General features: G+C 45.5%; 12 protein-coding genes, 3 long non-coding RNA genes, 1 other non-coding gene and 2 pseudogenes across 40 annotated transcripts; 12 read left to right on the forward strand and 6 right to left on the reverse strand.

The window, feature by feature from the left end:
• The first annotated feature begins 19,167 nt into the window (after window positions 1-19,167).
• On the forward strand, window positions 19,168-28,086 carry LOC100734336 (LINE-1 retrotransposable element ORF1 protein). The gene is made up of 2 exons (XM_005002575.4): window positions 19,168-19,314; window positions 21,861-28,086. The coding sequence occupies exon 2, from the start codon at window positions 24,252-24,254 to the stop codon at window positions 25,287-25,289; it is 1,038 nt and encodes a 345-aa protein (XP_005002632.2). The 5' UTR covers window positions 19,168-19,314; window positions 21,861-24,251; the 3' UTR covers window positions 25,290-28,086.
• Window positions 28,087-46,117: 18,031 nt separating this feature from the next.
• LOC134476843 (uncharacterized) lies at window positions 46,118-53,346 on the reverse strand. The gene is made up of 2 exons (XR_010048608.1): window positions 51,645-53,346; window positions 46,118-49,455 (listed from the first exon to the last, which is right to left on the reverse strand). It is a non-coding gene; the product is annotated as an uncharacterized LOC134476843 (long non-coding RNA).
• Window positions 53,347-53,428: 82 nt separating this feature from the next.
• Trnat-agu (transfer RNA threonine (anticodon AGU)) lies at window positions 53,429-53,502 on the forward strand. Its single transcript has one exon. It is a non-coding gene; the product is annotated as a tRNA-Thr (tRNA).
• Window positions 53,503-62,370: 8,868 nt separating this feature from the next.
• LOC100723251 (cytochrome c oxidase subunit 6B1) lies at window positions 62,371-69,800 on the forward strand. The gene is made up of 4 exons (XM_003467210.5): window positions 62,371-62,534; window positions 64,095-64,211; window positions 65,501-65,601; window positions 69,614-69,800. The coding sequence occupies exons 2-4, from the start codon at window positions 64,106-64,108 to the stop codon at window positions 69,665-69,667; spliced, it is 261 nt and encodes an 86-aa protein (XP_003467258.1). The 5' UTR covers window positions 62,371-62,534; window positions 64,095-64,105; the 3' UTR covers window positions 69,668-69,800.
• A 4,918-nt stretch (window positions 69,801-74,718) lies between these two features.
• On the forward strand, window positions 74,719-85,746 carry Upk1a (uroplakin 1A). 2 transcript variants are annotated; one of them, XM_003467211.4, is made up of 8 exons: window positions 74,719-75,861; window positions 76,999-77,087; window positions 79,228-79,428; window positions 82,095-82,169; window positions 82,267-82,374; window positions 83,701-83,880; window positions 85,182-85,265; window positions 85,341-85,746. In XM_003467211.4, exons 2-8 carry the CDS (start codon window positions 77,007-77,009, stop codon window positions 85,383-85,385), a joined length of 774 nt encoding a protein of 257 aa, XP_003467259.1. In that variant the 5' UTR covers window positions 74,719-75,861; window positions 76,999-77,006; the 3' UTR covers window positions 85,386-85,746. The 2 variants fall into 2 exon arrangements, with proteins under 2 accessions (XP_003467259.1, XP_063108685.1); XM_063252615.1 differs by lacking the exons at window positions 74,719-75,861; window positions 76,999-77,087; window positions 82,095-82,169 and having other exon boundaries at window positions 79,138-79,428.
• Window positions 77,398-125,999, reverse strand: LOC134476845 (uncharacterized). 2 transcript variants are annotated; one of them, XR_010048612.1, is made up of 3 exons: window positions 82,308-82,460; window positions 80,716-80,861; window positions 77,398-79,436 (listed from the first exon to the last, which is right to left on the reverse strand). It is a non-coding gene; the product is annotated as an uncharacterized LOC134476845 (long non-coding RNA). The 2 variants fall into 2 exon arrangements; XR_010048611.1 differs by lacking the exons at window positions 80,716-80,861; window positions 82,308-82,460 and adding an exon at window positions 125,862-125,999.
• Window positions 93,281-94,205, forward strand: LOC100734618 (cyclin-dependent kinase 1-like; annotated as a pseudogene).
• On the forward strand, window positions 123,635-126,431 carry Zbtb32 (zinc finger and BTB domain containing 32). The gene is made up of 5 exons (XM_013149802.2): window positions 123,635-124,950; window positions 125,211-125,284; window positions 125,370-125,438; window positions 125,561-125,725; window positions 125,867-126,431. Exons 1-5 carry the CDS (start codon window positions 124,067-124,069, stop codon window positions 126,136-126,138), a joined length of 1,464 nt encoding a protein of 487 aa, XP_013005256.2. The 5' UTR covers window positions 123,635-124,066; the 3' UTR covers window positions 126,139-126,431.
• Window positions 126,432-127,201: 770 nt separating this feature from the next.
• Window positions 127,202-148,661, forward strand: Kmt2b (lysine methyltransferase 2B). Of its 2 annotated transcripts, XM_063252595.1 has the most exons (37): window positions 127,202-127,714; window positions 128,816-128,888; window positions 129,127-131,144; window positions 131,325-131,438; window positions 131,530-131,680; window positions 131,956-132,235; window positions 132,416-132,471; window positions 132,693-132,971; window positions 133,377-133,471; window positions 133,751-133,849; window positions 133,982-134,095; window positions 134,229-134,375; window positions 134,472-134,567; window positions 135,005-135,122; window positions 135,707-135,820; window positions 136,145-136,329; window positions 136,404-136,493; window positions 136,597-136,698; window positions 136,831-136,904; window positions 137,505-137,620; window positions 137,717-137,799; window positions 137,881-138,018; window positions 139,207-139,365; window positions 139,545-139,665; window positions 139,750-139,828; window positions 139,929-140,089; window positions 141,254-141,481; window positions 141,563-142,865; window positions 142,945-143,028; window positions 143,107-143,213; window positions 146,638-146,775; window positions 146,859-146,933; window positions 147,034-147,211; window positions 147,453-147,560; window positions 147,656-147,739; window positions 147,855-147,984; window positions 148,071-148,661. In XM_063252595.1, the coding sequence occupies exons 1-37, from the start codon at window positions 127,352-127,354 to the stop codon at window positions 148,344-148,346; spliced, it is 8,136 nt and encodes a 2,711-aa protein (XP_063108665.1). In that variant the 5' UTR covers window positions 127,202-127,351; the 3' UTR covers window positions 148,347-148,661. The 2 variants fall into 2 exon arrangements, with proteins under 2 accessions (XP_063108665.1, XP_063108666.1); XM_063252596.1 differs by lacking the exon at window positions 128,816-128,888 and having other exon boundaries at window positions 127,582-127,714.
• Window positions 148,662-148,976: 315 nt separating this feature from the next.
• Igflr1 (IGF like family receptor 1) lies at window positions 148,977-155,527 on the reverse strand. 4 transcript variants are annotated; one of them, XM_063252611.1, is made up of 6 exons: window positions 154,431-155,527; window positions 151,924-152,167; window positions 151,471-151,500; window positions 150,599-150,821; window positions 149,978-150,162; window positions 148,977-149,724 (listed from the first exon to the last, which is right to left on the reverse strand). In XM_063252611.1, exons 4-6 carry the CDS (start codon window positions 150,753-150,755, stop codon window positions 149,026-149,028), a joined length of 1,041 nt encoding a protein of 346 aa, XP_063108681.1. In that variant the 5' UTR covers window positions 150,756-150,821; window positions 151,471-151,500; window positions 151,924-152,167; window positions 154,431-155,527; the 3' UTR covers window positions 148,977-149,025. The 4 variants fall into 4 exon arrangements, with proteins under 4 accessions (XP_063108681.1, XP_063108680.1, XP_063108679.1 ...); XM_063252610.1 differs by lacking the exon at window positions 151,471-151,500 and having other exon boundaries at window positions 154,431-154,529; window positions 155,462-155,514; XM_063252609.1 differs by lacking the exon at window positions 151,471-151,500 and having other exon boundaries at window positions 154,431-155,526.
• Window positions 155,528-155,643: 116 nt separating this feature from the next.
• Window positions 155,644-157,063, forward strand: Psenen (presenilin enhancer, gamma-secretase subunit). Of its 2 annotated transcripts, none has more exons than XM_005002518.4 (4): window positions 155,644-155,846; window positions 156,028-156,119; window positions 156,521-156,625; window positions 156,785-157,063. In XM_005002518.4, exons 2-4 carry the CDS (start codon window positions 156,059-156,061, stop codon window positions 156,922-156,924), a joined length of 306 nt encoding a protein of 101 aa, XP_005002575.1. In that variant the 5' UTR covers window positions 155,644-155,846; window positions 156,028-156,058; the 3' UTR covers window positions 156,925-157,063. The 2 variants fall into 2 exon arrangements, with proteins under 2 accessions (XP_005002575.1, XP_003467261.1); XM_003467213.5 differs by having other exon boundaries at window positions 155,648-155,846; window positions 155,976-156,119.
• A 1,471-nt stretch (window positions 157,064-158,534) lies between these two features.
• On the forward strand, window positions 158,535-162,624 carry Lin37 (lin-37 DREAM MuvB core complex component). 5 transcript variants are annotated; one of them, XM_063252612.1, is made up of 10 exons: window positions 158,535-158,893; window positions 160,308-160,431; window positions 160,535-160,585; window positions 160,686-160,763; window positions 160,868-160,897; window positions 160,979-161,064; window positions 161,149-161,315; window positions 162,127-162,267; window positions 162,355-162,428; window positions 162,501-162,624. In XM_063252612.1, the coding sequence occupies exons 1-10, from the start codon at window positions 158,860-158,862 to the stop codon at window positions 162,580-162,582; spliced, it is 867 nt and encodes a 288-aa protein (XP_063108682.1). In that variant the 5' UTR covers window positions 158,535-158,859; the 3' UTR covers window positions 162,583-162,624. The 5 variants fall into 5 exon arrangements, with proteins under 5 accessions (XP_063108682.1, XP_063108684.1, XP_063108683.1 ...); XM_063252613.1 differs by having other exon boundaries at window positions 158,537-158,893; window positions 160,308-160,383; XM_023563994.2 differs by lacking the exon at window positions 160,686-160,763 and having other exon boundaries at window positions 158,537-158,893.
• A 52-nt stretch (window positions 162,625-162,676) lies between these two features.
• On the reverse strand, window positions 162,677-165,392 carry Hspb6 (heat shock protein family B (small) member 6). Its single transcript, XM_003467215.5, has 3 exons — window positions 164,569-165,392; window positions 163,700-163,822; window positions 162,677-163,630 (listed from the first exon to the last, which is right to left on the reverse strand). Exons 1-3 carry the CDS (start codon window positions 164,764-164,766, stop codon window positions 163,463-163,465), a joined length of 489 nt encoding a protein of 162 aa, XP_003467263.1. The 5' UTR covers window positions 164,767-165,392; the 3' UTR covers window positions 162,677-163,462.
• A 387-nt stretch (window positions 165,393-165,779) lies between these two features.
• Window positions 165,780-174,828, forward strand: Proser3 (proline and serine rich 3). Of its 7 annotated transcripts, none has more exons than XM_063252603.1 (11): window positions 165,780-165,959; window positions 167,024-167,214; window positions 168,825-168,952; window positions 169,059-169,159; window positions 169,790-169,872; window positions 169,963-170,102; window positions 172,888-173,069; window positions 173,174-173,819; window positions 173,907-174,101; window positions 174,191-174,272; window positions 174,387-174,828. In XM_063252603.1, the coding sequence occupies exons 1-11, from the start codon at window positions 165,936-165,938 to the stop codon at window positions 174,526-174,528; spliced, it is 1,914 nt and encodes a 637-aa protein (XP_063108673.1). In that variant the 5' UTR covers window positions 165,780-165,935; the 3' UTR covers window positions 174,529-174,828. The 7 variants fall into 7 exon arrangements, 6 of the variants coding, with proteins under 6 accessions (XP_063108673.1, XP_063108675.1, XP_063108672.1 ...); XM_063252605.1 differs by having other exon boundaries at window positions 165,781-165,959; window positions 173,910-174,101; XR_010048609.1 differs by lacking the exon at window positions 173,174-173,819 and having other exon boundaries at window positions 174,387-174,597.
• A 2,514-nt stretch (window positions 174,829-177,342) lies between these two features.
• Arhgap33 (Rho GTPase activating protein 33) lies at window positions 177,343-191,144 on the forward strand. 7 transcript variants are annotated; one of them, XM_063252599.1, is made up of 21 exons: window positions 177,343-177,554; window positions 179,357-179,454; window positions 179,542-179,626; window positions 179,999-180,079; window positions 180,181-180,318; window positions 180,719-180,811; window positions 181,372-181,494; window positions 181,572-181,649; window positions 181,732-181,798; window positions 181,880-181,939; window positions 182,029-182,181; window positions 182,266-182,368; window positions 183,837-183,981; window positions 184,061-184,143; window positions 184,226-184,333; window positions 186,323-186,468; window positions 187,098-187,251; window positions 187,301-187,476; window positions 187,558-187,632; window positions 188,738-189,370; window positions 189,506-191,144. In XM_063252599.1, the coding sequence occupies exons 1-21, from the start codon at window positions 177,507-177,509 to the stop codon at window positions 190,765-190,767; spliced, it is 3,909 nt and encodes a 1,302-aa protein (XP_063108669.1). In that variant the 5' UTR covers window positions 177,343-177,506; the 3' UTR covers window positions 190,768-191,144. The 7 variants fall into 7 exon arrangements, with proteins under 7 accessions (XP_063108669.1, XP_013005267.1, XP_063108668.1 ...); XM_013149808.2 differs by adding an exon at window positions 178,258-178,340 and having other exon boundaries at window positions 177,416-177,554; window positions 188,738-191,144; XM_013149812.2 differs by adding an exon at window positions 178,258-178,340 and having other exon boundaries at window positions 177,416-177,554; window positions 187,331-187,476; window positions 188,738-191,144.
• Window positions 191,145-191,208: 64 nt separating this feature from the next.
• LOC134476844 (uncharacterized) lies at window positions 191,209-210,421 on the reverse strand. The gene is made up of 8 exons (XR_010048610.1): window positions 210,135-210,421; window positions 194,735-194,900; window positions 194,167-194,657; window positions 193,971-194,063; window positions 193,058-193,380; window positions 192,236-192,980; window positions 191,981-192,148; window positions 191,209-191,535 (listed from the first exon to the last, which is right to left on the reverse strand). It is a non-coding gene; the product is annotated as an uncharacterized LOC134476844 (long non-coding RNA).
• A 1,828-nt stretch (window positions 210,422-212,249) lies between these two features.
• Prodh2 (proline dehydrogenase 2) lies at window positions 212,250-218,816 on the reverse strand. 2 transcript variants are annotated; one of them, XM_013149815.2, is made up of 10 exons: window positions 218,567-218,816; window positions 218,296-218,492; window positions 218,071-218,209; window positions 217,904-217,990; window positions 216,958-217,038; window positions 216,728-216,883; window positions 216,421-216,587; window positions 215,753-215,863; window positions 214,278-214,363; window positions 212,250-212,480 (listed from the first exon to the last, which is right to left on the reverse strand). In XM_013149815.2, the coding sequence occupies exons 1-10, from the start codon at window positions 218,741-218,743 to the stop codon at window positions 212,317-212,319; spliced, it is 1,365 nt and encodes a 454-aa protein (XP_013005269.1). In that variant the 5' UTR covers window positions 218,744-218,816; the 3' UTR covers window positions 212,250-212,316. The 2 variants fall into 2 exon arrangements, with proteins under 2 accessions (XP_013005269.1, XP_013005270.1); XM_013149816.2 differs by lacking the exon at window positions 215,753-215,863.
• A 1,846-nt stretch (window positions 218,817-220,662) lies between these two features.
• Window positions 220,663-221,142, forward strand: LOC100712634 (cell division control protein 42 homolog; annotated as a pseudogene).
• Window positions 221,143-234,369: the final 13,227 nt, after the last annotated feature.

Raw genomic sequence — 234,369 nt, forward strand, 5'->3', positions numbered from 1 at the left:
ACCCTCACATATTCTGAATCAAGTGGGAAGGATCAGTAAACATTCCATAATCACAAAACATGACTGTATTTAAACTCTGTATTCCCCCTTCTGCTTATACCTCACTGCTAATCCATATAAACCTGCATAGCAGGGGACAGTCAAGATACCCAGGAACCTTAACCTGAATAGAAGTCACTTTCTCTGTTGCATAAGAGCTTACTGTCATAACAACAACAACAAAAATCTATTTTGTCTCAACTGTTGGTGCTGCATTCATCATGGATTTTTTGATATTTATTTGGATTTTTCCAAGTGTTCCATTAAAATCTGAATTACCCTGAGTACTGAGATTTTTGGCTTTCAATTTTATGCCCAATGTGAGAGCTATGCTGACCTACCCTTCCTCCTGCCCTTGCTGGACGTTGGCTGGCACCCATTTTCTCAGTTAGTCTTACAGTGGTCTAGTGCCCTCTAAGGGCTGCCTCACCCAGCAGGAGCCTTGCTGGAGGTCAGTGGTGTAGCCGTCCCTGGTCCTTCATTTCAAGAATGGTTCCCAACAGCCTTATCTCAGATGCAGCATCTCCTCTTTCCTGCCTGCAGTCCCCAGGGTCCCTCTACCTCTGCAATAGATATCTTGAGACAAATTAAGTATTATCCTTGAGGTTTTTGTCCATCAAAATGCTGAAACTTGCAGCTAGTGGAGAACTTGGAACTGGGAAGAGAATGATGGGAACAGAAGATTTGCAGCATGCAGAGTAGCTGGGGTAACTAAGGAAGTTGCAGTAGGGAGGAGGAGCCCAGCCTGGAACCAGGTCCTCCTGGCAGGAAGCTGGCCTTCTTAAGAGAAAGCAAAACCTCACTCCCTCTCCCTTGAAACTCATGCAGTGAGGACTGTAGCCCAGGGAGGCCTGGGAGCAAAGTAAAGAAAGACAAGCACAAAGGGACAGAAGGGGCACAGTGGTATCCCACATTAATGACCTCCTCCCACAAAGAGTTGCTGCTATCAGCTACCCACCAGCCGCATACATGCGCGCTCACACACACACACACACACACACACACACACACACACACACACGGAGCAGGCCAGAGCAGTAATAGAGTTCCCTACCTCTTCCTCCATCTGCACCTCTGCAGATGCAAACTCAAACCTCTCTGCCAACTATTTACCAGACACTATAAAAATATTCTGGGCTGATGGTAATCCTTTTTCCTGATTTCAAGTAGTTAAAATCCATTTAAGGATCAAAGACTAAAAGTTGCAAAACTAAGGACAAGGTCCTATGATCACCTGGCTCAGGTTCAACACAGGTGCCTTGCAGAAAGGCAAAACCCTCCACTGTCTAAACAGAGCTACAGACCAGCACCTCTTGGTTCCATTGTCAGCACCTGCTCTGTTGTGTCCAACTCAGTTGATGGTCACATCATTCACCGGCTCAATAACTTTTACCCTGATCTTCCTGCATTCCACCTATCAATAGGATTTGCTAGTGTCCATGATCTCATTAATAATATCTGCTCTCCTCCCCCCATCCCTGGGTCATGTTCCCAATCCCAGCCATCACCTCCTCTCTCCTGGACCTCTACTGAAGCCTCCAGTGTGACCTCAGCCTCCCAATCCATCTCTTATCTTTTTACTGTGTACATTAAATCATGCAACTTGCAGAAAATTCTCCATAACAGGCTTCAAAGCTTTTAGCCCAAGTTTTGTGATCCTGTGAAACTAGCATTGCCTGCTGCCTTGTCCAAGCCCCGCTCCCCACCAACTTGTCCTGGCTTCCAAATGTTTTCACTATTCCCAGAGATAATTTTCATTCTTTCTCTTTTCACCAGAAATACAAACAAGAGGCTGGAGTCATTCACTGAGAATTCTGAGCAAAGTCCTCAGCCTTGTGAGCAGTGCCCCCAGCTTGAGGACAGACTGATGCCCATCCCCAAGGTCTCCAGAGTCCCGTGGAGAGAATTTCAGTACTCAGAACCAGCTGCTCACTCAAGTCAGTGCTGAGAGAGGAAGGTCTGTCCACAGGTACCAGGCCATTTCTCTTGGGACAGAAATGATTCTTGGATGCTTCGTAAGACCCATTCTTATGAAAACAGTGTCTTCTAAATGCTTATTTTAGGCCAGGTATGGTGATGCATGCCTGTAATCCCAGTACTCGGCAGGCTGAGGCAGGAGGATCATTGAGAGTATAAGACCAGCCTGGGCTACAAGGTGAATTCAAGACCAGCCTAAACTGCATAGCATGATCTTGTCTCAAGAAAGACCAAAAAATGGCTATTTTGTTCTCATATACATTAAAATCCATGTTCTCCAGGGATATTTTTTTTGCAGTGTTAGGGATCGAACCCAGAGCCTTGTACATGCTGTGCATTCTACCATTATACTTCATTCCTGTCCCCCTCCAATGACACATTTAAATTCCAGTCATTTAGGCAGAAATTACCATGAAAACCTGTGATGCAGTGCTTCTGGATGGGGTTAATGTTGTGTGACTTTGAAGTAAGATGGTTTGCAGATAGGAAAGGGATGTAACAGGAAAAACAACTTTAGAGAAAAAGGAACCACAATTTATTTGAATTAAAACCAGGAAAGCCACCATGAGATACTACATTGTACCTACTATGAGTGAAAATACCAATAATTACAATTGTTTTCAATGATACAGAAAAACTGGAACTCTTTAAAACTGCTGGCAAGAATGTAACATGGTTGCCAGGGATTTAGCTCAGCAGCATAAGTGCCTGCCTTCCAAGCACACAGTCATGAGTTTGATCCCTGGCACCAAAAAAAAAAAGAATGTAGCATGGCACTGCTGCTATGGAAAATAGTATGGTAGATCCCTAAAATAGTAAAAATGGAATTACCCTATGACCCAGAAACTATTCCTGTGTATATACTCAAAAGAACTGAAAATAGGGTCTTGAGCAGATACTTGTGCACCCCAAAACACCTTGAATGTATACTATCATATAATATAAAACATCTTTCATCTTTCTTACTTCTATTAAGCAATAACTTCTGCTGGATGTGGTGGTACACAACTGTAGTCCCAGTACTCAGGGCCTGGGGCAGAAGGATCACGGCAAGTTTGAGGGCTGCCTGGGCTACATGAGTGAGTTCAAGGCCAACCTGGAATATATAACAAGATAAGTAAATAGTAACTTCTCGTTCCCCTACCCCTTTTCCTTGGCAACCACCATTCTACTGTCTGTCTCCATAAATTTGCCTACCTGAAGAACCTCATGTAAGCAGAATCATGTGGTATCTATTCTTTCGTGATTCACCAGATGGCTTTTGTTTTAATGCACAAAAGCAGACTTCGCTGTACAGAAATGGAATCACAATAAGCCGTTTTTTTATACTTGGAACTGTATCAACAGCACCTCTCCACATTTTCATATGAAGTTCTGTACCTTCATGTTTAGTTCCTGGCCTAGACTATACAGATAGCTGTGCAGTCATTTACCTAACCAGCTCCTGCTGGTGAACATTAGCTTGTTTCTAGTCTCTCTCTTGGGCAACCTTCTGTAAATGACCTCACAGCCGGTCTTTTAAGTGAGTGGCTGGAAGAACAATTGCTGGGCAAATGATTCACATTTAAACACTGATGTTCAATGCCAGATTCACCTACACGGTGGGACAGTCCATACTCCCTTCAATGGAATACAAATAGTGCTCAAAGCCTGGCACGATGGCACATGCCTATAATTACAGCACTCTGGGAGGCTGATGCAGGAAGACTGCAAGTTAAAGTCCAAGCTAAGCAACTTAACAGTTCAACAAGTGTTGGTCAAAATTTAAAGTGCTTAAAGGTTGGGGATATAACTCAGGGCAAGGGCCCTGGGTTCAGTCCTCAATACCACAAAAATAAAGTGCTCACTTATTTTTTCAGCATTTCTGGGGATTTTCATAAGCCTCTGTATAATACACACATACTTGGAAATATAAGCAGGCTCAGTTGCAATCCACTGCAACAAAGTGAGTACTGCAATAAAGCAACTTACAAAGTTGTTGGTTTCCCAGTACATGTAAAAATTATATCTATACTATCTATTAAGTGTGCAAGAACGTTATGTGGTCTTTAAAAAGTGCATATGTGCCTTAATTAAAAATTTCTTCACTGCTAATGATCACATGGGTTATTGGGAAAATGGCACCAATAAACTTGTTCCATGCAAGGTTGCTACTAACCTTCAATTTGTACATAAAGCAATATTTTCAAAGCACAATAAAATGGCATGCAATAAAATGATGCCTGCATGTAATTTTTTTCTTATGTGGTAGGAGAAAAAATGTCACTGTTTCAATGTGCATCTTCTTTACTGAACACATTTCCATGTATATTGGCTATTTGCCTTTCTTCCTTTGTGAATTGCCTGTTCTTACCTTTTGGAATTTGTTTTCAAGGGGGAAAAAAGTATTCAGAGCATATCATGGCTCCTTAAGCATCTCAGAAGGGCACTTCTGTCAACAGAAAGAACAGGCTTTGAAATTCTTCCTTTAGCAGAGGAGTTCCATGATATTTTATTTTTGCAATTAGTGACTCATTAACATCACAGCAGTTGAAATAATCAGAGCCAAGAAGTTTATTGGTGTCCTTCCAGCTCCCTACATCTAAAATAACAAAGAAGAAAAAAGGCAAGGTGTTTGGCACTGAAAATACAAATTTACATTCGCACCAACAGCTGAAGCCAAATTCAACTCAACATTGTCCCTGGCATGGAGTAAACTGTGTGCAGACAGAAGGTCACCAGAATCTTTGGACTGAGCCTCCTTCTGTCATCCCTGGATCCCTATATTGTCAGCAAACGAAGTCATGCCAAAAACAAGGGACTAACAGTTTTCTCCGCCAGCTGAGGAGCTTTAGAAATGCCCATCCCAAAGATTCACTTGACTCTTTATTTAAATGACATCCTATTGCCACTTAGAAAAAAAAAAAAAAACAATGTTCTTTTCATTTTCCTTTCATTTGCTTGTTTCTGTAACTAAAGAGGAGAAAGTAATTTCAGTTGCCTTAATTTCAACAGCAAGAGTCAAAATCTAAGGTGATTCTGTCTAAAGTGTGGCACAGGTGGCCCTGAAGTAGGAAAGGTGTGAAATGGAGGTAAACTGAGCACATCCAGAATCACTGTGAACTCAGAGTGCCCAGCAGTTTTCCTTTAACAATAATAATACTACTAATAATAAACACTCGAGAGAAACAAACCTTTAAGGAAACAAGTTCATTTTCACTTCCAAGAAAGGGAAAAATCTCAAATTATTGTCACTCTTTGGTATATATCAGCCCAAAATTCATATGCTTTCAGGCAAGTCTTCATGTTTGTTTTGGTTGGTTGATTAGGTGGTCTTTGGCTTTTTGTTTTTGTTGTTCTGTGAGGACTAGGGATTGAATCCAAGGTCTTCACACATCTTCCGCTTTCTTTCTACTTTTTAATTTTGAGACAGGCTCTCTCTCTATGTTACTCAGTTCCCCGGGCTCAGCTCAAACCTGCGATCTTCTCGCCTCAACCCCCCAGTGTAGTTTGATTATGGACCTGAGCCCCCGTGCGACTGTCCTTGGAGCATTTTCTCCATGTCAAGAAGCGTACGAGTAACAAGTCAAAGAGAATTTCCCTTTATGAAAGATGAAAAGTGAGAAGTAGTGTGGTGTCTTCTACTTAGGCTAAAGAGAAGAGAGCCAGTGGAGAGAGTGACAGACAGTATGAAAAAATTCTCTTCGCTAAATGGAAACATACATTGTCCAAGGAAGGAGAGGCATCTGAGAATTAGAATGCCCTGGACTAAGTAACAAAAATCCAATTTATGTTTCCTATAGGGCTCTGGGCTTAGAAGAGGAATGCTGAGGGAGACCTGGAAGCAAACTGATGTGATTTGTCCCTCATTTCAACCCATCTCTGGGCCTTGCTAATATCTATCTCCTTCAACCACATGGAGGAAAGCATAGGCCTATCACTACCTCTTTTTCCTGGGCTGCACATCACAGGCCAGTCACTCAAATTCCAGTTTTAGGGAAGGGCCCTGATGGTCCAGGCTGACCTGGAGATTTTCTGTGTGGGTTCATCCTGCGTCAGAGTCCAGCCGTGGTTAAGGACTAAGACTGTCTTATCTTGAAGTCCTTCAAGAGTTGGTATCAAGCAGGAGCCATTCCTTAATGTTCCTATAGCATATCCTGTAACTTGCCATATGTATCATTCAGCTTTTCCATTGCTGGGCAAAATACCTGACATTCACAATTTAAAAGAGAAGAAATTTATTTGTCTCATGGTGTCAGAGGATCCAGTCTGTGGTCAACTGGCTCCAAGGCAGGAACATCATGGCAGAACAAACCTGCTTTGCTCACCCAGTAGCAAAGCAGGCAACAGCTGCTGGATGGAGCTAGAGACTAAATGCAGTTATTAAAGGTGCAGAGTGGAGAGAGACCACTGAGAAGGCTCTGTATAAACTGCAGCTGTTTATTCACGCCAGTGGAAGTGGGCTGAATTCAGAGAGCAGAAGCAACAGAAGCAAGGGTAGAACAAAAGATTTAAAGGGAAGGGGAAGAGGGGCTGGGGATTTAGCTCAGCGGCATAAGCGCCTGCCTTGCAAGCAGGCAGTCGTGAGTTTGATCCCTGGTACCGATAAAAACGAAAAAGACAAAAAAAAAAAAAAAAAAAAGGGAAGGGGAAGAGTTTGCTGCTTTGAGGAATTTGGGGGCAGAAATATTGTTGTTGCGCTCCAAAAGTGCAGGACAGATGTGAGTGTGGTCACGTTTCTCAGGACAAGAGATGCAGATGGACACAGCTTTGTTCTTTTGTAGTTTCCCACTGTGCCTGCCAGTAATGGCCTCACCCATCAGGCGTGGCAATAGTACTGTACCCAAAGTCACATCTCCATGACCCACACAAACGTGCCCAGAAGTGTGCTTTACCAACCCTGTAGGCAGCTTCCAAGCAAATCATGTTGATAGTCTAGCTTATTTGTCATACAGTAGGACTTCCGGTTGGAAAGGTTTGGGCTTCACATAAATTTTCAGTTCACTTGGGTGAGTACCTAGCAGTGGAATTGCTGCAATGCACAGTAAATGACTGCTTAACTTCATAGGAAGCTCACTAGAGAAGAAATACATAACATGAATACCTCTCTCTCTCTCTCTCTCTCTCTCTCTCTCTCTCTCTCTTTGCTTGTTTTTTTGAGACAGGATCTTGTTACATAGTTCAGGCTGGTCTTGGCTGTTGTAGCTTGGCATAACTGATGCCATCTTGAGCCCTGCGTTTAATTAATGCCCTGTTTTTCTGACCCAGGAAAATGGAAAATTACCCAAGGTATAAGTCCCATGAAAAACTAGAATGAGCTGTATCCACAAGAAAAAAATTAACCTGTTCAACAAAAGAAGCAGAATACAGGTGTCAACCAAAAATTAATATAAGATTCTAGCTAAATTGTTTCCAACAGGATGTCTTTTTGTGGTTCTCTGTATAATTGTAATTTTCTAGTTCGTGGCCACTTGGTGAGACTGAAATGGGTCCACACGAGAGGTCGCTGAGCTCAGCTAATTAAATTACAAATTTATCAATTTGGCCGCTTGGATTCCTGTATTGTTTATGAACCCACTTCATTGGCCTTGCTATGTAGCCCAAATTGGCCTCAAACTCACAGTAATCCTCCTGCCTAAGCCTCCTGAGTGCTGAAGATTACAGGCATGTGCCACCACACCTGGCTCAGTAACTCTATTTTTAAAAACTGAACTTATAATTAAACTCTTCTATTAAAGAGAGCTGCATGCTCAGATGCTTTTACTGGCAAATTGTACCAAACTAAGAAATTACACCAATTCCATACATTATTTTCAGAAAAATGGAACAGAAGAGAATTCTTCCCAACTCACTTTCTGAGACCAAGTTATCTTGGTATCAGAAGCAAAGACTTTGTAAGAAAAAAAAGCTATTATAGGACAATATGCCACATGAGCATAGATATAAAATTCCTGAACAAAACACACAAAAATTTAACCCTGCAGCATAACAAATGAATAATATAACTTAATGGACTTTATCACAGGAATGCAAGGCTGATTGGTTCAACCCTGAAAAAACATCAGTGTAGTTTTTTTTTCCATCAGTGTAATTTTTCAAAAATAAAAAAAAAGCAAGAAGCCAAGCACAGTGGCTCACTCCTGTAATCCCAGCACTTGAGAGGCTGGGGCAAGAGGATCTCCATGAGTTCAAGGCCAATCTGGGCAACATAGTGAATTGATGGCCAGCAGTCTTGAACTGCATAGTGAGAAAAACCAGAGAGAGAGAGAGAGAGAGAGAGAGCTGAGCATAGTGAGACATGTCTGCAATCATAGCACTCAGGAGGCTGAGGCAAGAGGATCAATATTTGGAACCGAAAAGAAGAGAAAAGACTTGGAGCCCAGACAGATATAGTAGTGCTAAGAGGCTAAGGCAAGAGAATTGCTGTGAGTTCAAGACCAGCTAGGCTATGTAATAAATTCAAGGGAAGCCTGAACTACATAAAATGATCTTGTCTCAAAAAAAACAAAAAACGAAAAACAGCAACAACAACAAAAAAGAATTGGAGCACAGCTTGTGCTACATAAAAAGCTGAAGATTAACTTGAACTATACAGCAAGACTCTGTCTCAAAACAAACAAAGAGTGAGTTTATTATATGCAAAATTTTAGAAATCACCCAAAATGCTGGGGGAACTGAAGATGGAATGCATATACTGACAAATCTGTTTACAAGTAGATAGCTTAATTAACTGAGAATGAAAGGATCTAAGACAGTATGGGGTTGCTTATTTGAGACTGAGTCTCACTAAGTTACTAAATTGCCAGCCTGGCTTTGAACTTATGACCCTCCTGCCTCAGCCTCCCAATAGATGGGATTATTGCCATACTGGGTTTAAGACTGTTTGACTACTGTGAGTCTAAAGATAAAAGAACTATATTTAAGTTATGTTCTGGTTGATATATTTGCTTCTCAAAAGGATATATGTTATGACTTGTGAAACTCCTCTTTGTATCATAAGAGTAAACAATTAAGAAAACAAGACAGGCAGGGGCTGGGGATTTAGCTCAGCGGCATAAGCGCCTGCCTTGTAAACAGGCAGTCATGAGTTCAATCCCTGGTACCAATAAAAAGGAAAAAGGCAAAAAAAAAAAAAAAAAAAAAAAAAAAAACAAGACAGGCTGTTCATTGACTGAGAAAAAAGCAACCAGAAAAAAAGCAGAAGAGAATCCTAGGATGGACACTGAGGTGCTGGGCTAAGCTGGAGATATTAACACAAACTCATTTGTTGAAACCTATCTATCAGAGAGAGAGAGGTGTACACGCACATGCACAGTTTAGAGTGCATATAAAAGTTCTTTCTGAAGCTGTTTCAAAGCTGTCTCCAGGAGGGGATCTGGAAGCAGCAACTCCCCAGTAGCACTGAGTGAAACCAAGGCTAGCCTGAACTATATAGTGAGATCCTGTCTCAAAAAAACAAGAAAGCTGGGCACGATGGGAGCCCAAAAGGTGGAGGCAAGGAGGATCATTAAGTTTGAGGCCAGTCTGGGCTACAAAGTGAGTTCAAGACCAGCCTGAACTGCATAGTGAGACCCTGTCTCAAAAAGACAAAAGACAAAAAAAAAAAACCAAAAAAACCGAGAGAGACAGAGACAAACCAAATGTATTTTGCATAAAAAGACGGATATGAGTGTTTTGGGAGTTGCAGGCAAAATGTTACAGTTTGTATTTAGATGTCCCCCAAAGCCTCCTCCAGCCGAGGTAGGTCTTCTGGAAGGTGATTGGATGGGAGGATCACGGCTGACTCGCAGTTGAGAGGCAGGGTCTGGTCTCCAGCTGGGAGAAAGAGGCTAAGATATCTTCTAGGAAACTGCTTGACTGAATTTCAAAGTGGCGGTATGCATTGGTGGTATAGTGGTTAGCACAGCTGCCTTCCTAAGTGGTGGTACCATCTTGCATTCTAGCTGGAAATGAGCTTGAGTTCCAATTGGTCTACATCTTCACAAGCAATTAATATTTTCTGGGTTTTGTTTTTTGTTTCTAGCCACTCTAGTGGGGATGTAGTGGTACCTCCTTATTGTTTCAATTTGGAATTCGCTATTGGGGCACAATGCTTGGCATCATTTTTCTGTTTATTTGTATCTGTATATCTTCTGTGGTAACATATCCATTCCTGTCTTTTGCTCATTTAAAAAATTGTTTTCTCATGGCTGAGGTTTAGGAGTTATTTGTATACTGTGGCTAAAGTCTAGAATCTTTCATGTGATTTGCACATGTTTTCTCCTAGTTAAGACTTTCTCTTAATAGTGTCTTTCACAAGAACTCATTTTTAATTTTAGTACAGTCCAACTATCAAACTTTTTTGCCTTAGGGATGCTTTAAGCATTGTACTTGAAACCTCACACTCATACCCAAGATTACCTCTGTTTTTTGTAGACATTTTAGAGTTTTCTACTTTACATTTAGGAGGATGGTCCATTTTGAAATAATTTTTGTGTAGATGTAAACAAGGTCAGTGTCCAGGCTTTGTTTTTTGTTTGTTTATCTGTGGATGTTCAGTTGTCCTGGGCACTGGATATTTCTGTATTCTTCAGGTTTACTTGGGGACTTAGTTATTTGAACATGTTTGATCTTTTCATGCCTTTCTCTTCTATTTTGTTAGGCAGAATAAAGCAGCATTGAGTGTGGGGTTAGTGTTTTCCCGTTATCAGTCAAGACCCTAACGTTTCTCATGGTCCCAGCATGTTCCTCTCCTGAAAATGGAGAGATCCCACTGTAACTTCGATGAAGTGAAGAGTCACTATTTCCAGCCTTACAGGTGCTCTACACCAGGCTGTGGCACCAACCCTATCACTTATGTTTTCTAACTCTCTATAAAATTTCATCAGCTTCTTATTTGATTATAAACACAGCCAGAAATCATATACACTCAATTCAAACTGTATGAGAAAATGTGGCTATGTGGACATTACTTTTTAAAAGTTACATGGAAATATTAAATACTTCTTTTAGGTGATTGAAAATATCCATTTCTTTTTGTGGGGAAAAAAAGCCATTTTTTTAAAATTACAAAATCATCCATCCTTGAACTTTAAAATTCAAAAGTGTATAAATGGCTTAATATGGTGATACATGCATGTAATCCCAGTATTCTGAGAGGCTGAGACAAGAGGATCGATCACAAATTCAAGCCCAGCTTGGGCAACTTATTGACACAGTGATCCAGTGAGACCCTGTCTCAAAATTAAAACTAAAAAAATAAGGTCCTGTGTTCAATACCCAGACACACACACACACAGAGGATGAAGAAAGCTAAAATCCCCTTCGTAATCTCATCTCCTAGAAATAACCACTGTTAACACTTTGATGCGTATTTTTAAGTTTTTCTTCTCTTCTACCTGAAAATGTAGTCATCTTTTAAGTAGTGTGAACATAATTATTTATTTTCATTTTTTTTCTTTGTTGATAGTTTCATCTGAGTGAAATTAGTCCTCTTCAATTTTCTGGGCTAGGACCCTGTCTTAGACTGTTTGTTCCTTACTAAGTTGTTAATTTCTTCTCAGACGGCCCTGCCACATCTCTGCAGTGAGCTGGAGTGTGTACCCTGGGACACCCTTGGTGCACCTGGGCTTCCTGCGTCTGACTTCCCTGCCCCAGTGGCCCCGAGGGCAGAAGTGGCTCGGTGGCTAGGTCCTCAGCCCCTGGCCTGAGCGGCTCGAGGGAAGTAAAGAGAAGCACACTGTTTGTTCGGTGGGGAAAGACTGAATGAATGCCGGACAAATGAGTGAGGGTTTTCAGCGAGTGAGCCAGCGCCTCCTGAGCCCGCCTGACACCCCCCTTCCCGGCCTGAGATGCAGAGGGGCAAAGCAGGAGCTCGGGCGCTGCAGCCTGCCCCCCCCGGTGAGCGCAGAGTGCCCGGCTCACCTGCACCTCAGCTCTAGGCGGTCCCTGCACCCACCCACCGCTCTAACCTGACTCCGGGCCCACCTGACCTACTTATTTCCTGTTTCTTTCTGGTCACATTTTGAAACCCGTTGCCTCCACCTGGTGCCTGAACACAGCTGTTGCTCAGCAGCGCGGGAGGCCTTTAAACCTTCCCTTCCTGGATTCAGGTGTGTATTGTAGACTGAGAAGCATCTGAACTTTCATCACTCTTACAGGTTTTTAAAGAATAAAACTCTGTGTACAAAGATGGGAGAAGAACATTTTAAGACTCTGCTACAGTTTGACTATGGGGCAAACAAAATAAAACTAGTTCTTTCAGAAGAAAGCACCATTCATCCTCCCCTTCCGCTATCTGTGAGCGATTCCTGTGCGCTGCCATCTTACAGTGACATCTCCTGATAAGATGTTTAGACTGCTTTTTGTCATCTCCTTGAAGGCTGTGTTAACAAATATCTGACATAGTCACCCCGATATTAAATAGCATACAATTTCAATATCTACTTTATATTTTCCTACAGTACACATTTGAATATTGGTTTGGTTAATTATTTCAGCTTTCAAAGAGAGCTAGAAAGAAACGTATGAAGCTTGGGAAAACTGCAGTGAATGCAATTTTTTTTTGCTTTAGTTGTTTAAATCGTTAATTTAAAATTGGTGTCAGCCCTTGAAAGATATTTTGCGAGACAATTATTCCTTCATTATTATTTCTTCCATTCTTTTCCAGAATGTCTTTGATACACATAAAATAATTTATAATGATTTGCTGCATAGTTTGCTTAGGATACATGATTTTCAAAAACTAGCATAAAAAATCAAATCAAAGGAGGTCAAAACCTGACCAACTCTTTTTCTTGTTTTAATCTTTTTTAGACAGGATTTCAGGCTGGCCTCAAATTCACAGTGATCCTCCTGCCTCAGGCTCCCAAGTGCTGGGATTACAGGCATGCCACACCCACCCTTTGACGAACTCTTAAAACTAGAAATTACAGGCATTTGTTTACTAGGTTTAGAAAATAGCCTCATTCTTAAAACATTTTTAAACTTTTCTTTAAGTGGAAAAATTTTATTTAATGACTTGTACTGCTTATACTACCATGATATTTTGTTCTGATTACCTACAAATTAACAACCTATGAAAACATTTTCATTCAAATCAAGGTGGTAAATCTAGACTCAAGCAATTTGTTTAGTCTTTTCTTTCTTTTGCTTTTCTCAGGACTGGGGCTTCATTCTGAGATTCATACCCAGGATATTTTTATATTTTTATATATTTTTTTTATTTCAAGGCAGGGTCTCACTAAGTCCCTTGGGCTGGCCTCAAGTTTGTGATCCTTCTGCCTCAGCCTCCCAAGTACGGTAGCTAGGATTATAGGAGTGTGCCACCCGCTCAGCTTCTTTAATATTTTTAATTATTACATACATTGTGTTGTTATGTGGTGTTCTCCACTAAAACAACTTTTTGTAAAAAGAAGAGCTGATATTTATATGCCAAATTCTGAGCTATGAGACTCAGATGCCTGGTCTGAGCTCATCCTCCGTATGTCCCTAAGAGAGCAGGGATTCTTGTCACCTGTTTTAACAATAGGGAAGGAAAGTTGGAGAAGTTGTGCCATGCGCCAGAACCTCAGGGTTGGCTCTGGAGCCAGGCCTCAGCTGCTGTCTGGCGCCGAGCTTACTGAGGATCCATTGTAGAAGCGAGTGGGCTTTCTGCTGCGACTTCATCTCCATCCAGGTCCTCGGCAGGAAGGGACAGAGGGGCCTGCCTGGGTGGCACAGTGTGGTACTGAGGCTTCAGGCCGCTTCCTGAGCAGCGCCACAGTGCCTCGCACTCATCTGTTCATCACCGAAGCAGACGCAAATCAAAGGGCGGAAGCCCCGCGCTCACAGAAAGGTTCTGTCCCGTCGGACTCCTAACAGCAGTTTAGGAGCTTATTTTCCTAGTCTTTGTTTTCCCTATAGTTCAAGTGTTTATTACATTCGTGTTTCAGATGCACATTCAAAACCTGAGGCACCTCAAAAAGAGAAACATAAAACAACAAAGAAGGAAAGACCAAAAAGAGCTCAAGTGAGAGAGAGAGAGAGAGAGAGAGAGAGAGAGAGAGAGAGAGAGAAAGGAAGGAAGGAAGGAAGGAAGGAAGGAAGGAAGGAAGGAAGGAAGGAAGGAAGGAAGGAAGGAAGGAAAGTAGGTAACCTCGGGTCCCAGGATCAGTGCTGGGCCTGGTGCTTCTGCTTCTGGTGTCCAGAGAAGCGGGAACAGCACAGGAGCCATGCAGGGAGGGGAGCTCGTGTCCCCTGGGCCTAACAGAAATGCCGACATTCAGTTCACACGCTGCTTTTCAGACTCTTTGTTTTTCTTTTAAAACATACTTTAATTTATATAGCTGTACTTTAAAACAAAATTTTTTTGGTTAAAATCAAAAAGTAGGGAGAAAAAAATATGAGTAGAGTTTGAATATTAACAATAAAACAGTGTTTATTCATTATAAACTATATTAAGTGAAGGTTATCTTGAGCATTTCTCAACTACTCTTTGTTTTTCCTGTACGGGGAATCAAACTCAGGGCCTTCTTACTGATCTATATCCCCATCCTGTTTTGTATTTTTCATTCTGAGACATGATGACACTAACTCACTAAGTTGACTGGGCTGGTCTTGAACTTGTCACCCCACTGCCTCAAACCTCCTAGACTGCTGGGATTATTATTATTATTATTACTATTACTATTGTATATACAGTACTAGAGATGGAACCTTGAGCTTTACTAAGCAAATACTCTACCACTGAACTTCCCCTTGCCCTCAACTACTTTGTTATTATTACAAATTACATTATCACAAGGCACCCACCACCATGCCTGACTACAATTTTACCTTTTTAAAAAGTTTCCCTTAGCTAGATGTGTTGGTGCACCCTGTAATTGCAGCACTATGGGAGGCTGAGGCAGGAGGAGAACAAGTTCAAGCCCAGTCTGGGTAACTTAACAGTTTAGACCCCAACTCAAAACAAAAAATAACAAATGATCTAGGGATGCAGTTCAGTGAAAAGACCCTGATTCAGTGCCTAGTACTGGGGAAAGAATAAAAAAGGCCTTCCTCTCAAGATGTTTATGTACATATCACACACACACACACACACACACACACACACACACACATCTTTCCCACACATGTACACACATTGCCCTAATGAGTTTATAGTTTTGTTTCTGTTTTAATCCATTTGGCTCATTTTATTTTGTTGGGAACAGAGTAAGGTAGACATCTAAGCTATTTTTTCCCAACTAGATAGCCAATTATATTAGTCAGAGTGAGTAAGCTAGTTATAACGGAATAGAGGCCCATAGGCCAGGTGTGGTGGTGCACACCTGTAATCTCAGCACTCTGAAGGCTGAAGAAGGAAGATTGCTACAAGTTTAAGGCCAGCCTGGGCTACATAGCAAGACCCTGTCTCAAAAAACAAAAAGAAAAGAGATCCCTTCTGGCACTCCGTAGCACAGGAAAGCATGAATATAATCAAGGACCCCAGTTCTCTCCCACTTCAGCACATGGTCTTCTTAGGAGGTGGATGGGTCAGAGGTACCCTGAAAGTTGGAGATGGCTCTTCCAGCCACAGTTTATAGGCCACGACAGCTGTGTGACCTACCTGCCACCCCAGGATGGGGAAGGGCATCTCAGCTGTGGTCCCAAGGTGAAGAGGGAAATATCATCTGAAATAATCAAATTATGAAGAGAGAGAGTTTATTTTGGTCTACAGTTTTAGAGCATCTGGTCCATGGTCGGTTGCTGTGTTCTCTTAGGCCTCCAATGAGGCAGCACATTAAAGCACGAGCATAAGATAAAACAATACTGTTCACCTCATGGCCAGCAAGTAGAAAGGAACAAGAGGAAGAGGCTGGATGCCTTTGTCTCCTTCAAGGGCACACCCTCGATGACCTAAAGACCTACCACTAGTTTCCACCTCTTAAAAGTTCTGTTGTCTCCCAGTACCACCATTGTGTGGGGGAGGCAAGTTTAACATGTGGCCTTTGGGGATTCATATTCAGACCATACATAGCACATACCTTTTGACACAAGAAACCTGAAGGCACTCTTACCATACACTCAAGAGCACTTATCTCTGAAGAAAGGCTGGGAGGAGTGGAAGAGAGGGTTGGTGGTAAAAAAGAAATATCACTCTTTGGTTGCTTAGAGGTATGATTCTTATGGCCTCTTATCCTCAAGCCTCCTAGGCTCCTCCCAAGGATCCCAGGGTGGGGAGCTGTCATCAAAAGAGCACCCCCTCTCTATGCTTTGACTGTCTGCATGTGTCTCCTGCATGTGACAAATGTGGGGGCTACAACTGTGCATGTCTGCATCCCCAGCACTGGCATGGGGTCTCACTCTTGGCAAGGGTCCTTGATACTTTTCTTCAGTGGCAGCATAGCCTGGTTCTGGTAGCAGTTGCAGTCTGCCCCTTTTCCCCCCAGGAGACTCTGATCTGTTTCCTTTCACTTACTATATGCTAGCTTTGCATGTTTTGGGATGCCATGGAAACGGAATCATACAGTTAGGTCAACTTTTTATTGCATACACATATGTGAATGTGCAAACAGCTTAAGTTCAGGGTTCCACACATTTCCACTACCTGAGTACACTCGTGGGGAAAGCACCTAGATCAAGAAGAAAGCCCTCTCCTCTCTCCTCCCAGTGACCATCCTTTCCCTCCTCCCCAAAGGTAAGCAGTCTCCTGGATTCTATCACTACTGATTACTCTTGGTAGTTTTCAACTTTAGGAATTTTGTTGTATGGTACCTTTGGCATCTGGTTTAGGAAATTCCTAGATGGCAATAGCTGGACCATTCTTGGTGATTTGGAGTATTCCTTTTTGTAAATATGCAATGGCAAACATAGAACATTACCCACAATTTGGAAGCAGACATATTTACGTCAACAGGCACTGATCTCTAGGGAAAAAATGTCAGGCCCTGGTATTTTGGAGCTTATAGTAGGAAGAAAGTACAGAAACAGAGTATTTGGTGATCAATATGCATCATAGTGTCCAGCTGTTTCTAAGAAACAGAAGTAACAAGAACTGTAACAGGAACTGTTACCTGGGCAACAACAGAAATTGAAGTATACCAGGCAGGGGCATTTTTTTTTTTTTTTTTGCTACAAATACATCACAGTGTATCCAGCTATTCTGTCATCATGGATGTTTTTATTTCTATGCAGAGCAAAGACCTAGGATCAATGTAAACCAGCTCTACTCTGAGGAGAGCAACCATGAACTATTGGATGTATGAAACTGAGATGTAAATCCAACAATCCTACCAGGATTTGGGCCCTGGAGCAAACATATTTTAATTCCTGGTCCGGGAATTAAAATAGTTCAGTGGCGTAAGTGCCTGGCTGGCACAGTCATGAGTTCAATCCCCGGTACCAAAAATAAATAAATAAATAAAATAATATTTTAATTCCTTTCTGAAGGTTATAAATGGATAAGGTGGAGAAGTGCAACTGGGATTAGAAATTGTTCTTATAAATGTGTTCTAATATAAGACAGGAAGGTTATGGCTCTGTGTGTGTTTTAGGGTAAGAGAAGAAGCAGCTGACGATACAGATTAAGCCAGGCTTCCTAGTGTGCAGTCATCCCTTGTATTTTGTAGATGCAGGTTTTTATGTGAGCCGGGGCAAAATGTGACATTTTTAGTCCTTAGAGAGTTGTTTGGATTTTTTGTTTTTCTTCTTCACTACTGAGAATCCAACCTAGAAGCACTCTACCACTGAGCAAGAGCCCCAGTGCTGTTTGGCTTTCAGTTTGTATCTAACTTACCATTTCTCTCTTTTCTGTTTTCTTCTTCAGGTTGAAATGTCTCCCACTAAAGAGTCAGTGATTCAATCCTGTCTGGCCTGTCTCAGTATCAGATCTCCTCTGTGATGGAAGCTCATTGACTGTTCAGTTAATACATGGTACAGATTGTATTTATATGTAAATTTGTGCTGTAAAATAATTTTTAAAACCTTGACATTTCAAAAGCTGCCTTGAAAGGCTGCAGAAATTGACTTCTATTTTAATTTCAGTTGGTGTCAGTGGGAAAAATTCAGATTGAACAGTTTAATTAAAGTGGCATTTTTTTCTATTTTCTTCTTGACTCTTTTAATTTCCTGGAAGTTTTATAAGAAATTAAAAGTAAAGAGTATCCTCTGGTTTCGTTATGAAGACAGCTGAATTTGGTAAGAACAGTTTGGACTGCATGAAGAGGGAAGCAGCTGCTTTCCACCCCGTGCCTTGGGAGTGAAGCACCCCATATCAGGTTGTGGTGGTGGCCAGAGCACCTTGGGCAGTACAGAGCCAGGGTCCAGGCTGGAGGCCATATCCTCTCAGAGACGTCACTCACGTATCTAAGACAGGTGGTGAAACCTAAGGAAAGAATGTGCCCCAGAGCAGGGCTCCTTGTAGGGTCCCTTGTAGGAGACCACCTCCTATGCACTGAAGACAAACCTTTTCAAAGAATGAACTGCAGAACTGGGGTGCAGCTCAGAGGCAGAGCACTTGCCCAGCATGAGTAGGGCTCCGGCTTCCACCGCAGCCAAGGGCAGAGGTTTTTAAATTATGAAAGAAACCTTACAGATCAGAATAATTTTAGAGTGGAAGAGAGGGAAAAAATCAAGTCTAGTTTTACCACCCAAAGATGACGACCTTTGGTATTTTGGAATAGTTCCATCCAGTCTTCTGTTTCCTGGCCAAGGGCCTGTTGTCAGACAAGAGGCAGCATTTTGTTCTCCCCATCTGTCGCTGATTTAGTGACATCTTTCCCTTACAATCTCCTGTGCTGTGTGATCCCACTATTTCGCAGGGGCCTTTCCTTCAGCTATTGACTGTTTCTCCATCAGTTGACACAGAGAGCTTGCCAGCAGCTCCCCAGAGCCCAGAACACAGAACTCCCCCTGCTGGGGAGACCCAAAAGGATGAAACAAGGGCTCTTGTGCCCAGCACCCGAGCTTGTTTTTCCGGGGGCAGCGGGGTCCGCGTGGGAGGCTCCGCGGGGAGGCGCGTGGGTCCGAAGGCCGGGGCGGCGCGGGGCGCAGGGGTGCGGTTGCCACCGTCCAGCGCCAGGCCTGGGCGGCCACTGGCGCTCGGGATCCGAGATGGCCTCGCCGCCGCCGGACTCCCAGAAAACCTGGGCCGAGAACCCGAAGGGGATGCTCGCGGTCCAGTCGCTCTCGCCCCACGGGGTGCCCTGGGCCACCGTGGTGACAGCCGTGAGCCACTTCAGGATGTCGCTCCCGGCGCTGCGCCGCGACCAGCTGCTGGCCTCGCTGGACCCCCTGGCCTTGAACAAGTACTCTCTGCCGTCTGTGCAGTACCCCACGATGCCACAGGCGCTCTGGGGCGACCAGGAGCCCCTCTCCAAGGTCAGAGCCTCAGGGAAGCCCCGGGTCCTGGGTCCAGTCCTCCACCCCAGCCTCGCCCCTCTGTGGCCCCCCAGGAGAGGCTGCGGCAGGGCCAGCTGGAACAGACCCCGGTGACCCCGTTTCCACATTCTGCTGGCTGGGAAACAAGGGCGCCTCTGGGAGCCGCCAGGCTGGGCTGTGGCCCCCGGAGGTGGCCCTGCGTCTGCCACCTAGCACAGCTCCCCCCACACCCCCTGGCGGCAGGCGCCTCGCCGAGTTCCCACTCCCGAGCCCCTAGGAGGCGGTGTCTTCTCACCCCTACACTCCCACGACATTGCCGTCCCCAGCCCCCTACCTTGCTTTCACCCTCCGCCTGCACCTCCCTCTCACTGTCCACGCATCCTGCGCTCAGGCAGCCGAGTCCAAACGCTTTGTCCGGCGTCCCGCACTCACACCTCCCAAGCTCCCAAAGCCAGCTCTCCCGCATTCTGACCCAGCACCCCAGCTCGTGGCAATGGGGGGGGGGCTTTTGTTCTCAGGCTAAGTGTCTTTATTTTTAGCTTTATGAGTAATAATTCATATTCCATATAATTCTACTATTCAGTGGTTTTTAGTGCATTCACAGACTTGCATAGTCATAACCACAGTCAATGTTAGCATGTTTTCATCACACAAAATGACACCTGGTGCCCATCAGCAGTCACCCCATTTCCTCAAAGCCCTTTCTGCCAGCCCTAGGCAGTTACCAGTCTCCTTTCTGTCTCCACAGATTTTCCTGTTCTAGACCTTTCATAGTGATAGCATCAAGTGACACTATGAGGTCTTCTGTGATAGGTTTCTTTTCCTTAGCCCAGTATTTCAAGGTTCATCCACACGGATGTTCATCATAAAGTGTTCATCCACACTTTATTCCTTTTTATTTCCAACTAATATTCTTTTGGTACCTATGACACAGTTTCTGTATTCATTCATCAGTTGATGGATGTCTGGGTTGTTTCGACTTAATGAATGATGTTATCACCAACATTCTGTACATATGTAAGATTTTTAGTGGATATTTTCATTTCTATGGAGTGTATGCCTAGGTATTAAATTAGTGGGTCATATTTTAACTCACAAGTTTAACATTCTGAAGACTTGCCAAACTGTTTTCCAAAGTGGCTGTACAATTTTATATTTCCACCAGCCATGTGTGATGGTTCTGTTTTTTCACATCCTTGACAACATTTATTGTTAAAGCTATCTTTACAAATATGGCATGGTATCACACTGTGGCTCCCACTTCTATTTCTCTGATGGCTGATAACGTTGAGAATCTCTTCATGTGCTGTCAATCATTTGCATATTTTGGAGAAATATCTATTTACCCATTTTTAAATTGCATTTTTTTATTGCTGAGCTGTATAGTCTAGATATAAGCCCATTGTCACATATGTAATTCGGAAAAATGTCTTCCCATTATATTATCTTTTTTATTTTTTCTTTGGTGATCATGATTTGTGTCTAGATGTCCCCCCAAAGCCTCATGCAGTCATGGAGTAGTATGCATTTTGAAGGCAGCTGAGTATAGCATTTGTGATTGGTTCATTGTCTAGCGCTGGGATTGGTGGTGTGAGTGCTGCACCTGCCCAGGAGCAAGTAGCAGTAATATACTCTTACTGCTTTTGCTGTCTTCTGCTGTCATGAACTGTTGCCCTTTGCCATATGCTACTCTGCTGGTTATGTCAGCTGATTATGGACCAAAATCTCCACAAACTATAAGCTAAATAAATCTTTCCTTCTTTCATTTAGAGTGTCAGGTATTTTGTCTCAGCAATGAGAGAAAAGTAAGCAAGGCAGAATTTTGTGAGTGGTTCATTAATATGATTATTCCTGACCATGTGGTTCAAGAGCCTTTGGGAATGACTTGTGGGAAGAGTTTGGAAAGGTTCAGAGAAGTTACCTGAAGGAGTGGAGCTGGAACACCTTAATGTGTTCTGTATGGGAATTTCCCAAGATAACTTGGTTTAAAAAAAAAAAAAACAACTATTTTCTCCCCTATTTAATTGCCTTGACACTCATTAAAAGATTAGTTAACAATAAATACAAGTGTTCCTTTCTGGATTATCAGTTACATTTGATTGATTTATATTTCTATCTTTGTGCCCTTACAGTAAGTACTATACTTGATTAGTTGCTTCATAGGAAACTTCAACATCAGAACATGTGAGTCCCCCATCTTTGTTATTCTTTTTAAAGATTGGTTCAGATTCTCTCAAATTTCCATGTAAGTTTTAAGATTGCCTTGTTAGCTCTACAAAGAAATCTATAAGGAAAAACTTGATGAGATGATGCTGAATCTATGGATCATTTTAGAGAGTATTATCATCTTAACAATACTATGTCTGCCAATGTATGAACACTGTTTTTCCATTTATTTAGGTCTTTAATTTCTCTCAACAATGTTTTATAATTTTCAGAAGTTCCACACTTGTTTAATTTCTACCTATTCTCTCTGATAATTTTGTAAATGAAATTTTTTTTCAGATGCTCATGGCAAGTATTTAAAAATACAATTGATTTTTTAGGTCTGCCCCACCATACCATGCTGCTTTGGAGCCAACTGAGTATGGACTGAAACCTCCAACAACTGAATCAGAAATTGAAAGTAAGAAAAAGAAAGCAATAAATATTCAGATGTCTGGAGATAGTCAACTTAGAATTCAACATAATACAGAGTGGGGAGCCCCAAACAGAGGAAGATGAATTCTCTTGCCCCAAGAAGAAATTAAGGCAACTTGCTGATCATCCGAGGTCCCGACACATCCCACCTGGGCAAGCCGAGGTCCCACCACAGCTTGCCGAGGTCCTGCTGCAACTTGCCGAGCTTCCACAAGCCGAAAAGAGAGCTGAGTTGACAGGGTGCCTACATCACCTGTGGTGAGTGACAGGAGTGGAGCCATTCCATAAATAGGGGGGCTCCGGCAGATGACATTCTGGGACTGAGGAGGACTGGCAAGTACAAGGGGCAGCAGCGACTTCAGTCAGTTGCTCCCTTCCCGAATGGGATTGGTGGATTAAGCTAGGCCTGGGTCACGTGACTTGGCTGAGACCCAATAGGTTATCCGAAATCAAGTCCCTACAGTGATGGTGCACACTAACCACACTAACCCAGTAAAATCTTAGAAGTTTGACTGACAGTGCGGGCCACAGCAAGTTGACTCATCTGGAGGGGAGGTGGTGCAAGGAAATGCAATGCATGTCACAGCAACTTGACAGATCCCCGTGCCACCGCACTCCAGCCACTGCCTGCAGCACCTCCGGGCTGCCAGCAAAACCTGTCGCCCCGGCCCAGGAGTGACTGGGCACCCACAGCTGCCCCCACCCCTGACCCACTGTGGCCGCCCACCCGGAGGGGAGGCAGCACAAAGTCCACCACCGCTGCTGCCTCCACCACCACTGCCACGACACTGCCCACTGCCGTCATGCTCCAGCTGCAGCCACCTGGAGGGGAGGGATACAAAGTAATACATGCAGGCCACAGCATCTTGAGGGGAGGGGCCAGCATATGCTGGCCCTGTCTGCAACTCACTAGCACACTGCAGTGGGAAGGGTCATCTAGCCAGTGCACTTCAGAAGAATTGTAACCAACAAAGAAAGAAACTGGGAAGCTTCTTTCCTGGAAGAAGCAAAAAAGATGGGAAGAGGAAGCAACAACAAAAAGTCCCCAGGTCCCAACCCTGAGAACACTGACCCAGGACAGGTAAGTACAAAGGAGAATGAGAATAGCAAACATGCAATATCAAACACAGCACCAGTAGACGTAAAGACATATATTCGGGACCTCATAGACAAGTTCGAAAGTGAAATACTTAGCCAAATAAAGCAAGACATAAGAAAATTAATTAAAGAGATACTAAGCACCCCTCAAGCAGACACAGATGGAAGAAGGGAGGAACTCAAAGGAGAGAACCATTTGATGAAGAATACAAAAAAGTATAGAATACATGAAGCAGATTCAAAAAGATCACCAGGAAATTAAAAACTCTATGGAAAGATGGCAAATCAGCTTGAAAGAAACTAAGGATAGATTATCCAAACTGGAGGATAATTTTGCAATGTGGGAGTATGAAAGGGAAAACTTTTTAAAAATAACAAGGAAACAAGCAGTAACAATACAAAGACATTTTAGATGACAAAAGGTTCTATAACTTGAGAATAAAGAATGTGAATGAAGAAGCTGGGGCACCGGGAGAACATGGCGGACAGATAACAGCAACTACCGGAGGCTCTCTGAAAGACTTGGCTCAGAAGCCAGGAATGGTGCGGACTAAGGAGACATAAGCAGGTGGAGATATGCTCTGCTGACTCAGGAACGAACTGGGCTGAGAGAAGCCAACTTGGAATGCAGTCCTGGTGCTAAAACAGGAACAGAAAAGACTCGGTGTGGAGGCTGGAACCGCGCCATTGTAAGCCGCGATTTGGGTTTCCCGCCGCACGGCGGCTGGCTGCCTCTACAGCGGCTCGGCAAGGAGAGAGACGCGCGGAAGCTCTGAGAACGGCAATCTGCGAACCGCAGGGAGGCGTGCACTGACTTATGGTGAGGTGAGTGAGAGAAACTGACACTCTACCACAGTTTGACTCCAGCGGAGGACTTTCTGGGTCTGAGCAGTCCTGCAGGAGCAGGGCGCGGTGGCCGACTCCAGTCACACATCCCCCTCTCGGGCGGGATTGGTGAAAAGTGCCTGGCCTGCGTGACGCTGCCGGCGGACCTGGTAGACTGTCCCAACCCAGATCCCAGAGCCTGACGGTGGCCGGGAGGGGAGACGCGTAGGCTGCCTGGTCCGTAACTCCCTGGTGCGCAGCGGTGAGCGGGAACAACTAACTGGCGCAATTCGATCAGGCTGTGGCTGACTGGGAGAGAAGCTGGGCCTCTTATATAAGCTTGCATATATAAGGAACAGAGAAGAAGAGGCAGCATGGGAAGAGGCAGCAACAAGAAAGGCTCCTCGGCCCCCAATTCTGAGAAACAGGCAATAGCAGACACCGCACCAATACACATAAGGCACCATATAGAGAGCCTCATAGACCAATTCAGGAATGAAGTTATCAATGACCTGAAGCTAGAAGTATGCAGAATAGTTAGAGAAATGCTAAGTACCACCCAAGAAAAAACAGGTGGTGGAATGGAAGAACAGAAAAAAAGGGGAGAATTGTTTGATGGAGAAAACAGAGAAAGCATAGAATACGTGAAGCAGGTTCAAAGGGACTACCAAGATACTAAGAAGTCTATAGAAGACTGGCATAACAGCTTTAAAGAAACTAAGGACAGACTATCTGAACTGGAGGGCAGACTTGTAATATGGGAGAATGAAATGAAAAACTTCTTAAAAATAACAAAGAAACAAACAGCAATAATACAAAGACAAGAAGATGATAAGAGGATCCATAACTTAAGGATTAAGAACATAAAAGAAGAAGTAGGGACACAAACAAATGAACTACAAAAGCTACTCACAGAAATAATCCAGGAGAATTTTCCTAATTTAGCAAAAGGTAAAGATACTCAGATGTATGAGGCATACAGGACCCCAGCTACCTACAACCCAAACAGAGCAACACCCAGGCATATAATAATAAAAATTCCAGAAATTCAATACAAGAACAGAATATTAAAAGCTGTAAGAGACAAGAAACAGACCACTTACAAGGGAACACCCATCAGAATTACAGCAGATTTCTCTGCACAAACCATCAAATCACGAAGAGCGTGGGGGGAAATAATTCAAGCTTTGAAAGATAATAATCTCCAGCCAAGATTGATATATCCTGCACAACTGTCCCTGGAAATTGATGGAAAAACAAGGTGCTTCCAGGATAAAGAGGAACTGGGGGAATTTGCAACCACCAATTCAACTCTACAGAGAGTATTGCAGGATATTCTAAAAAAAGAAAAATACAAAGAATCCAGAAATAATGGCAGAGAGGCCACAACAAATGGAGCAGAGACAAAATGAAGAAGACAAACTGACAGCTACTGACAGAAAAAGAGCTTAACAGAAATGAGGCAGAGAAGATTGGATGATAGGAACAGCTATTTTGGAGAAAATGACATCTTAATAGGTAATACTGATTTAGTATCATCTTGTTTTGAAGTCTCATCTAGCTTTTGTCTTCAATGGTCTAAATAGGCTGTATCTTATTGGATTTTATTATGTACGATAGTATAAGCAAAAACCTTTTAAAGACAAGGAGATTATACAGAAACCATTGTTCATTTTCTGTTAGTCGATTCTAAATACTCTGTAATGCTGTCATTCTCTTGAATGGTTTTACATTGTTTTGATATACTTAATGCTACAGTATACGAAGTTGTACTCAAGGATTTCAAAGAAAGAAACAGTATGGTAACTACTTTTAGGTCAGGATTATCTGGTGGTGAAACACTATTCTGCTTAAATGGTTATGTTTTGATCTGCGCTGTTTCGTTGTTATGCCCTCTTTTATCTCAATCTCCACTCCATTATTTACTTTTTTATCTTTATCCTTTTAATTAAAGGGAAAAAAATAGCAGGATATATTATAGTAACCCACTTTGACTTTTCATTACCTTGATTTGAAGCCCTGTATTACTCTCACCATCTGGTTTTTAACTGATGTTCCCCTATTCTGTTTTGCTGGATAGTATCAGGTTCAAAAGTTTAGGCATCAGCTGTGAAGATAATGAGATTCATTATGACGCCCATTCTTGTTGACTTTTATCTACTTTTGAAGACCTACAATGTTTCCAATGTTTTGGTTTTGTCGGTTTTATTCTTTACTGTTTTGTTCAATTGTATTATAACTAATGATATAGGCAATTCTATTAGAGATAGCGGGAGGCATTATGGTAACCATTGTTGATCACCTTGTATTATGTTTTTACATTATCTATTATGTCCACCCTTTTGACTTGACCGATTCTGTTCTGTTATGTCACATTTGGTTTTACTCTCTTCCAAAAAAATAATAAGAACCGTGGGAGCAATGAAACCCAAAATGTGTAATAGTCATGATACAAAAGAGAGGAAAAGAAAGTGCTCCAAACTATATAACTGCATGTATATTTAAGTGTATAAGATAGAAAATGATATCACAGAGTTTTATTGGATCAATGAACAGAACTGTTTGCAGTATCATTGATGGAATGTCCACTTTACAAGCTTTAATTTTGTGACTTGAACAATTATTTCTAAGATGACAATATGTAATCCATTAACTAGTGATTTCCTACTGTTCATTTTTTTTCTGTAAATCTGTATAACTTGTACCCTTTCCCTGCTTCTTTTTTCTTTTCTCCTTAAATAAAATTTAAAAAAAAAAAAAAGAAGCTGGGGCAAAAACAAAGGAACTACAAAGGTTATTCACAGAAATAATTAAGGAAAACTTCCCAAACATAGGAAAAGGAAATGATATGCAGATGTATGAGGCATACAGAACTCCAGCCACCTACAGCCAAAACAGAGCTACACTCAGGCATATAATAATCAAGATCCCAGAAATTCAGTACAAGAACAAAATATTAAAAGCTGTTAGAGACAAGAAACAGATAACCTATAGAGGAATGCCCATCAGAATAACGGCAGACTTCTTGACACAAACCATCAAGTCAAGAAGAGCCTGGAGCGAAATAGTCCAAGCCCTGAAAGAAAATAACCTCCAGTCCAGATTGATATACCCTGATAAACTGTCTCTAGAAATTAGTGGAGAAACAAGATGCTTCCAAGACAAAGAGGGACTTGGGTAATTCACAATCACCAATCCAAATCTACAGAGACTACTGCAGGGCATTCTAGAGAGAGAGAGAAAAGTACTAGGATTCCAGGAACAGTGGCAGAGAGGCCTCAATGAATGGAGCAGAAAACAGAATGAAGAAGACAAGCAGACAACTGATGGCAAACAAGAGCACAACAGAAATGAGGCAGAGAAGATTTTTACTCAAAACTGATATGATTGATAGTATCAAGTCTGAGAGTGTAAGCAACTACGCGGAAGATGACAAGACTCTCTGATACACATTCTGGTTTGATAACTGCCAGGTTTTGAAGTTCTATACTATACACAAAGTTGTGTTTTTATTAATACTGTTATGTACTGATATATTCAATTATACTATGTCTGATGATACAGCCAATTCTATTGGAGATAACAAGAGACAACAGAGGAACCATGGTAGAACTCTTCGTACAATGGTCTTATACGTTTATTTCATTTCATGTGTTTATAGGAATATGTTTTGTTTTGTTTCTCCCTCTAATATAGAAAGGATAGAAATACATGTTAAGACTCATGCATATGTAGAATCTGTAAACAGTTTATGAGAACAGATCTTATGACACATGATGAAATGAACAGATACTTTGAAGAAAAAGAAACACTAAAATACCCAGTGCTGATCCTGGTGTGTCATAATGTGAAACCCAGCAATAGTATTATTCTTTGTTCAGAGTGATATTAGCCTGATTGGGTTTATTCAATGTCAGCATAATTGAAGAGATGGATAACTGCATGTATGTTTAAGTGTATAGGATTGACAATCATGTTACTAAGTTTTTGTTGGACAGTTGAACAGAACTGTTTGCCATCTCACTGTTTGAATTCCCACTCTACATATTCCATTCTTGTACCTTGAACAACTATTTGTAAAATGACAATATGTAAACGTCAACTAGTGATTTCTTACTGTTTATTTTTTTCTCTGAACGTATGTATTATTTCTACTTATTTTCTGTTTTGCTTAGTCTTTCTTTAAATAAAAATTTTTTTAAAATACAATTGATTTTTTTAATATTGATCTTGTTTCCTGCAACCTTATTGAACTTGTTTGTTCAACCCTTTCTTTCAGATCCCATTTAATATTCTGAGAGGGCATGAGCATGTTGTGCCACTTCTGTGTGAATGACACAAAGCTCTTCAGTGGCACCTATGATTGTACTGTGAAGCTGTGGGTAGGTGGCTTGGTGTTAAGTTCTCCTGAAACCAAAATATCTCGAAAGCTCTTAGGTACTTCTTATAGAGAGTTCTCCAGTACTATGTTCCCTGACAATCAAGGAACTCAAGCTTTATAAAGGTCTTCTGAACAAAGTATAAAAAGGAGGAGCCAACCCTAGCGTCAAGCTATTAGGGGGAGTCAGTGTAGCTATAGCCTGTCTGTGGATCTGAACACGGTAGGAGCAGGGGATGGAGACTGCTAGACTGAGAGCCCCCCCAACTATTTTGGGGATGGTGCCTGTTGTGCCTGGGTTGTACCTGGGGTCTCTGAGCTGTTGCTTTTCTTCATCTCCTTCTCATCTGGAACACTCAGTTTCATCCATAAAGACACTATTGCCAGTGGTCACAGAGGACAAAAAAGTGGTCAAGCCCAGGACCTGTCCACAAAGGGTGGTTGAGAGTGGCAGGCCAGAGTACTTATCAGTATCCCAAGAGTGCAGGAGGCAGAAGTACAAGCAAAAGAGATGTGATGTTCAGAAAAATAGTCACCTACAACCTTCCAGAGCTTTGTGGCCATGGTCAGCAGACCCTAGCAGGGCTGTTAGAGGGCACTGTTGGTCAGTGAAGAGGGGGTGAGGAGAGAGTAGGGCTGGAGGATGGCAGTGCTCATCAGGGGCCAGGCCATAGATGGTTGGCCTCTGGGGCTGTAGGCCATGAGAAAGCATAGACAGTTCTTTGTTTTGCTGACTTCTGGCTTCAGTGGCAGAAAGGAGATAGAATAGAGCGTTTCAAAGCTGGTTCCCTTGTTCTGTCTGTTATGGATAATTGGGTAGAGCACATTCCCCAACTTGAGGAAAATCTGTCACCCATAGGTGCCAAGATCAGGCTGACCACAGGCTTTGGGGACTGTCTAGGTTGGTTCCAACTTCACACTTAGGACTCATCAGCTGTATGACCCTGGTGGATATTTAGTGACCTTCTGGGTCTCCCTAAGCCCCCGCAGCCTCATAAAACTGGCTGTGTACTGTGGCTGCTCCAGAGCTTAGCAAGCCAACAAACCCCACCAGACCTCCACACCCTCCCCATGCGGTATCAAAGCGCAGAGAAGAAAGAAAAACTCATTCCATGATCCTAAAATTAACCGTTGTGACAATGTTTGAAGGTATCTATTTTGTACATTCACATGTGCATACATTTACATTTACAAATTGGGACCATACGGAAGTACTGAATAGGTAACCATAAGAGACTTGAGTTACACATACTGTTATCTCCTTGGTTGTTCTAACTACTAGAGTCTCTACCCGCCATGTAATTGTGAACTAAGACAATAATCACCTTGGAGCCTGGGACTGAGGCCCACATTGTCTGGTAAGGTGTTGGGAGCCGCAGCCCCGAGCCCGGTCACCTTACTTGGCGGACGTGAGGCCTGTAGGAAAGAGCAAAGCCTGAGTTAGATTACCCCTCCCATCGAGCACGTTAGTTTCCTGCTTACCGTGTAAACAACCCGCTCAATAATATGTTAGCCAATCAGCTTGCCTTGCTTACTTTAATATGATTGGACACTGTATCCGTATATATACTGGTGCCACCCCTGGGGGGAAGTAGAAGCCCGGAAGGAGCCGCGGAGAGCGGACCGGTAGAGGCTTCGGAGCGAAGCCCGGAAGGAGCCGCGGAGAGCGGACCGGTAGAGGCTTCGGAGCGAAGCCCAAAAGGAGCCGCGGAGAGCGGACCGGTAGAGGCTTCGGAGCGGAGCCCGGAAGGAGCCGCGGAGAGCGGACCGGTAGAGGCTTCGGAGCGAAGCACGGAAGGAGCCGCGGGGAGCGGACCAGAGGAGGCTTCGGCTGGGAGCGATCCCAGGGCAGGCTGTACGGAGAGAAAATAAAAGAAAAGGTTGTCCACTGCCAGACTTTGTCGTGTGTCCTTCCTGCCGGCCGGGAGCGACATCGACATTTGGAGGCCCGCACGGGGAACAACTGATCACCCCCGAGACGTGGTAGTGGACAACGTTCCTTGATACAGCACTGCGAGACAGGTGAGCAGGGGATAAACCTGGGCCCTGGGTGGCGCGCACCTACAGGGTTTTTAGACTCCCCTCAGGCTCACGCGTAAGTGGCGGATTTTTGGGCCTCACACGGTGAGTAACATATTAAATATGGGTAACGTACCGAGTAACGACACCCAGCCCTTGGTACAGGTCCTCCGGAAGCTCTTAAAGTCCAGAGACCTCAAGGTGGGACGCAAAACGCTGGAGAGCTTTTTTGAGGAGATTGATAGTTTCGCTCCCTGGTTCTTGCCCACAGGGCACTTAAACCTGCCCTCGTGGGAGAAGTTGGGCAGGGATCTTTCTCTAGCGGAAAGGGAGGGCGGGGCTTCGGTCTTCGCTCGGCCACTGTGGGAAATGATATATGCATGCTTGAAGAGCGAGGGTGGTTGCAGGGAAGGTTCTCAAGAGCTCATTAAAGTGCGTAGGGCATTCGAACAGGCCCAGTCAGGGAGCTCCCGGGAGGGGTCCGTCAAAGGAGACAAAGATATAAAGGAGGAAGACGGGGCTCAGGCCTCGGAGTCGTCTGACTCCGAGAACGAGGAAGGCTTAGACAACGATGAGACCAAGGAGCCTAGATGCCAAGAGGATAGGCCGCTCGATAAGGAGTCGCAGGGTTCTTTCCCAGCGTTGCGCCGCGAATTGCGCTCCGCTCAACTTGGTCTGCGGAGGAGTAGAGAGCTCCTGAGCGCCCCCTGGCGCGAGAGGGAGGCGAAGCCTTCCGCCCCACCTTGGGGGCTGTTCCCGGAAGCGATCCCTCGCCACGAGGCGGCCGCGTGGGAGCTCCCTCCCCTTTCGCCAGAACAGGAAGTGATGCACGGGCCCCCATTTTCCGCCCAATCACGGCCGCCGTCTTATGCTCCGCCGCCGGCGGGTCGGTATTTTTACAGGCGGCTTTGGCAGGGGGGACGTTTGTCTCATGAGGTACATCCACCACCTGGGATAGATAGTGGCCCCTACGGGATATTTCCTGTACAAGTAGCTATGGGCCAGGGACGTAATGCATGGGAGCCTTTTGAGATAAAACAGATTAGAAAACTTAAAAATGCAGTTACAACCTTTGGGCCGACTGCGCCTTACACCATTGCCATGCTGGAGAACCTGTCTTCTGGGCCCCTCACCCCCGCGGACTGGATTCAGCTGGCAAAGGCGTGTCTGCCCTCGGGTAGTTACCTGGATTGGCGAGCCTGGTACACAGAGCTCTCTGCCGAGCAGGCTGAGAAAAACGCCGGTCGAGGAAATGGGGGCTGGGGATTTAGCTCAGCGGCATAAGCGCCTGCCTTGTAAGCAGGCAATAGCCAGTTCGATCCCTGGTACCAATAAAAAAAAAAAAAAAAAACGAAAAAGATAAAAATAAAAAATAAAAAATAAAAAACAAAAAGGGGGAGTAAGCCAAGGCCTGCCTCCAAAGGCGCGGTTATCTATGGCATGACAATGGATGGGCCCGGATCCGGTAATCAGCTGGAACCGAGGCGCGGTTTGTGTTTTTCTGCAGGAATCGGGACGAGAACCACTGTGGGTACCGGAGAGACTGACACGGGCGACAAAGCCCTCGACTGAAGACCAGACCTGCCCTACCGGAGATCCATCACAGACCAACCAACAAGATGAATAGAAATAGCAGTAGCCCGAAATGGACAAGAAGATCCTCAGGCATATGCATGGCTCGCTCGCCTAGCCTACGACCGAGTCTAGGGGTGGTGAGCTTCCCACACTCCTCCTCTAAAAAATTATGACATAGCTGGGTAGGAGAGTCAATGACGGGTAAGAGCGTACTCCCCCGGTGCGACTCAACCTAAGCCAGGCCCTACCCCATCCTGCACGTAAGCCGCTGGACTGTTAGATGCTGCCCAGGTCTAAATTTCTCTCCGAGGGGATTTCTTTACGGAGAGGAAATGAGTGCAAGCTTGTGTGCATCCAGGTTCCGTCCAGTTTGTGCCTGGCCCTAGAAAAAGGACGAGGGCCTCAGGGCCTTGGCAGACCATGGGACGGCAGACCAGGGTCTAAGCCAAGGACCTACGGTGGGCCTACGCATAGGGCATAAGCCTCTGCACCCAGTCCAGGAAGGGCTACGATGCGCACATTCATAAAAAATAAAAAAGGGGGAGATGTTGGGAGCCGCAGCCCCGAGCCCGGTCGCCTTACTTGGCGGACGTGAGGCCTGTAGGAAAGAGCAAAGCCTGAGTTAGATTACCCCTCCCATCGAGCACGTTAGTTTCCTGCTTACCGCATAAACAACCCGCTCAATAATATGTTAGCCAATCAGCTTGCCTTGCTTACTTTAATATGATTGGACACTGTATCCGTATATATACTGGTGCCACCCCTGGGGGGAAGTAGAAGCCCGGAAGGAGCCGCGGAGAGCGGACCGGTAGAGGCTTCGGAGCGAAGCACGGAAGGAGCCGCGGGGAGCGGACCAGAGGAGGCTTCGGCTGGGAGCGATCCCAGGGCAGGCTGTACGGAGAGAAAATAAAAGAAAAGGTTGTCCACTGCCAGACTTTGTCGTGTGTCCTTCCTGCCGGCCGGGAGTGACATCGACAGTAAGGTTTTATGCCAGCTGAATGAACCAGATTTCAAGGAACTGTGCAGATTCAGAATTCAACAGGGTCATCAGATGGCCCAGAGAAGGCACAGCAGCCATGGAGAGAGAAGCCAGCTCCCACTTAACTTGGCATTTTGGAAGCAGGACAAGTTAAGTGGTGAGGTTTATGTGGAGGTTTATATGGAGGTAGGGTCTTTAATTAGTAATTAGAAAAACCAAGGAGATAACAACATATATCCACACAAAGACCAGTGTTCAAGCACAGCGATGATAGGTTATTGGTTAGTTTACTTGTTTGTTTTCCTGCAAGAATCTAATGGATGTGACAACATTTTGCAAGATTCATACACTTAAAGAGAACATTTGCTGTAGTTTATATAAAGACAGTCTGGATTTTGTTTGTGAAGTATCTTTTGTATAGCCACAAATAGACTCTGATGGCTGCAAAGGGCCTTAGCCATTTAGTCCAGACCCTCATTGTTTCAGGAGAAATAGAGGCCCAGGGAAGCAGCATAGGCCTGAGCTGTCATCAGAGGAGGCTCAGGGCCAGAAGGCAGCAGCATACAAGAGAAGGACCTCAGGGTCACCTTTGCTAAAATCCACTCACATGGACAGAAGATGGGCCTTTAACAGATAAGGAAATTTGCTTGAACATAGATTTGTTTTCACTCTTAGTAGTAGCTCCAAAATGAGTATATCAGTTAAAAACTAGTATGGGATTTGTGTGTGTGTCTTTTTCCTTTTTATTGGTACTGGGGATCGAACTCACAACTACCTACTTGCGAGGCAGGCGCTTATGCTACTGAGCTACACCTCCAGCCCCACTAGTATGGGATTTAAGTTTTGTGGAAATTTATTTTACAGAGAACAAACTTTGTCACAGAAACATTCAATGTAAGATGTGCAGTATGCATATATTTTGCTAAATGTACAAGAAACATTTCTCACATACTGTTTCTGAAAGCATTTTCTTGTTTTTCGTTTTTTATTTTTTTAAAAAAGACATGTGAGCAGGGAGAGGAGGGAGGGTCCTTGTGAGCCATAGAGATCTTCTTAGAAATAGCAAATTACAGAACAGAAAAAACGATGATTTTAAAGCCCTCAACATAAAAGAGCACGTTCGGGTGACTGGAGGAATAAGGACGGCAGCGGTCTGGACGGTCCTGGTTGTACCAGGTTGTCCCTGTGTTCAGTGGGAAGCACCACTCTCCAAGTGGACATGGACCATCTTTTGAAAGCTGCTGGTATTTGAAATCTTGGTCCTAAATTGTGATAAAGAAGAAATAGTCATCAGAGAAACCATAGGTCTAACTGAACATTTTTAAAAAGACAATTGGGATTAAGACCCACATTTGTCACTATAGTTCTAGAATTGTTGCAGCATCCTATGACAAAAAGTGAGGGTTTGAGACCTTGAAACAGGCCAGCTGCTGGTAAGCCCACCCAGCCCTAGGGGAACACCGAGCTGGGGGCTGGTCTGGGCCTTGGGAGCTTTGGGCTGGACCAGGACCAGGGGAGATGATGAAAGCCCCACCCTTCCAGGATAAGAGCATTTTCTCAGCAAGCAGCGTGCAGCGGGAGCAGCACCTGCACTAGCCAGCACTTGGCGTGTGGAGTCCACAGATGACTGCGGCCGGGCACAGGGAGGGAAAGTTTGCTGCAGCAGGCAGAGGAAGGGCATCTGCTTGAGAGATGTGGAGGGTTCGGGCCCACAGAAAGAGCTGGGGCTAGGGCTGGGCACAGCATTGCAGGCTCCCCTGGGGGCTGTTTGGATTTGGTGAGGCGGGAACTGGGGCTGAGGCCATGGGGCAAAGGGCTGCCGGCCTTTCTCAATCTGTTCTCATTCTCTGGGGTGGGGCCACTGTCCACCCATCCCAGGGCCCCTGCTCCTGTGCCCGGCAGCCTCAGCCTGCTCCGGGGCCTCGTCAGGACCCCCGTCCCTAACTGTGCCCCTCCTCTCCTGTCTTTAAAAAAATTTCTTTTTAGTGCCAGACTCAAGTATATCCACATTTTCGACTTTTTTTTTTTTTTCACTGTGAACATTTTTAAAAAGACAAACCAAATAGCAGGTATGGTGGTACATGTCTATAATTCCGGCACTCTTAAAAGCTGAGACAGGAAGATGGCAAATTTGAGGCCAGTCTGGGCAGTTCAGCAACTAGCAAGACTATGCTTCAAAAATTTAAAAGGGCTGAGAATATAGCTCAGTGCAAGGCTTTGAGCTACATTCAACCTCAAGTATAATAAAATAAACCAACAAACAGAAAATCCTTAAAACCACCACTCAGAGAGCACACTTAACATCTTGGGTCTCTTTTCCTGTACTGTTTGCAAGTATGTCTTATTAGCAAACGCAGTGTCATCATGCACGTACTTTCTGGACTCTGTCTCCCTTACTCCTCATTAACAATAAACTGAGTAAGAACAGATCATCATTATCTTTCTTAGTATCTACACGGGATCCCACGGCACAGGCAGGGCAGGACCTGTTTCACTCCCCTCTCTTAAAGAACTTAAGTTTTTTCTTATTTTAGTCTATGAACAACACTATGATAAGGAAAGTGTTTGTGTGTTTTCTATACATGTGCTCCCATATATCTTTAGTGTCTATAGCTAGATTTCATTACTAATTCAAATAGTATAGAAATACAGAACTTTAAAAAGTGCTTTCTAGAAAGTTCACCTACTCATACCCTAGGCACCACCTCCCACCTTCAAACACTGGACATCATGAGTTTTTTCAAAATGTAAGTAATAAAAAACAATGTAATGTGGGAGGTGAAAAGTGAGACTTGACTGACTCCTCTTGACTTTGAATATTTTCCCAAGTGTTTATTTCTTCTGCTGTAAATTTCCTTTTCTTGTCTCTAGCCAGTTTTCTTTTTGCAGTGCTTTTTTCCCCTCTTTTTTAAAAGTGCTTTTTTTTATTTTCGTTGCACAAATCACCCATGGACCTTGCCAATGTCAGTGTGCAGAAGCATCTAATGCTGCCTAACAAATGACTAAAACTTAGGAGCGTCAAACAATCAACACTTATTGTCTTACATGGTTTCAAATATGGGAAATCAAAAAAATGGCTCAACTGGTTCTGGCTCAGGCCTTTTGTGAAGTCCCAGTGAGGATGTCTTCTGAGGCTACAGCCAGTTTAAGGCTCCCTGGGGCTGGAGAATCCCTTCCAAGATGGCTCACTCACTGGCCCGGGGCAGGAGGCCTCAGTTCAGCTCCATGTGGGTCCCCAGGGAGACACAGGGCTGCTGTGTGTCCTCAGGACGTCCAGTAACTTGCACGGGGCAAGTGGTCCAAGAAAGAGCAAGGAGCAGACCATTATTCCTTTTGTTTGACTTTCTACTTTTTGGTGCTGGAGATTGAACCCAGGACCTTGAGCACGTTCTCTACCATTGAGCTACACCCCTAGCCCCTGATTTAGTTATATTCTGGCCCCACAGTCTCCTTTCTGCCATATTCTGTTTGTTAGTAACAAGTCACTGAGTCCAACCTCATTCAAGGGAAGGACAATTAGGCTCTGCCTGTTAGAGGGAGGAGCTATAAAAGAATTTGAGGATATATTCTAAACAGTCACAATACCAATACTATATATAATATAAAACACAGAGAAAGGTCTTCCTTTCCCTGCCTTTTTTTCTTATTTTTTGAGACACAGTTTCAGTGTACGTAGTCTGAGCTAAACTTGAACTCACTATGTAGTCCAGGCTGGCCTTGAACTCATGATCCTCCTGCCTCCATCTTCTAAGTGTTGGGATTATAGATGTACAACATCATAGCTAGCTCATCACCCCTTTTCTGTCCACAGGGTACTGTGAGTGTCTGGGACTATAACATCGTGCCCACAGTGCCAGGCACAGGACAGATTTTTGTTTACCCCAGTGAGCAGGAATAAAGTTAACCATTGCTAAAACCTTGCTGCCAGTTCTCCATGTGTGCCCCTGACCCTGTTCCTCTGTCCTGGACACAGATTAATTTGTTACATTTATTAATAATTTTATTAATGAAAATTAAACAGCCTTAAAGGTCCAGGACTATAGCTGAGCAGTGGAGCACTTGCCGAGCACATGTGAGGCTCCACGTTCAATCCCCAGAACTGCACAAAAAACAAAAAAAGAATGAAATTCATGTTTTAAAATTAAATTAAACAACCTTAAACATTCAGTTCCTTCTTCTCACAGACCACTACAAGTCCCAGTGACTACATGTAATGAGCAAACACCAGTTCAGACAGTGTGCATGGATAGAAATTTCCATCATCACAGAGTTTGACTCTGGGAGGCTGAGGCAGGAGAATCAAAAGTCTGAGCCCAACCTGAGGAATTTTGAGAACAAGAATCTGTCTCAGAACAAAAATATAGAACCTCCTGACTTCCAGGAAGATGTCAGAGTGGTGAGCAGCAGAGAAAGAGCCTCTCTGAGATTTGGTGTCCAAACACTAGACTATAGCAGTGTGAGGAAGAGAAGGAGGGAAGTGGGTCCCTGATATCTGAAGGGAGAACTGAAGCCCACAGGGAGAACAAAAAGAGACTTCAGTGAAGAAGAAGGAGGTGGTGGGTGGCACTCTCCTCCTTGAGCATGGACTCACTGCACTGGAGGAGGAGGCTCACACCTGCAGACCTACCATCACTGCTGGCAACCCCAGAGGCCACCCCAGTGAAAGGCAGCAGTGGGTGTGTAGGACTGCAGTGGCTGGTGAGTGGGGGGTCCAGAGTCCCACTAGAGAGGACTGGGAGCGATCTTGAAGAGGAATGACCAGGACTTGAACTTAAAATTCTCCTGCCTTAGCCCCTGCATGATTACATGCAAGCTCCACTGCATTCAGCTTATACTTATATTTTCAAAATATAAAAATAATAATGACATGAAAAAGTCATGTGTGAATTCCCTGGTGATGATGCTGTAGTCTCATGATGTTACCAAAGGAGAAACTAGGTGAAAGTTATGCAGGAGTCCCCTATCTACTCATTCCACCTGTGTGTAAGTTTGCAATTATCTTTTAAAAAGTTTTAAAATATGCAGTTATTATTAAAAATTTCAATATATAAAGAGTAAAATGTACCTCTCCAGAGGTATCTTTTATCATTATTATTTTGTGGTGCTGAGACTCAGTCTCTATCACTGAGCTCAATCCCCAGTCTGAACATCCTTATTATTATTATTATTTGGTAATCCTAAAGATTGAACTCAATGCCTTTGCATTGAGCTATAGCCCCAGAACCCTGAACCTTCAAAAAAATTTTTTGAGGCAGTGTCCCCTTAAATTACTAAGTTATCCTCACTGTTCTCACAATTGCAATCTTCCTGCCTCAGCCTCCTGGAGTGCAGAGATTACAGGACTGTGCCAATCCCAATGCCTGGCCAGAGGTGTCTGTTATTAACAGTACATTTCGCAGTGGCCTCCCTGAACTGCATGTGTGACTACTTTCCATATGTCCTTTCTGTTTCTTTTCACCAACATGCTACCATAACATGAGCATCACCCCACAGCTTGCTTTTCCCCCCAGTGAATCACCTCACATTCGGCCTCTCCGCCACTCCAAATTCCAGCCCTGCGCCACCCTTCTGACTCATTCCCCCTGCCAGGTTTCTGCATGTGCTGTTCCTTCTGCCTGGGGTGTGCTGCTTTTCCTGCCTGATGACTTTTAGGGCCCTTGTGGGCCCCTGGAAGGTAGGCTAGGCCGAGGTGCGCTGTTCAGTCCCCTCATGGCCCTCACACATGGGAGGCTGCTGCCTGCTCAAGTCTCTCCCGTCTCTCGCATCACCAGGGAGCAGGTCAGCTGGGCTTGGTGTTCCAAGCCTGGCTCACCGAAGGCACTCAGAAAATGTGTGTGCAGGTGCAGTCACCTGTGTAAGCTGGAATCGTGTCTCCATGATAAAGTGTCTAAGTGGCCTAGAGTGTGGCCTTCATGGTAACGAGCCACTTTCCTGGCTGCAGACCATCACCGAAAGTCCATCATGGCATGCTGCTTTGACCCCGACAGCCAGAAAGTGGCTTCTGTCTCGTTGGACAGGTGCATCAAGATCTGGGATGTCACCTCCCAGGCCACAGTGCTCAGCATCCCTAGGTAAGAAGGGTCCCAGAGGCCTGTAGCATCCTGCAGCAGTGATGTGGGTGGGACTCCGCTCTCCACCCCCTCTCAGTGTCTGCCTGCAAGCAGGTGTCTGTGTGGCAGTGTCTCCGGTGTGGTCCTGGGTGCTGCAAGGAGGCCGGAGACACAGGCAGGCAGAAGCTGCCAGCTGTGGCCTGCAGGCTGGGCTGGGCCCAGGTGCACTTGTTTCCATGTGAGTCCACCCTGGAAAACAGAGCAGAGATTTGCAGAAATATGTGAAATCCAGGAGGGCGTGGGGGCCTCCTGCACTCTGGGAGGCCAAGGAGGAAGATTGCAAGTTGGAGCACTACCTAGGCAACTTGGTGATACGATGTCTCAAATTAAAAAATAAAAAGAGGACTAGGATGAATCTCAGTTCAAAGGCCATGGGTTCAATCTCCTGTCCACCGCCATATACTGACACACAAAGCAAATTTCCAGCTTCCCCTGTAAAACAGGAAGTTGTGCTAATCAAGCATCTGCAAGGGTTCCCCAACAGACGGCCACCCCAGACAGGGCAACCCTTGTATCAGGATCCCAACATGTGCCACTCCGGTCACCCTGCCTGCTCTGCTCCATTACTCCTGCTGGGGCCAGCTTCCCTTGGTGCCCTGGCCAGGTGTGGTTTCCCATTCTGGGAGACTGGGACCTCGGTTTCCTCCTGGTAGACAGAGCAGAGGTGAGTTCTGAACAAGGTAACACAGGGGCAGGACCTTAGCACAGTCCCGGCTGCACTGCGGGTCCTCAGTATGCTGTTCCTCAGAGCGAGAAGGCTGGGCTTAGGGGATCCTGGGCGCCCCCTCTGCGCACTCCTCAGAGCAGCTCTGTGGTGGCTGTGAGAGAGGTGAGGGCAGCAGAGGTCCACACTGGAGACACTCCCACCCTCTTCTGCTATTCCAGTGGATGGTGGTAGTGGAGAGGGAAATCAGCAAAATGTCTAGAAAAATCATATGAAAACAAAACAAAATACAGAGCACACTGCTGTGTCATATTCTCATGTGTCTGTCCTGGGATGGCCCATGTGTCACCTCAGTACTTCTGATCCATTCCTGGCCCCCATCCAGCAGCCCCTCCAGATTAGAGTACATGTGGCATTCAGGTCCCTATGTAGAGGGCTTCCTCTCACTGTGGAGCTAGAAAATGCAGTTCCAATATAAGTCCAAAGCAGGGAAGGCCTCTGCTGAGTCGCAGAGCTGAGTTAGACCTTTATGATCCTTCTCCTTACTTCCTCTGCCCCCTGCAAACCTGGGCACCCTCTCCTCTGTCTCCTTTCTCAAACCAGGGAGTGGCATCTTCTTCCTCTGCTCCTGTTAAACAGGCCTCCCCGCCACCCAGCCCCAACTCCTCTGGGGCCATCACCCTAATGTCACCTTCTTCCTACCCATTGACTGTACAACTGTTGATTGTGTCTTCTGCTTTAGAACGGGAGCCCCAGAAGGTAAGGACACTGCTTAGGCTTGTGAACCTCCAGCACCTGGCATGTTGTAGCTACTCAATAAATATCTGTTAAATGAGAGAAGCGGGGCAGGAGGATATAAAACATGCAAAACTGTTCAAAATTTAAAACGAACACAACAATATACAATATAGTGACAAATCACTTTCTGGCGTCTTGTAACCTTTCATTTCCCTCCCAGAAGCCATTTCTTTCTCCCTTCCTACTTTCCTGTTCCCTTGCCTTTCATTTCAAACACCTGCTATAGAATTCACTCATGTAAAACGAAGCTAGTAGTTTTGGGGATACGACATTACTAATTATGGCAAAATATATACTGTAAAACTTACCATTTTACACATTTTAAGCACACAATTCACTGAATTGATTACGTTCACAATTGTGCAACCATCCCCACGATCTGTTTCCAAAACCATTTCATCATCATCTATATCCATTTAGTAATAATTTCCCGTTCCACCAGTCCCCAGTAACCTTTACCCTCCTATGAATTTGCCTATTCTAGACAGTATTTCATGTAAGTGAGGTCATGCCATATGTGCCTTTTGCAACTGCCTTATTTCACGTACTGTCTTAACTTATCCTGGTCAGGTAATTCTAACATCTCTGTTACCTCAATGTTGGCATCATTGATTATCTTTCTCATTCATGTTGAGCTCTTGGGAGTTTACTTTATGTTGGGCACTCTGGGTATTTCGAGACTCTAGGTATATTAAATCTTCTGTGGCTGGCCACATCTCACTACAGCACAGAAGGGGAGCATCAAGGCTCCCCATTCAGCCTTTGCTGACCAGGGTAAGATAAGACTGCAGTTTTTCCTGAGATGTGTGGCTCAGATATGGCAGCAGTTACCTAAAAGTTTTGTTTTCCTAGGCTGTCCCTTTCCTGAAACTTCAGCTAGGGAAAACAGATTTTTCTTAGAGACTTTTTTTTTCTTTTTGTACTGGAGATCAAACGCATGACCTCACGAGCCTGCTTGCCATGCAGACCCTAATCCCCAGCCTTCTTGAAGACTTTTTTAATGCTTGACCCCACATACATTTTCCCTTTGATTAAGAGATATCTTCCTCTTCCTCAGCCTTCCTTATGCTGACTTCATAAAAACTGCCCAGGCTCATCAGCTGCACTTGGCAGGAGGAGAGATGAGTGGGATGACCACACCTGTCCAGGACTCCGAGCAGCATAAGCACCGCTCCGGAACTTCTGTCCTTGTTTCATGAGAAGTGGGATCTACTTTAAGTGAGAAGCTGCCCTGGAGAGCAGAGGCAGCCCCTATTTACACCCCTGTGACAGGGTCCATTTCTCAGTGCGTGCCAGGGTTCTTAGCCCACCAGACACAGGGACTCAGGGAGGTTTGTCCTGAGTGCCCCTGAGGAACTGGCCTTTCTTCTTTTTACCTTGCTCAGTTTGTGCCTTTCAACAAACCAAAGTGGGGTCCGATACTCTGACCTGAGCTCTGGAAAATAGTTTTGCTCAGTTTCTTCTGGTGAAATGGTCGATTTTGCACAGAGATGCACGAATGTGTTCATAGTTTCACTTGAAACTCTCTTTATAGGAAGAAGTGAGACTCAGGGAAAATATGTTGAGGTTTGCAAACAAAACAGAAGTGGCCAAAAATCTAATAGATTCTTTTCTCTTCAAGTACAGAAGATATTTTTAAATTGAGAGTAAATAACCTAGACCTTTATTAATTAAATATATAACATTATTCTGCCCCTTAATGACAATGAAGACAGATGAGGAGAGGTGGGAAAAAGAGGAGAGAGAGCACTGGTGTGGAAAAATAAGGACAGTAAGTGAGAGAGAAGTGGGACAGGGGACTCGGGGGTGGGACACGGAGAGAAGGAGCCAAGCCCAGTCTCACAGGGAGAAAGGAGTGGGGAGAGGGAGCTCCACCGGGTACGTGGATCCAGCACTGAAGCTGAACTGTTCTTAACCCATTAGCCACCACTGAGAGCTTTTCAGGTGTTTTTTCCTCAGGCCACAGTGGCTTTTGAATATTCCAGTGCTTCTCAACTAGGGGCAGGTTGGTGCCCAGCTGGACATTTGGCATATTTGGGGACATTTTTGGTTGTCATAAATGGCTTATGACAGGAGCTACTGACATCTAGCAGATAGAGACCAAGGATACTGCTAAACACCCTACTTCCTGTAAGACGAGCCTCTACCACAAAGAGTTATCTAGCACAGAAGGTCAGCACTAGGGTGGCTGAGAAGTCCTGGAGTACTGTGCCACCGTCTAAGCAATTCATATCTTCACTGTGGTGCATCAAAGGACTGATGTCCATTTGCTCACAGGAGATGGTGGCCGCTTCCGGCACCCTTCCGTCCTCTAGGGGTGTGGAGAACACCAATCCCAGAGGTCTAACACACCCCCTGTCTGTGTTTCAGAGCACACGAAAGCGGTCTATCAAACTGCTGTTTTACCTTCAGTGGCCATTTCCTGTGCACAGCCTCCTGGGATAAAAGCTTAAAAATATGGAATGTCTACACAGGGGAGTTTCGGAACCGAGGTGCCTGTGTGACTCTAATGCAGGGCCACGAAGGCTCCGTGAGCTCCTGCTGTTTTGCCAGAGACAGTGAGTGATGGACGCATCCCAGGCTCTGTTCTTGAAGGGTGCTGGGCAGAGTTCCTCATATTCCATTCATGTGGACTTTGCTAAGGCCAGAAAAAGAGGCAATTTCCAGCAATTGCAACAGTTGGGAGTGCCATGAATGTATAAACAAAATCACAGTCATAAGTCTGTTTATAAGCAATGAAAACTCAACATGGCTTTAGCAACAAAGGAAACTTGTTAACTCTCATAAAGAAAAGTCCAGAAGCAAATCTGATTTCGAATATGGCTGGGTCCAGTCAGAAACTCAACTTTTCCACTGTCTCTCTGTGCTGCTTTGATCTTGCATTGCCTCTCCAGGAGGCAAAACTGGTCTCATGGATGGTGGTCCAGGCCAGCCTTGCTCTGGCCACCAGTAATCCTGAAGGGAATCCCTCTGTCTGATGGCTCCAGAGCTCTCCCAGGGAAGACTCCCATTTGCTCAGCTTTAGACACATACCGAACTCTGAACCAATCACTTATCAGGGGATATAGGAGCTCTGATTGGCCACGGCTGGGTGATGTGTCTGCCCTTAGAGATAGGGGTTAGGTTCAGTACCCTCTGAACTAGCATAAGCAAGAGTTGCTTTCTTATAGGAAATTGAGGAGCTGTTTGTTATCAGGTGAAGGGGTAAAGATGTGAACCGGGAAGTGACCAAGAGCTGTCACGAATGAGGGAAGTACAGATAACTCCAGTGCTCCAGATGGGCACAGGCCAAATGTGTCATCCTCTGTCCTGGTGAGAAGGGGCAGAAGGCTACCAGAAGCTGTCCCTGAAGGTGCAGTAATTAGATAGATCTGAGCTGTACATAGTCACTCCAAGCTGTGTCCAAAAACTGGTGAGAGCCAGGGATTTAGCCCAATGGCTTAAGTGCCTGCCTGGCAAGCACAAGGTCGTGAGTTAGATCTCTGGTACATAAATAAAATAAAATTTAAAAAGAACCAGCAATAAAACCAACAGTGATGAGTGAGGTGGAGAAACCACACCAGGGTACATGATAGAAACAGACTCAGGACTGGCCTGCAGCGGTGGGCAGGGAGGGCTTTTCAGATGAAGAGGCATTTACCCTGGATGGGGGAGAAGGCACTTGGGTCAGTGGAACACACGGGCAACATCCAGGGAGTTGGGAAGTCTCCCTGATATCACCCATGCAGTGGGACAGATATATCACAATGAGACAGGCTTGAAATACTGGGGGCTCCAAAGTGGACACTGTGTCAGCTGAGTGCTTCCTGCTGGAAGTTAAGAGACCCAACTCGAAGTGGCTCTGTAGTTAGAGGCGCATTACCCAATGGGGGAGAAGGCAAGATTGGGTCATTCAGTGCCTCTGTTCCAGGGACACTGTACCCCACAATTTCTGCATGTTCCCTGCTCCTGCCATCCCACACCCACCTTTATTAAGGGCTCAATGCTTGCACCCATGACTCTTGAGCTCCATGTCCCCAGGAACCTGACCATAGACTGGGCCTCCCTGAGCAGCACACATCCAGGGCCACGGGGCTAGTCCCAGTGGCCAATTAGGGCTTGAGGATACAAAGGAAATTTACATCCCAGCAAGTAAGTAGCTTTGAATGTTAAACCTTCCAGTGCTTAAAAATCCCTTTGTTCCCTATCAGGCTGTTCTAGTTTCTTCCTTTCCTCCACTCTGTCTCTATTCCTCCACCCTCCAATTTCTTTTTGTCACATGCAGCAGTGTGCGCTCTCTTGCTCCCTTTCCTCCAACCACACCTTCTTGCCTCACTTCCTCCTCTCTCCATAGGGGAAAGGCCAGGGGAAGACAAAGCCACTGACACAGACATCACAGCAGTGCCAGCTCCCCACCCCCATCATTTGCTCACACACTGTGGGTCTCAGAGGTTTGCAGTTAATGTGAAGCCAAAAGCCCTCGCACTGCTAGGACCCCTGGGTGGTATTTCCCAGAACACAGAATGAAATCAGGTGGCAATATAACCTTTTAATTCCTTCTATCCTGCTGAAAAACCACAAAACTGGGTGTTTTGGGGGGTTGTTTTGTTTTGTTTGTTTTTGTCTTTTTGAGACAGAGTCACACTCTGCAGTTCAGGCTGGTCTCAAGCTCACTTTGTAGCCAAGCTGGTCTCAAATTTGCAACAACCCTCCTGCCTCAGCCTCCCAAGTTTTGGGATTACAGGTACACAGAACTGTTTTTCAAAAACACAGGGGCTGGGATTTAGTTTAGCGGCATAAGAGCCTGCTTGGCAAGCACAAGGTCATGAGTTCAATTCCTGGTTCCACAGGAAAAAAAAAAATCACATGTAGTACCCCAATAAACATATATACCACCTGTCCTTATAGTATGGATTCTACCTTAAATGGTGAGCAAACAAGAAGTACAATTGCTGCTCTTAAATGAAAGCAACATTGGATTCTAACTTTGTTTCTGTTGCTTTTATAAAGGTACTTTTCCCAAGTTTTCCCTTGTTAAGTTTTTACTTTTCTTCAAGTAAGTGACAAGAAATGGGTTCTATCTGCTTCAGAGGTAAATGTGCCCTACCTTGAGTGACTTAACATGCCTATCACATTTGTCAAAATTGACTATCACTGGAGTGTTATTACCAAGTATAAAAGTCCTGGACAGCCTCAGCATGATGCCTGTGCCCGGGAGCTGCATAGGAACGCGGAAAGTGAGTCTTTGCAGGTGTCGGAGTTGCCAGGTATTTCTGCTTTTGCCCGAAATTGGCATTTAAGCTGTTGGAGTGATGGAGTGGACAAGGAGCTCAGAGGGCAGGTGCCACACCCAGAGGAGCAGCAGAGACTAGTCAAGGCCCAGGAGGGCCTTCCCTCCCCTCCCCACCATTATACCTTGGGATGCCACTTTGGTGGCACACGATGGCTCACCGTGAATACCCTAAGGGCTATTGTTCTTCAAGCAGGAACACCTGAGAATCGGGGTCTCACCTCACCACCAGCCTTCATCAAAACATTTCATTCTCTAAGCAGAGGCTTCTAGGCCTCCAAGACAATGGATGGGGTCGGTCTAACATCACCAAGCCTTCAGAGGGCCAGCTTGGGGTACAGATGTCTCAGACTAAAACACATAGTAATACAATAGGTAAGAAAAAGTATGGGCCATACATTTTTGCTGTACTACTATAAATAGGAAAAAAATGAATGCTTATTTAAAATTACATATTATTCTGTATATTTCACTTTTTAAATTTTATTTAAAGAAAGACTAAACAAAACAGAAAATGGGTAGAAAGAAAAAATAAACAGTAAGAAATCACTAGTTGATGTTTACATACTGTCCTCTTACAAATAGTTGTTCAAAATACAAAAGTGGAACATAGAAAGTGGGAATTCAAACAGCGAGACTGCAAACAGTTCTGTTCCACTATCTATCCAACAAAAATTTAGTAATATAATTATCAATCCTATACTCTTAAACATAAGAGTATAGGAGGTATCCATATCTTCATTTATGTTGAGATTAAATGAACTAAAGCAGGCTAAAATCATTCTGAAAAAGAATAATAGTATTACTGGATTTCGCATCATGACACTCCAAGATCAGCACTGGGTACTTTAGTGTCTCTTTTTCTTCAAAGTATTTGTTCATTTCATCATGTGTCATATGATCAGTTCTCATAAACTGTTTATAGATTCTACACATGCATGAGTCTTAACATGTATTTCTATCCTTTCTATATTAGAGGGAGAAACAAAACAAAGGAAAACAAAACAAAACATATTCCTATAAACACATAAAGTAAAAAAGACATATAAGACCGTTTTGCAAGGAGTTCTACCATAGTTCCTGTGTTGTCTCTTGTTATCTTCAATAGAACTGATCATATCATCAGAAATAGTATAATTGAATATATTAGTACATAACAGTATTAATAAAAACACAACTTTGTATATAGTATAAAACTTCAAAAGCAGGCAGTAATCAAACCAGAATGTGTATGGTAATGAGTCTTGTCATCTTCAGTGTAGTTGCCTATACTCTCAGACTTGATACTATCAATCACATCAGTTTTGAATAAAATCTGTCAATACCAAACAGCAATCAAACAAACCAGATTTAACTAAGATCAGTCATGATAAAACAGTATAAGTCATACAGGGCTCCAGATTAAGATAATAGGAAAATTAAAGATGATTACTGTGCTATATCCTGATGTTTTTGGGATAGCTGTCTGTGCCCTCAAATCTAATGCAAGTAGACAAACTGGGACAGAATAAAATCTAACTAAATAGAGTGGTGCGAGTAATGTAGGGGTTTTATTTTAATCTTTTTTTTCTTTTGTCTTTTTCATTTTTATCGGTACCAGGGATTGAACTCACGACCACCTGCTTGCAAGGCAGGTGCTTATGCCGCTGAGCTAAATCCCCAGCCCCAAGTAATGTGGGTTTTAAACCCTGATACACTATTAACAATATCTTCTGCCATCCTTTTTTTATGACTCTCCCTGCCCTTTCACTTCCCCAGAGTACACTGTGCATTTTTGGGTCTCACCAAGACCCTTGATTTTAAATTGCAGGGGGCAACCTGCTATTTACCTAAGTGCTTCTGAACCTTCTGTCTCCTGGACTTGATCTCTAATTGTGTTTCTTTACCTATTAAAGCCTGTCTTTCCAACCTATCCACAAATACTGGTCTAGTGGCTCCTTTTATTCTTTGGTTCTGTGTCACATAGAGCATTGTTTTCTCATATTTGATTTTCAGTCCATGTACTCTTTTTCATGTTAATTACATTTCCTATAAATAGCATCTCAGTGGACCTTACCGCCTGATCTACTCTACGTGTGGTTCTTTTTTTTTTTAATTTAGTGTATCAAGGTCATCTATATTAGAGATTATAACCAGCCTTCTCTGCCTCATTTATGTTGTGCTCTTTTTTTGCCATCAGTTGTCTGCTTGTCTTCTTCATTCTGTTTTCTGCTCCATTCATTGAGGCCTCTCTGCAATTGTTCCTGGAATCCTAGTACTTTTCTCTCTCTCTAGAATGCCCTGCAGTATTCTCTGTAGACTTGGATTGGTGGTCGCGAATTTCCCAAGTTCCTCTTTGTCTTGGAAGCATCTTGTTTCTCCATCAATTTCTAGAGACAGTTTAGTAGGATATATCAATCTGGGCCAGAGGTTATTTTCTTTCAGGGCTTGGAATATTTCTCTCCAGGCTCTTCTAGACTTGATGGTTTGTGCCAAGAAGTCTGCCATTATTCTGATGGGCCCTCCTTTCTAGGTTATCTGTGTCTTGTTTCTAACAGCTTTTAATATTCTGTTCTTATACTGAATTTCTGGGATCTTGATTATTATATGTCTGAGTGTAGCTCTGCTTTGGTTGTAGGTGGCTGGAGTTCTGTATGCCTCATACATCTGCATATCATTTCCTTTTCCTATGTTTGGGAAGTTTTCCTTAATTATTTCTGTGAATAGCCTTTGTAGTTTCTTTGTTTGTACCCCAGCTTCTTCATTCACATTCTTTATTCTCAAGTTATAGATCCTTTTGTCATCTTCTAGTCTTTGTATTGTTACTACTTGTTTCCTTGTTATTTTTAAAAAGTTTTCCCTTTCATACTCCCACACTGCAAAACTGTCCTCCAGTTTGGGTAATCTATCCTAAGTTTCTTTCAAGCAGTTTTGCCATCTTTCCATAGAGTTTTTAATTTCCTGGTAATCTCTTTGAATCTGCTTCATGTATTCTATATTTTCTTTATATTCTTCATCAAGTGGTTCTCTCCTTTGTTTGAGTTCCTCCATTCTCCCATCTGTGTCTTCTTGAGGGCTGCTTAGCATCTCTTTTGTTAATCTTTTATATCTTGCTTTACTTGGCTAAATATTTCACTTTTGATCTTGTCTATAAGGTCCCAAAGATAACTCTTTATGTCCACTGGTGCCGTGTCTGATACTGCATATTTGCTGTTGTCATTCTCCTTTGTATTTGCCTGTCCTGGGTCAGTGTTCTCAGGGTTGGGACCTGGGGACTTATTCTTATTGCTTCCTCTTTCCATCTTTTTTGTTTCTTCAGGAGGCCCCAGTTTCTTTCTTTGTTGGTTACAAGTCTTCTGAAGCATGCTGGCTAGGTGATCCTTCCCACTGCCGTGTGCTAGTGAGTTGCAAACAAGGGCAACGTATGCTGGCCCCTCCCCTCCGGATCAGTCAAACTGCTGAGGCCTTCACTGTGTTAGTGTGCCTCGCCACCATAGGGAATTGATTTTGGATAACCTATTGGGTCTCAGTCAGGTCATGTGACCCAGGCCAAGCTCACTCCACCCAAAGTAGCCCATAAATCCAATGCAATCCCTACCAAAATTCCAATTGCTCTTTTCATAGAAATGGCAAAACTAACTCTCAAGTTCATAAAGAATTGAAAAGGTCCTTGGATACCCAAAACAATCTTGATGAAGAAAAGGGAGGAGCCACACACAGCAGTACTCACATGTAATCCCAGAACTCTGCAAGGCTGGGGCAGGAGGGGTGCAAGTTCAAGTTCAGCCTGGGCAACTTACCAAGGCCCTAAAATAAAAAAATAAAAAGGTTAGAGAAATATGTTAGTACAATCCCCAATATAGAGTTGGGAAGGGGAGAGAAGAAGATAGTGAAAGTTGGAGGACTTGCGCTTCCTGTCTTCAACACTTAACTATATTGACATAATGACAGCCAATTAGATCAATGCAGTAGACTAACAAGCCCAGAAGTAAACCTGAACTTATATGATTACCTGATTTTTGACAAGGATGCAAAGATTACTCACTGGGGAAAGGACAATCTTTTCAACAAATGGTGCCATGAAAACTGGATTTCCACATACTGGGATGTAGCTCAGTGCAAAAGCCCTGGGTTCAATCTGCAGTACAATGACAAGAAATAGCAACAACAAAAAGCATGGAGAATAACAAGTGTTGGATGGGATGTGGAGAAACTGGATCCTTTGTGCATTGCTGATGGGAATGCAAAATACCACAGCTACTAGAGAAAACAGTTTGGCAGTTTCTCAAAAGGTTCAACCTATCCTATGACCCAGCGATTTTACTGCAAGGTATATGTACAAAAGAACTGAAAGCAGGGATCAGAAGCAGATACTTGTAAACCTGCGTGCATAGCAACATTTTCCACAATAAGCAAAGGGTGGAAACAACACAAGTGTCCACACATGGATGAATGGGTAACTAAAGTGTGATGTGCACATACATGCATCTTGAAGGGAAGGAAACTCTGACATAGTCTAGACCATGGATGAACCTGAAGACATTATGCTAAGTGAACTAAACCAGCCATAGAAGGACAAACACAGTGCTATCTGGGTTCACTAACTTAATTTGTTCTGCGATTTTGGAAAAGATGGCCATGTTTGTTTTTGTGTGGCAAAGATGGTTGGGGTCATGTTTATCACCCAATGCAGAGTTTACAAACAAAAACAAAATTTTGCCAAACTCTTCTTTTTGTGAACCAAATTGTTTACAGAAGTGTTTGGGAACTGAGGTATTATTTATGATTCCACTTCTCAGAGGTTATTGGTTTTCTTGGGGGAGGATACTGAGACTCAAACGCAGGACCTCACTCTTGCCATGCAGGTGCGGTGCCGCTGAGCTTGCTGTTGCTACTGCTGTTGTTGTTGAAACAAGGTCCCATTATACCACAAAGGCAGGCTTTGAACCCACTGTGTAGCCCAGGCTGACTTTGATCCTCCTGCCTCAGCTTCCCAAATGCGGAGATGAGAGGCACCTGACTTTTTTTTCTTTTTTCTCTTCCTCCTTCATTGTTTTTATATGAGTGTGAACGTGGCTCCTAGCCTCTTTGTGGGTGTGGTTGTGCTCTGTTATTCCTTTTATCTCTTCCATCTCTCTTTTCCTTCCGTCTTCTGCACCAGCTTCCCAAAGTTGGCATGGTCCCCCTTTGTCCTCCAACCTTACTTTTAATCTCATGCTTTTTTCATTTCTCTATTTTCTCCTTAATCCATTTTAAATTTTAAACCCCAAGGGCAAATTTGACACATCGGGGACTTATACACTGCATATAATTTTCTAGTTTGGTTTACATTTTGTTATATAATCACAAATCTGGTTCTTAAAAGTGGCAAGTTAAGAGTTAGCTCAGTTTGTTGTTTTCTAGGCTGTTTGATGCTATTGGTACCACTATAGCCAAAATTAACACAGTTGTTCTAAATAGCTGTTAATCCTAGTATTCCATGACTGAGATTGACTGAGGGTCATAGAAAATACTGTGGCAGTGTCAAAGAATCAGGGACTAGGCCAAACAAGCAACAAATTCTCAACTCCAACAAACTGAAGAAATGAGATCTTTCAGCAGACTCAAAACCCAAAAACCAACTACACCTGGAAGATACCCGAGAGAGGTAATCATCAGCTAAGGTTCTAAATACTAGCAATAAAGTAACACACGATAGGCAATTTACAAACATCGCCCAAGAATCAAACTAAAAAAAGAGAGAAAAGAAAATGAGAAGGCCCAAGCAAAACGTAATCCCAGACATTCAGCTCACCAAAGGCAAATCTGGGGTGCAATGAGATGAGAAAATCCACAAGCCCCCCCACCCCTAGGCCTCTCTGAAGTGGTAGCAACAAAGCAATTGAATGAGGCTCTGGAGAAAATGAAATCAGAAATAATCGTTCAGATAACTACAGAGATTCCCAGAATATACACCACAGTTAGCAATGTTAGAGCAAATACAGACAAAAACACACCTTGTTTTTCTCATTGATAAGGGAGATACTTCACGCCGTTTTCTCCTGGGAATCTCCTCCCTTAGAGGAACAATACCAAGTACCAGCAGTGATAAAACTAACAAGTGGGGTTACAAGCTTCACAGTATCCTAACATTCTGAAATGCACACCATGTGTTTTCTTTCAAGGCTAAGATAAGGTTAGTTGCTAGAATGACTGACTGCCTTTGTTTCACTTCTGTATCTCTACCAGCTTAACACTATAAATTGTACAAAAGGGGACTTGTTGGTTCTGAGCATTTCTAGTGGCTGGGGCACTGCACTATTAAAGCCCTCCTGAAAAACTCCACCTGGTCTCTCCAGTTTCTTGAAAATTCCACAATATAATGTATATCAAACCAGAAAGTGTGACATTTTCAGTTAACAAACACGAAGGCCTTTGTTTAACCTGATGTGGCTCACAGGAGTTCTGCCAAATACTCCCGAGCCCACTATAAAATTTTTTGATTTTCAGGACCGATTTGTACAATGTCTGTAAGTCTCACAATCTGGCACCGTTATTGAGCAGGTCCTATGCTGGGTGCCATCCCTGTCAGTCACAGCGTGGGTGACTGCCCAGATTCTGGCTCACTGCTTGGTATTTATTCATCTACTTGCAAAACATAATATAAACGTGATATAACAAGTGGTCGAAACTCCACTCTTGGCCTCTGTCCTCCAGTTGGTTTCAAAGACTTCCAGCATATAAAGATGCGCACAGCTGCGTGTTACTGGGGCTGTGCAGGAAAGCTGGACTGCATACGAGAACACTGTCCCCACTGATGGGCACCTAGGTTGCCCTTATAAATAGTACTGAGGCGAACCTCCCTGGGCATAGATTTTTTAACTTTTAGTTATTAGTACATGTGTGTAACAGTCACAATGCTTACATTCCTTGTGGGGAAGTGATGCGCATCCATAAAACATCTTAATTTCCTTTTCCTTTCCCTTCCCTCTCCTCTCTCAATCTCTGCAGAGACTTAGCATCTCTCCAGGGGAATCTCCCACTGGAGTAAAGTCGGGGTAAGCGGGAGTGCTGCCAGTGGCTGGCTTTGCTGCTGCCCAGGGGCTCTCTGGAAAGTGCTGGGGCACCGCGGCTGGTGGGCCCGAGGAGGAGACCCAGGGCGCAAGTGGGAAGCTAGGGGAACCTCTGCCCCAGGAATAGGGGCTCCCGGGCCGAGGTCGGGGCTCCAGGAAGCCCATGGTCGCTCAGGAACCGGTAAAAGCTCATCTCAGAGGAGAAAGACGGGGTCGTACACCTGGACTCTCGCTGGCCCGGAAGAAGCGGCCCAGATGAAGTTCCGGGCCCCTGGGGCTGGCAAGGCCAGAGGCCGCGAGGAGGCGTGGGGTCGGGTCGGAGGCTCCCGAGGGTCCCCGAGCTCCCAGCCCTGGGAGCCCGCAGCTGGCTGCGCCGGGGCGGACCTGGCGTTCACGGATGAGGGTGGAGTAGAGCACTGCCGCGTTTCGCCGCGCCAGTTTTGGAAGGCAAAAAGCCCGGACCTGGCCGAAGCATCCTTCAAAGACAGAAAGATGGCGGGTATACGCGGCAGCAGACGTTATACGGAAAAGAAACTAAACCATGCAGGGCCCGCTCCCGCCCAGCCCAGGAGCACTGCTCAGCTCCCAGTCTTCGGTAAACCCTTAAACTTCCAACCCGGCCACACAAACCAGGATCGAGACTACGCATGCGCTAGTGCCCGCGCACAGGCGGGTGCCCGTGGAGAAACTAGTAATGGGGAATAGTTTCTCAGCACACTTACGCAGGTGGCGCCGTGGCTTAGTTGGTTAAAGCGCCTGTCTAGTAAACAGGAGATCCTGGGTTCGAATCCCAGCGGTGCCTCAACCGAGCGTACTCAGTCTCGTCAAACTTTTGCTATTTGTAATAGTTTTTGGAGGTAAGCTGTGGGCGTTGAGTGGAGCTGGACGGCTAGTTGCTGGGTTCCGGCCGGAGATGAGAGCCAATGCCAGAGAAGAAAAAATTTCCCTATCGCCAAGAAGCAACCCCTGAGTGGTCCTGCTTTCACAGTGGCCAGGCTGAGCTAAGCTTCCGAAGGCTTGGTCCTCTTCCGTCTCTTTCCGTCCCAGTAGCCAGTTCCTTTCTACGCGTGGAAGACCAAAACGGGCGGGAATGCAGGAGAGCGTCCAGCCTCAGCGACCAACAGTGCACTGAATGCAAACAAACTCTGGGCTAGGGAGAATCAAACCGACTGGGCTGTGCCCGGTTCCCGAATCAACGTAGGGCCAAACCCTCAGGCCTGGGTTTGCTAACTGCTAATTGCTGGCGCCTGTTAAACACCTAGGGACCGACTCCAGAGACTGCATCCAAGGGTTTGGAAGGTGGGGGAGGAGGGAATTAAGATATTTTTAAAATTCCCCAGCAATTCACGTATGACAAACCCAACAGGGCAATCCCAAAGGTTTGCAGAAATCGCAGACATGGCATGAAGTTGTGTTCTGAGTGCAAAAAGATGCTCCTTGGCTTATAGTGAGTTTTCCTATAAGCCCATTATAAACTGAAATTATCTTAGGTGGAAAATGCATTTCAAACACCTATCCAACATCTGCTCGACATACTTTACATTAGTCTACACCTGGGCAAAGTGATTCACCACAAAGCCTGTTTTATAATAAAGTGTTGATGACTTGTGTAAGTTACTGAATAGTGAAGAACAGAATGGCTGTGTGTGTACTCACATTACACGCAAGAGTCCTAGATAGGCATTTTGTTAGACATGGGATGGGAAAACAAAGCAGAATGCCTAAAAAACTCTGGCAGTATTGCTGTTCACCTGCTGATGAGGGAATATTGTAGGGCACATATTGTAGGGGAAAGATCCAAATTCAGTTGTTGGCAAACTAGTATTTGTTGCCATACTTCTCAATTATCCCGTGACTCAGTTTCCTTTACTTTTCCTTTTGTGGTGTTGGGGGCAAAAACCCAAGACTTCATGAATGCTAAGCACATGTGTATAATTCAGTCCCTGCATATGAAAAGTAGAGTCAATGCCAGGAGCTGCCCCACTGAATTGTCCAAATGACTGAGTCATGTACTTGTATTTTTTGTATGCCACCATGCCCAGCTTCTGTGCTAGTATTTTTCTAAAAATTTCTTCTAGGATGTGTATCTGGTTTTGTGAAATAAATACTTTCCATTTCTCCAATGTTGTATGCATTTCGTTTGAACCTGACTCAAACCCTTGCTGAGAACCAGCAAAAGCCAGTTTATAAACACAGTGCTTTGCTCTACTTCTTAGCCTGACAGCTGTACATGGTCTAATAGGTGGTTTCTGTAGTTTCTAGAAACAGATGGACTTACTCAGGGAAATATTCCCATGTGTTCTTTCTAGCGATCTCAACTCCCTAGGCAGCTGGACCGGATCCTGAGGAGGGTGGACTGGCAGGGAAGAGCCGCCAGCCTGGTGGGGCACTTTCCTTACTTTACTGAGATACGTGTTTACTAGGACTCTTCTTCTTCACGCGCTGCCAACCAGTGTCCAGAAGAGGGCGTAGGCGAGTTCTGCACAGCAGGGTTGAGGTGAGGGACCCAGTTCTTGGGTGTGGCAGTCAGGACCACAGCCAGAGCCCACCTTGTGAACGCTCATGCCAAAAAAGAGGAGGGGTCCCAGGATACTCTCCTGGCAGTCTCAGCTGCAGCAGGAACCTGTTTAAATGCATTCTTCAATTCTGTGTATATCTGTTAGAGGGTATCTATATCCCCCACAAACATAAGAATGAAATAGATTTCCTAAACTAAAAGGAAACAAGCATTTTCTACATACATATACACAGACACAGACACACACAGACACACACACACACACACACACACACACACACACACACGGAAAAATTCTACACTTGTGCTGTCCATTAGGCATCGACTGTGACAAGTGGCTTTGAACACTGGAGATGTGGCTCAGTTGAACTAAAATGGACAGGAAGGGTAAAATAGACACAGGATTTGGGGGGGCTTAGTATGAAAATGAGAATATAAAAAATCTCATTAACAATTTTAAAAATACTGATTACATGTTAAAACAATGATATTTGGAGCACACAGTATTTACCTAAATGCAACACAGTTTCATGTCCTACTGTCAGATCAGGGAGAAATTGAAATCTTTCCCCCAATGGGTCTGCAATACTTCTCTTCATTCATTGGATTATCAAGGAGTATGAGTCCATTCACTGCTGTCATCTGAAGCTTGTTTCTATATCATCATCACCATCACCACCACCACCATCATCATCATCATCGTGCTGGGACTAGAACCCAGGGCCTTGTAGCATGTTAGGCCAATGCTCTGCCACTGGACTACATACCCAATCCCCTTCACTGACTGGACTTTTCAAACAGTATGATTCCATTCATGGCTTCCATCTGAAATGTGTTTCTTTCTTTTAATAAATATTCTTTTGATGAAAAGTTTTATAACAAGTCACTTACATATGATGGAAAACTTTCTACAGATTCCATTGCTTACTTTTAATACTTTGGTTGCAGATTTGATTACATTTTAAATCAACTTTCTCACCATGGTTTAATAAATATTTAAAGATAGCAAAGATGATATCCTTCATATTTGTCAAAAATGTACAATATATATCATTTTTTGGTTAAACAGTCCAGAAACATCTTTCTAAACTGCAATTTAAAAATATGTATTCCATCAAGGCATGGTGGTACATGCCTACAGTCTCAACACTCTGAGAGGTTGAGGCAGCAGAATTACAAGTTTGAGCCCAGCCTGAGCATTTTAGTGACTTAGTAAGACCCTGTCTCAAAATTTTTTTTAAAAATGTAAGGATTGGGAATTAGTGTGAAGGTCCAGGGTCAATTGTCAAGTGCCCCCTCCCCTCACACATGAAGGTAGTTTGGCTGTTATGGTTTAAAATAAGAACGACCCCAAAAGGCTCATGTGCTCAGAGGCGGAGCTTGTGAAAGGTGATTGGATCATGGGCATCACAGCTGACTTGCTGTTAGGATGTGGGATCTGGTAGGAAGTGGTAAGTCACACCCTCCCAGCTCCTCCCTTCCATCTCTGCTGAGCTCACCTTGTGGTAGCCACTTACATGAGATGCAAATATCTTTACATCTTTCACCCATCTGGCAAGGTCTATCCATATACTTATCTTTATCATTCTGTAGTCATGTTCCTTTTGATTTCCCTCACCACTGTCTCTCATGGATGTCCCAGAAAGGGGCAGTACTGCCCCAGCTGTCCACTTTTGGGTGGTGCCTGCATAATGTGCAAAACCGTCTGTAAACCAGGCCCCAGTCTTCCCTCTTTCTCTTCTAGGCTGCCATGACATGAGTAGCTTTCTTCCACTCAGATCTTTCTACTGTGGCATCTCTATGTTTGAACCTGCCAGATATGGACTGAAACTTCTAAAACTGTGAGCCAAAACGATCCTCTCCTCCATTCAATTTTAGGTGTTGAGTTTTTTGTCCCAGTGATGAGTGAAGTGACGTAAGACAGGGGCTTACTTCCTCAGATCCCAAACTGTCATCTGCTACTCCGATGGCACTAAATGTCAGAGAAAGTAGATTTGAGTAGAATTGGAAGAGAAAAGAGAGTGCTTTTTATTGATTGTGGTTACAATGCATCTTTTTTCTAACTTTACCAAATCACATGGTTCCTGGCAAGCACAATAGGAAACCACAAAGAACAACAAAGGCAAGCACATCATGTCCCAACTGCTGCAGTTCCAGAAAACCTGATAACATTTTCAGAGCCAGCCATCCTGAGAAGCTTGACTGCATCTGCTCCACCCCCATATTCATCAGGCAAGCAGCTTTCCTCGACCAGCACCCAGCAACTGCGTCCCCTTTAAAGCCCTCCTTCTCCCCTCTCTTGGGCTGACTCTTTCTGGATTCAGCCTGCTTATACCTGAGAAAATAAACAACCGGGGCTGGGGATTTAGCTCAGTGGCATAAACGCTTGCCTTGTAAGAGGCAGTCGTGGGTTCAATCCCCGGTACTGATAAAAAGGAAAAAGACAAAAAAAGAAAATAAACAACCTAGTAGCTCACAAAAAGCCTACCTGGGTGGTCTCTAACAAGGACTGAATTCTTCTCCCACCAGAAATTTAAAAAGCAAAACAAAACAAAAAAACAGAGAAAATACATGAACAATGGTTCTCAAGACATTGGAAAGCCAGGTAGGTAGTGCACACATGTAGTCCTAGTCACTTGGAAGCTGATGCAGGAGAATTGCTTGATCCTAGGAATTCAGGGCAGTAGCACCCAGTGCTCATCAGGCATCTTCCCCAAACAGAACAGTAGGATCACTCCTGTGAGTAGCCATGACACTCCAGCCTAGGCAACAAAAGAGACCCTCCTCTCTTAAAACAAAACAGAACCAACCAAGAACCAGAAAATACTGGACACCCAGAAACAAAGTGATACAAGGATGATAGCAGGACCTCCAAATAATCCAAGTAATACAAGGGAAATATTATAACTCCCAATATGCTAGATGTCCAATGTGCTGAGTTCATGTTATCCAAAATCAAAGAATGAATTCTTACAAACAATAGAGATTAAGAGTAGAAAATATTTATTGGGGGAAAGAGACAGCTTCTGTCTAAGAGAGACAAAAAGGGACCAGAAAATGGGTTGCTGAGTACCCTACTTCTCAGGGGAAGCTTTATAGTGCAAAATCACAAGGTGTGCACAAGGTGAGACAAAACTATGATCAACTAATAAGATTAAAAGTATAGTTGCTTAGGTAGCATTGATCCAGTGGGGAAGCAAGTCATCCAATGGGATAGCAAGTATACATGGAAAGACCAAGAACTTTTTTTGTAAAGGGGGCGGGGGATTCTTCCTGGCCCCATTCCATGATTGATGCCTATTTAGAATACCAATCATGTTTGTCCCTAGGGGAAGTATGTAGGAGTAGTCATTTCATTGTCTGTCTTGAGGTCTGGCTTCCTATGAATGGACCTCCACTCATGGTTACGATCTTCTGCACTGGCTCCTTTGAGAGCCTAGCCCTGTCTGACTGCCTATAATATTTCTCACTAATGTAGCTATCTATAACAAAAGAACACCCTGATAGTGAGAAGCAACAGATGTTAAGTGCTATGACTGTTTCCCTTTGCACCTGGAGAAGGGCTCCAATCCATAGCAGAGGGAGGTAGAATCCACAAAGGTGTCCAGTGATCTCTGGCTTGAGTAGATAGAACTTGGAGCATGGGGAGGGCAAGGCACTAGAGTTTTCTGGCTGCTGGACAGTGTTAGGACAGTTAGGGAGGAATAGGCAGCATAGGGCATGACCGAGGTGGCAAGCATAATGAAGATGACCACACGCTTTCTCACATGATATACTGGATACTACCCTTTGTAGGACCTTTACATACTTTTTGTTATGTGCCCCTAGTCCTGTGAACCTTGACTCAGCACAGAAACAAAGACTAAGATCCTGATTGCATCAGTCAACGCAATAGTTATTTTTAGAAAATCAGCTAACCCCTATAAATATGGACAAGGCAAAGACATCAGGCTGAGAAGTTCTCCTTGAGCTTCTCCCTGCCATACAGCTCACTGTGGGAGGCAGAGTTAGGCCAGAGGCTCCAGCATCATAGGTGAGGGTTTTATAAAACATAATAAAAGGCGAGTTTAGCCCCTATGTATTTTTCCTCTTCCATCTTCAATCATATGATGATGCAGCCAGGAGTTCTAGCCTCCAGAATTGCAAGAAATAAATGTCTTCTATGACAAATTAATTAGAAATGTCTTCTATGACAAATTAGTCTCAAGCATTCTGTGTCATTTCTCTGACAATATTTTTAAAAACCTCGGTCTCTCCTTTGCGGTACAACTCCATCTCCCACCTCCTCCTCCATCTTTTGCTTCGTACAATAAAGCTCCATCCGTACTCTGCCCTCACCTCAGACACTACAACCTACTCTTTCCTTCCCTCCAGGTATTCCTGGGAGTCTTCATATATGGTTGAAGAAATATATAGAAAATGTCAGTTAAGCTAGAAACCCATCCCACTGGCAAATCACTTTTAGCATAAGGATATCCTATACAATATTTGGACATATGTACATTTTGTTTACTTTATTTTATTTTATTTTTGGTACCAGGGATTGAACTCACAACTTTGCACTTACCAAGCAAGCACTTGAACTGCTGAGCTAAATCCCTGGCCCCAGTTTTTAAATGTTTTGCTGTTTATCCAGAACTCAAAATTAACCGAGCATTCTATACTTTTATGTGTCAAACTGGAACTCTCCCTGAAGAACGCAACTCATTAAAGCCCAGGACAAATAGTGTCAGCTACTTTTCTGCCCTCACTCCATAGAAAACAGCTGATACAAACTTCACATAACAGTTCAGCTGCAAATCAAAGGCCCAATCAAGGAGAGGGAGATGGTGAGGGAGAGAAGGTGACACCTTGTCACCACTAGCTGCCTCCGGCTTCACAACGAAGGGCCATGGTTGCTAGGTGGTACAGAATGTCATCCAGACAAGCCATTTAGAAACACTTTTTCTGGGGGAGAAAGGAAAAGTGTTTAGCTGTCAGATCTGTTACCTCCTTGTGTCACTGTTAAAGTTCATTGCATAGCACATGAATCCCCTGGTATGTCTTGGTTCGACTATTGGATGGTTTTCACACCCCACAATATAGTCCTTCACCTGAACCCAGAAGTATGGGGGAGCCCTGGTACTGACTCAAAGGGAACGGTGGAGGCCATTTTGGACTTTGTTCCCAGGGTACTAGGGAGTCATCGAGAGATTTAAACAGGCAGAGGATTTGGGGTTTAAGATGATCTGATTGAAAGGGATGAATGCAGCATGTAAATAGATAATCCCACAAATACATAATTACAATGTTGATGGACACAGAATGTATTAGGAGGCCCCTGACCCAGGTCAGCCTGCACACTGCACAGTATTTGGGAAGCTTAAGGCCAGACTGAGCTGAGGGAGGAAAGCAGTCCTCTTCCACAGCTCCTTTTCCTAAGCCTCAATTGCCTCCTTCTCTTATTCAAGAAATCCACCCAACCAACAAATATTTTATACAGCACTCCTATGTGCAAGGCACTGTTTTAGATACAGTGATAAACAGGAACCACACACACACACACATAAAATTTTTCTTGGTCCTTTGTTGGAGGGGTCTCAAAGGATGGAACCCAGAGACATTCTACCACTGAGCTACATCCCAAGCCCTTTTTATTTTAAGACCAGGTTTCACTAAGTTGTCCAAGGTGGGCTCAAACTTGCCATCTCCTACCCTGGCTTCCCAAATATCCAGAATTACATAAGCCACTACTCCCAAGCAAAAATTGCTCACTTATGATACTTCTAGTAGATTGAGGGAGACAAAAAAAAGAGAGAGAGAGAGCATGTAAGTGCTGTGAGAAATAAAGTAGGGAAAGAAAATAGACACTAATTTAAGGCAATTTTCAATAGTCAGTCTAAAAGAACCAGGAGTTTGGCTCAGTGGCACAAGTGCCTGCCTGGCAAGTGTGAGGTTGTGAATTCAACCCTTGGGTACAAGGGGGAAAAAATTAGCTGGTCTGAGAGAATTCCCCAGATAGTAACATCTGAACAGAACTGAAGGTGAGAAGGGAGCAAGGAAACCAGAAGTTCGGAGACCCCCAGAAGCTGGCCTTTATGTTTTAAGGGCTAGAGGGCTTAGAGCAGTGGGAATGAGGGTGAGAGGCATAGGAGGGTCAGACTGTGTGCATCAGTTATAAGGACTGTTCTGGGCTTAGAGAAAAAAGTGAGTTAACTGAAGGGTTAAGAGGCTCTCTCTGGCTGATTGGGCACACTGTGGAGGGCAAGGGTGAAGCCAGGAGGTCAGGGAATGGGCTGCCCTAGTGGTTCAGGTTGAAGGAAATGGTCGCTTGTAATACAGGTAATGGAGAGAAGTTCTGAGGCAGAATCAAAATATAGATAGATACATGGATTGATTGATCTAGCTATGGTGTGTGAGATAGAGTCAAGAATAACCCTAACTAGGATAGACTTGCTATTTTCTTAGATGGAACAATTTGAGCCGGACCCTTCCGAGACCCAACTTTTAACTTCTAATCTCTCTTCCTTGTGATGTTGGACTTTGGCATTTAAACTCTCAGCCTCTCAAATATTTGCTGAATTTTAACTTCTGAGGTTTGAAGAAAGATGGTAATGAACAGGGTATTCCTCATACTGTAAGGATTCACACTGGGGATAAGATGGTTCGTTTTCAATCCACCAATGATTAACTCATAAAAATTTATTTTTCCACTGAGCTACAACTTGAAACCTTTTAATTTTGTTTTGATAGGATCTCGTTAAATTGTCCAGGCTACCCTTGTGATTCTCTTGCCCTCAGCCTCCTGAGTGGCTGGTCTTACCCGGCATGCGCTACCGCGCAAGGCTCATCCTGTAATAATTACAAGGAGAGGGACTTTTCTATTTTCTTCATCGATGTTTCTCAATCCTCTCAGTACTTGACACAGGTAACTTTTCAACAAATATTTCTTGCATGAATAAAAGTACTTTTGATGAGACACATTCCCCACGTGCACTTTCCAGCCTGTCCTGGGATGCAGAAGCCCTTTAACGAGAAGATAGGAACCTGTAGCCAAACCTCTGTAGTACCAATTTAGACAAGTGCATATGCAGCGAAAGCTTACGATTGGACTGGCTATTAGTAATTTAGTCCAATAGAAGGTCGGAGTTCCTTTCGGTGGGCGTAGCCTGAGGGGCTACGGAGACCGCCTCCCTGTAGTCGCTCTAGCCTCTTAGATGACCCGCCTATCTCAGCACACCCAACTTCCGGCCGGTCTTAATTCCGCTTCCTGTCTGATGGTGGCGTCATTGTCGAGGGTCACATTGAGCTGCTTGCTGCTTCAGGGGCCTATTTAGGTGAGTGCAAAGTACTTGGGAACCCGAGACCCCAGCCCAGAGGGCTGAGGAACCGGGCCTCAGCTTCCCCGATAATAGTCTGAGGTTTCCGGCCCGTTACAGCGACCCCCCACCCCCGAGGCCCTGGCGTGTCGTTTTTCTGTCAATAGCTCAGGTTTACCGTATATAGTTCTTCCTTAACACCAGGCAGCGTTCTAAGCAACTATTAGCTCGTTTAACCCTCCTTGCAGCCTCATGATTTATGGCGTATGATTACTTCGTTTAACAACGAGAAAACTGAGGCTCAGCGATGAGAAACGACTTAGCAGAAGCTACACAAGTAACCAGGATTTGGACTCGGTAATTGGGACTGCGGTACTTTTAATCCCCAGGTACACAGGCGTGGACTGCACGGTTTTTTTGGGCCAAGCTCATCTCCCCTGGTGCCTCTTCCCTCCTGCCTTGGATGTTGGAGGGGCCGCAGGATAATCTTTGGGTCCACCATCACCCACACATACAAAGTCCAGATTTCGCGCAAAACTACCCCAGCGGCTGCCTTTATGTCCCAGCCGATGGTATTTTACAATCTCACTTTCTCCAGCCCCCAGACTCCCCCATCCAAAGACTATTCTAGTGCTGCAGACTTGGAGTACTAACTCGGGCGTTTAGAATTCGACACTGGCCTGTGCACCTCTGTGTGGCGCCATAACTCCTCTTAATTCTCTGCAGTATAGGAACTTCCACTTTCCTTAGTGAAAACTGTATCACCCTTTCAGAGGTGTATCAGAGCTTTTCAACCCCGGGTCTACTGAGTCAGTAGAATTCAAGGGATGCTAGGACTTGAATGAGTCACAGAGTGGAGAAAGTCATATCTGTATTTTTTACTGGCCTGTGATTGAAATACAACCTTTCCTTAGGAATAGAGGCAGCAACTTCAGGAGTATTAGTAATAGCTGTGGGTTTGTCAGCAGTCAAAATCACAAGATACTCATCTGCCTCATTGCCTTTGGAAGTGTACAAAATACATTTTCACTCATGCTTACTTTGAAATTATGGTACTTAATAAATTATTAGCTAGATATAACTGATTTTTGGTCATTCTATGGAATGTAACATTCTGAGAAAGAAGCTTAGACGCTTGAGGAGTTTGTGACAGCAGAAAATATTTAAGAACCTTTGCAGTGTAGGTTATGCCAGTGATGACATTTGTATGCTGTGTGACCTTGGGAAGTCATTTAGGCATCCTGTATCTTCCTGGTGTGGATAACAGGATAGGAATAGTTCTTGCCTTTTAGAGTGGGATAGGAGTAAGATTATAAAGCAGTCCCTGCCATGTAGTAAGCAGTTGGTGAGTGTCAGCTAGTAATATTTTGGAACCGGACTTGATTCTGCTAAGGAGTTACCCAGAAACTCTGCTATGGCTTCCTTACTGAGATATATGCATTTGCCCTTCCCTTGTCTCTGTATGAGGGAGGAAGGAGGTCGAAGCACAATCCAATTTTCTGTTTCTGGGTCTCCATTGGGCCTGGTTGGTCAGGTCTGCTCAGGACTCCTGCCAACACCCACTTTCTTTGCTTTCAGGAGTCAGCACTATGGCAGAAGACATCAAGACCAAAATCAAGAACTACAAAACTGCCCCTTTTGACAGCCGCTTCCCCAATCAGAACCAGACGAGGAACTGCTGGCAGAACTACCTGGGTAAGCAAGTGTGGTGGTGGAGGATGCAGGCTTTCTCCTGGTGTTGCACCTTAAGGCTTTAACCTCTTGTCCACTCCAAAGGGATCCGTGCATCCTAGCTTCTCCCTTTTACTCTGGAAGATCCTATCTCCAGAGGACCAATGCTCCTCATCACCAACATTGCTCAGGGTGTGGGCCAGGGTCACAAACTGTGGTTCCTATGATTTTTTTTTTTTTTTAGAAGAGGTGCACATACAGGGAGTAAGTAAAACATGTATAGCTAAATGAATAATCCTAAAGTGAAGCTTCTACAGCCATTATCCATATACAAAAATAGATATTGCCAGCACACTGAGCATCTACCTGTTTTATGCCCTGGGTTAAATCCAACATTGCTTTTCCCACTAGAGGATGTGACCCACCAATTGAAGGTGGTCACATTTTAGTTTTATCCTTTGCATTTCAGTTTACCTCTTTGTGAACTTTATAAATACTGTTGTATATTCTTTAGAGTTTAGATTTTTTTTATTTGATAGATTTTTTTTTAGATTCATCTGTATGTGTCATGTAGTTTGCTTTTTTGATTTTTTGCACAACTTACTTGATGGACATTTGCATGATTTCCATCTTGACATTTGTAGGAATAGTGCTGTTTCAGTGTTCTTATAAATGTAATTTTATGTATATTTCTCCAAGGAATGTGCCCAGGACTAAAATACCTGGAGTAATTTTTTTTGTTTGTTTGGTGGTTGGTTGGTTGGTTGGTTGGTTAGTTTTTTTTAACAGGATGCCTACTTTTAAAAACCAGATTATTGAGCAGACATGGTGGTGCACACCTGTAATCCCAGCATTTGGCAGGCTGAGGCAGGAGGATTGTTGCAAACTCAAGACCATCCTGGGCTACAAAGTGAGCTCAAAGCCAGCCTGAACTACACAGTGAGACCCTTTATTAAAAAAAAAAAAAAGAAAGAAAGAAAAGATTGTCCTCTTGCTTTCCACCGTGGGATGCCACATTTTAGCATCAAGACCACCCCTTTTCTCTTGCCTCACCCTGGTTCTGAACTTTGAAAATTCCCCAGTTGGACCCTCTTGTTCCCCATTATTCCTGATCCCCAAATTTTCAAACTGAGTAACAGTTCTGTACAGTTATAGAATCAGTTTAGTGAGATGTGTCTAGCTCTTTTTAGTACCCTTGCAAACTTGTGTTTGTGTGTATAGAACTAATGAAGTAGAAAATATTTCTTGACTTTTTGATCAAAAGTGTGTTCCAGCCTTCATTCTGAGCTGACTCTGACTCCTTTTGTTCATAGACTATCACCGCTGCCAGAAGGCAATGACCGAAAAAGGGGGTGATATCTCCGTATGCGAGTGGTACCGCCGAGTGTACAAGTCCCTGTGCCCCATATCCTGGGTATGTCTTGCTGCTGGGGCCCTTGAGATACTTTTTTTATTAGTACATGTTTTTAGTACAAAACAATTCCATTCATTATGGGGAGTTGGTACATGTATATAACATTTCATTCTTTCCGCAGCCCCTTTCCCTCCCCTCTCTGTATTTCCTCCGTCTCTTGGTCACATAGCCTGTGGAACTTTTTGGGTATGAATGGCTCATACTGTACATTCTACTCTGAAGTGCTACTACTTAATGTGTCTTGGAGCCTCCTTAAATGAGAGCATAAAGATCTGCCTTGTTTGAATTATTTATAAGTGCTTTTATTTCAGTAATCCCCAGTAATTTGATGGATATTATATTCTAGTTGTTCGATATCTTGGACATCTAATGTGTACATCTTTGGTGCTTATTTCTCTAGAATAAAATATGTTAAGGGCATGCTTTTCCTTAAATCACCAGGTTTTCCTCTCCCCTCTCAGGCCATACTATCTTTAAGTAGCTTTAAATACCTTGGGCCTCCAGAATTTCTCCCTGGGTAATGTTGGTTAACATAATATTGTGATCCCCTAATATCCTTCATCTAGCCTCAAGGTCTGCATTGGGTACATTTTGGCCATGGTGCCAGGAAGCAGACTCCCCATCCTAGTGCTGTCACCCCATCCTCCAGGGCCTGGGGCCTGTTTTGACATGGGGAATGTCAGGTAACCACTCTCTCTGCTCAGTTAGACTGGATATAAACACAGTCTAAGTCAGGCCTATAATCCCCAGACTTGGGAGATTGAGGCAGGAGGATCTCCATGAGTTGAAGGCCAGCCTGAATTACAGAGCAAGACCTTGTCTCAAAAAGCAAACAAATGAATAAATACATTCATAGCCTCACAGGCCCCTTTATGCCCATCTTCCCTGACTTTATTCCAAAATGCATTTTTGTTTTTTTTTTTTTAAATAAGTAATATGACCATTTCACAGAATCTTAAACACTAGGGAAGAAGCAGGAAATTTCTCCTCATTTTCCTATTCTGACTGATAGTATACCATCTTTCAGGTTTTTTCTATTTAAAAAATTAATTTCTGTTTAGTTACCTTTTTCGTTGCTGAAACAAAATACCCAACACCCAGAATTAAGGAAGGAAAAGTGTATTTAACTCACAGTTTGTAGAGGTTTTAGTCCATAGTGAACCAACTCCCAGGAAGGGTGGCCTGCCACAGGGGCAACAGTTCGTGGTGGTGGAAGACAGCAAAAGCAACAAGAGGCCTTAATAGCATCTTTCAGCCCCTTTTATATGGTATCTAAACTTCAGGAATTAGAGCAGTGCCAAACCAATGAGTGCACTGATTGAACAACCACACACCCTTAACCCAAGCATCGCACAGTCTAGATCCAGCCACCTCTGGAAACACCTAAAATTGCATAAGGCTTTACTCTAGACACAAATCAAAACAGCCTCCAACCTAAGTATATGTATTTAATGTGAGAAGGCAAAGGTCAGGAATGGAGATCACTTTTCCTATAATGTAAATATCTAAATTATTTTTTTCACTCCTTTATTTTCCTGTTTTAAATCTTTACTTTCCCTATAAAAAGAACAGTGAATTTTTGGAGAATCCGCATAAACAAGATTTATATAATATATAGAAAACAAAAGTCTCCTAGTCATCCCTTTGTGAGCCCTCTAATAATTAGGTGGAAATCATGGATTTCTTTTCTGATGTGCTAATGTGTGTGTGTTTATGTACTTTCTAAATAGGTACAGGTATACTTGACATTCTGTCTTGTACTTTATTTTCTTTACTAATATTCATTGTATATCTATGGTCACACTAATATAATCTACTCAACTGTTAGGGAATTCTCCTCCTTCCCCTCCTCCCTTCCCTGTGCTTAGAATTGAATCCAGGGCCTTGGCGTGCCCTGGCCCTTTGTATTGTTATTTTGAGACAAGATCGCACTAAAAATTGCCCGGCTGGGCCTCAGTTTGAGTTCCTAGTGTTAGGGTTACAGGCTTGGGCCGTAGTCTGTTAATAGCTGAAAGGTACTCCCCGCCCCAATAGCTGCACTCTTTTCACTATTTGTGTCTTAGATGTGATTTCCTTCATTTCCTTTCCATGAAGTGGGATTATTGGAGCAAAGGATAACTTGCCAGTAGTAGGCCAGACCTCTCATTGCCCCTCATTTCCTAGAACTGAATGTTTTAAATGAGAACTGTGGACCAGAAACAGTACAGGTCTGGTATGAGGAATTCATATGAACCCCTGACGTGAGAAGATACTCATCCCCAATCAGTCATCAAGGAAACAATTTAAAACAGAGAAACTGGGCATGGTTTTGTTTGTTTGTTTGTGGTTTGTTGTTTGTTTGTCTTTTTTTTGAGATGGGGTCTCACTATGCAGTTCAGGCTGGCCTTGAGCTTACTTTGTAGCTCAGGCTGGTCTCGAACTCAAGCAACTATCTTCCCACACCTCAGCTACCCGAGTGCTGGGATTACAGGCGTGAGCCACCACGCCCAGAAACTGGGCATGGTTTTAATCCCAGCACTTGGGAAGCTGAGGCAGGAGAATCGAAAGTTTGACTATATAGACTTTAAAAAAAAAAAAAAGTAATGCCTTGTTTCACTGGTGCAGAAATTACAAAGGTTGATATTGGCAAGTGTTAGCAGAATAGGTTCACTGCCAGGGCATTGAGTCTATAAATTGGTCAGTCATTTTTCAGGTAGAATTTGGCAGGACTTTTCAAAATGAAAAAATATATATATTTTTCTGCCCTGGCAATTCTACAGGTAAGCACTACAAAAATTTTTATAAGTTGGACTTGGTGGTGCACCCCTGTAATCCCAGCACTCAGGAGGCTGTGGCAGAGGGTCACTGTGAGTTCCAGGTCAGCCTAGGCTACAAAGTGAGGTCAAGATCAGCCTGAACTACATAGTGAAATTCTGTCTGAAAAGATTTTTTAAAATAAGTTTATATATACAAAGATAGCTGCTGCAGACTTGTTTCTAAGGGAGATGACTCATAACCCAAATCAAATAAATGATGATGTATTTAAAGTACAGTGTATTTGTATGTGTGCGGATGTGTGTGTAAATTGACAATAGACACCATAGACCAGCTATATTGTAAGCACTTTATGCCGCATAAACTCAAACATGTGCAAAAAACTGAATTAAGTAGATGCTACTGTCAAGTGTCCTCATTTTACAGAATTGGAACCTGAACCCCACAAAGGTTGAGTGACTTGCATGAGGTCACATGGCCAGGTGGCAGACCTTCTAGGAGGATTCAAAGTCAGTCTCCATTGCACCTGCTTTTCTAGCATATAAATGTGAGAAGGTGTGTTGATGTGCCTGTAAAAACAAATATGCTTATGACTACCTATGAGCAAGTCCACCAGCTAGGCATGGTGGTCCACACCTGTACGGTCAGACTTGTAGAAGGAACATCCCTTAGGAGGACAGAGCTGAAGGGTAGATTTCAAGGAAGGACTCCCAGGCTTGCATGGTGGAACTTGCCTCCAATCCCAGCACTCTGGGAGCCTTGAGGTAGGAGAACCACAAGTTCAAGCCTCGCCTGGACAGCTTGGTTACTTGGTGAGACTGTCTCAAAAATTTTCTTTCATATTTTAAAAAGAAGGAAATCCACGAAAAACAGGTTGTACATTCTAGGGAATATTAACAGTTTGATATGGGCCTGCCCCACCCATTTTATGCTGTGCATACCATGGGATGCACTGTGTACTCTGCTTAACACCCTTTTGCACGTGACTGCATATCTTATCAAGCAATATATGCCAGAGCACATATCAACATTGTATGTTTTTTCATGACTGCTTAGTATTCCTTTTTTTCCTGACAGTAAACATACTGGTTTGAATCAACTCTGATTCCTTGGCTCCTTGGACAGTGGTTGGCACCTAGCAGACACCTGTGATATTTGTTGACAAAATACACAGATGGGTAAAGTAAGGGAGGCAGAGATGCCCACTCATTTTGGCCCCCCGGCAGAGGGAAAAATAATGCCATCTGTCTCTCTGCAGGTCTCAGCATGGGATGACCGCCGGGCTGAAGGCACGTTTCCTGGCAAGATCTGAACTGACCCCACCTCCTTCTCTGTCCTCTGTCCTTCTGCCAGTGGTAAAGGGGGACCTGAGTACATGATGGTCCCTGCTCTGGGACCCTGAATCACCACTTAAATAACAATAAAAACTCAGTGGAAAAGTGTAAGATTGCATGTGTAAAATCATATGGCTGGGCAAGAAGCTGGGGGAGATTGGGGCCCTGACCAGCAGTAAGAGGGACCTCACAGGGATTCCCTTCTCTATTTGCTGTTGTATTTTATTTTACTGACCTTTGACCACCTGTGTGCCAATCAACAGGGTTATACAAAATAGCTTCAAGTCCCTATGTGTACTAAAATTGATCTGTGTAGGTTTTTAACTTGTATGTGGTGATTTGGTTTTGTTTTATAGTAATGGGAGTTGAATCGGGGCCTTTGCACTGAGCAACATCTTCTACTCCTTTTTATTTTGAGACAGGGTCTTGCTAAGTCACCCTTCAATCCTCCTACCGTGGCCTCTTGACTACTGGGATTGCAGCCTTTTTAATTTTTATACAGGGTCTCACTAATATGCTCAAGCTGGGCTTGACCTTGTGATCTTCCTGCCTCAGCCTTCCAAAGTACTGTGAATACAAGTATGTGCCACTAAGCTTGGCAGTTTTTGTTGTTTTTAATTCTACAGTACTTCTTCACATGACCCTGCTATGTAAACAAATTTTAAAGAAGCTAAGTCAGTTGTCTTGTAGACTATATCTCACTGAATTTACCTCACTATTTCTTCATGGTATCATTTCATCTTCTGTCACCTTATGAACTGGAACTTAGCTCCTGCAGGCTTGATTAGATGCAGGTCAAGAATTTTTTGCAAGAAAAAAAAAAAGAATTTTTTGCAAGAATCCCATCCTGGGGCCAGAAATACAGCTCAGTAGCATAAGTACCTGCCTGACAAGCACAAGGTCCCAAGTTCAATTCCCAGTACAAAAATTTTTTTTTTATTTTTAAAACCCAAATGTGGTGTCATACATCTGTAATCCCAGCACTGAGGAGGCTGAAGTAGGAGGATTGTTGCAAGTTCAAGACCAGCCTGGGCTACAAAGTGAGTTCTAGGCCAGCCTGAAGCTGCATAGGGAGACCCTGTCTCAAAAAGACAAAAAAAGGAAAGAAAGAAAGAATCCCTTGCTGTGTGCATCCTTATTTCTTCATGTAACCCTTGCCAGATTGTCCCTGATAGTGATGGCGATGGTCAAGTCTAATCCCTGGGAAAGGTGGTGATCTGCAGGTGGATAAGTAGGGAACAGTTTATCCATGATGCCCCCAGCCTTGCATAGATCCAGATAAGCCACTCAGAGAAGACTTATCTGTGCTCTGGTCTGACCAGAACCTTGGCAGAACACTGTGATTCCTCAAGATACAAAGGGAGATCACAGTCTTGTGCCAAGTGGCCACAAGCCAGTTTCTCCTATGCCTCTCACAGGAGGTGATCACAAGACCCAGTCTCCAGGTTCAGTTGAATGCAGGACTTTCTACCAGGTTCTCCCTTAAGGTAGAGCTACAGGCCTTAAAGCTGCATGCTGAGCACATTTTAGCCTTCTAGCTGCTCAGCAATGGATTAGGATTGCTCAAGTGAAGAAACCAGCAGGCTTCCAGCCACCACCCCCAGTCAGAAAGCTGGGGGTTTCCTTTTGGGGTGTCTTGTTCAGAATACAAATCTCCCAAGGAATATTAAGCAGAAAGGAGGTTAAAATGAGGAATTTTTATTTGATGTTTTGAGATGGGGTCTGGCTAGTAGCTCAGGCTGGCCCTGAACTTACTATGTAGTCCAGGCTCTCCTGGAATCCATGGCAATCCCTTCAAGTGTGCACCACCATCCCATGCTTTCGTATGAGGAATTTGAAACAGTAAAATTGTGCAGTGACATCCATTTGGATGTAACAGTTGGCTTCTCTCAGATGCTTGTTTCATTGTTTTCGACTCAGCATGACCCCACACTTTATAGGTTTAAATACAGCCTTCTGGGAGGGTTTTACATTACTTTTTAAATACCTAACCTTGCAACTAATAACTAAAGAAGGAAAGATGTAGTAGAGTATCAGCATTTTTTTTTATCAGTACCAGGGATCGAACTCACGACCGCTCGCTTGCAAAGCAGGTGCTTATGCCACTGAGCTAAATCCCCAGCCTCTAGTACCATCAGCATTTTGTGATGCCTAGTAGATACAGGCATTGGGCAGTAATGGCTGCAGACATCACCAAAAGAGAGAATTGCTGTGCTCTCAATGTTTGTGTCCTCTTGGAATTTCTTAAACAAGGCCTGATAGTGCACACCTTTAATATCAGCTCTCGAAACTGGAGCAAGAGGCTCACTATGAGTTTAAAGCCAGCCTAGGCTTCAGAGTGAGTTCAAGGCCAGCCCTAGATAGCAAGACCTTTCTAAAAATAAAAAAAATAAAAAAATAAAAATTACTGCGTTAAAATCCTAACCTCGGGCCAAGTGATGGTATTGGGAAAGGGGTCTTTGGGAGGGTCTAGATCATGAAGATGGAGTCCCCATGCATGGGGTTAATGCTCTTTTACAGAAGACCCAGAGATTACTCCCCTTTCTGCCACAGCAAGCTTACACCATCCATGCACCAGAAGGTAGCCCATTACCAGACATGGAGCCACTAGCAGCTTGCTTTTTGTCTTCCTAGCCCCTAGAACCGTGAGAAACATACGTGTTGTCCATGAGATGTTTTGATGTTTCCATAAGATACTTTGCTAGGCAGCATGAATGAACTAAGATAAACAAACATAGTGTGTCTCCAGATATCACTTGCCACCACCTATGAAATTTAGCTAGAAATGTCAACCCTGAATCTGACAATACCTCTATATTCACCCTGTAATTTTCAGGAATTATAGGGGAGTGTGTTTAACTGCAATGTAGCATGCATTTGGAAAACAAAATGAACTCTGGAAAGGTGCAGAAAAATGACGCACTTTCTCACATAAACATAAAGGCAAAGAAAAAAGGTATAGAGGAAAAAGATTAGAAGATACTTGGGCTGAAGGTGTAGCTCACTGGTAGAGCACTTAACACAAGACCCAGGTTTCATCCCTAACACACATACTCAAAAAACATATCCAAATCCTAAATTAAGCAAATTACTAAAATAAGCCATTTATGAGACTTGAGAATTGATTCAGTATTAAAAGTTAATTTTTTAGGTGTGATGACAACCTTGAGGTATTTTAAGCTATTTTAGAAATACTAAAAATAGCAAATACTGAAATTCATGGATAAAATTTTTAAAAACAGGAAACAGTGATTTCCAAAAGTGCTTACAAGGGGTAGAAATTTCTTAAAATACAAATCTAAAGTAGGCTCTAGGCTGACTACAAAATGACATGAGAAAATAGCTAGGTGTTGTGAAGAATAATAATCCCAGCAGCCTAAGAGGCTAAAGTAGGAGGATCACAAGTCTGAGCACAGCCTGGGTAATTTAGCTGTTTAGTAACACTCAAAAATACAAAAGGGCTGGGGTTATAGCTCAATGCAAAGGGATTGCGTTCTGACCACAGTATAGGGAAGGGGGGGCCATGACAGGAACACACCGATAAAGGAAAGAGGGATGGATGGAAGGATGGGGGAGGGAATGCCACAGAACTGACATGTCGTAGGCCCTTGTTACATCCCCTCTGAATTCAGGATGAAGGATGCTGAGGTGGAGGGAGGAACTGTCTAAAAAGGAAGCATCCTACAGGAGGGAAGAACTTACTGGAACTCTGTCAAAAACATACCACTGTTGGGGCTGGGGATTTAGCTCAGCGGCATAAGCACCTGCCTTGCAAGCAGGCAGTCGTGAGTTCGATCCCCAATACTGATAAAAAGGAAAAAGATAAAAAAACATACCACTGTAACTGTCCAGAAGTAAGAGGCCATCATCATCATGAGCAAACACAGAAGGCTCTAGTGAATCAGTGTGGTTGCAAGCCAGACACTGGTGTGTAATAACGCTGTTCATGGTACATGGGAATTTTGTTAAAATGCAGATTCTGAATCAGCAGTTTAGGGTGGGATCTGAGATTCTGCTTAACTAAGTTAGCTACAGCTAATACTAGATCCAATGGCCTGCTTCTCATCTGTGTGGAGTCGGGGATACCAGCTAAATAACCTCACAAGGAAGAACCAGCAAAATGCAAGCAGTGGGATGTTACACCAGAAAAATGCCATGGTTTCTTCAACACAGGGAGATGGGAAACAGTTTGGATTAAAAAGACTTGAAACAGTGATGCCTCCACAATTCTGGCAACAAACCAAACTGGATGAGAACAGAATCAAAGTCCTTCATAAGGTCAACATTGAACCTAACCATTAAATTTGATTTAGTTCTCCTCCAACCCGATTTTTGACCGGAATCATGGGAAGAATCAAGTTTGTTAACAAAGGCACTGTTGTTCCCTGCCTTGAAAACCAACTTGGTAATTTATTTTTTAAATTTAATTTCTAATTCACATAGCATAAAATTCAACATTTCAAAATACATGGTTCAATTTTTAATATATTCAGAAAATTGTGCAACTATCATCACTATCTACTTCCAGAATATTCAAATGTTTCCTCATTAGAAGAGTCAGTGATTAAAATTTCTAAAATGTATGCAGAAAGGACAATTACCCAATGTGGGCAACTTAGTGATTTAGTGAGAGCCTGTCTCAAAAAATAAAAAGGGCTGAGAATGTAGCTTAATATGAAGGCTCTGGGTTCAAGACCCAGTTCTGAAAAACAGAGTTTAGGTTTGACATCACCATAGACTCACTTCATGTTGAAAAACAGAAGGGGCCCCTCATATGACTGATAGCATACTTTTGCCTATAGACCTGACTTTTTGCTTCTATTGGGTATCTTTAAGACCTACAAATACTAACAGTTACCATTTGAAAACTAAATATTTCAAATTACTAGCATGGTCCTATTGCCTTGCAAATTTTTTTTTTAAGAATTAAAAAACGTGGGGCTGGGGATTTAGCTCAGCGGCATAAGCGCCTGCCTTGAAAGCAGGCAGTCGTGAGTTTGATCCCTGGTACCGATAAAAACGAAAAAGACAAAAAAAAAAAAAAAAAGAAGAAGAAGAATTTAAAAACGTTATTTCTTTTAATTGCTTTATTGGCCATGTGTGGTAGTGCATACCTGTAATCCTAGCACTCAGGAGACTGAAGCAGGCATATTGCCATGTTCGAGGCCAAGGTCAGCTTGAACTACACAGCGAGACTCTGTCTCTAAATAAAAAAATAAAGTTGCCTTTCTCACAAATTTAAAATCTGGAGACGCCCTTTTCTCACCCAACGTTTTTATAAATATGGATACAATAGCGAGTTAAAAGGTCCTGTTAAAAACGGTCAAAACAAGCCGGGCGTGGTGGCTCATGCCTGTAATCCCAGCACTTGGGAGGCTGAGGTAGGAGGATCGTTGCGAGTTCGAGACCAGCCTGGGCTACAAAGTGAGCTCAAGGCCAGCCTGAACTGCACAGCAAGACTCTGTCTCAAAAAGACAAAAAAAAAAAAAAAAAAGGTCAAATCGGCTTGAACTACAGTCTGCTGGAAAAGCACGAGGCGTCCTCCTAACAACTCAAAATCGTCATTGCTTCAAATCTCAGCCTATCCATACTGACTGTGGTAGTTAAAAAAAAACTCAGCCTAAAGGGTCACAGAAGCAGGAAATCTGTTTTGCAAATTATTTAAATCAAAGCTTTTAGATGCAGTTGGCAGTTCATGTACATTATTATTTAATTTTCCTTGTTAGCCTTTAATGTAAATCCACAGAAAAACTTTTAAACCTAAGCGGCTTGACGAAAACCAAATTATCTCTTTTCCCTGGAGAACATCTGGTTTCTTACTACCAAGCCGGTGTCTGGCAATGCAATTGTAAGCGCCGTGGTTTGTCGGCGCACACAGCAGGCAGAGTGTGGGCTCTCAGAGACAATGCACCCTCGTTTGGGGCCGAGATCTTTGCCGGCGAAATCAGCGCTGCGCCACCAGGGGGTGCCATCGGAGAGTGGGGCGCCTCCGCCCGCGGCGAGAGAGGCGCGGCGCGGCCACCCGGGAGCTCCGCTGTTGCTGAAAGCCCCACCCTCGGCGTCTCCGCCCGGAGAGCGGTCTGAGGACACCCATTCTGCAGATGGCATAGAGGAGATGAACCAGGATTTCAACCTAGATCTCTTTGATTCTGTAACCTGGAAAATTTCTATCGTGCGTGTGTGCGTGTACATGTGTGTGTTGGGGCCCCAGACTGCTTTTCTCCTACCAAGTCTATTCTATGTGTTCTCTGCCCTCTGCTCTCCCCCTCTTTGACGGGGGATGAGAGGGCTGGATCCAGGGTCTTTGCAGAATTCCACCTCCAGCTTTTTTTTTTTTTTTTTTTTTTTTTTTTTTTTTTTTTTTTTAGACAGGATGCCGCTGAGTCGCAAAATTCCCCAGGCTGGGCTGGACCTTTCGGTCCTTCTGCCTCAGCTTGAGTTCTGGTATCACAGGCTTTCAGCACCATGCCCGGCTCCCCTCCCTTGTTCCTGCAGTGTCCTCTCTGGCTTCCTCCATCCTCTCCATAAACTACTCTGGCACTCCCATCTCACCCACCATCCTCTCCTTAACCGTTAGGCCCTAAAGGCAGATCCCTGTGCCTCTTCCCACCTTTCCTTTCACCTCTTCCCTACCTTCCTCCTTTGGTCCAGCCCTGTCCTGCCCTGCCTACAACGTCCCTGCCTGGGCGTCCCCCTGGGTCCCTGGCCTCAGAGAAGAAGAGCCACCTTCCCGCGGTCACCGAGAGCAGAGGAAGCAATTCTGAGAAAGGGATCCACACAGGACCCTCCTGCTTCCAGGAAAACCTATTTTCTGGGGAGAGGCTACCTGGTGGTGTGCTCACCCCCACTTTCCCCTCCTCCAAAACGGCCTGGGAACCAGAGGCCACAGGCAGGTGACTAGGCAGTAGCACAATCTGGAATTTCTGGTTTATCGTCACTTGAGGGGCAGGAAGCTCATAAACTCTTTTCTCCCATCCTGCCTGCTGGGGCTGTTGTCCCCTCCTTTGGGCACCCTCCCTCCTTCCTTGGAGACTATATAGGGAGCCACTGAGGGTGGGGCTGGCCAGAGAAGCTTTGGGCTAAGAAGGTGAGGAGGGGGCTCTGTGAGTCCAGGAGGGCTGAGGCTGGAGGAAGGCCAGCTGAGCCTAGGTCCCCCTGCTGTGAAAGGGTTCATTGCCAGGGTGAGGGGCACAGGGCATTTTGATACCAGCCTACAGCCTGCAGACAGCAGGCTGGACTGGGACTTCCAACTGGGACTTCCCTCCTCTCCCAGTCTCTGCCTGGCTTCATCCCCACTCATCTGTCCCAGGCAGGACCATGGCGCCTGCAGCAGCAGAGGGAGAGAAGGGGTCTCCGATTGTGGTGGGGCTGCTGGTCGTGGGCAACACCATTATTCTGGTGAGACACTTGGAGTGGGGAGGTCTTTGGGGTGTGCTGGGAGGTGGCAGCCCTGAGCTGGGATGGGAGCTGAGGACCTGGGATTCTGGCAGGCTCCTGGCAGTCAGTCTCAAGGCACAACACCCTGGTTTAAATCCTAGCACCACCTTTCCCCAGCTGTGTGACTGTGAGGGAGAGCCTGACTTCCGTGTGCCTCCTCTTCCTCCGCTGTAGATTATGTCCTTGTTGTGCATAGCCTGATGCTGGCTGTTATCATTAGCATCATGGTAGATAACAAAGTGATGGCTGGGAACACAAGAGGCCCACGATAATGAATGATAATTATCTTTTAATGAATATTGGCTTTTAAAATATGTGGACTTGCCATGGTAGCACACTTGTAATCCCAGCTATTCGGAAGGCTGAATCATGAGGATTGAAAATTTGAGCGCAGCCTTGGCAACTTGGTGAGAAGTGGTCTCAAAATAAAAACTTTAAAGGGCTAGTGATATAGCTCTGTGGTAAAATGTCCAGTTGGATCTCCAGTAGTGTAAGACAGATAGACAAACAAATGATGCTTATACTTGGTTCTGAAGCCAGGCAGTCTGGGTTCAAATCCCAACTCTGCCACTTTTTTTTTTTTTTTTTTTTTTTTTTTTTTATCGATACCAGGGATTGACCTCATAACTGCCTTCTTGTAAGGCAGGCGCTTATGCCACTGAGCTAAATCCCCAGCCCAACTCTGCCATTTTCTAGCTGTGGGACCTGGAGCCAGTAACATAACCTCTCTGGAACCCAGTTCTTCCCCCCATAAAGTGGAGAGAAAGTGTGTATGCTGTGAGGACAGAGTGAGTCTTTGGGTTATTGTGCTTACAGTAGAGTTGAGCACACATGATTACTCCTTCCATTTTGCCAGGACAGCCTCATGACACTACAGCTGGTAACAATAATGATTCTCACACATAGAGCAATCCCTCAGGGATGGCTGGCATGCAGCAATTACTCTGTTACAAAGTGTCAGCTTTTATTGTTGTGAAAGTTGCCCACAGAGAAGTGCTTGTTCCTCATGCCCCACTATATGAGTAACTGGATTTCTAGCTTTTCTAACATTTCTTTAAGAAAGATCAAGCAAATAAGAACATATATGCCTATATTCTCCCCTTTTGTCCCAAATGTAGCTTTGTTCATCATCCTGCTCTGTACTCTTAGTTTTGTTTTGTTTTAATATGTACCGGGGATCAAACTCACAACCACCTGCTTGCAAGGCAGGCACTTATGCCGCTGAGCTAAATCCCCAGCCCCCTGTAGTCCTAGTTTTCTCCTGCTCATGTGGCCACTAGGCCACTCTGAATGAGGCCATCTCCTGGCCTCTCTGACAGCTGTGTGGCACTCCATTGAGTGACCTCTGGTCCCCTTATAGTGGTGCTACAGGGGCAAGCCTTGGCGATTTGTGGTTTTCCTGCATGGGCTGTGCAGCCACAAGGTTGTTTGCTGGAGGTAAACTTGCTAGAGCTAAGAATACATGGCGCATTTATCATTGTTGTGGCCATAGCCATGAATTCTACATGTCCTTGGTGCTGGCCATGTACTACAGGCTTCGCCATTACTTTTATTTTTGCAATGGGGATTGAACCCGAGCCTTCACATTACACTCTTAGTCCTTTCTTTGTTTCTTTGTTTGTTGGCTTTTTTGAGACAGGGTCTCACTATGTCATTCAGGCTGGTCTTGATTTCGCTATGTAACCCAGGCTGGCCCCAGCCTCACTGTAATCCTCCTGCCTCCATCTCTTGAGAATCAGGATTACAGGAATGTGTCACTGTGGCCAGCTATTTATTTTTAGTTGTAAGTCAGAATCTCACTTAGTTATGCAGGCTGAGCTCTAACTCTTGGTCCTCTTGCTTCAGCCTCCCAGGGTCTTGGGATTACAGGTGTGTGCTACCATACCCAGCTCCTTTCTCCTTGAATCGACTGGCAGCTGGGATACAGCGGTTAGGGCCCTGGCTGGGTACTTCCTCTCCCCTTATTTTCTGCCAAGCTTGCGCACAGAGGACAAGGCCTGTGCCATCCATTATGTGCCCACTTTGCGACTGGGCCACCGTGAGAGGACAGTGGAGGCTCAGAAGAGGGAAGGAACCACTTCTAACCAGCTGCTCCTTCCAGCTATCAGGCCTTGCTCTGTTTGCCGAGACAGTATGGGTGACAGCCGACCAGTACCGCGTGTACCCGCTGATGGGTGTCTCAGGCAAGGATGATGTCGTCGCTGGTGCCTGGATCGCCATCTTCTGTGGCTTTTCCTTCTTCGCGGTGGCCAGCTTCGGTGTGGGAGCAGCACTCTGCTGCCGCCGGTCCATGATCCTCATGGTGAGACCCTGGAGGAGGACGGGTGGGGACAGGTGGGCCCAGGCAGCATATCACAGTCCTGGTAACCGCTTCCAAAATACAGATGCGATCTCCACTATGTCACCTCCCTCAGGCCTCCTGGGCATCACTTTATGTCATTGTCCCAAGGCCCCATAACTTAGGCGCAGACACTACCCCCTTGCACAAAGGAAACGGATTCAGGCAACCGAGGGAAGCTCTGCATGGCAAGACCACTCAGGTAGCAGGGCTGGGATTGGAACCCCAGTTATTTGGGCTCCAGATTCTGCGTTCATGAGTCCTCACCAATAACAACACAGCTACAGCTATCTTTATTAAGAACTCTCATGTGCTGAGCATCAAATGGCTTGTGTGGATTTACTCCTCATTACCTGTCACTGTCATCATCATGACCCTATTTGGCAGAGATGGAAACTGAGCCTCAGAGAGGTAAAGTCACACAAGCAGCTAGTGGCCCGGCCAATTTAAACTGAACAACTGAGCCTGGTGGCGCACTCCTGTAATCCCAGGACTCAGGAGACTGAGGCAAGAGGATCACTGCAAGTAGGCCAGCCAGGGCTACATTGCCAGGTCCTGTCTCAAAAAATGATAAAAACAAAAATTAAACCTGAGCAGTTCCACTCTTGAGCCCATGCTCTTCATCTCTGCCAACCAATACTCATCAATAACCTTGGAAAATGAGGTCCCTCAGTCTTCCCAGGAGACCTCTGCAGTTAGTAGAGTTCAACCCATTTACCAGATGAAGAAATTGAGGCTAGAAGAAACCAATGGCCTCTCCAACATGAATAGGAGAGCAGGGACCCCAGTGCACCTTCTACAGACACAGAGACCATGCTATGCTTTTTACAGGGAGTGGGATTGGGGGAGTCTTTGAGACTCCCAGGAGCCAGTACATATTCAGTAAACAAATGTTAATTGCGCAGGAGGCATGGGCCAAGCAGCCCTATCCCCTCAGGCTCCAGGGTGACTGTAGTGAGCACAACATAAAAGGCTTTAGACACAGGCAGATGGGGAAGAGAGGTAGGAGCTAGGAGAGACCAGGAACCCTGGCCAGAGGAAGCAGCAGCCCAGGTAGGAGTGAGCCAGGGGCCTCTGCTAGAGAAACAGTTCAGATCGTGGCATCAGCAAGAGGAAAGGCCCTGAGATCAGACGGGCCAGGAGTCCAGTGTGACCACAGCCGAGTGAGGGGTGGGAGGAAGTGAGAAAAGATGGGTGGAGAGAACACAAAGGGTAAGAATGGGGGAGAAGGGGACAAGGAAGGTGGCTCACCCGGTGGGCCTTGTGGGGCTTGGCTTTATCTTGAGTAAGATGGAGCAAGCATGGTGTGCACACCTGCAATCCCAGCACTCGGGGAAGCTGAGGCAGGAGGATGACACATTGGAGGCCAGCCTGGCAACACAGCGACTTAGCAAGACCTGATCTCAAAGTGAAAAATAAATAAATTTAAAGGATTGGGATGCAGCGGTGCAAAGATTCTGGTTTTGATCCCCAGGACCACCATCACTGCCACCATGACCAAAAGAATAAATAACAAATAAAGAGCGAGCGAGGGAGTTATAAAAGGATCCTTCTTCCCTACCTTCTTCTCTGTTTTACTCCCTCTCTCCTTTCTTTCCTTTTTTTATTATCCTATATTTATTTATTTATTATTTTTTTGACACAGGGTCTCCCTATGTAGCCCAGGCTGCCCTCAAACTCACAGTGATCCTCCTGGCCCAGCCTCCCAAGTGCTGGCTATGTTTAATTTTCTGGCCTAACAATTTAACCCAAGTCCTACATTTTACCTAACTAGTTTTTTTAATGTGTCTGTGCCTGGCCCCCTACTAGTTTATCATTAACAAAAACACAAAATATTTTTTTAACTTATTATGGGAAATTTCAAGCATGAAGTGGAGTAAATGGCATTTTGAACCCAGTGTCCTCCATCACCTGATTTCAGCCAGCTCAGTGCACCACTCCCTCTGCCCGGCCACATCCTAGAAAGCAAGCTCTGTGCCTGTAAATACTGGAGCACACATTCCTCTGTGCGATAAGGACTTTGAACACAGTGTGTCATGTTCTGTAATGTCACCCCATCTCTCACGCGAGCGCTCACACCCACACCCCACCACCTGTTGCTTTAAAGATGAGGGCGAAGGATGGGGACAGGGAAACAATTTTCATGAAACAACCGCTATGGAGCCTTCTTTTGCCCTTGTGCCACAGACATATCTGGCAAAATTCAGCCTGGTTCCTTCATATCTACCGGTCCCTCCATCTGTGCTTCATGTCTCTGGTGATACTGACCATCTCTCTCCTCCCTCCGCTCTCTCTCTCCTTCTCTCGCCCCAAGCCAGTTAAGATTTTGTTATTTCTTCACATTTTATTATAAAATATTTTAAACATCCAGAAAAGCTGGACAACTTAACCTGTCACCCAAATGTGACCATTTACAAGGCCTAAACCTTACATAGAAAGTCTGTTTCTTTACCAGCACCGCTGAGGAGAGAACTCGGGGCCCTGCGTGTGTTAGGCAGATGCCCTGGCACTGAGCTACACACCTCTCCTGCCAGTGTACCCCATTTCTCCTCCCTGGGGCTCCTTCTCTCAGCGGCGTGTGGCTGCACAGATTCTGTCCTGACAGCTGTCCCCACCGTGTCTCTCCCCAGTACCTGGTGCTCATGCTCATCATCTACATCTTTGAGTGCGCCTCCTGCATCACTTCCTACACCCACCGAGATTACGTGAGCAGACGGACAGGGAGGGCTTGGAAAGGAGGGGGTTCCCACCTCTCCCCACTCGTCCAGCCCCACTGACCTCTGCTCTTCCCAACCCTGGCAGATGGTGTCCAACCCATCCCTGATCACCAAGCAGATGCTGACCTTCTACAGTGCCAACACAGACCAAGGCCAGGAGCTGACTCGCCTTTGGGACCGCATGATGATCGAGGTGGGCACTGGGGCTGTGGTGCAGCTGAATGCAGCAGGGCTAGCCTGGCATGTTCGAGGCCCCGGCTTCTACCTCCAGCACTGTAAAGAAGCAACCAAACAGGAAACACAACTGGGCGGGTTCTGGGAGGGACTGGGGCCCTGTCTGTCCACAGAGATGGAAAGGACTCCCACCATGCCCACTTGTACATGAGCAAGGGCTTGAAAGATAGCCACGCATAGTGGCATGAGGGGACTTTGTTCATCACCATTTTCAAAGAGTAAACAGGCTCAGAAAGGGAAGGTTCACTCTCCAATGATCATTTGACTGGTAAGTGGCACAGCTGGATTTTGTACCTGGCACTCTAGATCCATACCAACCCCACAGTAATAATGATAATAATAATAACCACAATAGCACCCATTTATTGAACACTGTTGGAAGCACTTGTGAAATTTATATAGTCTTCTCAACCATGCTTTGAGGCAGATTAGCTTTTTATTAGTAAGAAACAGAAGCCAGAGGTTACTGGCTGTCGTGAGGTCACACAGTGGGTGACTCACAGAACAGGAAGGATCCAAACCCAAGCCACCAGATTCCAGAAACCACATTCTTACTTAAGTTCAGCATGATATTGCTAGAGAAAAGGAAGAAGTTAAGGTCTCAAGTGAAACTGAGACCTCAAGTCACACAGCTCAACTCCATCCAAGTCACACATCTAGCCACGAGCTAAACTGTTTGAAGGATGCCCAAGCTTATCATGGGTTTTTTTGGGGGGGAGTTGTTTTTGGTTTTGGTATTAGGGATTGAACCCAGGGTCTTTACACTGAGTTATATCCAGCCCTTTTTAATGTATTTTTAAAATTTTAACAGAGTCTCACTAAATTGCACAGGCTGAGCTCAAACTTAAGATCCTCTTGCCTCAGCCTCCCAGTGTGCTGGTATTACAGATGTGGGCCAGCCTATATATTCGTCATTCAGAGGCTTCAAATTATACACCCACCAGGAGTAGGAAAATGGAGAAATCTGTCTTTTTGTGTCATTTTTCAGCATAGTTGTCCACAAAATAATTTTTTAAAAGATTGTAAGTGTGGAGCCAGGGATATAGCTCAGAGGTCCAAGTGCCTGCCTGGCAAGTTCGAGGTCATGAGTTCGATCCCTGGTACCAAAAAAAAAAAAAAAAAAAAAAAAAAAAAGACATGACTTTAAAAGGTTGAGAGTGTGAGTCTGGTCCAAATCTCCCATCAACTTACCAGCCCTGGACAGGTTGTGGTTTGTTGGGTGATCGTGGGTGTGAGGCCGCCCTATCTGAGCCCTAACCTGCCTCATCCTCACCTGTCTCTCTAGCAAGAGTGCTGCGGCACGTCTGGTCCCATGGACTGGGTGAACTACACATCAACCTTCCGGGCGGCCACTCTGGAGGCGGTGTTCCCCTGGCCCCCGCTGTGCTGCCGCAGGACAGGAAACTTCATTCCCCTCAATGAAGAGGGCTGTCGAGTGGGCCACGTGGACTACCTGTTCATCAAGGTGGGCTCCTCGTCACCCTTCCCTGGTCTCTGCTCCCTCTCTGGTGCTCACTGTCTCTCTCCACTCTGCATGTCTGTCTGTCTGTCTGTCTCCCCCTCCTTCCCTCTCAGCTCTCTCTTTCTCCATCCTCTTCCTCTCCTTTCTCCACTCTCCCTGCAAGTCAGCAGGATGCTCACAGCTTGGTCTGACCCACACCAGGCTTCTGAAACTTGTCCCGGCCTGTCCAGGAATGACAGCAACAACCACAACAATGTCAACAGCACAATGCCAGTGATGACCCACATTCATTGAGCTTTTCCCTTGTGCTATGTGTGCTTTTCAGTACTTTCAATTTGTATCTTATTTAATCATCACCACAATCTTTTGAGGTAAGGACTGCAGCGACCCCATTGTACAGATGATGAGACTGAAAGGTTGCTCAATAATTAGGCAGGGAGCTAGGATCTGATTTTGGACAGTCAGTCCCTAAAGAGTTCTTTAACTAGGCAAGAGCAGCTCAGAACCAGGGAAAGGAATACGAAGGCAGACTAGAGTGAGGTTTGGTGGTGCAAGTCATAATCCTAGCACTGAGGGAGGCTGAGGCAGGAGGATCCAAAGTTTGACCCCAGTCTAGGGAATTTAATGAGACCATGTCTTAAAATTTTTAAATATTTTTAAAAAGGACAGAGGATGTAGCTCAGTACAAAGGGCCTAGGTTCAGACCCCAGTACTGACTAAAAAGAAAAAGACACAGTAGACAGGAAAAGAACTGGTCTCACTGGTCCCTCTGGCTGCTTTTGGCTGCTTGAGGGCCCTACAGCAACACGTCTTAGGTCAGGTGTCCTGAGAAGGGGGCAGCAAGCCATGGTCGGGGCAGAAGAGGACAGTCATTCTCATGCCCACCTCACTACAAAGCGTGCACATGCTTCGTCGCACGGAGTCCTTGCCGCAGCTCTCAGGATCACCACTACATGGATGAGGAAACTGAGACTGCGAGGGGCAGGATCATGCCTGTGGGACTCACTGCCTAGTATGGCAGAGCTGGCCTCCAGCACAGCATCAGAGCATAAGGCCCAAGCCGGGGCAGGGGCTGTGTGAAGGGCCCCAGGCCTCACTCAAGCTCATTTGTAAATGAGTAGGTGTCAGAACCGGACTAAACCTAAGGGCCCCTGAAACCTCCCTGGGATGAAGACACTGGCATTACACAGGTGGGGAAACTGAGGCTTGGGAAAAGAAGTGACTTTCCCAAGGGCACACAGTGACTGGTGTTTGACAATCAGCCTCCTGAGAGTCTTCTCCACTCCTCGCTGTCCCCCAACCAGGGTTGCTTCGAGCACATCAGCCATGCCATCAACAGCTACACGTGGGGCATCTCATGGTTTGGGTTTTCCATCCTGATGTGGACGGTGAGAGGCGGGACTGTGGGCCGGGAGGGACAGGGGAGTGGGCTGGGCATCCCCATCTCACTGTCTTCTCCCCAGCTCCCCGTGATGCTGATAGCCATGTATCTCTACACCACGCTCTGAGGGACGAGAGGCAGAGGCCACACTTGCCCCTTGGCCTCTGGGCCTCCTCCTCCTGCTTCCTTCCACTGGGCCTGCACGGTTGCCTCACCTCCCTGTCCACCTCCCGCCTGACCCCCTTCTGCACCTCGGACCCTGGTCCCCAGCTGGTCTCAGCTGCTCCCTGTCGCTCCCTGGCCTTCTTCTGTGTGTCAGGCATTACCAGTGTTCCCAACCAGTTTGGGATTGTCTGTCTAAGCTCTTGAAGACTGGGATTGCCACATGAGGAGGGCCACATTCTGTCACAGTCACTGTCCTGTCCCCACTGTCAGTCAGTAAAGGGCTGAGTGTGGACGGGATGCTCAATAAATACAAGCTGACTGAATGGGTGAGGGGATTTGTTTTCTTTGGGGGCAAGGCTGAATGAACAAGAACGCTCCCAATGGATGTGACAGAAACCTAACTGACACTGGAATTTTTTGGATCATGTCACCAAAGCATTGGATTCAGGCATGTCTGGAGCTGGGAAACCTGCTTGCTTCTGTGACCAGATTTCTTGGGCAATACCAGACGCCCATCCTTATAGCTAAGCAGCACAGCAACCAGAAAAGGCCTCTCTCCCAGTGCTTTAGCCAAGGTTAGGAATGAAATCTCAGTCTTGGCTCATCCTTTGTTTGGATAAGGAAAGGCAACTAAATATAACTTAGTGCCCATTGATCTCTCTCCTTCAGTTCCCCATCCCTGTATGAGCCAGAACCCAGGGCCTCACACTTACAAACAAGTACTCTATATTGAGCTACATCCCCCAACCCTTTTTATGTTTATTTTTCAGAAACTGTTAGCTGGGATTACAGATGCATGCCATCATGACCAGCTGCATTGATCTTTTTAAAGAAAAGGGTTAATGCATTTTTTTTTTTGTCTTTTTCCTTTTTATCCGTACCAGGAATCAAACTCACGACTGCCTGCTTACAAGGCAGACACTTATGCCGCTGAGCTAAATCCCCAGCCCCAGGGTTAATGCATTTTAAATATTGTTTAAAGGATTGGGCATACTGATACACACCTATAATCCCAGCACTCAGGAAGGCTGAGGCGGGAGAATCACCATGAGTTAGAGGCCAGCATGATGATGGTATTTAAGGGGCATACTTAGAGAAACAAAACTAATTTTCTATTTGCCCATTTAAAAAAGAATAAAAATTTAGAAGGGAAGCATTCCATGTTCTACTCCCCAATATATCTTTCCCCACAGTCTGTCCCAAACCCCTAGATAACTGCTAGTCAGACTAGATTTTTTAAAAAAGAAAGAGGGATGAAAATATCCTTTTTGATCCTTCAAACGCTTAAATGTATATATTTCTGTGTTTCTATAAAAACATACACATGGGTGTAATGGAATCATACTTAAATACTGCTTTTCCTGTGGGAGATTGAGGCCTGAAGATCACAAATTTGAGCCCAGCCAGGCAACTTAGCAACTTAACAAGACCTTGTCTCAAAATTTAAAAAAAAAAAAAAGGTGGTTGTTTTGTTTTGTTGCTATTAGACATCCAACTCTTGACCTCGTAGTTGCCAGGCAAGCACTTGGGCTGCTGAGTCCCCTGCCCACTTTCTTTTTTTTAAAGAAGGCCTTGGGGTGTGACTCAGTGCAAAGACCTTGGGGTTAATTCCCAATACCAAAACCAAAACAGAGCAATACAACACCAACTGTTCTGCTACATGCTTCTCTGCCTAACTGTACTGATCACTTTTCCAAGTCAAAATATGTGAATCTACTTCTTAAAAAAAAAAAAAAAAACAGTTGCAATATTTTCCAGAGTCATCATAATTTTTGTCAGTGAAAAAGGTAAAGAGCCCCACATGGTGCTGAAGTGCTTTCATTTTGAAAATAATTACACATCCAAATCCCATGCTCTCATGGGGCATAGGAAGGAGATGGGAGAGGAGGAATTTTCACGCCATAGATTAACTACGTAGTGTTTGAAACAATTTTCATAATGATATTTTCTTAGTTTTCAAAAACAAAACTAATAATGAGATTACTAAAATAGTGAAAAATATACGAATTTACTTTACAAATAGATTGTTTGTTTGAAAGCACTTAGACATGATACACATCATATTTTAACAAACAGGCATCCTTCTAGACTAACCGGCCTAACTGGCTTTTCTACAGGCCCTGGAATAAAATTTGTTCCCCCTCACTAAGCACATATTCGACCAGTTTGTAAGCATGTCAAAGAAATCTTTTTCGTCTTTGCGGGGTGGGGTCAGGTGTGTCTTCCTCGTGAGCAAGTTCACTGTGACGATCTGTGACTTAGATTCTCTGAGAAGCAAGGAGGCAGCACTGCTTCCCTCCAGCCCCTCCACGTTGAGCATCAGTTGTCCCTCTGCAAAACGGGATTGTAGCAATCCCTACTCTCACTGGAAGGATTCCAGTTTCAGAGCTGAAGAAACACCAGACTTTGAATCAGGGATGTTCTCTATTCTTTTGTAATCAGAACAAAATAAAATAAGTTGCAACTATCGAGTGAACCCCAATTTCAAGTGTTTGGGGCCCTACTCATCCTCAACATTCAGAAGTTGATTCGAGTGACTCTGTCTTAGTTAATTTTCTCATTGATGAGACAAAATATTTGACACCCAAGGTTAAAGGAAGACAGCTTTATTTAGATCCATTTGTCAAGATTTCAGTCCATCACTGGCTGGCTCCAAGGCAGAATGACATGGCAGAAGAGCATCACAAAGGAGAAACAGTTCATGTTGGGCAGAAGATAGTGATGCAAACAAGAGACAACCATAGCTCTTTCTAGCCCTCTTATTTTATCCACTCTATTCAGGGAAGGTTGCTATACCTGTAATCTCAGTGCCGTTGATCCAAGCTCTGCACCATGAATCAATCCCAGTATAACACACTCTAGATCCAGCCACCTCTGAAAATAACCCTACCTATGACCGCATGAGGCTCTGAGTGAACATCTAAACACAAGCCATGACAGGCACAAATATTTGCACTTTTTAAAAATTAATTTTATTGGTACATTTTTGCCATATGCAATGATCAGATTAATCATAGAGAATTTGTACCTGTATTTAATATATCTTAACTTTTTTCCCATTCCCCTACCCTCCCTTCAACCATTCTTTCCCTCCCCATTTACAAAATTTTGTTTCCATTGTTTTCCCTTCCATTCTTTTTTTTAAATTCCTATTCCCTTCCTTCCCTTTCCCTACTCCCTTGCTCCACTTCCCATTTGAACATTTCTTCCTGCATCCTAATATAGATCTTCTGTTTTGCTCCTTACTTACCTTTTGGGTTCCTCACACCAGAGAAACAATGCTATGTAAACATGTATGTCTGAATTCCACCTAAAATTATGTTCTTAAGCTGCATCCACTTACTTAGGTTCATCATTCTTTATGCCAGAGTAGTACCATTGCATATAAAAACCAGATTTTCTTTATGCATTCATTCACTGATAGGCATCTAGGCTGTTTCCAAGATTTAGTTACTACAAACTGTACTGCTATAAACATAGGTGTGCATATATCACTGTGGTATAGTGATTTTATTTCTCTTGGGAATATATCAAGAAGGGGAATATCCAGGTCAAATGGAACTTCTGGTTTTAGTTTTTTCAGGAATCTCAACACTGATTTCCACAGTGGTTGCACCAGTCTACACTCCCACCAAAAGTGAAGAAGAGTTCCTTTTCCCCACAGTCCCACCAGCATTTGTTATTGTTTGATTTCTTGTTAATAGCCATTTTTTTTCTGGAATGAGGTGGAATCTTATCACCATTTTAATTTGCATCTCTCAAATGACCAGTGATATTGAACCTTTTTTTCATATATTTATTTGCTATTTATACATCATCGTTTAAGAAATATCTATTCATTTCAAATGCCCACTTTTGGATTGGGTCTTTCAATTTATGGGAGTCTGATTTTTTTTTAGTTCCTTATATATTCTACATACTAGTTCTTTGAGCAATAGCTAGTGAGAAAAATTTTCCCACACTGTGGGTTGGCTCTTCACTCTCTTGGTAGTTCCTTTAATATTTGCACTTAGGAAAGTAAAGTTCCACTAGAAAATTCATAATGCTTTCATAGAGAAATGGCCAGTGCCTGGGGCTTGTATATGTTAGAATTAATATGATACATTTGACAGAGGGACTTTTTGAACCCAGGGCCTCATGCATGGTAGGCAAGAGCTCTACAGTTGATCTATATCCCCAGACATTTATAAATTTTTTTATTTTATTTTATTTTATTATGGCTTTACAGTGTTGCCCTAGCTGGCCTTGAACTTCTGATCCTCTTGCCTCAGGCTCCCAAGTAGCTGGTATTATATGTGTGCATCACATCTATATTGATAGAAGGTTTTTAAATTGATAGAAGTTTTTTAAAGAATGTTTGAGAGGTGCGTGCCTGTAAGCACTCAGGAGGCTAAGGCAGAAGGATCACTGCAATTTCAAGGGCAGCCAGGGCTATAAAAAGTGCATTCAAGGTCAAACCCTGTCTCAAAAAGACAGAGAAAGAGAGAGGGAGAGAGAGAGAGAGACAGGGTATTTTTGAGAGACTTCTGGGAAGATGGTGAGATGGCAGAGAGGTAAGCAGCAGAAAAAGAGCTTCTCCGAGATTTGGTATCCAGACATTGGAATATAGCAACTTGAAGAAAGAAGGAAGAAAGTGGGTATCTGGGACCTAGAAAGGCTCTGAAGTGAGAATCAAAGCCCACAGGGAGAGTGTTTCAATGAAGCAGAAGAAGGTGGCAAGTGGCACTTTCTCCCTGAGCCCTGACTCACTGTGTATGAAGGGTGGCTCATGAGGACTACTGATTACCCTAGAAGCCTCCACAGGAACTGCACCAGGGGAACCGAGCAGTGAATGCAATGGGTGGCAGTGACTGGTAAGTTACCTAGGTTCAGATGTTCCCTAAGAAAGGGTGATAGATCAGTGGCCTCAGGGAGGGCCTCAGGGCTCAGAATCAGAACAGCTGCAGGCAGGTTCTATCTAGTGTCAGGGTGAAGCTACCAAGTTCAACTCAGTAGGAAGCCAGGAAGTTGAGTTCAAGAGGGGAGGAGGGAAGAACCACCGGCACCTCCTGAGATCCGCGCCATGTTGGAACTTATGGTGCTGAGACACCAAGCAACCAGCCTGCTTCCCTGGTAAGCAATAGTGAGCCTATCGATGCACAGGCTGAGAGTCAAACATCCCACTTACCCTGTTAGCAAATGGGAACCAGAGATCTGAGCATCTCTTGGGAGGTTGACCATATGCAATATAACAATAAGGGGGATTTCCTTCTACCATCTCTTTGAAGGCAAATATTTTTACTACTGTTTTGCTTTATTCTGATTAATGGTACTGCTCTATTCAATATTCTGTTTTGATAAGTTCTATAATGTTCTGTATTTCATTTCATTTTGCTATACATGATTGAAAGAACAACTATTGTGAAGATAATGAGATAAACTGTAATACCTGTTATCCCAGTAACCTGCTGTGAAGTTCTGTACCAATTTCACTACACTGTCTCAATTGGCTTTGTTCTGTCTTGTTCTGTTGTATTTTTTTTTCCTTAACTTCACTACAGATGTTCTGTTGTGTTTTACTACCTTCAAAATAATAAAAAAAAAAAGGGGGGGGGAGGCATACAGAGTGTTACAGGCTGTACAAATCACGTTCCAGCCTCACAGCCAGAAACCAGTTGGAACTGAAACCAGTGGAACTGAAAATGAAGGCTTGCTGGGATTATCCTGTACTGCACCAAAAAGTTACAGCTGTCTTGCTGGTACTAATCAGCCCCAGATATGGACTCCTCCTGCCTGCATTGTCTGTCATTGCCAGCAGAGATATGCATTGAAGTGGACACTTTTTCATTTCTTTTCTTGATTTTGTTTCTGTTTTGTTTTGTGTTTCTTGATTGTTCTTGTTATTATATGAATATGAACATGGTTTCTAGTTCTTTTGTTGTAGTTCTGTTCTTTTGTTATTTTTACTTCTTCCTTCCTTTTTCCCCCCATCTACTTCACCAGTTTCCCAGAGTTTGCATATCTCCCTTTTTCTTCTGGCCTTGCTTCTAATCTCTTCCTCTTCTATTTCTATATCTTTCCCCTTAACCTTTTTTTTTTAAGTTTTATCCCTTGAAGATAAAATTATCATATTGAGGATTCATTTGTAGTGTACTAGTTTCTGATTTGTCTTCCATTCCATTATATAATTCCACATTATATAATTCCATTATATAACCACAAATCTAGTTCATAAAATTAAAGATGACAAGTTAGTAACAGTCACCACTAAGCATTCTCTAAGCTCTTTTTGAAGCTACTGTTGCTGATCATACCACTTTAACCAAGGGAACATAATTGTTCTAATCAGTTGTTCTTCCTGGTGTACTAAGATTGAGATTGTCTAAGGATCATAAATAATATGATAGGCTAGTGCCAACGAACCAGGGGCATGGCCAAGAAACCAGCATCTCATCCCCAGTAATTTGAAGAGGCAATATCCTGCAACAGACTCAAAACCCAAAAGCCAGCTATACCTGTAAGACACAGGGGAATGGCCAAGAAACCAGCATCTCATCCCCAGTAATTTGAAGAGGCAATATCCTGCAACAGACTCAAAACCCAAAAGCCAGCTACACCTGTAAGACATAGCTGAGAAGTAGTCATTTCCTAAGGGTTCTGAATACTAGCAATGAAGTTACTCTTCATAAGCAATTTATAAGCATCATCTCAGGAATTAAACTAAAAAAAATAGAAAATAAGAAGACACTTAGCTGGGGATTTAGCTCAGCAGCATAAGCACCTGCCTGGCAAGCACAAGGTTGTGAATTCAATCCCCAGTGCCAAAAAAGAAAAAAAAAATGACACTTAAACAAGAACCCCAGACTTCCATCTCACAAAAAGAAAACTCAAGAGGCAATGAGATGGAAAAGTCCAAAAGCCACAAACTTGTACTTTCTGAAGTATTAACAGCAGAAGTAACAGAGGAGATAAACAAAGCTCTTGAAAAAATCAAATCAGAAATAATTTCTCAGATAAGTACAAAGATGCTGACCATATTGAAAGATGTAGTTAGTGACTTTAGAGCAGACACAAATTTTTTAAAAAATAGAGGAGCTTAGGAAAATGATGGAAACTATGAAATGCCCAAAATAGGAAAGAAATGGAATCCACAAAACATTCAAAAAATCCATGGGCCAAGAATTTAGCTCAGTGGCACAAGTGCCTGCTGGGCAAGCACAAGGTCATGAGTTCAATCTTCGATACCAAAAAAAATCCAGGAAATTAAAAATTCCATGGAAAGTATATATAACAGAATGAGACAATGTGAGAACAGAATCTCAGATATCAAAGACAAGCTTGTGATTAGCAATCACACAAAGAAATATTTCTTAAAAATAGCAGGGAACATGAAAAATCAATCCAACAACTGCTAGATGATGCAAAGAACACAAGATTGATCAGAGTCAATAAAAAAGCAGGAGATAGCACAAATGTTATAGCAAACTGTTCACAGAAGTAAAAGCAGAAAACTCCTCCAACAAAGAGAAGGAATTTGACATATAGATAAGTAATACACATAGAACTCCAATTAGTCATAATCAAAAAATCTACACCAGGCATATCATAGTCAAGATTCCAGAAATTCAACACAAGGACAGAATATTAAAAGCAGTTAGAGAAAAGAAACAAATCACTTATAAAGGAAAGTTCATCAGAATTTCAGCAGACTTCTCAACACAAACCCTTAAGTCAAGAAGAAACTGGAGTCAAGTATTTCAAGCCCAAAAAGAAAACAACCTCTGACCCAGACTGATGTACCCAACAAACCTATCTTTAAAAATTGATGGAGAAGGAGGAGAGATGCAAGCGAGCATCTGTCATACCTGATGAATAGGCATGGCAGACTACACTAAAATAGAGAAAATTGGAGAAGGTACTTACAAAGCTGTATATAAGGGTAGACACAAAACTACAGGTCAAGCGGTAGCCATGAAGAAAATCAGACTAGAAAGTGAAAAGGAAGAGGTTCCTAGTACTGCAATTCAGGAAATTTCTCTATTAAAAGAACTTCGTCATCCAAATATAGTCAGTTTTCAAGATGTGCTTACGCAAGATTCCAGGTTATATCTCATTTTTTAATTCCTTTCTATGGATCTCAAGAAATACTTGGATTCTATTCCTGCTGGGCAGTTCACAGATTCATCACTTGTTAAGAGTTATTTGTACCAGATCCTTCAAGGTATTGTATTTTGTCACTCTAGAAGAGTTCTTCACAGAGACTTAAAACCTCAAAATCTGTTGACTGATGACAAAGGAACAGTTAAAGTGGCTGACTTTGGCCTTGTTAGAGCTTTTGGGATACCTATTAGAGTATATACACATGAGGTAGTAATGCTCTGATATAGATCCCCAGAAGTATTGCTGGGGTCAGCTCAGTACTCTACTCCAGTAGACATTTGGAGTATAGGCACAATCTTTGCAGAATTGGCAACTAAGAAACCACTTTTCCATGGAGATTCAGAAATTGATCAACTCTTCAGGATTTTCAGAGCTTTAGGCACTCCCAACAATGAAGTATGGCCAGAAGTGGAATCTTTAAAGGACTATAAGAATACATTTCCCAAGTGGAAACCAGGAAGCCTAGCATCCCATGTCAAAAACTTGGATGAAAATGGCTTAGATTTACTCTCGAAAATGTTAGTCTATGATCCTGATAAACAAATTTCTGGCAAAAATGGCACTGAATCATCCATATTTTAATGATTTGGACAATCAGATTAAGAAGATGTAGGGTTCTGACAAAAAGTTTCCACACATTATAATCCAAGATGAATAGTTGTATTTTTATTGTTGATTTTTTTTGTTTTCTACATTTTTCTTCTTTGCTGTAAAACTGAAACTGTACTTCACTTTCTAATTTCAAAATATAACTTAAACATATAAATATTGTTCTATATAAATTTAAATATAATTCTGTATATGTGTGTAGAGCTCACTGTGACAATTATTTGTTACTACAATAAACTATAAATCTAAAAAAAATTGATGGAGAAACAAGATACTTCTATGACAAAGAACATCTGAGAAAATTCATGAACTCCAAAATATTCTGAAAGATATTCTAAAAAAAGATCAAGGACTATAACTCCATGAACCCCAATAAAATTAATCCACCAGGCAAAGCAAGCAATTAAACAGAGGGAAGAGAAAGGGAACCAACAACAGAAAAATAACATGACAAGGATAAGTCAGTGCATATCAGCTATAACCATCAATGTTAATAGTCAAAAGAAGCAGACTGGAAGAATGGATCAAAAATCAAGATCCAACAATATGCTACATACAAGAAACACATTTGGTTCAAAAAGAAATTCATAGACTGAAGGTCAAAGGATGGAAGGTCAAAGGATGGAAAACAATACTCCATGGGACAGAAACCCAGAAGAAAGCAGTGGGAACTATTATATTTGCAAAGAGAATTTCAAGCCAAGATTAATTAAGAGACAAAGAAGGTCACTATATCCTTACAAAGGGAACAATTCAAGAGGAAGAGATAATAATCATGAATATAAGTGCAACAAATACCAGTGCACCTAGCTATATAAAACAAATATTAATGGACATGAAAAATCAAATAAGCACTAATACAATTGTATTGGGGAATCTTAATACCCCCCTATCACAAAGCAAAAGATCAAGTAGACAAAAAAATCAACAATGAAATATCAGAACTGAATCAAACTTTGGAACAACTGGATTTAGTAGATGTCTATAGAGTGTTCTACCCTAGAACAGCAGAATACACATTTTTCTCAGCTTCACATGGAAGAGTCTCCAAACTAAACCATAAACTAGCTCATAGAACCATAGACTAGCTTATAGAACACAGAACGTGCTTAAGTGCAAAGTAATTGAAACTATCCAATGCGTATTATCAGAACATAATGCAATAAAGCTTGAAATAAATGGCAAGAGAAATCACAAGAACTTCATAAACACATGAGAATGAAATAATACCCTCTTGGGCTTACAAATGAAATAAAACAAGAAATTAGACAGTTTCTACAATTAAGTAATAATGCCAGTACAACATACTGGAATTTATGGGACACAATGAAAGCAGTTCTGTAAGAAGAATACCTGTATCTGAAAAACAGAGCAAGTTCAAACAAACAACCTAACATTGAACCTTAAGCTTGCAGGACAAAGAAGAGTAAATGAAACCCAAAACTGATGCAAGAGAAGAAGTTATAAAGATCAGAGCAGAAATTCATGCAAGAAAATTAAGAAAATAATATGAAGGATCAATAAATTGAAGTTGGTTCTTTAAAGGATTAAATAAAATCAACAAACCTTGATGGGTATGATGGCACATGCCTGCAATCCTAACACTTGGAAGAGTGAGGCAGGTGGATTCCTGTGAGTTTGAGGCCACGCTGAGCTACAAAGTGAGTTCGAGGCCAGCCTGAACTACATAAGCAAAACTCTGTCTCAGAAAAAAAATTTTTTTAAATTTTTATTTATTTATTTATTTATTTTGGTGCCAGGGATCGGACTCATGATTGCCCACTTGCACGGAAGGTGCTTATGCTGTGAGCTAAATCCCCAAACCCCCCAAAATTTTTTAAGTAAAATAAAATTGACAAAGTATTACCCAATGTTATCCAAAAAAAAAAAAAAGGAAGAAAGAAAGAACTGAAATCCGTACAATCAGGAATGAAAAGGGTGAAATCACAATAGATTCTGCAGATACTTCAAGAACTTGTATTCTAATAAGACAGCAAACATAGAAAGAATGGACAGATCCCTAGATACATATGAATTACTAAAGCTGATCAAGAAGATAATGAAATTTTAAATATGAAATTTTATGAAAGTTTATGAAACTCTAAACAAACCAATATCAGTTAATGAAATTGAAGATGTAATTTAAAACATACTGGGACTGGGGATTTAGCACAGTGGCATAAGTGCCTGCCTTGTAAGCACATGGGCGTGAGTTCGATCCCTGGTACTGATAAAAAAAAAAAAAAAACTAACAGGCTGAAGATTTAGCTCAGTGGTGTAAGCGCCTGCCTTGCAAGTGCTCAGTCATGAGTTCGATCCCTGGTACCAAAACAAAACAAAAAAAGCATACTAACAAAGTAAAGTTAGGACCCTGATAGATCCATTGCTGAGAAGATTTAATGTCACTACTTCTCAAACTCTTTAATGAAATTGAAAGGGAAGCAATACTCTCAAATTTATTCTTGGTAGCAAGTATTATCCTATAACCAAAGAAGGATCCAACCAAAAAAAGAGAGTTACAGCCTCAATCTCCTAATGAACATAGATGCAAAAATCCTTAATAAAATACTGGCAAACAAAGCCAGTCATGGTTTGTAATGCTGGCACTCAGGAGGCTGAGGCAGGAGGATCGCTGCAAGTTCAAAGCCAGCCTGGGCTACATAGTGAGTTCAAGACCAGCCTCAACTACATAGCAAGTCCCCATCTCAAAAATTCAACGAACAAAAAAAAAAGATACTGGCAAGCAGAGTGCAGCAAATCATCAAGAAGACTATACACCAATAGCAAGTAGGAGTCATCTCAAGGATGCAAGGATGGCTCAACATATGTGAATCAATAAATGCAATAAACCATATCAACAGAAATAAGGAGAAAGCCATATGATTGTGACAAACTGACAGCCGACATCATACTAAATGCACAAAAACTCAGTGTTCACTCTTAAATCGGGAATAAGACAAGGATTCCACTATCACCACCCTTTTTCAATATAATTCTAGAAACATTATCCAGAGCAATTAGACAAGAGAAAGAAATAAAAGGAATGAGAGAGCTGGGGATTTAGCTTAGCAGCTCAAGAACTTGCCTAGTAAGTGCAAGGTTGTGAATTCCATCCCTAGTACCAAAAAAAAGAAAGAAAAGAAAAGGAATAAGAATAGAAAAGGAAGAAATTAAATTATCATTATTTGTGAATGATATGATACTCTACATAAAAGACCTTAAAACTCCACCAAAAGATTTCTAGATTTAATAACCAAGTAGTGTAGCTGGATACAAAGTTATCACTGAAAATTCAGTAGCTGTGTAAACAAATAACAAACTCACTGAAAGAGAAATCAGGGAAACAACATTCATAATAGCATCCAAAAAATGAAATACCTAGGACTCAACCTAATGAAAGAAGTAAAAGACCTCTGCATTGAAAACTACAATATTCTTAAAAAAAGAGAAATGAAAGAGGATATCAGAAAAATGGAAAGACATCCCTTGTTCTTGGGTAGGAAAAACCACTATAGTAAAATTGGCAATACTTTCAAAATTGTTATACAGATGTAATGAAATCCCAGTAAAAATTCCCATAGCATATTTCAGAGTTAGATAAAACAATCCTACAATTCATGTGGAACTCACAGAGACTTAGAATAGCAAAAGCAATTCTGGGCAACAAAGGCAAAGTAGAGGTCATGACAATCCCTGACTTGAAATTATACTACAAAGTTACTGTGATAAAAAATATCATGGTAGACTTCTGGGAGAACATGGCAGATAGATAACAGCAGCTATGGAGGCTCTCTGAGATACCCAGCTTAGATTCCAGGAACGGTGCGGTGTGAGGACTCCTAAGCAAGGGGAGATATACCCTGCTAACCCAGGAATGAACTAAACTGAGAGAAACCAACTGGAAATGCAATCCCAGGTACTACAACTGGAACAGATAAAATCTCAGCGCGGAAGCTGGAACCCGCACCACTGGAAATCACGATTTGAATTTCCTGCTGCTGCCGCTGCTGCGTCCCAATCCGCACAGCAGGGAGAGAGACGCTGGAAAGCTCTGACAGCGGGAATTGGCGAATGGAGTTGAGAGTGGGACTGGCAGGAGTCCTGCATCAACCCATGGTGAATGAAAGAAACGGGGACCCTTCCATAGAATAGGTGGCTCCAAAAGAGGACATTCTAGGACTGGGCAGGCTAGCCGGAACAGGACACTGCAGTGACTTTTGTCATATATTCCCCTCTCAAGCGGGATTGGTGTGGAGTGCTTGACCTGGGTGATGCTGCGGACTAAGATCCAGTAGGCTAGCTCAAACCAGGTCCCAGAGCCTGGTGGTGCACCCTAGCAGTGAAGCCTTCAGTAGACTGACCTGGAGGGGCGGGCCCAGCAGAGGCTGCCCAGGTCTGTGTCTCCCTAGCACACTGCAGTGGGCAGGAACACCTAGCCAGTGCAATTCAAACAAACTGTAACCGACCAAGAAAGAAACTGGGCCTGTATATACGCTTGTATGGAAGGAACAAAAAGTATGGGAAAAGGGAACAACAAGAAAGGGTCCTCGGTCCCCAATCCTGAGAACACTGATCCAGGAAAGGTAAATGCAAAAGAGAATGAGGACAGAAAACATGCAATATCAGACACGGCACCAATAGACATAAAGCAATATCTCTGGAGCCTCATAGACGAGTTCAAAAGTGAAGTATTTAACGAAATAAAGCAAGATATAAGTAGAATAGTTAGAGAAATGCTAAGCGCCACCCAAGAAAAAACAGATGGTGGAATGGAAGAACAGAAAAAAAGGGAAGAATTGCTTGATGGAGAAAATAGAGAAAACATAGAATACGTGAAGCAGGTTCAAAGACATTACCAGGAAATAAAAACTCTATTGAAAGCTGGCATAATAGCTTGAAAGAAACTAAGGATAGATTATCTGAACTGGAGGGCAGATTTGTAATGTGGAAGCATGAAATGAAAAACTTCTTAAAAATAACAAGAAAACAAACAGCAATAATACAAAGGCTAGAAGATGATAAGAGGATCTATAACTTAAGAATTAAGAACATAAAAGAAGAAGTAGGGACACAAACAGATGAACTACAAAAGCTATTCACAGAAATAATCCAGGAGAATTTCCCTAATTTAGCAAAAGGTAAAGATACTCAGATGTATGAGGCATACAAGACCCCAGCCACCTACAACCTGAACAGACCTACACCCAGGCATATAATAATCAAAATTCCTGAAATCCAATATAAGAACAGAATATTAAAAGCCATCAGAGACAAGAAACAGATCACTTACAAGAGAACACCCATCAGAATTACAGCAGACTTCTCAGCACAAGCCATCAAATCACGAAGAGCATGGGGGGAAATAATTCAAGATTTGAAAGATAATAACCTCCAGCCAAGACTGATATATCCTGCACAACTGTCCCTAGAAATTGATGGAAAAACAAGGTGCTTCCAGGATAAAGAGGAACTAGGGGAATTTGCAACCACCAATTCAACTCTACAGAGAAAACTGCAGGATATTTTAAAAAATGAAAAATACCAAGAACCCAGAAACAGAGGCCACAATGAATGGAGCAGAAAGCAAAATGAAGAAGACAAACTGACAACTAATGACAGAAAAAGAGCTCAACAGAAATGAGGGAGATAAGGTTGGATGGTAGGAACAGCTATTTTGGAGAAAACAAGACATCATAATAGCTAGTGCTGATTTAATATCATCTTGTTTTGAAGTCCCATCAAGCTTTTGTTCTTCTGTCTCCATTGGTCTTAACATGTTGTATCTTATTGGATTTTATTATATGTGATGATATAAACAAAAACTTTTATAGACAAGGAGATTATACAGAAGCCATTGTTCATTTTCTGTTAGTTGATTCTGTAATACTGTAATACTGTCATTCTCTTGAATGGTTTTACATTGTCTTGATATGTTTGATGCTACAGTACACAAAGTTATACTCAAAGATTTCAAGGAAAGAGACACTATGGTAACTACTTTTATGTCGGGATATCTTGTGGTGAAACACTATTTTGCTTAAATGGTTATGTTTTTATCTGTGCTGTTTTATTGTTATGCCCTCTTTTATCTCAATCTCCTTTTTTTATTATTAACTTTTTTATTTTTATCTTTTTAATTAAGGGAAAAATAAATTAAAAATAGCAGGATATATTATAGTAACCCACTTTGATTTCCTATTAACTTGATTTGAAACCCTGTATTGCTCTCACCATCTTGTTTTGACTGATTTTCCTCTACTCTGTTTTGCTTGATAGTACCAAGTTCGGAAGTATAGGCAACAACTATGAAGACAATAAAATTCTTTATGACGCCCATTCTGGTTGACTAGTACCTTCTTATGAAGTCCTGTAATGTCTCCAATGATTTGGTTTTATTGGTTTTGTTCTTTACTGTTTTGTTCAATTTTATTATAACTGATGATATAGGCAATTCTTTTTAAGATAGCAAGAGATAGTTTGGTAACTATTGTTGATCACCTTGTATTTTGTTTTTACATTATGTATTATGTCCATCCTTTTGATTTGACTGACTCTGTTTTGTTATGTCACATTTGGTTTTACTCTGTTCAAAAAAAAGTAATAAGAACTTTGAGAGTAATAAAAACCAAAATGTGTAATTGTCATTGTACAAAAGAGAGGAAAAGGAAGTGCTCTAAAGGATATAACTGCACGTATATTTAAATGTATAAGATAGATAACCATATTACTGAGTTTTGTTGGATCATTGAACAGAACTGTTTGTAGTCTCACTGTTTGAAAGTCCACTTTATATGCTTTAATTTTGTAACTTAAACAACTATTTCTAAGATGACAATATGTAATTTATTAACTAGTGATTTCCTACTGTTTATTTTTTCTAAAATTCTGTATAACTTGTATCCTTTTTCTGTTTTTTTTTTTTCTCCTTAAAATTTTTAAAAAATCTCATGGTAGTGGCAAAAATAAAACAAAGACCTGAGGATCAATGGAACAGATTAGAAGATGCAGAAGCAGCTCTAGATACACCCAACCACCCTATCTTTGACAAAGGAGCTAAACACCTTCCCTGGAAGAAAGCCTCTTTACTAAATGGTGCTAGAAAAACTAGCTTTCCACCTGTTGAAGATCAAAACTACACCTATGCACTACATTAAACTTTCACCATGTACCAAATTAAAATCAAAATGGATCAAAGATTTAACTATTAAAGCAAAAATAGTAAATCTGCTTGGAGATAGAGTAGGTACAACTCTTAAAGACACTGGTGTGGGCAAAGACTATGAATAAAACCCAATCACACAGGAGCTATCACAAAGAATCAACAACTGGGAACACATCTTATTAAAAACTTTTGCACAGCAAGAAAAACCACCAACAGAGTGAAGAGACAACCCACAGTGTGGGAAGAAATATTTACCAGCTGTTTCGCAGACAGAGGATTACTATTTATAAAATATAAAGAACGCAAAAAAAAAAAAAAAATCAGACCTGAGGCTGAGGATTTAGCTCAGCAGCATAAGCGCCTGCCTGGCAAGCATTAGGTCATGAGTTCAGTCCCTGGTACCAAAGGGAAAAAAAAAAAAAAACCAGACCTCCACAAATTGAAAGACCCAATCCAAAAATGGACATCTGAAATGAATAGACACTTCTCAGATGAAGAAGTAGATACAGCAAATAAATACATGAAAAAATGTTCAACATCACTGGCCATTTGAGAGATGCAAATTAAAATGGTGATAAGATTCCATCTCACTCCAGAAAAAATGGCTATTATCAAGAAATCAAGCAATGACAAATGCCGGAGGGCCTGGAGGGGCTATGGGGGAAAAGAAACTCTTCTCCACGGTTGGTGGGAGTGTAACCTGGTGAAACACTGTGGAAATCAGTGCAGAGATTCTTGAAAAAACTAAAACTAGAAGTTCTATTTGACCCAGTTATTCTCCTTCTTGTTATCTTCCTCAGAGAATTAAAAGCATCATATCACAGTGACACATGCATACACATGTTTATAGTGACAGTTTGTAATAACTGAATCTTGAAATAGCCCAAATGCCCACCAATTACAAATGTATAAAGAAGATGTAGTTTTTTTTTAATATAATGTAGTACTACCCTGCCATAAGGAAAGATAAGCTTGAGACAACTCTAAGTAAATGGATGTACATTGAGACAATACTCTGATGTGAAACAAATCAGACACAGGTGTAAATATCACATGATTTCTCTGGTGCAAGGAACCAAAGGTGTAAATAAGGACCAAAGTGTATAGCACATATTGGGAAATATGAAAACGCTCAAAGGAGAAGTAGAATGGGGGTGGGAGAAGAAGGAACAAGAAAAATAATAATAGAAGGAAAAATAGAAACAAATATTTTGTAAATAAAGAGGGTAAGAGGAGTTGAAAGGAGTGGAGGAAAATGGGGAAAAAAGAAGTAAGATATATCATGTACACGTAAACATTTGCTATCATGAATATTATGAGTGTGTATATCTAAAATATACCAATAAAATGAAAAGAAAAAAGAATGTTTATGAGCTTATTGGAAAATGATATGCATACACTGATTTTCCCCTAAAAATCAAACTGCAAAAGAGTATTTAATGGCATGTGAGAATATGAACTTTTAAAAGAAGATGTGCGCGTCCTTACACTGAAATTTAAAGCAAGAAATCAGATGTGGTGTTCATGAATGCAATTCAGCACTTGGAGGCTGAAGCAGGAGGATTGCTTTGTGTTGGAGGCCAGTTTAATACATAGTGAGTCCAAGGCCAGCCTGGACTACACAGCAAGACCCAGTCTCAAAAACTCTCTGACAACAAATAAATAAATAAATATTTTAAAAGACAATAAATTTTCCCAAGGGTTAATATTAGTTATTAAGAAAGGAAAGGCACAGGAGATTTTTTTTATTTCATTCTTTGGGTATTTTAGTATTGGTATTTTCCAAATATTTTATGATGATATCACTTTTGTTCTCTAAGAAAAATAAAAATTTAAATGGTAATAAAGTGGGGTGCAAGCCAATCATGGTGACACAATCTTCTTTATTCTCAGATGCTTAGGAGCTGAGGCAAGAGGATCATAATAATCAGTACATTAATAAAAATCATAAATTAGAGGCCACACTGGACAAGTCAGTGAGATCTTGTCTCAAAATAGAAACTGAAAAGGGCTGAGCATGGCTCAGTGGTAAATCAGTTGCCTAGCATGTGCAATGCCCTCAATTCAATTTCTACTCCTACAAAAAAAAATTCATATCTGGGCATGGTGGTGCATGCCTGTAATTCCAACACTTCGGAGGCTGAGGCAGGAGGACTGCTGTGAGTTCTAGACCAGCTTCGGCTACAAAGTAAGTTTAAGGCCAGCCTGAACTGTAGAACTGCAGAGTTAGACCCTGTCTCAAAAAAAAAAAAAAAATCCGTAAATGAATGCCACTGCTGCACAAGAGATGTATACGAGTATGTAGAAGGAAGAGTTATTCTGTTGACCATTTTCAAACTACCAGAGCAGCCAGGACAGAATAGGCCTTCCCAGGTGCCAAGCCTTGGAGTGGAGCATGTTTGTGGGTGGTCAAGTAGCCAGGCCTGCCTCTCTGGCTCAGGTCTGTCACTACCCTATTGGGGATCCATGTGGCCACAAACCTGCACAGTGGGGCTTGACTGGCTGGCCCAGGCCTGACCAGCAGGACAGGTTTTTCTACCTTCTCCCAGTGCCTCTGGGTGAGAGGAGAGCAAAGAGGTGAGAGCCAGGCCACAGACAACTCCACACAATGGAGAAGCAGCCATTTGATGGCTGTTTCTTCTGAACCTTTACATGGCCATATCCCTCTGTGGTGTTTAACTATCCACGGCTCCTCAGTGCCCTGTGTGGCTTGGCCCCTTGCTATTTCCTCAGACTTTCCTCTCTTGCCACTTCCCTAGGTCTCCCAGCTCCAACCATTTCCTACCCTACTGAACCTCAATGTCCCCTCCATCTGAGATCATAGAATGAAAGAGAATAAACTATAGTGTTATATAGCAATCAGGCAGGGCCATACCTCTGACCATATCCACTGTCGCATCCATTCCTTCCATGAAAGCAAGTTGGTTTTCTCACTAAATGTATGACCCACACCCCTTCAATCCAAACGATTCCACTTCTGAGAATCTTTCCTGCAAATACACTGAGGAATGTGTGCAAAGACCGGTGGATGAGGGTAATTAAAAAGCATGGCTAGGCTGAGGTTGGCTCACTGGGAGAGCTCTTGCCTAGCATGCACCAAGCCCTGGTTTCCATCCTCCGCACAACCAAAAAACAAAAAGATAAATAAATAAGTAATAACTGAGAAGCCACCTAAATTACATTAGAAGGGAACTCAATAAGCAATTCATTTCTTTCACACCATTGACTACTATGCAGCTAGGGGTTCTTTTTCTTCTTCTTATGCTGCTACATTTATATTGACTAATAGGGTACTCTCTTCAAGAACTATCATTCAATGAGAAAAATGGAAAGCATAAAACTGGTATCCTAGATTGGAGCCTGGAAGAACAACAACAAAAGAGATTAGTGAAAGAAAACGAGTGCAACCCAAATAAACTGTGGAGATTAGTTACTAATATTGCACTGATGCTAGTTTGTTAGTGTTGGTAACTGTGCCATATATAAAATAGTACATTAATATTAAAGGTAGTGGGGTGAAGCATATGGAAGAGCTTATCACTTTATTTTTCTTGTTACAATACTTTTCTGTGCTGGGAATCAAAGGCAGGACCTCATATGCAAATACTGTCCCACTGAGTTATATCCCTAACCCTTTTTGTAAGTTTTCTGTAAGTCTAAAATTCTTCCAAAGTAAAAGTCTATTTTTAAGAGATGATGTAGAGGGCTGGAGCTGTAGCTCAATGGCATATGTGCCTGCCCGGCAAGCACAAGGTCACGAATTCAATTCCTGGTACCAAAAATAAATAAATAAATAAGAATTAATATATATGTCTGATTTTCGTGAAACTCTAGAGAGAAGAGGAAAAAAGAGAAATGTTTGTGTATGCATAGGATATATCCCTTCTTACAGACTTTATTTTTTGCCAGATGTGGTGGCACAGGCCTATAATTTTAGCACTCAGGAGGCTGAGATTGCTACAGCTCAAGGCCAGCCTAAACTGCATAGCAAGATGCTGTTTTTAAAAAAAATTGTTCCTGGGCATGGTGGTGCATGTTTGTAATCCCAGTACTCTAGAAACTAAAACAGGAGAATTGCCTCAATTTCAAGGCCAACCTGGACTACAAAATGAGTTCAAGGCCAGTCTGGACTATATAATGCGATCCTGCTTCAAAAACACAAATTAAAATTTTAAAACAATTCTTTATTTTTGTGAGTTTTCCTTAAATCCAGAATGAGCTATCCAGTTTGGCAAATGATAATGATTTTTTAAATACATTACCCTTACATGTGCATCATGATTTGCCCTGCCAGGACCCAATATCATTATTTGAAACTTTGGATTTGATGGCACCATTCAGAATGTCTTCCTTTTGCTTTGCAGAAAGAAACTGCACAAACCAGGTTTAGTAACACATGCTCCTACTCCCAGCATTCTGGCAGATTAAGGCAGAAGGACTGCAAATCAAGACCAGCCTGGCAATTTAGTTGCAATTTAGCAAGACTTTGTCTCAAAGTAAAAAACTAAAAAGGCCTGGGGAGGTAGCTCTGTGAGAAGGCACTAGGTTTAATCACCAGTACTGGAAAAAAAAAATTTGAGCGAGAAGAGGAAAGAGGGGAGGATAAGGGAAAGGAAAGAAAAAGGAAGGGGGAAAAAGAAAAGAAATTACCCAGGGCTGGCAAACAGAAGGGAAATGAAGAAAAGAAAAGAAATTCTTCACCAGAAATCAACTTAACCAAATGTTCCACATAAGTAAACAACTCATTGATCAAAAATTCCTTTAACAGTATTAACTAAATTTAATGGGTTTAATGGGTTGTAGAGCAATGGATTTTTATTGCAGTCCCATCTGAACCACTGATGAAGCTGGTGGTGGTGGTGCACGCCATGTAACCAGCATCAAAGCAAGAGGATCACTGCGAGTTCGAGACCAGCCTGGGCTACAAAGTGAGCTCTGGGCCAGCCTGAACTGCATAGTAAAACCCTGTCTCAAAAAGAAAAAAAGAACTAAAAAAATTTTTAAAAACTACTATTGTGGAGTTAGAAACACCACATCCCAGATGGAGCAGACAGCAGCGCATGCGCAGAAGGACAGGCCACGGCAGGCGCGACGTTCCAAGCTGTGGCTGCGGACTTTGCTGTCCCCCAGGGCCGCCTTAAGGACCCAAGCGGTGAGTGAGAACCGGGAGAGTCCTTTGGGTCAGCCTCCTAAAATGGAAACATAACATTGTCATGTAAGAGAATGTTGGAGAATGGTGATGTAAATCTTGGCTACTAGAGGCTGTGTTACTTTTCAGATGCGGGATGCGATGAGAGCCTATCCTGGGGCCCAGGAACTGTGCTAATGCAGCTTACAGCTGCCCTTGTCCTAGCTGATAAGCTGTGAATATCACTGATTTACTCATGCCTTCATTCAAATACTTATCCCTTGACGACTGGGTGCATCAGATGCTTTTCTGAGATCTGGGGACTGAGCAGGGAACACATCAAACTTCAGTTTCTTCCTTTGTGAGCTTAATTGCTGGGGACAGGGTGAAGGTGAGATATACAAAACCAGTAAAAGAATGCACATCTGTAATCCCAACTCTGGGAGGCTGAGGCAAGAGGATCACAAATTCAAGACTAGCCTGGGCAACTTAGAGACTTAGCAAGACTATTAAAATAACAAGAAAGAAAGAAAGAAAGAAAGAAAGAAAGAAAGAAAGAAAGAAAGAAAGAAAGAAAGAAAGAAAGAAAGAAAGAAAGAAAGAGAAAGAAAGAAAGAAAGAAAGAAAGAAAGAACGAACTTTGGAGATGTAGCTCAGTGCAAAGGTCCTGGATTCAATCCTCAGTGCAGAAAGGGACGGACAGAAAGACAGATGTGTCAGAAGGTGATCAATGAGAAAAAAGAAAAGAATAAAAGCCAAAATAGAACCTGGCCAGGAAAGGAGGCAGGAATCCCCAATCATACTGGGTGTGGAACTTCCTGCCCTGTGGTGACCCCACTAGATAGTTTCTCACTGTCGTGGTGGAGGGTGTGCTGTCCCCACCGCTGTGTGGGCATTGCCGGGCACCTGCCTGCCCTCTGAGCAGAAGTGGAAACATCTCCAGTCCTGAGATTGCAGAAGTTTCTAATTACTGGGGAGAAAAAGACTACTATCCCTTCTCCCCATCAACCTTCCTCCTGATGGATGATTCAGGGTGACTAATTAAAATAGCACTGAGAATTGAGTGTTACCATTTGCCATTGAGTGTTATCTTTGTCATCACTGTTGTTTACGGCATATTATGGCCCCCACCCACCCAGGCACCCCTCTGGACCGACTACCAGTTTATCGCTGCTCTGTCCCATTTGTCTGGCAAGGCCTGGTCGATAGAGGGAGCTGGAGGCCTGCTTTAGCCTCCAGCTTTCCTGTTTTAGCACTTTGCTCTGTTTTTTCCGAGGCTGTGACCGGCAGGTGGGCTAGCTTCACACTGCGGCCAGTTGACCACCAGTCTTTTTCTGAACCTAGCTGGGGACTGCTGCTTACTAAATGCTTTGGACCTTTTCCAGAGAGAAAGAAAGTAAAGGAAATGTCTTCCTCCAAATAGTGAGGTCACTAACAGACCACAGAACAACTCAGACAAGTCCAGTTTGGAGTTAGTGAGTTTATTATGGTTATATTCAGAGCAGTAAAGGACTTGTGGCCTGCAGCACTACCCAAGTGCCAACCTCCTCTTTGCTAAGCTACTGACTTTAAGGGTACTAATTAAACCAGTAAAAGCAAGATCAAAAGCAAGAAGTGTGCTTGGGAAAACATGCGTGCACTCTGTTCCCATCTCATCCTTATCAGGAAACTGCCATCTCAGCAAGCACTGAGCTGCAGTAGAGGATGTCTTTGTTGTGCTGGCATCTGGCACACAGTCTTGGTACCTATGGGCAGCCCACTGGCCACTATACAGGGCCCACTACAAGATGGAGTTACTTCAGTTTGGGTTTGGGGAACAATTCTCACCAAGTCAAGAAGAGAACTATTTATGCAACAGAATCATTATTTTTACTACATTACCTGCCTTCTCAGTTCCTTAGCACACAGAAACAGCAAGATGCAAAATGAAGAAAGTAGAGGGATAAGAAAGTGGTTTTGTTTTTGTTTTGTTTTTTGAGACAGGATCTTCCTATGTAGTTCAGGCTGATCTTAACTCACTGTGTGACCCAGGCTGGTCTCAAATGGTGACTCTCTTGCCTTAGCCACTTGTGTGTTTGGTTTATAGGTATGGCCACTATGCATAGCCAAGAAAGTGGTCTTTTTAAGGAGCTATGCCAAGCTGTGTTAGAAAAAATCAAAAGAAGATTCCTGGTATTAAAGTTCATCTCATAAAAATAAATTCTGAGTTCTGAGGCAACTAATCTGGAAACAAGAAAATTTTGAACTTTCAAGCTGTATACTCAGATTCAAGGCAAGTGATATTTGCCTAAACACGACTGTGGTCCAGGACACATCATACAGCTTTTGAACAACTCACTGATGAGGTGCCTTAGAATAATGTTTTTGTTTTCAGCCCCTGCTCTTGAGGGGCCATCTGGGCTGAGCTCAGATGAACAGTTTTTTAGTTTCCCCTGGGCTCATTCATGCAGCAGCAGTTTGTTGAGGGGGTGGCTGGGTGATGGATTGTGTGGCCATAGCAGGCCAATGCTGCCCTATTCATATGCAACACTCATAGTTGTGCACAACTGGGGCCGGGGATTTAGCTCAGTGGTGTAAGCACCTGCTTGGCAAGTATAAGGTTGTGAGTTCAATCCCCAGTACCAAAAGAAAAAAAAAAAAAGTAAAGAAAAACAAAAACATAGTTGTGCACAACTGTTTTCATCTATATCCAGATGGCCTTCGCTCCAAGCCTCATGCACTTACAAGTGGGACTTTTGGAAATTGGCTAGACCATGGGTGTATGATACTGGATTATGGGTACACTGATTGGTTTAACATAGGTAAGTTTCACACTGGGTGGCACCAATCAATAGGCTTGTAACCTGGGTGGATTATAAAGAGAAAGAAATAAGGCAGGCTGCCACCCCTTTCCTGCCATGCCATGAGTTGTTCTCTGCCATGAGAACTGTCTTGGAGCCAGCTGACTATGAACTGAAACTTCTACAAACTGTGAGCTAAACTAAACCTGTTCTGCTTTAACCTGTGAATGTCAGATATTTTGTCCTTGCGATAAGAAAGTAACTAAGACAACAAGCAGTTTGCTTTTATCACATTTGCTGTTATGTCATTGATAAAGCAAGTCTTGTGGCTGAGCCCAGAGTTAGTGTGAAAGATGACTAACCAAGGGTATACAGACATGGAGGAGAATCATGGAAGTTGTTTTAAGAAACAATCCACAACACTGAGGATGGAGTAAGATGAAAAGATGTCAGCATTTCCCAGAAGAAGTATCAAATGCCTCTACTTGAGAGCAGTCTGGTGTCAGGATCTCCTCAAACAGAGGAGTTGTTAGGAAAAAGCCAGAAGATGAATAATGTCAACAGGAGCCTGGACCTTGAGCCATTCTTCTAGTAACAAAGAACTATCCTAAGAAAAGGAACTTTTTTCAGTATTTCAGATACTACAGAAGCTTAGGAAGATCTTGACTCATGTTTAAAGTCATATTTCAAAACTCAAGTAGGAGACCTATTAAAGACAAAAGGATTCCCTTTGATGCCTTTTAGATGCTATCTCAGATGCCCTGGACACCTAAATGGAAAGATATAAAACAGAAAATGTATAAGGTTAAGCAAATGGTCTTTCTAGAGTGCCACTTCAAGTCTTGTTGGAAGCATAATCAAAAGAAGTTCCCTAGTTGACCACTTCTTGCTATATATAAAGAATACCTGAGCTGGACCATACAAAGAAAACACCTGTAATCCCAGCCACTAGGGAGGATGGGACAGACGGACTGAAATTTCAAGGTCAGCTGAGAACTTTAGTGAGATTGTGTCAAAATAAATGAACTGCATAGCAAGACCCAGTCTCAAAAAGACAAAAAATAAAAAATGAAAATGGCTGGAAATGCAGCTCAGTGGAGGAGCACTTGCCTAGTATGTGCAAGACCTGCATTCAGTCCCCAGTACAACACAAGCAAACAAAAAGGACACTTAAGATCAAATTATCATAGAATTCCCATCCCATTGCTCTTTTTGATATCATGTTGGAAGTTCTGTTAATGCAGTAAGACAAGAAAAGAGTATAAAACTATGCAGATTAGGAGGGGAGAAATAAAACTATTCACAGATGACATGATTGTCTATGTAGAAAATCCTAAAGACTTAACAAGAAAATCTGCTAGAACTAATAAGTGATTATAGCAAGGTAATGGGGTACAAGGTTAATGTATAAAAGATCAAACTCTAAGTCCAATCATTTGCATCTGATGGATGTCATCTGAATTGCCATCAGAAGTTACAGATGGGAATTTAGCTGGGGATTTAGCTCAGCGGCATAAGCGCCTTCCTTGCAAGTGTACGGTCGTGAGTTTGATCCCTGGTACCGATAAAAATGAGAAAGACAAAAAAAAGAAGTTACAGATGGGTATAGAAATAACAGATGCAGTAACTGATGCCTTTTGGAGATTCACAATAATGAGACACAAATGCTATTCCCTCTTAGACCTCCCTGAGCTTCCCCTAAGAGCATAATCACCAGTCAAATCCAAACTAGAATGAGTTTATGGTACAATTTCATGCATGGCACCACTGCTCCAACAATGCTTCCCCCCCCCTCTCTCTCTGATATCAACAATCTGCATGACCTCCTAACCTAAATACAGTTAATCATTAGGATGGTTCTAAATTTAAACCTGGTAACCATTCAGCTGGTCCTAAATTTAAAATCAGATCATCATTAGGGTGGCATGGCATGGCATTTACAGTTGAAGGAGGGAAAGATAGTGACTCAGCTCCTTTATTTCTAACTGTACTATTTCTTGCTGAGAGCCCTGCTCCCTGGAAATCTTTGAAGGGGATTGGAGGAGGAAGTTCTTTCTTCTGTAGTTACTTCTGGCTAGATCAGTGTGTTGGCTCTACTTCCTCAAAGACCAAAGAAACCTTGCCCTGACTGTTTTAAGAGTTCAAGGCAAGTGAAGCCATCCTTGGAAGATTTCTTGATGGACTGTGGATGTGGAAACAGGCTCTGATATTGAATATGGTCACCACCAGTAGTTTGACAGACTATTAGGACTTATCACTGAGGCATGCTGTTTGGACATATGACCCACTACTTGGACTTAAGACTGGTCTTTTTTTTTTTTTTTGGTACAGTTCTGTACATCTTGAGGTTTTTTTTTTTTTTTTTTTTTTTTTGTCTTTTTCTTTTTTACTGGTACCAGGGATCGACATCTTGTTTTTAGAGACTCAATGTCCTCATTTTGTACAGTACACTTTGTTTATGCAATACTGTAATTTTTGCTGTTTGTACTACACAACACATTATTGTTATCTTACACAGTGATATATTACAGTACTGCATGTAAGAGTCATGCAAATAAAAGCAAAGTCATCAAGCTGGTATTTCCTTTGACCATTTCTTTGTTCTGAATATTGCAGTGTACATACTATATGTAATTCTTCATTTAGCAACCAATTCACCTAACAACCTAGTCACAGAAACAGAATTTGGTTGTTAAACAAGGATGGCCTGCACCGATTATAGTTATTTTTTAAAATTTAGACATTTTTGAAGTATTTTATAAAATGTATCATTTATTTATTGTGCTGGGGATTGAATCCAGGGCTTTATGCATGCTAGGGCAAGCACCCTATGTGTAAGCTACATCCCCAGCCTTGAAAGGCCTTTTATTAAGATCTGGGTAATAAATTATGAATGATTTCCTTCCTTTTGCTATTTTTACTTCCCTTTTCATATGCTATATTACTGTTTTGTATGTATAAAGGTCACACTTGAGGATGTTCTTTGAACTGAAATCTCTTTGGGTACCTCTTCAAGTGATCCCTGTACCCTTTGGAAAACAGTTCCCCATGGCAGTTCTAGGTGACATAAGGCCCAGAGTTTGTCATGGGTACCAGGCACAGTCAGGCTCATATCCTTCTGCTTCTTTATGCTTAGGCCCCTTCCTGGGCAGCTATCCTCTTCCAGGCCTTTCAGCTGGGAGAAGCTGTACAGAGTCCAGCCAATGCCGCCGCATCTGTTTACAAGCCATAGGGACTTTGCCTGTGCCTCCATTTTTCCCCATCTTCACTGTCAGTGAAGGAAGCCATTTTCTCCATTTGTTGGTGCCCATACTGGTCATGCCACTAGTGCCCTGATCATGTATCATCTTGCCCACTTCTAAAGCACTACAAATGTGACTTCTGGTTTTTCTTGGTTAGCTCTTCCTGCCTGCATTCTTAGTTAAGCAGACTAGAGGTGAAGTATTTGAAGGTAGTATCTGGTCTTTTCCAGGGCTCAGCACAGGTGGCATGTACTATAGGAGTTTAATAAATATTTAGGTGAATGTAACTCTGTGTATGTGTTATTCGTGCACGTACACACACACACACACACACACACACACACACACACACGTACAGGTATACAGAGATTGAACCCAGGGCTTTCTTACTAAATTATATCCCCCAGCCTTTTTTTTTTTTTTTTTTGAGACAAGGTCTCACTAAATTGTCCTGGCTGGGATTGAACTTGAGATCTTTCTGCCTCAGCTTCCTGAGTAGCAGGATTACAGGTCTGTATCACCACACTTGGTGAATGCAAATCTCTTGATGACTACACACTAACCTCATGAAATTAGAGCACCTGAATTCTAAGTCTTATCGTTAAATACCTATACAGCCTTGACAACTGATCCTCAGAAATAATTATGGCCTTGGATTTCTTACATTGCTGTTTCTAAATCAGTTATGAACACTTGTGCAGTTGAGTTGAGCTCTTAAAGTTTAGCCAACTGCCTAGCTCCTGTCAGACTTCTTACTGTATTAAATTTACTAAATTCACTCTTAGAGCATTTGTACTAGCCACCTCTCCTGGGAACATATTTCCTCCAGATTTTCCAATGGCAACCAGTTTTAATTTTCAAGGTCTATATCAAAGTCAAGACATTGTTGATTACAAGGAAACAACTTGGCTTCAGGGCTCTGGGGAAGAGATACTACTGTTCTATTGCCTCATTTAATCCTCTCAACAGCCCTAAAGGGTATGTACCCTTATTTTAAAATTAAACAGTTGAGACATGGAGCAGTTAAGGAAATTGCCAAAGATTTCACCTCTAATATACAGGAGGGTCAAGACATGAATTCAGACAATTTTGGATCCATTATCCGAGTTACTCAACCATAATGCTTTCTGTTTCTTGAGAAACATTAAAGCTTATTAGCATAGGGTCTGGTATGGGGTAGATGTTCAATAACCAACAGTTATTTCCCTATTCCTCAGACACGTTTAATTCTCCAAATCAAACCCAGGGCCTCTTAGAAGCCAAGTGAGTCACCTATCACTGTGTATCACCTACACACCAGTTCTAATGTTTAAAATAATCTTTCCCACAAAACCAATGTATTTTGTCAAAAGTTCGAGGATTTAAAAGTATGTACCAAGTCTTCAGGATCAGATCCAAGTCCAAAACCCAACCAAAAAAACCAAACCCTCATTCATCTTTGAGGTAAACCAGGGACTACATCAGATTCCATTCCACATCTACCAAAACAACCCTAACTGCTTGAAGGCTGGACTCTCAACAGACAAGTTCCAACAATGCCCATATTATAGTTGTTATGTGACCTGAGACAAACGACTTCATCTCCCTGACCCTCTGAGGTTAGCCCAACACAGCAACCATCTCCTTCAAGGGTTTTTTAGAAAGATTCGTTGAGATGGGGCCCGAAACACAGAACGTGGAATGGGCTAGATAAGCAGGAGCTGCTGTTAACCACTACTACCAGGATCAGTCTTTTTTTTTTTAATTTTTTTTCTTTATTTCTTTTGGCAACTCACAGATTCTTTATTCCATTTTCTTTCTTTCTTTTCTTCTTCTTCTTTTTTTTTTTTTTTTTTTTTTTTTGTCTTTTTCCTTTTTATCGGTACTGGGGATAGAGCTAACAACTGCCTGCTTGCAAGGCAGGTGCTTATGCCGCTGAGCTAAATCCCCAGCCCCTCAGGGTCAGTCTTTACCCTTCTTTTTTGAGAGTTTTGCTGTCTCTTGGACTCGGAACTCTTCCCAGGCTTTCTCTGCTGTGGGGATTGAATCCAAGGCCTTCACGCTGAGCTACATTCTCAACATTTTCTATATTTTTAAATTTTAAGACATAGTCTCATTAAGTCGCTTAGATAACCAGGTTGGGTTTGCATTTGCGATTCTCCCACCTCAGCCCTCCAGAATGCTGGGATTAGCAGGTATGTACTGCCAGGTCTGGTGTGCTGCCCTTCGCTATGTACTGCCAGGTCTGGTGTGCTGCCCTTCGCAGGAGTCGTCGTGTTCTCCCCCATTCTTCCTACTCTCAGCTTCTCTGCTAGCCATCAAGGAGATACCAAAACTTGGCGGAGGCCAGGACTGTACTATGTAAATCGCACCTGCACCTGTTCCGCTGGGCTCGGATTTCTCCCGCCGGATGATTATTCAAGAAAGCAGTAGGCGTCGGGACCAATCAGAAACGGCAGCGGCGGAGCAATACCCGCCTCCTTAAGGCGCCCTCGCGCCTTATTGGATGTATCTGAGCGCCGATTTCAGTCTGAGCCATTTAGAAAAGAATAGGGCCAGCCAATCAACGGAGACACTGCAGCTGACCAGAGCAGGAAGGGCACAGTTGTCTGTGGCGCCCGGCGAGTTCGCAGCTTGTCAGCACCAACGCCCTACTTAGGCAGCAAGCCGGCTGGCCAGCCTCCAACTCTGAGGACAGTTTATGTCGGGGCAGTGCAGTGACTGGTATCTGATGTACGCAGTTCATCCTGCTTCAGTGGACAGTGGAGCCGGCGAGAATTTGTAGTTTCAGAATCTAGGTCAATCATGGGTCAAGGTTGTGGTCACTTTTGTGCTTTCCCTGTCCCTGAATAGTTCCGGGTGAGGCAGATTGTGTTGTGCAGCCAATCAACGGTGAGCCAGACCAAGAGACTGGAAAGGGGAGTCACCTACCCTGTGGCTCTCCAGGCAAAAAGTCAGAGGCAGGATACACAGCCCTTCATGCTTCTCTGCGAATTGTGTATCTTCACAAATGTAGGGAGTGAGAGAACGTTGCAATGGTTTGTAAATAAGAGCAACTCCAGCCAGGCGTGGTGGCACTTGCCTGTAATCCCAGCACTTGGGAGACTGAGATAGGAAGATCAAAGCTTAAGCTCATGTCTGTGATGGTGTGAACAGCTATTTTGAAGAAAACAAAACATTATAATAGTTAGTGATGATTTAATATCATCGTTTTGAAGTCCCACTAAGCTTTTGTTCTTCTGTCTCCATCGGTTTTACCCTGTTGTATCTTATTGGATTTTATATGTGATAGTATAAAAATTTTTTATTGACAAGGAGATAATATAGAAACCATTGTTCGTTTTCTGTTAGTTGGTTCTGAATACCCTGCAATACTTTCATTCTCTTGAATGGTTTTACACTGTCTTCTTGATACTATAGTATATGAAGGTATAAAATATTTCAAGGAAAGAGACACTGGTAGCTACTGTTATGTCGGATTGTCTTGGTGAAACACTATGTTGCTTAAATTGTTCTGTTCTGACCTGTGTTGTTATGTCTTCTTTTATTTTCATCTTTTTTTTTAAATAAAAAAAAAGTTTAAGTTCAGCCTGGGCAACTTGGCCACTTACCGAGATCTAGTCTCTTTTTTAAAAATGGTGTACATATGTGAGGTTGGGTTGTAATTCATCGTGAAGGCCCTAAATTCAATCACCAGTAAATGGGAGGAAAAGGGTTCAGGATAAAAGCCAGAAAGACAGTTCTTCCTCTGAGGTCTTGCCGAAATAGCCTTCCCATCTATTCCTGCGAAGGAGTTAAGAGCCCAGAATAGAGATGGGAAAAGGGGAAACTCCATAGCCGATCAACATCATCAGGACGCCAGAATCTGAGCTCTGCAGCCAGTCAGCTGCAAGCCCAAGGCAGAAGCAAGGAAAGTGGCCGGGCCCTATATGTCTCCCAGGCTGTTGAGCGTGCCCTGCAGGCACAAGGTAGGAAAAAGCCGCCAGCACTGCAGCCAATCAGCGTCTGCCTTGAGACCCAAGTGCCAATGGGGCTGTGCAGGCCCTTTAGTTGCCTGGCGCCAGCCCGTGGCCTCGCTGGGTGCCGGCTTTCTAACTGTCACTCGGGTTTGTGTGGCTCTCAGTGTGAGGCTGAAAAAGAACAAACGGGGTCTGAGCTGGTGAGTGCCGAGGTTTTTCTTAGTCTTTTTCTGCAGGCTTGAGCCTAATCTAGGCAAAGAAGTGTCTGGGAAGTGGGGTGGCTGCCTTGGAGGATAGGGAAAGGGTGAAGGGCTCTAGGTCCTGGGCTTTTCACTGTCCTGGAGAAGAAAATGAGGGGGGTGACCTGCGCACTTAGGGGCCTACGCTGGAATGTACCTTCCAGGTTGGTCTGTGGTCCCTGAGGCCAGCTCGAGCAGAAAATGTGTTCTGAAGAGGTCAGAAGCCCTTCGCTCCGCATGGGGTCATGGCTGTGAGGTGTGGCTGCTGGACACTGGCTAAGGTCTTGGCCCGAGTCTGAATCTAGCAACTGAGAAGAGAGGTTTGTAGTTTTCCAGAACTTACTGTCACTGTCCAAGATGTGGAAGTTAGTGTCTACCTGGACGGTTTTCTGGGGTCTTTGGACCCAACCTGGGCTGAGTAAGAGTTAAGTCAAAGCCTCAAGGGTCATTGCATCCAGGCTGTGCTGCAAATACGTGGTTGAAGTGTTCTCAGCAGATTTTCTTTATTGGGTCCCCGTTGAACAACGTGGTCAGGAGATAAAGCCAGTGATCTTCTGGAGATTCTGGAATGGAAGCTTCTGAGTCCCAGTCCAGCTGGCTGCCTTCATATATACATTATTATTGCCATGTGGTGACCCAAGGCAGAACTAGGTTCCCTTCTGCCCTTTCTGGTCATTCTCAGAAGCTATCAGATTACAAGCATGGAGCAGTGCATAGGGAAGGTAAATATTAGAACAGGGAGAAGTGTGTAAAATATTCTGCTGTTTAGGAAATCGACAGTTTGTCTTTATCGATGCTTTCTTTATACTTCATTGGGCATGGTGTTGATACCGACTTTCATTCAGCTGTTCAGTGGTATTAAAGCTTTCAAAGTGCTTATGTGTATACCCAGTTTTTAAACTATGGATGGGGATGCAGGGTATAGTCTATAAGTGAATGTCAAGAGGCCATGAGCTCCTAGAAAGAATATTATACGTAGCCAGACTGACCACACACACACATCTATAATCTTAAGGCTCTGGAAGGCTGAGGCAGAAGGATTACAAGTTTGAGTTCAAGCTGGGAAGCATGTGAGACCCTGTCTCAAAATTTTGGAAAAAATTTTACTGAGTTCAATCCCCAATACCACAGACACACATACATAAAGAATAAAGAATATGTATACACATTTGTGTATAGGAATGGGGAGAAAGGATAAGGAAAAAAGAATATTTAACCTGTCCAGGAATGGGCATCAGATCAATCTGCGAAATTTGTCATGGTAAGAATGTCTACCATTTCTTATTGTTAACAGCTGGCCCTGTGGCTTACGTTCTCAAATGAATGTCTAATTTAAAGAGATTAAGAACCATTGGAATACAGCAGGCTCCTGCATTATTTATGGGATCTGAGAAAAACTACAAATGAATATTCCCCTACTCCTTTTCTTCCTATACGTGGTATTGTTCCACACCTCAGAGTGTCTCACATAGTACCCTGCATATACATCCAAGTTCAGTCTACATGCTCTTTACACACAATCAGGGCCTAAGGTGTGTATACCTGTCATACAGCCCACTGTCATGAGTACAAACAAGGAACCCAGGCCCATGTTGGTTATGGATATGGGTTCATAGTCATTTAGTCCAGGAAACCCTAGGTTATGGATTGTCTGAGCATGGTCTCAGGATAGGGATGGGAGAGGGATACTCTTACGTTTCCAGGAGGGCCCTTCCTAGATGTCCTTGCACTCCTTAGTCCGTCAGAAGGGACATAGCCAGAGGAGATCTGAATGAAGCCCTCTGCATTGGATTAAATGAATACTCGTACTCTGTACTAGTCTTATGACTAGTACTCTGTACTATGTCTTGAAACAGTCCCCATGAGGAACTTGAGGGTCTTGGGCAATGTTAGCCCCAACTAGGGCTGAGGAGAAAGACCATCACATGCTATGAAGATGTAGGGGAATCTAAGTTTTCTGACTTTTAGTCTAGTTCCTTTTGCATATAATCCCACAAAAGCTGTGCTACAATCAGAGTCTCTGTGACCTATAGTCAGCTAACCTAGGTATGACCATGTGGTTCTTCGGTTATATACAGCATAGGTTTAAGGGAAGAAAGGAATTAATTCATCCTGTGGTGACTGGTATCTCCTTTGGTAAGTTTGATGTACTTTAACTAGAAAGAACAAACATCTTGAAAGTTTATGTCAGGTTTGGGCAATTACTCTAAAATTTGTAGAGTTTCAGCACATTTATATATGGTCTGAGATATGTTTCTTGGTGAAATTTTTCCTAAGATAACTTTTCTAAATTAAATCTGGTGTAGCTCAGGATAAGGCTCTGGGCTCCAGTACTACAAAAATAGAAAAAAATTGAATCTTGTTCAATGTGGTTTGGGAAGTATGTTTAATATTTAAAATTAATCAGGTGAAAGGAGATTTTATTGGTACATTTTATATGTACATTCCTATATATATCACAGTCATCTTAGAAAATTTGTACCTGTATATAACTTGATTCTTAAAATTTTTAAAAAATTTCTCTACCCTCCCTTCAACCTCCAACTTACAAAAAGCTGGGATTTGTTTTCAAGTCCATTTTCCTTCAAAAAGAAAAAAAAGTTCAAGATACATCAATCGGGGGCAACAAAAGTATATACACTGCACATTGTCATCCCCAAATCATTCACCCAGAGCACAAGACATCTGCATTCAGTTGACTAAACAACAGCAGCACAAATCTTTCTCTTCAATGAACTCAGAGAAATCTATAGTGTAACTATCAAGGCTGGGGATTTAGCTCAGCGGCATAAGCGCCTGCCTTGCAAGCAGGCAGTTGTGAGTTCGATCCCCATAAAAAGGAAAAAGACAAAAAAAAAATAGTATAACTATCTTAATTATTTTATATACATACATATATATACATATACATGTTGTTTCAGCATCTCACACTAGTGAGACAATCCAATGTTTATACATATGTCTGCTTTATTTCCCTTATAAGTATGGTCTCAAGTTACCTCCATTTACCTTAAAACTCTCGTTTATCCTTTTTTATGGCTGAGCAGTACTCTACTGTATAAAAATACCACATCTTGTTCATCCATTCCTCAGTCTATAGACATTTAGGTTGTCTCCACGATCTAGCTATCACAAATTGTGCTGCTATAAACATGGGTGCACATGTATCAATGTAGCATGATGTTTTTAATTCTTTTGGGAAGATACCCAGAAGGGAAATAGCTGGCTCACATGGGACCTCTAGTCCTAGTTTTTTGAGGAATGGGAGAACATTTTCTCATTAGACAAATAATCCTTGATCTGTTCTGGTGGGTTTTTGTTTTTGGTACTAGGAATTGAACTCATGACCTCTTGCTTGCTAGGCTCTGTGCCTCTGAACTGTATCCCCAGCCCCTGTTCTGGTGGTCTTAATATTTACATATATTTGATTTTCGTATTGCTGTTGTGATATTATATCACGCTGAGTTTATGATATAAGGATTTCTGGAAAATTCTGACTTTTCAGCCAGACAACTTTTCCTGAAAATGAGCACCTCATACATTTACTCTTTACTGTCTCATGAGTCAAGTCTATCAATAAGAATAAAGAGCCAGGTATGGTGATTCATCCCTATGACACCAACTCTGGAGGATTGAGGCAGGAGAATGGCAAGTTCAAGCCCCACCTGGTTAATTTTAACTATTTTGAAAGATCTTGTCCCAAAAATTAAAAATAAAAAGGGCGGGGGCCTGGGATTTAGCTCAGTGGTGTAAGTGCCTGCCTGGCAAGCACAAAGTAGGGGCTGAAGATTTATCTCATTTACAAGGCCCTGGGTTCAATCCCAGTACCCTAACCCTTGAAAAAAAAAAAAATCAGACCTCATACTTGATTTAATGAGTATTAAAGAGACAGAGATGCAGAAATCACTTCTTTTTTCATGTATGCGCTCCAGTGCTGAATCTCTCCTACCCACTTTACCATCTGCCAGGATGGAGGCTTGTGTCCTCTTAAACTGTCGTTTTCAGGCTGTACCCCAAGAGGACAACTGCAAGTGAGTCCTTTTGAGTCATCTTGGAAAATGGAAGGCAAACATGATTTTTGAGGCCAGATAGGGGAGAACCTCTAAAAACAGCATGTCAGCAGTGTCTCTATGCTTCCCAGTCAAAGTGCTTCTGCTGTCAGTGCTTAGCTCAGGATGACTTGGGTTATACTGCCAAGGTAGGCAGAAGCTAAAGAAGTGGAGTGTCTGTAGCTTAAGGGCTGAGATGCAGAGGCCCTCATTCATAGTAACTCTTAAGGAAGCCCTCTCTAAGGGGATATCCTGAGGTGGGGTAGACACTAAGTGGGAGGCAAGATGAGGTTTCCCTTCTTGGGGGCTTTTCATTCAGTGGGGAATCCCCTTAACCCTCTCTTGCCTTTTAGGTTCCCCCGAAAGCCCAGTGACCCTCCCTGGCTTTGAGGTTGCTGCCCTTTGATCACAGTCCCCAACTCTTAATCATCAGTGGGAAAAAACCACAGTAATAGGGTAGCTGAGTCACAGGCACATGTTGGAGGGGGTTAGAAAGTACGGGTATCACATTCCACTAGGTGATGGTACAGTATTCCAGAGCTCTGTACCTGTCCTTCGCTACTTGGGGTTTCTTCTACTGGTTTTCCCCATGTCTTCCTTGTCTTCAGGGATTATGTATTTCTTTCTTAGAAGATGGATGTGGCCCTGTTTGCATACATATCAGGACTGATGTTTTATCTGTCTCTTATTATGTGGGTAACTAATGAGTCCCTGGGTGTGGTGATGTGAGCAGTTAGAAAGCTCAGAAATGGAAACTCTCTTAGGCTCAGAGTAGCACATGAATACAGCCTGCCCATTTGCATTTTTCCTTTCACTTTGACTCATTTTCCCCTCTCCCCACTCTATTGCCCCTCCACCAGCCTCACCCACTGACACACCCTGTCTGATCTAGGAAGGGTTAACACTTGCCCACACCCAAACTACAATGAGAGGGAAGGCATTTTAGATCTGGACAGAGAAAGTCCTGAACATTTTGGGGTCCTAAAGTCAAAGATTTAAAAAGAGAGCCTAGAGAAAATAGTATTTGGATCTTGGAGAGGACCAGGATCTAAAGGAGAAACCTAGGGGAAACCAGACTGTGTCTTGTCACTACAGCTGCCCACCAGTACCTGAGTTGTCTCCTAATAATTTATTGTGCATATATGATGTGCCAGGTACACACCATAACTACTTTGTCAACATATGTTGAATGAATCAAAAATTTGCTACAGGCTCAGTGATAATACAGTAAGAAACAGAAAAAGAAATATGAGCCTTCCAGGCCTTATTTTGTCTTCAGATTAAAGAATGCTAAAATGTGAAAAGAGGGGAAATCTCCAGAGACTTTGACCCCTTGGGCAGGAAGTGAAAGAAACTTGAGTCCTAATTTCAGAGAAGTCATTTGTCATCAGCCCAAGAAAAGGAAATTTTTCTCTGCAAAGACCACCACAGCCTTTGCTGGGGTTGCCCCCTTCAGAGCCAGAAGGATGAGTCACAGACACACACTCCTCAAAAGCCGTCCAGATAATGCAGTTCATTCCCACAGAGCAAGGAATGCTTCCCAGTACTGAGTAAGGGAGGCACAGCCATGCTCTTGACCTTCCTTTACACCCTCTTTGGAATGCAGATATTTCCATCTGTGTATTGCTGAGACAGTAGAAACAGCTTCCAGCTACTACAGCTCCTTGCCACCTCCAATGCCATTTGAATGGTGCTATATACTTACAGAGATAATTTTCATATTCTTGTCATTTCATCCTCATCCCATCTTCAACAGAGGTGATCAGAGATTATCCTCATTTCATGAATGAGGTAGTTAAGGCTCAAAAGAGGTGACTTGCCCAAAGTGACTCAACTAGAAAACAGCAGATGAGACTCAAAATGCAAGTCTGATTATTCCAGAATCCCTACTGCCACAGATTTACTTCTTACACTTTAGGAGTTGACAAATGAAGAGGCAGGCAGCTAGTAGGCAGAACATCTGGCTTCTGGAAACAGGTGTGATCTGTCCTGCAGATGTAAAGCAGAGCCAGGGACTTAAGACCACACCCCCTGGGGGGCTGGGGGCAGACTGATACCCAGGACATCCAATGGAGGACTAAGGTCAGAGGCGGGGCTAGCTTTGGGGGAGGGGGGCAGTAGCAAGCCAGCAGTTCAGAGCATGTGGTTCTAGGAGGCAGCTACTACTGGTAAGTGTTGCTTTTCCCCAGCCAAGGCCTTTCTCCCATTATGCTTTCTGTCCACTCTTTGCCAACCTATAGCCCTCTCCTGAGGCATCCAAGCAGTAAGCCTCTCTCCTACAAGGGACTCACTCATGGAGAACCTGCATCAGCTATGCCTGCTGGGTGCTTAAATACTTAGGCTCTGTTTCTTATAGTATCTAGGTTCCCAGTTTTCTTTGTAAAAATAATGGTATTAACTCCTGATTTCTTGGGTCCTTTCTACTCACTTTTTGGCATACACACACAAAAAAAAATTAAACTATTTTCTTGTCCTAATCTTGAAAGGAAATAACCTCCCTCTAGACAGTTCCTACTCCTCTTCTTCCTACTTCCTCAGCCATCAAAGTTGCCTCTAAAACCTCTCTCTGTATCACTGCATCAGGAGCCTTTCTGGCTTCTAAATCTGCCTAAACTTACTAGATGGGAGTCTTTGGTCTCCTCCAGCTCCTCTGTAAATACATTTTAGAAGCTTCAACCTCAGGGAGATGACTGAATGATGCCTTAGGGTCAATCTTCCTGCAGCCATGATGCATCTTGCTGCCTCTGACTTTCCAGCATGATGCGCTCCACATGAAACTGTTGGAGGACCACATAGTGGATTTCTAAGCTCTCCCACGAAGCTGTTTTGCTCTATGCCTAAATGCCTGGGTTGACTGGATCTTGTGATAACCCCTCTGCCTGAAATGAGGAAAGCCCAGCTTGCTCAGAGGTTTTTCTTTGCAGATTGACTTAGAGAAGCAGAAGTATCTATGGCTGCTGTATTTTAAGCCTTGGATTGCCATCTTACACTTGTCATTTTTTAAATCTACACTAATACTGCTTGATATTTCTGTTAACTGCCTGGCTTTTGTTTTTAACCCTTGATTTTTTTAATCTAATTTCCATGTTTTAACACCACGTCCCTAGTTCCTGCTGGCAACTGCTGGCTCCTGTTATACTTCTGAATAAAGCTTAGGTCTTCTCTTGGGTCACTTTATTTTCTGTATTTATTCGCTCCATTCATGACAGCTACAATCTAGGACCTATAACTCATTCTTTCTCTCCTCACCTCCACAGGCTTGAGAACATACTGTTCCTCCCTCCCTTTTCTGCCATGGCCCCCACATTATAGCCTTTCTTTCAAGAGTCTCTGAGATTGATATTCAGACAAGGCATAATGCCCTTGCCCTCCACAAGACTGTTTAGCCCTTATGGCTCTGATCGGTTAGTGCGGCTTGCAGCCAGGCTTCGGCCAGCATTGTGTGATACCGTGATCACTGTAGAGGGCCAGGAGTTTCCTGCTCATAGCCTGGTGCTAGCAGGTGTGAGCCAGCAGCTGGGGTGCAGAGGCCAGTGGGTTCTGGTAGAAGGCATCAGCCATTCCACCTTTGCCCAGCTTCTGAGCTTTGTTTATGGGGAGAGTGTAGAGCTGCAGCCTGGAGAGCTGGGACCCCTTGAAGAGGCAGCCAGGGTCTTGGGGGTACAGGCCCTGGAAGAGGCCTGCAGGAGGGCTCGAAGAGACAAGAATGAAGAACAACTGGATCCAGAGGAGCCAAAAAAGGAACATCAGGAAGAGCCAGAGGAACATACAATGGATTCTGAGAGAGGACTGGGGCAACTTGGAAAGAAGCAAAACCCAGCTAAGGTTTTTAGACTCGGTGGGAGAGAACAGAAGTTGCACAAGCACAAGCCACCAAGAAAGAGCCCTGAGATGACAGGGGCAATACAGGAGGCTCAAGGGGAGATGAGGTCAGAGGAGAAACCCAGGCAAGTTCCTGTTGGCCGCAGGGGAGCAGATGGGAAACAAGTAGTGCTCAGAGTGACAGGGAGCCCAGGGAGCTCTCAGAGAAGTCTGCAGGAGTTCCCTAGTCCCCTTCCCCTACCAGGTCCCTTCCAAAACACAGTCATCTCCAGACCCTGGTGGGCTGAGGCCCCTTGGCTGCGGGAAGGCCAGCCTTCCCTGTGGAGCATCCTGCTGTGGCCGCCCAGATATGGCACTCCCTTCTCCCATAACACCCCCATCACTGGAGGCTGGCAGGAGGTCTGGCCTCAGAATCAGAGGTGAGTGAAAGGCCTAGTGGAAGACTACGATGGGAGGAAGTAGCCCTGGAGAGGTCACAGATAGGTGGAAGCACCACATCCATTACTTCTATTGTGCATTTCCTGAACTGGGGTTGGAACGTGAAGTTCCCACCACAGAGGAAGCCAAGGTCCAGCCTCCCAAAAGGACTCAGAACATCTCCATTTATGAGGAACAGACCAGGGTTGGCAAGGCTTTCAGCTTTTGCAAAGGCTGTAATTCTTCTTACCCCCACCCCTAGGATCTCAGTGACCCTGAACCACCCCAAAGGGCTTTGGAGTCAGAACCAGTTGGTCTCCTCCAGCCCTGCCCCAGGTAAGCCCTTCTCTGTCCTGAAACAGGGTCCTTCCCTGGGTCTGGACTCCAAGAGTCCAGTGTAGCTCCTACCTGCTCTCTCCAGGTTCCCTCCCCCAGGACATTGTGCAGCTCAGCCCTGGGGAGATGGAAGAGTCTGGACAGGGGCCCACCGGTGAGTATAAGGGCATTTTTGCCTCAGGCCCAGAGTGCTCCTAATGTCTTGCCTGAATGTTCCAGTGATTTTGGCTGTGGGATTCTTAGCCCTGTAGTGCTGTGACTTCTCTGTCTACACAGGCCAACAGGCAACCTGTATAGATAAGGAGGGCACAGCAAGTGCCTCATCTCACCAACACCCTACTCCACCCACTCCTGCTCGGTCTCGGCCCTATTCTTGCTCTGTCTGTGGGAAGAGGTTTTCACTCAAGCATCAGTTGGAGACGCACTACCGAGTCCACACAGGTATGGGTACCACTCCCGGTGTGACTTCCTCTCCCCAGCTACGGCGCAATTCCCTCCCCCAGTCGCCCTGTGTACCCCGAATTTGACCAGCCTTTGCCCCTTCTTTCCTTCTTCTTTGGCCTCCCCATCTGCTCACCCTAGGAGAGAAACCCTTCTCCTGTAGCCTGTGTCCTCAGCGCTCCCGGGACTTCTCCGCCATGACCAAGCATCTGAGGACGCATGGGGCTGCTCCCTATCGCTGCCCTCTGTGTAGGGTGGGATGCCCCAGCCTGGCATCTATGCAGGCACACATGCGCAGCCACTCGCCCAGCCAGCTCCCGCCAGGATGGTCCATTCGCTCCACTTTCCTCTACTCCTCCTCGAGGGAGTCCCGGGCTGTGACTTCGCTTGGTCCCTTCTCTTCCACCACCTGAACTTCTCTGGCCTCTGTCAAGAGTTCTGTGAGTGAAATGCGAGCCACCTCGGCTTCTGAGCCGGAATCGCTGCGGCAGCGGCCTAGCAAAATTCGGTCGCAGAAGCATCGCGGGACAGGCGCTGAGAGCCCTCTACCGGATAGTCGAGTGGCAGAAGCTTGGGCCTGCCATCCTCTGTGAGGCCGGGGCACTAATGTTTGCTCCAGAGATCAATTGTAAAGGTTCTGTTGGTTACATCACCATAATAAAGAATTTCCGGTGCTATCTGGTCAGCACAGGAAAAGAAAGGCGAATCCAGACTGTACTCCGTGCTTGGAGACCCTCCAAGCCAAGTCTCTTGTCCTGTAGCGGCCCCTGGTGGTGCATGTCCGCGCACCGTGCACTTTCCGGGGCGCTCCGTTCTCCGAAGTCATTTCTCAAGATCTCAGTGTCCTGAACAACTTCACAACAGGCCCGGGGCTGCGGGCGGAGGGTGGCTATGCGACCTCAAAGACACTGGCCTCTTTCACAGCAGTACTCGATGGGCGGGCTAAACGAGGTGCGGCCGGCCCAGGGCTAGAGAGGAATGTGTGCTCCATCCCGCTTTCGGCCGCTTGCCTCTGAGCACAGGACCCGTGAGACGCGCTTCTCTGGCACCTTTTCTTCGCCCCAAGAGGAACCGCCTCAGAATCACGCCTGGAGCTGGGACTAACCCTCTGCATCGTCCCTTTCCCGACCCACGCCTCCGGGTAGTGGCCGATTAGGTATCCTAGCATCAGCCGGGTTCTCAGGATCTGAAGCCTGCGGCACGCTGGGACCAGTAGTCCATGTTGGCCGCAGGCTCCGACCAGAACAATGGGAGGAGCCTGGGCCGAGGGCCACACCTTCCGGAGACCCGGAACTGGCTTTCCTGGTGCTGGTTAGAGACCTAGGAGTCCCGGGTCTTGAGCTCCATCTCCCCGCGGAAGGAGCAGGGCATGTAAACTACATTTCCCGGAGGCCCCTGCGGATTGCCGCGCCGCGGCCAAGGCACAGGGTCTATGCTTTCCAGGTGCGGTGTTAGAGTGACGGCCGCCGGCCCCAGACTCCCACTCCCGTGGTGCCTCGCGGCGGCGCTGTCTGTCGGGCACCGCAGCCGGCCCACCTCACCTCGCCCCTCCTCTGCGCCCCTCCCCCCGGCCTGCGCACGGGCCGCCCCTCCCCCCGCCTCCCCGGCCCCTCTCACGGTGCCAAGATGGCGGCGGCGGCGGGCGGCGGCAGTTGCCCTGGGCCTGGCTCCGCGCGGGGCCGCTTCCCAGGCCGGCCGCGGGGCTCCGGCGGGGGCGGGGGCCGCGGCGGACGGGGCAGCGGGGCCGAAAGAGTACGAGTAGCTCTGCGACGCGGTAGCGGCGCAGCGGGGCCGGGCGGAGCCGAGCCCGGAGAAGACACGGCCCTGCTCCGTTTGCTGGGGCTCCGCCGGGGCCTGCGCCGGCTCCGCCGCCTGTGGGCCGGCCCGCGCCTTCAGCGTGGCCGGGGCCGGGGCCGAGGTCGTGGCTGGGGCCCGAACCGGAGCTGCATGCCGGAGGAGGAGAGCAGTGACGGGGAATCCGACGATGAGGTGAGGCGGCCGGAGGCGTCCCCGGCGCCGGGCGGGGCGGAGGCAGGGGCTTTACAGGGTTCGGGGTGGCCCCAAAAGGTAGCGTGGGAAGCAGGGACCTGAGGACTCCTGCGCGGAGAAGGTCCTGGAAACAGACTTGCAGGAAGGTGGGCTGCGCGGAGCTTTGGGTGGATAGAGCTTGTGAAAGTGGAGAGAAGCTCCAGCTGTAGCTAGGCGTCCTGCTCAAAGCAGAGCCTGCTGAAATATCCTGGGCTGATCTTTCTTGGTAGCAAAGTTAGGGCAGTAGAGACGTGTGGGTGAGAAGGCCGTGGGGATTGCATGCCCAACCAGTGATGGTTGACAGCAGTAGCATGGCTTTGGTGGACCTGGACTGGAGCCGCCTGGGGTCTTACCTGTGGATTGCCCTGCTGCGCTTCGTACTCTGACACATCCTTGGTTTCACCAGTACCTCAGTTCCTCAAGTCCATTAAGGCAGAGTAGTGTAGGGTTGCTTCTTGGCACACAGGTTAAAAATGAATGAAACGAAAACTGAGTTTTTAAGTCTGGCAGGTCAGCGTTCAGCTCAGGGTTTGTCCCCCAGCCCATCAGAAAAGGTAGGAAAGTATGGATGGGTTGTATTGCTTACAACAGTTAGTAATCACCGGAGGGCCCATAATGGGTCCCCAAAAAGTAAACCATTTTATCTCCCCCCCCCGACTTAGATGTCTATATTCCCATCTTTATTCAAGAAGAAACTATAATCTGAAAAGGTGTAATAGAGGCCCCTCTTTGTTCTGAATAAGTTTGGCCCTAACTGTGGAGGGCCTACTGCCTGACCCAAGGAGATCCTGTTGTGTTTTCCTCTGGGCCAGCAGACCAGTATTGGCTGTGCTGCTGTGGCCTGCATTCGGGAAGGGAGTTGAAGATGGCTTGTGCCTCTATCCCTGGGGAGAGACCCATTTTCTATTCCTTTCTGAGTTCCAGTTTTTTAGTTTGTTTATAATTAAGCAGGAATATGCTAAGAGGGAAGCTGGGCTATTCCTCAGTACCTGAGTCCCAGGTGGAATCAGGGCTTTGGCACTGACTGCTGTTTCTCCCTCCACCCCTGGTCACCTAAATCAGGAGTTTCAGGGTTTTCATTCAGATGAAGATGTGGCCCCCAGTTCCCTGCGCTCTGCGCTCCGATCCCAGCGAGGTGAGTGATGGGGAAACTCTACCTCCATAGCTTCACAGGAATGTTATTCTCACCTTTTGTGTTAGCTCTCCCTGTTTAACTAGTCTCCATCAGTTATTGAGTGTGTTCCGTGTTTAGAGTCTAAGCTAGGTTGGGCTGTGGGAGAAATAGTTGAGACTTAATCCCCATCCTCCCAATGCACCTTCTTCAGTCTGCAGGGCCAGCTTGACCTGTCTCCTCACACCTATTCTCCTTTTAGGTCGAGCCCCCCGAGGTCGGGGCCGCAAGCATAAGACGACCCCCCTTCCTCCTCGCCTAGCAGATGTGGCTTCTGCCCCCCCAAAGACCCCTGCCCGAAAACGGGGTGAGGAGGGCACAGAACGGATGGTGCAGGCACTGACTGAACTTCTCCGGCGGGCCCAGGCACCCCCCGCCCCCCGCAGCCGGGCATGTGAGCCTTCCACCCCTCGTCGGTCTCGGGGACGGCCCCCAGGACGACCAGCAGGCCCCAGCCGGAAGAAGCAACAAGCAGTAGTAGTAGCAGAAGCAGCTGTGACAATCCCTAAACCTGAGCCCCCACCTCCTGTGGTTCCAGTAAAACACCGAACTGGCAGCTGGAAATGCAAGGAGGGTCCTGGCCCAGGACCTGGGACCCCTAAACGTGGAGGACAGTCTGGGAGAGGAGGCCGTGGAGGCAGGGGCAGAGGCCGAGGTGGGCTTCCCCTCGTGATCAAGTTTGTTTCCAAGGCCAAAAAAGTGAAGATGGGACAGTTGTCCTTGGGACTTGAATCAGGTCAGGGTCAACCTGGAGAAAGCTGGCAGGATGACCCCCAAAGAAAAATTGGATCTGGACAGGGAGGGAGTCCTTGCTGGAAGAAGCCGGAGCAGAAGCTGGAGGAGGAGAAAGAGGAGAAGAAAGAAGAAAATGAGGAGGAAGGAGAGAAGGAAGAAAGAACTGTGGTTGAGGAAGAGGTGACACTGGCCAAGGAAAAGGAAGAAGCAAAGCTACCATCACCGCCACCAACTCCTCCAGCCCCTCCATCTCCTCCATCTCCACCCCTCCTGCCCCCCTCTGCATCTCCTCCAGCTCCACTTTGCCCTCTGCCACCTCCAGTGTCCCCCCCTCCCATATCATCCCCTCCACCACCTCCAGCCCCAGAGGAGCAACAAGAAGAGTCCCCTCCTCCTGCTGTCCCTGTTACATCCTCCAGGAAGAGGGGCCGGCCTCCTCTGACTCCTAGCCAGCGGGCAGAGCGGGAAGCTGCTCGGGCAGGGCCAGAGGGCACTTCTCCTCCCACTCCAAATCCCAGCACAACCACAGGAGGCCCTTTGGAAGACAGTCCCACTGTGGCCCCTAAAAGTACCACCTTCCTGAAGAATATCCGGCAGTTTATTATGCCTGTGGTGAGTGCCCGCTCCTCCCGTGTCATCAAGACACCCCGGCGATTTATGGATGAAGACCCTCCCAAGCCCCCAAAGGTGGAGGTCTCACCTATTCTGCGACCTTCTGTAGCCACCTCCCCACTTATTCCCCAAGAACCAGCACTAGCTCCATCTCCACCACGTGCCCCAACTCCCCCATCTACCCCAGTCCCACTTCCTGAGAAGAGGCGATCCATCCTAAGGGAACCCACATTTCGTTGGACCTCACTAACCCGGGAACTACCCCCTCCTCCCCCTGCCCCCCCTCCTGCCCCATCCCCACCACCTGCCCCTGCCACCCCCTCCCGGAGGCCCCTGCTCCTTCGGGCTGCTCAGTTTACCCCGAGTGAAGCCCACCTGAAGATCTATGAATCGGTGCTTACTACCCCTCCTCTTGGGGCTCCTGAAGCCCCTGAACCAGAGCCGCCTCCTGCTGATGACTCTCCAGCTGAGCCTGAGCCTCGGGCAGTAGGCCGAACCAATCACCTCAGCCTGCCTCGATTTGCCCCTGTGGTCACCACACCTGTTAAGGTTGAGGTGCCCCATGGTGGGCCTCCAGCTCTGAGCAATGGGCAGCAGCCTCAAGCTCAGGTACAGCAGCCTCTGCAGACCTTGCAAACCCAGCGGCTGCCCCAGGCATTGCCACCACAGCAGCTACAAGTGCAGCCACAGTTACAACTGCAGCAACAAGCACCACCACATATATCGCCACTGGAAAAGGCACGGATTGCAGGCCTGAGTTCCCTGCCAATGTCTGGAGTGGAGGAAAAAATGTTTAGCCTCCTTAAGAGAGCCAAGGTGCAGCTATTCAAGATTGACCAGCAGCAGCAACAGAAGGTGGCAGCGTCGATGCCGGTGAGCATGGTGTTTTAGCCAGGCCCTTATTCCGGTTCACCCGGCTACCTTCCTAAATGCTCTCTAGCATCATAGGAAATCCTCAGATTGTGCTTCCCCAAATCCATCCCTTCCATGTGCTATTCCTGTCCCCATCTGTCCTCACTTTCCAGCCCATGACCCTGTCTATTCCCCTGCCAGCCAAGCCCTGGAGGGCAGTTGGAGGAGGCCGTGGGGACTGTCAAGCAGACCCTAGACAGAGGCTGTGTCAGGTCTGAAGATGAATCTGTGGACACTAAGAGAGAGCGAGCCTCGGTATGTGGTAGACTTTGAGGGCCCTTTGAAGAAGACTGGTTGCAGGAACTCAGGGACAGCTCCCTACATGTATCCGTGGTTTCTCTTCTAGGGCCCCGAGTCCCCTGTGCAAGGCCCCCGCATCAAACATGTCTGCCGGCATGCTGCTGTGGCCCTAGGTCAGGCCCGGGCCATGGTACCTGAAGATGTCCCCCGCCTCAGTGCCCTCCCTCTTCGGGATCGGCAAGACCTCACCACAGAGGGTAGGGGACTGGTTGGTCGACAGACTTGAGAGCTCTGTCAGATTTGGGGTGAGCAGTTGTACCAGAAACCTAGGAAAAAGGAGCTCAGTTGGGGGCATTGATGAGGTAGCAAGTGGATTAGAATGCACTTAATAAAGCAGATTTGAACCTGTGAGTTTTAGATACGTGGGGAACAGTGGAGGCTAGAGGGCTGACTGAATGAGATCTGAGGAACAGGGAAGTGAGGTAGGATGCTTGGTGGCCATTTGGCTCCATCTCAATCTCTGATACAATAGATACGTCCTCTGCATCTGAGACTGAAAGTGTCCCATCCCAGTCCCAGAGGGGAAAGGTGGAATCAGCAGGTCCTGGAGGAGACTTGGAGTCTGCAGGATCTGCAGGGATTCTGGCCCATACGCCCCGGCGCTCACTACCCTCCCACCATGGCAAGAAGATGCGAATGGCTCGATGTGGACACTGTCGGGGCTGCCTGCGTGTGCAGGACTGTGGGTCTTGTGTCAACTGCCTAGACAAGCCCAAGTTTGGGGGTCCCAACACCAAGAAGCAGTGCTGTGTGTGAGTAACAGGAGTATGGTTTCCATGGCCGTCTGGGATGGTCAGTCACCAGGCCTCCTGCCCTAGCCCCTCCCCTTCTGCCCAGCCAGAACAGCGGGATTGGCATCCTTGTGGAGAGCTTCCTCTCTTCCCCTAGACCACCAGTCCCCTACCCTGGTGACGTGCTGCTCCCCTCCCCAGATACCGGAAGTGTGACAAGATAGAGGCTCGGAAGATGGAACGCCTGGCAAAAAAAGGTAACAAGGTTTGAAGAACATTGTTTCCCAAAACCTTATATAGATTTGTGGTATGAAAGAAAACATTTTTCTTTGCTCCCCCACTTACCTTTGCAGTTCTCTGTATTTTTCTTTTCCTGTTGTATCTGTGTTGTATTCTTTTCTGCTCAGTTTCTTTTCCTGTCCCTAATGTACCATGCCCTGGTTAAGCACAAATCCTACTTAGTCCCCTGTTCCCACAGGCCGGACCATAGTGAAGACATTGTTGCCCTGGGATTCCGATGAATCTCCTGAGGCCTCCCCTGGTCCTCCAGGCCCACGCCGGGGGGTGGGAGCTGGAGGGCCCCGGGAGGAAGTGACGGCAACCACAGGACCCGAGGAGCAGGACTCCCTCCTACTGCAGCGCAAGTCAGCCCGGCGCTGCGTCAAACAGCGACCCTCCTATGATATCTTCGAGGACTCAGATGACTCAGACCCTGGGGGTCCTCCTGCTCCTCGTCGTCGGACCCCCAGAGAAAATGGTACAAACTATTTGATGCTTTCTCTGTTGGTCTGGTGTTTTTGGTTGTTTGTTTGTTTTTGTAATGTTGCAGGTGGAACCTAGGACCTTGTGTATGCAAGGCAAGCATTTTACCACTGAGCTTTACCCCCAGCCCCAGTTTATGGTCTTTTATGTGGAAAGCACAGTGCTTTTAGTCCAAGAGCTCTATCAGTCTACCTAAGAGAGTGGCTGAGGGCAAAAAAGGGGAAGTTTTAGGGACTGTGAAATTGTTATGTAAGGTTTTCACTGAACTTACAGAACAAGACCTAAGGATCTTGGTGGCCTAGAGAAGGCCCTGGGAATGTAGGTGATTTGGGGAAGTTTAGAAGAAGATGAGAATGAGGCATGAAAGGGAAGGACTTCACTGCTTCTGTGTCCTTCCTAGAGCTGCCAGTGCCAGAACCAGAGGAGCAGAGCCGACCCCGCAAACCCACCCTGCAGCCTGTATTACAGCTCAAAGCCCGAAAGCGCCTGGACAAGGTCAGCAGACCCATTCCTAGAACCCTGAGCCCCATGTGAGGCATGGCTCCTGCTCTCCAGGAGCTATCTGGCAAGTCAGAGTGACAGGTGCACCTCAGTTTCATGGTGTGTCTACACCAGAGGACAGGCCCTGAGGGATAAGGGAGACCTTGCCTCTCTGGAAAGCAAAGTAGGATTTGGGTAAAAGGCAGAGTCCTGTGGCTGGAGGAAGGGCAGTGTGGACAAGAGTCTGCAGAGAGGGTGGATGCAGCCTTTGACCAGCCCTGCATCCGTCCCTAGGATGCTTTGGGCCCTGGCCCCTTTGCCTCTTTTCCAAATGGCTGGACTGGAAAACAGAAGTCCCCGGATGGTGTGCACCGGGTCCGTGTGGATTTTAAGGTATGGTGTTGAAAATTGCAGGACTTGTGGTTGGGAGAAATCTGTTGATTGGTCAGAGTAGTGAGGGTTTTAAGGATGAACCTGACTTGTGTCCTTGGCTGTCCTCCAATCCTGTGTCGTCTTTTTCTCTAGGAGGATTGTGACCTAGAGAATGTGTGGCTAATGGGTGGCCTGAGCGTACTGACTTCTGTGCCAGGCGGGCCACCAATGGTATGCTTGTTGTGCGCCAGCAAAGGCTTACATGAGGTTGGTGTTCTACCTTTTTATACAGGACCCCCACCACCACCCATTGGCCCTTCCTGACTTCTCAACCAGGTCTTATCCCCTGGCCTTCTGACCTAACTCTGTGCCCATCATTTCCTCCTCGCCTCAACCCTAGCTGGTGTTCTGCCAAGTCTGCTGTGATCCTTTCCATCCCTTCTGCCTGGAGGAGGCTGAACGGCCCCTGCCCCAGCATCATGACACCTGGTGTTGCCGCCGCTGCAAATTCTGCCATGTCTGTGGACGTAAAGGCAGAGGATCCAAGGTCTGGACCCACAGGCCAGCCTGGGAGAAGGGAAGGCATAAAGTGGGGGATCCCTATGCCAATAATTTTGGCAATTGTCTCACAAACATCCCACAGCACCTGTTGGAGTGTGAACGCTGCTGCCATGCTTACCATCCAGCCTGCCTAGGCCCCAGCTACCCGACCCGAGCCACACGCAAACGACGCCACTGGGTGAGAGATAAGATCCACACCTCACATTGGTGTTCCGGTTATACCATCACCACCCCTAGACTTGTGCTAGGCAAGGGCTCTCATTAATAAGAAAGAACTAGAGACTGCTTTGAGAATGTCATAACCATTTTCTTCTCAGCATTTTTACATAGGCAAGATTTAAATGCAAATGCTTCAGGAGCTCATGGATTCCATGTTCCTGGGCATAGAATCCCTTACTGTAGCCCAATGAAGGTGAAAATATGGCATGTGTGCCTCAGCCTGTTTGTTACTGTTGAAAGCTCTAAAGCTCATCACTGCTCTAACCTTATGTTGATTCCTTTCTCTCCTGAACATTTTTTCCCTTCATCTGTTTTCCTCCAGTTCTCCCTGTCTGGCTCTCCCATTGTATTGCTCCAGTTTGATGCTCAGCTTCTAACATTTTCCTTCTTCCTCAGATCTGTTCAGCCTGTGTGCGCTGTAAGAGCTGTGGGGCAACTCCAGGCAAGAACTGGGATGTTGAGTGGTCTGGAGATTACAGCCTCTGCCCCAGGTGCACCCAGCTCTATGAAAAAGGTGGGACCTGGCAAGGGAATATTGCTGGGGGCCCCAGGCATGGGCCAGGCACCTAATTTTAGCGCAAGGCCTCTGCCAGTGTTAGAACAGGTATTCTAGTGGCTTTTTCCACCTATAGAACTTTTTCTTTGATTTAGAACACCTTTCTAGGGACCAGGGATGTAGCTCAGTGGCACAGCAGCTGCCTGGCAAGTGCGAGGTTGTGAATTCAATTCCCAGTAACAAAACAAAACAAACAAAAAGCACACTCAGAGCACCTTTTCACAGGACTCCGTCCAATATATATATAAGAATACACAAAGTCCCTGAGTAGTGAAAGTTGAGGGCTTAGGAACTCCACTGTTTTGGTTCCTCTGGGTAGTTTGAAAAGTAGTACATTTCTTGTTTGTTCAGGCAGCATATTTAGGAAGGTTCTGTTTTTTGGAAGGTATTAGGAGTTAGAAGCTATGTCCTCTACCAACTTTTTGGGAGCAGTAGGGACTCAAGACATAAATTTAATGGGAATAGCAGACAAGATGTGGTTAGCCTCTTGAAAGGGGAGTATAAGAGGTAAGAAGTAACCCTAACTCCATCTTTTCCTCCAGGAAACTACTGCCCAATATGCACACGCTGCTATGAAGATAATGACTATGAGAGCAAAATGATGCAGTGTGCACAGTGTGACCACTGGGTACATGCCAAGTGTGAGGGGCTCTCAGGTGAGTAGGAGGAGTAATTGGGCTGCAGCCTCAGCCTGGGGTAGTGCTGGCAAACTTATGGCACGTATGCCACAGGGGGCTGCCATTGAAAACTAAAAGGTTCACCATCATTGACCTAGGGGATCTGCCCCCACCCCAGACTCCTCAATGACAAATAAACTAAATGTCCTTGCACCTTAGGGCAGTAATGGTAAACCCATGGTATGACCACTGCGGCCGGTGGTTTGTTACCATTGAAAGCACTAAAAGATTCACTGTTACTGGCTTAGAAACTCCTAGGATTCCTGACATCTTCACAAACTATTTTCTTCTTTCCCACCCTAGATGAAGATTATGAAATCCTTTCAGGGCTACCAGACTCGGTGCTGTACACATGTGGACCATGTGCTGGGGCCACACAGCCCCGCTGGAGAGAGGCCTTGAGTGGGGCCCTGCAGGGGGGCCTACGTCAGGTGCTCCAGGGCCTGCTGAGCTCGAAGGTGGCAGGCCCACTGTTGCTGTGCACCCAGGTCTGGAGGCTCTGTGAGGCAGGATGGGTGGGGCCGGGCCCAGCGCTAGCCCTGCTGACTTCCTTCATTTGCAGTGTGGACAGGGTGGGAAGCAGCTACACCCAGGACCCTGTGATTTGCAAACTGTGGGTCAGCGCTTTGAGGAAGGCCACTACAAGTCTGTGGTGAGTAGGACATGGGGAGGAGCAGGTGGGTACCAAGAGGAGATAGCTGGGCTAGAGCTGGGGGTTGGAGTTGGGGCTCAGACCCTGACAAACCTCGTTACAGCACAGCTTTATGGAGGACATGGTAAGCATCTTGATGAGGCACTCAGAAGGAGAAACTTCAGAACGCCGGGCTGGAAGCCAGATGAAGGGGCTCCTACTAAAGGTGAGCTCTAAGGGGGATGCCTGTAGGGTGGTTTGAGTGGCATTGGGGTGGAGAGAGTGAATTTTTCAGACCCCATCGTCACCAGCACTTTGAAGAAGCCAGTTCTTCTCATCCTGTTAACCCACTCCCCAGCTGCTAGAATCTGCGTTCGGCTGGTTCGACGCCCACGACCCCAAGTACTGGCGACGGAGTACCCGGCTGCCAAAGTGAGCAAGGCTGGGTAGCAGGAGGGGAACCAGGGAATGAGGGCAACGGCAGGGGCACCTGGGTATCTAAGAATCACTCAGGGCTGAGAACCAATGAGTGTAGAGTTAGGGTTAAGGCTGGAGAAGAGGGTGGCAAAACCAGACTGAGGTGACCCTAGATTTGCAGATTCAGATTGTGTGGCTCACTTTGTTTGTACTTGTGCAAAGCAGTTGGGGACAGAGCAGTGAGCAAGAAAGGCTAAATTCTGCAGAGCTTATATTTGGAGCATGAGCAGGCAGTAGAGACCCAAATGATTAGGGTGGCAACGGGGAATCCCAGGGGTCTTTGGAGCCCAGATGAGGCACCTGTTAGAGACTAGGGATCAGATTTAGCTTCCTAGAAGCAGTGAGTTTTGAGCTAAAGAGTGTAAGAAGAGTATTCCAGACATAGCAACATTTCCTATGTCAAAAGTGGCACAGAGCCTGGCTTATTTGGAGCACTGAGATTCCATGTGAAGAGAAGATGAAGGATGTCATGGCATATTTAGGCTGGTGTTGTGGGCGGGCCCAATCCTACTGCCCTTCTTAGACATGTCAGATGTTAACCTTGCCTGTCCACAGTGGAGTGCTGCCTAATGCGGTGTTGCCCCCATCCCTGGACCATGTCTATGCTCAATGGAGACAGCAGGAATCAGAGACCCCAGAATCAGGGCAGCCTCCAGGTGAACCTTCAGCAGGTAATGAAATGTGGAGGCCAGAAGCCAGTGCCTCTCAGTAGGTGGACCAGCCTCTAGACCCTGATTCTTGGATTTCCTTTTTTCCAACTTTCCAAGGCAAGGATCCAGCTGCTTTCTCCCACATAGAGGACCCCCGTCAATGTGCACTATGCCTCAAATATGGGGATGCAGACTCCAAGGTGAAGTTGCTGTGTGAAGTCTGAGGTTGTGGGGCCTGGTTCCCAGAGCACCCTATCATACCACTCCTCTTCCTCTCCCAGGAGGCAGGGAGGCTCCTGTACATCGGACAAAATGAGTGGACACATGTCAACTGTGCCATTTGGTCAGCTGAAGTGTTTGAGGAGAATGATGGCTCTCTCAAGAATGTGCATGCTGCTGTGGCTCGTGGGAGGCAGATGGTGAGGCCTGGGCCTGACTGGGGCAGCAATTGAGCTTGCACTGGGGAGATAGCTCTCATTTCACTGTTCCTACCAGATTACATCCTATCACTGCTGGTCCCATGCTGTTTTTCTTTTCCAAGCAGTTGGGTGATAGATGATAACATTTTTTTCTCTATGTCGTCATGCCATGTTTGGGCCTGAAGTCCAAGACTACAGAAGCTAGATCCCCTTTGATTGGACTTGTGCTGGATGCTTTTCATATTGTGTAGCATTTTGCTGTATCACTGTGCCTTAGTGAAATGAGGCATTGCCTGGTTCAGAATCCCCCATTTACTCTTTAGCCTGGATTGGGTCCTAGAGAGTACCCACCCTTGATGGTAGAGATACTGATCAGGGGTCAGTTAAGAAATCTGAATAGAATAAATCAAGATTCACATTAGAACAGTCTGTAGAAGATGGTAAGTGCCAATTAGTAAATGTTAACCGTTATCTTTCTTCTTTCAAAAAGTGAAACAGCCAGACATAAAGTATGTAATCCCAGCTGCTCAGGAGACCAAGGCAGGCTGATCATGACTTCAAGGCCAACCTGACCAACTTAGTGTGATGGTGTCTCACAAAATTTAAAAAAGGATGGATGATACAACTCAGGGAAAGGCCCTGATTTTGCTCCACAGTGCTACAGAAAAAAAGTTTTTTAAAAAAGACTAGATTGCTAAGTGTGATGGCACACATCTGTAATCCCAGCACTTTGGAAGGCTATGGCCAGAGGAGCTCAAGTTTGAGCCCAGCCTAAACAACTTAATGACATTGTCTTACAATAAAAATAAAAGGAGTTTCTCATCTCAGCAGTGGTAGAAAGAAAAAAAAAAAATAAAAGGAGCTGATCATTTAGCTCCATGCTAGGCCCTGGATTCAATCCCCACTATTGCGGGGGAAAAAAAAAAAAAAGAGGATGTAATTCATCACTTCCTGGGTTCAATCTCTGTTCTTCCCCCCGAACACCCCAAAATAATGTGGTTGTGCACCAGACCCTGGATCCAGTTGGAGGAGATTGTACTTGGTGAGATTCTTCGTTATGCAAGGTGCTGGGGGGATGTGGGGGAGGGGGTGGGCAACGCTAAGCAGAGTCTCAGAGTTAGCAGTGCCACGTGCCAGACCCTGGCCCCCGTTCCTGGCTTCTCCCTCAGCAGCCCCTTCCTCATGCAGCGCTGTGAACTCTGTCTGAAGCCTGGAGCCACGGTGGGCTGTTGCCTGTCCTCCTGCCTCAGCAACTTTCACTTCATGTGTGCCCGGGCCAGCTACTGCATCTTCCAGGATGACAAAAAAGTTTTCTGCCAGAAGCACACAGACCTCCTAGATGGCAAGGTGGGCCAGGATGGTGAGGGGACAGTTGCCCATTGCTCTGTCAGTGTCTCCTCTTTGTGTGTTTTCCCATAGCCCTATAGGCCAAGACCCTGGCCCTTCAGTCTGCCTACAGAACTTTTCCCTCATGTCCCCTACAAGGTTTACCAATCCAGCAACCCCATTTGCTTCTCACTTCCCAGGAGATCGTGACCCCTGATGGTTTTGATGTTCTCCGGCGAGTCTATGTGGACTTTGAAGGCATCAACTTTAAGCGAAAGTTCTTGACAGGGCTTGAGCCTGATGCCATTAACGTGCTCATTGGTAAGCCGCTTGCTTTCTCCTGTCTTTCTTGCTGTCTCTCTGGGCCTTGCCTGGCCTACATCTGACCGCTCTTGTACACCATAGGCTCCATCCGAATTGACTCCCTGGGTACTCTGTCTGATCTCTCAGACTGCGAAGGACGGCTTTTTCCCATTGGCTACCAGTGAGTAGTCCATGGATGTTCAGTGGGGTTGGGGGAGCCTGGGCTGGATCCCATTTCCCAAGTTATCTTAACCCTTTTGTCCCATACATCTGCCTGCCAGGTGCTCCCGTCTATACTGGAGCACAGTGGATGCTAGGAGGCGCTGCTGGTATCGGTGCCGAATTCTGGAGTATCGGCCATGGGGGCCAAGGGAAGAACCTGTTCACCTGGAGGCAGCAGAGGAGAACCAGACCATTGTGCACAGCCCCACCTTTTCCTTAGGTATAGCTTGATACCTCCTCTTTCTCTCCCCTGAGTGCTGAACAATTTCCAGCCCCTATCCCCTCTCTGCTCAAACTCCAGTATACTTGTTACTCTTTCATATGTTGAAAGATAATAACAGAAACTTACAAGGCTGTGCATTGTGTGGCATTTCACAGCAAGTGAGGAGGGGAAAGAGCTGGAGGGGAATGGAGACTTGGTGCAGCTATAGGGAGCAAAGCGAGTATGGCTCCCTGACAAGGCTACATGGTTAGGTGGTACTCTGGTCCTCTGGGGAAAGGTACAAGCTCTACTGTGCTACACTGCAGGGGGCACCTACCAAGTACAAAAAGGCCAGGCCTGGTGGCACAACACACCTGAGTCATAGGACTCAGCACTTGAGTGGCTACAGTAGGAGTATGGCCATAAGTTCAAGGTGAGCCTGAACTATATAGTCAAGTTGAAGGCTAGCCAGAGCTACACTGTGAGACCCTGTCTTAAAAAACAGAACAGGGTAGGTGGACACAGTGGCAGGGTAGAACCAGGCTTTGAACCTGGATCTGCTCATTTTCCAGCTCGCACCCTTGCAGCCAGGCTGGCAGTGAGAGCTGGATGGGATAGAGCAAGAATAGAGTTGGAGGTTAATAAAGGGAGAGCACATAGTGGGTCAGGAGGAATTTAGTTCTCATTTGTGAGTAACAGCTTTATTCTAAAAGTTGGAGCATGACACAAAGTAGTAGACAGTGCTGGGTGGAGGAGGCTTGTAGAGACTGGGTGAGACCAGATGATAAGCCTTGAGTGCCAAGATGAGGCACATGCCTTTGGTGTGGAAGGGATGCACAGAACAAGTAAGAAAGTGGTAGGACTGGCCATTCTGGACAGAGGGCATTGCTACTTGTAGCATGTGGGCTTGCCTCAGAGAAGCAGTGAGTGGCCAGGATGCAGGGACTTGGCAGAAGTTGGGTTGTTGAGATCTTGAAGGGAGCTGACTCAGATGTGTATAAGGTTGTTGCAGATGCCAAAAATGGGGCTTTGGGCTCAGGTGGTGACTGCACATTAGTCTGTGTTGTAACTGAATCAGGGTCAAGGCTCTCTATGGTCCATTTGACTTAAAGGAAGGCATGTGATGGGAGGCTTGGATGAACAGCACCTGCCACCCCTGATACAGTTCTCTTCGCTCTTCAGAGACCCCAGATCATGAGGACCCCTCTCCAGATACAGATGCCCTAATCCTTGGAGCTCCTGAGCACTACTCACCTGTTCAGAATCTGGACCCCCCACTTCGGCCAGATTCAAGCAGCGGCCCACCTCCTGCCCCTCGCTCCTTCTCAGGGGCTCGAATCAAAGTGCCCAACTACTCGCCATCACGGAGGCCCTTGGGGGGTGTCTCCTTTGGCCCCCTGCCCTCCCCTGGTAAGCATCTGGGAATAGCCAGGGGAAGGTTGGACTGGGGAGATGGGAACTGCTGGTTGAGATTGACCCTTTCCCCCACAGGAAGTCCATCTTCTCTGACCCACCACATCCCTACAGTGGGAGACCCGGACTTCCCAGCTCCCCCAAGACGCTCCCGTCGTCCTAGCCCCCTTACTCCCAGGCCACCACCATCACGGCGGACCTCCCCTCCCCTCAGAACCTCCCCTCAGCTCAGGGTGCCCCCTCCTACCTCAGTTGTTACAGCCCTCACACCTACCTCAGGGGAGCTGGCTCCCCCTGGCCTGGCCCCATCGCCACCACCACCCCCTGAAGACCTGGGCCCAGACTTTGAGGACATGGAGGTGGTATCAGGACTGAGTGCTGCTGACCTGGACTTTGCAGCCAGCTTGCTAGGGACTGAGCCCTTCCAGGAAGAAATTGTGGCCGCAGGGGCAGTGGGGAGCAGCCACGGGGGCCAAGGGGACAGCTCAGAGGAGGAAGCCAGCCCCACCACCCGCTATGTCCACTTTCCCGTGACCGTAGTGTCTGGCCCTACCCTGGGTCCTGGCCCCCTCCCTGGAACCCCCCGAATTGAGCAGCTGGATGGAGTGGATGATGGCACAGACAGCGAAGCTGAGGCAGTCCAGCAGCCCAGAGGCCAAGGGACTCCTCCATCAGGGCCAGTAGTGGGCCGAGCTGGAGTCCTTGGGGCTGCAGGGGACAGGTCCCGGCCTCCTGAGGACCTGCCATCTGAAATTGTGGATTTTGTTTTAAAGAACCTAGGGGGTCCTGGGGAGGGGGCTGCTGGTCCCAGAGAAGAGTCACTTCCCCCAGCACCTCCCCTGGCCAATGGTAGCCAGGCCCCTCAAGCCTTGCCCCCTAGCCCAGCAGACCCCACCAGGACATTTGCCTGGCTCCCTGGGGCCCCAGGAGTCCGGGTATTGAGCCTGGGCCCTGCTCCTGAACCCCCTAAACCTGCTACATCCAAGATCATCCTTGTCAACAAGCTAGGGCAAGTATTTGTGAAGATGGCTGGTGAAGGTGAACCTGTCCCAGCCCCAGTAAAGCAGCCACCTCTGCCCCCTACTGTTCCCCCTGCAGCACCTACTTCCTGGACTCTGCCCCCAGGACCCCTACTTGGGGTATTGCCAGTGGTTGGAGTAGGGGTGGTCCGACCTGCCCCGCCCCCTCCTCCAGCTCCCCTCACGCTGGTGTTTAGCAGTGGGCCCCCCAGCCCACCCCGCCAGGCCATTCGTGTCAAGAGGGTGTCGACCTTCTCTGGCCGTTCCCCATCAGCACCTCCCCCAAATAAAACCCCCCGGCTGGATGAAGAGGGAGAATCTTTGGAGGATACTCCCCAAGTTCCAGGGCTCAGCAGCAGTGGGTAAGTGAATGTGCTGAGGCCGGGGCAGCAGACCTAGGAGGAGCAGGAGAGGCAGCTCAGCCTTCTGGTTGTCCCCCAGGTTTAGCCGAGTAAGGATGAAAACACCCACAGTGCGTGGAGTTCTCGACCTGGATAATGAGCCTCTTGGGGAAGAAAGCCTTGGGTAAGTGGCCAGGCCCCTTGTCCTGGAGTCTCTGGGACCTCTAACCCTTTTCCCCTCCTGACAGGTCTGTCCTCATAGGCCCTTCCAGGAACGGTCCCCTTTGCTGCCACTTCCAGAAGGTGGTCTTCGTCAGACCCCTGATGGTCCCTCAGACCTGCTGCTTGAGTCGTGGCATCACTATTCAGGTAGGGACCAGTTTCTTCCTCTCACTGCCTTCCTCTTGTGCTACCGAGTTCAGCTGAGTGACTGAGAAATTCAGAGTAGGTCCACTTCAAAAAATAGTGTGCCGAGCATGGTAGCACATGCCTGTCATCCCTGTACTTAGGAGGCTAAGGGAAGAGGAATGCCGTAAATTCAAGGCCAGCCTGAACTACATAGCAAGACCCTGTCTCAGAAAGTCAAAATAAAAAAATAAAAACAAAAAGTACAAACCAGGGTCTGACAGTGTAGCACAGGAGTAAAAGATTCTTGAGTGCAATCCCAAGTACCCAAAAGAAAAAAAAATGTGCATACCCACTGAGCACACTTCTGAGGTTAGCTGCTAGAGTGACAGAAATGCCCTGGGGAGTTCATGGAGTGACAGTTCAGCTCCATGTGCAAGTCCACTGACCGCTCATGCCTAAGAGTTCTAATCTAGATTAGAATGTAGTTCCTGCTAAAGCCCAAGAGGGAGTTCTGGGCATCATCCAGCACATAGAACCTCTAGGACCCAGATGAGGGGCAGAACAGTAGGAAGATTAGAGAAGAGGTATCAGAGAAGCCCAGGGACGTGGACTAGTCCCAGCTGCCGCAGCACCAGGCCTGGAAAGTTCAGGATCAGTATATGGCGAGTGTAGGTAGTACAGGGAGGAGGCTGTATCAGAGTCCAGAATTAAAGAGGATACTGGTAAGGCACCTCACCCAAAAGTACAGCTAAGGACTAGGAGGAAGAGTTGGGTGTAGCCATGTTGGATATGAGGGCTGAGACGGCAAGGTCAAGGATAAAAGGAAAGAAGTGGTCATAGAGGGAAAAGAGGATGGAGGAGATAGCGTGGTAGGTTTTAAACAGGCTCTGAGCTAGGGGAAAGGTGGTAAGGGAGGTTTGTATGCAGAGATTGGGACCTGCATAGAGGAACTCAAAAAGGAGTTTTTGCTACCACTTAGTGAAGCTGGAAGTTAAGTTCTCTGTTGATCTTTGAATGAGAGCAACTAGTAAGCTCCAGTCTCTTGGCTCGGGATTTGTTGTGGCTCATCATGTCCAGGTGTTTGGATTTTCTGATTACACACTGCTTAGCTGCTGAGCATGGACGTAGAGGGAGGTGGCCTGAAACTGCTTTACTGAGAGGCTGCTTAAGCGATCAAACAGCATGAGGCTGTGGCAGTGACTATAACAGATAGGTTCCTGCCCTTAAGCACCATACCAAGTTTCGGTAGGGAAACAGACACGTTTGTTGTGCAGCACCATAGTAGAAAACAAGCAACAGGAAAGTCCCTAGGCAAGGGTCCTACAGCCAGCCCTGTTGTGTTTGGGGAACAGAGTGGAGGTATAATAGGGAAACACAGAAGAAGAGGTGGAAGCAATTGTTAAAGGTGAACCTTAACTTTGCTGAGGGCTGGAGGTGTTAACCTTACAGCAGAGTCTGGTTTAGCATCTCACTTGAGCCTGGTAGGGAGGTGGGAACACTGTGGCCTTGAGACATAATAGGGTAAGACAGTGGCCCTGTGGGTCCTGCTCTCCAAAATCATGTTCCCTTCAAGCTTTTGCATCTCCCCCCAACCCTGTATACCTAGGTCAGCCCTCAGTCTATCCCCTATGTTTGGTACAGCTAACTTCTGCCTCCTCAAAACAAGACCTCACACTTTCCTCTTAGCTCTAGCCAAAGATTGCTTCTTTTCCTAACTGCCAGTTTTAGTGTGTCAGGGTGTTATGGCTCTATGTTCTCTATCTTCCCCCCGCCCCCCATATGTTCTTGTGGCTTCAGAGCTGAACTCTTATCTGTATTCTGATAGTTCCCACATTGTTCTCTCCAGCCCAGACATAGGCCCTGGGCTCCAGGCTCCTGCATTCTGCTATTGTCTCATCATCTCCACCAGCAGCTTGCAGGAGGGGGGATCTTCTAAAGGGCATCCTAAAATCAACATGTTCCAAACTGAGTACTTGACCTTCACCACAAACTTGTTCCTTCCTTACTCTGACCATTACAGTTAGTGGCAGTTCTGTACTTCCTTTGTTCAAACCCACGTTTCTAGGTTGTCCTTGACCACTGCTCTTGTCATATCCACATCTGTTGTTTGTCAGCAAGTTCTCTATTCCATATTCAAAATTTCTTAATCTCTGGAAAGTCCTTTAAGTAGTTCATAATTCAGCGAACACTTCAGTATACTTGGTACTGTGTTCCAAACCTGTAGGATACATATTTGTAATATTTATAGAAATTTACAGGGCTGAAGGATATGGCTCAGCAGCACAGGATCAAATTTACAGCTGGGCATGATGGCACACACCTGTAAATTCAGCTCCTGAGGAGGCTTGGGTGGAAAGATTGCTTGAGCTCAGAAGCTTAAGACCAACCAAGGAAACAGTAAGGACACATCTCAAATAAATAAAAAATTTATTGCATATAAGACTAGACGATGGGGCTGGGGATTTAGCTCAGCGGCATAAGCGCCTGCCTTGCAAGCAGGCAGTCGTGAGTTCGATCCCTGGTACCGATAAAAAATGAAAAAGACAAAAAAAAAAAATAAGACTAGACGAATATATGAGTAATAGAGGTCCTTAATAGCAAGTACCAGGTCCTGGAAAGAAAGAAAAGGAAAAATAAATTTATTGCATATAAAAAGATTCCGTGTAAATACATAATGCTATAGTGTTTTTGTTTTCCTGGTACTGAAGAATAAACCTAGCACTTTCTGTTTATTTGTTTTTGAGCAGGGTATGTTAATAGTTCAAGCTGGTTTTGAACTCACTAGTAGCCCAGGCTGGCCTCAAACTTGTGGTGACCCTCCTGCCTCAGTCTCCCAAGTCCTGGGGTTATAAGTATATGCCATCAAGCCCAACACTAGCATATTTTTTATATTTTGATACAAGGTCTGGATAAATCACTAAGTTGTCAAGGCTGGATGAGAATTAGGATCCTCCTGCTTCAGCTTGCCAGAGTGCTGGAATTAATAAGTATTTGCTGCCATACTCTCTCACAAGTACTTTAATGTGAAAAGCAAAATAATTACAGGTAGATGGGCATTTAGAGTATATGTATTTGAATAATCCATTGATGTGGCCTGCAGAACCCAAAAAAACACTTTGCTTCATGAATCTGATCTTACACCCAACATCCTGCAGAAGAGGAGCTGGGACTGGGAATATAGCTCAGCAGCATAAGTGCCTGCCTGGCAAGCAGAAGGTCCTGAGTTCGATTCCCAGTATCAAAAAAAAGAAGAGACAGCTCCTTGGAAAAACCTTGTCCATTCCCCAGGGCTCACCAGGCATTTGGGGGCTGGAGGAAGACCATTTGACCCGTGTCTGTGCTGTGTCTGGGGACATAGTGAGGGGAGAATGGTGTCTGTGGGGAGCTTGGGGGCTTTTGAGTTCATGTGAGGTGATCCTGTCCTACTCTTACTCACTGGGACCAGGTGAAGCCTCCAGCTCTGAGGAAGAGCCTCCATCCCCAGAGGATAAAGAGAACCAGCTTCCAAAACGGGCTGGCCCACATCTGCGCTTTGAGATCACCAGTGAGGATGGCTTCAGTGTGGAGGCAGAGAGCTTGGAGGGTGAGTTGGGAGTAACAGTGGCAGGAGAGCAGGCGTTCCATCAGACTGCATCCTGACTTTGCTGTGCCTTATCTTCACTCTAGGGGCATGGAGAACTCTGATTGAGAAAGTGCAAGAGGCCCGAGGACATGCTCGGCTCAGACATCTCTCCTTTAGTGGTAAGTAGTGAACCACAAGGACATGGTGCCTGGAATCATGTGCCCCCTACTCCCATATCCCCTTTTACATAATCTGTGTGTCCTCAACTTCTCTCCTCAGGAATGAGTGGGGCAAGGCTTCTAGGCATCCACCATGATGCTGTCATCTTCCTGGCAGAACAGCTGCCTGGGGCCCAGCGCTGCCAGCACTATAAATTCCGCTACCACCAGCAGGGGGAGGGCCAGGAGGAACCGCCCCTGAATCCCCATGGGGCTGCCCGCGCTGAGGTCTATCTCCGGTGAGAGGGCTGGGGAGCCCTGTGGGAACTCTCAAGAGTAGGACATAAGGCTGGACAGACTGAAACCAAGAGTGATTGTACAGTTCCCGAAAGAAGACTGAACCCCACCCTTTTTCCCTTTGTGTCTTCAACAGTGTAGCCCCTCTATGGTACCAACAGCTGGCCCAGGCCCCAGGTAGATTTAGGTGGTATCTCCTTGGAGAAAAGGCTATGACCTTTCTTTCTTTCCTCTCTCCTGCAGGAAGTGCACCTTTGACATGTTCAATTTCCTGGCGTCCCAGCACCGGGTGCTCCCAGAAGGAGCCACCTGTGATGAGGAAGAGGATGAGGTACAGCTCAGGTCAACCAGGTAAGGAGGGAAAACAGGGGAGCTGGGAGTGGTCTGAGCAGGAGTGAGAAGTCATTCCTGGATACCAGCCCCGTGTGACACTGCTCCCTCAACAGACGCGCCACCAGCCTGGAGCTGCCTATGGCCATGCGCTTTCGCCACCTCAAGAAGACATCCAAAGAGGCTGTGGGTGTCTATAGGTTAGTGGGGTTAGGGGGGTCGCCCCTTGGGTGGATAAACAAGTGTCCTGGTTGGGGGCTGCCCGGGGTCTGTCCCCGTGTCTCCTGAGGTCCCCCTTGTCATCGTTCCCTGCAGATCAGCTATCCATGGACGAGGCCTGTTCTGCAAACGCAACATTGATGCTGGCGAGATGGTCATTGAATACTCTGGCATTGTCATTCGCTCTGTGCTGACTGACAAGCGGGAGAAGTTCTATGATGGGAAGGTGGGCTCCACGGGTCATGGCAACAAGGTGAGGGAGGTGGGCTGCCTATGTGGACCAAGCACCTGACTTCCTCAACCACTGTGTAGGGCATCGGGTGCTACATGTTCCGCATGGATGACTTTGATGTGGTGGACGCCACAATGCACGGCAACGCCGCCCGCTTCATCAACCACTCATGTGAGCCCAACTGCTTCTCTCGTGTCATCCATGTGGAGGGCCAGAAGCACATCGTCATCTTTGCCTTGCGCCGTATCCTGCGTGGTGAGGAGCTCACCTATGACTACAAGTTCCCCATTGAGGATGCCAGCAACAAGCTGCCCTGCAACTGTGGCGCTAAGCGCTGCCGTCGGTTCCTTAACTAAGGCAGTGGCTGCCCGCCACAGCTTCTCAAGCCCCCTGATGCCATCTTGTCCCTGGCCTGGGGGGTCCCTAAGTCCCTCCCAGAGCATCTCACTCCCACCATTTCTGTTCAGGGTGGAGGTGGGCATGCAGTTGGCAAGGGCCCTGCCCCCCAGCCCTTTAAGCCCACCTAGCAATCGCCCCCTTCCTGCCTTGGGGCCCAGGATGTAGATACTGTACAAAAGTTTCTAAATCCCTTCTTTTCTATGCACTTTTTTATTTAAGAGGGTGGGGTCCCAGGAGGGAACCCCCCACAATAAAGCCTGTCAATGTTTGGAGCAGTGGTTTTCCCATTTGTACAGTGCTTAGGGCAGGCAGGAGCTCTCGCTTCTCCATGTCCCTAACCCTTCCTGAACCAAGGAAGTCCATCAGCCTTAACAGTAAGTATGAGGCAGTCCAGCAGAATTACCAGTGAACTGTGGGCCTATGGAGGCTGCAGAGCAGGAAGTGTTTATATTCTATTGTGCTGGAGTGGCTATTAGATAAAATAGTCCTTTCTGAGGAAAGGAGAAGCAGGGGATGGTAGGTCCTCCTGGCCCAGTTAGGGTTGTGCTTTGAGAAGGCCCCTAAATGGTTATCAGGACAGCAAACACTTGTTTCCAAAGAAACTATTTTTAATTGTAGGCCCTCACCGATCCCAGGTCAGCCAAGCCTGGATAACACCAGCAGTGCGTCTGCCCGTCCTAGCTGGACCAAGTGTTCACTGAACTGGCCCAGAGTGGCTGACGGCTCCCTTGCCACCACCATCTCAATCAGGGCCCACAGTGGTGAGCGACTGGGCCGCAGGGAGTAGGCGAAGGTTGACCAGGCAGCAGGCAGCCCGTATCTTGCAGCAAGGTGCCGAGTGGTACCACAGGCCGTGCTACCGCCGGGCCCAGGTTCAGGGTCCAGCAGCACAATCAGCTCCTCCAGTACCTCCAGCTCATCCAAGAGGCGAGACAGAGGTTGTGTCGCCAGACCTGCCAGCTCTGGGAGACAGGCTGGCGTAAAGGGGAGGAAGGGCAGGTTTCCAGCACAACCTTCCCTTCTGGATGCGTTTGTCGCCAGCTTACCCTTGCTTGGGAGAGGGATCTTTCCTGTGTGCCCAGCCTCCAAAGAGCCTGAGGAGGCTAAGTGCAAGCAGAGGGTGTAGTTGCTGGGGTCTCTGGGAAACACGCCAGGGCAGAGAGGGGAAAGAACTTTTTCCTTGTGCTGGTGATGCCTTTGCAGAAGGAGGAAGCAGATTAGGAGTAGGACCAGCACCAAGGGCAGAACCAGCACCAAGGGCAGGACAAAATGCAGTGGAGAGACATTGCTCTGAGTCGTCCACGAGACACTGGAACTCCCGGGTGATGTGGGCTCCTGCAATGTAGACACTTACTTCTTCAGCTGTGGAAATAGAATCCTGTGGCAGGGATAGGACTGGGAAGAGGTTGGGAATAAAGGAGGGGGCACGCCCTACTCCCTCCCCCTTCCATGGGGCCACAGTCTCCCTCAGTTCCTACCTTCCAGCCCACCCACACAGCACTATTCCCCTCCCTGGATCCAGGCCAGCCTCGTCACATCCCCATCTCCTGCGAGCCCCGGCCCAGCCCTCCAAAGTCAGAACCAGGACCTCTCTATTGCGATGCCGGGTTCCGCCGTGGCTCCCAGTGGGAGCAGTGGCCAGGGCTCCGCCGTTGCAGGGGGTACACAGCTCCGCAAAGTCGCGGTTACACTGCCCAGGAGAACACTTTTTGAACGGATTCTTCAAAACATCGCCGAAGTCATTGTGCCCGCAGTTTTCCACAAACTCGTAGTCTAGTGGAAGATGCTGGCTTCATTAGGCTTTACCGCGCCTCTAGTCCTCAGCGCTAGCCACACCCTCTTCCTTTTGCCCTATCCTACTTGTCCCCGCCCCTTGTGTATTCACCCATCCTATCAGCGTATGTCCCATCCGGTCCCCCTTCCCACGCAGGCCCCGCCCTTTCCACCTGGCTATTCAGGCCTCGCCCCTTTCCCCACCAGCTCTACACAACGCACCGCCCACGCCCGGATTTATCTTCGTTACGCCCACGCTTCCACTTGCTATCTGATTGTTGCCCTATCCCGCACTATCCGGTTCCGCGCCGGCTCAGCCTGCCAACCCTAACGAAGCCTCAACTGGGCGTACCCCACACACCTCCCCATTCCTCGGCTCTGTGTCATCCACTATCTGAGCCTGGATTTACCCTTACACCCAATCCCGGCTCCTCACCCGGATAAGGAGGTGACCCGAATCGCTGTTGACAGCTGCTGCAACGCTTGTTATATGGGTTCCAATACTCAAGGCGGCCGCAGTACTGGGAGGCTTCTGAAGGTACTGCCAAGGCCAGAAACAGCACGGAGGTCTGCAGCAGATGTCTAAGCCCCATCCAGACCAGGGCCTGCAGCCTGGGAGCTGCGACTGCAGGACTTCCGACCGCAACCCCTCTGCCGCACTTTTCAGGAAACCCGAAAGGAAGAAGGAAGCAATGCAAGTGAAGGTACAGGATTCCTAGGTCCCTTTAGAAGCTGAGAATCCACCTCCCAACCAACTCCTTATCAGAAAAGCCCACAAGGCTTCAGGATAGCTAAAGAAAACTATATCGGGATTGTGTGGATTCCTATCTCCCTGTTGTTTCATAAAACCTTTTCCCACCCTTAAAATAGTGTAGTAATAGCACCTCCTTCGTAGCCCCATAGTAAAGAATTTAAAGGTGTTATTAGAAGTAAAACGCTTAGAACTGGTGTAATAAGTGGATGCCTGTAGTCTCAGCTTAGGAGACTACTACTTAGGAAGCTGAGACAAGAGGATTCTTTGAGCCCAGGAGTTCCAGACCAACCTGAGCAACAAACACAACTGCACTTCATCTCAAAATACAAGTGGATCACCTAGGACAGAGCCTGGCGACTACTACCCTAGGGCTTCAAAGACTCAGTCCTAGCTCACCAACATGGTGAACACCTGGAATCTCAGCTCTAAGCCTGAGACAGGAGGATCACAAAAACTTTGAACCCAGCCTGGGTAACTTACAGATTTAGCAAGACCATGTCTCAAGATAAAAATAATAGGGGCTGGGGATTTAGCTCAGCGGCATAAGCACTTGCCTTGCAAGCAGACGGTCGTGAGTTCGATCCCTGGTACCGATAAAAAAAAGATTAAAAATAATAAAGGGAAGCTGGGGATTTAGCTCAGCTATGTAAGCACCTGCCTGGCAAGCACAAGATTGTGAGTTTGATCCCTGGTGTCTAAGTAAATAATTAAAAAAAGAGGAAAGGGTTTAGGACATGTACCTTAGCCCTGACTTGCTGGAGACTCCCACTGAACTTCCAGCACTTCCTCCCCAGTCTTAATCACCATTTTAGGAATCTGTCAACCTGCATCTCTCCCCTTGAAGCCTTAAACAGAAAAGCTAAAAAAACTAAAATGAGAGCTGGAGATGTGGCTCTCTTGCCTTCTATTCACAAGGCCTGCTTTAATCCCTAGCACCAGTGGGGCAGGGGGAGAAAAAGAAAAACAGCTTTCCAGCCCAAAGGTATCACCACCCTACCGATACAGACCTGGGCCCCCAAAGCACTGCTCTGGTTCGGAGTTCCTCCACTGATCTTGTGGTTAGAGGCCGGTGCAGTTTCCCCTTTTTGTCAGCTGAAAGGAAACTGACACCCACAGCTAAGCTTGAGGTTTAATAGGAAATTTTATTATCATAGCAAAAAGCCACAGAAAAGGTACATGTAGAGTCTTGGAACCTGGGGCTGGAGAATAGCGGGGGCTTTGAGGAACGATACTGGCCAGGAATATCTGTGTCTGTTAGGAGTGAAGGGCAAAAAGGTTAGAGATTGAGAACCATCGTGCTGGTGGTCTGGGGGACACCATTGTTTTCTTTCTTGGAGATAGTAGCCCTGAAAGGTAACCTAGGCAGAGAAGTGTAGACAGCTGGGTTTGAGCCACTGGGAGTGGTACAGAGATCCCCTAGGCCTGCCTCTCTGCTCTGGATGTGGTGAACATTGATGTGACTAGGGTTCCAGGAGGCAGTCTCAGTGCTGGAGATTGAGACTGGTCCTGGATTTAGTTCAGGCTAGTTTCGGTGTTGAAATTTAGGTGCTGCTTTCCAGATGGGACTCAGAACTATTCTTAGGGCTTAAGAGTCTTGGGACAGTGTGACTGGGGTTAATAATCAGGCTCAAAGGTACAAAGGACTCTGCAAACAACAATCTTGACAGGGTGGTCCTGAGGGTCTGACACAGGACGAACTCCCAGATCCTTAACCTGTTACTCATCAGAAGCATGATTTGTGTTTTCTTCTGAGGTAGTCAGACTTGAAAGGAGTTTTTTTGTTGTTGTTCATCTTCTTCTTCCTTCTTTCCTACCCCAAAACCATGACTCTCCATGTAAGCCTACAGATGTCCAATAAATAACTAAAAGTATAACAAAGCTTGACCTTCATTTTGTAAAACTCTGAATCAAATCCTCAGCTCTGCACACAGGCATTTTAGTCATTTAAGAAAAGTCGGGGGCTGGGGATTTAGCTCAGCGGCATAAACGCCTGCCTTGCAAGCAGGCAGTCATGAGTTCGATCCCCGGTACCAATAAAAAGGAAAAAGACAAAAAAAAAAAAAAAAAGAAAAGAAGTCGGGGCTGGGGATTTAGCTCAGCGGCATAAGCACCTGCCTTGCAAGCAGGCAGTCATGAGTTCGATCTCCGGTACCAATAAAAAGGAAAAAGACCAAAAAAAAAAAAAAAAAAAAAAAGAAAAGAAAGAAAGAAAAATCTATCTAAGCTGGGCATGGTGGCTCACGCCTGTAATCCCAGCACTCGGGAGGCTGAGGCAAGAGGATTGTTTCGAGTTCAAGACCAGCCTGGGCTACAAGTGAGCTCAAGGCCAGCCTGAACTGTATAGTGAGACCCTGTCTCCAAAAAAAAAGACAAAAAAGAAAGAAAGAAAGAAAAAGTCTATCTAAAAGTTAGCAAAACAGGGTTTATTAACCCAAAACTTTACTAACCCAAGCCTATGTCATCACCCTTCAAGACTGAGGACACCAGGATATTTATGGGGGCCCAGAGAAGATTCCTGTGCCCAGAAATCGCCATTACCCTAAACCTAGGGTCACCTTAGATTCCATCAGATTCCATCAGAGCTTCACAGAAATAAATTGCTCCCCAACTCATAAGGATTCATCTCATGGGACTGAACTACTTTTCAAGTGGGTGGGTTCCTCCAGAGCCATGAAACAAGGACTGAGAAAATGACTGATCAGATCTCAGCCCACCAAACTAAGCATAAAACTGACCTTTATTTTTTATTTTTCTTTCTCTATTTTTTATTTTTCTTTGTCAAGGGACCAGTTTGATTTTTTTTCATATTGGTAAATAAGCTCAGGATACTTTCCTTGAGCTACATCTCCAGCTCTTTTGGGGTGGGCAGGTTCTTGCTAAATTGATAAATAACCCAGGTTGGGCTTGAACTTGCAGTTCTCCTGATTCGACCTCCCAGAGTGCTGGAATTACAGGAGTGTGCTGCTATGACCAGCAGTTGTTTTAATTTTCATTATTAAATGAAGGACCCACGCTAGCTGGTGACAGCAGTACCTGCACCTGAGTTCCCACCAAAAAGCTGCTGCCGGAGGTTCCAGGATATGGGTCAAAGGTGCATGAAGTTGCAGAAGCTAGCTCAAGTACATCCCTTTAGTAGAGGACAGATGAAGGAGGCCACTGTCACTGACAGCCTCCCCCACACACTCAAGTGTCTGGGACTCCCAAGTGTCTGTCTTGCCCTTGCATCACAGTACCCATGTTATACTGATGACAGAAAATCAGCAACAGGAGGCAGATCATCATGCTCAGTTACAGTGGTTACTGAATTCAGTACCCTCACTGCATCCTCCTCCTGCTGGAACAGAGGACAGTGGGTCGCGGTGCACTAAGAAAATGGGAGATCTTCAGAGGATTAGTCAGCAGCTTTGAGACTGGACTGGACTTAGTGGCAGACCTCAAGCTGCGAGATTTCAGGGTTGACTATCCAGCAGTGACAGACTCTATTTCTAAGCCCTAAGGAAGGGACAACAAGTACCTTGATATAAAACATTCCTAAGGGGTGGTCCCCCAAGTTGTCACACACATTCATCTCTTCATTCTCCCCAGAATTCTCCTGCAGTTCCATGAACACCTCCTAGGGAAGACCAGGAGGAACTCAGCTAAGCTCCTGGAGCACAAGAAACCCAATCTACCCTGCTGACCCTCACCTCAAATTATCATAGTGTTCCTGCACCTCTATGTCGCTCACATGACCCGCAGGACCGGACAGGGTGGAATCAGAGGAGCCCCCTGCTGGGGGCTGTCCATCCTGCCCCTCCTCTGCCTGGGCCCTGCGGTGTGATCTGTCTATGGGGTTTGGCCATGTTCTGTGGATCCCGGTACATGTTGAGCAGAGTATAGTCTGAACATATTTTAAAGGGGCAGAACCAGAGCTCAGAGAGTAGGGCTGCATGCAGAGAGTACAGTATGAAGGTTTGGGGTGGGGCTTTGCACCTGAGAAGGAATTTTAGTATCATAAGTGCTTCTGCACTCATATAATTCCAACTGGGGGAGGCTGGGGCAGGATTATCATCATGAGTTCGAGGCCAGCCTGAGATAGTGTCTCAAAAGTAAAATAAAATAAAATGAAAAGGAGGAAATAACTGTGAGCGGATCTGCTGAAGAGACAGCACAGCGGCCAAATTTCTATGTATTGGGCCATGGCCAAATCCTCGGAAGAAGGGCCTGAAACTTGGAGAAAGAATCTGCAGAGAGGTCTAACCAGAAAGCAGTGGGTTTCTAGGGGTAAGCCTTAGGAGCCTGGAAAAGGCAAGTCTTTGTGATGACTGACAACAGAAAACGAGGACCTCAGAGACTTTAACCCCGGAGTTTAGTACCAGATCTTATCTGGCTCAATGTCGGTTTGTTGCGAAGCCGGGAGCACTGGTTCCATTGCCGGCAGCCCACTCCGATTTTAAAGTAAAAAAAGGAGCTAACTCTGAAAGGGCGCAAAATAATGGTGAAATGAGAGCCAGGGAAGTCGAGCACCCTAGAAACACTACCCCAAGCCGCCCAGCCACCAAAGACCTCAGTTCCTTTGCCCCGCTCCCGAGATGTCACACTCTGCACCCGTTCTCATTTGTCCTTACTGCCGAATATATTGAAGCTAAATATTCAGCCAGTTACCCAAATCCGGCCAATACGCCTGCTCATTACGTCACTTCCGTTGCATAGGAGCGTCGGGAACTGTAGTTCACTACTGGGCCGGAACGCTGGTCTCGCGTTCAGAAACTCCCTATTACGCAAGCGTTTTGGAGGCTCAAACGCTGCCCTACTCTATCACAGGCGTTTGTTCGCAGCGCATGCGTATAGCCTTACCTCGCCAAAAAAGACTGTAAGGTCCAGAAAAATCTGCGACTTGTCGAACAAATCTCCGTGTCTGAAAATAGTACGGGTGTTGTTTGAACCGCTGGTGAGTTGGGAATCGTTTAGCGCACCCCAATAAATATAGAGGTTCTTAACCTGACGAGCTTGCTGGTGGAAACGGAGGGTGCCCCTTTTCAGCAAGCCCACCCCTAAATTTATCGCTTTGTCGTAATAGGGGCGTGGTTATTCGTGATCCTCGGGTCTGTCAGTTGAATCTTGCTCCGCAGGATCGTGAGACGACCAGACTTTAGTACAGCTATGAATTTGGAGCGGGTCTCCAATGAGGAGAAGTTGAACCTGTGCCGGAAGTACTATCTGGGTAAGAACCGATGATCTAGGGCTCAAAGAGAAGAAAAAGGACCGACAGGGAAGAGTGCCTAGAGACGTGGATTCGTGGATCTAAGGGGTAAAGAAGGTGAAGATGCTGACTCCTGGGTCTGAGAGAAGGGAGGGCCTTCTGAGGAAGAAGGAAGCTGAAGCCGCAATTTCTGTGACCCGGGAGGGGAGAGTTGGAGGACTGGACTCCTGGGTCCTGAGAAAGATGGGGTTGAGGAATCAGATTCCTGAACCCCAGGGAAGAACCAGGATCCTTGAGCCCCTGACCACTGAAGTTTACAGTTGAACTTCGGTATGGGAGAGGACCTTCACAATAAGTATCCTATGTGGGTGTTGGGGAAGATCCTCGTTATTCTGTTACCCAGTGTGGGTTTTTCTCCGTAGGTGGTTTTGCTTTCCTGCCTTTTCTGTGGTTGGTCAACATCTTTTGGTTCTTCCGAGAGGCCTTTCTTGTCCCAGCCTACACAGAGCAGAGCCAAATCAAAGGCTGTGAGTCTAGGGAGCAATGAGGAAGGCCAGTGGGTGGTGGGGAGGGGGTGTTGGAGGCTCCAGAGTTCTGTGACTCTGTGAGACAGAAGAGAGGGCAGGTCTAAGGGAGTCAAGAAAGGAGCTGGAAGCCAACTCTCCCCACTCTGTTCTCTCTTGTAGATGTCTGGCGCTCAGCTGTGGGCTTCCTCTTCTGGGTAATTGTGCTCACCACCTGGATTACCATCTTCCAGATCTACCGGCCTCGCTGGGGTGCCCTTGGAGACTACCTGTCTTTTACCATTCCCTTGGGGACCCCCTGACAACGTCAGCACAGGATGGTGACTTGCTGTTTCTCCCAGCTCTGCTCTGAGCTTACTCTCAAGCCTCAAAGACTTGTGAGACTTGTGCCAGGCTCCTATTGTTTGATGACATTCCCCAATAAAGGACCTTGACATTTGATATTGATTTCCTGGGGTCTTTTGGAGATTGAATAAGATATTAATTAACTGGAGTGGTGGTGATATAGCCCTATAATCCCAGCATCTGAGTGACTGAGGCAGGAAGATCAAAAGTTCAAGCCCAATCTGGGCAATTTAGGGACTTGGAATACCCTATCTCAAAAATTAAAATTAAAATACCCCACTGCTAAATTTGACTGGCTTAAAAAATTAAAAAATTAATTAATTAATTAAAATTAAAATAAAGGGCTGGGGATGCATCTCAGTAGGAAGTTCCTGGGCTCAATCCTAGTACAGAAAAAAAAAAGTTTTTAAAGCATTGAGTGCTTACTTTGTGCCATGAGTAACGCTTCACACATTATATGCATTTTTTTCCTCACTGCGCACCAAATATGACTCTCAGAAATAGGAGTTTCTGCTCAAGAACCCTTATTTTATCAGTGAACTAAGAAAGGAATAAAGCTTCCACTTCTGGGGCTGCTATTGTTGTTAATTCAGAAACATGACTGTAAGGGCTGGGGATGCAACTCATTGGTAGGGCATTTGCCTAGCATGTATGAGGTCCTGTGTTTGATTCCCAGTACCACAAACAAAATTTTTCTGTGCTTTTACCTTCCTTTGGTCTCTAGTATTCCTAACCGAATGTTGATCACAATGCTGCCTTCTAAGCTTTATCTGGGACAAGACGTATGTGATAAATGGAAGTTTTCTCTTTCTCTGAAGGAGGTGATGTCTGGTTGTGTGTGGGGGGGGGGATGTTTGTTTTGTTTTGGTTTAGTTTTTGTACCAGGAATTGAACTCAGGACCTTGCACCTACCAGACAGGCACCGTGCTACTGAACTATATTCCTGGTCCTGGTCTATCTTAATAGATATATTCAAAAACTTTCTCAGACAAGCCTTCCTTTTTTTGTTGCTGCATTGTTTTTTGAGACAGGATATTGGTGTGAGGCCCAGGCTAGCCTCAAACTCACGCAGTTCTCCTGTCTCTGCCTCCGATTGCTTCCCTTGTCTTTTCTATTTAAAATTTCAGTCCCCCTCCCCCAAAAATTGCTTTTCAAGCGCAAACTTGGTGCTCCTGTGACCATTTCAAGCTATATTCTTCCTCCTGTCACATTTCACTTACAATGTTAAAGGTAAGCTACACTGATGCAAAGGGTTTTATCTGGTTTGTCCCCATTGCCTAGATAAATGCCTGGTACATAATAAATAATGAGGTTGTATCTGAAAAGACATTAACAGCTGAGATATAGCTAGTAGTCTGAAAAAAGGGACCCAACTAAATTCTAGTCTTCCTCTTAGGGACTAGAAGGAGTTCCACTGTTAGTTAAATCCTGTTAAGTAGGTAAGTTGGACCTTAGTCAAGCCTAACACTACAAGTCCCATGAAGCCTCGCGATGCAGGAGTCTTAGTTCCCAGTGTGCCCCGCGCGGCGCTGGCGGCGTTATTCTGAGTACACCTCCCTGGAAGCGCCCTGCATTGTCGTTAGTTTATTTCCGGAAACAGGCCCTTAGGAAGGTGGGATTTAAGGTTGGGAGCCTCCAGCGGCAGCTGTCAATTGGTCAGAGAAGAAGATTGAAGAATTCATTGACTAATGGAAAGTATTGGCTGCTGAAAGGGCCCAGCCACCCACAAGGTGGGGAGAAGGAAAGTGGCAGTGCTGCCGTAGCTACTGGACAGCGCTCGGGCCGGAGGGCTATCCGTACTCGGAGCTTACCTTTGACCTTTCCCGCCCGCCTCCGGACCCTAGCCTCCTCGGGACTTTTTCGAGCTAGATAGCCAGACTCCAGACCAAACCATGTTTCCGGTGAAGGTGAAAGTGGAAAAATCAGGTGAGGACCTCTAGGCCCGGGCCTTGTAAGGAAGACACCCGCCGATCAGAATTTGGGAATTCTGAGAGACCCGATTGTCCTGAAAAGGCGACTATCTGGCTTTTCCCTGCAACCCATCTGACAAATGCTGCATGAGACAGCTAGCTTTTGCTGCCACCTTCATACACTCCCAGATTGTGCTAGTCTAGGTAGCTTTGAGATTGAAAGGTGGTGGTTCAGCAGTGTGGTGGTTCAGGCAGCGGTAAAATGTGGGCATCCTACGCTGCTGAGTCTGGGAAGGGGATTATTGCTGGCTCCACTTCAGTTTCCCTTTTCCGGAATTAGTCATGAATTGGGGGTTGTGCTATGACCCTGAGGTACAGGCACTCCTTTAATCTCCACAATAACTGTTTTCCAATAAACCTAAGTGCAGTACATGAGGAAACTAAAGTTCAGCGTTAGGGCAGAGTTGATGGAAACCCAAGACCAGCACGGTAAAGGCCGTGGAGGGAAGGCATGTAGGATATTAGATGGGATAAATGGGATGTTAGATGGGTTTAGAACAAGACAGAAGCTGGGTGCAATAACATGAGCCTCTAGTTCAGCTACTTGGAGCTGGGTGCAATAACATGAGCCTCTAGTTCAGCTACTTGGGTGTCTGAGACAGGAGCATCGCTTGAGCTCAGGAGTTCAGGACCTCCCTGGGCAACATAGTGAGATTCTGCCTCTTCAGTTTAAGGAGGGTGAAAAAAAAACTCCCAAGTTGGGAGATGGGAGAAGATAACAAGATCTGCAATAGGGCAAGGTGTGGGAAAACCAGGAAAGTATATGAAGGAACAGCCAGTTGAACAAAGGAAATAGCTTTGAAGATGCCCTGAAATGGAAGCATTGTCTGATGTATTCAAGGAACAGCAAAAGGAGCCTGATTACAAATAATGGGGAGGGAGAGTGGTATCCATAGTGAGACCAGTGAAGGAATGGGGGAACAATGTGGTCATCCTTAGGGATCCAAGATGAAGGGTAGATTTAGACACTGAGGTCATTGTGCAGCCCAGTGGAAAGAGTCTAGGACAGCGGTGGCGGAACCTATAGCACAGATGCCCAGCCAGCTGTTTGTTATCATTGAAAACTCTAAAAGATAGATGGTCTTGGGAGAGGTGTTCAGGCCATGGGATCCTCAGGTTGGGGTTCAGGAGACAGGCTAAAGCCAAGGACAGAGATGTGTGTATGATCCATATCCTTGGGTCCTGCCCATGGTTCTTTGCTGCAGTCTCAGTTGCCTCTACTCCTGTCTTCAACCTATCTTCTGGGTAATATAGGGAAGCCTTGTTTCTCCTGGTCTCCCCACTGCTGCCTTTCATCAGGCCTGGGTCATTGGCCCTGACAAAGGATATGCCTACAGAGCTGACTCTTGCTTGGTACCTTCTTCCTCCAGAGTTGGAGATGGCTAAAGCACGGAACCAACTGGATGCTGTTCTGCAGTGTCTTTTGGAGAAGAGTCACATGGACAGGTTGGGACCTGGTCCATCCTGGGGTCATAGGGCTGGTAGCTTTGGCAGGTGGGACTTCAAAGGCTGACTTGGGGAGAAAGGTGTCTTATGGGGAAGCCACTTGATTCTGGATCCTTGGAACCTTAAGCCCGCTGTCCTCTTCTGCTGCCAGGGAGCGTCTGGATGAAGAAGCGGGGAAAACCCCTTCCGATACCCACAACAAGTAAGGTGTTTTGAGAGATCTGAATCTAAGGGTTTGTGGTGGGTAACTTCTTCCCTCATCCATGCGTTAACCATTCTGCCTTGTGCTTCCTCCATGACAGACTTAACCACTGCACATGTACAAAGACCTTGGCAAAAGCAACCGGGTCCCCTCATGTTTGGCACCTAAAGCCCCAAGGGTATGGGTGGTACATAAGGTCCAGGGGATCTCAGTAGCCCCAACATGCCCTTTGAGGTTTTTTTTTGAGGAACAGTCTGCTAACACTCAGTCTTTTTCCCATAGGGATTGCTCCATTGCAGCCACGGGCAAAAGGTAAGGTGACAAGGGTCCCAAACAGCTAAGGAGAGATTCTTAGCCCCAGCCCTGGTCCTGACACTCTCCCTCCCCACACAGGCCATCTGCCCGCTTCCCCCACCAGCGGAGGAAGAAGAGGAGGGAGATGGATGATGGGCTGGCTGAGGGAGGGCCTCAGCGATCCAGTGAGTAAGCAGTTGTTCTAGAGGGGGAACACAGTGCCAAGGATCCAGTTGAGGATACTCACTTACCTCCCTTCCCCACCCTAGACACATATGTGATCAAACTGTTTGATCGGAGCGTGGACTTGGCCCAATTCAGCGAGAACACACCACTGTATCCAATCTGCCGAGCTTGGATGCGCAACAGCCCCTCAGTGCGCGAGCACGAACGCTCACCCAGCTCACCACTACCCCCACTGCCTGAGGACGAGGAGGTGGGATGGCTGATGGGCAGCAGCAAGGGAGGTTGATGGGTGGGGCAGGCTCAAGGGCCCTTCCCTCCAAACTAATGGAAGATGAACAGTGTCTCTCCCTGTGTCTCCCAAGTGAATGCTGGATCAAGTAAGACATATGTATATGTGGGTATGGGGTGGGGTGTGGACGAAAGTCCCTGTGGCCACCTGGCCTAGAGAAAATGGAAACAGGGTTCCCCTAAGCTGATAGACATTACCAAGATTAAAGGTCCCCAGGAGATAAAAGGCTGCACAGAGATTCTTAGTGCAGACAGATATGGTTACTAGGTGGCATGGGTGAACAGGTGGGGATCCTCCGGGCTGGGTAGGGATGGATGAGTAAATCATCAGGCCTGAGAAAGTAGACAGGGGAAAGATATATGATCCAGCAGAGATATGTGATCCTGTGAACTGTCAAGATCAGAGCAGACATGGCTGTTGTAGAAGAAAGTTCCTGGGCAACAAGACATGAAGCCCTAGACAGAATCCACTAACAGACAAGCAGATAAGCAGTACATAGTAGACAAGACCTACCATTGCGGGTAGACTGGCAGGTGTAGTTGGGATTCCCTGGACTGTTGAGAGTGGACAAGGGTTTTTGGGCTGTCACAAGACAAGGGTTTCTGGAGAACACAAATCTGAGACCCTAAGCTTTGGGTACAACTTTTGGAAGTGTAGCTTTCTTAGCAAACTTCTCATGTCTTGTCACTGGGAAAGGCAAGAGGGATGAAATGTATATTCCCAGCCCTCTGCTATAACTCTTTGGCATAGTTTGGGACTTTGTTATCTCCAGGGTTCTGAGGTCACCAACAATAAGAGTCGAGATGTGTACAAGCTGCCTCCACCTACAGCCCCTGGGCCACCTGGAGATGCCTGCAGATCACGCATTCCATCCCCACTGCAACCTGAAACCCAGGGCACCCCTGATGATGAGGTGGGTATACAAAGCTGGCCTGAGGCTATGGGACACATTTTTGGGAGGCATCAACATAGTCACCCAGCCTAGCCTCTCTCTCCACAGCCATCAGAGCCTGAACCTTCACCCTCCATACTCATCTATCGCAACATGCAGCGCTGGAAACGCATTCGCCAGAGGTAAGTATCCCTTAGCCTGCTGGCCCTTATGACCTCTGTTGCTATTGCTGAACCTTGCCTCTACCTCCCCAGGTGGAAGGAGGCATCTCATCGGAACCAACTTCGGTACTCAGAGAGCATGAAGATTCTCCGAGAAATGTACGATCGACAGTGATGTTCCCAGCCCCTCCATCCCAATAAACATCATCCAACCCCACACTGGCTTGTGCTTCAGCCCATCCTTCCTGGCCCAGACATAAAGCAGTGGGCACAACTTTTGCACATTTATTGAACAGTGGGCCTAGGAACAAATGGGAGGATGGGATAGCAGGGAATTCAATGAGGGAATGAGTGGTTCCTTGGTTGGGTTATGGAGGATAAGAAATGTGGAGGGTGGGTTCCCTAGAAGATCTGGTTGGGACAAAGGGACTGTAGAGCTGTGGTTAATTGGAGAAGGGACCTAGCACATCTGGGCAAATGGTAAGTTGGAAAGGTTCAAGAGTCTGGATGGCTGGTTGGGGCTTCAAATCAGGAAAGGGGGTGAGGACAGTGGAGTGTCTGGTTACAGAAAGAGGATCAAGAATCTTGAGCACCAGGAGGCTTGAACAGTGTGAAGACCACAGTGTGGGGCATTTAGGAGTGGTGGTGGGCTTTATGCCTGATTCCCCTGGCATGGGGGCAGGGCTGTCTACATCATAATCTGCTGTGAGAGCTGGGAAGGGAGGGATGTGGAGTGTGGCCATGTTTCATAAGAGTCAAAGAAGTGCAAAAGGAAATTCTGTGAGGATATAAGTGACAATAGATTAGGCTGAGGTGAGTGTAGTGCTTGTAGCAAGATGTGGGACAAGGACTACGTCAGGGTGTGATGTCAGTAGAGGGTCTAGGTAATGAAAGGCTAGGTCTAGAGTGCAGGGGTCAAGTGGGATCTCTAGATGGGAGAGACTGTCTTGGCGTGATGAGGACATCTGGTTGGGTGGAGTCAGATCAGCTTTCAAGGTGAGAACCTAAAAGCAGCTCCCGAAATTCAGATTCGAAATTCAGATTCGCTTAGACCCCTACTTAGCAGCAGCTGGTGATGGCAGTGGGGTCTGGGCTGACACCGGCGTGGCTTGGATGGACAGGATGCCCTCGGGGGACAGCGCTGAGGTCACAGCGGCAGGGTCCACGCCGGGCGGCAAACGGTAGCGGCGGTGAAATTCGCGAGCGATGAATCCGTGCTCGTCCTGCAGGGGAGAGGGTTGAGACGGCAGTCCCTGCTCGCGGCACCCCGCCCCATCCCACCCGCAGCTCACCGGACGCTCCTCGTGGCGCGCGTGCACCTCCACGTGCTCGCCAACCACCTTGACGGCTATTTCCTCCGGCGAGAAGTGCTTCACGTCCAGCAGCACCGAGAAGTGGCCTGGGTCGGTCGACACCTGCGCACAGCGGGCGTGGGGCGGGACTGTCAATCCTCTGGGCTCCACCTCCCTTGGTACCGGCACTGGGGCTTCCTCTGGCCTACGCCCCTCACCGAGTCACCAAAAGCCTCTTCACCCATAACTGGGATCCTCCCGCCTGCTGCAGTCACTGAATTCCTTCTTGTACAGTGATGAGCTTCCTTCCCCGCAAGGTCAGAATCCTTCCCCTCCGCAGGGTGGCAAGCCTGCCCACACTCGCATTGTCACTCTCCGGAGTCACTCTTCACCCGCCCCAGGGACCCTTGTTCCCTAATCCGGCCAGAAATCGCTAAGCTGTCTCTTGTCCCAGTCTCCAGAATTCTCTTTTACCCTCCTACTCGAGTCCTAAGGCGCTTTCAACATTTACTGGTCTTCTGACCCACCTGTATTGAGGCCAGCACGCCCTTCATTAAATCACAGCACTTTCTCCCCTTTACTTATCAGGGAACATAAGGTCACCATAGTCTCCAGACTCCATTCCCTACTGTTAATTGCGTTTCAGTGTCTCAGGAGTGACTGCTTGTCCATTTCCCCAGATCTCCTGGGTGACCAACTTCCTTCAGAAAAATTAACAATTCCCTGAGGATCCTAACCCTTTCCCACCCTTTAGAGCGACCTCCCGGCCTCTCGTTTCACACTCGAGAAGTCCCTCTGAGGGGCCGCACTCTCTCCACTAATTTCTGTAGCTCTCAAGTGGCCGAATTGTCCCTCCCCGAGGCCGGCACCTGGGCGGTGGGCAGCGCCACGCTGGGGGCGCGCAGGTAGTAGGGGGCGAGCGCAGCAGGGCAGAGCGTAGCCAGTTCGGCCTCCAGCAGTCCCTCGCCGAAGCGCTGGTCAAAGAGGCGACCCGGCGCGGACAGCCCGGGCAACGGGGCTGAAGCGCGGCGCAGCCAAGTCGGCTGCACAGGTACCCGGATCTCCATCCTGCTCTTTCACCGTCGTCCTGGGACCGCAGTGTCCCTGCGTGTGCACCTACCGATTTATAGTGCGCCCTGTGCCAGCCTTTCAGCGAGCTTTCCGGGGACATTGGGACGGCAGCCAGACTCTGCTGTTAGTACAGCCTTATTTAGAAACCCCAATAATGACTTGGCCATTTATTACGCGCCTGTTGCCTCTCTGGAAAAAGACGCCAGGGAAATGTTATCAAGGTTCTTCAATTTCCTGAAGGGGAAACTAAGGCTAAGGAGGCAGAGCCCTGCGAGTATAGGGGGCACAAAATGGAAATTGGGACCTAGGGCCCACCAGAATCTCCGGTACTCTTTAATACATTTCCAGCTCACTGGCTGTTCTGAGGATGACGCAGATGGAAGTAAGCGTTAGCAGCAGATTCCTGGAGAATGCAGAGGCCAGGCCAGGCTGACAGAAGAACACAGAACAGATCCTACCCCCATCTTCAATCGGGCCTAATTCTGTGCCTCTGACTCAGCCTCGGACGCTTCTATCCAAGGGGCGTGAGCAGGAACGCTACATGCTGGGGCCCCAAGGGCGGCGCGCCGGATCCCGAAATAGATCATTTTGATCCTACTACCTGGGACAGAAGCCCAGGCCTGGCAAGCGGTGCGACCAGCTGCCTGTATTCTGACTAGCTTCTGCAATAAGAGCAAAGTGGTTAGTTAACCATCAAGACTGGCTAACTGGCCCAATTGATGGAGGCAGAAGACCGACTCCCGATTGCTCCTGCGACAACTAAAACAGTGTATTTAACTAGAGCCAGCAAAAAGAGATAGAAGCCACAAGGGAAACGGCGAGAATGCCACACTGTAGGAAAGCTTGCCGACTTTATATTGTGTCCAATAGAGGGCACAGCTTCAAATCCTTTCCATTGGTTCATGATCTTGCCAATTACTGCTGCACACTACAGATTCTCCAATCAAACGCGCGCTCTCCGGCAGGTGGGCCTTAAAGCCAATCATAAGACGCCTTCCGTTGGCCACCTTACAGTAACTTTTATTTTCCTCCCTATCACTGGTCGCCTGGACAGCCTCCCTCTTCCTGAACAATCACTCTTTAGAGAGGCGGGGCTCATAGAGCATTGCTAAGAGACAAAAATGCGCGCCAGGACTGTCCAGTAATAGAGTAGGCGCGAGCGCTGATGTGGCGGCCGGATGGACCGAAGGTGAGGCCGATCCCTTTTCCATAAATTACAGGAGGCCTGGGGAGGATCAAAGGCGAGAGCAACACAAGTTTCTTTTGGGTCCGGAGTCTCGGGTTTAGCAAATTGGAACTACAATTCCCAAGATGCTTAACAGCCTTTGGCCGCTGGCGCCTTGTACTTCCCGATCTCGAGGATCCCAAAAATGTTTTTTATATAGTCTTTTTGGGTAGCCCTAAGGGATTATTTCTCCTAAGGGTGTTCAACTGGAAATTGAGGGGTTTTTTTTTTTGTTTTGTTTTGTTTTAGTTTCTTAATTTTGAAATTCTTCGCAGACAGCCATCGGTGTTGTCTTTGATTTTTTTTTTTTTTTACTTAGGAGGAGCCCAGAATCATGGAGTGTAATGTCTATACTTTTCCCTAACCCCCAACCCCCAGGATTTATGGATAATATATAGTATACAGTGTAGTTGTGGTTCTCTACCCGAACTCCAGAATCATCTGGAAATGTGTAAAGAGATGTAAATGCAGTTACTTTGATTTGATCATTACACACTGAATATTTATTGTATTCTGCCTTCCAACCCCGCTCTTTTCCTGAAGCCTGTCAGTTTTTCCCATCCAAGACTGTTCCCTTGGAGAGGCTTCTCTGGATAGAAGCCACTATTAGCTATCTTGCAGCCAGACCTGGCGTCCCAAGGTGAGGACCCTGCATAGAGAGAGAGCAGCCTTATGGCAAGGGAGTGATCACTAAGGAAGGCATGCGATAAAAAATAAAGAAACGGTCTCTCTCTCCCATGGCCTTCCTTTGTCCAGCTGTCTACCACCTGGATCCCTCATCATAGCCCCAATCCCTCTAGGTAACACTGTGTGATATATTTTTTCCTGTCCGGTCTAAGGCTTTCTCCCCACCCCCACCTCGGGTCCCCTCCCCGGTCTTTTTGAGACAGTATTGCTGTGTAGTTCAGGCTGGCTTTGAGCTCACTCTGTAAACCAAGGTGGTCTCGAACTCTCAACGATCCTCCTGCCTTCCCTGCAGGGATGACCTCTCAGACCTCACTTTTCTTCTTTATGCTTCCCTATTATAGGGCCTGAGCCTATCCAGCTCCCAGAGGTCCAGGCTCCAACAAGCTCCCAGTACCTCAGCCAGGTCCCCTGAGCTGTCTGAGGAGTCCTGGCCTTCCAGTTCAGAGACCTCATCCCCACCCAGCACTACTGAGGGACAGATGGAGACTTCATCACCCACCCTGATTGACAGTGGGGAGTCTGTGGTGGCAAAGTAAGTACCAGAAGCCTTGAGGGGAAAGAATTTAGTGACAGGGACTCAATAATAATCATCACGGAGAGCTGCTTATGCAGTGCTTTGTTAGGATCAAATACTCCACGTGTGTTAAGAAGAAGCTGGAATACGTAGGTTCAAATATGTCTGATCTTGCTTTCAATTTCTTCTTTAAATTGGGCAATTAACAGTACATGTCCCTTATGGCTTTTTTCTGATTGTTTTGGTTTTATGATACTAGGAGAAGTGATTTTTGTTTTGCTTTGTTTTTGTTGTTTGTTTTTGAGAAAAGGTCTAGCTACTTAGTGCAGACTGGCCTTGGACTCACTGTGTATGTAGTCCAGAGTGGCCTTGAACTTAATGGCAATCGTCTTGCCTCAGCCTCCCAAATCCTAGAATTACAAGTGTACCTCCCCATGCCTGGAAGTACTGGAAGATTGAATCCAGGGTTATTCTATCACTGAACTACATCTCCAGTCATATATATATATATATATATATATATATATATATATATATATATATTTTTTTTTTTTTTTGGTCTTTTTCCTTTTTATCGGTACTGGGGATTGAACTCACGACTGCCTGCTTGCAAGGCAGGTGCTTATGCCGCTGAGCTAAATCCCCAGCTCCCGTCTTTTATATATTTTAAAATTTTGAGACAGAGTCTAAGTTGCTAAATTGCCCAGGCTAGGCTCAAACTTGTGCTCCTCCTGCTTCAGTATTCCTTGTCCCCATAGAATAGTTTAAGCTTTCAATAAATTACTGTATGTGATGATCTGTAACAGTGCTTGCCACATAGTAGTTGGATTTATAGTGTACATGTTCAGCGACTGTAACAGAGTCCTAAGTTAATTGTGGTTTAAATGTGATAACATTTTTCTCTCACATCTAGACTGAAGCAATCAGGGCTGATATGGCAGGCCCTTCTTGAGATTTAAGGCATCCAGATTCCTTTAATCTTTGTTTTCCAAACCCTAGGATGTTGTCCTTTGCTTGCTTACTTGCTTTTTTTTTTTTTTTTCCCGGTACTAGGGATTGAACTCAGGATCTTGAGCTTGCCAAGTGGGTGCTTGTGCCACTGAACTATATCTCTGGCCCTTTGTTCTTTTCTTCATGGACCAAAATAGTTCCTAACTACATCAGCTTCCCAAAATTATATCTCTTCATTGCCTATTAGTAATGTAATCACAAGTCACAGCAAATGTAACTCACTGAATAGTGGCTATGTGCCCAGCTAAAAATTGAGTTACCAGACTAAGAGCACTGTAGCTGAGTGGTAGAGTGCTTGACTGGAATAAATGAGGCCCTGGGTTCAGTCCCTACTGCTACCAAACAAGACAGACTAAAAATAAAAATTGTGTTACTATATAGGAAAGGAAAATAAATATTGAAGACAACTACTAGCTTTTGGTAACCACTTAGAAAGCATTTGTTTTTATCTGGGCTGCTGAACATGCTTTCCATGGTGTTTGAGAAACATTGGCTATTTTTATTTTTTTTCTTCCTCTTCATCATTCTCTTCCTCTTCTTTTCCTTCTCCTTCTCTACTTCCTTCTCCTCTTCTTCCTTCTTTCTTCACTCTATCTTCCATCCTCTAATGCTCACAGGTACATAAATAGGTTCCGCCAAGCTCAGCCCACCAGCCGAGAGGAACGACAGCATGCAGGCCCAACCCCAGCTGATTTTTGGTGGCTGCAGACTGAGTCCTCAGACCCCAGCAGTCGACTTGCAGCCGGTACCTCCTTTCATCCCACTCACCCCCAGCTTAAAACATTTCCTGATCAGTGCTCCCTGCAGCTACTCTTCCTGGCCCATGTAACTTAACTCAGGTTTCTGAGCAGGACCCAGTAAACCAGAAGGAAGGCCCAGTCCAGCAGTTCTTGCTCCAGCCAAGGTTGCCAGCACCTCCCAGGCTGTGGCTCCCCTTCAGAAAATAAAGCAGGTGACATCCTCATCAACTCCCTTTCCCTATGTGCCTGAACTGTCAGTACCAGTCCTAGGATAGAATTAGAGCCAGTCCCCAATTCTAGGGAGTTTACATAAGAAAAGAGGATTTGTTAAATATATTTGGAAACTCTAAAAGTAGATGCCTTCAGACATGGCCAGATCGAGGTGTTTTGGCAATGTTGGGAACAACCCAACTCTCTCAGTTCTGTTTCTCTTTGTTGGGTTCAACCTCAGGCTTGCTTTCCCCTCACAGTAGCCAACATGGCGCCCACTGGCTTTATACTTCCATACTGCCCTCTCCAGTGGGAAGTGGGAGCTTTTGCCATACCTCCCTCTAAACCCCTGGGGCTCACTCTTGTTTGTTCATCCTTGGACTGGTTACTGTGAACCAGAAGATAGCATGTTCTGGTAGACAGGTCTGGTCAGGTGAGGTCAACCCTTGAACCACAGTGACTTGCATATGAAGGGTATGGATCCAGAGAGGACCACAGAGACTCTTCCTTAAGGAGAAACAGATCATGAGGGTAACACGCACCACAGACCTGCGCTGTAGGCCCTCTGTCCAGAGTTCCTTTCCCAGCAGCCTTTGGATAGAGGCTAAACTCTGACTCCCTTTACCCCACAGAGCCTTAACACATGGAACTCATCCATGCTGGATCTGGAGACACTGAGCCTACAGAGCAGAGCTGCCACACTGCTCAAACGCAGGTGCCTGTCCCTCCCTGTCACCCCTCCCAATCGTACAGGTGTGGCCCAGCACACTACCTCCATTGCCTCACTTCCACCTTTTCTTTGTAGCAAGGCCTCCATCTCCTCCTCATCCCTCAGTCCCAGCGATGCCAGCTGCTCCTCCTTCCCTGTCAGCTCCGATGGCCTGTCTCCCTTCTCCATGACCTTCACCCCTGAGTCCAACAAGGACTCCGGGTCCAGAGTAGCTGGTAAGTGCTGAGAGGCAAGGATTGGAGGTAACCTGGTTCAAATTCTATCTCTGCCACTTACTAGCTATGTGATTTTTGTTCCTCTCTGGGTCTTATTTCCCCAGCTATGAAATAGGAATATTAATTGGATTCCTCTCCTATTCACTGTTAAAGGAATTCATTATGAGGATGAAATGACTTCATGAATAAACAAGAAGCACTTAGCATGGCTCTGTTCTCAGCTATCATGAGCATGACAGGCATGCCATTCTCTGTGAAATTCTGAACAACAGCTCCATACTGCAGAGGCTTTTACAAATTTCACACCATGTTGCTTTTTCACCAATATCTGACCTATGAGGCTAATTTACAATCTGTATGGATCTCATTTAGGGTGACTATTCATACTCTTTGCTATGTTCATAGCACACTGAACCATAGGTTTTTTGTTTGTTTGGTTTTGGGTTTTTTTGGTGGTGGTGGTGATGGTACTGAGAGTTGAACCCAGGTCCTTCACACTGAGCTACATCCCCAGCTTTCCTTTATTTTTTGAGACAGCATGTCACTTAGTAAGTTGCCTAGGCTGGGCTCAAACTTGTGGTCTTCTCGCCTCAACCTCTGAATATTCTGGGATTAAAAGCATGTGCCACCATGCCCAGCAGGAATTTTTGTTTTTGAAATAAGTCAAAAAAGTTGCATATTCTCAGTTTCATGTGCTTGAGTTGGGTACTGCCCAACTCATATCTAACCAGGGTCATTTCTAACCTCTATAAACTGTGTAACTGTGTAACTTAGATAAAAGGTAAAAACTGTTGGGCATGGCGGCACATACCTGTAATCTTAGGACTCTGGGAGGCTGAAGCAGGAGGATCACAAGTTGAGAGTCTCACCTGGGCAACTTAGTGAGACTCTGTCTCAAAAAAAAAGATAAAAGAGCTGGGTCTATAACTCAGTTCTAAGACCATAAATTCATACTGCTTTAAAAACAGAAAGGAAGGAGGGAGGGAAGGAAAAGAAAGAAAAAAAAAGACAGTTAACCTCTCAACATTTCAGAGAAGGGATGAAGGACCTGGATTACTGTTACTTTTGTCATGGTTGTTACTGTTACTCTGTACCTAGATGTTAGGGTACCATGGTGTACAAGACAGCTGCTATCTAGGTCCATCAGTGGGGACAGGCAAGCACAAGTTAACAGGAAGTGTTCATGCATGTGCAGTCCTCCCCAGACTGGTCTCTGATTCTTCATGATTTTCAAGGTTTACCTTTTATTCATCTCTCTCCTGAGCCTCAGTTTTCTCATTTGTAAAATGAAGATAAACCTAGTACTTACTCCATAGGTTGTTTTTCAGTTAAATGTATTTATTGATTCATTTAACAAACATTGACTGCTACCATGAATGGGACCCTGTAAACAGGATTAGAGGATTCTACAGCAAACTACACATCCATAGTCCCACCTTCAGAAGCATAGTGTGGTGGGTGTGGGGCAGAGAATTGCTACATTATCCTTCAAACACGTGAAACACAGAAACAGAAGATTTATGGGAGCGGATTGTGGAGCTGGGATGTCATGGAGGGCTTCCTGGAGGAGGTACTAAGTGGAAACCTCCATGAGGAAGACAGGAATAGACAAGAGCCTTCTACCATGTTATGTACATGGGACCTGAAGTGGGAGGGGACACAGACAATGGATCAGCATAGGCAAGAACCAGGGATGAAATAGCATGGCATAAGGTGGGAGAGGTTGGCAAGGACCCAGTTATAGTGGACCATGAAGGCATGGTGAGGTATTTGGTTATCTGGTTATTAATGCAAAGGAATTTCAAGAGAGATGTGAGCACTGAGGGAGTATAATCTTTCTTGGATGTTAAAAGATTCCCCCATGAGAGATGCTGCTGTTTTGGCTTGGGCTACAGCCTAAAGAGCAGAGTGGAGGAAAATGACTACATTTAAAACCAGAATCAAGCTAATCATGGTGACATATACCTGTAATCCCAGCACTCTGGGAGGCTGAGGCAGGAGAATCACAAGTTTGAATCCAGCCTGAGAAATTTAGCAAGATGTTCTCTCAAAATGAAAAAGAGGGCCGGGGATTTAGCTCAGTGGCATAAGTGCCTGTCTGGCAAGCATGAGGTCATAGGTTCAATCCCCAGTACCAAAAATAATAAAAAAATAAAAAGTGACAGGGGATGTGGCTCATTGTGAAGACCCTAGGTTCAGTTCACAGTACTGAAAGAAAGAAAGAAAAGAAGAGGTCTGAAGTAGATGAGAGAAGGAGGGGGAAGCCTGAGGTAGATGAGGAAAAAGCCATCTAGACAGAGGGGAACCACAAGCTCAAAGGCCTCTAGAGGCCTTTTACAAGGAGGGAGGTACAGGTAGGAGGCTTCATAACCAAGAGGGCCCCGAACACTCCAGGACCACAGCCTTCCTGTGGCTGTGCGTAGGGAGCAGATTGGGAGGTCAGGAGAGTCTGGAGTACAGGGAAGTGGCTGCTGTATCCAGGTGGGATAAGGTTGGACCAGGGTGAAGGGCGTAGCAGGGTGAGACAGTGGGGACATTCCAAAGTTTGCCCCATTTACTGCTGCACCACCAGTGTCCAGAACACTAGACCTGGAAAATAGTAAGAGCTCAATAAATATTGCTGGATGAATGAAGAAGTGGAAGATGACAGGTTGAGAACCCCAGCTGCCCTCTCTCCTGACTAGCCCCTTCCAGAGAGGAGTTGGGCATTACTGAGCAGCCTGTAGAGTGTGGGTGTGAGCTGTCCCTGGGTTGCTCATCACTGTCCCCTCTACTTCCCCCACAGCTGCCCCAGCGCCAGCTCAGGGCCCCACTTCTACTCCAGCCCCAGCCTCCTCCCCAGCACCCCTTCCGCCAGAGGATGACATTTTGTACCAGTGGCGGCAGCGGCGGAAGCTTGAACAGGCTAAGCAGGTCGAGGGTGGTGGAACCTGGGTGTTGTCCCAGACTCCTGCCCTTGCCACTCGGGTAAGGAGAGAGGGAGGATCCTGAGGGGAGCTGGACTAAGAAGGAGGATGAAGGGGACTCGGGGTCCTCCAGCCCTTCCCCCTCAGATCTCTTTGTATCTACAGCCCTCTGTTTCTGCAGTGACTCTTGGTTCCCTGGAGACCCAGCCTACCTGTGTCCAACAGTGGGGCAGTGTGGCCCATCCTAGTCCTCCAGAGGCCTTCTATGTGGAGAGGTCTCCTGTTGCCCTAGGGACCGCTCCTCATATCTTCTGGGCCCCCAGCACCCACCGCTTGTTCTGGGCCCCACAGTCCAGTCCCTGGGTATCTCTCGGGACTATTCCTCCACCGCTGGCTTCCACCGAGGTTCCCTCTGCTCCTCCGGCCCCCCCTACCTCTAGCCTGGCTCCCCGCACCCCCACCTCGGCTCCCCTGGCCTCCAACCCAGTTCCCTTGGCCTCCTCCAGCCCAGCTCCTGCCACCACCAATTCCACAGCCCCAGCCACTCACCACAGCCCACCAACCTCTGAGCCAAGTAGCTCTGCTCAACCAGAGAAGGTGGGCCCCAAGCCTCGGAAGGCCAGAGCTTCGCGTAGGGATCCTGTGGGTCTAGAGACAGCGGCCAGCAAGGAGCCAGGCACACAGCTCAGGGGAGCCCTGGGCCAGGTGGTGGCAGCGCGGCTGTTCCCAGAAGGCCTGGAGGACACGCCCCCTCGCAGTGAGGGTGGGCCCCCGGGAGTCAAGGCCACGCCCCCTCCCTCGGAATCTCGGAGTAGGTCTAAGGCTAGTACGCCCCGTGCCAGGGCCACCTCCTCCCTAGAGGAGTCAAGGCTTCCAAAAAGCACTGTCATTCCCTCAGCAGAAGTTGGGTCCCCACCCGGCAGAATTCTGCCTTCTCCAGCCGAGAGAGAGTCCTCACTCCCCAAAGCCTCGTCGTCGGCTTTGGAGTCGGGATCTTTTGAGGTTGCGGCCTTGCCCTCTCCCGAGGCTCACCATGCCCCATCCGAGGAGGACCTGTTCTCCCAGGCGGCCGAACTTCTAGAGGCTGCGGAAGGTGAGCAGGTTGCTTACACCCTTTGGGATCTTAGTGGAGGCCAGCCCGCTAAGAACCTAGCCCCTAAAGTTGACTGTTTTCCACCCCAGATTCTGATGGCAGCGAGTTTCAGGACGACCCAGTACTGCAGATGCTTAGAGCACAGAGGGCGGAGCTTCGGCTGCAGAAAAGGTGATCCTCAGACATTTGGGTTGGGTGCCTCCTCCTCCCTTCCTGGAGCCCCATCCACAGCACCACATCCTACTCCTGAGCACCCACTCTATCTGCTCCATGATTTCTCTCCAGGAAAGTCGACACACAAATATCTCTCCTGACTGACCACATGGAAGACCTGAAATCTTGGTCCCCTCCACCGAGATCATCCCCCAGGTCTCTAAGGAGGCGGCTGCGCAGAGAAGGAACATCGTTTGAGGCCAGACGACTTTGAATTGTATAAATTTGTGAATTTCATTGTATATACACTTTATCCCAAAAGAAAAATATATATCTAGCTAAAGATATATGTGCTAAAATATTTAAGGGATAGCATAGTACTCTGAAGTTTGTACTGGCGAATTTGTACATGTGAAGATTAGTTAGGTAAGTAGATAGATATGAGATAAGGCAAGTATAGTAAAATGTTGATAGTAGGGTCTAACTATGGACATATGGATGTCCACTGTAAAAATTTTCAATTTGATGTAAAAAAACTTACAAAACTTGAAATATATGACCAGAATTGTCTTGATATCTGTATTGATAAACAAAGGAATGGAAAGCTTTTAATCCTAGTATTCAGGAGACTGATGTTGGTGCATCACAAGTGCAAGGATAGCTGAGGCAGTTTCTATTCATCAGACATGATAAATGTTTATTTTTAACCTTTTTGAACAAGTTATACATTTAAATGAAATAGAAGGGGCCATACTAATTAGTATTGCTGGGTAACAAGTCATCCCAAACTTAGTGGCATAAAACAATCACTTTATTATATTCGTGGATTCTGAGTCAGGAATTTTTACAGAACAAAGCTGGGGAGAGTTTGTCTTTTTTTTTTTTTTTTTTTTTTTGGTACCAGGAATTGAACTCAGGATCTTTTGTATTGGAACCCTGTCAAGAGTCTTGATTGGCAATATCGAAAACCTGGCTAAATTGATTGGTCTCAAGAATATCCTGAGAAAAATAAAAAACAGAGACAAGTATCATATTCCAACAATGGCTTGGAAATCAATGTCTCTGGATCTGACCTCCTCTACTTCCAGAACAGCCACTATTTATTTGGTCTATACAGTAATAGGCGGACCTAGGAAAAGACTCCGACTCTAGAGGGTGTAATCTTATGTTTGAATTATCTTGACCTAAGTATAATCCTGTGGCAATTTAAGAAGACATAGATGATCTTATGCTTAGAAGTATCTTGTCCTTGAGTATAATCCTGAGATGACTTGAAAGAGTTAATGGGAAATCCCAGATCGGTGGTATCAGCAATCCCTATCCTTCCTTTCATCCCACAGGGAAATACACAAAACCAGTTACTGTGAATTTGTGGTCCCCAACACTTGTGCTTGCCAGGCAAGTGTGTGTGCCACTGAGCTATATCCCCAGCCCCCTGAGTTTGTCTTTTTATGGAATCTGGGAAGCCTTAAAGGTGACCTGACAATCATGGAGTAGAATCCTTTAGAACTTCATTTACAGTCTGGCACTGGGGCTGAGAAAACTTAGAGGCTGGGCTCAGCAGGATCAGCTGTAATGCCAATACAACCTCTCTCTCTCAGTTGAGTTTCTCCAAAGCATGGCCACCTCCACATAGCCACACTTCTCTACAAAACATCATGCTTCTTAGCTAGAACCTCATGGTTCTAGTAGACAAACAGAAACCTGTACCGCCTTTTACTAGCTGCCCTTGGAAGTCTTATAATGTCAGTTTCACTATTTTCTGTGTGTTTAAAGTTAGCATGGTTCTGCTCAGGTTTGCGGACATGGGATATCTGGCAATGAGTGGAATGCCAAAAAATTTGCAGCCATGATTTAAAACTATCAGGGGAAGCAAGACGTGGTGGTACATTCCTGTAATTCCAACACTGAGAGACTAAAGCAGGAGTATCACAAGTTCTAGCCTAACCTGAGCAATTTACAAATTAGGAGACCTTGTCTTGAAGAAATAAGGGATGGATATGTATTTAATTGTGAAGGTTCTGGGTTCAGTACTCAGTACAAACAAACAAAATTCCCAAAACAAAAATACATAACTTCAAGCTGATTCTGCCCCTGCCCCCACCCCGGCATTGCCTTTGCCCAATTCATAATTAATTTTTTCCATAGAACACTTTAATTTTAAAATATTTATTTTGCTGGACCTGGTTACACATTGGGATTACAGGCACATGCCATCACACTTAGCTTCCCTCTATTGATTATTGATGTGTCCATGAATAAAGTGATGAGAGCTGAGCTGAGGTTGTACCTCAGCGGTACAGCACTTACCTACCTTGAGCGAGATCCTTGGTCTCCAGCACTTTGAAAAATGAAGTGATCAGTTTTTGAGTGAATGAACGGACGAAAGACATATCTGGCCTCTGAGGTGACAGGACTCTGCTGAGGGCATGACCAGTGACAGCGCCCTGGGCACGTCTCAGTCAGCTGTAGAAACGATGAGGATTGGCTTTGTGGGAGGCAAGACTATAATAGTGTGCCAGTATTGCAGGCTAAATCTTTTTCCCAGGAAAAAGAAGACTGGAGGCCAGTAGAAGAGAGGACAAGGAAAATGTCTAATAGGCAGGGTGAGGTCAGGTCGCTTAAAATCTAAAATTATGTCCCGGGTACGTGAAGCGGGGGGGGGGGGGATGAACGTGGGAGGGGCGCCCTCCTGATTCTGTAGGTGGGGTCGGGGTCGGGACTGATAGAATGGGACTGGAGAATCTAGGGCTTTGAAAAGCTGCTTGAGGAATGAAACAAAGCCCTCGTCGTGGGTGACTCCACATAAAATTGTCGGAAGAGTGTCACGGAGAGAGGAGTAAGGGGAACCGGTGTTAGAGGAGTCGGATGCAAAGCATAAAGAACCTGAGGGGTGTGTCTCCGGGGGGGGATAACTAAAAAAGCAGTCATGGGCGAGGCGCTGTCAAACTTCGGAAGGCGGGACTGAAGAGACAGCTAGAGGTGGAGCCCAAAGCAAAGAAAGCCCATGAAAAGACTACAAGTGGGCGGGGAGTTGCCCTAAGGCCAAGGGCGGGGCCAATGAGAAGCGGCGCCGCGTCCCGGCTCCCTGCCCCCCCCCCCGCCCTCGTGGGCGCGCGCTGCTGCCTCGGGCAGCCGTTAGGGGCGGGGTCTACAGGGGCCCGCGCGCGGCTCGCGCCCTCCCCTTTGTGTCGCCATGGCGGCGACGGTGGTAGCGGCGGCGGTGGCGACGGTGCCGACGACTATGAACGAATGGTGGAACGCGGCCGGGGCCTGAGGGGAGGCTACGCGACCATGGTGGTGAGGGGCCCACAAGGCCGTCAGTCTGTCTGTCCGCGTGTCAGTCTGTCCGCGCGCGGCCCCGCCCTGCGTGCCCCGCCCCCGGCCCCGCCCGACCCCGAGGCCCGCGCCGCCCCTCACCCTTCTTAGACCCTGTCCTCCCTTGGCCTGGTGCAGGGTCCGAGCCCTGGTCTCGACCCCGCCCCCTCCGCGCGCGTTCCTTCCACGCCGTGAATTGGGTGGCCGTGGCGGAGGACCTCGGCTTGACAGGAGGAGGGGCTGGTCCAGCGGAGGGCCCCCGCAGATCCCCGCAGGCTCTTTCGAGGATCCCTGGAAACCAGCCTCCATCCCCAGCCTTCCTGGCATCCTCACCCGCCCCAGTGCAGCCCCCCTCCTCCTCCCAACAGCCCCTTCCTCGTGCTTGAGCCCCACCCCCACCCTGCTCCATCCTCAGCCTGACCCTTTTCTTCTCGGTCTCCCTCATTTCCACTCCATCTCAGTCCCACTGCCATCCATCTGAACCTTTCCCTCACCTCTCCAGCTATCCCCCTCCATACTTCACTCAACAAACCAATACTCTACCCTTTTCCATCCTTGGGTCTGCTCCATCTTCTTGTCCTCAGTCTCCCCTCCTCCACCATCTCCCTCACCCACCATACTGCTCCCTCATTCATCCATTCATTTCCTCACTCAACAGACATTCACTGAGACCTCCTCTGTGCAGGCCCCATGCTCCAGACACAGAGAGAGTCAGATCCCATCCTGCCTTGGGGAGCTTCATGGGCTGGCAGGGGACAGACCCTGAGGGTGAGACCCAGGGATGAACTTGGGGTTGCAGGGACATGGAGGAGGGATAAGCTAGAGCCCAGTCTGGTCAATTCTTGAATACCCATCTGGCAGCTGGTTAATGTATTCATCAGATTTTACTCAGCTCCTGCTGTGTGACTGGGCTGGCCCTGGGTGTTGGGGACTCAGAGAAGAATCTGGTACATTCCTCCCAGTGAAGAGCACCAATTCTGTGCTGGGCATAATGGGGGTCTTGGCCTGGGCCCAGCTTCTGGGGAGGTAAAAATCCAGTGGAGGAGATGGGCTTGTCACCAGAGAGTGGCATCTCAGGAATGCTCAAGACGGCTGAAGAGATGTTGGGGACAGCCTAAAGGGTCAAGGAGGAGGAAAGAAAAAGAAGAGAGCCTGCTGATCAGGCAAGGACCAGGTTTCCAGGTTGAGGAAATGAAAATGTGAGACTTGCTGGATTCTTTGAAGTTCAAGAGCTTTGAGGGTAGGGCAGTAGAGTGGGACAGGAGAGGTAGACAGCACAGGGTATATCAGACTAGAGAATCCCGACTTCATTTTGAATACAACAGAGCCATTGGAGGGCCAGGAACTACTGAGAGACGGGACCAGATTTGTGTTTTGTGAAATGGTCCTGAAACTTGTGAAGAAGCTAGTGGAAAGGAAGAGGTTAAAAGTAGCAGACTTACAAGACATGAACTGTGAATGTTCAGACAATGGCAGGACATGACTGTCCCCTACAGGGGCTATCGAGGGTCTTATACAGAAAGAGATGAAACCAGCATCCACTCTCTTCTGTTGCCTGCCTTGCCCTTAGCCCCTGCTCTCCAGTCCTCCACTCCAGACCACACACAAAGAAGCAGGGCTATCCTTACTCCAGCCTTCACCTCCTGTTGACCTCCCTTTTACCCGGTCCTCAGGACGGTGTGTGGAGCACCCCAGCCTCTAGGGCCAGGCTGGCAGATAACAATGCTCCGTTGTCTATTTGCTCCCATCTCTGGGGGCCTCTGATTCTTCTCTCTGCTCTACAGGCCCGAAGCACTGACAGCCTGGATGGCCCAGGGGAGGGCTCAGTGCAGCCTGTTCCCTCTACTGGAGGGCCCAGTGTGAAGGGGAAGCCTGGGAAGAGGTGAGGGGTGAGGGAAGTAAAGACCTATCTTAGGAGGGAGGGCAGCTAGAGGAAGGAGCTGCTGGTGATGTGTTGCCTATCTCCCAGGCTCTCAGCTCCTCGAGGTCCCTTTCCTCGGCTGGCCGACTGTGCCCATTTCCACTATGAGAATGTTGACTTTGGCCATATTCAGGTATGGATGTTTTGAAATCAGATGGGAAGGAGAGATTCTACCCAACCCCAAACCAGTGTCAGCTGCTTTTCTCCTGAAAACTGCTCTGTGACTGGCAGCCTCACTGATCTGAGCATTCAGTAGCAGGAATGCAGGGGCTGGGACAGATGGGGAGAACTCATTCATCCATTGTTTTTTGACTTATGTATTCAACGATTTTTTCTTAGGTGTCAGCTCTGTGTCAGGGCTCTATGCTCTAAGACATCCCCAAACCCTGTCCTTGGGGAGGTTTGGAAGCAGGGCACAGATTTATCTCTAGATAGTACCAGCTTATAGAAGTCAGGACTGGGAGAAAAGCCAGGCCTTAACCTGGGCCTTTGTTTCCTTCTGCAGCTCCTACTGTCTCCAGAGCGTGAAGGCCCCAGCCTCTCTGGAGAGAATGAGCTGGTATTTGGGGTGCAGGTAACCTGTCAGGTGAGACCATCCTGCTTCTCACGTACTGAGGAACCGGCTGCCGAATTCCTTAGCACAGCGTAGTAAGAGCACTGTGCCTTTCTGTCTATCTGCTCCCACAGGGCCGTTCTTGGCCAGTTCTTCGTAGTTACGATGACTTCCGTTCCCTGGATGCCCACCTGCACCGATGCATATTTGACCGGAGGTTTTCCTGCCTTCCAGAGCTCCCTCCACCCCCAGAGGGTGCTAGGGCTGCCCAGGTAGCCTACTTGTCTCAGCCCCTGCCTCAGCTGTTAGAGTGTGCTCATCAGCCAGGTGTGAAACCATCAAGGCAAGGAAGATAAATATTTGAAGACTGTTGTGGTCAATTTCTAACCATTCACAATGGAGGAGCCTTAGAAATAGACCAGGGTTCTGAAGACTTCCTTTAATTTTGGAACTATGAGGGGAGGACCAGTTCTACGGGAGGGTCAGCGTAGCCATATTAGTTGCACATATTAATATGACAGTATTTTAGCACTTTAAAAGCTGAGCAGTACACATACATCCATGTTAAATTTCAGCCCAGCCCAGAGATGAGCTTAAACAGTGTGGGAGGGCAAAGAGCCCTACCCTCTCAGCATCTGCTCACGGGAGCTCACTTTGACAAACTGCCCCTAGATGCTGGTACCTCTGCTGCTGCAGTATCTGGAGACCCTGTCTGGACTGGTGGACAGTAACCTCAACTGTGGGCCTGTGCTCACTTGGATGGAGGTGGGCCTGGGCAGGGGGGAGCTTGAAGTTGGGAGCAGGCAAGGGGTGTCTGAGGTGCAAGAACCAGCTTTAGTGTGTGTGTGGGCACAGAAAAGAAAGGAGCAGGAGTGGAGGAGGCATTGGTATTTTAGTGTCTGTGTGGGTGCATGCCTATGAAAGTGTGTGTGTGTGTGTGTGTGTGTGTGTGTGTGTGTGTGTGTAGCAGGTGTTGGGCTGTGAGGATTTGAAGGTATAACAGTTAGAAATAGATTAGGCAGTAACTCAGATAACCTGGCTAAGCATGGCTTAAACCAAAGGATTTTTAGATCATCAGTGTGCACTGTCTGTTATGGAGGATGAAGGTGCCAGCATATATGGTGAGATCTTCAGCGCAGGCAAGTGTGATTGGCAGATATTGGGGTTGGTTTGAGCACAAAAGTTTAAGTATTTGACCAGTAATTTTGAATGACAGAAGCTCTCAGGTGGGGAACAAGCCTTGCCTCACTGGGCATGGAGGAATCTTGTTTACTTTTATTAAACATCTTCTACTGACCTCTCCTTGCTATGTCTTACCTCCTCAGCTGGACAATCATGGCCGACGATTGCTCCTCAGTGAGGAGGCCTCCCTCAATATCCCTGCAGTGGCTGCCGCTCATGTGGTCAAACGGTACACAGCTCAGGCACCAGATGAGCTCTCCTTTGAGGTAAGGATGTGGGGGAGCAGACCACAACTGAGCTCCCCACTTGTTCTTTCCCTTCTAAAACCGCTTTCCATTCCTAGGTGGGAGACATCGTCTCAGTGATCGACATGCCACCCACAGAGGATCGGAGCTGGTGGCGGGGCAAGCGGGGCTTCCAGGTGAGCCTGGCTTGGGGTAGATGTTGGGGTGAGGTACTGTGGCAACTGTGTGGCCCACATGTTGACCATGACCCTTCCTCAGGTTGGTTTCTTCCCCAGCGAGTGTGTAGAACTCTTCACAGAGAGGCCAGGTCCTGGCTTAAAGGCAGGTAAGTGCTATGGACAGAGTGGGAGGCCTCCTGTGTCCTCTGCTTACAACCTATCCTTATTACCTGTTTTCCACCCCATAGATGCTGATGGTTCCCTGTGTGGCATCCCAGCTCCCCAGGGTAACTCTTCTCTCACCTCAGGTATGAGAAACAAGGGCTCAGGTCCCAGCCTCTTGCCCCAGCAGGCTTAGGGTTGAGCTGACCTGGGTGGCTTGCCTTTGCCTCCACAGCTGTGCCCCGGCCACGTGGGAAGCTGGCTGGCCTCCTCCGAACCTTCATGCGCTCCCGCCCTTCTCGGCAGCGGTTGCGGCAGCGGGGAATTCTGCGGCAGAGAGTATTTGGCTGTGACCTTGGAGAGCATCTCAGCAACTCAGGCCAGGATGGTAAGGCCACAGACTACCACCCCACTACACCCTTCCTACCTAGGATATGACCTGCTTGGCCCTGACCTTGCTGCTTTCTCCCAGTGCCCCAAGTGCTGCGCTGCTGCTCTGAGTTTATTGAGGCCCATGGGGTGGTGGATGGAATCTACCGGCTCTCAGGCGTGTCCTCCAACATCCAGAGGCTACGGTGAGGTCCTCAACCAATGCTTTCCTCTCTCAAGCATTTGCCAAGCACCCTTTCATTCCAGCCCATGCAGTGTGCTGTGTTCACAGATATTAGGAGTTAGGAGATCATAAAACAGGAATGGACAAAGGCTGGGGTCAAGGAAAGCTTCCTATTTATTTATTTATTTTTAATTTTTTGAGATAGGGTCTCACTATGTAGCTCAGGCTACCCTCAAACTCCCAGCAATCCTCCTGCCTTGGGCTCCCAAGCGCTGAGACTACAGGCATGTGCCAAAAGGAGAGCTTTCTTGAGGAGGTGACACCTAAAGCCTGGAATCTGGGAATAGAGTTGTATATTAAGCAGAAGGATCCACCTTTACTGAGCACCTGTTATATACCAAGCACTATTCGAGGAAGTGGGGACACAGTGGTCAATGCAATAACCAGAAGCTCCTGTCCTCATGAGGCTCGCATGCTAGAGAGAGAGAGAGAGAAAAAAAAAAAGGAGTTTACTAGAAAGTAACAAGTGTTATGGAGAAAAACAGACTGGGATAAGGAGAATCATGATAATCAACCAGGAAGAACTGCAGAGTTTTTGTTGATGTTATGGTGGTGGTTGTTGTTGTTTATTTTTTTGAGACAGGGTCTCACTATGTAGTTTAGACTAGCCTTGAACTTACTAGGTAGCCTAGGCTGGCCTCAAACTTGGAGCAGTCATCCTGCCTTACCCTCCCAAGTGCTGGGATTACAGGCATACAACACCAGGCCCAGCTAATAGTAGGGGCAGAGAGTCCTCATGGGGGAGAATCCTGGAGGACATAGGCACCAGGCCCTGTGGATGTGCTGGGACACAAAGTCATAGTGGAGAGGGTACCAATGCAAAGAGGAATGTAGCAAGAGATGGCATTATCAGTCCTGGGAGTAAGGTAAAAGACCTTTTTGATGCCTGTTAGGATTGGGGATTTTACTCCAAGTGAGAGGAAACCACAAGATGGTTCTGAGGCAAGGAGGAACAGTGCATGTGAGATTCTAGAGGTAGGAAGAATGGGAGCTGCTGGGGTCATGAGGTGAGAGCACAGAGGCAGTGCATAGGGGGAGCTTCACCTAAAAGCAAGGGGCCCACCAGAGTTGTGCGCAAAGGTATCTAGGATCTTAACTTCATTTTTCAGCGATCTCTTAAAGCTGGGAATGACCCAACTTCTAGGTGGGAGTATGCTTCACTCCGTAGTCAGATAGTCTTGTGTATTACAGGCAGAGGCATCTCCCACCAGAGCCTCAATTCCTCCTTTGGAATATGGGACCCTCTTGTCTTTGCCATGCAGGCTATTGGGAGATTTGTTAAAGTTTTGCCTTTGGATAACCCAGTCCTGGGCCTGGGGAAGAGGGTTATATCCATCTGTGGGCACTTGGGGTTTGGGGTAGGGGCAGTAGAACATGGCCAGGTAGGTTCATCTAACCTGAACTTTCTTTTCTGGACCTGGTGGTCTCAGGCATGAATTTGACAGTGAGAGGATTCCTGAACTATCTGGCCCTGCCTTCCTGCAGGACATCCACAGTGTATCCTCCCTTTGCAAACTCTACTTCCGAGAGCTACCAAACCCCCTACTCACCTACCAGCTCTATGGGAAATTCAGTGTGAGTAAGGGTGCTGGCAAGGTTGGAGGGTGTGTGGGTACATCTGGCTCAGCCCTATCATGTGTGTGTACAATCCCAGGAGGCCATGTCAGTCCTAGGGGAGGAAGAACGCCTGGTGAGAGTCCATGATGTCATCCAGCAGTTGCCCCCACCACACTACAGGTAAACTGAGGGGCAGACAAGAGCTGTGGAGGGGTTCCAAAGGAGTAGGCTCAGCTTGTCCCCCACTTCTCTCAACCCCCAGGACTCTAGAGTACCTGCTGAGGCACTTGGCCCGCATGGCAAGACATAGTGCCAATACCAGCATGCATGCCCGCAACTTGGCCATTGTCTGGGCACCCAACCTGCTCCGGTAAGTTAGCAACTCACCAGCCTCTTCTCTCAGCTGGCTTCAGTGGTATAGGCTTAAAGTAACCTCCAGCCACCCTAGGTTACTGGCTCAGCTTTTGTTCTCTTGTTCATTCATTTAATGTATGTTTTTCAAATACCTTCCATGTACCAGGCCTCAATTTCAGCACTGGGGACACAGTAGTGAGCAAGGCTATCTGTCCTCCAGGGGCTCACATTCTCATGGAAGAAATGGACAATGAAGCATCACTGAAAAGCATAGAATACTGTCTGATGCCAAGGAGGGAGGTACAAAGCAGGGAAGGGAGGTACACCAGGTTGTGGCAATTTGAAGTTTTTAGATAGAATGCCAAGAAAGGCTTCAGGAAGTCTTTCTGTGGCCAGAAGCAGGGTAAGTCCTGCTAGATTTGATGCTGACCAACACAGGCAAGATCTCTGTTGTGGAAGAATTTGAATCCCTCTAGGGGGAACATCTAACTAAGTGAAATAAGTGGTAAGGTACATGTGGGCATAAGAAGTATAAAAGAAAATAAATAGTAAAAAAAAGAACAGGAGTGCAGAGAAGGAGGTCTGCAACTGTGGACATCTAGGGAGGAGCACACCGGGCAGTGGGAGCTGAGATGGTGAGCAACAGTGGGGAGGCCAGTGTTTGCAGCTGAGTGAGCCAGTGAGTGGGGAGTTAAGCAAGAAGATGATGAAGTTCAGAGAGTTTTAGGGGACCAGACCGGGGGGGGGGGGGTCTTACAAGTCATAGTGAGGATTTTGCTTTTAGCTAGAGTGAGGTACAACCAGGGGAGGGGTGATTTGGGAGGGGCCTGATCTGCCTCAGAGGTGTACAAGTTCCCTCTAGCTGCAAGCAGAAACAGTGGGGGAAGGGCCAGAAACAGGAGACTATGGAAAAGGCTACTGTGACATCCATGTAGAAAGGAATGGAGACTGAACCAGTATGTTGGTCAGCTTTCTGTCATTATAACTGAAATTACTAGTTTATGAAGGGTAAAGATGTGTTTATCCTGGCACTGGGGATCAAGTCCAAGTGTACTCTACCACTAAGCTTGTATCTATCTGTCTTTATATCTGTCTGTCTACATATATATTTTCTGACACAGGGTCTCACTATGCAGTTCAGGCTGGCTTTAAACTAGCCCAGGTTGGTCTTGAAATCACAGTGCTCCTCCTGCCTCAGGCTCCTGAGTTCTGAGATTATAGGCATGTGCCATTATACCTGGCTTATTTTTTATTTTTGTGACAAGATTTTACTAAGTTGTCCAGTTTGTAATCCTTAATGCCTGAGCGTTCTGATTACAGGCATGTATCGCCATGCTTGGCTAAGGTTTATTTTGGTTCAGTTTTGGGGGTTTCAGTCCGTAATCAATTGACTGACACTTTGGACATGTGTAGAGGCAGCACATGATGGTAGAGCATGTGGCAGAATAGAAAACACTTGCCTTATGGCCAAGGGGACAGAAAACAAAGTGAGGGCTAGAGTCCTGCAATCCCCTTTGACAGCCTGCCCCCAATCACCTAAAGCCCTCTCACTAGGGTAGGCCCCACCTCTTAAAGATTCCACCACCTCCCAGTAGTACCACCCTGGGACCAGGCCTTTAGCACATGGGCTTTTAGGGGACACTCAAGATTCAGACATGAAGCCATAACTGAGGCAGTTGAGGGGATGAAGAGTTAGATTCTGGATCGATTTTGTAGGTGGAACTGACAGAGTTTTCTGACAATTGAATGTGGGTGTGAAGAAAAGAGAGGTCAGAGGCAACCTGGGTGTTCATCCCGAGCCACTGATGAAATACACTGACTGAGCTGGGGAAGAGGGAGCAAGTTTGGGGTAAGGTTGGCAAATATGTGATTTCCAGATGTGATCAGTTCTAGAAGGTCAGAGGTATCAAACAGCCATTGCTTCCATTGCCACCCTCCATTGTCCACCTAGAAATTGCCAGCCCAAGATCAAGGCTCCTGGCCTCCTTCTCCTTACCCCTTCCAGGTCCATGGAGCTAGAGTCAGTGGGGCTGGGTGGGGCGGCAGCCTTCCGGGAGGTTCGTGTGCAGTCAGTGGTGGTGGAATTCCTGCTCACCCATGTGGAGGTCCTGTTTAGTGACACCTTCACCTCTGCTGGCCTAGACCCTGCAGGTATGTCCATCCCACCCTGACATCCTGGCTCTGACCCCGCGACATCAGGGTTGCAGTGGGAGGGCAGGTGGGCTCCCAGCCCTATCCCTACCCAATGGAGCTGGATCTCCTTCCTGGCCCCTCAAGGTCCCTGCCCCGGCCCATCCTCCCGGTGCCCCTGCTCCTTCTCATTTCAGCTCCTACGCTCAGGATTCCCACTTCTTGGCCAGGACGCCGTTCTTTCTTCACCCCTTATAGATCCTGGGGGCACTTGGGGCCATGGGTCCACCTGGGAGGAGGTGGGAGGTCCCCAGATTTGACCCCATCCTGGCCCTGCCCAGACTCCCTGCCCTGCCCCGGACCCCAGCCCAGTCAGGATTCAGCTCGTCGGAGGGCCCTCTGGCCCGAGGTAACTGACCAGAGCCGCTGCCCTTGCTGGCTGCTGGGAGCTGCCTCCTCATCAGCTCATTCTGCCTTACCCCTCCTTACCTGCCTGCTGTCCCCATTCCCGCCTGATCTACCCTGGCCCCCTGCCTTGCCAGCCCGGGTGGGCATGCTGCGGGGCCGGGGCTTGGGCTGTGGCGCTTGGCTTTGCCTGTGGCCTTGAGTGGCCCCAGGGCTGATAGCTGCACTGCTTTTGACCTCCCCAGGCCGCTGTCTTCTCCCCAGGCCCAAGTCCCTTGCGGGAAGTGGCCCCTCTACTCGCCTGCTGACACTGGAAGAAGCCCAGGCTCGTACCCAGGGCCGGCTGGGAACACCCACTGAGCCCACAACTCTCAAGGCTGCAGCCTCACCTGTGGAAAAGTGAGTAGGATGTGGGAGGTGTGGGCAGAGGGAAGCCTTGGTTCCTTAGCCTGCTTCCTGTTTCTTATCCAAACTGCAGGAGGAAAAGGGAGAGAGGGGAAAAACAGCGGAAGCCAGGGGGCAGCAGCTGGAAGACATTCTTTGCTCTTGGCCGGGGCCCCAGCATCCCCCGGAAGAAGCCTCTACCCTGGCTGGGGGGCTCTCGTGCACCACCACAGCCTTCAGGTCAGAGGCCATGCATTCAGCATGGATGAGGGGTGGTTGTCTGTGGCATGCTTTCCTATACTGTCCTACCTCTCCGTGCAGGCAACCGACCTGACACAGTCACACTGAGGTCGGCTAAGAGTGAAGAGTCTCTATCATCACAGGCCAGTGGGACTGGTGAGCACAGGATGGGTCCTATGTGTGTCCAAGTGGAGGTGGGAGGAACTGGGGCCTGAGTTTTACTTCCAAACATTGCATTTTAGGTGAGAGATCTTGGGAATTTATAATTTTTTGACTTTTTTTTTTTTGGTCTTTTTCGTTTTTATCGGTACCAGGGATCAAATTCACCACTACCTGCTTGCAAGGCAGGTGCTTATGACGCTGAGCTAAATCCCCAGCCCCTGGGAATTTATAATTTTTAATTTGAAGTTTTCAACAAGTTAAAGTCTCACCTTTGGTCCATTATGCACTGTACTTATTGGTTCATGTGACACCCTTTTAAATTTTTAAATGTCTTGTCTATATTTCTTTTGAAGAAAAAAATTAAATAATTCCCTAGGTACACTAGAAGAGCCCCCATACCTCATCTGAGAGCTCCCCCTTTCCCAGAGGCATTCTCTAAATTTGATGATCATTCCTTTGCTTGGAAGGTTTTTATCACATATAGTATATATGTAAATAACATATTTAATTCTGGTTGCTTTTGAAGCTACAGATCATCATAAAAAAAGTTATCATGTTGAATGTGAACCTGACTGTACCTCACACACCATTATAGACTACCACATGTGTGGCTCAGCCTCATTTCATTGCTCTCTAACCTGAGTGGCTATCGCAGCCCATTCCAGATGGATTTGAGGCTCTTATAAACAATTCCTGCCAAACCCGCACTCCTGGCAGACTGTGCTGCCACATAGCCAGGAGAAGTAGTACTGTTTTGTATCTACACATGAGCAACTTAGAGGACAAGTGTTGTTTTCCATGAGGAGTTGTACCTGGACTCCCAGCAGCCAGGCATGAGATCATGGTGGTGTTATGCTCACAGCCTGTGAGGTGGCCAGACTCATTTTTGCTTTGGATCATGGTTCTCTTCATGGTCTTGCCTTATCATCTGCAAACCTCAACAGTTCTTCCCTGACTCATAGCTTCTGTGGTCTTCTCTGGGGAGGTTCCTCTTTGTTCTTTTTCTGTTTTTTTATTGAGCTATGCCCCATTCTCACTAATGTATGAATACACAGAGTTCGGACCCCTGAGCCCTAAATGTTCCCTAACCCTCTTTCAGGCCTCCAGAGGCTACACAGGCTACGGCGACCCCACTCCAGCAGCGATGCTTTCCCAGTGGGCCCAGCACCTGCTGGCTCCTGCGAGACCCTGTCTTCTTCTTCTTCTTCTTCCTCCTCCTCGTCAGCCTCCTCCTCATCATCATCATCTGAGTCCTCAGCAGCTGGGCTGGGGCCACTTTCCGGGTCACCCTCACATCGCACCTCAGCCTGGCTAGATGATGGTGATGAACTGGACTTTAGCCCACCCCGCTGCCTGGAGGGACTCCGGGGCCTGGACTTTGATCCGCTTACCTTTCGCTGCAGCAGCCCCACCCCAGGGGACCCTGCACCTCCTGCCAGCCCAGCACCCCCAGCACCCGCCTCTGCCTGCCCACCCAGGGCAACCCCCAAGGCTCCCTCACCCCGAGGACCCACCAGCCCAGCTTCGTCCACTGCTCTGGACATCTCAGAGCCCCTGGCTGTGTCTGTACCACCTGCTGTCCTAGAACTGCTGGGGGCAGGAGGAACACCTGCCTCGGTCACCCCAACACCAGCTCTCAGCCCTGGCCCAGGCTTGCGCCCCCATCTCATCCCCTTGCTGCTGCATGGATCAGAGGCCCAGCTAAGTGACACCTGCCAACAAGAGATCAGCAGTAAGCTGGCACTGCCTGGTCCTGGGGGAAGCCAAGGCCAGCATGTTGAGTCCTGCTCAGCCCACCCCACACTCTCACAAACCCCGAAGTTACCCCAGGACCCACCTGATCCCCTTCCCATTCCTTTCTGTGTAGGTCCTGGTATAGATTCACCATTGCTGCCCCCACCTCTGTCCCTTCTACGCCCTGGTGGGGCCCCACCCCCACCCCCCAAGAACGCAGCGCGCCTCATGGCACTGGCCCTGGCTGAGCGGGCTCAGCAGGTGGCTAAGCAACAGAGCCAGCAGGAGCATGCAAGCACCTCAACTAGTCCACACTCCCCTTTCCGCCGTTCACTGTCCCTGGAGGTCGGTGGGGAACCTGTGGTAACTTCAGGGAGTGGACCACCCCCTCACTCCCTAGCCCACCCTGGTGTCTGGGCCCCAGGACCCCCACCCTACCTACCAAGGCAACAAAGTGATGGGAGCCTGGTACGGAGCCAGCGGCCTGTGGGGACCTCAAGGAGGGGTCTCAGAGGCCCTGCTCAGGTCAGTGCCCAGCTTAGGGCTGGTGGGGGGTGCAGGGATGCCCCAGAAATGGCAGCCCAGTCCCCCTGTTCTGTCCCTTCACAGGTTCCTACCCCTAGTGTCTTTTCTCCAGCTCCCCGGGAGTGCCTGCCACCTTTCCTTGGGGTCTCCAAACCAGGCTTGTACCCTCTCGCCCCCTCCTCCTTTCAACCCAACTCCTCAGCCCAAGTCTGGAGGAATTCTCTGGGCCCCCCTGCACCTCTTGACAGGGGAGAGAACCTGTACTATGAGATTGGGGCTAGTGAGGGTTCCCCCTATTCTGGGCCCACTCGGTCCTGGAGTCCTTTTCGCTCCATGCCCCCTGATAGGCTCAGTGCCTCATATGGCATGCTTGGCCAGTCACCACCACTTCACAGGTCACCTGACTTCCTGCTCAGCTACCCACCGCCCCCCTCCTGCTTTCCACCTGACCACCTTGGCTATTCGGTCCCCCAGCACCCTGCCCGGCACCCTACCCGGCCAGAGCCCCTCTATGTCAACCTAGCCCTAGGGCCCAGGGGTCCTTCACCTGCCTCTTCCTGCTCCTCTTCCCCTCCTGCCCATCCCAGAAGTCGTTCGGATCCTGGGCCCCCAGCACCTCGTCTCCCTCAGAAGCAGCGGGCTCCCTGGGGCTCCAATACCCCTCATAGGGTAACAGGACCTTGGGGCCCTCCTGAACCTCTCCTGCTCTACAGGGGATCCCCACCAGCCTATGGGAGGGGGAGCGAGCATTACCAAGGGTCTTTGTACAGAAATGGGGGTCAGAGGGGAGAGGGGGCTGGTCCTCCACCTCCTTACCTCACTCCCAGTTGGTCCCTCCACTCTGAGGGCCAGACCCGAAGCTACTGTTGAGCTGGAGCTGAGAAGGGTATTCTTCCCTTTTGTCCTCATTGGATCTTGGCCTGACCCCATCTCTTGTTTTGTATTTTCTTGAGTTCTCAACCCCTACTCCAGGTTTCTAACTTTGTAACTTGCTTCTGTTTCCTAACCTAAAATAATATTCTTTCCCTGGGCTGAAGGGTATTTCCAGCCCCCTACTGTCCTTCCTGGGGGCCCTTGCACAAATCTAAGGAGGATTAGGCTAATACCCTGTTCTCCTCTCCCTCTAGAGGCCCCCAGCTTGTCCTGACCTGTGCACAGGGGGTAAGGGAACAGCTCCTGCCCGTCTCTCCCCAGGCACCCCGCTAAACCGTCTGACAAAATTAATGAATAAAAATGGTGAAAATGTGGCTGTTGGTGTCATGCTGGGGCCAGACTCAGTTAACAGAGACAGATGGGTTCTTTGTCATTTTCTTTCCATAGGACAGGCATTGAGTGGGGAGTCAGTCCTTCTTGGAAGATTCCAGGGGGGCAATATCTGTAGGGAGAGGCCAGGGTATCCTAAGAATCCGTGTCAGTGGTAGGGTCTAGGCTAGGCTTGTCAGGGCCTAGGCTAGCCTTGTCTCCAAGTTGACATCCACTTTGCAGCTCTGCCATGATCTCTCCCAGCAGATCCATTCTGGAATAGGAAAGGGTAGACAGGATTACCTCATGGGTGGGGCTCTGGGTCCCCCCCCTAGGCCCCAGTTCTTACTTCTGGAGGCTGGTGAAGAGATCTCCCATCAGCTCAGTGCTGGCTGGCTACAAGACAAAAAAGCTGGGTGGCCATAAAGCTCCAGTGGGTCTAGAAGGGCCGGATAGGGTGTGGGATGGCCTTGAGGGCTATGGACTTCCTTGCCAGCAGCCTCTCAGTGTGGGAAGCCTCACTGTGGGTCAGCAGGCACGGTGGGCTCACAGGGATGGGGGTATAATGGAATAGAATGTATTGGGCTGCAACAGCCCCTGAAGGACAAGGATTTTGATGGAAAACTTCCTCTCAAACTGCTCCACAGGACTGCATCCCCAGCTAAAAAACTGAGACCTGCAAGCTGAAGTACACAGCAGGGCTCTGAGGGAAGCAATGTTGACCATGAGTCAGAGGTCAGTGTCCTGATATCACTGGTTAGAGGACAGGGAGCCAGGGGTTTCCTGGAGGGCAGGAATGGCAGAGTCAAAGGTCAGCAATGGGCTCTGAGGGTGTTCATACTGTTGATGTGGGCTCCAGACAGCAGGACGGGCTGACACTGGTGGTGGTGCTATGGCTAGAGCCAGGGGCATGACTATGGCTGCTGCCTAGAGTCAAGCTGCTGCTTGAGTACCAGGCTGCATTCCTGTGAACCCCACTGTAGTCTGTGACCTCAGGAGTCTCCAGGACCTATGGAGAACAACATCAGAGAGCTGACATGGATTGCTCAGTGCCTTATATCTCCCTTGGGCCCCCACATCCTCCTGAAGTTCCTACCTGGGATGGGATGGGGCTTGGGTACACAGACCTGGGCGTGGTCATGGCTCTGCGAGCTGCCTCATAGTACATTTGCTCTGGGAGATAGCCGAGACCTGGCTGGAATAAGGAGGCACAGCCCAGCTGGGCCCACCACCTACCATCACCCTCCCTTGCCCTCTAACCTGGTGGGGACCCCTGTGATACAGGGGTCAGTGTAGTCCACTTCAGTGGGGAACTGACCTCAGGATCTGAGTCCTAGGGAAATGAGGCTGAGTGTGGGGACACAGGCCCTGGCTGAGGCTTCATGGCTACCCTCACCCCCGCTGAGCCTGTACCTGAGCCATGGCCTCCCGCAGCAGGTATCGAGTACTCTGCAAGCTGCCCCAGCGGTTGGTAGGCCCTAGACCGAGCCCAGCCTGAACCAGGGCCTGGTAGTGGGTAGGCACCAAGGGATCCAAGACTGGACTCTCACCTGCCTCCAGCTTGGCCTTCACCTCAAGCCCCTCTCTCCCAGCCCAGGGAAGCTCTCCTGTGAGGAAGCACCATCAGAAGATCCCAACTAGTGGGCTGCCTCAGTGAGGTAGGGTATAGTACCACTCACTGACCAGTGAAGACTTCCTGGGCCAGGACACAGAAGCTGTAGAGGTCCGAGGTGGTGGCAGGCACATCGCCATGGATTAGTTCAAGAGGAAGCCATGGGTACAGTTCAGGAGGTGGGGGCAGTCCTATACCTGGGCCTCCCCAGGAGTAGCCCTGGTACAGCCTGTGGGATGCAAGGAGCTTGGTGAGCTGGTGGCTACTGGAAGGGACATGGGACAGGCATGTAGGACAAGCACTCACCTGGGTCTCAGGTGAGGTTGGTCCAGTGGGCGCCCATGCTCTAGGTTGCCCACCTTAGCCAGGCCAGGCCGTACCAGCTGCACAGCATGGGAGCTGAGACCGCCGTGAGCCCGGCAGCGGGCCTGCAGGAACAGCAGGGCCTCCAGCACCTGCAGCAGCATGCGGCCAGGCGGCGCACAGGTCCCTTTTCCCTCCATCTTGGTTGGTGCAGCACGACATGCAGGGAGCCTAGCCACACAGGCTCGAAGAGGAGACACAGCCCTGACAGGTTTACTGAGGGGCTCAGTGCCATCAGCAGCAGCAGATTGGGGTGATGCAGGGTGCTGGGAGGAGAAGAGCTGCTACTCACAGGCAGGCCCTGATCTGTATAGGGTGGGAGCTGTTCTTTTTTTTTTTTTTTTTTTTGTCTCACTATGTAATTTAGGCTGGTTTTGAACTCATTATGAAACCCAAATTGACCCTCCAACTCACAATGATCCTTCTAGCTCAGGCTCCCAAGTGCTGGGATATATAAGCATGTGCTACCATCCCTGGCCTCATGAAAGCTGTTCTTGGACAAAGACTAGCCACCATGTGCCAGGAGCAGACAATCTGTACCAGCTACCAGATAGAAAAACTGAGACCTTGGTCACACAACCCAGCAGTGACACAATTAGCACCCAGCCATACCCCCCCCGTCCATGATTCCTCCCACCTCCACCTTCTCTCTGGGGGCTTACAGGACACAGCACAGATAACCAGTGGGAAAGGGGACTCTAGCTGGAGACTTCTTGCTAGGTGCAGAAGTGATGATTCTGTCACCGTAGCAATTGCCACGCTTCCTGGTCTTTTGTTTATGAACCGCTTGAGTCCAGAGAGCAGGCTGAGAATAGTGCAGGGGAGCAGGCTGGGCAGAGGGGCTGAGACAGAGTACCTGCAGTGCTGAAGGTCAGCCAACAGCACATCAGGATGGACTCCAGGGTCCTTAAGCTGTCGCATAGTCACAAGGTTGCCCCTCCACAGGAAGCTGGAGAATAGGGAGCAACACAGAGGGCAGGTCTGAGATACAGGAATGAGAGTTCCTTGCAGAGGAAGTGTGGTCTGCAAGGGTATGGAAAAGGGGGTCTCACTTGGCCATGAGAGTATGGGAGCTGCTCTCATAGGTGCGGTCAGGCTCGCCTTGGGCTGGCAGCAGCTCCTTGGGGTCCGCCAAGGGTATGCCTGTTACCAGCCCCAGTGGCTGCTGGCTGCTCATCTGGAGATGCAGAACAGGACCATGAGGCAGGAAGAACACAGGAATGGCCCCTGCTCCCCCAACCATTAACACACACTTACGTGGCCAAACCCCAAGACTGGGGTTTTAGGTGATCTCCCAATCTGCTCTGGCCTTAGCATCCTGGGGTAAAGGGGGCTGAAGGAAAGGCTGGAGTACCTGGGTGTGGTGGATGGGCAGCCCCAGGGTGGACCATTACCTTTCTGTCTGTATCAGTGAACACAGGGAGCGCCGCAGGCTGTGCCCAGAGCCAGTGTACAATGGCCCTAGGGCTGCAATGGGTGCCAATTCCCCACCATGCAGTAGTGCTGACATGTGGATGCGACACAGCTGCAACAGCTCCACTACCTGGACAAAAGCACATGGGTGAGGCCAGGTGCAAGTGCTGCTCTGATGCCCCCACCTGCACCTGTGCCATGGCTCACCTCCCAGCTTTGTTTGGAGCCACCCTGCTCAGCCCAGTCTCGTGGTGTGCGACCCTGCTGGTCGTGCAGACGCAAGTCACCCCCTGCCTGCAGCAGCTGCAACATGATCTGGCTGCAGCCTGAGAAGGCACCTGCACGTACTGGTGTGCTGCCGTCAAGACAGCGGCTAGGGCAGAGCAAAGAGGATGGGAATGGATTAGGAAAGGAGCAGCAACAAAGTATGAGAAGCAGGAAGGTAGAGTGGTTATGTGAGTACATATGGGACCTTTGTGGGAATGAGAGGATCACTATGAGCATGGGAGGGACCTAGAGAATGAGAAGTCCTTGGGGGACAAGAGGGACCAAGAGGGTCACAGTAGCTGAAAGAGTTATAAGGGCAACAGGCCTCTGGGGAAGAAGCCAGGTCTCAGGCTTAGGGCCCTAGGGAGTATAGGGCATTGTGGCCTGTCCACTCACTGGTTGGGGTTGGCACCAAAGACCATCAAGAGCCACACGGCACAGCTGTGGCCCAGCAGAGCTGAGAGGAAAAGCCCCGTCTGCCCAGCAGAGTTCTCGCCATCAATCTGGACAACTGAGGGGTAGCAAGGATTAGGACTGTCCCTTCCCCAAACTTCTGGGGTAGAAGTCCTGGGAGCTATTTGGTAAACATTTTTGCTAATTCCTAGCCTCTACTGTCCCTCTGTGACCAGGTCATCACAGACCCCAGATTCTATCTCTGTTGATTCTATCTCTCCAGTTGCTGAGGGAGGACTTTGTCTCTGAATCTACTTCAACACAGTGCTTCAGAAATTGTCATTCAGTCCACAAAGTTGGAACAAGGAGTGATACCTGCCTGCTATGCAAACATCCATCCTCTTCCCAGAGGTATCAAAGTCACACAAAGACCACCCAGGCAAGGAGGAAGAGGATTTCATGGAACCTTGTACACTGGGATTGTAGACTCTACCAAGCTTTAACTTTCTGTGGTGTATATAGGTCTAATGTGGCCATCTTCCAAATCTTCAAGAAAAGCAAACTCTGAATTTCATCAGGAAATCTCCATTTACTTTGAACTCTGTATCTAATGGCTAAACCACATCAACCTCCTCTGTACTTCACCTCCATCTGTGCCAATCCCCTCCCTATAGCATCTGTATCCCCTTCCCCATCACTCATCCTCTGCCCCAAACCCTGTATTTTTGCCCAGTTCCTCTTCCTTCATGCTCTACCCCAGGGAGGACAAATGTCCTGTGTTCTTGTCCTTGTACTCCTATGCCCCTAGCAGACATGGCTAGGAATCATGCACTTGGTCGAAGTCAACTTACTCACTGCTATAGAATCCATCCAAATGTGGAACCTACTAGAACCTCTGAGTACCATCTTCATTTTATCACATTTTGCTCTCGATAGCCCACCAGGGCATCTTAACTGGTTTTCTATGCTCATCATGCAATACAAGTGCAGCTTCTTAGGGTTAGGGTTAGGATTAAACAAGAAACAAAACAAGAAAGATAGAAAAAAGGCAAACCCAAAGGGCAATGAGGTGGACTCTCTGAAAGCTACCCAACAGGCCTCTCTGAAGTGGTAACAACAAAGCAAATGAATGAGGCTCTGGAAAAAAATCAAATCAGAAATAATCTGTCAGGTAACTTCAGAGGTGGTGACCACAATGAAAAACATGTTTTGTGACTCTAGAGCAGATACACATTTTTAAAAATAGAGGCACTTGTTCCGGGAGAACATGGCGGACAGATAGCAGCAGCTACGGAGGCTCTCTGAAACACCCAGCTTAAAATTCAGGAATGGTGCTGAGTAAGGAATCATAAGCAAGAGGAGATATGCTCCGGTGACCCAAGAACGATCTGGGCTGAGAGAAACCAACTGGGAATGCAATCCTGGTTCTATAACAGGAACAGATAAAGCCTCAGCATGGAAGCTGGAGCCTGCACCATTGGAAGCAGGGATTTGGGTTTCCCGCCACCACTGCTGCGTCTGCATCGGCTAGGCAGGGAAAGAGACGTGCAGAAGCTCTGAGAATGGGAATCGGTGAACGGAGTTGAGAGCGGGACGGGCGGGGAGCCGTGCATCCACCTCCGGTGAGTGAGGGAAAACTGGGACTCTCCCACGGTCCAGGAGACTCCAACAGAGGACATTCTGGGACCGGGCAGACTTGCAGAAACAGGGCGCTGCAGTGACTTCAGTCACCAATCCTCCTCTCCAGCGGGATTGGTGAGCAGTGCCTAGCCCACATGACGCTGCTGGCTGAGACCCAGTAGGCTAGCACGGCCCAGGTCCCAGCTCCTGAAGGTAGATTGACCTGGAGGGGCGGGCCCCCCATAGGCTGCCTGGTCTGAAACTTCCTGGTGCGCTGCGGTGGGTGGGAACACCTAGCCGGCGTAATTCAATCAGACTGTGGCTGACAGGGAAGGAAGCTGGGCCTCCTATATACGCTTGCATATATAAGGAACAAAGAATACGGGAAGAGGCAGCAACAAGAAAGGGTCCTCGGCCCCCAATCCTGAGAAAGAGACAACAGCAGACACAGCACCAATAGACATAAAGCGCTATCTTAAGAGCCTCATAGACAAGTTCAGGAATGAAGTTATTAATGACCTGAAGCTACACATAAGCAGAATAGTTAGAAACATGCTAAGCACCACCCAAGAAAAAACAGATGGTGGAATGGAAGAACAGAAAAAGAGGGGAGAATTGTTTAATGGAGAAAATAGAGAAAGCATAGAATACGTGAAGCAGGTTCAAAGAGACTACCAGGAAACTAAAAAGTCTATCGAAAACTGGCATAACAGCTTGAAAGAAACTAAGGACAGATTATCTGAACTGGAGGGCAGATTTGTAATATGGGAGCATGAAATGAAAAACGTCTTAAAAATAACAAAGAAACAAACAGCAATAATACAAAGACTAGAAGATGATAAGAGGGTCTATAACTTAAGAATTAAGAACATAAAAGAAGAAGTAGGGACACAAACAAATGAACTACAAAAGCTACTCACAGAAATAATCCAGGAGAATTTTCCTAATTTAGCAAAAGGTAAAGATACTCAGTTGTATGAAGCATACAGGACCCCAGCCACCTACAACCCAAACAGAGCAACACCCAGGCATATAATAATTAAAATTCCAGAAATCCAATACAAGAACAGAATACTAAAAGCTGTCAGAGACAAGAAACAGATCACTTACAAGGGAACACCCATCAGAATTACAGCAGACTTCTCAGCACAAACCATCAAATCATGAAGAGCGTGGGGGGAAATAATTCAAGCTTTGAAAGATAATAATCTCCAGCTAAGATTGATATATCCTGCACAACTATCCCTGGAAATTGATGGAAAAACAAGGTGCTTCCAGGATAAAGAGGAACTAGGGGAATATGCAACCACCAATTCAACTCTACAGAGAATACTGCAAGATATTCTAAAAAAGAAAAATATGAAAAATCCAGAAGTAGCGGCAGAGAGGCCACAATGAATGGAGCAGAAAACAAAATGAAGAAGACAAACTGACAACTAATGACAGAAAAAGAGCTCAACAGAAATGAGGCAGAGAAGATTGGATGATAGGAACAGCTATTTTGGAGAAAATGACGTCTTAAGAGGTAATACTGATTTAGTATCATCTTGTTTTGAAGTCTCATCAAGCTTTTGTTCTTCTGTCTCCACTGGTCTAAACAGGTGGTATCTTATTGGATTTTATTATATATGATAGTATAAGCAAAACCTTTTATAGACAAGGAGATTATACAGAAACCATTGTTCATTTTCTGTTAGTTGATTCTAAATACCCTGTAATACTGTCATTCTCTTAAATTGTTTTACATTGTTTTGATATATTTGATGATACACTATATGAAGTTATACTCAAAGATTTTAAGGAAAGAGACAATCTGGTAACTACTTTTATGTCGGGATAATCTTGTGGTGAAACACTATTTTGCTTAAATGGTTATGTTTTGATCTGCGCTGATTTGCTGTTATGCCCTCTTTTATCTCAATCTCCATTTTATTATTTACTTTTTTATCCTTTTAATTAAGGGAAAATTAAATTAAAAATAGCAGGATATATTTTAGTAACCCACTTTGACTTTCCATTATCTTGATTTAAAGCCCTGTATTGCTCTCACCATCTTGTTTTGATTGATGTTCCTCTATTCTGTTTTGCTTGCTGTTCGAAAGTTTAGGCAACAGCTGTGAAGATAGTGGGATTCATTATGACGCCCATTCTGGTTGACTATTATCTACTTTTGAAGACCTATAATGTCTCCAATGTTTTGGTTTTGTTGGTTTTGTTCTTTACTGTTTTGTTCAAATTTTATTATAACTAATGATATAGGCAATTCTATTAGAGATAGCGGGAGGCATTATGGTAACCATTGTTGATCACCTAGTATTATGCTTTTACATTATCTATTACGTCCACACTTTTGATTTGACTGACTGTTCTGTTATGTCACTTTTGGTTCTACTCTCTTCCAAAAAAGTAATAAGAACTGTGGGAGCAACAAAACCCAAAATATGTAATTGTCATTGTACAAAAGAGAGGAAAAGAAAGTGCTCTAAACGATATAACTGCATGTATATTTAAGTGTATAGGATAGATAATGATATTACTGAGTTTTGTTGGATCATTGAACAGAACTGTTTGCAGTCTCACTGTTGGAATGTCCACTTTATAAGCTTTAATTTTGTAACTTGAACAATTATTTCTAAGATGACAAAATGTAATCTATTAACTAGTGATTTCCTACTGTTTTTTTTTCTGTAAATCTGTATAACTTGTACCCTTTCTCTGCTTTTTTTTTCTTTTTCTCCTTAAATAAAATTTTTTAAAAAGGATCAAAAAAAAAATAGAGGCACTTGGGGCTGGGGGTTTAGCTCAGTGGCATAAGCACCTTCCTTGAAAGCAGGCAGTCATGAGTTTGATCCCTGGTACCGATAAAAATGAAAAAGACAAAAAAAAAAAATAGAGGCACTTAGGAAAATAATGGAAACTATAAATGCCCAATATAGGAAAGAAATGGAATCCATGAAACAGATTCAAGCAGATATCCAGGAGATTAAAAATTCCATCAAGGGGCTGGGGATTTAGCTCAGCGGCATAAGTGCCTGCCTTGCAAGCCTGTGGTTGTGAGTTCGATCCCTGGTACCAGTAAAAATACAAAAAAAAAAAAAATTTAAAATTAAAAAAAAAAATTCCATCATAAGTGTCCATAGGAGAATGAACCAGTGTGAGGACAGAAGAAATCTCAGATACCAAAGACAGGCTAGTGGTTAGTGATCATGAACAGAAAGATTTCTTTAAAATAGCAAGGGATCATGAGAAATTAATCCAACAGCTGCTAGACGATGCAAGGAAGAATAACAGAAGAGTGACCAAAGTCAGTAAAAAGCAAGATATAAAAACCTGTTGAGGGCTGGGGGTTTATCTCAGTGGTATAAGTCCCTTTTGGCAAACTTGAGGTCGTGAGTTCAATCCCCAGCACCAAAAAACAAAACAAAACAAAACAAAAAAACTGTTCACAGATATCATGGCAGGAAACTTCTCTGGCAGGGAAAAAGAATTTGACATACAGACATACAGATAAGTGAGGCAAATAAAACTCCAATTAGCCATGACAAAAAAAACAAAAAACAAAAAACAATTTACATCAAGGCATATTATAGTCAAGATTCCAGAAATTCAACACAAGAACATCATATTAAAAGCTGTTAGAGAAAAGAAACAAATCAACTATAAAGGAAAGTCCATCAGAATCACAGCTGACTTCCAGTACAAACCCTCAAAGTCAAGGAGAAATTGAAGTATTTCAAGCCCTAAAAGAAAATAACCTCCAACCCAGATTCATGTATCCCACAAACCTGTCTTTCAAAATTAATGGAGAGGGAGTTCTGAAGATGGCAGCTTAATTTAAAAATTAAATTAGGATAGGTAGCAGGATAGAGAGCCTCTCGGAGAAAAACAACTCAGACACTAGAATTTAACACCATAGATAAAATCAGAAGAAGAGGGATTCTCACGACCCAGGAAGAAACTGAGGAAAAAGAAAAAGAAAAAAAGGAAGGAAAAACGTGGATGAAAGGCTGGAACCACCCACTGGGACCAGTCCTGCGCTGGGCTGGGTGCGCCTTGGAGTCAGACAATTTATGGTGACACTGAAGCCGCAGCTGCCAAAATTGGGAGTTGGTAAGTCCGGGGCCCTTGGTGGGAGGATGTGGCACAGCATAGAGTAGAGCCAAGGTGGAGAGCTGCATTAATTTACGGTGAGTGCTGGAAATTTCGTCCCACAGTGGGAGTAGCTGGCTAGATGACATATTGGAGTTGGGCAGGACAGGCCTGAACCCAGAGTGTCAGTCTGCCACCCCTGGCCCAAAGAGGACTGGTGGGATCTGCTTGACTGGGTCACACCCTTGGTCAGGATACAATAGCTAGGGATGAAATTGTCCCGAACCTGTAACATCCGCACAGCACAGACTAATGTGCTGAAGGCACTCACCGGTTGACTGGCTCAGAGAAGAAGGGCCAGCCCACATTGTCCCTGTGTACCTCAGATAACAGTAAACTGGAGAAGGCAGCAATCCCCTAGCCAGCACACTTCAGAAAAACCATAAGCAATACAGAAAGGGCCTGAGACCTCCACCACACACCTGTCTGAAAGAATCCAGAAACATGACAAGAGAAAGAAATAAGAAAAAGCCTCCAACTGCTGACCCTGGGAAAATAAGTCCAGGAAAGGTAAATACAAAAGAGATCCAGGGCAGCAATCATGCAATATCGGCCACAGCATTAGTAGACATAAAGAAATATATTTGTGGGGCTGGGGATTTAGCTCAGTGGCATAAGTGCCTGCCTTGCAAGTGTGCAGTCTTGAGTTCAATCCCTGATATCAATAAAAAAGAATAAGACAAAAAAAAGAAATACCTTTGTGACCTCATAGATGAACTTAAAACTGAAATTCTAATCCAAGTGAGGCAAGATATAAAAAGATTAATAAAAGAAATGCTAAGCCTCTCTCAAGAAGACACAGATGGAAGAATGGAGGAACCCAGAAAAAGAAGAGAAAACTTTGGTGAAGAATATAAACAAAATCTAGAAGACATGAAACAGATCCAAAGAGATTACAGGAAATTAAAAACTCCATTGAAAGCTGGCAAAATGCCTTGACAGAAACTAAAGTTAGACTTTCAAAATTTGAAGATAGATTTGCAATGTGTGATCGTGAAAGAAAAGATCTATTAAAAATAACAAGGAACCCTGAAGTAACAATACAAAGGCTAGAAGACAAGAGGATCTATAACTTAAGAATAAAAAATGTAAGCGAAGAAGCAGGAGTAAACACAAACGAATTACAAAGGCTATTCACAGAAATAATTAAGAAAAACTTCCCAAGCATAGGAAAAGGAAATGATATCCAGATAAGTGAGGCATACAGAACTCCAGCCAACTACAACCAAAACAAATCTACACCCAGACACATAATAATCAAGATCCCAGAAATTCAGCACAAGAACAGAGTATTAAAAACAGAGAAAAGAAACAGATTACCTATAAAGAAAAATCCATCAAAATCACAACAGACTTCTCAACACAAACTATCAATCAAGAAGAGCTTAGAATGAAATAGTCCAAGCCCTGAAAGAAAATAACCCCCTACCCAGATGTACCCTGAAAAACTCTCTCTCAAAATTAATGGAGAAACAAGATGTTTCCATGACAAAGAGGAACTGTGGGAGTTCATGACCAGCAATCCAACCCTACAAAAAATACTGAAGGACATTCCAGAGAGAGATAGAAAAACTATCAGGATTCCAGCAGCAGTGGCAGAGAGGCCTCAATGAACAGGGCAGACAGTGGAATGAAGGAGAAAAGTGGACAAACAGCAGAAAAATAGAATAGCAGAGATGAGGCAGAGAAGGTTGGCTATAATCTCTAATATAGACGGCCTTGATACACTAACAAAAAGAAACACAGGCAGAGTAGATCAGGAGATGGGTCCACTGAGATGCTCTGAATAGGAAATATACTCAACCTGAAAGAGGGTTAATAAACCGAAAGTCAAAGATGAGAAAATGATGCTCTATGTGACAGGGAACCAGAGAGAAATAGGGACAACTCATCCAGCAGCTGCAGATAGGATGGAAAGTCATGACACTTTTGTGCAGTGAACTACTCAGCTATGAGGAAGGAAAACCTTGAGGCTTTAGTAAGTAAAAGAATACAGCTCAAGATCAAGTTCCGGAGTAAAAAGGTTCACCACCACTTAAGACAGATAACTGGTTGCCCCCCAATCTAAAAACAAAAGGAGTTAGTGGGACCTAAAATATACAAAGCACCCTGAGAAAGGGAAAGGGAAGGAATTGTCTAAAAAAAGGAAGGCAGAGAACATTGTTAATAGTGTATCAGGATTTAACAGCCACATTAGTCTTTTTTTTTTTTTTTGTCTTTTTCGGTACCAGGGATCGAACTCACGACTGCCTGCTTACAAGGCAGGCGCTTATGCCGCTGAGCTAAATCCCCAGCCCCGCAGCCACATTAGTCTTATCACTCAGTTTAGTCTGATTTTATTCTGTTCCAGTCTGTCTACTCATTCTAGATTTGAGGGCACAGACAGCTATCCCAAAAATAGCAGGATACTACAGTAACTAACCTTAATTTCCTATTAATTTAAACTGAAGCCCTGTATTACTTACATTGTCTTACTATGAATGATCTTATTTGAATCTGGTTATATCCAGCGATCTAACTTGACTGATTTTATTCGAATTTGGTATGCTTGATAGTATCAAGTGTAAGGGTAGAGGCAACTACTCTGAAGATGACAAGATGCAATAAGATACCCATTCCGGCTTGATTATTAACTGCTTTTGAAGTCCTACAATGTCTCCAATGTTGTGCTCTTATTAAAACTGCTATGTAATGCTATGTTCAATTATATTATGCCTGATGATGTAGACAATTCTGTTGAAAATACCAAAAGACAGCATAGTATCTACTGTAGATCACCTAGTATTGTGGTTTTATATGTCTTTTTTGTTTCATGTTTTTCTAGGAATTTGGTTGTTTGTCTTGTTTTGATCTGTTTTTTCCTATAATACAGCAAGGATAGGTATACATGTAGAGATTCACACATGTGTAGAATTTCTAAACAGTTTATGGGAGCAGACTATATAATGCACGATGTAATGAACAGATACTCTGAAGAAGAGACACTAAGATACCCAGTGCTAATTCTGTAGCATTATGATATAAAATCTAGCAATACTATTATTCACTGTTCAGAGTGGTATTAGTCTAGTCTCATGTTTAATTTCAACATACGTAAAGATATGGACAGCTATTTTGAAGAGAACGAGAGACATTATGGCAGCCATTGTTGACTTCCCTATTGTCTAGTTTTGAAGACCTAAAATGCCTTCATCATCCTGTTTTGATTAGTTTAGTACTATATTGTTCAGTATGTATTCACTGTGTATGAAGAGGTGGACAATTATTGGAAGGAAACAAGAGACAATATGATAGACAGTGAAGATCTCCAGTGGTCTTGCTTTGAAATCTGTGTTTCTTAAAATTGTTTTCTTATGATCTGTTTTGTTCTGTTTAATTTTACCCTCTTTATAATTAAAAAAAAATTAACGAAGAACTTAGCTCAATGGCGTAAGCGCCTGTGTGGCAAGTGCAAGGTCACAAGTTTGATCCCCAATACTAAAAAAAAAAAAAAAAAAAAGTAATAGAGAACTAAGATAATTCCATGACAAAGAACACTTGAGAAAATTCATGATAACCAAGCTATCACTCCAAACACTCTAAACTCAGGTTTAAACTCAGGTTTAAATCAGGCATCAAACTCTCAGCCTCACTCCTGCTAGGCAGACACTGTGCCACTGAGCTATATCCCCAGGCCCTGAACCAAACTTTTGAACAAATGGACTTAAATGATGTATACAAGGTGTTCTACCTAACAACACCAGAATACACATTCTTCTCAGATGCACATAGGATGTTCTCCAAAAGAGACAATATTCTAGCTCATAGAACATGCTTAAGCAAATGAAAAGGAACTGAAATTACCCCATGCATTTTATCAGACCACAGTACAATGAAACTTGAAATCAATGGCAAAAGTAACTACAAGAACTTCATAAACACACGGAAACGTAACAACACCCTTTTGAACAACAATGGGTCACAGATGACATTAAAGAAGAAATTAGACAGTTTCTACAATTAAATAATAATAACACAACATACAGAGCTTATGGGGCACAGTAAGAGTAGTCCTATAAGGTAAATTTACAGCAGTGAAAACCCCGTATGAGGAAAACAACGAGTTCAAGTAAACAACTTAATGTTTAACTTCAAGCTTCTAGAAAAAGAACAGGCCAAGCCCAAACCTCATACAAGGGAAGAAATTATAAAGATGAGGGCAGAAATTAATGTAATAGAAACCAAGAAAACAATACAAAGAATCGATGAGTTGAAGAGTTAGTTCCTTGAAAGAGTAAATAAAATCAACAAACTCTTACTTAGAGTTTACAACAAACCTTACATTAGAAAGGAAAGAAAAATTCAAATCCATGCAATTAGGAATGAAAGGAGTGAAATCACAATAGACCCTGCAGAAATCCAGATCATCATCTATACCTACTTTGAGAGCTTATAGTCTAATAAGATTGAAAATACAGGAGAAATGAACAGATTCCTAGATGCATATGAATTACCAAAGCTAAATCAAGAAGCTACAAAAGGCTAGGGATTTGGCTCAGTAGTGTAAGCACCTGCCTGGCAAGGTCGTCAGCTCAATCCCCAGTATCAAAAAAAAGATACAAAAATCCTAAATAAACCAATATCAATCAATAAAATTGAGAGAAGACTTAATACCAGTACTTTTCAAAATTTTTAATGAAACTGAAAGGGAAGCAATACTCCCAAATTCATTCCTGGAAGCAAGCATTAACTCGATACCAAAACCAGAGAAGGACCCAACTAAGAAAGAGAGCTACAGGCCAATCTCCCTAATGAACATAGATGCAAAATTCCTCAGTAAGCGGCTAGGGATTCAGCTCAGCAGCATAAGCGCCTGCCTGGCAATTATGAGGTCATGAGTTCAATCCCTGGTACAAAAGAAAAAAAAAAATTCCTCAGTAAGATCCTGGCAAACAATGCAGCAAATAAGATTATATATCATGACCAAGTAGGATTCGTCCCAAAGATACAGGGATGGTTCAACATACATAAATCAATAAATCTTAACAGAGCCAAGGACAAAAACCATATGATCATCTCAATAGATACAGAATGGGGCTGGGGATTTAGCTCAGCGGCATAAGTACCTGCCTTGCAAACAGGCGGTCGTGAGTTCGATCCCCAGTACCGATAAAAATGAAAAAGACAAAAAAAAAAAAATAGATACAGAAAAAGCTTTTGAGAAAGTTCAGTTGCCCAATGCCAATGCCCCAAGTTCATGATAAAAACTCTACAGAAAATTGGAGTAAATGGGTCTTTATCTCAATCTGATAAAAGCCATCTATGACAAGCTAATAGCTAATATCATACTAAGTGGTCAAAAACTAAAAGCTGTCACTCTAAAATCAGGAATAAGACAAAGATGTCCATTCTCCCCACTGTTATTCAACATAGTTCTGGAAACTGTAGCCAGAGCAATTAGAAATAAATGGAATAATGATAGGAAAGTAAAAAGTTAAATTATCATTATTCACAGATAACATGTTAGTCTACATACAATAGAAGACTCCAAAAACTCTACCAAAAGACTTCTAGATTTAATAAACAAATTCAGTAGCATAGCTGGATACAAAGTGAACACTCAAAAAATAATAGTCATCCTGTACACAGATAACAAACTCACTGAGAAAGAATTAGGGAAACAATAGCTTTCACAATAGCATCCAAAATAAAGAAATACCTAGGAATCAATCTAATGAAGGACATAAAAGACCCCTACATTGAAAACTAGAGTACTCTGAAATGACACAAAAAACTGCTGAGCCATCTTTATATAAGGAATCAGTTTCTGAGAATCTTGCCTTCAATTTACCTTGTTCTTTGAGGATAACTGAGGGAACTGAACATTCACCCCAGATATGGTTTTACATGTACTTCCAGTACAAAAGAAACGATCTCATTTAGTATTTCCAGGCATTGTGACTTATCTGACTCGAGAAAAAAGAACTCACCCAGTCAGATGTTGGCCTGCTGCAATAACCCATTTGCATAGAAAAAGAGATCATCTTTTGAGAGCAGTGCTCCACACTCAGAACTCAAAAATTATAAAAGACAACGAAGGCCAAGAAGATTATCAAGATGAATTCAGATTAAGAGTTACAACTCAATCATCTGAAAAAATCCATTACCAGCTATTTTGGTGCTGCAGGTAGAAGAGCATGTGGCCAAGAGTACTGAGCTCTGGCTTGTCGAGGGGCATTTGACAGAAAGATGCATTGTCTTGTGGAATGGGAAGAAGTGACTGCATCCAGAAGTCTCATCTAGCTTTTGTTCTTCTGTCTCCAATGGTCTAAACAGGTTGTATCTTATTGGATTTTACTATGTACGATAGTATAAGAAAAAACCTTTTAAAGACAAGGAGATTATACAGAGACCATTGTTCATTTTCTGTTAGTCGATTCTAAATACTCTATAATGCTGTTATTCTCTTAAATGGATTTACATTGTTTTGATATACTTAATGCTACAATATATGAAGTTGTACTCAAGGACTTCAGGGAGGGAGTCAATATGGTAACTATCTTTGGGTCAGGATTAGCTGGTGGTGAAACACTATTCTGCTTAAATGGTTATGTTTTGATCTGCCCTGTTTCGCTGTTATGCCCTCTTTTTTTCTCAATCTCCACTCCATTATTTACTTTTTTATTTTTACCCATTTAATTACAGGGAAAAATATAGCAGGATATAATATAGTAACCCACTTTGACTTTCTATTATCTCGATTTGAAGCCCTGTATTACTCTCACCATCGTGTTTTTGACTGAGGTTCCTATATTCTGTTTTGCTGGATAGTATCAGGTTCGAAAGTTTAGGCATCAGCTGAGAAGATAATGAGATTCATTATAACGCCCATTCTCGTTGACTTTTATCTACTTTTGAAGACCTACAATGTCTCCAATGTTTTGGTTTTGTCGGTTTTATTCTTTACGGTTTTGTTCAATTGTATTACAACTAATGATATAGGCAATTCTATTAGAAATAGCGGGAGGCATTAGGGTAACCATTGTTGATCACCTTGTATTATGTTTTTATATTATCTATTATGTCCACCCTTTTGACTTGACCGATTCTGTTCTGTTATGTCACATTTGGTTTTACTCTCTTCCAAAAAAGCAACAAGAACCGTGGGAGCAATGAAACCCAAAATGTGTAATAGTCACTGTACAAAAGAGAGGAAAAGAAAGTGCTCTAAACTATATAACTGCATGTATATTTAAAAGTATAAGATAGAAAATGATATCACAGAGTTTTATTGGATCATTGAACAGAACTGTTTGCAGTATCATTGGTGGAATGTCCACTCTACAAGCTTTAATTTTGTGACTTGAACAATTATTTCTAAGATGGCAATATGTAATCCATTAACTAGTGATTTCCTACTGCGCATTTTTTTATTCTGTAAATCTGTATAACTTGTACCCCTTCACTGTTTTTTTTTCTTTCTTTTCTTTTCTCCTTAAATAAAAATTAAAAAAAAAAAAAAAAAAAAAAAAAAAAAAAAAAAGAAGTGACTGCATCCTGACTGTAGGACTGTAGGACTATTATGTTTACTGCACTCACTTTCTGTAGGTACCATTCAAAGCGCTAAAGGAGCCTGACTTTTACTATCTTTTTTAACAAAAACAAACAAAATATTCAGGATATGATACCAGTCTGAACATGTACTTGTCAATGTTAAGGATGTTGTAAATATCTATCTATCTGTATCTCTCTCTCTCTCTCTCTCTATATATATATATATATATATATATATATATATATATATATCTTTTAAAAATCAGAATAAAGATTTAACTTTTTAAATCATATAATTTGTAAATGTGTCTAGGATAAGATATTTAAAGTAATTCAACCTGCCCCCCCAAAAAAAAAACAGTTTCCAGAAGCAGAAAATATTCCATTTATGACCATATATACAAAAATCCTAAAAAAAGTTACACTTATCCTCAAAAAGCAATGATGACCAATACAAGAAAATCTAGCCAGACATGGTGGCACATGACTGTAATCCCTGCAGAAAAGAAAATCTATCAATGTAATAAAATACATTTATAGGTTAAAGGATGAAAAATATAGTGTTTAACTCAGCAGATACACAAAAAGAAAATGATAAATTTTATTTATCTTTTACTTTTTTTTTTTTGAGACAGGGTCTTGATATGTAGTTCAGGCTGACCTTGAGCTCACTGGGTAGCCTGGGCTGGCCTTGAACTTGTGGTGATCCTCCTGCCTCAATTGCTTCAGTGCTGGGATTACAGGTGTGTGCCATTACACCCAGCAAAATTTAATACCTATTTATGGTTGGGAAGAAAAAAAAAGCAGACAATTCAAGTGGAAATGCCCTTATTTTATAAAAATTACAAATGGGGCTAGAGATTTAGCTCAGTGGCATAAGCGCCTGCCTTGCAAGCAGGCAGTCATGAGTTCGATCCCCGATGCCAATAAAAAGGAAAAAGACAAAAAAAATAAAAATTACAAACCAGAAACCAATAGCGCACGTACTACTTAACAGAAAAATGCTAATGCATCTTTTAAATATGAAGAACAAGGAAAAAGACATTCACTGGGGTTTGGGAGTTCTGGCCAATACTTTAAAGGCAAAAAAAAGAAAGAAAGAAATTAGACTTTAAATATTCAGGAGTTGAGACCATACCTTTACTATCTTCAGCTAATCAACAACTATTAATCAAGTTCAGAAAGTGGCTAAACACAGAATCAATTTACCAAAATCAATGAAATTGGAAACTGTGGGTGTTCATTGTGGAGTTAATTTCCTCTTTACATGTCAATAACTTCCTGTCACGGAAAAAACTCACACACCTCCTGTGGCCCTTCACTGTCAGAATGAGCTGTTTCTTTGGCCTGAGTCCTGCACTACTCACACATTCCCAGTTCATTTTTATCTCAGGGCATTTGCACGGGCTATTCTAGCTTCCAAGAGTCTCTTCCCTGGCTTTTTGCATGATCAGCTCTTACACTGTGGGACGTCAGTATCACTTCACCTGAAAAGCCATCCTGTCTGTTGTGTCTCATCCCCATTCTTTATTCCCCCCCCCCATAGATTTTATTCTCAATGTTCCAGAGGTCACACCTCCTTAAATCTCCATCTTGGAACCCTTCTTTACTGCAGCCACAAGCTCCCCAACAGCCAACGCCTCACCTCTCGGCAGGAGCCTCGCCAGGCTCCAGCTTGGGCCCCCGGCCATGGCCAGGCGAAGTAGACGACTTAGTTGGGTATCTAAGTTTCGCATGGAGCCCACCTCCACGGGGAGACCAGAGGGCAGGGAAGGCATCTTCGCAGGAGACAAAAGCCAGGAAACAACAAGGACAGAGAGGGCTGGTATGGACGGCTGGCCTAGGCGAGAAAGAGATTCAGGGGGTGTCTGATGGGAAGGAAAGCATCTGGATGAGAAAGGGATGGGCAGGAGTGGGGTTCCATATCACAAGATCCGGGCACTAAGGGAGGCTGACAGCTGCAGGAGATCCAACCAAAGTGGGGCAGGAAGAAAGTTCTTAGGGCTGGGGAGGGGCCTGCAAGGGTAGTAAAGGAGCTTGGAGGACAGGGAGGAGTCTGAAGGCTTGGGAGGAGCTGGTTACTGGCTTTGGAAGAGGGGCCTCCTGACCTGAGGCAATGTGGTCTGTGGGCTCAGGGGGGGTCTCTATATGGGGTGAGCTCCACAGGCTGCAGAACAGCCCAGGGAAGGGAGGGCTCTGTGGGCTGGGGAAAGCTGCTGTTTAGGCTGGTGTTTCTGAGAGGCTGAGACAGGAACATGGCAAGCGAGAGTTCAGCCTGGGCAATTTTGCGACATAATGAGGTCTCAAAAGCGAACAAACAAGGACTGGGGATGTAGTTTAGTGTGAAGACCCTAGGTTCAACCCCCAGTCGTTGGGGGTTAGGTAGGGGGAGCGGGTGTCAGGACTTCCTAAGGGGAAGACAATATCAGACTAGAGGAGGGGGACTGGTGAACAGCTGAGGACCCTAAAAGCTCTTAAGAGCTTTCGGCCTGGACTCCTGTCCAGACGACTTTGTACCTACCGTTGGGCGGAACAGTGGCCACTCGGGTACTACCACGTGACCCTGATGCACCAATGGTTGTCTGAGCAGGAATTCTAGCGCATGCGTATTAGTGGTTTCCTAACACAATCTAACTTACCTAAGAGAAGTGCCTAGGGCCCCGGGATGACTGCAAGAAGAAACATCTCTGCCAGAGGTTTCAGCTGTATTCTGGGCGTTCCTCCTTTGTTGCCTGAACTCCAGAACTTGGGGGGAGGGGGGAGGCGGGGCAGTGGTCTCTTTCTGATCCCTGTGTTGCATTCTTGGCTGTTTTCCCTTGCTTTTCATTCACTTCTGTAGACTGCTTTTCTGCCTCTGTCGCTGCCTCTCGCCTGAGCCCCATACCTAGGAGCCCCACAACATACCCACATGGATGTCCCCTGGGGTCTGTCACACCTACCAGTTTCCACAATGTCCTCAGAATCTCCTCCAAGCTCTTCTCACCCATCCCTTTCACAGACTTGACACCACAGACCCTCTTTGCAAGTCAGAGCCCTGAGCCTTTTTCTGGTCATATCCTTCCCACAGGACCCATGGGCTCCATGGCATACGCTCGCAGCCCCCTTCTCTCCTCCAGACTCCCAGCCTTGTTCCAGCCTGGACTCCCAGCCTGTCTCCACTACCCAGTCTGTCCTCCACATGGCAGCCACAGAGATCTTCTCTTGACCCTTTTTTCTCCCACTGGAAATATCTCCTGAATCCCCCGTGGCCTTGGGACACAACCCCCACCCTTCTCTCTGCCATGTGAGACTGCAGCCTCTGGCCATGCACATCCCTCCATCCCTGTCTCTTCGCTTCCCAGTCTGGATCACATTTCTCTGTTTTTGCCATGTCCTTGTTCTTGTTCCTTTCAATCTTCATGATTCTTCTTCTTTTTTTTTTTTTTTTTTTTTTTTTTTTTTGTCTTTTTCCTTTTTATCGGTACCGGGGATCGAACTCACGACTGCCTGCTTGCAAGGCAGGTGCTTATGCCGCTGAGCCAAATCCCCAGCCCCCATGATTCTTCTTATGAATACTTTCTTAATCACCACGGGGTGGCTCAGGTGCCACTTCTGACCTTCCATATCCTCCCCACCCCCCGGGCTTCCCCACCATAGTCATTATTCCTCCAGCTATGTCCTTGCTGTATGCCATGGCATTTATGAGCCTGGACACCTCCCCCCAGCCCAGGTCAGGCTGGATGAAGTCAAGATGAGTCCTTCCCCAAGGAAACAGCTTCAGTTAGTTCAGCAGCAGGAGCTTTATTGACCATATGACCCCAGGGGTGCTACTAGGAGACTCTTGGGCATCACCCTAGCAGCCTCCGCCACAGTTCTTGTCTGAGCAGCATCTGTTCCCTGCGGGAACCCTGCAACACACTGCTGTTCTCCTGAGCCCTCCGGATCAGGTAGGGGATCACCTCTTTCAGGGAGCCATAGGGGATGGACTTGTACACTGCATAGCCAGCTTGCCCTGGGAAGGAGAATGTTGGGAGGATGTGTTCAGTCTTGGGAGAGGCACCTCCAAACTTGTCTGTGATAGAGATGTCCGTTTTTTGAGAACATGTCCAAAGTGAGTTGTACAAAATTTCTCATTGAAAAAATGAAAAATCCAGGAAAAAGCATTTAAAAGAAATGTATATTAATTTTTTTATAGTACCATGGGTTGAACTGAGGGCCTTGTTTTTTGTGTTTTTACTTTAAGAAACTGAGTCACTAAATTCCCCCATCTGTACCAAAACCACTGAGGCAGGGTCAGTCTCCCACCCGGCAACTATAGAAAGACAAACTATAACTATAGAAAGACAAAGAGAGATCTGTAGTTTCAAGGGCCACTGGGATGATCAGTTGCTCTCAGTGGAACAAAGGGCCAAGCGTAAGAGTGACCATAGGTTTTATTGCTTGCTCACTGGCAAGAATATAGGATATAGGTTGTAAGTGAGTGTTTAGGAATAATATGCAGGCCTGGCTTGTAATAGAGGGACAAAGTACTTTTGTGTCAGGCACACAGGTTCTCCAATTATAGAGTAGCTTAACAAATAACTTGATGTTTGGAAAGCAGCACCTTTTCTGCTGGGAAGGTATATTTCATTTTGAGTCTCAGCATAGACATTATCTCATGTCTTAACCCTGGAATTTCATAGGATCTTGCTCAAGCCTCTATTCCAGCTATCAGTGGTGGTGGGCAGTTCTGTTGCTTAGCTGCAATGAGTCACATTGGTGCCTCAACTGGACTTGGTCACATTCTTTTTAACCAATTAAAGGAACATTTGTTTCTATATAGACAGCTCTGTACCTACAGGTAGGCAGAACCAAGATGAGGGCTAAACAGAACAGGGACAAGAGGATTCATTTCTCAGAGGACTGTGGCTTGGTGGTCCCCTAAGAGACTGAGCTTGAACCTGTGATCCTCCTGCATCAGGCTCCCAGAGTACTGGGATTACAAGTATGTTCCTCCATACCCACCAAGAAATGTTTTAAGGTAATTAAAATGCTGCTAAAATATCAAGGAATTTATTAATCCAAGAATTAAGAGAAAATGAGGTGAGCTGGACATGGTGGTACATCCTTGTAATCCCAGCACTTGGGAGGCTGAGGCAGGAGGATCACTGCAAGTTCAAGGCCAGCCTGGGCTACAAAGTGAGTTCAAGGCCAGCCTGAACTGCAAAGTAAGACCCTGTCTCAAAAAGACTTAGATAGATAGGTAGATAGGTAGATAGATAGATAGATAGATAGAGTGGAGGTTTAGAGAGTCAGAGAAAGTAAGGGAAGGATTAGGCGGGCAAATCACAAGTGTGAACCCAACCTGGACAACTTAGTGACTTATCAAGACCCTGTCTTGTACAGCGGGAAGAAAACAGAAAAATCCATCTCTGAGGGGTCATGGTCATGGGTTAGCTCCCTTGAATATTTGCAGCCCAACCAGTAGCATGGCAATATCTCAAGATGTGAATTTAGGGTAAAGTGGATTTGTGGCCCTTACCACCCAGCAGGAAGAAACATAAATCTTATTATCTCAGGTTCTGGGGAGCAGCACATTCAGGATCACAAAGCACACAGGAAACATGACGCCATGATCAAGAACCAGCAGCCCTAGTAATGCCCTGAAAGAGCCACAGATCTAAGGATAACACACTTACTATGAAAGTGCTAAAGGATAGGGGGCTGGCTAGGCATTGGTTGGGAATAGCAGAGGGGATCTGGTTGGGAGAGAAGGAGAGCTGAGGTGAGGGCTGGGAGTAGAGCGTGAGGGTGATAGGCATTCACATACCCAGTGCCAGGGAGACGTGGTCACACATGCCCAGAAGTTGTCCAAAACAGACAGGCCCATCCGGAGGAATGCCCAGCTCCCACATGCTACAGAAAAGGCCACATCATCAGTCCAGACAGAGGCTTGATTTAGAGCAGCAAATCAACTATCACATACCTTTATGGCTACTGCAGTATTTCAGATATTGAAGCACAGTTGGCACTCCATATCCAGGAGTTCTGAATGCACAGATTCAACCAACCATGGATCAAAAATACTTGAAAAAAATTATGTCTGGTACTGAACATGTGCATGCTTTTTTCTATCTTTATTCCCTAAACAATACAGTATAACAACTACTTCTGTAGCATTTACATTGCATTAGATATTATAAATCATCTTGAGATAATTTAAAGTACACGTGAAGATGTATGTAGGTTATATGCAAATACTATATGCTATTTTTTTTTTTTGGTACCAGGGATTGAACTCATGACTTCACACTTGCCAGGCAGGCGCTTATGTCGCTGAGCTACATCCCCAGCCCCTATATGCTATTTTATATGAGAAATTTGACTATCTGAGGATTTTGGTATCTCTAGATTTTGATCTCCATGGGAGCAGGGGATTTCCTGGAACCAGTCTCCATGGATAATGAAAGCTGACTGTCATTCTTTTTTTTTTTTTTTTTTTTTGATCTTTTTTGTTTTTATCGGTACCGGGGATCGAACTCACGACTGGCTGCTTGCAAGGCAGGCGCTTATGCCGCTGAGCTAAATCCCCAGTCCCCCTGACTGTCATTCTAAACTCAGTGGTTATGGCTTGTGTCTAGATGTCCCCACAAAGCCTCATGCAGTCATAGGTAGGGCTTTTCAGAGATGGCTGGATCTGAAGTGTGTGAATCTAGGATCAAGGATGATTGATTCATGGTACAATGCTAAGTTTAAAGGTATGAGTGCCTGAATAAAATATAAAGGACCAAAAGAGAGTCCCTGCTTGTCACTTGTCCTTGCTTTGCTTGCTGATTTGCTCGCCTTCTGCCTGCCATGAACTATTTCTCCACTATAATACCCCTCTGCCAGGCCACCTGGCCTTGGAGCCAGCTGATTATGGACTGAAACCTCTACAAACTGTGAGTCAAAATAAATGTTTCCTCCTTTAACTTTAGATGTCAGGTATTTTGTCTCAGGAATGATAAAAATAACTAAGACAATGGTAAAAGAGCACACTTGAGTTTCCCTGAAGACCCTGGGTTCCAATTCTTGAACCTGTAGACCTCTCCAGTCACTGTCTCATTGCCTTGTCCAACTGGGGCCTATAGGGCCTACAAGCACAGCAGGGATAAGATATGTTTAATATCTTCCTCAGACATCTTACTAGATCTCTTCTTGTTCCATTTTCATCACCCTCTACCCATCCCTGGCACATGAGCAAAGGAGAGGAAGGAAGGGGACTTCTTCTTGTGGGTGCCTAGCTCCAAGTACCCCACTTCATACCACTTGGTTGCCTGTTGAACAGATTCCTCATTGTGGGAAGCCACTATGAGATGGCACATAGGGCCATGGTGGGACACATGGTTCAGCATGAACTCCAGACAGCGACTGTAACTGAAGGGAGATGCCACAGTCAGCGCAAGACTCCTGTCCTTGGAGAGATGAGGTGTTCCCAAGTGTGTGGTCTCAAGCCACACAATTCCTTCACTTCACATGTACCAGCTCTGAGAGACATCCTTCTCTGAGCCACTGTCCTTGTTAACCCTGAGAATCCATTTAACAGTACTATTGTGAGGACAGAGTAAGATGATGGTGCATATAAAGTCTTTGGCACATTGGCAGTGTCACAGCAGAGGGTCATATCATATGTACAAGATGACATTTCCCCAAGACTCATTCCTGCAGCATTTTCTATACAATACGATCAGTAACAACACATATGTCCAAAAGTGGAGAAGCAGTTACATGAATGGCACACAGAGGACCATGGGGTGAGGGATAGGGACAAAGGAGGGGTAAAGGGTTCAAAAGGAGGCTGTTGTACAGAAGGGGGCCTGGGAGAAGGTGTGAAGTGTGGATGTACCCCAAATGCCTCATGGTGGGCAGTGGTCTCTAAGGAAAGGTTGCAAGGTGTTGTTATTTCTCCTCAGGCCAACTTGGCCCTTTCCTACCTCTGATTGGTGGCCTCATAATTAGGCTGCGTAGGATCTTTAGTCCCTTGGAGCCGAGCCACTATTCTCTCCTTCTCCAGATATGCACCTCGTACCAACTTCACCCCAAAGGCGAGACCTGCCTTGTGTGCAGCTTCAGCATCATGCCTCAGCCACTCGTGTGTGTCCTATAGAGACAAGGTGGTTCAACTGGGCAAAGGCCAGGTGCCCACCACACTCTCTAGAGATCTCACTCACCTGAAAAAAGGAATTAAGATGTATTATGTATATATTCCAATTCCCCACAAGGTATGTAAACATTATGTACTTGCAGATAGGCCTGGTAAGTGTTCCACACCCAGGGCCCGCCTTCCCTGGGGCTGTTCCAGCGCACAGCCAGGGTAGCCACCAGCAGAGAGAGTGCAGGGTTGATGAAGGTGTACTCTGCGTCCACCAGGAGCCGCACATGCTGGGAGCGGGCGTACTGAGGGCAAGACTCAGTGTCAGGGCCCCAGGCAGTCAGCCTGGGAAGGAGCCAAACCATGGCAGCAGTATTACCTGTGCCAGCCGGTGCAAGCGGTTCAGGGAGGCCTGCAGATGCTGGTTCTGCTCAGCGTTGAGGCAGGAGACCTGAATGCTCTGGAGGTAGCAAGGAGGCAAAAGGGGTTCAGGACTGCTGGACTCTCCTGGATGTAAATTTCCCCACCACCAAGACAGGGAAAAAAGTTTAGAGAGTGTTAAAAATTAGGGGAAAAATAATATCAGATAGATGCGTCATGTTTCCTATGATGAGTGTGATCATTATGTACACCTGAAATGTACCAATAAATGTAATTAAAAACTAGATGTGTGTGGGGAGGTACTGGAGGCCGAACCCAGGGCCTTTGTACTGACTTACATCCCTACTCCTTTAAAAAATATATTTTTTTAAAATTTTGAAACAAGATCTTGCTAACTTGTTAAGTTACCTAGGCTGGGTTGGAACTTGCAATCTTTCTACCTCCCAGATTAGACAGATACTATTTACTGAGGTGTAACACAGTGATTAGGAGACCAGACTGGGTTTGAATCCTAGCTCACCCACTTTCTGTGTGACCTTGAGCAAGTCATAGAACTCTCTGGGTCTCAGTTTCTCCCCTGTGAAATGAAGATGATCAGTATCTAGTTCCTGGAGTTGTCACGAACATAAATCAGTCACACCATCGTTTGTCATAATTGTCAGTTACCGTTCATAAATGTGTGTACTACACTTTTATATGACTGGGCGCACACTAAATTTGTTTACATGCACACATTACCAGCACACAAGTAACACATTATACTACAACTTTACCATAGCGCCGGTATCACTAGGTGATAGGAAATTTTCAGCCCTGTTATAATCTTATAGATCTTTCACTGAATATGTGGTCTGTCATTGACTGAAACACCCTCCTGGAGCTCATGACTGTATTTAAACTTGTCACATCCAGTCCTGGGGACTCTAATCCCCTGAGGTCGTTACCTGGCCAGAATCCATGGCTTCAGCCAGCCTCTCTGGACTCAGCTCTGAGGAGGACCCTGGCCTTCTGATCCACGAGGTCAGCTCTTTCTGAAATGAGGTGGTGGGTTGGTGAGAGGAATCTGATGAGCAGCTGCATCCTCAGACCCCCAGCCTGGCCTGCTCCTTACACAAAGTCGTATGCTGGTCAGCGCTGTTATCCTCAGCTGCATGAGGCGGTTCCCAGCTGGTCCAGGGTTCTCCATGAGGCCTCGGGACAGGTCCACACACCGCAGCATAGCGCTGAGGTTGTCCTCATACCAGGACTCTCTGCCAGCCCACGGGGATCAGAGTCCGGGCCAGGAAGCCCCTTCCTGCCGTCCTCCCACCCTCCCTGGTCCTGGCCCCCTACTCACCCAGTCTTGGCAGCTGAATCAGGCTCTTCCTCAATGGGTACTGCCAGCAGAGGCCTCAGGCCAAGACCCTGCATCTGCCGGACATAGCCCTTCACCTCCTCTATGGTCTCCCCGGCCACGAACTGCCCATACATGGATGCTCGGAGGAGCGCCCCAGAAACCCGAGAGCCCAGGAGTCTCTGAGACCAGGCCTGGAGCTGGGTGACAGGGACCAAGGACTCAGTGCCAGGCCTGGGTAGCCATCAGGTCAATCCTCAGGACCATTGCTCACCGCCAGCCCATGGGTGACCAGAGGGGGCCAGGCACACAGCCGTAGCACCAGCAAAGCCCGTGCCAATTCTGCTTTGGTCTTGAGGTGGAAGGCTGAGCCATCAAAACTCAGGGGCTTCCAGTCCCCTGATGGGGATCCAGCTCGAGAACAGAGTACTCGGCAAGTCGACAACATCATGAGTTGTTCACTACCTCCAGCCTTTTAGGGGAAGGGGCTTTGGAGCTGAGGGGCACAAGTGCCCCTTTCCCAACCAGGGGGAAGTAACTGATTAACTGGGCAAATCTTTAGGGTCACAGCTCTAAAGGGGGGGCAGTTAATCATTAACAATGAGGACAGAGTTCAAAGTAACAGTAACAGGAAAGGCAACCCCCAGAAGCAGCCCCCAACAACCTCCAGTGTGACAGTGCACACTTACTTTGTCTACTAACACCGATGAGTGAGTGCATGGAGCAGGGAGCAAGAAACTCTGGAATCAAGGCAGCTGGACCTGGCAATCGTGGGGAAGCAGCTTGACCTGTCATATTGCAATTGCATCGTGTTTCAACGAGAAACAGTGCAGTGTTATTGAATAATTAAAAAAACACAGAAACCTATATCCCTGCTGTTCTTTGCTAAGTATATATCCTATGTATCCTGAAGCTGGGAATCAGGAAAAATATGAAGACAGAATTTTCATAATAGTCCTATATGACAAGCACCCAATTCCCATCCAAAGAGAATGGATAGATATATTTGGTTTATTCGTACAGTGTAATGCTATATGATAACAAAAAAGAATGGACTACTCATACAATCACGTGGCCAAATCTTATATGCACTGTATTGAGTAAGGGAAGGAAGATGCCAACAAGAAAAATAAAAAAATAACAAAATTTGAAGACACAAAGTAAAAGAAAGGAAACAAGAAAATGATTACTGTAAATGTTGGAGAGGCATCTTCCTCTGACGGAGGGACAGAGTTATAATGGGGTAGAGGCATATGAGGACTTATATATTCTATTTTCTTTTTAAATTTTTTTCTATTTTCTTAACATGGATGATTATTCAGTTATTTGCCTTAGAAGTTTGTTTTAGGGGTTTGGTGGGGTTTTTTTTTTTTTCTTTCATTTTAACAGACTTTGGTGGGTTGTTTTGTTTGTGTGGGGACCAAACCTATGGCCTTACACAGGCTGGGCAAGTCAGTGCTCTACCACTAAGTTATGTCTCCAGCCCCATTATAAGTACTTTTAAAGCTATAATCTTCATTGTGTATGTTTCTGAATATGCGGTGTATTTCATAATAAAACAAAAAAATTTTGGGTATCAGAGATCAAACCTTGACCTCATACTTGCCAGGCAGAAAATTAAAAATTTAATTTATCATAGTATCATTCTCCCCATGTTATTATTGGACTCCAATTAATGAACACACACACACTGGTATACAAGTGCTCAGTAAGTACTGCCCACCACCATAAAAGGCTATGTGTTCACAGTCTCACAGAGGCCTGTCTCCCTGATGTGCCATCCAGCACCCCATGCTAGGGGATCCATGCCAGAGATCACTTTTAAGTTCAATGATTTGCTAGGTAAACTGATACAACTGAGAAAGGCTGGCATATGCATGATTGTGGTTTATACTTAAAGGATATTAGCAAATAAAGAGGTACAGAGGGTTCAAAAGACACCAGAGCAAACGTCTAGTGGTCCTCTCCTAGGGGAGTCCAGAGGCTGAGGCCGCAAGATCATTAGTTTGAAGCTAGCCTGGATAACACAAGACCTTATCTCAAAAACCAAGCAAACAAAGTAAGAACATTCTTCTTCATGCCCAAAACACTAAGAAAATGTCAGTAATTCCTTAGTACCTAATTACCTTATCCATGTTCAAATACCCCTACTTCTCTCTGAAGTGGCTTTGGTACATGCACCTGTGCTGGGGATAGAACCCAGGGCCTCATACACCCTAAGCACACACACTATACCACTGAGCTCTACCCCCAGCTCCAAATGCCTTTTATAGCTGAATTTTAAAAATCAGAGTCAAAGCACTGCGACCAACAGCCCAGAGGAGAAGCTGAGGTCAACATCAAATCTGAAATATTTAAACTATTTCCACGATGCAGACAACTAAGCACATTGTTGTTGGCAATGGTGCTACATGTCTCCTGATATCCTACACAACAAATTTCCCTCTGGATATGCACCAACTGCTTTTGACAACTGTGCAGTCACAGTTACTATTGGAAGAGAGCCATATATACATTGGGCTTTTTGATACTACAGGACAAGAGAATTATGACAGATTTCAACCACTGAGTTATCCACAAACAGATGTATTTCTAGTCTGTTTCTCAGCGGTCCCTCTATCCTCATTTGAAAATGTAAAAGAAAAGTGGGTGCCTGAGATAACTCACCCCCGTCTAAAGACTCCTTTCTTGCTTATGGGGACCCAAATTAATCTCATAGATGACCCCTCTACTACTGAGAAGCTTGCCAAGAACAAACACAAAACCTATCATTCCAGAGACTGATGAAAAGTTGGCCACAATCTGAAGGCTGTCAAATATGTGGAGTGTTCTGCACTCACACAGGCCTAATAGGCCCTGCCTGCCTCCACGTTCCATTTCTTAGATCTATTTTAGAAAAATGTGTCCTGCACCTGGTGCTCTTAGGAAGGCATAGAGTAATTGCCTCATCTAATACTCCTCTTTGAAAGTTCCTTTTTTTCTCTCTCCACCCTTGAGTAAATCCAGTGTTTGATGAAACTCAGGACAATGGGTGGAAGTTGTCTTGTTTCTCCTCTTCTCTAGGATGCACTCTATATGTGACCGTGACTGTCAAGGAAATTTGTTTGCCGCTTGCTGGGTTTAGTTGGGTTTTTAAATGATAATTTTAAGTTCTTTCATTGATAAATGAAGAAGAGTATTGCACCTTTTGAAATACACCAAATGGGTTGAGTTTGTAATTTAAAAAATTTTCCCTCCCAGAATAATTGAAAGCATCATAACAGTGATACATGTGCACCCATGTTTATAGCAGCACAATCTGTAACAGATCTTGGAAACAACCTAAAAGCCCATCCACTGAAGAATGGAGAAAAAAGATGTGATTTTTTTTTTGTCTTTTTCTTTTTTATCGGTACCGAGGAGCAAACTCATGACCACACACTTGCAAGGTAGGTGCTTATGCCACTGAGCTAAATTCCCAGTCCCTAGGGTGTGACATTTTTATACAATGAAATACTACTCAGCTATAAAGAAAAAAATAATATCTCAGGGAAAAGGAAAAATAAAAAGGAAGGGAAAATAAAAAATATCTAAATTTGTATAAATGTACTTAGGATAGCTAAGATGATTGTGCCACAAATTCTATAATTTTGTAGAGCAAAACAGTTAATATAAGATTGGAAGAATTTTGCATGTTTGTGTCAGGTAATCTGAGGAACTCTTGAAGATCACTGTGTAAAATATCAACCTTAGTTCTGTTCCTACCACCATGTTTTGAAGGCCTATATCATTATTGTTTTGGGCTCTTTGCTATTGTTATTTATTTGTCTTTTTTGTTTCTTATTTTTCTAGTAATCTGTTTTGTTTTGTTTTTTCCTATAATGCAGAAAGGATAGGTATACATGTAGAGGCTTATACATGCCTAGAACTTCTCCTAAATAGTTTATGAGAACCTATTATATTACGTGTGATGAAATGAACTGTGAAGAAAACAGACTTTGAAGAAACTTACTTTGAAGAAAAACAGACATGACATCCATTGCTGATTCCGTGTCCTCATGCTGTGAAATTCAGTAATGCTTTTATTCTTTGTTCAGAGTGACTTTAGTCTGTTTTGTATTGTTTAATTTTAACATACATGAAGGTATGGATAGCTATTTTGAAGAGAACAAGAGACTTTTATGGCAGCCATAGTTAATTTTAATATTGTCTGGTTTTGAAGGCCTGTAATGCCTTCATTACTGTGTTTTAATCACATTTATACTATTTTGTTTTGTATGAATTCATTGTGTCTTCTAAATGAAGACAACCATTTAGAAGAAAACAAGAAATATTATGGTAGCCACTGTTTAGTTTTACCTTTTTTTTTTTTTTTTGGTGGTACCAGGGATCGAATCGAGGACCTCATACTTGCCAGGCAGGCACTTAGGACACTGAGCTAAATTTTCAGCCCCAAGTTTTATCCTTTTTAAAAATTTAAAAAAAAATTTTCCCTGACAAGCCTGAGATCATGAATTTATTCCCTGATACAAAAAAAAATCTCCCTGCCAGTCATTATCTTATATGCTTAGCATAGATTTGCAGCTTATTAGTATTTGGTATCCCTAAGTCCTAGCAGAAGACTTGACACAGAGGAAATGTGAGGGGGTGGTGCTACGGACAGCTGCCTATGGGATAATTGGCATCCTCTTTCAGGTGGTGAGGACGTAGGCCTGCTTCACTAAAAAGCCATGGGTGGCAGTGGTGGAGAGAACATTTACCAACATGGTGACCAACTGGGGCAATCCCCCTATTTCTGTTTTCCATAAGAGGAACCCTATAGCAACTGGTTAAGGCTCTCTAGTTTAATAAAAATCATGCAAGGAATCTTATTAAGACTCTTCATAAGTGTTAATAGGGACTTCATCAGCTTATTTTTGTTGCAGTTTCCAGCTTTTAAAAATCTTTAGGTAATTTTTTCACTTTCCCAAAATTTTAATTCTTATAGATTTTATTATTGTTGAACCAGTGTTTTCTCATTTCTCTATCTTTGTATATGCATTCTTTTCAGATTAAACAAACAAAAACTCTTCAAAAAGATCAGAGCCAATTCAGGTTCTTGCTTTGCATTTGGTTGTTAAATTTCTTTAATCTTTTTTAAAAGTGTCCTCTTGACTTATTTAAAAATTATGCTTGCACTTTTGCTTCACTGAATAAACTTTGGCACTGCTTAAAAACAATAAAAATTATATTTGCTTTTGAAATCATTTTATGAGTATATGTTTGTGATGCATAATAATTACATTCATCTTGGGGAATTGGCACATATACAAACTGCATCTTGATCATTTTTATCTGCTGTCCCTTGCCCAAGTCCTTTGCCCATGGAGAATGTCCCAAATGTTAGATTTGCCTGATTATGTCCTTGTGACATCATGCAGTGTGCTGCTTTATCCTCTGTAATGCCTGTTGTTGGTCTAGAGCCATAATTTGTTCAGCCAACATTCACTAGTGCCCTTTGGGTCACCTTCAGAGTCCTCAGGCCTGGTCTCCTAAACCACTATGTTATTGGACTTTCCAGGCTCCTGGGCAGCTCTGCTGAGACAGCTCCAACTGAAGAGTAGGAGACGGGGGAGGGGCTAGGATCAAAGTCCTCACAGAGTCAGCACTGTGGGTTTGGAAAACTTAGCAAGATAGACAGGAAAGAAGCCAGAAGCAAAATAGTCCAGAGTTTTCTGAGAGGCCTTAAACATTCATTATAAAGTGTTGATTTTACCTTGTGGACACTAAGGAGCCAGGGAGGACTCTAGGCTGGGAGTCTCAGATTTAGGCCTTAGATGGATCCCTGTGGCTACTAAGTATATGGTAGCTCAGAGAGGGAGACTGAGACTGGTGGTCCAGGGAGGAAGTTGAAGCTGAACCAGGATGGTCAAGTAGCAAAGCCGAATCAGGGATACTCAGGAGGCCATGTGAAGGGAACAGTACCCTTATGTTCCTATGTTCCTCGTGGAAACTCCAAGGCCCAAGATTGATAGGCATGGAGGTGCTGATCCAGTACAGCAATCTGAGGGAGCACTGCCCCTTCACCTTGACCCCATAAACATTTCCCGTGAGAGCCCCAGGTTCTAGGGAATCAAGTATAGAGACTCTGGCCAAGTAAGGTGGTCAGAAACGCTTGCTTCTGATCACCTCCAGATTTCCTCTTGTAATCTCTAAATTCCTGCTTTCCTGGTATTATTGCTTGAATTTGCTCCTAATAAGCCACAGTCCCCAGATACAGGCAGCATATTCATTTGTTGAATGAATAAAAGAACCAAGGAGTGGTTCTACACCTTCAGACCAACAATGACCTACTTCCTGTCTGAGCCTCAATGCCTGACTCCCTTAGCAGAGAACCCATCTTGAGAGAATTCCGTCCCTACTCCCCATTTGCTTGAGAACAACAACAACAAAAAAATCCTTCAAATGATGTACAAGGCCTAGCATCAGGGTCTTCTCTTAGCTGCACCATGAGCTCACTTGGGGAGTGATCTCTTGAGATCTGTCTTGTTATTTTATTTTTTAAAATGATCATGCAATTGGACTGGGGATTTAGCTCAGCGGCATGAGCACCTGCCTGGCAAGCACGAGGTTGTGAGTTTGATCCCTGGTACCGCCAAAAAAAAAAAAAAAATGATCGTGCAATGAAAATAACCTTTTACTTTTGGTGTGCAGTTCTGTGAATTTTAATGGGTATAGGTTTGCTCACTCTCACATTGCAATCAGGATGACAACAGTTGCATGGGACCAAGAAATAGCTTTTATAATCTCACCCTCATCCCACCCTCAACTTCTGACCAGCACTGATTTTTGTCACTGATTTCATCCTGCTGAGAAAGTCAAATAAATGGAATCATACTGCATGCAGTCTTTTTTTTTTTTTTCTTTTTTCTTTTTTTGTCTTTTTCCTTTTTATCGGTACCGGGGATTGAACTCAAGACTGCATGCTTGCAAGGCAGGCGCTTATGCCTCTGAGCTAAATCCCCAGCCCCCTGCATGCAGTCTTTGAAGCTGGCTCCTTTCATTCTATATAATGTCGGAGATGGATCTAATTTGTTGCATGTATCAATAGTTCCCACCATTTACCTCCCTTGTTGGATGGCTTCTGTTTGTTTATTCATTCACTAGTCCAAAGGCATTTGTATTATTTTCAACACTTGGGAGCTTTGAAAATCCTGATGTCTGGCTACCTCATGGGGAAGTTGCTCAATCACAGGCAATTCAAGTGCTTTCCTGGGAATGAGGTATGTGTGTGTGTGTGTGTGCACATGTGCACAAACTGCCGTCTGCACTTCTCAAATTAAAATCTATGCCCCTTTTTACTCCCTGTTATCCCTTGTGCATGTGAAACCACTCCTGCCTTAGGACCTTGCACTTGCTATTCCTGTGCCCTCAAACTCTCCTTATTTGCCTAGTAACTCCCATCTGTCTTCAGGGCCGAGGATTTAAGACCCTCAGAAAGGCCTACCCTGACCAGCCCCTCCCAGATGAGGGAAAGTTCCACCGAAATTTCACACTCTAATATGAGCTTTGTAGCTCTTCCCACATTCATTTATCTCTCAGTAACCACTCAAGCTCTTCTCCCTGATTAGACCTGGGCCTCATGAGAGCAGAGGTCACATTTATTTTTGTCATGCATTTAGCTCTGCTACTTAGCAGAAAAGTTTTTGTTTTGTTTTGTTTTTGCTTAGTACTGGGTGTTGAACCCAAGGCCTTATACTGAGCTACAGCTACAGCTCTTTAATTTTTAATTCTTGAGATAATACCTTACTAAGTGGCTACATTGCCCAAGCTGAGTTCTAACTTGTTTTTTTCTTTTTTATGGGTACCAAGTATCGAACTCACGACTGCCTGCTTGCAAGGCAGGTGCTTATTAAAAGAGTTTTGGCCCAGACAGGACACTGTAGCTGGAAAAGCGTCAGCCGGAACCAAGGATTTCCTATCTCCCCCACCCCTAGGAATTCACCTGTGACTCCATCCCCCCCCCCACCCCTAGGAATTTACCTCTGGCGCCAAAAGAATACCAATGGGCTACCTGTGCATCCCTAATGCCCCCTCAGGCTTCACCCCAAACCTAAGCTACATATATGCCTCCACTCCACATGTTCCACAGAGAGATTGCCGACGGGGGGGGGGGTGGGTGGGGGGTGGGGGGGTGGGGTGGGGGGGCATCCCAGGGGATCAGGGGTGTCTCTCCCCGCATTCTCAAAATAAAGGTCATTTATATTTCATACTTATTATCTTTTCAGCCGCCGGTCCCCCACAGTTCTATCACTTATGCCGCTGAGCTAAATCCCCAGCCCCCCCTGAGTTCTAACTTGTAATACTCCTGCCTCAGCCACTCAAAGGAATGGAATTACAGACATATACCACGATGCCTAGCTAGCATGAGACTTAATCCTTTTTCTTTTCTTTCTTTTTTCTCTCTTGTTTTTGAGACAGGATCTTATGATGTATTATACAATTCCAGCTAGTCTCGTACTCACTATGTAGCCCATGTTGGCCTTGAACTCACAGTGACCCTCCTGCCTCAGCCTCCCAGGTGCTGTGATTACAAGTGTGTATCACCATGCCCAACTGATTTAATTCTTGTTGAATTAATGAAATAACTTAATAGATATCTCTGGCATTTGCTGGAAAGAGATTTGGAGATTGTTTCTTGTATCAATATAAGCACAGTGACTTTCAGTCATAGTGATATAGGGGACCAAAATTCCTGACCTACTACATGTCCAATGCGAGTTGGTATTCTCTAAAATCAAAGAATGAATTTTAGGAACGAAGGTTAAGAACAGAAATATTTATTGAGAGAGAGGAAGCTTCTGTCTGAGAGAGAGACAGAAGGGGTCCTGAATGGGGTGCCAAAGATTGTCTTTTCTAGGGAATTTTATAGAGTAAAACCATGAAGTAAGGCAAGACTAAGGGTGGGGAAAACTGGGAACTTGCAAGGCAGACAGGAATGAGGAGGGACAGAGCTATGGTCAACCACTAAATTTAATTGTTCAGGTAAAACTGACCAAATCAGGGACAAATGGGAAAGCGAGTCAGGTAGCAAGTAAGCATTCTTATGGATCAGAGACTCTTCCTTTAGGTGTTGGGATGGTGACTCCTGGATTCTCCAGGTAATCCATACTTAATCCCTAATGCTTATGTTTAGGGTGTGATTGCATTTGTTTTGCCTTCTGAGATCTGGCCCACAGCAAGAGGTGTGTGTCTCTTCCAAGGTCACAAGACATTTAATCCTCTGTGCTGGCTTCCTCCAGGGCCTAGCCCTGTCTGACTGCCTATGATATTTCCAACTAGCTCAACTGCCTGTAACAATAGGTGATTCATAAAAGGCTCCAAGAATGACCCTTTCAAAAACTCATGAGTTGGTAGACGGCAGAGCAAGGAGCAGTGTTGCCTAAGAGTGGCTGCTAATGACAGTATTGCTACTAAGATGCTAACTCTTAGGCTATTTAAGTGGTAGGAGATTTGAAAGTGATACTTCTAAATCAGGCCAAAAGCCTAGGAAGGGGTGAGATGGGCCCAGCTTGGTGGTACCCAGAAGCAAGAAGGCTTCCCTGACTTCAGTTTGCAAGACTTCTACTGACCAAGACAAAACAATAAGCTCATACTGAAAAGTACCAAACTCACAAGGCAGTCAGCCACCATGAATAAAGTCAGCAGAAGCAACTCCTGTACTATAAACTACCCCAGAACTTGGTAGCTTAACAACAGCAATGTTTTTTTTTTTTTTTTTTGGTTTTTTTGTTCACGGAATGGCCATTTGGACTGTGCTCATCAACAACTTGTCTCTGCTCTATGTGGTATTAGCAGAAGGTCTGATGACTTGGGCTGGCTGTTGGCTGGTACTCAGTCAAGGCTGAGGGCCTCAGTTCCTTTTTGTGGCATGCTTGGGCCTCTTTCCAGTGACAGAAATCTTAGCAGGAACATCAAGGCAATAAAGGAGAAGTTGCCTTGCCTTTTATGACCTCACTTTGGAAGTCATACAGTGTCACTTCTACTGTTGTCATAAGCCTGCCAAATTCAAAGGGAAGGAACATAGATCTTATCTGTGAATAGACACAGTCCTGTCACACTGTTTTAAAAAGCAAATCTTGGGGGCTGGGGATTTAGCTCAGTGGCATAAGCGCCTGCTTTGCAAGCAGGCAGTCGGGAGTTTGATCCCCGGTACCGATGAAAAAGACAAAAAAAAAAAAGAAGAAGAAAAAAAATAAAAAAGTAAATCTTTCCTTGTTAGTTCACACCTGTAATCCCAGCAATGGAAACCAGGAGGATCACTGCAAGTTCAAGGCTAGTCTTTACTCTATAATGAGTTCAAGGTCAGTCTGGGATACAAAGCTAGACTCTGTCTTTAAAAAAAAAAGTAAATTTTGTGGTCACTTTAGGCAATACAGCTTGTTTCAGCTACAAACAAAAGATTTAGATCTGCAAAAGTTTAGATATTAGAATTGTTTAAATCAGACTTTTCATTTGGAAATGTTTAAACAAATATACAACCACAAATATAAGCAAGCAACAAGGCAATATCTGGAAGGAAAACGTACCTTGAAAACATAAAATGATACATGAAATGTCTAGAGATGGAAACACAACAAATATAGATCCAAAAATGAAAATAAAAGCTTAGTGGATTAGACATAGTTGAAGAGAGAACAACAGAGCTTACACCAGAGCTCCATTCTTCAAATTACACAGCACCGAGAGACAAAGACATGGATATAGGAAACATTAAAATACATCATCTAGGCCCAGGCCCAGAATCCCAGCACTCTGGGAGACCCTGTCTCAAAGGGGAAAAAGGAAAGAATAAAAAGGAGAAAGAGAAAAGGAAAAGAGTTGGGAACGTAGCTCAATGCGAAGGCCTTGGATTTAATCACCAGTTCCTCCCTCAAATCTAGCTAACAAAAGTTCTATAAAGTGGAAAGTAGGGTGGAGAAGAGACAGTGAAATGTGACTAATAATTTTCCAGAACTCACAAGAAACATGAGTCTACAGTCCAAGAAACAAGCCTATCCTAAACTAGCTGCATAAAAAGAAGTCTCACTGAATTGCAGAACACTGACCACAGTGAGCTGTATTATTTATCTGTGCATCCTCTAGCAGGCAGATGGCATGGGCTGGGTGCTCACAACTCCTGGGTGGAGAAGGTAGATAGTCCACGTGGAGATCTCAGACACAGTGCCTAAGGCAAGGGAGTAGAAACAAATATGGCAAAAGTGCTCTTCTGACCTACTGTATCTACAGTATGCTTGGGAGAGAATGAAGCTGAAAATTAGAGGTGAGAGGCAGAAAGACTGGGGAATCCGCATTGTATGAAGCAGAACACAATGAACTGTTCAGTGGTAATCGTGCAAGGTTCTTGGAAAATCTTCCAAAAGGTCCTTCTGGGTGAACATCCGTTTTGTGGAAAGTGGAACAGGTGGGGAGTTTGTTTTGCTTTGTCTTTTTTTTTTTTTTTTTTTTTTGGTAAGGGAGGGTGTTGAACCTGGCTCTTTATAGAGTTACACCGGCAACCCTTTTTCTCTCTCTTTTTTTTTTTTTTAACACCAGGTACAGTGAGCGAAACCTTTTTCTCTTTTTTGATGCAGGGTCTCATGTGCCCAGGCTGGGCTCAAACTTGTGATTCTCTTGCCTCAGCCTCCCAGAGTGCTGTGATTACAGGTTTGTGCCACCACGCCTGTTGAGTAGAGGTTTAACAGTAGAGGTTTTAAGCAGAGTCCTAGACTGGAGAACAGGAATCAGAATTCACCTCCTACGGGTTCTGACGGGTCAGGTGACGATCCATATGCCAGTCCCTGCGAGTGAAGAATGAGACTGACAGACCCAGTGAAACGGGGGCTCCTCCGAGTGTGCGCCTCCGAGGCCCAAAGCCTGTTTGCAAAGAACTGGGCGCCGCTGCTTAGCAAGGAAAGGCTGCATCGCGGCCTTCAAAAGAGGGAAAGGACACCGAATGACAAACACACCAGACTCATGGATGATTTTGATGGTTCCGGAAACAATACATACCAAAATGTAGAATATGCACTGGCATGGGAACAACTCACGAACGCTATTACTGTGGGCGCGAATGGCTTCCCATTATCCGATAAAGTACAGTCTATGTATTCTTTTCATCTCAACAATCTCACTCAATTCCTACTACTTCCCGACTTAATCTTTATTCTCCAGCAATGTTAGCAAAATCCCTCGGGGCGCTGTGCTCCCGGAGTCCCCTCTGCGTCAACACCCGCACAGCGATATCCTTTAATATCCGGGTTCAGTGACCATTCACGCGCTCAGGACACCCACACCCCTCACCAGTTTTATCCACCAGCACAGACCTCTCCGCTGAACTCCAGAACCCTGTACACACGTGCAGATTTCAGGGTCTGGCTCATTCAGGGTTTCATTATTCCCTCCAGAGATTCTTCAGCGGGGTGGTGTCGCCCCCTGATGGGAATTTTGGAAACTTGCCTAAACTTTGGCGGTTACCAATGCCTAAGACGACAGCCATAGCCTTTAAAAGTCATTGGACAGGAAACCTGGGCACTGTGTGGGCATCTGATCGCATTGAAAACATCCTTACAGGCATTCATGTGAGTCAAAAAAATTAATACAATTGTAACTATCATTTATATGATCATTTTTGGTATGATTTTAAATATAACAGCATTTCTTGAAACCAAACTATGATATAAAAGTGATTTTTTTGTCCACCATATAAGAAAGTCACAGTCCCAATCAAAATGCTGCCTATGAAACATAGCGTAAAGATTTTAATGAAATATAATGTATAAAGAAACATGCCCATATCACGAGTTCAGCACGATAAATTTTCCAAAATGACCACACCCATGTGATTATCTGCTTCTCAATAAACACCGTCAGCCCCCAGAAGCTCTCCCTACAGCTCCAATCACTATCCTTCTTTCCCCCCAAAGACAACCAATCTGGACTTATTTCTTTCTACCTTTGACTCCTAACGCCACATATTAGTCTTTTTAACTTTGAGCAGATGAAATCATACAGCACATTCTCTTTTGAGTTCGACTTCTTTGATTCACTATTATGCTCATGAGATCTTCCCTGTTTTTGTGTACATCAGTAGTTCATTCATGCTCACTGCCATAGTATCCACTGGGTGACTATACAATTAATTTAGTCACTCTTTCATGGACACTTTGGTGGTTTCCTGTTGCCAGCACCAATAAACTTCCTAGCTCATGTATGTAAGCTTAGGTATCGGGTGTGTGACTACTGGGTTATAGGATAGCCTATGCTCTAATTTAGTAGATACTGTTAAACTGCTTTTGCAAAATGCTTGTCAGTTTACTCTTGCACAGCATGTAGTTATGCCTGAGCACTTTTGTTTTGCTTTTCTATTTCCTTCTAAACCCTCAAGAGTCAGAATGAATTGGCCTATTTTTGTATTTTTGTAGAGGTTTTTTTTCCCATTTTTTATTCTGGTAAAATATACAGAAAGTGTACCGTCTTTTTAAAAAATTTTGAGACAGGATCTCACCATGTAATCCATGCTAGTGTGGAACTCACTATGTAGCCCAGGCTGTCCTTAAGCTCAAGTCAATCCTCTTGTTTCAGTCTCCTTAGTGCTGGGATTACAGGCATGCACCACCACACCTGACAAAATTTACCATCTTAATAATTTTTTTAGACAGTCTTGTTAGGTAGTTCAGGCTAGTTTTGAACTCACTATGTAGCTCAGGCCAACCTTAACTTGCAGCAATCCTCCTCGCTCAAATTCTTTAGTGCCGGGATTACAGGCATGTGCCACCACATCCTGCCAAGAAAGCAGGTTTTTGCAGGAGCTATGCCAATCTACGCAAAAATCAGAAGAAGACTCCTGGTAGTGAAGTTCACCTCATAAAAATAAATTCTGAATACTGAGGAAACTAATCTGGAAACTGAAGACAATTTTGAACTTTCAACCTCTATACTCAGGGTCAAGGAAAGTGATATTTGCCTGAAAATTTTTGTGGTCCAGGACCTTGAAGATTGGATTCTTACCAGACCAAGGTTCAAATTCCAGCAATGCTCACATTATAGACTCTGTGTGACCTGAGACAAATGACTTCACCTCTCTGATCCTCAGGTTTATACATGAAGTAATAACTCCTCATTGCTACCTTCACCCAGCCCAACAACCACCTCTATAGTGTATGTCATAAGGATTTTGACTACTAAGCACATAAATGGAACACATAGTACTTGTCCTGTGACTAGCTTACTTTATCTAGTGTAAGGCCTTAAGGTACATTCATGCTACAGCGTGTGGCAGAACTTCCTTCCTCTTAAGATTGAATAAGATTACAGTGTTACATGCTACATTTGCTGATTCCCTTATCCATTGATGGACACTTATGTTTCCTCCACGTTTTAGCTATTGTGAATAATGCTGCTTTAAACATGGATATGATAATATCTCTTTGAGATGCTGCTTTCAATTCTTTTGGATCTAAACTTGGAAGTGGGATTGCTGGATCAAATGATGATTCTATATTTAATCTTTTGACAGACTGCCAGACTGTTTCCTGCAGCAGCTAAACCATTTTACATTCCCTTCATGCATGAAGTTCCCATTTGCTACACCTCCTCGCTAATAATTGTTATTGCCTAGTTTCTTGCTTGAAAAGATAGCCATTCTCATGCATGTGAGGTGGTATCTCCTTGTGATTTGGATTTACATTCCTAATAATTAGTGACCACCTTTTGGCCATTTATTTATCTTTGGATAAATACTTGTTCAAATCCTTTGGTCATTACTGAAAGTTTGTTTTTTATTTTTATTGTTTAGTTTTTGGAGTTTTCTGTATGTTGTAGGTACTAGTCCCTTATTAGCTGTATGATTTGCAAATGCTTTCTCCAGTGTTAATCGTATCACAAAAGTGGTTTTTTTTGTTTTTTTTGTTTTTTTTGTCTTTTTCCTTTTTATCGGTACCGGGGATCAAACCCACAACTGCCTACTTGCAAAGGCAGGCGCTTAATGCTGCTGAGCTAAATCCCCAGCCCCTATCACAAAAGTTTTAAATTTTTTTCTTTTCTTTTTAGACAGTCTCACTGTATTGCTCAGGCTGAAGTGATCTTCCCATTGTAGCTTTTTGAGTAGCTGACACCAAAGGCATGTAGCATTCCCATAATTTTTCACAATGGCTAAGCTTTCTATTTTTTATTACCTGTGCAATTGGTGTCATATCCTAGAAACCATGGCCAAATTCCATGTTAAAGACTTTCCCTCTGGTTTTCTTCTGAGAGTCTTATAGTTTTAACCCTTAAGTTTAGGTCTTTGTCCTGTTTTGAGTTAATTTTAGTTTATGGTACAGTGGCACCTCCTTGGTTCACTCTCCACAACCAGGAGCATGGAAAGAATTAAGTTTGTGAACCGAAGTATCACTGTACAAGACTCCAAATACATTCTTCTGTATATTGTTATCCAGTTTTCCTATCACCATTTATTAAAAAGCTGTCCTTTTCCCATGGAATAGTCTTGCCTCCCTCATTTAAAGCATTTTGAGAAGGCTTATTGTTTTGGACTCTATTCTATTCCACTGGTCTGTATGTCTGTCTTTATACCAGCTCCATACTGTTTTGATTACTGTAACTTTGGAGGAAGTTTTGGAATTAAAAAATATGGATTCTCTTTTTTAGATTTTGATAATAAATATCTGCAAAACTATCATCCTACAATGACCTAAATCCAACCATATCATCTTCCCTGTCAACATGGCTTCTAGAGGTAAATAACATCTTCAATCATGTGTTTATCTTTCCTTTGGTTTCCTTTGGATATATTATTAGGACATTTTAAACATTTTTTAACTTGGTAAGAAAGATATTATGTTGCATATAACTTCTGGAGACTTCTTTACTCAACAGCATATATATATATATATATATATATATATATATATATATATACACTCACTTACTAATGAGCATTTGGGTTGCTTCAAGTTTTTACTGTTGGAGCTTCTTAAATGGAGCTTCTATGGACATGTGAAGAAGTTTCTCTTAGACATAACTGTAAGAGAAGATTGTTGGACCCCAGAATACATGAATGTTCAAAAAAAAAAGAATATA

This window comes from Cavia porcellus, unplaced genomic scaffold (assembly GCF_034190915.1).
Source record: "Cavia porcellus strain 051 isolate PalLab524CR breed Dunkin Hartley unplaced genomic scaffold, mCavPor4.1 scaffold_7, whole genome shotgun sequence".
NCBI classification, from domain to species: domain Eukaryota; kingdom Metazoa; phylum Chordata; class Mammalia; order Rodentia; family Caviidae; genus Cavia; species Cavia porcellus.

Excerpts from the sequence above, each read along its gene's own strand:
- Hspb6 (XM_003467215.5), bottom strand. The coding sequence starts at position 164,766 with ATGGAGATCCGGGTACCTGTGCAGCCGACTTGGCTGCGCCGCGCTTCA. Across the intron at positions 163,823-164,568 it reads TGGCGCTGCCCACCGCCCAG|GTGTCGACCGACCCAGGCCA; the intron begins GTGCCGGCCTCG and ends CGCTGTGCGCAG. Across the intron at positions 163,631-163,699 it reads CGCGCCACGAGGAGCGTCCG|GACGAGCACGGATTCATCGC; the intron begins GTGAGCTGCGGG and ends TCTCCCCTGCAG.
- LOC100734336 (XM_005002575.4), top strand. The coding sequence starts at position 24,252 with ATGGGAAGAGGCAGCAACAAGAAAGGCTCCTCGGCCCCCAATTCTGAG.
- Igflr1 (XM_063252611.1), bottom strand. The coding sequence starts at position 150,755 with ATGGGGCTTAGACATCTGCTGCAGACCTCCGTGCTGTTTCTGGCCTTG. Across the intron at positions 150,163-150,598 it reads CGGGTCACCTCCTTATCCGG|ACTACGAGTTTGTGGAAAAC; the intron begins GTGAGGAGCCGG and ends ATCTTCCACTAG. Across the intron at positions 149,725-149,977 it reads CCCGGCATCGCAATAGAGAG|GAGCCCACATCACCCGGGAG; the intron begins GTCCTGGTTCTG and ends TCTACATTGCAG.
- Prodh2 (XM_013149815.2), bottom strand. The coding sequence starts at position 218,743 with ATGATGTTGTCGACTTGCCGAGTACTCTGTTCTCGAGCTGGATCCCCA. Across the intron at positions 215,864-216,420 it reads TATGAGGCCACCAATCAGAG|TTACAGTCGCTGTCTGGAGT; the intron begins GTAGGAAAGGGC and ends ATCTCCCTTCAG. Across the intron at positions 212,481-214,277 it reads CCACGTCTCCCTGGCACTGG|GGCAAGCTGGCTATGCAGTG; the intron begins GTATGTGAATGC and ends TCTCCTTCCCAG.
- Arhgap33 (XM_013149808.2), top strand. The coding sequence starts at position 178,263 with ATGCTCCAGACACAGAGAGAGTCAGATCCCATCCTGCCTTGGGGAGCT. Across the intron at positions 178,341-179,356 it reads GCAGGGGACAGACCCTGAGG|GCCCGAAGCACTGACAGCCT; the intron begins GTGAGACCCAGG and ends TCTGCTCTACAG. Across the intron at positions 184,144-184,225 it reads TTGCCCCCACCACACTACAG|GACTCTAGAGTACCTGCTGA; the intron begins GTAAACTGAGGG and ends CTCAACCCCCAG.
- Upk1a (XM_003467211.4), top strand. The coding sequence starts at position 77,007 with ATGGCGCCTGCAGCAGCAGAGGGAGAGAAGGGGTCTCCGATTGTGGTG. Across the intron at positions 77,088-79,227 it reads TGGGCAACACCATTATTCTG|CTATCAGGCCTTGCTCTGTT; the intron begins GTGAGACACTTG and ends TGCTCCTTCCAG. Across the intron at positions 82,375-83,700 it reads GGGACCGCATGATGATCGAG|CAAGAGTGCTGCGGCACGTC; the intron begins GTGGGCACTGGG and ends CTGTCTCTCTAG.
- Proser3 (XM_063252602.1), top strand. The coding sequence starts at position 165,936 with ATGTGGCGGCCGGATGGACCGAAG. Across the intron at positions 165,960-167,023 it reads GGCGGCCGGATGGACCGAAG|GGCCTGAGCCTATCCAGCTC; the intron begins GTGAGGCCGATC and ends TCCCTATTATAG. Across the intron at positions 169,873-169,962 it reads GCCACACTGCTCAAACGCAG|CAAGGCCTCCATCTCCTCCT; the intron begins GTGCCTGTCCCT and ends TTTTCTTTGTAG.
- Psenen (XM_005002518.4), top strand. The coding sequence starts at position 156,059 with ATGAATTTGGAGCGGGTCTCCAATGAGGAGAAGTTGAACCTGTGCCGG. Across the intron at positions 156,120-156,520 it reads GTGCCGGAAGTACTATCTGG|GTGGTTTTGCTTTCCTGCCT; the intron begins GTAAGAACCGAT and ends TTTTCTCCGTAG. Across the intron at positions 156,626-156,784 it reads GCAGAGCCAAATCAAAGGCT|ATGTCTGGCGCTCAGCTGTG; the intron begins GTGAGTCTAGGG and ends TCTCTCTTGTAG.
- LOC100723251 (XM_003467210.5), top strand. The coding sequence starts at position 64,106 with ATGGCAGAAGACATCAAGACCAAAATCAAGAACTACAAAACTGCCCCT. Across the intron at positions 64,212-65,500 it reads CTGCTGGCAGAACTACCTGG|ACTATCACCGCTGCCAGAAG; the intron begins GTAAGCAAGTGT and ends TTTTGTTCATAG. Across the intron at positions 65,602-69,613 it reads CCCTGTGCCCCATATCCTGG|GTCTCAGCATGGGATGACCG; the intron begins GTATGTCTTGCT and ends GTCTCTCTGCAG.
- Kmt2b (XM_063252595.1), top strand. The coding sequence starts at position 127,352 with ATGGCGGCGGCGGCGGGCGGCGGCAGTTGCCCTGGGCCTGGCTCCGCG. Across the intron at positions 132,472-132,692 it reads GGAACGCCTGGCAAAAAAAG|GCCGGACCATAGTGAAGACA; the intron begins GTAACAAGGTTT and ends CTGTTCCCACAG. Across the intron at positions 134,376-134,471 it reads GTAAAGGCAGAGGATCCAAG|CACCTGTTGGAGTGTGAACG; the intron begins GTCTGGACCCAC and ends AACATCCCACAG.
- Zbtb32 (XM_013149802.2), top strand. The coding sequence starts at position 124,067 with ATGCCCTTGCCCTCCACAAGACTGTTTAGCCCTTATGGCTCTGATCGG. Across the intron at positions 125,439-125,560 it reads GTCTGGACAGGGGCCCACCG|GCCAACAGGCAACCTGTATA; the intron begins GTGAGTATAAGG and ends CTGTCTACACAG. Across the intron at positions 125,726-125,866 it reads GCACTACCGAGTCCACACAG|GAGAGAAACCCTTCTCCTGT; the intron begins GTATGGGTACCA and ends TGCTCACCCTAG.
- Lin37 (XM_063252612.1), top strand. The coding sequence starts at position 158,860 with ATGTTTCCGGTGAAGGTGAAAGTGGAAAAATCAG. Across the intron at positions 160,586-160,685 it reads CCTTCCGATACCCACAACAA|ACTTAACCACTGCACATGTA; the intron begins GTAAGGTGTTTT and ends CCTCCATGACAG. Across the intron at positions 160,764-160,867 it reads TGGCACCTAAAGCCCCAAGG|GGATTGCTCCATTGCAGCCA; the intron begins GTATGGGTGGTA and ends TTTTTCCCATAG.